Raw genomic sequence first — 265,209 nt, 5'->3', positions numbered from 1 at the left:
TGGAAAAGAAACGAAAAGAAAGATATGAAAATGAAGATGACGAAAAGGAAAATTATAAAAACTTGTTTAAATAAAAAAGAAAAAGTAGCGAAAGGAAATGTCAAAAGTGATGTTCGTTTAGTTGTGTAAAGGAACAGAAATGAAAATATTTATTTATGTTTATAATAATGCCCTCAACACTCATTATCAGTTTTGTTTAGTGTACAAATAATATATGTTGATTAGCGAACGAAGTAGTTATTTATTACAATCATTTATGTTAAATAATATAAATAAATTTAACAAACATAGCCTAGACTCTACATGTACTATATATACAGCAATTCCAAATGCTATTTCACCATGACCATCAATCCAGTTTCTTACTTTTCTTCTCAATACACTCCAAACTCCAAAGGTAGAATAGCTGATTGGGCTAGTGAGCGGGTCAAGATCTGGTATTAATTTGATTCCGATAACTGTTATTCTCTGAAATACAAACAGAAGTCTCTTGAATTCAATTGAGTAACCATAAGTTAATCTAAGTCATAAAGCATCCTTGGATTCGAGTTGAAAGGGGGTTCAAACAGGTCTCGAAACAACACTAAACCCTAAAACAGGAACAAAAGAGAAAGGGCATCCACATCTTTCGAGTATCTTGCCCCAAAAACAACTGTATTTTAATGTGATTAGCCTTATAGTCGTCCCACCAGCTTGCTCAATCTTCTTGCATGTTGCAGTGTCTACGTCACTATGGATAAAAACATGAGAAACGGCCTTCGTTTCATGAAACAAACTAGAGAATGAGACCGCAGTCTTTTCATTCTTCTGTTCGACGATCGAAAGCAGTGTGATAGAAGCTCTTAGACCTGATTAATTTGTGGAATGTATTCAAGAAAGTATTTTGATGGCGCATGTCATCAGAGACAGAGGCAGGTGGCAGGTGTGTGCTACGGAGGCAGAGGCAGGCTACGTTGGACAATTGCCTACATGAACACCAAAAAACTATTTATTTTTAACATTGATATTTTTGAGCAATTTTCTCACTTTTACGTACTTATGCCCCTTAAAAATTTTAAATTTTATAACTATCACCTTTTAGCCAGCCAGAATTTTTTGACTCTACCCATGCATGTCATGGTTGACTCCAATCACTACAGCAACCAAACAAGTGGGCAATGTTGAAAAGACTATGTTCGTATTTGGCTTTGATCCCAAGTGGGCAATCAAAGTCACAGGATGCATCTCCACTTTCCTTCACAGTGGCAAGAAATGGTGCGGTATTAGAAGGCCTTATCCGTTGCCTCCCTACCTGCTCTATAATCATGCAAAAATGGTCAAGAACATTTGAAAATGGCGTTTATTGGTCAAGAAGATCCGATGTCACGTGCGTAGGATCAATGGCTCTGATGAGGTTAGCCACTCTTCTTTTTTTTTTTTGGGTGGGGGGTGGGGGCAAACTAGTCACTTTTTTTTCACAAGTTAAGAAGTCAGCACCATAAAGGAGTTAGAAAATATTTAAAGATATCGCATTTGATGGTTTGGAATTTTTATTCAAAGAATGAAAACTCTAAATCATAATTACTCCTCAAACAATATTGGAATCAAAATCTCATGTTTTAGTTTCCTAATTCCAGAAACAAAATACCCGTTTCTTTAATAATTCCAATTTCTTAAAAAATAGGCATTTTGAATCTTAAATTTCACGATTCTGGGTATATCAAATGCCTCCTAATTTATTAATGTGTGGGGGGAAATTTATTTCCATTAACTTTAATTTGCAGATGCATCAGGTAGACCAAGCTGCCCAAGTTAATGGCTGGAAGAAGGGAGAAATTGCCTGTATCTTCAATATCTAGGCCTACCTCTCTTTAGTACCGGGGTCCTTGGAGACTATTCGTCGCGAAGGCTTAATTGTTAACCTTCATTATAAATTAGGATCATGGAATGGTAGGTCCTCTTGATAGCAACCGGAGTCTCAATAATTCAGTCTATTTCATCTTGTTTTCCTAACTACATGTTCTAGACCTTCCTATTTCCTAACAAATCCATCACACAAATGGAGACGATCGCACACACATTCCTTTGGTATGGTACCCTATAAATGAAAAGAAAGCATTTTTGTGATGAAATTTGATTGGTTGAGGCCTGGTTAGTGCTCCCAAATGCCTTTTTAATAAGAGAAACATGAAATTAAAAAAAAATAAAAATTTTCAGTACACACCACTGATATTTCTTGTATCAATTTATATAGGTCCTCAACACTTTGCAACTGCAAGGGAAAGATATGTGGAAGGAAGTACAATATCTCAATACACAAGACAAAACTGAATTCACACACGATACATCTCAATCTGTTACTTTACATTTTTTGCTTTATTTTCTCCTTTATGATTTGGCACATGCAAGCAACAGAATTGTACCTACCATGATACTTATCTTTAACATGCTTCCTCAAGATTAACATTGTAAAGAGCATATTCAACTTGTCTTGAAAGTCTTCAAATTTAGCTGTACCAAGAAGTTCCATTTTCCCCTCTACCACCTGACTTGAGGATTAGATCAATTTCATAGAGGATATGACCCTTTTGCCACGTGATCTCAAAGAAAATGCAAGTCTTAACCAAGTTGGCATCAACAAAACTCTTAACCTCAAAGATATGAATATATTCAAGCCCATATATGCAACCAATGGTGGTTTGAGCCCTTTGGATACTTCAATAGTTGATTCACAAGAGTCCAAGGACTAACAAATGGAGAATTCGTGAATTGTCAATGCCCCATTTATAGCAAACTGACATCAGGTTGAGTCAACATGTGATGTATTGAATGCTTCTACCATATTTCGATGTAAAATGGGACTGGAGAATGAAGCATCGTCAAAAAATGATTTATAATACTCATAGGAGTGGTCATGCCCGTTGCTTTAGTCTATCTGCTTTCCATAGAATATTTTGAAGATAAGGTTGTTGCTTGAGAAGCAAAGAATTCGATTATTGTTTAACCTTTGTTCCAAGAAAATACAAAGGGGTGCCAACTCTTTGGCTAAGAAGGAAGCACTAAGTTGACCAATAACTTGATTACGAGGACAAGATAACCCAATGACAATCAATTCATTAAAATAGACCAATAAAAGTATTTTCCCCTTCCCCTAAGAATAGATAAAGGAGATGCATCACTTTATGATATTGCTTGCAAGACAGCAACTTAGTCTATGTCACCAAGCTTGTGGTGCCATCTTCAATCCATAGAGTGCCTTGTCCAATTTGTCAACATTGTTCAGATATCAAGAATTCTTAAAGCCTTTAGGTTGAGAGAGAAATATACATTCTCACTTAAAAAACCATTTAAGAAGTCTATCAAAATTGAGCTGCCTCAAGGTCCAGCGTATAGGGCTGCAAGGGTCAGGGGGACTTGTATTGTTGTCTGCTTAATCATTGGAATGAACGTTTCCAATGTAATCCTTGCATTCTTCTTGTAAGAAACCTCAACCTACAAGCCTAGTATTATATCAAGCAATTGTCCCATCATCATGTCATTTAATTTTTTAGTTCCGGATCCAAGAACATTATAACTGAGTAAGTTTGGAACGAAATGCCATGTTTTGGTTCTTCTCAAGTGATTGATTTCTTGTTGCATTGCATTTCTCAATGCTAAAGACGTTCACTTCCTGTACATTTTGTCATAGAGGAAGATATTCAACCACTTGATTGAGACTGCTGAATGTGTGACAACTCTGTAGGTTCAATCTTGAAGGTATTTCATACTCAAACAAATGTAATGCATTTCTAGTAGAATATTGGATAAATGGCTAATTATGCCAATGTTAAAGGTCAAAGAGCTTGAATTAGACACAGGTGAATGAATGACATGAGTTGGGAAATAATTCTCACCTGAATTTAGCATCTAATTTTACAGACACACAAAATAGTAGGAGATGGAAGCCATACGACACTTTTATCTGGAGCACCATGGTGAGATTCCTTTTCTCATTCTCCATTTGCTCTACCACACCTAGTTCCAAGGATCCAATCTATTTGTTTGATTCAACAAGTTTTTCTTCCATCCGTTATTCATTGACCAATATGGCCTCTTGAATGCTTATGAAAGACTACATGACAAAAAATTATCAAGTGTCGACTGTTTGATTCAAACCACAGGTAGCTCTCGTGGTGACCACTGTAATTTGAGAAATATGCAAGGCAAACTCTTTAGTTGGGACTTAGTTTGGTTAATGGGAGTAAGCAGTGGGAACCAAATACTTTCATATGAGCATAAACTGGACCTTGTAAGGACACAAGGCAATTGTTATTGAGCTTAATGGTGGGCAAGCAATTAACAATATAAATAGTTCTTTGAAATGCTTCCACCAAATTTCTGATTATTTGTGCCTCATTGTTCGTGCTTAACCTAGTTTCAAAAACATAGTAGTTCTTGCAATAACTATTAAATTTTGATCTGTAGTATTTGAACATGAAATTTGATGAACAATTCCTTGTGATTCAAGCTTCCTTATAAAAGCAATATCGCAGAATTCACCTCCATTATTATATTAGACAATTTTAAAAGGGGTTCCTCATTGTTTCTCAACAGTACCTTAAAATTAGAAAGGACTTCTATGACGTCAAGGGAAAACCCATGAGAAATTAAAAAAGTTAACTATAGATAATATCCACATTCTTCAGAAGAACATGTTGGTTTAGGCCCCAAAAACCATCCATATGAACTACTTCCAATTCCTTTGAAGCATGAAAATAAGAAGTTTAAAATACAAGAAACATATACCTTCTTGAATTGCCCTTTGAATATATAAACCATCAAGCCTTTACAATCCCCAAAGTAGAGTTCTTCTTGCTTGTCGATAAGATGAGTGCAAAAATAAGATCACTACCAGTTCTAAATTGGCCTACTAAAATGAGATTGATTGTCATCTTAGGCACGTGCAAATTGTTTTTCAAAATAAATGAAGATCTATTAATCTAAACTGAAATACAATTATGCACAGTAGGAAGCAAAAGTCCACTGCGCACAATTATAGCATCACCTCCAGCTTCAGCCTTTTTTGTTCTCTAATTGTTTGTTACTCTTAACAATATTATTCATCACCTGAGTGTTTGGGTACCAATATTCATCTCCAAATTCTTGCATGGTCATCAAAGAGAAAGATCTAGGAAGATTTTTTAAGTGACTCTTATGACCATAACATTGGCAAGTGATAGGGCTGCTTTGATTCATCTTATTTATTAAGGCACTATGTTATTTTCTTCATAACGAATGCCATAAGTTATCTAATAAGAACCACACTAGTTTCGACTTCAACCTTTGCCTCAATATTAGCTGCTTATGTGACCTTGACCACACACAACATTCAATGCAGATTGGATAACTGCCTTAGATGCGTATGATGGTTCAGAACTTGACTGGTTCATGAGTTGCCAACATTCTCCTAAGTGAAGAGAAGATCATATAGCTCCATAGAAGGCAAACCAAGAGTGGTTTTTGTTGTCTAACAAAAGTAGCAAGGCTTTCATATTCAATTGAAAGCCTATATATATTGACTTAATGGAGCTCTTCAACAACAATATGGTGGCCAATAGCGTCAAAAGTGTCACGCGGATATTCATTTTCTCTTCATAGAAGGGCATATCTATAGGATCCTTCTTAATAAACACAAGATCTTTCTTCAAAGGGCATTACTGTAAACATCCCAAATTTTCAAAAGTCTACATCCAGCATTTCCAAACATTTTATGACGAATTTAGAGCAAATTTCAAGGATTTTTTGCCTCAACTTCTTCAATTCCCCTTAACTTTGATCAACTTCTCATTTAATTTGTTCGACGATTCTATTTGGGACTCACTTGGATCTAATCTCGGACTTTATACCCAAACCAATCCCAATCCCGACCAATTTGATAATTCAGACTCAAATTCAGATATGGATCCAGTCCAAAAACTCAGATACGGATCTGAATCAACTTTAGATCCAAAACTGAGCCCTAGACCTAGATCAAATCCAAATTCTAACTTTAAATCGAAGATAGAATTGCAGATCCCAACCAGATCTAAACCGAATTTCATTATCTAAATGTAGATCCAAATCCCAATTCTAGACCCATTTGATAGAATATGTGCCTTGTCTAGATTGAAATTTTTAATGCTGACCAAAATCTAGATCTAAATTCCATTTTCATATCCAAATCTAAGATCCAAATGCAAGATTTAAGTCCAAATCTGTGATTATAGATCCATTCTAAGCCTTTGATTTAGATCCAGGTCCAAATATGAGCCATGAATCTATTTCCACATCCAAATCCATATTCGAGATTCATATCTACAACTTGTATCCATTTATAACTCCGACATTTCCAACATTAATCCCCCTCAATGTTTAGATCCAAATTTTGAATGAAATCCCTAACCTTGTCCCATTGATGGGCCCGAGGATTGAAGATTTATGGTCATTGTATAATGTCTTCATTTTCAATAAATTTGATTTCCCCAAAATAGCTTAATGTTTCCAAGATATTCATGAATTTCTTAAAATGCCATTGATTTCTTGAAATATCCTTTGTTTTTCCAAATCCATGTTCGAGATTTATATTATAGCTTGTGCTCATTTCTAGCTTAGAAATTTCCAACCTTCATATACTTCAATTTTTAGATCCAAATGTTGATCCAAATCCTTGACCCTGACCCATTGTTAGGCCAGAGGATCCAGGCATTATGGTCATTTTATTAAAATTATCAAAAATTTTCAAAATAACTTAGATTTTTCCCAAACAACATTCATTTCAACAAAAATGTTTTGTTTTCCCAAAATACCCTTAATGTTTCCAAGACATATCTTCGAATTTAACAAAAACTGTTTTTTTTTTCCTCCAAATATCCTTTGTTTTCCAAAAATATCCTCATTTTTGCCAAAAATGATCATAATGCTCCTTTCTCTCTCAATGGGGCCCACAGCTAATGTGGTAGGCTGACATGGCATAGTCAGGAAGCCTGGTCAAGCCTACTTGGCACTGCTAGGCTTGTCGCTGGTGGGGTCAGCGCTAGCTAGCCTAGCCCCACCATGCCAGGCTTGTGGCTGTCCTGGTTTGGCTATGCCACACTGGCCCAAGCAGGTTAGGCCTCCGGCCAGTCACAATAGACCTATATGCCTAGCCAACGCAGTCTTGGCGCAGTCAAAACCCCAATCAACTCTATTTTTGGATAGATTTGGCCTTATTAGTATTTAAACAATTAGATAATAGATAATTATACTCTAAAAAAAATGATAATGAGGTTGGGCCTCTTCTTCTATAAATATTCATCTCATTTCTCTCTTCTAATATCCATGAACCCTCATAACCATCTCTCTTCATCTAAACGTCTTCCTCTTCTCCTTCAACATTTTTTGTTTTCTCTTACTCTTACAGGTAATCGACGCCACAGGTTGGCCCAGATTTTATTGCCAACAAAATGATATGTACAACAAGAACTAGGATCCTGACGAAACAAGATTAAACATTTAGAACTCAAAAAAAAAAAAAAGCCCAATAATTGGGCAATCAAAACTCCTCATTACATGAAACCCATTCTTGGAAGTGATCAGTTCATGGACAAGCAGAAAGAAGCCCAACTAGGTCAGCAGAAATCAGGCGTTTAGAAATCTGAAGCAGAGACAAAGTCTCCCTAAGCCAATGAAGCTCTGGATCATGGAAGGCCTCCACCCTTCTAAGCTGTGATATCCAAGTAACCCAGGAAGGGTTGTTGAGCTGAAATAAGATAGGAAGGTGAGAGGTTTGGCTGGCACAGAGGCACTTGATGAGTGGCCATTTCAGATGGGGGGAGATTGGCACTGAGCTCCATTTAATAATCTTCAATATTGTGCAGTTAGTTCTGTCACGGACTATGACTGCAATCCTGTGACGCCTAATCCAGCCAAAACTGGTGAGAGAACTCTTTGCTCGTAAATTTGTCAACCTGAAGATAGTCGTCGCCACCATCGGGTATATATGGGAGGCAGCTAGGCCAGAGGTCGATATTTCTGAAGCATCACCATGACTAGATCCATGTTTCCTTCGCAGATATCTGCGATGCGCCAACTGAGCGAGGACTGATTAGTCACAATGTCTTCACTGGAGAGGCCCTTGAGCAGGGGCTGCCTGCATCAACAGTCAGTCCAGAAGCGGGCCGTTCTTCCATTCTTAACACACCAACTGATATCATCTTTAAGTTTCATCCATTTTGAGAAGATCGCTTTCCATCAAGGAGAGGCATTCTTATTAGATTTCATTGACCACAAACTTTTAGATACCAAGTATTTGCTTCAAATAATATCAGCCGAAAGCGAGTGGGATAGGGAAGCTTTCCCTACCAAGAAAGCGAGACAGACTACGTTGGAGTCCTGCAATTTGTAAATGCCTAGGCCACCTTCACCCTTCATAAGGCAAATATTATCCCAATCTGACGAGGTGCATATGCCTTGAATCCTCCATCTCACCCCATAGGAAGCGACAACTCAGCTGCTCAAGTCTCTTGATAGTGCTAGGGGGAAGCTTCAAAATCATCAGCTAGTAGAAAGGGATTGATGAGAAGACGAACTTCACCAAGCATAAACGGCCAGCGAAGGAAAGCAGGCAATGTTTCCACCCAGCCAGTTTCCTCTCACCTTTGAGAATTAGAGGTTGACAGTGGGCATCAAGAACATCATCATTTAGCAAGGGAAGGCCCAAGTGCTTGAAGGGAAGATTACCAAGAGGCCACCCGAGCAGGCTGGATGCCATGAGGGAGTCTTCAGGTGTCGCACCAAAAGAGATAATGGAGCTTTTGTCATGACTGATCCTCATTCATAATCCATTAGAAAACGCGTTGAGCTTAGCCCTGATGCTTGAGATGGACTTGCATTGAAGCTTTGAGAAGAGGGGCAGATCATCTGCGTAGAACACAAAGGGAATGGCAATAGGGCTTTGGAGAATTTTGGGGACCCGGATGCTACCTTTAAGAATTGCAACATGGATGCTGCAGGAAAAAATCTCAAGCACATCTAAAAAGAGACAAGGGGAGAGACGGTCCCCTTGACGTAGTCCTCTGCGGGGCTGGAACCATCTACCTTCTCTCCCACTGATCGCGGTAGCCATGGAGGAAGTTGTGATGCAGGTGAGGACTTTTTGTATCCAAAGGTCTGAGAAACTGAACCGCCTTAGAGCATTTGGAGAAAGGTCCAATCGACCATCTGTCATGAGCTTAAGGCAGACTGACTTCTCTTTTTTGGAGACCATGGAGTGGAGAACCTCATGTGCCCATAGAAAACTTTATTGGATGCTCCTTCTTAGGAGGAAGGCATGCTGGTTTGGGCTAATAAGCTTGCAGAGAATAGGGCGCATCCTCTGAACCATGATCTACTCAAAAATTTCAATGTGCTACTGCACAGTGATATGAGCCTAAAGTTCTGGATACACAACCCATTGAGATCCTTTGGGTTAAGCACTAGGTGCGTTCACTTTCTGAACCAATCTACCAGATGTAAAGAAGTTCTGCATGGCATTGGAATGCTCTAGCTTGACTATCTCCCAAGAAGCCTAGAACCTGTTGGGGAACCCATCAGCTCCCGGGGAAGAGTCCGCACCCATCACCGACCAACATATCTCCTCATCAGAGATTAGGCAGAGGAGCGACTGATTCTCCTCGGCTGAAACCAATGGCCCTCCAGCAATGTCTACATGAAAATTACCGGAGCTGTCACCAATGCAGAGGAGATTCTCAAAGAAGACGGCACATCCCTTTTCAAGGATTTGCTCCATTCTCTAATCGCCTGCCATCCACTTCAATGGCAGTGATTCTATTTTTGCATCATTTATTATTGACAATGCGGTGAAAAGGAATCGCCTGATTGCAATCATTTCATTTGATACGCGACTAGGAGGCAATTGAGTTTCGCCTGCCAAGCACAATCATTAGCTAGGGCTTTAAGGTCCCTTTTTCAGCTTTGAACTGGAGAAGATCAAGATGGCGCTGCACTAATCTGCTGAGAAAGAGGGATGAATATGTGCTCTGATCGATGGCACAGGAAGCGCTTAACTGAGTCCAACTTCTTTCTCTTACTCTTCATCAGCTTCAACAAGCCTCCATTTCCAATAAGAGGAGACATTGAAGGAGTTAGTAAGGAGCATTATCAACCCTTTCAAGCCACCATAAAAAAAGTTCTCAAGCCTAAAAGAGCCAGGGAGCTGCCTTTCTTTTGATCATTTCTATGGAAAACCGAGGAAGGCTTTAGAGTCTCTCTGTTTTAATACTCCTTGGAGCTCCGGGAGCATGACCAAGGCAAGTCTTCTCCTCATTTTTATTTTTTATTAAGATCTTTCTCCTTCGTTTTTTAACTCAACTATATCTCTCTTTTTAACTAGTTTCTCCCTTTTAACTCCTTTATCGCTCTTGAACTTGTGTCTCCTTCACTTTTAATTTCTCTTTTTTTTCTCATTTTTAAACTTTTCCTTCACTTCCTCTCTTTTAATTAATCTCTTATTTTTTCTCTCTCTCTTTGTTTCTCTTTCCGTCTACTTTTTTCTTTTTCTTTTTTGTCTCTCTTTCTCTATCTCATTTGTTGATATCTCTCTCACTCTTCCTTTTATTTCTCTATTTTATTTCTCTCTCGTTTTATTTCTCCCTATTTCTCTCTTTCTCCTTACTATCTCCTTCTCTCTGATCACTCCCTCTTTCTTCCCTCCCTCTTTTTCATCTTTATTTATGTCTCTTTTTCATCTCTCTCTCTCTTTTCCCTCCCTATTTCTTTCTCTTTCCTTCCCTCTCCTTATATCTTTCTCTTTTTCTCTTGCTTATTTTATGATGCGTGGATTAGTATGGTGAGGACTTTAGGTGGATTTTTTTTAGTTTCATTATTTTTTAGGCTGGGATATGTCCAACCTGAGATAACACCCAAAGACAATATTATGTACATGTAAATTTGCATTTTGCTTGTATCTGTCACATTTTTCAAAGCTTGAAACCAACTCTCAGACCTTTTCACTTCTTGATTCATTTTTAGTCTTCTCATGCTCTACCTAAACTTTTAAACAAACTTTTAAAATCTAATTTTACTTTTGGATATGGATCATAATCAAAATTGAAATCATTCATATGCATACTTTTCTTATAATACTGTTTTTTCAATTTCATATAAGTATGCATGAACATGGATAAACACACCTATCAATTCAAAATAAAACTAAATGTTATATAGGTAGAAATCAAAATCAAGTAAAGTTTTAACCCCTCAGAATTTAAGGGAAGCACTTTGCCAAATCATTATATTTTTTCCTCTTTTCAAAGTCTAATAATCAAAATTAAACTCTTTATTTACAATATTACAAAGTCTCCCTTTTTTGCTGTATGATGAATTATAGTTTAACGTAATTGTTCCTCTAATTTAAGATCTTATCTTCCAAAACATAACTTGAAAAGCTTGCTTTTGCAAAGCATGACAATTTGAAGTCAAGCTTTGCAAAACAAATAACTTGCAAATAAGTTGAAATTTTTTATTTTTAAAATTATTTTCAAGCATAAATTCATTTTTGCACTTGAGTTCTGATGATAATATTAGAAGAGCTCAAACGATTTGAAAGTATCTTTTCTTGAACACTTTATTTTCTAAACTATTTAAGGTTTCTATATTTCAAGTTCATCTTTCTAAAATCACTATAATTCAGAGTTCATTAAAATACTCCTATGTTCATAGTTCTACGTGGAGGGCACTATATTTTAAACTAAACTTCATTTAATCACTTTCAAATTTCTCACTTTAGAAAAAAAAAATTGATTAATTGAGCACATATGCATATAGGTTATGGTAATAATACTTAAAGATGTTGAAATGTGTAAAGCAAACAATCTACATTTTGTTCTAATTACCCCAATAAAGGCATTGGAATGACAATATCTCATACTGACAAGGGAGTCCATTTCTGCTTCTTTTCAAAAACAAAATTGTGTTTTTTCTAAAGCACTTCAAAGACCAAAATTAATTTTGGGTAATAAAGGATATTACAAACCATAGGCATTTTCCAAAATAGTCTAGGCATTGTGATAACCGATACTTGATTATTTGTCCAAGATGTCTTTCATCTCAATAGCTTTGATCCAAAAAAATTGAGTTTATTAGATTTCCTCTACAACATGGAATCATGATTGAGTTCCTCTTTGACCTTGGTGATAATTGGAAGAGATGCATAACTCCATGGAAGTTTTTAAGGACACTTAACCATGTACCAAATCCTAATTGAATCTCTATAACAAATAATCATTTTTGTTTTACTTCATAGATAGTAGATTAACAATAGCATTCCTTTGAGTTACCCATCCATACTGCTTGTAAGATAATGAAGTTCTGATACCATGAAAAAATGTAAGAAAGATAGAAGGGAATATGTTGTACTTACCAATGATTTTTCATGTATTGATAATATCGATCATCAACATTACATGACAGCATAAACTGTTCTAGTAATGATGGAAAGGCATACACAAGAAAATACAATATCTAAATAAAGATGAAAGTCAATTCAGACATTGTAAGTCTCAATTTGTATGAATTTGGATTTCTAGCTTTATTTGCTCCATCATTATGCAATAGAATTATCTTGACCATGATAGTTATCTTTAATGCTTATTAACTCATAGTGCAACCAAATTTAGATGTGATTTGAAAACTTAATGTCTTTCTTGGGCATTCATCACTTTATGTTGTCATTTCACATAAGTTGCTAATTAGGAGAGTACTAAGAAACTTGGGATGAGCATGGCTAGCAGGTGCCACTTATTCTACACAGCTGAATATGCTAGAGACTACATGTTTGTTGGTTGCCTCATTTCTAATAGATTGGGGAGGTGGCATGTAGGTCTTTTAACATGACTAATATCATTCTTGAATAAATGTTTCAGGAATTATCGAAAACATGAGGCCAAGCTTCAAATAATAAGTAGACATGGCCTAGTGGTTTTAGATAATGATTTGGTTGATCCGAAAAACAAGAAGAAAACTTTTTTTTTACAAGCATTTTGGTGATGCTACATTGGTGATAGATTTGTCAATAGTGCTCAAGGGTCATATTTTTAAGACTTTTTTTTTTGTTTGGAATGGTGTGAAATTGATATATGAGCTAGAGTGGATTCCTCCCTCCTAATAGCTGGCTTAAAATGAATGCAGCAATCTATTTAGCAAAAAATGGAGAGTAGGAGCTATAATTAGATCAACCAAAGGCAATCTATGGATGCAAGACCTTTTTCTATAGAGGGTTTTATTGATAAACATGAATAGGAAACATGGACTAAAATTTTGGGAAGAGCTAATCCAAACTAGAAGATTGTCTATGCGACTACTAAGGGAAATATTGTTCTACTCCTTCAACAATATTATAAATAGGAAGATGATCCATAAAGGGTCCCAAACAATCTAAACTTCCTTTTACTCAAAATGCAAAGGCTTTTTGTTTGATTGGTAAATGTACATCATGATTGTAATAAACAATCTTGTTCTTGTTGCTCAAGTATTATTACAATTGTCACTTACACCTCCTAACTAGATGTCATTTTTGTAGATCACAACCATAGGGATTATTTTATACTAATAATTTGGTGGTTGTCTACCTAACCCCAACTTGCCTTTTAGAAAGAAAGGCAAGAATCACATGATCCAACCAAATGCTAACTAGTGCACAATGACCAATCCTAGCTCCACTTGGCTCCCACTAGAACTATATTAGCATAGGTTTCTTGCATTCTTAACTATATACTAATCCAACTCCATTTAGGATTATTCACAATAGAAACTTCTTGCTATTAGTCTTAAGAAGTTGGCTTGCACATCATTATGATTATACATATATGACAAGATCAGTGAAAGTAAGTCTCATTAAATGCAATTTCTATGTAAAGAGTGCACAATATTGTAATAGTTTCTTTGTTACATGTATACCAAGTGTTGTCAAATGCAAGGCGCGGGGGAAATTAGCATAAATTCTAGGTCCCTCTCCCTCAACAAGAGCAATACAAGAGATTTTTTATCTTTTGAGGTGTCATTTTCTTCCATTTTTTCATTAATTTCCAAATTTTCTCATGGTATCAGGGCTCCCTTTCTTTTTTTTATCTTTTTTTTTTGTGTGAAAGTTGTTGAGCCAACAATCATTATTCTAACATGTTTCCCTTGCACATCATCTTGGTTTGTTCATATTATAATGTCCTTGTCTCAGCCTATAGTTTTCATTCTCCAATTGTTACCATTTTTATGCATGTTGAGACAACATGCTTAGTGTCACTAAACTTTCGTCTTGTTCACATTGGTTTTTGTTAAGCAATCTGCTTATACTACAATTGATCAAGTACATTGTAGTTCTTTCTAGTAGAGGCTATTAGAGTTTGTCAACATATTCCTTTCTTGACCAAGTTTAAAGCAAAGCTAAAAACCCAAGGAAGACTATATTCAACATCAATGAAAAAGGAATCCAAACAGTATAAAATTGGCACAACACATGGGAGGTAACTCAAAATACTTCAAGTCTTTTTTAGTTCATCACATGGATAGCATGGGTATTGTGCTTGTCTCAGAACAATTAAATGGAGAAGAGCAAGGCCATGATCATGGCTTTAAATGCAAATAATAGGTTAGTTTTCATTGACGGAACAATAAATGAACATGAAACTAAGTCACTAGTTCATCCCATGGTGCATTGCAATAATGTGGTTTTGTAGTGGAATTTGAACTCTACCTTAAAAGAAATTGCAGACAACATAATTTTATTTACCATTTCCTTTGAAGTTTGAGAAGATTTGCAAGAAACACATAAGCAAAACTCTACTCCAACATTATGTCAAATTCAAGCATTGATAAGTAGACTTAGCAAAAATACTATGTTAGTGTCCACCCATTTTACAAAACTAAAGGTCCTATGGACTGAGCTTGGATCCACTCTTCAATTCATACCTACTCATGTGGATCCATGAAACTCTACCATGAGCGAGTTCAAAGGAAAAAAAAAGTGATTAAGTTCCTAAAGAGAATTAAGGACTTGTACAATGCCATTAGAGTCAAATTATTTTGCTTCTCAATCCAATTTTGCTTTTTGACCCATTGCTCAATATTACAATAGTCTATGCTGTTACATCTTAAGATGAAAACAAAAAAGAAGTGAAGATTATGACATGCACTCCAAATTCCAATTCATTGACTATTTCTACAAATCAAGGACATGACAATTGAGATTTGTGTCTCACATGATCAAAGGCAAACAAACAAAATTGACATCAATGCATACAATACAATCATGATGTTAGGCTTGAAAGGATAAATGCTAGAAATTCTGAAATTGGTCAGGTATCCATCGAGACAAATAGTAAACAATCCTTACTTTAAACTAACTATGGTTGTTGTTGTTTCTGATGCATGGCCACACTTCCTCTCACCATGGAGGAGTATCATAAACCCATGCCTCTCATTAAAAATTAAAACAATATCGTCAATGCCACATATATGACATCTTTTCACACTTTGAAATAATATTTGAGTAATATATTTCAATGCATGTGTTCCCATCCACTTGCCCATTGGAAAAGTTCTCTATCTAAACAAACAAGGTTTCATAAGTTTGCTTGAATTCCCAATAGAAAATCTTCTTTTTGTTCCATCATTTACAAAAAAAAAAATAATTATTATATAACATTTGCTCCTTCTTTCTTTCTATAGGACCCTGCATCAAAGATGATGATTGGTTGGGGGGAAGAAATAAATGGGCTCTATTTCCTTCAAATGCTACCCCAAATAACCCTAATAGCAAACAATACATGGCTTGAAAATTAATTAGAAAGTTGGCATATATATTTGGTCATTGTTCTATATATAAGACGAATATTTAACATTTTATGATTGATTTTTTTATTGCAAACACTTAATTTCAAGTGATTGCTGCCATCATGCTAAACAAACTCGATTGAAATTGTTAGTGAAATTAATTGATTGCATGATTTTTGAAAATTATACATGTTATATTCTTGATGTTATTTTAAAGGAACACATTGTTTTCATAGCATTGTTGATGATTCTCCTCAATATACATGTTTTTCTTTTATGAGACATAAACTTTGCAATATCAAAGCCTTTTTTAATCTAACATTGAACCAACTCCAAAGATGCATTAGAACTCTAAGATTTGAGTTTGTTTATAATGAGATCCAAATTCTTTTGAGAATATTGATATTGTGCACCAATGGAGTTATGTGTCAACACCATAACAAGATGGTGTGGATGAATGCAAGCACCGACATCTTTTGTAAGTTGCAAGAGCTCTTAATTTTCAACCAAATCTTTCTCCATTTTGGGAGAACGTGTCCAACAGTAGCATACAAGGTCTTCAAAGAAGAATACCTTTTGAAACTCTCTTTCATAGGATTGAAATGTATCAAATAAACTTTGGATGTGTATTGAATTGAAATGTTTTTAAGTCCAATGAGGCGAAGACAAGCACAAAGCTGGGAAGCGAGGCATAATAAAGCTTAAATTTTAGGACAAAAAATGTTAAGTATATAATATCCATAAGAATTAAAGTCAAAAATAAAAAACAACAACCAAAATGACATGCAAGAACCAATAGTAGGGTAAGCTCTAAATCAATGTGTCCTAATATTACCTTCCATGGGTAAAATAATGTCAAAAGATTTTGTTGTTTTCTGTTAAAATTTAGCTATTGTGAAAGTAAGTATAGTAGTTGTGTCTTGGAGTCTTCGGTATGGTTCTCTTATCTATTTTTATGTTGTTGATATGTTGATTGTAGCAAAAGTTGTTTTAAAATAAGGAAGATAAAAATGCAATTAGCTAATAAATTTGAGATGAAGGACAGGTCATGCTAAGAAGATTGACGATATGGCAATTCACAAGGATCAAAAGGCAAAAAAATTATATTTATCTGAAAAAGAGTATATATTGAAAAAAAATTTAAGTGCATGGCATGAAAAACCCTAAACTTACAATTGTTCATCTTGCCTCTCATTTTAAATTATCAACTCATTTTTCTCCTCAGACGTATGAAAGGATAGAATATATATTACTTGTGTCCTATTTTAACGAGTTTACGTACATGATGATTTGCATTATACTTGACATTTCATATTCATTTAGTGCATGTTATCAACAAATATATTTTGAAATGGTCATTTGCAAATAGTAAAGACAATTTTTTAGATACCTCAAGAGTATTTTATCTAAAGTTTGACAAAAGTAGTGGTGGCTTGGTTTGATATGCTGATTCTAATTGTGCAAGGAACCTTAATAGGAATGCCACTTATTGGTTATTTTTTTCTCTCTTGGAAGTTATGTTATCAGTTGGAAGCTACTTATAGTCTATTGTTGCATTGTCAATTATAGAGGCTGAGTATATAGCAATCAGCACAAGAATAATACAATTAAAGAAGCTATAGTAAGAGATATGATTTGTAAATATTGTTCGAGTCAAGAGCCTACTATTTATTCTAATAGTCAAAGTGTCATTTACTTAACCAAAGATCAAATGTCCATGAGATAACGAAACATTGATCAATTCAAGTACCATTTCATTTGAGATATTACAGGGTGAAATTCTTGTGAATCAAATTAAAGTACAAATAATCCTACTGATGCATTAATCAAATTTGTTCCAATTGCCAAGTTCAACCATTGCTTGAACTTGATTGGTGTTTCTACTTATTTGGATGACCTCTTGTAGGGTTATTTTGGTGAAGGTGGAGTAACATTGGCTCAAGGGTGGGCATAGCATAGCTGGTCAGGTTAAGTGCATGTGAAGAAGTAGGACTCTAGTTTGATTCCTGTGAGCACTATACTTCTAGTCATAAGTGGTGGGTTGTGGTACTTAATTTGGAGGGTGCACTATGTACTATCATTGTTGATAGCGGCACAACCCAGGATTTCAAAGGCAAGGGGAATTGGGGGTTGGGGGGGAAGAAGAAGTGCATTGAGTCTCCAATATTGGTGAAAGTTCCACCCTTGATATAAGGACGTTTCCAAAGGACTTTTCTATTTCTCAGGTATCATCTTTTTTCAAAGGTATTGTTTCATTCTTTTGTAGCATCTTCTATTTTCCCTTATTTTAGGGCTTTTGCCTTCTTTGGAGTTGGATGTTATTTTGTATTGCCTTTGTAGCCTCTTATTATCTTGACAAATAGTAAAATTGGGTTCCACCTTTGCTCATAAACATAGGCATGTCACTGAGTCAAATTTACTTTACTCTTATATGATAATTTTCTTAGTAGCTTATTACCATCTAGCGGTAACTTTAGGTTAAGATATGCTTCAAATTTTAGTCCTTTCTTTAAAATTAACTGTAACTATGTAGAAAATATTAAACAAGTTTGAGAGTTTTTTGAGAAGTATACGATTTCTACAGGAATTTTTGAATTTTTTTGAGGTTTTATTATGTAAATTCCAGAGAAGTTTTTCTTTCATATTCTAGTCCACCGTTTGACGAAGTTTAATTATAGCTAAGGACAAAATTTTTTAAGTGCCTTTCCTTATTGTGCTTTCCCTTATTACTCAATGTTTAGATTAGTGATTTTTATTTGATTTGAGAAATATTTTTATGAAATTATAGAAATTTCAGATTCTGCTGGAAATTACAAATCCTATTTTCTAAAGCATATAAGAGAGAGAATTTTTGGGCATTTTTGTCAGATTTGAGTTATTTTTCACATTTTATCCATAGTTATCTTCCATTTTCACATCTTAGGATTAAAGCCAAAATATTAGATTCCTAGGTAATACTATGTTGTTCGAGTAAGTAGATAGGTATAGTTTTAGGGTATCTTGCAGTTTTCTTCTTTTTTTTCCACCTTTTTCCCTTTTGCTTCACTTTTTGTTTATTCTCTTTATTTTGGCAAGGGTTGTGGATAGGGAAGTACGACAAGCGACATAAGCTGGAGCTTGGCCAGCTCGAACTCAACTCAAGCTTTATGAGGTGAGCTCGATCTCGACTCACTTAACCAAATCTATGTTTGAGCTCGACTCATTTAAGTGTGTGTCCCTTAATTTATGTTTTTTGTTTTTCAACTGGCCAATGTATGATGAATTCTGTTCTTCCAATAAAATAAAATTAAAATTTTCACATTTTTATTTTAAACCATTTTAAGTTTTTGAAATCACAAAAATAAGTACTGGTGTTAAACAAGTTTAATAGAGTCGAGTTCATCCAAATCTAGGTTGACGTGAAAATTGAATTCTGGCATTTTGATTCCAGAACCAAAATTCCAAGATATCAAAAGCCCCTTTAAACTGATCAACGCTAGAGTTTTGTTCTAGGTGTTCTTTTGCTTCCATCGATGCTACACTTTGGCAATGGACGTTGGTCGTTTGCATGGAGTTGCTGTTTCATAAATCAAAGGAGGAGCCGACGAGGTGCAATGTGCAATTCCGCAAATTCTTCGTGTGATAGGTTGCATTTCACGAATCCATTAAATTCTGATCATATTCCTCTCAACAATAACAAGCGCCCAACATTCATACAAAGAGGTGAACAGACCTTCCTATTGGTGGATATTTTGTCATTTTTAAGAAAGTGACCAACATTTCGGTCTTTATACAGATAATTTCCGTTTTTCCTTAATAAAAATGAGTTTCCCTTTTTGATCATCAAGAGCATTTGAGCATAACTCACAATTAAAAAAAAAAAGTCTTTCAATGTTTGAGATTAATGAAATTTTACTTGGGCCTCAAAGCAAACCAGCTTACAGGAAGACTTATTCTTTTCTTTGTTCTAAAACCTTTTTGAGTAAACTTATGGTTACTTAATCTTTGAACTCAAAAGCAGTGTGCTGCCATTTGACAGTTTAAATAAGGAGTATTCTCTAAAATTCAATTGATGATCGAACTTTCACCAGACTGCCAACCCAATCAATTATGATATGCTCCTTAAATCAATTAGAAGTTTTAAATTAGAGTTCCTTAAAAAATAAAAGACTTATAGAGTAATTTCACAAAAGTTCTAAATTACATTCCACCCGATCAATCCTCACAATTATGACGATTTGATTGGACTGCTATTGCCCTTTCAGATGCTTTCACATGGCTCGATACCATATCACTTTCCGGATCTTATTGGATTCGAACTGTATATAACTACCACCATGTCCGACTAACATAATATTGCTAGTTAAACTTTATTCAGTGTATGAATTACTAAAGTGGATGTTTCCAACTTTTTACAAGTGACGAGTGTATCAAATTTGGACATCTTCTCAATCATATATCGTTAGATTTGTTAAGAAATCCCACATCAATTCCATGTTCAGTCATACCAAATTCCGTTTGGATCAAATGAGTGTCTGAACCATTAGTATGTTCCTATATGTTCATTCACTTTATTCTCTCCTATTCTTTCCAATCTGTAAACTAGTTATCCACGTGATTAGCTTTTCTTCAATGCTCGGACAAAGGGGTTGTTCAATGAAAATACTTTCTTAACACCCATGCTGGCACTGTGTTAGAGAATTGATGCAGTTGCTGCTGGAGATTCTGCTAATATGTAGAGAATGGAAATTTTTCCACTTTTGATATACTTTACGTCTCACCTGCAGTTTTTTCAAGTAATAAATAATGAAAGAGAAAAGGAAAAGGGAAGGAGACGAAAGCCATTTCACAAAGATCATATTTCTCGTTGCTTTCTTTGTGTTCCACATAAAACATTTGAATGTATGCCATGGTAGTGGCGGTGGTGAGAGTGATATGATAGATAAAAGAATTTGAAAAATTATATTTCACCTGTTGTTAAAGTTTTGAAACTATAGTTTGGTTCCTGCAACAAAAAATTCGTAGCTTCATCCTTGAATATAAGCCGTTAATCGATCGATATGTTAACTTATTTTTTTGGTCACATCACATTCTCATGTGCCAATTATATAGATCCCCTACTGGAATTAACTTTTACTGAATTTGACTTAATCAGATTTTATGTAATTAGATTTGGATGTCTGTCCCTTCTTAAACTCTATTTATCTTCAAAACCAAATTCAGATCTTACTAGCATAAATGTGGCGAGGAATGATTTTTTATACTTTCAATCAGATATCGGACTTGGATTCAGATTTAGTTATAGAACTAGATATCTAGATTTCAAATACCAAGTGGACTTGAAATTTTTACCAGCAGAACTAACTAAACCAAATTCAAATGATATTATTGACCCAGAATATCTTATCCATTTACACACCTATTCATCTGGGTTGGTATAATAAGATGGGCTGCTATTGCCATTAGCATTACTATCTTAAGGCATTGTCACTTTTTTCTTTTCTCAAAATATTTCTGGGTTAGTTTGGCATTAGAAACAAGGTGTGAGTGTTTCAAGAATCTGCTCTAACATTGAAGTATATGCATATAACACCCGAATAAGTGTCACATGGATGTATCTCAATTTTGAGGTAGATTCTTGGAATGCTCACATGCTATTCCTGATGCCAACCGGCCCCTTAATATGTTAGGTCAGACCCAAATTTATAATTTGCCTCTATGAGGTAAGACATTTGTTGGCAGCTCCCTTTTGTTCCTTTATGACCACAGTCTCTCTCTCTCTCTCTTTCTCTCTCTTCAATAGTTTTTGAGTAGTCAAACCTCATGAACATCCAGCGCAACCACATGATAGTCTTTATATTTTGGAAAACTGGTAAGGTGCTGGAGTCTACAGCCGCATGACAATGTTAAAGAAATATGCTATTGCAAGAAACTTACTACATTCTCTATCACAAGAAATAAATTGTTTAAGTCATTAAACTTGTATGTTGAACTTATCCATCTATTGTATAATACTGTTCGTAAATTAATAGTGATTATCTTTTGTCTTATTACTATATATTTCATATTTGCGTGCATCCTTCTGTGGCAGTCATGCATGCAAGGAATCAGATTCCCATCACTTAGACTTCTGTGGCATTCATGCATGCAAGGAATCATATTCCCATCAGTGTCGCTTCTTGCACAAATAAAGTCAACAGCATAATTCGAGGGCTTTATTCATGGCTTTGAAAATAGATCGGCCTTGAGTTCTTCCTTTGAATCCAAAGAAAAAGAAAAAAGTTCTCTGCAAGAATTAAGGGTGGGAAATGAGCTGAACAAGTTTGACCTTTATTCCTCAAATTATGTATCAAGAGTTTTTAACAAAATCGAGGAAAGTGTTTGAATGAATACATATATATAACAAGGGCAGATGAAGTCGAAATTTAGGGCATTTGATTACTTAAACTTTGAAATTTATAGAAATGATGTGGCATGTGCTAATATGGCATAAATACCTCATTTACTTTTTCATATAAATGTTTGATTTTAAATTGGAAAAAGAAAAGGGGGAAGAAAGTTTTGATTTTAATTTTGCGGTTCTTAAGTCATAAGGGGGTGTTTGATAGTTTTGAATCTGAGATCTAAAGTGATTTTAAATAATTGAGAATCATAAATCCTTAGATATGAGGTCACACCCTCTCCCATCCAACCTCAAGAACGTGGTTTTGACTACAAATTGAGCATCTCAAATCATCTTTTCACATAGTTGAAAAATCCAGTGTTCATTTACATTGTGGATCCCACATAAATGGGAATTTACATCAGCCTTGGATCTCAAAACCAGGGCTATCAAATGCCCCTTAAGAGTCTTAGATCAGAGGCAATGAAATGCCAAGGCACAGGCTCATCAAAAGGACCAATTTCGAATCCAAAAAATTTAGGATAAGCAATTGTGTGAGCTGCTGATCTTGCATTTCATGCTGAGAAGAGATTGCGACAAGAGAGTAACAATTGGTGTTTATGTAGAAGGTCAAATTTTTTGAAGCAGATCTAATAGTAACATAATGTGTGCGCACATATATTTGCATGTTTATATTAATAAATGATGCACGTAATCAAAGAACTGACCCGAAAAAGTTGTAGTCCATTAATTCAAGTTGGCAATGTTGTTGACCGGTTGTGCAATGATCACTACATCAATTGATTGCCCAGTCTCGCCCATCGCAGCTCCTACATAGGGGCATCAATTATTAGTAGCTCAGGTTGAACCGACAAACTGCACATCTCCATGGCACTATAGATGTCCGAGGTACCTGGAACTCAAAGGGCCATTTAGCATTAGAAATACTTTCTGAGTGTTTTGTAAATTTATCTTCAAGATTAAGGCAGTTTCATAAGACAATAGTTTTAGTGTTTTGTTCGCCTCCCCAACATTTTTATTTTTGGTTTTGGAATGCTTTAGAAAAATGAGTTTTGTTTTGAAAATGAGAAAGAAAGGGACTTGCCCGTCGATACGATGATCGACCGTTCCCGACGCCTTTACTGGAGGTAATCAATCCAAGGGATATATTTATTATTGATGCACTTCATTTTGGCTTGGACATCATTGTGATTCTAAATGCGATGTTGTGTTTGAGAAAAATGTTGAAAATTTGATGTTTCAAACTTTTGAAAAAATTCTTGAAGAATTACTTGAGAATGTGAAACATTTTGGAGAAAACTAGAATTGAGAAATATCATTTGGAAGACTTGAGAAATCATTTTTGAAGTCATTTTAGTGTTCCCTTAAGACTTTAAGTAGGTTTGAGATTTTGCTCGTTACTACCTAGTTAGAGTTTCATCTCTTCTTGCTTAATTTCTTTTGGAGAGATGCTTGTGATCATTTATGGTGTCAAGTGAGTGTGAATGCATGAATGCATTGATCTTATATAATTGGAAAGGAAAATCATTCATTCCTACCATTTTAAGATTCTTGTTTTGATAACTATCATATATAAGAAGAAAAAGTTTTTAAAAATGGAATGAAGTTGTAGACTATCAAGCATGAATCCAATATTGGGTCATTACTTGATTTTTGGTCTTGATGAAGTCGGTAAATAAAAAGATCATGAGAGAAAAATGTTAAAAAGAATAGAAAAGATGAAATACTCTCATAAAAAGAAAGAGAAAGAGAAAGAGAGATAGAAAATGATGTACATATACGTGTACATGCCATCACATATGTACATATATGAAAATTTATAAAAAAAATATTGATTTGAATAGGAAGAGAGATTTTTAGAGGAAAAGAGAAATACATATAGATGCTTATATGTGTATGTATAAGAAAATTTGTAAGAGAAGATATTTGTCTTGAAAAGAGAAATAAAAGATTCAAGAGATAGAAAATAGAACATATATACACGTATATTCATGTATGTATGAAAATTTGTAAAATATGGAAACGTAGACAGAGAGATTGAAGAAAATCATCATGTGCATATATATGTATATAACATGTATATACATACATATCTTCATGAGATTAAAAATCAAGAAATGAAAAATAACCGACTTCAAGTTTGATGTACATTGAAGGGGAGCTTGAACTCATATAAGAGTCCAAGCTAAGTCTCCAAAGCCATATTAAAAAGGGTTTGTCGAAAATATTTTGAAAAACATGATTTCAAATATTTTTAGCATATGAATATAAAACATAGTTACTTAGTTTGTTACAAGAGAATATGTTTCTTCCACCATTGGGTATTGAAGAAAACTAAACCACACGATAAGATGCTTATTAGGGTCGTAATAGGATGATTAGAAATGAAACTAACGCAAGATGACATGCAAAAGAATATTAACATGTACATATTCGTGAGAGTTTTTCTCAGGTTGGACAAGCCTCAACCTCAAAAATCAACATGAAAATAAAGAGTCTTCAAACCATACTTTCATTCTCACCGTGCATTCACATATAGATAACTATGCATGGATAATATCTTAAAGCAATATTCAAGAAAAGTGAGAAAACATGATTCAATCATAAAATGAAATATTGTCTCATTTTCTCATGCTCTCGGTGCACTCGAGCATTGCCTTTTGACTCTAAAATAGAGATTGAGAGCTATCTCATATGACCATGGGGAAATGAAGAAGAGAGAAAAAAAAAACATCACAATAAGACTACATTCAAGAAAATATAAAACATGAAGCAATCAAAAAATGAAATAATATCTCCTCTCATGCTCTCGATGCATTCGACCATAGCTTCTTGACTTTAAAATTGAGATTGAGAGCTATCTCATATGGCCATGAGGAGATGAAGAGGAGAGGAAAATAGGAGAAGCAAAACAAAACTATATTCAAGAAAAGAGATAGCGTGATTCAATCATAAAATGAAATATCACTTCACATTCTCATGCTCCCGGTGCACTCAAAAATAACCTATTGATTCTAAAATAGAGATTTTAGAGCTATCTTGTATGGCCATGGAGAGATGATGAAGAGAAGAAAATAAAAAGAATGCAGTGAGATGTTGGTTACATACTTCTTAAGAGTACGATTTGAGGGGGAAATGACCACCCTTGCTTGTATGATCTTAGATTTACCTTGAATGGAGCTCCAAGATGATGAAGAAGACACCTCTAAGAGATTTTGGTGCCCCCTTGAAGAGTTGTACCTTGATGAATGTTGCTCCAAGTAGGAGAAGAAGAGAGAAATGAAAAGAAAGAAGAAGAGGGAAATGGATGAAGAGAGCTACAAACTCTAAGTCCTCAAGTGAGAATGCACTAAAGCTTCTCCAAGGGCTAACTATTCACCCAAGAGAGAGAAAATGAGGTATTTATAGATAGTTTTGGAGCCAAAACTCAAAATTCAATTTTTTTGGATTTTTACAACATTTTCAAACAATTTTGAATAGGTTTTGCTTAAGTATGATTGGCTATTAGGCCTGAAAATCCATTTTTTGGGTGTAGGTAGGGCTAATGCCCTTAAAAAATGTTCAAAAATGCCCTCTAACGATCAATTTTCGGAAAAAAAATGGCGCCTACGCACTAGGCAGACCCCGAAAGGCTGCTCAGCAGTGCCTGCGCGTGAGACCGCGCATGCAATCACGCGGTTGCGCGCGACAGCGCGTTGCCCTCTTGCATGAACGTGGCACGTGAGAGCGCGACATGCTGTCGAGCGGTCGCACGTGATAGCGTGTTGCCCTCCCGAGTGCGTGCGCACGCGTTTTGCGACGGGCAAATTTTTTTTTTTAAATTAAATGAGATTAAAGTGAGATAAAACAAATTAAAATGAGCCTAAAATCCTCTTTTTTTTTATAAATATGTAAAAACTGTTTTTTTGTTTCAAATGGGTGGTCGGCTCTATTTTGAGCGACTCCGAAGTCGCTCCAAATATGATTTTGGTTCAGTCGGTTGTTGACTCGTTCGAGCATGCAACTTGGGTTTAAAACACGTTTTGGCTTGAGAAATGAGTTCTTAAAGCAAAAGGAAGGTCCGTGCATGCGCGACGCTGAAATTTTGTCATTTTGAATTTAATTTCAAATTTTGGGTTTGAAATGTTTGATTTAGATGTAAACTTGGGCTTTGGATCCAATTTAGATCCAAAAATTGGATTTTGTGTTTTGGTAAAAGAGTAGCGTTTTTTACCATTTTGGGGTGATTACATGTTTCATGCATCTATCCCAACTTTGAAATAGATTCACGAGACAATCATGAAGTGTCATTGCCTCCAAACAAACTTTTGGCTCCTCGACAAAGTAAGTACCTATTTCTATTTCTATGAATATGGCACAAATTTTATGGCTGATTGGTGAAACACCTTAAAACATGTTTTATGAATATGCCCCAACTTTTGGATAAATTCATGGAACAATTTGTAATTGTTTTAATCATAGTCATAAAAAACGCGTGATTTAAAAAAAAACGCAAAGAAAAACTGTTTTTAACGCATTTTTTGTGTTTTTTTTTTACTTTTTCATTTTTAATGTCAAACAGTTTCTTTTTTTATTTTTTATTTGTTACAAGTTTACTTATCTTTTGATGTTTGTGTTATTATTTTTTCACTTATTTTATTTTTCTCTATTTTTAGTTTTTTTTTTGAAATACCATTTTTTCTTTTTTTCGTATTTTTCAAGTCTATTATACTCAAAAAAAACTTTACCGTTTAAAACTCTAAAACGTTATTTGTGACTATGGTTTTAATTGTGAAATAAGTCCTTAGAACTCAATCTCAAAAGAACATCGATCTAATATGAGATAGAATCCATAATGCCACAACTGAACTGCAAATAGGTTGGGATCTGGTTTGGGCCTTCTGATTCAATTATCGCAAAACTACCAATATAATCAACTGCCCAAGATAGAAATCATTTCCGTATCCTTGCATCCTGTGGTATCTTACTAAGAGAAGTGGGGTTTATTTACTATTAGATAAACCAAGATAAAACTAGCTAGGACAGATTGGATGTGACAGGATCCAAACCTGAATATATAAGTTGGACAGATATCTATCTGTCTCAATAGTGGTCAATATTCCCAATTAGATATCATTGGTATTAAACAAATCATCAACACTTGCATTTCTGGATATATAATAAAAAAACAAGTTCAATGCAAAGAAAACCCAACGGTTGGCCTAGTGGAGCAAGCCTTGACTCTTAACTAGAAGGGTGATGATTCGAATTAGGGCTGCACACGAGCCGAGTCGAGCCCAACTTGGCCAGCTTGAGCCCAAGCTCCAGCTCAGCTCAAAAAACTCGAGCTCGAGCTTGCCTCGAACTCGAGTCGAGCTCTTTATAGCAAGCTCGACTGGACTGCACAAAATTTAGCTCGAGCTCGACTGGACTACATAAAATTGAGCTCGAGCTCGACTTGTTTAACCTATTTAACTCGTTTAGCGTTACCTTGTATAAGCATTAACTCGAATAACTTAAGAGTTAACTCGTTTAACTCGTGTAACTTGTGAAACCGGTTTTGACAATATTATATAGAGTACCGGTTTGCGAGTCGAGTCTAGTATAAATGAGTCGAGTTCAATTATCTTTATAAGCTCGAAGCCGGGTCATTTATAAACGAGTCGAGTTTTTTTGAGCGAGTTCGAGTCGAATCCGAGTTGGCTCGGCTTATTGTGCAGCTCTAGTTTGAATTCCATTGGTATTATATCCTCTCAAATCAACTCTCCCTGGCGTCTTTATGCATTGGGTTAGAAGCTAAGTCTATTAATCTTGTTCATACGCGGGGAGAAAGAAAAGTTGATCCCCATTATGTGTGCACTCTGTCATGCTCTCCAAAGAGATGTCAGAATATTCTATAATTCAGTGCAGCAATTTGTGCGTATGGGGGAGGTCCGTTTTTTATAACGTCTGGCATCTTGGCATCTTTTAATAAAGAAACACGTGTTATACTGCTCAAGCTTCGATAATGGCATCATACATATAATTCACCTATGTTCTAGAAGCAATTTTACGTATGAAGTGCATTCCGGTTCTTGCTTTTTCCTTTTTATCATATTCAATATACCTTTGGCATTCTAGGCACTTTGTTTAGGCACTTTGTTTAGTGCTAGTCCTTATCTCTATTATAATACACACATGTCCGTAGCCTATGACTAGGGTATGCATTTTTGCAAGTCTGTGAAAAGTTTTATTTGCCATTGCTTGAACTGGCAGTTGCCTTTATATTAATCAGGCACTTCGCTTCTTCGCTTGACACTAGAATAATTAATCTGTCAAATAGTTCAAAATGGCAGGGTATCATATGCTTTTCCATATGGGAAAGTATGTAACTATATTCAAACATGCAAGTCCTTTCAACTAACCTAAAATAAATGGAGCATAATGAAGGGAAATAGAAAGGGGCATGAGTTAATTACTTTGGAATCAAGGGATTTCCCTTTCCAAAACATTGATGGAGTAAAACAAGAAAGGGCAGTTTGGTATTATGAATATTGAGTGAGGGTTTTATGAATCTATTCTAAAGATTGGATAGATTCATGGAACATTTGAACAAGTGTTCAATGAATTTGTCACAATCTTTAAGATAGATTCATGAAACACTAACTTGGTGCTCTCAATGTTGAACACCCCCAAAGGAAGCTTATTTTCGGTCATGCCCACAAAGTGCATCACTACAAAAAGAAATGATCGCAGAATACCAATTCATGAACCACAGGCTAATATAGTGGCTATTATTAAATTCAAAAGGGTCTGTCAGCTTTATGTTATTAAATTCAAAAAGAACTTTGGTTATCTTTTATGAAGATAACACAATAGATAGTGGAATGAAGATTATCTAGCCAGTTTTGATGTAGCTTCAGCAGTTGCTGATCTAAAATAGTACATAGTGAGTCTCAGAATTCTTTTAGTTAGCAATATAAATTGATGGGAATTATAGGTTTTTTTAGTATCGTTGGCAAGTTTTGAGCTTCGAAACACCACATATGAACGATGTCGTTTACATGGTAGGATCAAGAGACAACAATAGTGCAGCACTCTAAGGAGGTCACAGCTTGTCATGACTAAAACTGCCCCTTCTCATGCATAAATATGCGATAACTGAAACCATCAAATAGGGACGAGCACATCTAGAGAGATCTAGGTTTAAAAGGAGCCTGGAATAAAGAGCCTCTGAAATTTGACAGTTCATATTTCAGGTGAGATGAAACAAGATTCAACCAACTCCTTCTTCTACCTTCCAAGATCATTGAACTGTAACTTTTCATTATAGTTTATCTTCTACGTTAAGAAATAAGGGTGCAAATATTTCACTGTAACCACTGAAATTGCTTGCTAAACTTTTCTGCCAGTTTAAATTGCATCTGTTATCTGTGATCTTGCTGGTGAATATATATAGGTTGAGAAATGTGTGGTGGGTCGCATGTTAGGTCTTTACATATGGATGCTAGTTTTCTATGGCTCTAATTTTATAAGATGCAAAGCATCAATTGGTTGAAGGCTCACGGCATATTCTCTTATATTGGTGCTCAGTTGATAGGTCTGAAACCTACTATATTGGACTTAATAAATTCCATGAATTTTTTAAGCTAATAGAGTTTCTCCTGCTTCTGCATTTGTTGGTTCATATATTTTTTTCCATTGGCCTGCCAGAATATCTTTTAGTATCGGCAAAGTATTTTTTTTTTTAGCAAAAAGAAAACTTGGCATGCAATTATAATCAATTTGGGATGGTTGGCATATGCTGATATTATAAGGAATTTTCCTGTTTCATCTCTATAAATTTTCATTTTTGGAGCTAACAGGATGCTTCCAATTGCAATTGCTGGATCTCCCACTGTTTTCTTTTGCATATGTAGGCCAGGGCTTGATTCAGTTGCAAGCACAAGCAAGGCATGCACCTCTTATAAGATGGATTTTTTTTTTTTTTTGGTATTGTCTAGTTTCGATGAGTGGGGGAGAACCCACCACTAGGCGGAGAGCTGAAGCTCCCACCGTACCTCTTGTCTTTATAAGGTACAAAGCATTTTGTGCCTTAGGACATCACCTCCGCTGCGCTTCAATTTGCACACTAATAATCTTCCTTCCTTTTGCAGCACATGAGGTTGACGCGCCGACATTTGAAATGGAGTCTGGCCACCTCTGTCCCCCACCCGCAACTACTGCATCAATCGTTTTGGGGACAGAATAGTTGAAAGGAGAAAATAATGACAATGTATTAATGTTACACATAAATTGACAGATGGCAGGTGGGTTGGACCAGTTCCTGGTTGGCAGTTGGGGGCTTGGCCCACAATGGACTAGGCTTAGATCTGCAATTTGACCCATGTGACGTTATTTACTGCTAGTTGGGATGTCAATATATTCGATTTGAATCGGATATCCGACCGAACCAAACCGAAAAAATTGGATATGGAAAAAAAATTAATATCTGATTAAGAAATTGGATCGGATTCGGATTTAATAAATGACATGCGATCGGATTTGGATATACATAAATATTTGGTTGGATTTGGATCAGATTCATTTTTAGACAAATATCATATATCTAATGCTATTAAATTTTGAAAATTGGCAAAATCTGGTTCAAAATTTGGATTCGGGTTCGGAAATAAATATAAAAATCAGATTCGGATCGCATTCGGATTAGGATTGTAAAATCAGATTTCGGATCCACATATGACTTTGTTGTGAACATGTTTACTTTTTAGATACATGCATTTCTTTACTTTGTGAAGGATGCTGTTTAATTGAACTATTGTATAAAACTTACTTAAAAAGGAAGGATATATCACATGCGGACAAAAGTTAAAATGGAGGAAAGAGGGCTAAATTAAATTTCATATTCATCAAGTTTTTTAGCTGCTCTAACATATCTTTGCTATGAATTTTTTATTCTTTTTGGAGGTTAAAATTGCTATATATTTACAAAATTTCACCAACTTATGTAATGTCTGGCAAATTCTGACATGTCAGGGACTACAAAATTATGTAGGAGTATGCTCCTTTCAGTTTAACCCTTTGGGTTGAGCAGACTCATTCGCTGAATAGATGTTATTGTCAAAGTATGCAAATTCTTGTTTTGGGTCAATTTGCCGATATATTGCTTGGGCAGATATCTCTAAAAATAAAATGAAAAAAGAGTTCTGTTAATTAGTAGTAGCTCTCTGATTATTCATTTGTATATTCTAACATGATTTGTATGAATTATGTTATTAGGCTTTCATTTTTTTTAGTGTGAAACACAAAAAATGTGTCTCATGTATCAAGGACAATTATGACAAGTATGAGAAATTTCTTTTTCTTTTTTAAAAAATACCTTTTCTGATGTGATATCAGCGTCATTTGAATTCGAAATCATGTTACTAAGATCATTTGTAACGTGGGTTCTTGTGTTCGTGTGTAGTAAAAGAGTAATCTGTAAAGCGCTTCCTTTTTTATTGATTCAATTTACGATGATAATTCAATGCCATGGTTTGGATTAAATGAGTAGAACAAAATTGAGAAAAATATTCGACCAAACTTCATCAAATATTTCATGTTATTAGTGTACAATAAACATATGAGCACATATCTCTTCGTGTTTCGGTTGACGCTAGTGGGATCTTCATTATGTGCTTACTCAAAAAATGCCGCAATGGTGTTTAATGTACAAATGAGTTTTAAACATTTTACGCATTAAACACATCCTTTAAAAACATAACTTCTTTTTTCTTCCTTTCTCTAAATTGGCATACAATGGCATCGGAAATACCTACTTGTTAGGCACATAATAAAATTACATTGTCATATTTAGGGTGAGCAGGAAGGTTAATCCCACAGAGAGTGGAAGCCCCCCTCATTCACCTTGCCCTTAGAGTCTAGAGCTGGGTCAGCATCAAGTGAGGAGATATCCACATACTTTAACTTGCACATAGGACCTACTCCTATGGTACACGCACATTGCCCCCTGCAAGTCGAACTATGTATGTGCCACATAATGCGCCCCAAGCTCACCTGTTGAGCTATGCCCTCAGATAGGGGCGAACACGAGCCGTGTCGAGCCCGAGTTTAGTCAGCTCGAGCTCGGCTTGACTAATGAAACCTCAAGCTCGACTCGGCTCAAGCTCGAGAATAGCTCGACGGAAGCAGCTCAAGCTCAACTCAACAATTATGTGTTGAGCTTAAGCTTGACTCAATTAAGAGTCGACACACTCTTTTGAATAGAATTCATATTCATCGTTACGTGTTGAGCTCGAGCTCGACTCGATTAAGGCTCGACAAAATCGTAAAACTCGTTTGAATATATCGACTTGATTAAGACTTGACAAACTCGATTAAGGCTCGAGCTCGACTCGGTAGTTACGTGTTGAGCTCGAACTCATCTCGATTATTTGAACAAGTCGACGCATGAACTTGAGCTCGACTCGTTAAGCAAATGACTCGGCCCGAACTTGTTCATAAGTCGAGCTCGAGTAGCTCGACTCGTTGTTCACCCCTACCCTCGGGGCTATCATATTACAATATAACAAATGTTCTCGATCCAATAAGCAAGTTATGGTTGGCAAATCTAACAGTTTTAACGCAATATTTGACAAATGCAGGTTCTACAAACGTGGTATTTTTTTTTTCAGGCTTATGAGAAAATGGGCCACAAAGAGGAAAATGACATCCAGTTAGATAACTTTCATTGGAGAAATGGGCAGTCAACAAAGGACATAATCGCAGTTATTTGTTTGTTTCACATAAATGCATATTTATATGGGACTAGACTTATGATGTACTTGCTCTTGGAAGCAGCTTCTCTTCTGGCTGGACTACATTGAATTTAATATGAAAATGAGCTGAAAACGAGACCTTATAAACTACAAGGGTATGTTGACCTTCAAAAAATGTGGTGTAAATGAATTTGATAAAAAGCAGGAAAATAAGTTCATTTTTACGCTTGACAGAGAGGCACTGTTTTAGAATTTTTCATGCCTAAAGAGGCACTAGTATATATAAGTAAGCAACATTTGAAGGCAACCGTATGAAAATTAAGAAAAATTGTGAGGCCGGTGAGGTCAACTGCCCTTACCAGCAAATATGTGGCTCTCCTATGCATGCACCCCTTATGTCAATTGGGAATGTCAATATATCCAATTTACATGAGATGTCTAACTCAACTATTTTTAAAACAATTGGATGTAGAAAAACAATAATATCCAATTGAGAAATCAGATCCGATTTGGATTTAAGAAATGACATTCAATTGGATTTCGGTTCAGATTTGGATGTGCATGAATATCTTATTAAATGTAGATTCGGATTCAGATCGAATTTAGTTTTATATAAATATCCTATACCCAATACCCTTATATTTTAAAATTGATTGGATTTGGTTTTAAAATCAGATTTGGATTTGGATTTGAATTCAAATATTAGATTCAGAATGTGGAATCTAATTTGAGATTTGGATATAACTTTTTTTTTTATTTGCATTCAAATATGAATTTGAATCCGAATTTGTGAATATCCAAAAAAAAGTTGATATAGTAAAGAGTACATCTAATTTGAATTCAATCCATTGACATTGCTAGTATCAACGTGGAGGAAATATTGATGCACTAGTTGAGATGTAACACGAGCACCAACCCAGGTACCAATATAGCACTGGAAGGATGCCTTCAGCCCTAGCTTGGACAGTGGGATGTCCTCCTGCTCACCCCAAAAGTTCACTTCACATGTAAAAATTAAAATAAATTGTGATACAGCACTAGTTTATTCCGAACTAAATTTGATTTTGAATGCTGATATATTAATTCTCAGTTTGCACATCGAAACCCGACCTTAGCTTCGACTTTTGAATTGTATTTGAATGAGATGAACCAAAAATGGCAGATTGTATAGAAAACATAGGCGGCTGTCCATATATCTAATTTGAATCGGATATCTAACCAAACCAATCCGAAAAAGATCAATATGAAAAAAAAAAAAATATCAGATTAAGAAATCGGATTGGATTTGGATTTAATAAATGACATTCAATCTTGTTTGGATATATATTCGAATCGGATTCATTTTTCGACAAATATCTTGTATCTAATGGTATTAAATTTTGAAAATTGGCAAAATCCAGTTCAAAATTTGGATTCGGATTCAGATATAAATATAAAAATCAGATTCAGATCGGATTTGGATTTACATTTGGATGTGACTTTTCTTTGTTCGAATTCAAATCCGAATATGTGAATATCTGAAAATACGGATATGATTAAGAATATATCCAATCCAAATCTAATCCATCTACGTCCGTCCGTTACAAGGGAATGTCCAGTAAGATCCTCGGTTCCGCCAGAGCATTGAGGTCTCTCACCACAAGAATGTTTCTTCTTTTATATGTTTTTCTTTTATATATTGATATGAGTCAGGATGCATGAGGGGATTTCAAATTGAAACAGTGGAAGATTGATTCGATGCGCCAACAAATAAGAGATACCACATGTTACACATTTGTTCATTATTTTATAATTTAAAATGCATTTAATTATATTTTATTATTTTCCAAAAATTTAATTGATACTAATATAGTACCTCTTTCGCGATTCACGATGAAATCGGCTGAATCGCCGCTGACTCGCTCATAGTCAAGTTGGCCAATTGAGTTCAGATTTTTTCAAACACTCGGTAACAATATATATATATATATATATGGACGTTATGAAATTTTAGACACTTTTAATCATTGAAATGTATTGAAACAACAATTAATAAATTTCACCCAAATAAAAAATACGGTCAATACAATACAATTTGGTTTTGTATAGACTAGCAAAAATGATTCATCCATGATGTGCCCTTTGTGTTTCGTTAGCAATCCATCCCCCAAGAAAATCTGAATGGTTTTTTATTGAGCAGACGGTTAATAACATACCACTCAAAGAAAATTTAAAAATCTAAAGGCTTTCCTATTTCTCTTGGTTTTGGTGTGCCGTTGAACAAGATGACCATAACCCATCGTTACATAAAGGCTTTCCTATTTTTCTTAGTTTTAGGGTTTCAATTGCGTTGGTAGGACTGTTTAACAAATCGAGCTAACTTGATCTTGACTCGAACTCGCTTGATAAACTTGACTCGAGCTCTTATTTCTCTTGGTTTTGGTGTTTGCCGTTGACTCGAACTCTTCATAAACTTGACTCGAACTCTTATTTCTCTTGGTTGTGGTGTTTGCCATTGAACAAGATGATAATAACCCTCCGTTTTAAGAAGATATAAAGGTGTTCTGATTCATCGCTAGAGCTGTTCAACAAGTCGAACTAACTTAATCTCGACTCAAACTTGCTTGATAAACTCGACTCATCTCCAAGACAAGAAATGAAATTGATCGTATAAACGAGTCGAACTCCCATTAAGTGAGTTCGGCCCTGTTGAGCTCGAAAGAGAGAATTAAGTATAGGAGTCGTTCTAAAGAAAACAAATACGCTGTAGAAAAATGCGTGGTCTCCTCTCCCACTCGTGCGTCCAGACCCGGATCTGGATCTGGCTTTTCTCCCATAAAAGCCCTCTCTCTCCGCCGCGTTCGCCTGCCGTTCGGCTTCTTCACACGTTCCAGGAGCCCTCTGCTTCTGCCTCTCGCCATGGCGACCCGCCGATCCGTCGCTGCGTGCCTGTGGATCTCGGCGATCCTCCTTATCTGCCTCGTCGGCGGAGCCCGTTCCTTCTACCTACCTGGTGTTGCTCCGGAAGATTTTCAAAAGGTTCTGTGTGTTTTCTCCCCCCCCCTCCCACCCCCCCAACACTTCTTTTCATCGTCTGCTCGATGATTCCAAACCTTATAAGGCTGGTTTTTTCGATTCCTGTTCTAGATCTCGTTATTTCTCTCCCTTATTTGATCGATCAAGCGTTGTGGTTAGCAGATCTGGTTCTGCTCGTTTGCGTTTTTGTGAGTTTGTCTGGCTCCAAATGGTTGAAACGGGTTCTTTTTTTCGTTTGTATTTTTCCGGCATATGGTTGGAGAAAATTCCTTGAACGACAGATCTTGTTTTGCGAAAAATGTTATCCAAGCTTTTGGTTTAAGGGTTTACTTCGGTTCTGGAGTGTGCGTCCTGGAGAGCGGACGAATTCTGAGTCCGTTTACGTTTTGTTGCATCGTTCCATGGTATAGCGACCAACAGGTCGATTTACTTGATTTGAGGATCTGAGATGGACTGTGTAACTCGGATATGCCTTAGCTATTAGATCTGCTTGAGATCTAGGTTTCCTAAAATGTACTCGTTTCATGTTTTTTTTTTTTTGGCATAGATTGATGAGCAAGCCCAAGTACTTTGTTTGGGATCGATCGTTAGTCTATTTTTGTTACCTGGCCGTCTGATTTTTTTCAACACTTAAGAGCTTAAATATGCTGTTCAACCCAATTTCTTTTAGGTTTTGGATTTGGTGGAAATGATTCTGGTTTTCGGACTCTACTATTTCTGTCTGTTAGTTTATAGCTGTTGCAAAACCAGAGAACATAAATGAATACGAAAAAGGACAAAGTTGCATCTGCCTTCCAGATATTGTGTCTTAATGTTTTATCTTGCTTGTCCATGCTTGCGTGTGATTCTGTCGTTCTCGTACTTCTTTTCGTAGACATTTATTATAAGGTAAATCTGAGTAGTTTCTCGTTCTCCTTTCTCAGAACTTGTAATTAATTTTCGTCGGTTTAATCTGGAAGTACACATTACTTTTTCGTTCATTGATTTCTTGTAGATCACTGACTTCAGATTTGAAACTCAGGACAATCATTTTTACGGTTAAAGTTGCAGCTAATATATCAGATATGCTTGCCTGGAAAATTTGTAGCTTTTGTGTCTGTAAATATCGAAGTTTAAACACTGACACGCGTGGCTAACTACCATTAAGCGGTACATCTTATTTTTGTGGTGGCTGTAAGTCACGTTGGCAGAGATCTGATCGGAGTGTCACCTGCTGAAAGATCACCTTCTCTTCTGCCGAGCCTGGCTTCCAGATCATGTTTCTCCTTGTTCTTTCTTAACTCTTTGTAGATTTGGATCTGATTTTTCCAGTAAAGCCCCTCAAAATCTCTGAAAAAGGCTATTTGTCCGCCCCTAGCTTTTACTATTGGCAGTACGACTTAATGAACATGGAACTCTGTTGGTAATAACTATTTTGTCTCTCAAAGCACCATTGACTTCTAGTAGCTAGAAAACTGAATGGGCCAAGCCTTATCGACTCGAGCTTGGCTTCAGATGAGGGTTCTTGAGTTTGAGCCTGGGTATCTATGCTCATGCTTAGCCTGGCTGAGTTTAAGCTAAGCATCTGTGTAAAGCAATATTTTTCTTTTTCCTTTTTTTTTTCTGAATTGTGTGCATGAAAGTGACTGCTTTTTTTTTTCTGCAAAATGAACAAAGATGCGACTACATACATCAACATTATCCATTAGCAGTTGATACAGAAAGTTAAAGAAATTGCTCTTGTGCACGTAGGCGAGCTTAATCAAGCTCGATTGTGCTCAAGACAAGTTCCTTAATCCCAAACCATTTAATAGTTCAGTTCGGCCTATAGTTTTGGGCTTGACTCATTTAACGTACATGCTGAGAAGTTGTGCTTCGGCTAGTCTGCCTGTATTTCAAGCTGATACAATTGATAATAATGTTTTGTTACTAACTTGGCACCATTTTTAACATGTAAACAGTAAACAAACATGATATTGTGGAGCTTCCACTTTCCTGTTCCTCTCTCTCTCTCTCTCTGTGTGTGTGTGTGTGTGTGTGTGTGCTGTTTCTTAGGATGATACTATTATATAAGATTCTCTAGGTGATGCATGTGTGTGACTGCATTTATATGTGTTTCAAGTTTCAACTGCTTTCCTGAGATATTCCCAAGATAAAATGAAACACTGAAACTATTCTTAAATTTTGATAAAGAGATCCTTAATGAGTTAAAGAAATTTAAAGTAGCATTTGGTGGAACATGAACTTATCACCACTGGCTTAGGAAGGAAGAAAAGAGAGAAAAGAAATGAAAAGGATAAACCTGTTAATTTTGTGGTTTCTGATTTTTTCACATTATGGCTGACTAAGTAGAACCTATTATGAGGATAACTGGCTTATCGTAAGGTTCAAAACTTTTTAGCTGAACCTTTTTTACTTGCACTAACGTGGATGTTCTTAGTTTTGCAATTATAATTTGGTTCTTTAGCATTTGGTAGTGTGGTCGCTTGATCCAAGCTAGGAGGAGGAGTAATATGCAAGTTTATATTCTGGGTCTTGCTGGAGACATTTCTGTTAGTATAACATGATAGGCATGTTGTATTTTCAGGGAAGTGAGCTGAAGGTGAAAGTAAACAAGCTGACATCTACACAAACTCAGCTTCCTTATTCCTATTATTCTCTTCCTTACTGTGCACCAGAGAAGATTGTTGACAACACTGAAAATCTGGGTGAAGTTCTTCGTGGTGATAGAATTGAGAACTCCATTTATGTGGTGAGCTATTTGCCTCCATCTGTTTCTATTTTTCCTATTAGTAGTATGTAAAATATGCAAACTGAGACACATTAGCCTTGTTGTCACATGCACATGGTGGTATTGGGATACCGAAAAAGGGGTGGAAACTGGTTCAATGTCATAATATTTGATTTTGGGGTCTTTTCCTCAATCAGAAACTATGGTCATTTGTCGTTCAATCTTTATAGTTTTTCCAGATTATTGTTTTGTTGTGTAATTGGTTGTGATGTTTATGTGCAGTTTAATATGAGAGAACCACAAAGATGCAAGGTAGCTTGCAGGAAAGTACTGAATGCAAAGGATGCAAAACAGTTCAAGGAAAAAATAGACGATGGATACCGAGTGAACATGTAAGTTTCTTTTCTTTGAATTTTTGAAGTTTTTCTAGGTGCAAGCAATTATGGGGCTAAACTGCATATGCTGCCAATTGCCATAATACAGGATTCTCGACAATCTTCCCTTGGTGTTTCCTCTCAAAAGGCAAGATCAAGAATCCACCACCATATATCAACATGGTTTCCAAGTAGGGTTCAGAGGCCATTATGAAGGAGTAAGTACACTACTTTCTATAAAGATGTGTTCTCCTTGTGGTCTACTTGATATTGGAAAGTGAAGTGTGGCTTATTCATGTAGACTACTGAAGAAAGGCACTTTATCCACAATCACCTTCGTTTTACTGTCAAGTTCCACAAGGATATGAGTGCAGATACTGCAAGAATAGTTGGTTTTGAGGTCAAGCCAGCAAGGTCAGTAAAATCGAGGAGATTAAACACTTAAAACCATTCCTGTTTTTAATTTCTGATTGCATCAGATGTTTGACTTGGACTTATTTCTTGATGTTATTGACTCGTACAGTGTTAAGCATGAGTATGAAGGTGAATGGAGTGAACATGCTACCTTGACAACATGCAACCCCCATGCACAACGGTTTGTGACAGAGAATGATCCTCCTCAAGAAGTGGAAGACAACAAGGAAATTATATTTACATATGATGTCGATTTTGAGGTAGTGATCTGATGCTTGATAAGTAATAGTGAAGGTCCTTCTCACGGTGGATAATTTCTATAACTTTCCTTCGTGCATTGATTTTTGCAGGAGAGTCCAATTAAGTGGGCCTCTAGGTGGGACACATACCTCCTGATGACTGATGATCAAATTCACTGGTTTTCTATAGTGAACTCTTTAATGATTGTTCTCTTCCTTTCTGGAATGGTTGCAATGATAATGCTCCGAACGTTGTATCGTGATATTTCCAAGTATAACCAGCTAGAGACACAGGAAGAAGCTCAGGAGGAAACTGGGTGGAAGTTGGTGCATGGGGATGTCTTCAGGCCACCGAACAACTCAGACCTGTTGTGCGTGTATGCTGGAACCGGAGTACAGTTCTTTGGAATGATACTTGTAACGATGATCTTTGCCATGCTTGGATTCCTCTCTCCATCCAACAGAGGTGGTCTGATGACTGCAATGCTTCTGCTTTGGGCTTTCATGGGATTATTCGCAGGCTACTCTTCTGCCCGTATGTACAAGATGTTCAAAGGAACAGAATGGAAGAAAATCACCCTTAAGACTGCATTTATGTTTCCTGGAGTTGTCTTCATCATTTTCTTCATCTTAAATGCCCTCATCTGGGGAGAGAAGTCTTCTGGTGCTGTCCCCTTTGGGACCATGTTTGCTTTGGTCTTCCTCTGGTTTGGTATCTCTGTGCCCCTTGTGTTTGTTGGGAGCTATATAGGATTCAAGAAACCTGTCATTGAGGACCCTGTGAAAACAAACAAGATTCCAAGGCAGATTCCTGAACAGGCATGGTATATGAATCCCCTATTTTCGATCTTGATTGGAGGCATTCTCCCATTCGGAGCTGTTTTCATTGAGCTATTTTTCATCCTCACTTCTATTTGGCTCCACCAGTTCTATTACATCTTCGGCTTCCTTTTCATTGTTTTTCTCATACTCATCGTCACCTGTGCGGAGATCACTATCGTCCTTTGCTATTTCCAACTATGTAGCGAGGACTACCTATGGTGGTGGAGATCTTACTTGACTTCTGGATCTTCAGCTCTATACCTCTTCCTATATGCCACTTTCTACTTCTTCACGAAGCTTGAGATCACAAAGCCAGTGTCGGGGGTACTGTATTTCGGGCACATGCTGATTGTGTCGTATGCCTTCTTCGTACTGACAGGCACCATTGGTTTCTATGCTTGCTTCTGGTTCACAAGGCTCATATATTCATCTGTGAAGATCGACTGATTTGCATCGGGGTTGCAGTCTCTCCTTTGAGGAGCAGCAGCAGGCAGCCAGGCACCTTGATTCTGGTGATTACGCTTCCACGGCAAGTAAAGCATCTGTCATGTCATGGGTTGTAAGTTTTGATCTCATTTTTATGCAGCTTGCCGTTGGGTTTATAGGATGTACGAATTTCCTTTTACGGAGCCCTTTCAGTGGTGGCCCCAACGAAGGATTATTTTTTTTTTCTCCTTTTAATTGTTATTGTAGCGATTGTTTTGAGAATGAAATTATTTCTACGGTTAGCTGGTAGGATGTTATTCTTTTGTTTTGCACAATGAACTTTTGAGGTCTTCTCGGTCGAGCTGTCCAAGAAAGAAATGGCACAGCTGAAGATGATCTACGCGGTCGCTTGTGTTTCATTCTCTGTCAGATACACGAGACTTCAGTATAATACATTTAAAATGTATGAGACATTTAGTGACTTGCGCGAGGTGGATTTTGTTCATGGGGTTCAATGGGGACTTCAAAATGGACAATTTTTTGCTTTATTGTTATAAGTATGGTCGGTGTTCACTTAATTGGAAGTCACTGACCTTGCTTGTGTCAATAGAATGGGGTTTAATGTGCTTGGGTAAGTTCGACTAAGATGATTAACGGGGTCCTGCTGGTGTAATCTAAGAATATAATATTGGAGCTGAAAACCTCTAAACCTCTGCATGGCCTCTCAAATATATAGCTTGATGCAATTGCAATGTATCAGGCTGCATGTATGAGAGACGGAACCATCTAAGGTGGCTAGAAAATTGTGTGTGTGCATTTGGTTCCTAAGCCACCAAGCTACCATGCGGCTACTACTCCCAGTTATCTCTTTATTGTCTAAGGCTAATAAGGTAGGTTTTCTTCTAAGGCTGTTCACCCGCCGAGTTCGAGTTGTGCCAGCTAAAACTTGGCTGCAGTCCCATAAGTCACAACTCGAGCTTGATCTCGGCTCAGCTAAGCTAGGGGTGAAGTTTGACTTGGGCTTAGCTGAGCTGTTTAAACTGTTCATTAAAAAAGTGTTTAATGTGAAGGCCGATACTCAGTTTTGAATTCTGAACATTAGACTTGCCTGCTAGAAAGGAAACCACCAGAATAACTTGTGGTGATTATAATGTGAAACAGATATTATGTCTATATTTTTTGGAAACTTAATTGAGTTTAACTCAGTCGAGCCTGCGTAACTCAAGTTCCACTTGTTAAACTAAGCAAGTTCATTTTTCAACTCGAAGCTTTAACGGAACAGTTTGAGGGTTGAGGCCGAGTTGGTTATCCCCTGCCAGTTGGATCATTGTGGAATTTGTGTCCTTTTTACCAGTTCTTAGCTCTTTCATTTGTCTGCTGCCAACTTCTAGCATCTCGTTTGCATTTTACGTCGCTTTCCGCGAACGACCGCTCCCCACTGTCTTTGCATGTTGGAAGATTGTTAAAAGGCCTTAGGACTCCCAACCTCGGCTGGCAAAGCGTCGCTTTCCTCTCTTCGTGGCCGCGACTTGATAGAACGACACCATTTTCTCCCTAAAAAACAATAATCAACATTAGATCATGCTGCAGCATTAAGAACAACCATGGGTGAAGTTGGATTTTGTGTTTCTTGCTTCTGACCACTTTTCTTCTTGCTAAATAAAAGCATAAACCTTGCTAATATTGTATAAAGGATCCATGGGTAAAATCTACAATGTGATTGCATGATGAGAACTATTAAGGCCCGTAAGACGCAAGTTCATCCAATCTAGATTTCACCTTTGGAAAATATGCATTACCCAACGTACTTTCTCGCAAAAAAGAAAAAGGAAAATCTATCCTACATGGATATGGTAGGGGTTCGACTAGCGAGACAGGTACGAGTATCATAATTTTATAAAATCTAGGTATGAGGGCACAACAAAATGTATATATATATATATATATACATATATATATATATATGTATATATATATATATAGTAATCCACAAAAAATCTCAAAAGTGAAGAAAAACCAGAGAAAAATATAGAATTCAAGTGGAAGATAAACAAAAAAACAGAAAAATCAAAATTAAAGCAAAAATTATGTTTGGAAATATAAATTTCAAGTTTTAAAATATAACCGTACCCACGTATCCGTGTACCCCCATAATGACACGAGTATTTGGGTAGATCACACGTATCAGGGCGAGTTAGGGGCAAGTGGATCTTTGGATTTGGATGATACAACGCGTAAGATTCAACCTCATTTTCTCATCTCTCCAGACTCCAAAGAGTGGGAATATATAGCAATATTGCTAGTGCCATGAGAGCGAATTCATAGCCCAGGACAACACGTATCATTACATCTAACCTATAAATCAAGATGTCATTTTTTTTTCCTTAGTAAAGAAGGGATCCATTTGTGAATCTCGACATGGTTTTAGCATTGAAAGCTATATTGACGGCCCTACACCAAGTAAAGTAACTGTCTCCAAATGACAAGGACATAAAAGAAAATTCCAACAAGAAAACGCATGCTATTAGCAGAAGAAATTAGAAAATAAGATCTAATGCAAACCTGACTTGTTGCAGCAGCATAGATTTTTTCTTCAAATCTGACAGCAATTTTATTGAGTTCAGAAAGTCCTTCGGGACCCGAGATTGGTAAATGTTTTTTTAGTGTATCCATTCTGTACGAGGCAAGACACTTTCAGTTTCAATAACAAATAGCTTCCTCCTTCCAAATGGTGCAATAGAAAAGTGAAGCATTAGAACTCTCGATTGCAAATCCTCCTTGCAACCGAAGATCATTACACTTTGTTTGCGTAATGAGAGCATTTTCAAACTGACACCTTAAAGTGCAAAGAATTAAAATAAGCTCTAATACTATGTGAAGATTCAAATAAGAAGAGGACTCATGAAAATGGCAATTGAAGCTCCCATTCTCGTTACCACTGCTGCTATTTAACCTATAGAGGGACAACAATTCATGGTTCTAATTATGAAAGGCAACAATAAAAGGAAAGCACAAGAAAAAGGAAATTACAAGAGGAATGAAGTTAACAAATAAAACAACCTTTCATAACAGGAAAAATCAATTGACATGAAAATTCTGGTCTGCAACAATGAATTAACTTCTTTCCCACTCCAACAAGATCCGATTCACAAAATAATGAATGGAGCTGATACATATATAACATTTTCTAAAAGTTCATCTGAACTATTGATGCATTCCTTATCTCATGAATTATGATAATTTTTTACTACGCAATAGAATATATCATGGACCTGTGTGCGTCTAGTTTGATTACTTTCAACCTAGTAAACTATTTTTAATCCAATTTTTGACTCAGCTAAGTCTTTATCACATGAAGCACCTTCTAATTTAAGTCAGGTCATTTGCTAACTGGAATTCAGGCTGCTTCGTAAACATATAGAAGGATTTGAAGGTCAAGAGACAGAATCTCAAGACGCTATCAACTTGCCTGGCCTTGGTCACGCATGAGGAGGCTTCAGATGTAACTTGCACTAGCTTGAGGTTCTGTTTGGATTGGATAACAATACCTAAACTGGACCCCAATGCACATCTATCCCAGGGGCGGAGCTAGGAATTTTTTGAAAGGCCGAAGAAATTATGGATTCAAAATTTTGATGGGAACCGAAATATCATTTTTCAAAATTTTTATATAAAATAAATGAAAATTTTTAAAACTTAAATGTAAATTAAAAAAAAAAATTGAGGGGAGCCCAAGGCTCCTGTTCTCCCTCCCCTGGCTCCTATCTATCCAAATCTATAATAAGGGGGAGTTGATCAATAATTTGACCTCCACGTGAAGCAGATAAAAGATAGGTAAATGCACTGAGATTTAATTTAAATAGTATCTTGCGTATTTATAAGCATATATACATGTTGATAATTTCTGTGCATTTAACTTGTTGAAATTTTCACCAAACCTATTCCAATCAGATGCGTTAAAATTCTATCATGTCGGTAATACTCGTGATGTTTCATTTTCTTTGCATAGTAGTGACAGTACTTTTAATATGTTCCCATATGTCGGAGCTTCATAAGCTGCGATGAAATTTATCGCGTCAGTGATAGTGTTAGCAATGCCTCTTCCTTATGTTGGAGCTTTACAAACACAGCAACGAGAGAATGTAGCATCACTATTTTGCAGTAAACAGCCTGCTGGGAGTTAGACCCCCTACCTTTATTCAACACTGAATAGATATATACAGCAAGGAAAGATCAGTGAGAAAACAACACCGTTGATCTTCACAGTACGAAAAACAATGAGTTGACTCAACCTTTCAAGACATCAGATAACCAAAATTAGATATTAAAACTGCACAAAAAACTTCATCAGCTGAATGCAGATGACTGTTTACAAAAACACCAATTTCAACTATAGCCAGCCCTTGCTCCATTTTGATTCTGTTTATGTAGGGCTGTAGAAGTCTGCCACACGCCTGCCACTCTCTCCTTCCTTCCTTCCAGTAGTTGCCTACATCTTCTAACATGGCTATCATTGGAGGTGATCATCGTCACAGGCCCAACATAATCTTTATGATACCTGAATATACTTCCTAGAATTTGCAGCTCCCCTTTTAGAATACCCTACCTTTCCGTAACCATCATTCTCACTCCCAACCTCCCATTTCTGTCAGACACCCTGCAACTTTGATGTTCACAATCTTTATGGAGAGCATGTTGCTTGGATGCAAGTTCTTCTCTTCACATTAGATCTCCGTTGGAACCCATATCCTAAGCTTATTCTTTACCTCATTTGGCCACTTGATACTCCAAAATGTTTCCACGCACGACCTCTACAAAAACGTCTTCATTACCATAATAAATGGATAGCATACTAACTGAACGAAATATGCCAATTTATGCAACATTATACACATAAACATTGGTATGCTGTCAAACACATAGTTAGGTATGGCAAAGGCACTCTAAATTTTGGACTTAAAATCCACTCATTATCCAATTTCACTCTCAATGCCTTTTCAGATGCAAATTGGGCATCTGATTCTGATGATCCCATCTACCGGCACATATCTTGTCTACCTTGGACCTAACACATTGTCTTGGAAATCTAAGAAACAAGATCCCGTACATCAATCCAATTCAGAGGCTGAGTAAATGTATGTTGCTAATATCATTGCCCAACTGGTTTGGATCCATATCAATTACAGGAACTTGGCATTCCAATTTGCTCCTTTCCAACATTATGGAATGACAAGGTTACTGCTACATTCATGGCATCTAATCCAGTATTTCTTCTTGAAAGAAACAAACATGTGGAGCTTAATGTTCACTACATTAAAAAAAAAAAAAATTCTAAGCTACTTTATAGTCAACACATATCATCTTCCCATCAACTTGTTGACATTTTCACCAAACCTATTCCAATCAGTTGCATTGAAATTCTAAGATCCAACCTCAATGTCCTACCTAGAACATTGGGTTTGTGGAGGGATGTAAGAGTGTCCAATGAAAGAAAAAAACAAGGAGTTGAGATGCATGCATTGCAACACATGTCACAAGAAACAAAATGACTATATCGCTCAAGATAAAGTGACTGGTAAAGAGGTAATCAAGAGTAGTGAAAGGCAAAAAAAATAAAAAGTAAGAATAACAGTAATAATAATCAAAATCTTTTAGCAATTACGTCAAATCTAGTGGTCCATAGATTTTATCAAATTCTAATATATGCAATGGCAGAACCCTCTACATGTGTATAGTGCTTTAGCTATCACAATGCAACACATAAGCCTTTTAATTAAGACTTGTATCTTATAAAAAAACTCTTCATCCTTAACACTACTTTCAAACTTTAGTTGCTTCAATATATTATGCCTCGTAGTAAGAGTAACACACTTCTGCAATTTAGATTGCCATGAAACAGTACCCATGCAAAAGTAAAGAACACAATCAGAAGGAGAATACTTCAATTCATCTGTTATATCTGCATCAACAAATTCTTATATCTCTAGGTCAGATTCACTAAAACATAAACAATAATTATAAGTACTTTTAAGATATTTTAAGATCTACTTCACTACTACCCAGTATTCATTGCCTAGATTTGACAAGTACCTACTCACTACACCAACTACATAACCAAGTCTAGGCATGTGCAAACCATAGACGCTCCATATTGTGGAAGCACATAGTACACTCTCCATTCTATCCTTTTCATATGTTGGTAATAGATATTGTTCCTTTTCTAATATGAAATACGCTGCTAAAGGAGCATTGACTGTTTTGGCATCTTTCATATTGAACTTGCTAAAAACTTTCTCAATATATTTTTCTTGTGACAATCACAACTTCTTGGCTTTGCTATCATGAGCAAACCTCATACCCAACAATTGTTCTGCTGGTCTCAAGTCCTTCATGTCAAAGAACTTATGTTTTTCTTTAATCGTGTCCAACAATCAATATGTTATCTACATATAATAATAAGATAATGAAATTACCCGATGAGAACTCTCTAATGTAGAAATAATAATATATAGATGATTTGTGTTACTAATGATCTATCGTGAATGCATCAAATTTCTTATACCATTGCCTAAGTGCTTCTTTAAGTCAATACAAGTTGTCCTTCAGCTTGTAAACCATGTGCTTCTTCATGACAATTACAAAACCTTCTGGTTGTATCATGTAGGTCTTTTCGTTTAGAACTCTATGAAAGAAAACAATTTTTACATCTAATAGTTTTACTTATAAATCTAGATATTTCACTAGACCAAGTATTACCCTAATAGATAACATTTTAACTATAAGAGAAAAACGTTCATTAAAATCAACGCCTTTCTCATACTTGAAGGTTGCCACTATAAACTTAACTTTGTATATCAATTTGTCTTGACCTTCATTTTTAAGTTTGTAGATTCACCTGTTTGTTAACTCTTGCTTGCCTTTTGGTAGCTCTACCAAATCATAAGTGTGATTCTTATGCATAGAATTCATATTTTCTTACATAATTTATATCAATTTATCTCTATGCACATCATTTAACACCTATTTATATGAACAAAACTCTTTGCAAAATGTCTCCATTTAGAAATACTAAAGAAGATTTATTTATCAAATAAGTTGCAATGCACATTGCCTCCTCCCAAACGGACTTAGGCAACTTTGAGAAAGGAAGCAAACTTTTGATTGTCTCAACTGTGGTCATGTTCTCCTTTTTATAACTCAATTCTGCTGTAGGCTATAAGGGACTGTCTTTTCATGCCTAATATCTTACTTAAGGCAATACTCTAATAAATAAAAAGCATTATACACATTACCATTATTTGTATGTAGTCTCTTCATTTTCTTGTCCATCTCACACCTAACTGCTGCATGAAAGGCCATGAGGTATTACTTCACTTATTTTTCATTGTAAAGGCATGTACAATCTTAGATGCATTATCAATAAATGTAATAAAATATGATACTTTACCTTTAGATGACACATTTATAGGTCCATATAAAACCAAATCTAATATATATTTAACTTTTGAAGGACAATTTTTTTAAAAAGAAAATTCTATGGAATTTACCAACTAACCAATGGTTACAAAGATACAACTATGCACCATTTATCTTTCGCAATAAATTCTTCTTAGCAAGCAAATCAATTTCTCTTTGACTCATGTGACCTACCCTTCTATGCCATAAATCTAATAAAATATTGTCAACAACTACATTTACTTTAGTATCATTGATTCAAGACTTCATACCATACAAAGAGCTAAATATGCTTCTCTGAGCCAATACTAATGTCCTCTTTGTCAACTTCTAACCAACTTGACTAAAAGAAGTACAATATCAATCTTTATTTAGTTTTTCTACAGAAATCAAATTTCTTCTAAGATATGGAATGTCTCACATCTCTCAAAATCAATTTGCACCATTGCTTGTCTCAATGCAAACATTTCATGTCCTAATAATTTTTGAAGTGTCACTATTTCACATATGCATTACTTCAAGGTCATCGGCTTTGTGGGATGAAAAAAAAATTCTATGTGATGTTGCATGATAAAATTCCTCTGTATCTAATATCTACGAAGAATTACCACTCTCAACTATAAGTCTATCATTTTCCTAGATAAAAGAAATATTACTTCATTTGAAACAACAGTAGTGTTGTCTTTTGGTTTCTCACTCTCTTGACTCTTCTTTTATTTGTTTTCCATTTCCTGCGATGAATCTTTTTATAACCTAGAATACCACAATAGAAGCATTTATTTGTCATATTGACATTGATTTGGACTTAAATTTTGATTTGTCATTCATTTATTGTGGTTTTTCTACCTGACCCTATCTCCTAGTACTAGAACCTATGAGTAGGTGGTGCCCCCTTGTCTCTTCATTTAAAATATTGCTTGTTACATGCTTCGTCGTTAGCACACCATCTGAAACTGAGTTACTCAAAGAAACAACCAAAGTCTCCTAATTATCTGATAGAGAACTGAGTAACAAAAATACACATCTCATCATCTAACGCCATTTTCATGGTTGACAATTGATTAATTATGCTCTGCACTTCATTCAAGTGCTCTATCACTGACTCCCCTCTTTCAGTTTGAGATTTACTAGTCGCTTGACTAAGAAAACCTTGTTTCCCATTGTTTTGTTCTCATAAAGATCATGCAACTTATGCTATAATGACTTTGTGTTCATCTCTACAGATACCAAATGAAAAACACTCTCATTTAACTATTGTCTGATAGTACAAATGCTTTTCATGTCCAATAACTTTTAGTTATTATCTTCCATATTCACTAGTTTCTGTGTCCTTAATGAGTATATACAAATCTTTACAACAAAATAAATCGTTCATTTTTTCTTTCCATATGGTCCAGTTGTTTCATTTAGAGAAATCACTGTAGTTGTTGCCATCTCCATCTTCCAATAAGAATGAACACCTAAAACCCTATGCACTCTGATATCACTATGTTATATATGTTCCAGATCACAAACTTTGCAACAATTTGTAAAAGGGTTGAGAATTAGATATATTCTTATGAAGAATAGATAACCACTGCAGATGTATACATAAGGAGACAAAAACCAATCTTTTTCAACACTTAATTCTGTCATAAGAGCTCTCAAACATCAAGGACACATATATTGAATATTTACGCAGCAAAGAACAACATTTAGGCCACGTTTGATGCACAGGGATTTCACTGTGCATCAGGGTAAATTTTCCAAATCTGTACGGCTTTTCCTGATGCAATCAAACGCAGGTTTTTTTCCCCGGGTAAAAGGTTGGATCCAGGGGAATTTTCCCCTGGAAAAAAGTCGGACCCTGGAGGGTCCGACTTTTTGGCAGAGACAATTTTTTTGCCCGTTAGGGCTTCTCATCACTCGTTTCTTCGCTCTCGTTCCTGCCTCCAGCCATCGTCCGCTCGCCGTGCTCTCCACCACCGCCGCTGCTCTGCCTCCAGTCGTCGTCCGCTCGCCGTGCTCTCCACCACCGCCGCTGCTCTGCCTCCAGCCGTCGTGGTATTTCGAAGAAGTTGAGGTACGCCATCCCTGCATTCTGTCTTTTTTTCTATTCATCGCCATATGTTTTTTTCCTTCCGCTGCTTCATGGGTGATCCTTGCCTTCTTACGTCCTCAATCTCAATGGCCTGAACAACCGTTTCTTTTTATCTTTTTGGTTACTATGTGCTATTAAAGCTATCTTATGCATATTCTTTTATCAGCGCCTGCCAATCTTGTTTTAGTCCTTTACAACATAGTGGATATTGCTGTAAGTGTTCTTTTTTTTTCCCAGCTCAAAAATGCAAGGTATACATGTCTTCAGTTTTGGCAGCTACCATGTTCGTCTGCTTCCTCTTTACTGGACGCCGTACCAACCTTCCCTTCTTGTCCGTCTGAAGTTTTCATGCTTCTCCAAGATCTCCGTTTTAGTGGCATTTTCTTCCAAAGCTAGTATTTGCTAGATCCTTTTTCTTTGGCATGATTGAAACACGTTCTGGATCTTGGTGGAAGAACTTTAGAAGAACTTCGTTGAAGTTTAGTATTTTTGGCTATCTTATTATACCCAAATCATTTTCTGTTTTCTTGAAAGTTTCTGTCTTCTGCAACATCCTGGTTCTTAATCCCGTTTACGTATTCCTGGAGTTTTCTGTCCTTTCCAAAATCTTGATTTTACTTACATTTTATTTCAGAACTTGTTGTTTGAAGATCAGGCTTTGGACTAAAATGGGATTGCCTTACCTGATTCTGGGCTTAGTCTTTGGTTCCATGCTATTGGTTTTTGTGAGAGGGATTGGTGCTAATTGGGGAACATCTACTGTTTTTGAACCAATCAAAGTAAAACTGTAAAAGAGTTTGTTATGTAAATAGCTTGCTTCAAGCTATTTCCTTTGTGAGTTCTTTGTACTTGGCATTGTAAAACAAGGAACATTGTTTTTGCCCCAATTGGAAGTGTTCATCATTTTGATACTGATTGTGATTGTATGTGCCTCTATAGCTCATTCAGTTATGTTTATTTTCTTGTTCATGTGTTAATTCAATCACGCTTAGGCAAATGTAGCAAGCATACACCTTTGTGTATATGTGAGTATATGCAACTAGGTCAGTAGGTGTCAATTTGTATCTGTGGGTATGAATGAAACTCTGAGGTGAATTGTCATGTGCTTGAATTCCTAAAATTGTTAATTAGCAGATAAGACTTGCATTTTATTATCTTGCTGCCTTAGAAACTAAGAAAGGCAAAAGAGAGCATATCTGCCTCTGTTTAGGGTTGCCTTTGACTGCGTCAACTTAATAAGGTTTTGAATCTAGTTTACATTTTCGATACTGCTAATTCTACAAAGTTATGGGCTCAATTATTCAAGGATTTCTGTGGGTTGCAGTTTGCCATTGGCCTCTCCTTTTTGTTGTTCAACATTGTGAGCTTTTTATCCATCTTTCTCGTTCTCTCTCTCTCTCTCTCTCTCTTTCTAAAACCTTATTAAGATCACACAGTCAAAGGCAATCCATGAACTGAGCCTAAGTCCATCTGCTACTGAACAAATTGATTCAACTCAAGTGTTGAAGTATGCATCATATTTGTTCTGACCATTTGGGAAGGAAAAGTTGGTACAGATCTTGTTATTCATGTTGGCCTCTTGAGATTTGTTTCTGTTCTTTTGTTTAATTCAAAATTTTACTGTTTCAGGTACAAGATTGCTTTATTAATCCGCTTGTGCAAATCATTAACATGGAGGATAATGGTACATCAAGGGAGAATCTTACATGGACTGATGCACAAATGGACTACTTAGTCCAGCTTCTTTTTTATGAAATGTTTTTTGGCCTTCTGCACTTATGGCATTCTTCCTGCTGCAAATGTTCCTGCCCCTTATGCTTTAGCATCAATATCAGCTTTAAGATTTGATCATTGTGGACATCGTTTGGCTACTTCTTCATCAGATGGAACTGTATGCACCTGGTTACTTGAGGTTGGAAGCACGAACAATGTCCAGCCCACAGAATCAACTGTCTGCTTTCAAAGCTATGCATCCTATGTTTGTTGTACAGAATGGGTTATAAATGTGACAAGTTTGTCATCCTTTTATAGTTTCAGTTTCATTTTCCTTGTAGTTCAAGTGGATCAATTCTTGTTGCAGCAGGATGTAGCCCCAATAATGCAAATGTGGTTGTTTGAGATACATTAGGAGGCACTAGACTTGCCAAATAGGCCCACAGCAAGTTCTGGTAGGAAAAATGGGACAGACAGACAGAGAGAATGTCTTCTTGGCACTCATTGGGGCTGGAGGTAACGTACCAAGTAACTTGTAGATGATTCCAGTGGCTTTGAACGATGTAGCGTTTATGTTGTACATTACACAGGGTTTTATTGAATGGCTTTAAATATTTTTTTCCAGGCTGAATTGCATGATGTGTGTAGGTGGTGCACGGTCAGTTGCAGTTTTTTACCATGACAAAAAACGGTCAAAAAATTTTTTCTTGAAAAAATTTCCCTGCCTATCAAACTAGGCATTTTTTCCCCTTCAAAAAAGTTCCAGACCATCAAACATGGTCTGAAACAAGAAGAAGGGAATTTTACCCTTCTGACATTTTTCCATGGAGATTTTCCCCTAGAAAAAGTTCCCCCTCTAAAAAATCGGTGCCATCAAACGTGGCCTTAGCATTAATCTAACAGCCCAAACAAGCTGGTTCTATAAAAGGGAAGCACTGAACTGTTGTAAATAAGTCCATAACTGCTAGAATAGATGTAATGCTGATATTTTGCTAAGAAATAAAAAGATTGCAGGAATAAAACAGAAAAAAAGAGACACCAAGTTTACGTCACTACAAGAATTTAGATAATTAATAACATACAATTCAGCTTGCGTGGGGGGTAGTTAGATATTTCGTAATGCAAGTGGAATATGCATTGCGCAATGAGGTTTCTACTGCCTAGCTTCCTAGTGCATTGAGAAATACAGGTGATCCTTCAACTATTTCTAACGATGAGTTTTATTTGTTAGGATTGCTCAGGTTTCACAACGCTCAATCTATAGAGCATTGTGGGATCCCCAACTTTTGCTGCGTTTGGAAAGAAAGCAATCAAAATTAATCTCATGCTTTTATCCTCCCCCACTTTCTTCCTCCCATGGTTTTCCTGTAATTGTTTTTGCATATGCTCACTTCTTCTCCACCGATAGAAATTTATGATCATTGGTTTTCCTCTATCAACATTATCATTTTACCTAAGTTTATTCTTTTCCATGTTCTTACCTGATCTGCTTTGCTGATCACCATTTCTAATCATCAACATTCATTAGTCGGCATTGTCAGCGTTTGCTATCTATTGTTCCTTGTACACCACTGGTCCCCGTCGTTCTGATCGGCGGCGTGCTTGAGATCGACATCATCTCCATCTGCCGTTTAAGCTCTACTATTTGCCGCCTTTCTTATTGCCAAGGAGATCGCCATTGTTTGCATTTGTTAGAGCCTAAGGGTGAGTTCTGGTCTCACTTGTTCTCCTCTTCATGGTTCAATGCCTCTTCCGGCACTACGATTGATGGTTTGTGAGTTTGTTTTCCTCTTTGTCTTCTTCATACTTTCACTCAATTCCTCAGTTTTTTAGCTTTCATTTGGAAGAAAGAGAGATATGACTTAATTTCTCTTCCATCTTATTATGTTTTCCCCCTTTTAGTTTTTCGAATTCTACTTTGTGAATTCCTTTTCCATCGACAACTCTATCATCTTTTTCATCACTTAACATGAGATGGCATCAGAAATGCTTTTTGCTTTTCTGATTAATTACAAGGGTAGAGAAGACTTTGAACAAGTTTTTGCTGCCTTTCTGTGTTTTAGTTGCTTTAAATAAACCAAGTAACATGTTGGTGGACTAAGTATAAGTTGGATTGGTAAAACAAATGTTTTAGAACCACCTGGCAAGAGAAAAGAGTGCACAAAAGGTCATTTGATTAATGAAGAGCCTGTAAGCAGGGAATTGGATGAAGTGCTATTCTGCTACGGAGACTCATCTTTTTCCTCCTATCCTTCATCCTTGGTCTTCTTGCGTTCCTCCATTTATTTCTTGTAGACCTTTATCTTTTATTTGTATTCAACAATATCATGTGATAGTGGTGAACTCCTGACCATGGTACATATTTGCAGTAGACTGAGATGTCCCAATATTTCATTTAAACAATTGAGTATGTCTGATAGTGGTTGCACATCAAGTTTCTCATTAAAAATAGGGGAGTGTATATATATATATATATATATATATATATATATATATAGCATGACATTCCCATATTTCCTATCAAGGTGAATATATTATATAGTAATTGTTGTTATAATAGTTGTTCACATCTCCAAATTTTTTTTTGGTCTTTGGAGTGCTTCAAAAAAAACGAAGTTTTATTTTAAAATGAGAGAGAAAGGGACTCACCCCTCGGTTTGAGGTCCGACTATTTCCAACATCTTTATAGGGAGTAACCCGACCAAGAACTAGTCTCTTGCTTTGCACATTTTGATATTTGAAATGTTATCCTATATGCATGTGTGCTCAAGTCTAAATAAAATATATCAAGACAAATTTTAAAATGATTAAATATGGTTTGGTTTTAGAAAAAAAGTAGTGCCCTCAGGTCTAAATATATGATCTAAAGGGTTAACAAACCTTTAATAATTTGTAACTTTAGAAATTTGAGATTGAATTGATGGAATAACCAAGTAGTATAAGAAACAAATTATTTAGTAGAGACACTTGTAAGATCATTTGAGTTCCTCAAATATTGTCCAAATATTGTCACTAGAACTCAACTAGAAGATAACCTGTATTTAAAGATGGTTTTTAAAGTCAAAATTTTAACTTGTTTGAGGAAATATGATTGAGAACATTTTTGTAAATTACATATTTTGCAAAATATGGTTTCAACTTTTCATACTTTATGAAAACAAGTTTTCCAACATTTGTTTGAAAATAAGATATCAAAATAGATGGATGATGACCATACTTCTTGTTCATCATGGGATACTTCTTGTTCATCATAGGACCAAAGAAAGAGATTTTGAAATATTGCAAATATCAAAATAATATGTTGAGAAGTGTAAAGATTTAATATTTAGAATAAGAAAATATTATAATTTGTAGGGGTGTTTCTCTTGAATCTTAAGTTTCACAATTTTGCCTTAATTTGATTATCATCCCATTTAGGGCTTGATCTTGTCTTACTTAAGCTTCTTAGAGATGTGCTTGTGAGCATTCGTGATTCTCATAAGTGATTATATATGCATGATTATATAAATTCTATATGCATAACAAAAATAAACATTCCTACCATAACATACATCTATTGAGCAATAGAAAAGAAAATTTTGATACAGATAGATAGTAGTAACATTTCATTTAACGAATCACTCAAAGGTGTATGATAATATAAGTGGGTCAATGAAAGAGTAGAAGAATGATTAAGAAAAATATGAAAGATGAATTTGCAATTTGAAAATATAAAATGACATGCTTAATGCAAATTAATGTGTACATACAAGTGTATTTGGGTGTTTCTCAGGTTGGACAAGTCCCAACCTCAAAATGATAAAAATAGAAACATGACCCACCCAAAATTTGTCACATTGTAATACACATTCACATATAATCAAACCATCAAAATAGAGAATTAGATAGATAAATGAAAAGATAGATATATAATTGAGAGAACAAGAATAGGTGTGGAGAAAAATTAAAATACATAGAGAGAAATAAAGGTAAAAGAGGGAGAGAAAAAGAGAGATATTTGAAAGAGAAAGAATTAAATGAGAGAGAAATGAGAAGAAGAATAAAAAAATTAAAAAAAGAGAGAAATAAAGATGAGAAATTAAAATGAGAGAAATATAAGTTAAAATGATAGAAGAAAATTAAGAATGAAAGAAATAAACATTAAAATGAAAATGAGAGGAGTAAGGAATGAGATAAAAAGAAGTTAAGATGAAGAGAAAAAAGTTAAAATGAGAGAAAACAAGTTTAAAAGAGATAAACGAGTTAAAAGAAATAAAAAAGTTAATTAAAATGATAAAATGATAAGTTAAAAGAGAGAGAAAATGATCTTGAGAAAAATATTTGTCATGGTCATGCCCTCCAGAGATTCAAGGAAAATCCTCAGCTCCTAAAAGACTCTAGACCTTCATCGGCTTGTTATGAAGAAAAGAGACAAGAAAATAATATAAAAAAAAGTTATAAATACCTTAAAAAAAGGATTTGATGTAGAGGCGGCTCCTTAGCTCTTCGGAGCAAAGAGAACTTTTTAATGGTGGCATGAATGGGTAGAAGGTACTCCCCAAGAGTCCATCACAAGCTCCTCTAAAGTCTCTTGTTGGAAATAAAGATTTAGAGTTGAGCATTAGGAGAACCAAACAAGAAAAATTGAACAAGAAGAACAAGAGAAAGAAGAAGAAATCCAGAAGAGGAGAGAAAAAATTCAAAGGCTTGAAAAGATGATTGATTTCCATGTTAAATGCGAGAAAATGAAGAGGTATTTATAAAGGAAGAAAACTTAAGGGCATTGTAGTCTTTTTCTTAAAAAATGAAATTAGGCATTAGTTAGTCATTATTTTCTTAAAATAGCTAAAAAACACTAATAAGGCCAAATCTATTCAAAAATATATTCACTTAAGGGTTGACCACGACAAGGGGCAGCTTGCATGAAGCCGGCCATGCTAGGCCTACGGCCGGCTAGCAAAGGCCGGGCTAGGCCTGCATCTAGCCAACACAGGCCAGAATAGGCCTGTGGCTGGCCAGTTCATGCAGCCTAGGCCTATTCTGGCCTGTGGCTGGCTGCAGGCCTAGCCTGGCTTGTGCAAGCTGGCCGTAGGCTTAGCTTGGCCGGCTGTATGCCTAGCTTGGTCAGGGCAGGCCCAGGCCAGGCTGACTTGCATCGGGCCTGGCTAGGCAGCTCTAGGCCAGGGCCTCGCCTGGCCAAGCCTACCCGGGCTTGGATTGTCCAGACCAGACTTGGTCAGACTGCCACATTGGCTGTGGGCCCCACAAAGGGTATTTTGATATTTTTTGAGAAAAAGTAAAGGTTATTTTTTGAAACGAAAGGATATTTCGAGAAAACCAAGGACATTCAATGACATTTTTAGAAAGTCAAGGTTATTTTGGGAATGTTGAACTAGAAATGATTGGCATTTGGAAAATGATCATAATATCTCGATACTTGGATTGGAAATGATCTGAAACTTGTATTTGGATCTGAAAATGGATCTAGCTCTCAGATTTGGGGCTGGATCTGGATCAAAAGCATAGAATGGATCAAAAATAATATATTTGGATTTGGATCTCAAATTTTGTTCCAAAACTTGTATTTGGTTCTGAATCTCATATTTAGATCTGGATTAAGGTATAAACCTGGAATTGGATCTAAATTTGGATCTAGATCAAGAAATTGGAACTGAATAAGGATATGGATCTTAGGTTCAGATCAGGTTTGAATTGATATGAAGGCAAAAATTGGGATCAAATGGGGCCAAAATTGAATAGGACTAAAGTTTTGTTGTGGATCCAGTTTTAGAATTTGGATTTTGATATGGATCCATTTTGTATTGAATCTAGGATCTATTTTGGATTTGGGGCTAGTATTTGGATCTAGGGCTAGGCTTTGGATCTAGATTTGAATTTAGGGCTGGGATTTGGATCTTAGGATTTGTTTTAGGCTTCTATATGATTTTCTGAACCAGATCCTAGTTTAAATTATAGAATTAGTCTCGATTGAGCTTTGTGTCCAGAGTCTGAAATAGATCCAAATAAGTCCCGAATGTCGTTGATAGTCAAATAAAAGAAGAAATTGACCATAATTAAGAGAATTTGAAGTGTTTGAAGCCGATGATCCTTGAATGTTGTTGTAAAGTTATCACAAAATGCTTGAGAAAGGCTAAATATAGAATCTTGGAAATTTGGGGTGGTTACAATAGTGTTAACCATTATTCTTGTATATCTTTAGGGAAGATGCATCAACTTATTCTAAATGGATTCAGCTTAAAATTTCAATATTTTTATAAACAAGTTGGCACAAGTTTGTTGAATTCTTAACTTACATTATTGAAGCACATGTCTGATTGTCAACCGGGTGGTGCACCTTTACCTTGATATGTTCTAGTTATGCCTCAATATGGCGCCTGCTGGTGCCTCTTCCTTGCTTACCATGAAAGTCAATCCCCATTGCTGTGGAACTACAACCAACAGCTCTGGCTTTGCTTCTTCAGCTAGACGTCTTTGTAAGCACAAACTCTGATTGGCTTAGTGAGATGCATGAGCTGCAAGCTTGGACATGTCAAGCACCACCTCTAGTGACAAACTGAAGAAGTCTTATGTGTTCATCCTTTTGAAGAAACAAATCGGCAAGAACTTCTTGTAATTATGTGTTCATCTGTTCTAAAGTTTTATCTCAAAAGGATAACTTTATATGCCCTGCTTCTGCCCTATTATGTATTGTAATGTGCCTTGTTGCTCCATTATCTATCTGCTTTGTTATATTTCTGCAATTGCAGCAGCAAACTACTTTATGCTCAGCTTGCTGAATGTTTTGGCATGCAAACTTGATATCAAACGTAATGTAGGAGGTGCTGAAAGGAGGCTCTAATTTCATTGTATACTGTAATATTCCTTAACAAGAATCTTAATTTAATGTCTCTCTCTTTATTTCTCATGTTATTTTTCAATAGTTTTCTTATCGATCTGTTTCCTACATATGAAGAAGAGCCAATGAGCGTCACCCCATTGCTAAGAGTCACAATTCCTGTAACTGTTTTGCATATCCAAAGTAAGAAGCATTAGCAGCATAATTTCCACCAGCAGTTAAGGCTGTCTATGTGCCATGTCCATCTGTATCTCCTGAAGAATTCATAGATATTGTGATGTTGGGGGTACTGTGCAAGTAGGTCCATGTCGAAATAGCTTGCTCCAAAGAGCTTCCTGTTGCACATATAAGAGTTGAATGCAACACCCTGCTCACAACGTCCTCTCCGTATCTTTGGAATTTCCACCATGCCTTCATCCTTAAAACGCTCACTCTCTGGCCAGATCTTGGTGTCTACTACGCCAATTATGATGTCTTTCCCATACTTTGATTTAGGCCAGATCCTTCAGGCATGGTTCAGGCTCAAGAACGTGTAAGTGTAAGTAGTGTCAATTACAGCTGCCACATCTAGATATGCTGCAACAAAACCTGGAACATTGGTCACTAACTCAAGATGATCTTGTGTGAGAACAGCATTGAAGCCACTAATAACAATGTCATAGGCATAAACAAGTTTTGGTGCACTTGCAGAAGCATCTTCATTGGTAGCTGATACAAAAGCTTCCAATGAAAGGATTGCATCATACCAATTCTGGTGTCCATTGAATGCTCTTGGCATGACAGAGGCATCCATATGAACTATAATGAGCTCCTTTCTCTTCATCTTGCCCATACCAATTGGGTTACCAGCAACAGTAGATATACAGGGAGAGACAGAGAAGGGTCAGCCATGGCTACTGTTTGTGAAGTTTTTGCTCAACAATTCACAGGCCTAAAAATAATGGTAGTTATGCATTGAAGCTACTGCACATGTGGACGCTTAAATGTGAATAATTTGTTTCTTTATCTGTCTGCTAACAATCACATTCTTACAAGTCCATGCATTGTGGGTCAGTCTTGGCTCATTGTGGCAGCTGCCCCATCTGAGGACCTGTCCTTTTCCTGGTTATTACTTAGACTATTAAGGATATGTCTATCACACGAGAAGATCAAGGAGCACAAGAAGATCAAGGAGAAGTGGATAGGTCTATCACTCGAGAAAATCAAGATGTGGATCAAGCCACTATCAAAGGAAGCAAATGTCAAACGGATCAGCACAAGGGAAAATCAAACCCTAAAAAATCTGCATATGTAAAGTTATCAGATAAAGAACTTGTAAACCATGAAATCTCTATAAATAGGACCTCTCAATCTCACGGTAAAGGATGAGAGATTGAGAGAGGATTGGTTTTCTGCTGTGGACGTAGATTCTTCAAAGAGTCGAACCACGCTAATTATTTTTGCCCAATTTCTTCTTCTCTATACCTTAAGATCTTATTATGGTATCAAAGCATCCGGCTGCATCCCGCTGAAACATTGCTGCTACTCTTCCTCATCTCTGTCCGGCTGGTTCCTGCTGACACATTGCTACTACTCTTCCTCATCTCTGTCATGACAACTCAAAACGATGCTGGTATGTCTCCAATACAGTTGGTGATCAGCTCTTTCTCAGTTCTTCCAGCACCCACAAGCCTGCAACACTTCTTTGCAGTGAAGCTGTCTACAGACAATTATTTGTTATGGGAATCTCAGTTTATTCCTCTTCTCAAAAGCTACTGATTGATGGGATATGCTGACGGCACGAATAAGTGTCCTGAAAAATTTCTCCCTGCTGACAAAGACAATGAACCAGAGCTAAATCCAGCATATATAGAATGGGAAAAGATGGATCGGCTGCAACTTGGGTGGCTTATTTCTTCCGTCACAGATGTTGTACACCGTCAAATAGTGGGATTGAAGACATCTCATGAAGTATGGAGTGCTTTGAGATGCATGTATGCAGCCCACTCTCGTTCCCAGATACAACGTCTTCGTGCTCAACTTCAATCCATAAGAAAAGGTGCATATTCCATTGCCACCTATTTTCACAAAGTAAAAGGCATTGCACATCAGTTGGCATTGGCATCTAAACCCATAGAGAACGACGATCTAGTCTCTTACATTCTTGAGGATCTTCCCACTCATGAGTATGGAGCTTTGAGGACCTCCTTGAACACACGAGTTGAGCAAATTGAACTTGAGGAACTCCTTAGTCTTCTCTTGATTCATGATGCTCAATGTGAAGCAAATGAACCTGAAACTGACACAGTCCATATTGCTAATATAGCATATGACAATCAACAAGTAAACAAAGGATATTCAAACAGGCCATTCAATCAATGTGGTCGTGGAAATAGAAATCTGAATTCTGGCCGAACTGGAGCAAGTTGCTTAGTAATCTGCCACGGGTGTGGAAATCCAGGTCATATGATTACAAATTGCCGCACCATCTGTCAAGCATGTCGGCAACCAGGTCACAGTGTGTTGCGTTGCAAAGAATATCGTTTTCTCAAAGACGAGTCACCACGGGTCAATGCTGCTATAGATGATTCTGAAGAGATAGATAGTGCATGGTATCCAGATTCAGGGGCATAGAAGAGATAGATAGATAGTGCATAATATTGTTTACATGGTTATCATTATTATGTTATTTTTGTGGATGCGTTCTCTTGATACACTTGGATATTTATTATCAGAAATAAATCAGATGTGCTGCCTGTTTTTCAAACCTTTCAAAAGCAAGTTGAAAACAAGTTTGATTGCAGAAGTAAGTCTTTTCAAAGTGATTGGGGTGGGGAATATTGATCATTGCACTCCTATCTCAAACTCCAAGGCATCGAACATAGAATCTCTTGTCCTCACACTCGTGAACAAAATGGAAGTGCTGAACGGAAACACAGACATATAGTGGAAACTGGACTTACTCTTATGGCTCATGCCGGTGTCCCACAACAATTTTGGAATTTTGCTTTCACTACCGCAGTCTATCTAATTAATTGTATGCCTTCTCCTATAGAAAAAATGCAATCGCCCTATCACGTTTTATTCGGACGACCACCTGATTACAAATTTGTGAAGGTTTTTGGCTGTGCTTGCTTCCCATGTGTTCGTCCTTACAATGCTCACCTAATTAATTGTATGCCTTCTCCTACATCAAAAATGCAATCTCCCTATCACATTTTATTCGGACGACCACCTGATTACAAATTTGTGAAGGTTTTTGTCTGTGCTTGCTTCTCATGTGTTCGTCCTTACAATGCTTACAAATTGCAGTTTCGCTCAGCCAAATGTGTTTTCTTGGGCTACAAGAGTCAACACAAAGGTTACTTGTGCTATAACAATCAAACTCAGAAACTCATGGTGAATCGCAATGTGATCTTTGATGAAGAAGTTTTTCCTTTCAAAGTTGCCTTAATCTCCAAATCGTTGGACCTTACTACAGCCACTCTGTCGGTACATATTCCCTTGCCTATATCTCCTTTCCCATCACCTTTCATTCTCCCACAACCGACCTCCTTACCTCCACCACAATGTCCATCTAATCTTCCTAAGCCGACTCCCACCAGTGACCTCCTACCTTCCCCATCACCCGACTTAGCTACAATTGACCTTCCATCGCAAACCTCTTCCATCACTCGCTCTCACCATATGATCACTAGGTCCCAAACCGACTCTCTTAAACCTAAGGTTTTTGTCTCTTCCCTGCACCCCATTCCCCTTGCTCTTGCAGTACACCTTCATCAAGAAATCGAGCCCACTTGTTTCTCCCAGGCTGTGAAACATGCACCTTGGTGGCAGGCTATGGATCAAGAGTTTCATGCTCTCCTCCAAAATCAGACATGGACATTGGTCCATCAAGCAGGTGGATATCAACAATGCCTTCTTACACAGGGACTTGTCTGAAGATGTGTACATGACTCAACCTACAAGCTATGTCGATCCTCAATTTCCTGATCATGTATGTCGACTTCGTAAGGCTATTTAGGGTCTCAAGCAAGCTCCTAGGGTATGGTTTAATCAACTGAATATGTTCCTTCAACAGCTTGGGTTCACCGGCTTCAAGATTGACACGTCACTGTTTGTTTATGATCAAGATGTGCTCTTATTTACCTTCTTGTTTATGTCGATGACATCATCATCATAGGCAGCTCCATCTCTATGGTTGAAGGTCTTATCTCCAAGTTGGCTGCTCATTTCCCTCTCAAAAATCTTGGTTCGTTGCACTGTTTCTTGGGCATAGAAGTTCATCACACACCTGATAGACTGTTTTTATCTCAACATAAGTATATGTTTGACCTACTTACGCGTCACGACATGCTCGGAGCCAAGCCGGTCTCCACTCCTATGGCGTCCAACACTCGTCTCTCAGCTCTTGATGGAATACCTCTATCTGATCCTACCCCTTATCGTCAAGCTGTTGGCACGCTTCAATATCTTACTATTACTCGGCCTAAACTTTCTTATGTGGTGAATAAAGTTTGTCAACATATGCATGCTCCTCGTGATTCGCATTGGGCTGTGGTCAAACGCATACTTCATTATGTCAAACATACCGTTGGATATGGTCTTCTCCTTCCCCCATCCACTAATCTGCACTTAACTGCCTATATTGACGCTGACTGGGTTGGTAATATTGATGATCGCAAATCTACTGGGGGTTTTGCAGTCTTTTTTGCTGACTCTCTTGTCTCATGGTTTGCTTGGAAGCAAGCGACTATTGCTCGGTCCAGCAATGAGGCTGAGTATCAGGTGCTCGCCTCCACTGCCACAAAAGTTCTTTCCCTTACATACATTCTTTAGGAACTGAACATTTCTTTTCAACAAATACCCACTCTCTTTTGTGACAATGTCAGTGCTATATATCTCTCGGCCAATCCGGTTTTTCCTCGCCGCTCTAAGCATATTGAAATTGATGTTCATTTTATCCGCGATCACATCACCAAGGGTCATTTGCAAGTTCACTGTATTTTCAGTATGAATCAAATTGCCGACCTGTTTATTAAGCCACTCTCCACCGTCTGATTTGAAGCTCTTTGCAGCAAATAAAGCATTCGGTCTCCCCTGCTTAGTTTGAGGGGGGCTATTAAGAATATGTCTATCACACAAGAAGATCAAGGAGCACGAGAAGATCAAGAAGATGTGGATAGGTCTATGACTAGAGAAAATCAAGGAGATGTGGATCAAGCCACTATCAAAGGAAGCAAATGTCAAACGGATCAGCACAAGGGAAAACCAATCCCTACAACATCTGCATATGTAAAGTTATCAGATAAAGAACTTGTAAATAGAACCTCTCAATCTCACGATAAAGGATGAGATATTGAGAGAGGATTGGTTTTCTGCTGTGGATGTAGAATCTTCAAAGAGTTGAACCACGTTAATTATTTTTGCCCAATTTCTTCTTCTCTATACCTTAAGATCTTATTATAGACTGAGGGGGAATTAGAGGGAGCAGAATGAGTTAAGCTCTCTATTTTCATCCCCCCTTCGTTAGATTTAAGAAGAAATATAATAGACAAACGTTCTTTATAAAAACTATATTTTGATGGGAATATGCATATTTCTTGCAGTATTTCGAGCAGCAATATGTTGCCAAAAAAATTTGAAACACAAGAAAACAAAAGGAAAAGAAATTGTAAGAAAGAAGAAGCTACCAAATTTTTGGGAAAAAGTGAAATTGGGTGACATTGGCAAGTATTATATGGATAGAACAGAGAACAGAAGAAATTGTTTACAATGGCTAAAAGATGCCATTTCTCTGTCTTTACCATATATACCATCAAGATAATCATTTCACTTGCTCAGAGTGAGCACTGTCTCTTCTCTATCAATCATTAGCGGTTGTTCGTGAATTTTATGATATGAAATTTTTCATTACAGTAGTCTCCATCTTGTTAGCGATTTTTCTTTTCTTCTTCCATGAGCATATCTTGTATATCTCAAATGAATTCTTGTCTTCATATTAATGTTTCTTCTTGACACAAATGTCTAATACAATTTTTACTTTTTGGCTATTTATATAGTTGTAAATGGTTGAGAGTAGATTGTTTCAGCATGTCTAGCAGTCAACAAGGACATGAAGATGAGGCCGGTACAAGTATGAATTACTTTTGACCATAAATATCTTTACATCTTTAAATAGTTGTTTCATTTCTTGCCTTGTCTACATATACATAGGTCAATCACCTCAACAAAAAAAAAAGACAAGAGGTCCTTTTCGTGCTTTAGATACTGTGAGGTTGGGTCGAGATCAGAAGTTCAAAGTAGAAGTGAACAAACATGGTTGACCAATAGGTGAAAAGGCACAAAAGGTACATTCATTCATTGGTACATTGGCACGAAATCCTCATGCTATACAACTTACCTACCATGCATGGAGAGATTTACCTAAGATATGCAAGGATGACATGTGAAATTGTGTCTTGGTAATGAATTGTTGTCTTTTTTTTTTCACTATTCAAGTTCTTCATTAAATGTATATATTACTGGATAATATTGTTTTGTAGAACAAGTATGAAGGCCCTAGAGTTAAAATTGCTTGGGTAATGAAGGAGCACCAAACAATATGAAGATTTTGGAGATGTAATTTGAGGAAAATTTACAAAAGGCATAAACATTAGATAATTGTATGAGACATTGCAAGATTATAATCTCTGAAGATCAATGTAAGAGCTTGACCCGACACTTTGAAGCTAGCTTATAATACATTTAAGCAATGCAGTTTACCTTAATCTTCCATAGTTTTGATTTTCATTATTTTTTTAAGAGCAAAGTGAAGGAAATAGAGTGCATCATGCAATGCACAAATTTATTCATACTATGGGCTCTAAAAGTTTCGCCCGATTTCGAGTAGAAAACATAATCTTATCGATCAAAGTATTTTTGTTTGTCAGTATTGACTTGTCTATTGTGAATATTAAGTATCATCTATTTTATGTAGGTTCCAAGTGTGGAAATAGAGCCATTTCAATTTTCATTCTTCTTTCTACCATAAACAAGCAAGCTTTTCAAGGGCCACTTATCTTAGTTGCCAACTAGAATAGTCAAAATATATGTTTTTCTGATCATTTTGATCTTAGAGGTACACCAATGCCTTGATCTATTGGGTTTCTAAGTTACCAAAGTCTCTTGCTGTACCTAAGACAAAAGTTTCAATATATCTATTATAAATGTTATATATATATATATATATATATATATATATATATAGAACATTTATAATAGATATATTGAAACTTTTGTCTTAGGTATCTACTTAAGGCTGCGCTGCATCTCTGAGAGGTGGAGTAGCGCTTTCTTTTTGTGTTGTTTATGGTGTTTTGCAGGTATGTGGCTTGCGTCCTCATGGATGACCAGGAGGTTGTGGATGTTGTCTCTCTCCTCTCTCCTCTTTTTGCCCAAACCATCTTGCTCAATAGTGTTCAACCTGCACTCTCAGGTTTCATACATCGATAGAAAAGTTCAACAATATTGTTCTCTGGAAATAGAAAGGACCACAAATGGCTGGATTTTTATCTAGAATGGCATAACATGGCATTTTTCTATGGAACATCATTCTTTTTCTTCTTTTACTTGTGTTTTTTTACTGCTTCTGTTTGGCATGCACTTTTTATCTTATATACTTCTTGAAAATTAGGAACTGTGGGTCCCTTGCCCGGTGAACATCCCTGCGGAGAGCATCCGTCTAGAACCTTATTTATGCAGAACATCAACAATAATATAGAGGGCACTTAGCCACAGGCTCTTTTTGAGGGGTTTTTGTACTTTATTTATTAAATTTGCAATCAGTTTGAGTGTTTTCTCTTGTTGGGAATTTAGTTATGTGATTGGGGTTTTGTATTTGTTCTCAGTAATATGGAGATATTCATGCACTTCACACTTGTGGCAAAGAAAAGCTAGCAGCAGCTCTTGCCACTGAAGCAAATTCGCCTTTCCTGCTGAATCAAGAGAAAGCTATGTTAGTTTTTTGTGGCAGGTTTAAAGAGTAAGATTTATTCTACAACTTTGTTATGATTGTTTCCTATCACCTCTGTTTCCCTCCTTTGCAAATGACACACCCAATTACCAGATAACTTTGCATATGACACATTTGAATCAAGAGAAAGCTCTGTTAGTTGTTTTGTGGCAGGTTTAAAGAGTAAGATCTTAATTTCCAACAGTAATCCTTTGAGCCTGCTGCAATAATGCTAGGTTTTCAAGTGGTAGCCCCAAAAGAGATGGATCATGGGTGGTCTTTTTGGCTTATTGAACTTAGGCATCCACAGGTGTTGGGAATGAGTAGTGGCTTCTTCACATACGACAGCTTCAGATTCTCTTGTCAATTCTTGAGGACTGTAATGCAGTTGTCCCGATCATGGATCTCACTATTATGAAAGAAAACATGGTCTTCTTTTGGAGGTTACCATGACCAAGTTTGTAATTGTGTTTGTACTCATTTTTCTTTGTAATAAAGTTTCTGTTTGTGTTATTTTTGTTTGTAAATATAACATATTGTCATTGTAAATGTAACAACATCCATTTGGAGAGCTGTTGCACCAAGGAAGAAAGTGGTTACATGTTTTTTAGTAACGAAAATCTTGTGTTACTAATCTGGCTGATACATCGTTACTAATGACCAACAAACAACGGCCATATTGTTAAAGAATGTTTCCGTAATGGGGTATTGCCTAACGAAGCTGCTAACGCATTCACTGGGTTACTAAAGATTGTTCTTGCAGTTGTGGAAAAACCCTCAATTTTTTGGATAAAAAACTACGAGCAAGCTATATATATATATATATCTATTATATATATATATATATATATCAATGCAACAACAGTATGTGTGATGTTCTCTTCTTGTAGAGGATAGTGTAAACCATCCTTAAAAAAATGAACACATAAGAACAAAACTACAAGGAAAGATCACTAAACATTCCTTGTTTCTCTGCATATGCACCCACGCAACAGCACTAACCTACTGCTGCGCTGTTCCTGTTCTTTCTTTCTTCCTTCCTTCACCATTAGCACACACCATGCTTCCCCTCTTGCTGGCGTCATGAGAGTTCAAGAAGGGAAGTCTCGTTCCCTCATCCTGTTTCCTAAAAATGGTGGAATAGGGCACCCAATGGTGCCCTTCCTCTTTTCACCGTTGAGTGAGTGAGTGGGTCGTCCTCTGTTGAGGCTGGACTCAACGGGCACTAAAACCAGAATTGTTGGCATAATTCACATTCAGCAGTCGCCATTTCGTTCCTTTCATCTTCATTTATTTGAGAAAGAGTCGAGAGCAATGCATGCAGTTAACTTTTCTTATGGCAATAGAAGCCTTAAATGCATGTATTTTGATGGCAAGGTTCGTAGTATGTGAAATACATTTTAACATATACATATTCATGAAAGGTTTTCTAAGGTAAGACAAATTCTAACATAAAAAATCATCATAACAATGAAAAGATTCCAACCCAAACTCTCATTCTCATTGTGCATTTGCTCATTAATTAAGAAAATTTAATGCATCATGCATAATCATCATCTCAAACATACGCAATGAGCAAAGCAACATAACAAACATATTTTTGAAAATAAATGAAAAAATTGAGTTTATTTCGCCTTGCTGTTATCACTCTAAAATTTTCCAAAAGACTGCATTTTATTTTCACCTAAACGAAATTCCCAGTTATTTGAATTTAATTTTTTTTAGACCCTAAGCCAAATCCTAGACCCAAAATAAATTCGAAACTATTCGAACCAAAACAAATTCCTAAACCCTTGTTTGAATCCAAACACAAAATTCAAAGTCAAAATTCAACTTTAGATGCGAGATTCAAATTTGAAATTCAACTCTCGAATCTGGATTAGATTCAAACCCAAATTCTAGATCCAAATCAAGCATTTCAAACTTAAAATCCAAAACTGAGATAAAAAACAACAAAATTTGATGCTATGAGCACCGTGCGTGCATGCACAGACCTTCCCCTTGTTTTATATTTCGTTTTCACGTCAAGACTTGTTTTTAAGTCTAAATCACTTTCTAGAATGCTTCAGCGACCAATTGAACCCAATCTGGATTTAAAACGAGTTCGGAGTCACTCAAAATAGAATCGACCACCCATTTGTAACAAAAACTATTTTTTTTGCACATTTTAAACAAAAATAATTGTTTAATGTTTCTTATGTAAACAACTATTTATTTATTTTATTTTATTTTATTTTATTTTATTTGATTATTATTTTGTTATTTAAAAAAATTAAAAAATTTGCTCGTTGGCACGTCACGCCCGACCGCACGGCTGTGCGACACGATCTCGTGCGCGTGGTCGCACTCAACCACGTGGCGCGCAGTCGCGGTCAACAACGCGGCGCGCAGTCTCCCACCCAGCCAGACCAAAACGTCCTCTCAAGGGCGGTTTTTGCATCAAAATAGGGCCTGCACAGCAGGCAGGCCCCGGCTTAGTTGCTATTGCACGCGGCGCTCGGCGTGTCGCTGAGCAGCATGCAATACGCTGCCGCGTGCGACTGATTTTTTTTAAAAAATATTTAAAAATTAAATAAAACAAAATAATATGTCCTTTTAAATATGTATAAAAATGGTTTTTGTTACAAATGGGGGGCGACTTTGTTTTGAGTGACTCCATACTCATTTTAAATTCAATTGATCGTTGATGCGATCCAGTGAGTGATTTAGGCTCAGAAATATGTCTTGGCGTGGCAACTTTGTTTTGAGTGACTCCAGGCTCATTTTAAATTTGGATTAGGTTCAATTGATCGTTGATGCATTCCAGTGAGTGATTTAGGCTCAGAAACATGTCTTGGCGTGAGGACGAAACATAAAACAAAGAAAATGTATGTGCATGCGTGCGCTGCTCTCATAGCATTAAATTTTGTCATTTGGGTTTGAGAGAATGATTTTGAATTTGAATATTGCGTTCAAATTTGAATCTTGCGTTTGGAATCAGATATGGGTCTGGAGATTCATTTTGGATCGAATAGTCATGAATTGGACTTAGGATATGGAAGTTTGTTTTGGGTCTAGGGTCGGGCTTAAGACCCAGGAATTAAATCCAAATGAAATAATCAAGATTTGAGTGAAAATGAAATACACTTCTTTTTCAAAAAATTTGGGTGATGACACCCATCATTGGCCAAGTTCCACAATCTCACTTAAATCTGGTCCAAGACACTTTCGGTTGCTCAGTTAAAGAACTGCCTATGGAGCAAGCAGGCTTTCTCCAATAGTTTTTGTATAGCAATAACATTGATGTCAGGTTTCCTTCTCTTAATTATGGAAGGAAGATGAGTTAACATGGGCTAATGGAAGCTCCAAAGTGCTCTCTAGAGAAACCTTATGGGACCAAATGAGGGAACACAAACCAAAAGAAGAGTGGAGAAGCTTTATTTTGGGAATCTGTTGCCCACCCAAGAGCCTCTTGGAAAGTGTACTTGGCAGTGGAAGGTTGCCTTCCGCTGGACAGCAGGATGCAGAAGCTCAGTTTTAGCCTAGCATCCAGGTGTTCTATCTGTCTCAAGGATCAAGAAGACCCCTCACATTTATTTTTTAAACTGCAACAAAGTTAAGGAGGTGTGGATTAAGATTTTATCCCATTTTGGCAGCAAGACTTTCCAAGCTAACAATGTTCTTTGAGGGGTTGAAGTGGTGGACCAACTGCAAATTTAAAAACAAAAATATAGCCAAATGTTGGTCTGCCTGTTTTCTTACAATAGTCTGGTATGTATGGAAAATGAGGAATAGTGCTAAGCATTCTTCACAAGGCACCAGACGCAGAGACAGGAGGGTCGGCAGAGGCCCTGGCCCCTCAATTTTTCTTTTTCTTTTTTAAATTGTATGTATACTTTAAAAGTTTCATTTATTTTATATAAAGATTTTGAAAAATTATATTTGGTCTCTTGCTCAAATTTTGAAACTATAATTCGACATTCCTCATAAAAATTCTATATGTATACCAGTACAGATACATACATATGTAAGAGCAAATAAAGATCAACAATACCGTGCTGTTATTAAATATTTCGTAACTGGTCTCCCACTGAAAGTGTTGTTTATCTGATATTAAAGAAAGTGTTGTTTATGTGGGGAAAGGTTAAATTAAATGGCATGGCGAGGCTGGATTTAGCATTCATATAGTCAGTGTTATAAAGCAGGATAGTCAAGGTATTGCTGGTCTTATTTTTGAGCGGGGTGGGGAAATCAAATTTGCAGTGGCAAGCTGTGACAGGAGAGGAGGAGTAAGGGACGAGTTTTGGGTGTTGTTGAAGTGCCTGGAGGCTCTAGCGGGTCTGGGAGGTGCCTCCAGCGGGTCTGGGAGGTCAAATTTCAATAGTGGCCAATAGTGCTAATTGGAAAGAGGACTTGCAAGCCTACTCTAGTAACAACAATATTCTGAATAGATCACTGGAACCAGCCAGCTCCTGTTGTACATTTTCAGAGCTCAAGTAGATTGGCTAGCTGCAGAAGCTTCTCAGTTGTACATTTTCAGAGCTCAAGTAGGTTGCACTTTTTGGCATCAACCTACCCTAGGCTGGAACCCTTTAAGGGAACCTAAATTAGGGGTGGGCATCGGGCCAGGACGGGCCGGCCTGGCCCAGTAATACCCAGCCCGGGTCGGCCCGTCGGGCCCGAAGCACGGGCCCAGGCCCGGCCCGGTAAGACCCGGCCTGGGTCGGCCCGTTGGGCCCGAAGCACGTGCGCAGGCCCGGCCCGATATCCCGGGTCCCGGCCCAGGCCCAACCCGGCCCGGCCCGTTTGAGCGGGGGACGGATGGGGAGGGGGAGCGGGGGAGACGGAGGGGGAGGGGAGCGGTGGAGGGAAGACAGAGGGGGAGAGGGAGAGGGAAACAGAGGGCCGGAGGGGGAGAGGGAGATGGAGGGGGAGCGGGAGACGGAGGTGGAGGGGGAGTGGGGGACTGGGGAGAGGGAGCGGGCCGGATTGGGCCGGGCCAGGCCGACCCAGGACCCGGTTTTCCTGGCCCAGATTCGGGCCCGACCGGGCCGAGTACGGGGTACCCGACGACAGCCCGGCCCTACGCCCACCTTTAGACCTAATGTGAAGGGATTGAGTGTGAAGGGATTGAGCCTTTTTGTCGCTCCCTTTGTTTTGTTGTAAATACACTCTCCATTTTTTATTAATAAAGATAAGAGCTTAACCCTCCACAGCCGTTCTCTGAAAATAGAAACAGATCCTAAGACATAAATTATAACTTGAAGAGTTGAGACCAGAAACACCCCCAACACTTGATGCCAAGCATAGGCGTCAAGACTAACAAGTGGTGTCAGGTGGTTGGGATGGAATACCCCAACCACTTGATGCCAAGCATAGGCGTCAAGCCTGACGAGTGGTGTCTTCCACGAACCCAATGGAATGCTCTAACAAATAACCTGCTCTCAAAAAGTTGAGCAGGTGTTTCATGAACTTGAAATCTCAAACGGCGATTAGCTAACCACTCATTTCTTGACGATCTTTTTGTTAGTGTTTTTGTCCTTTTTTTGGCCTTAAAGTCTCATTGCTCGTGGTTTTTTACTTTATTATTAGGAGTTTTTTCATGTATATTGGTGTTTTTTATTTTCTGCATTATCTAGCATATATTTTGATATATATTACTGCAATATTGGTGTGGAAAACTTGATTTTGTGCTTGCAACCAAGTGATTCCGATTTTCAGCAGTCTTGTCTAATCCCTCTTATGGAATTAGCTTATTTGGACGGCTATGTTGATGTTACGTATTGTTGGCTATGTTGATGCTACATATTGTTGTTAGTGGCGTAATTATTGGATATGACATGTTTGAAATTTGAAAGTGTTTGTCAGCATTAAGAGTTGTTTTTTGTTGAATATTATCTTCTTAAACATTCTTTTTGTGGGAAAACATCAATAACAAAATCTGTCTCCTGCTAAGGGGGAGACGGTGGTGTTCAAACCATTGGCCAGCGTCGTCCGACTAAGCAGTTGGGCGGCATTGGCGGATGGCTTGAGCACCATTGTCGGCCGGTGAGATAAACCTCCTCCGCACTTGTCATTTTGGTGGATTGGTGGGACAAAGAGGAGGAAAACCTCCCCCGCCACCCAACATAACACCCATGCCATCGCTGGTGCCGCCATCGGCCGTGCGGGAGGGTTCATGTTCCCTTCTACCGTCCACCATCTGTAGTTTGTAGAGAACAATGGAAATAAAAAATATAAAATATGAAAAACAAATGACGAGACGATTCTCATTTATTGTCTATAGATTTATATTGGCGCCACAGTAGCTGACTGACCGATTAAGGCCATTCGGCTTCATTAATAAATCGGTGGGCTAGCTTCAACTTTATATCGGTGGGCTGGCAGCAGCTGGTTGACTGGATAAGTAAGAATCTCGAGTTAGTTTGGGCTACCAAATCATTTAGAATATCTTAAATAGTTCAAGGGGTGATAAACTGGAAAAGGGACAAAAAAAAAAAAGAACATTTTTATAAACAACGCACATGCCGCATCCTTTTCTATAAAGTCCACCCTTGTGAGCTCTTGTTGGCACGAAGTCTTCTACTCTTGATTGAATTGCGATCCCCTGCCCTGAAAATTGCAGGAACTTGGATTTTATTAAGTTTGTAGGTACGAGGAAGCACCTTTGCCAGAACATGGAAGAGGCCTATCGCCCCGAGCCCCATCGACTCCGTCAACCTGAGTCCTGCAAACCCGACACCCCCAAGCCATATCGACCAGAGTGTCCATACCGCCTACCTGAGCTGGCCGGACTCGAGCTCTGTGAACCCAAGATGGTGCGGAGGCAGTTTGGGCTGCCAATCTCCCAGGAAGAGAAGAAGAAGATGATGACGATGGTGAGGGCGCAGGTCTGCGAGAAGGGGAGGCTTCTGCATAAGACAGAAAACTCGCTTCGAGTTCGACGTGTTTCTCAACTTTCGAGAGAAGGACACCCGCAATACCTTCACCAGCCATCTCTACCACGCACTGATCAACAAAGGCATCTGCGCTTTCCGCGACAGCGACGGGTTGGAGAAAGGCCAAGAGCTGGAGATGCTGATGGAGATGATAGGTGAGTCCGAGATTTTCATAGCGGTCTTCTCAGAGACGTACATTGAATCTAAGTGGTGTCTCCACGAGATAACCAGGATCGCTGAGTCCCACCGGCCGATCCTTCCTATCTTCTACCATGTCAATCCACGTGACGTACGCAATCAGACTGGACCATTCTCTTTGAAGAATACAATGAACGAAGGCATGGACAGTGACACGGTCCAAGGATGGAAGGAAACCTTGAAAGAGGTGGGATATAAGTTCGGCTACACCATCAGCGTTAATGAGTAACTAGCTACGGGCCTACGGCCCTTTTGCCATACCTCTCTTCTAACGCATTTGCGGTATAGCGGCATTTAAACCTGGTAAAGACCCTTTTTGATTAATTTTTCATAATTTTTTTGTCATTTTAAAAAGGTTTTTCATTTTAACAAGAGTATTTTGGTCATTGCACACTATGTAAATATTTTTTTGGTGCAGGAATATACACATATACAACAAGTTTAACAAGTTTAGTTGAAGAGTGTCCCATTCTCCACTAGATCTCAAACAGCCTGGGTCACATTAGTACACCCTGCAGGTTTCTTAATAGAACCACACACCACATTAACTATTTTTTTTTGTACTTTTCTCCTTTGCGCATGTTTTTGGCGTAACACTCCCTTGACCTTAGCTCTGTTTCAGCAGTCACGATGGACAACTTTAGAGCAGTGTATTTGATGTCCCTTAGCCCCACCGAAATGTTGGCATTATGGCCACATTAAAAGCCCTAGAGTAATGATTGGAAGGGCCAACTTGTCATTGTTACTTACTGGATGAGATAAATCAAGTTGATTTTGAAAAACTGTTTCACTTTAAAACTGATTTCGAATTTTCAATTATAAGACATCTTACATTCCTCCCCAAATCATCCTGCTAACGGAAAAAAATTTATAGCCACGATGACCGGGGGGATCACAAGCACATAAAGCATTCTATTTAATATACACACATAATAGAGAATATATAGTAAAAATGTAGAAAACTCCTTCAAGATAGCTTTTGCATTGTTGGTGGTTCTTCCTTCTAGTGTCAAAGAGGTGACAGGAAGGAAAACACAAAAACTTAACGTGGTTTGACCGCTAGGGTCTGCATGCACAAGAATATCTCAAATGTACGTGTTCTCACACGATATTGAGAGGTTCCATTAAAGAGTTGTTTGGCAATAATAATAATAATATTTTATTTTTTATGCATATACAGTAACGTACTACTTTTACTGTTGCCAAACGCCCCAACAAAAATACTTACAAGTTAATATCTCCTTACTTCATTTTAGGAACCATATTGACATCAATATCGCCATTCCTTATTTGTCTACAAACACCATTATGGAGAACAGTTGAGTTGCTCTTCTTATCTCCTTGATTTAACATCGTTAGATGGCCGGCCTATATCTTCCCGATTGACTTCTTTAGACGCAACCCCTCTATTCTCCTCTCCAACCAGGTCATGCCTATGATCCACCAGTTGTTGCGGTAGGTTGGGCCATTCACATTTTGAGAAAAATGAAAATTGTATATGTATTTTTGAAATTTTTTAATTTGGCCTACATAATAATTTTGAAAAATATTGTTTGGTCCCTGTACAAATTTTAAAAAATACTATACGGCCCCTCAAAAAGAAATTATGGCTCCATCCATGGTTAACATTCATATATTTGATAAATTAAGTGCCATTGTATCTCCATTAGCAAAGCTCCTAGCTTCCGAGTCTGTTAGAAACAATGAAGCAACAAGCGAAATATTCTCTTTCTCTTCTTCTTCTTCATTCATTTCGTTTGCAATTATCGCTGCAACTAAGGATCTAGACAGCAATTCAGTTAAATTTCATCTTTCAAATAATTCTACTTCAGTGATGGATTCATCAAGGAAATAGTGGGAAAAGCCTTTTCTTCATTCTATACATGACCAATTTGTACACCAGCAGATTTTAAGAGATCTTAGGACTCCTTTGACGGCTAGAAATAATCTTATTTAGAAGAATTTTTTGGCTGCTAACAAATATTGCTTGCTAAGAGGTTTGATAGCTGTCCTGTCAGACAAAATGGACAGGACATCCTGCCCACCACACTATTGTATTGTCTAATCCTGTCAGTAGTGTTCAATGTCCATTTTTTGATGATTGTAGGAATAAAACATCACATCTCTCGAAGTTTGTTACCTCTGTTTGTTCTCTCTGATCTGTCTGTTCTGTCTAGTGTTTGGTTTTTGCTTTCGGTGTTTTGTCTGTCCAGAGTGTTTGCTTCTTGTAAAATCCATTTTGCTCTTTTGTTTGTCCTGTTCATCTTTTGATAACAAGAATACTTTGTTTTAACTTGTTCAGACCGTGAGCACAATATGCTCAGCCAAAGTGTTTGAACAGCCAAGGTGAAGTACATGCACATATATATACATCTAGAAAGGGAGAGAGGAACCATCAACTCACAAAAACGATAATTTTTGTTATTTACACGAAAGTAATTACATTGTTCATGAATCATCAAATCTTGGGAAATGCTTGTTTAAGCAACCCTCTAGCTAGTAGTATCCCAATTTTCATACTCTTTGCTTTCTACAGTAGTACTATACAATCCATGAAGAGTGCTCCTCATTTTTGTTCATATTGGAAACTTGATCTAAGTAAAATCTAGTTATTCATTGTGAACCACTAAAAAATGAACATTCTCACATAAATGAGATATTAAAAGGTAAAATCTAGACAAAGAATGGAAAAAAAAAAGAAAACCATGCATAACTGTATTTAGATGACACAAAGACAACAAAAGATAATGAGTGGCAATTCATATAACATCTGCTGCTCATTGCCATCTACAACATTTTCTCCTATAGGTACACTCTTTACACTTTGAATATGAAATATGATATTATGATTACAGAAAATATGCAAGTAAAACATGGATTTCCTTCTAGTATTAACCCTTTTTTAAACCATCAATGATATACTTTCTGTCAAGTATGAATAGTCTTTTGTAGAGTTCAACATATAAACATTTACCGTCTCTAAAATGAAATTTCATTCCTAATATTCTTTATGGAGAGACATTGATGTACTTAGATATCACATATTTTAGCTCTCTAAAATGAAGTGTCATTCTTAAGATTCTTTATGGAGAGACATTGTTGCACTTAGATATCACATCTTTAGCTAAAAATGAAATATCTTGAACAATTTTACCGCTAGACATAATAGGATCGAAAAATATTTTCTCAAAAACAAATATCTATCGAAGGAGGTAAGCATCTACAACTAGATGTTCAAACCCAAAAACTACTTTTAAACAAGTATTTAGTACATACAAGGACAATGTTCACTTCTTTAAACCTTCTAAGGCCTACACTTCCTTCAAACATTGGTAGATAGAGCTGTCAAACATGCCTCTTATCATCATCTAGATCACCCAACAGGAATTTGACTCACAAAAATTCTAGTTAGAATGTAGATACCAAGAGGGCATTAAAATTAGAAACATTAAAAAAGTTGAAAAATACATATACTTTCATTTTAGAAAACTATCTAATATATATGAGTTTCAACATATCCAACACTTATTTGAACATGTCATGTTAAGCTTATGTTGTCATGTTAATTAAGTGTTGACATGAATCACTTCAAGAAATGAATGTATAACGAGAATTCCATAATGTGAAAACATAAGCAGTTAGGTGGAACAAACTGAAGCAAATAAAAGAGCAGCAAAGTGAAAGTAGCTGCAAGGAGCAGATATATATATATATATATATATATATATATATGAAAATAGGAAATCATAATTTTACATGTTCAATTGTTTGAGAATAATAGACTATATGAATAATAGACATTGAAAGAATACATAATGAAGGTCTTTTGCTACAACTTTACATGAGACACATCATAAAGCTAGAGAAATCCCAAATCATTGGAGACCATGGATTTTCAATGCCATACAAAAATGAGTTCTATCTCTCTGGCATTTAATGAAACGGGTGGTAAGTGCCAGTCTTTATGCATTCCACCTGTGAAAAAGAGTGCAACTTGTGAGAAGAGAACATATTTTTGACACCCAAAGCAAGGGCAATGGAGAGGAAAAGAAAAATCTTAATTAGTCTAAGAGCAAGATCTCAAAAATCCAAGAAAACAGTAGACAACTAATAGAATTATTGTTTCTTAACAGGAGAAAAATTTGAGTGACAAATCCAAGACGTAAGGTAGAAGAAGGAGCGAAACGCCTAATTTCCGAAGTAGAGGGCTTGCCAGTCTCCAACCACCTAAGAAAGAACCTAATCGACATCCATGGTGAAATGTATTCTCTTGATGTTTACCAGCTTCAGAGGTAGAGATAGAGAGAATGACCGAGTGATAGACATCTAGAGAGAGTTGCATTGACCACTGCCGACGCAGGCCTTCAGCCACATAGCAAGGGATAGAGAAAGAGAGAGAGAGTTGTATTGGCCGTTGTCAATGCATGCTCTCATCCAAACAAAGAGCAAGAGATGAAGAGATGGAGAGAGTGAGCCACAGATTGCACAGTTACAAAAGAAGAGGATAGTTCGAGAGGAGACTACTGGAGTCGTAAGAGAAGGAGGAGGAGATGCTGGAAGAACAGACTGCAACCGAGAGGTGGAGAGGGAGAGATTGCGGTGAGGGGAGGATCGAGCATTACACGAGAGGGAGAGAATTGCATGAGAGGCGAGTGTTTCGACGTTCCACTGGACCGCTATCGACCGTTCCATGGTAAACCATGGAATGCAGCGGAACAGGTCGGGCTTTTAGACCCCCCGTTCCATGTCCATGCTGTTCTGCACGTTCTGCTTCCGCATTTATGTCGATTGCTGGAAAACGGAATGCTTTCCGTCCTTTCCGCCACATTCCACCGCAAATCAAACGGCCTCTAATAGAACCTTGTACTATATCATAGACTACGGGACATAAACCCAAAAAAAGAAAAAAAAAACATACCTCTTAATTGATTGTTGGATACTTTCTCGTTGATCAATCCACACATATGATCTTAAGAACATTTTGATGGAAAACATATACTAAGTTAATTATTTTTTAGCTTGATAATGTTCTTACAATAATAAAAAATTAATGGCACATGTTTTATATCAAATTAGTGATAGAATGTTAATATTTTGATTAAAATATTTTGAGAAAAAAATTAAATCTTTTGGTTTTGTCCCTGACCTTGTCTGTCTTCAATATATATATATATATACACCACTTGGTTAGCTAGGAAGGAAACTATGTTAGCAGAATTATAGGGATTGCCTCCATTTGTTAAATAGGAAGGTGTATCCTATCACTGCCTTATCTCGTTTCCTTTCTCACCATTTCCATTTCTCTCGTTTCCTTATTCATCAAATGAACGGATATACCATTTTAGTATGATTCCCTATCCATAATCCGGTCTGGCCTGTCATCCTTCCTAAGTTTGTATCAGAGAAATAAAGGAGAGCTCCCTTATTCTCATGGACGTAGGCATCAAAATGCCGAACCACGTATATGCTTGACTGTTTTTCTTGCTCTTTCATTCTAGTTGTTCTTGTTTTTAACATGGTATCAGAGCTCTGGTAGTCGTTGAGAGGAGTCTCTCTTGCTGTCTGCCACAAGATCGCCCAAGAAGCACAATCGGATTTCATTGTTCCAAAGTGCTGTGGGAGGAGGCATTCAAAACAGGGACTGCAAAATACCATCCCATTGTTCTTTTGCAGCGGTGCCAATTTCTCTGGTGACTTCAACCGTCGAACGAGAGGAAAGTCGAGAAGCGCTCATCAACATCCTGGCCATGGTTGGTCCTCCATCTTCTTCGGACTGAGAGGGACAAGTATCACTGTCGCAGAGGGGAATCAGAAGAGGCAAAGCGATCCCAGCGATTCCCGGAAGAGGCAAGGTGATCCCAGTGATCCCCTTCTTGTTGTTTCCCGCATGGGGAACGCTTCGTCCTCTCCCCACGCAGAGCTTTACCGTTTCTTCATCTTGGTGCTAGATGGAGGGCACGAACCTCCGACGTTGGCGAAGTGCAGGTTGCCTTTACCCGGCATTTTACAAGTGCCGCAGTGCTGCGAGGCCTGCACCACTCACCGGAAAAGGGCATTCTAGGCGTGGCTTTCTCGGTGGCACATTTTTTACTAGAAGCTATTCAGAGGTCGAGCAAGGTGGCATTGGATTCCAACAAGTGTTTAGTATTTTTGGGCAAATTTACAGATTTTTTGGACGATCTTGTGAAGAGATACAAAATTTACAAGTGCCGCAGGTTTCCGTTGTTCCTCATTTTCTTTCCGTTCTCCCTGTATTCCCTATTGCTCTGCTACCCTTTTTTCTTGTCGAGAGAGAACCTATTCAATCAGGGCAGTGATTTTTATCGCTTGAGTTCTCTTCTTAATGATGGCTGGAATTCAAACTAGAGCTACTCAAGGAGATGAAAATTCTATAGGATCAAAATCCTCTGATCCGCATGGCAACACATTGAAGATCACATCTACTCTTCTCAATGGCGCAAACTATATGAGTTGGGACAAGGCTGCACGCCTATTTCTCAGTGGGAGATCTAAAGCGGGATACATCAATGGAAAAATCAAGCAGCCTGCACCTAATGATCCTAGGTATGAGGAATGGGAGTTTGAGAATGATATGGTTATGTCATGGTTAATAACTTGTATGGAACCGTCTATAGCTAATATGTTCATGTATCAAGATACGGCCCAAGGCATTTGGGAGTCGCTAAAGGAACTTTTTAGCGAGCAAAATAATCTTGCTTGAATATATCAAATTCAATGTGAGATTGCTAATGTCACGATAGGAAACAAAGATGTTCAACTTTATATCGAACATCTTTGCGGTCTCTTCAATGAACTTCTTCAATACCGACCGGCCACATCGGACCCTGATATCTTCAAACAACGGTTTGAGGAAGATAAAATTTTCAAAGTGCTGGCTGGTCTCAGTGACGACTATGAGACCCTGCGCAGCCAATTCTTGAACTCTTCTCCTCTTCCAACATTCAACACCATCTGCCAAATCATTCAAAGAGAAGTATCCAGGCAAACAGTTATGAATTCATCCACCAAAGATGAAGCAGCAGGAGAAAAGTCTGAAAAAATGGTGTATATTTCTCGCACTCAAGAAGGACAAAGATGTAGACCAAACAATATGAGACCACACAGCAAGATGAAATGCACTCATTACAAAAAGATCAGTCACACCCATGAACGATGCTGGGAGATCAAAGGGAGACCTAAGAAGGAGAAATCAACCACATCTTCAAAGGAGATCAATTCAGCAAATTTGGTTACAAAGGATAATTTGGAATTTTTTTTTTCAAAAGTTCTCTGAGACCAATCTCGTCTCCTCTCAACCTATTGGTGAAAACTCTGAAGGTAAGCCGCTGGCTTTTCTTTCTATGACAAAAAATAATACTTGGATTATTGATTCTGGAGCAACCGATCATATGACTAGCGAATCATCTACACTTAGTGAACTTATCAAAGATTATAAACAGCCTGTATTCACTGCTGATGGGTCATCCATAAACGTCGAGGGTACTAGAAAAATGATGTTTTCTGGAAATAAAAAATCCACAATTTTTCTTATTCCAAAACTTGTTGAGTTAGTACAAGCTCACAATTGTTTGGCAATTTTTTCTCCCAAGGACGTGACATTTCAGGAACTGAACTCGAAGAAAGTGATTGGTAAAGGTCATCTCTAGAGAAGATTATATGTTCTAGATGATGATTGTGTTAGTCTTCTCACCAACAGCCAACAAAACTCTGAGTACTAGATATGGCATTCTAGATTGGGGCATATTTCAAATCGAAGCATTAAACAATTTATTCCTCACCTCACCACAGAAGATTGGGCGTGCAACGCGTGTGAGTTCTCAAAATTCACAAGACTTCCTTTCCAATCATCCGTAGAAAGATCTTTAGAAATGTTTGATCTTATACACTCTGATGTATGGGGGCCGGCTCCTGAGATATCTCACACCAGATATAGATACTATGTTTCTTTTATTGACGATATGACTCGTGTAACTTGGATTTATTTCCTCAAAAATAAAGGTGAGGTACCAAATATATTTGAAGAGTTCTATAATCTCATTCATACTCAGTATGGAATCAAGATAAAGAAACTTCGTTTTGATAATGATGGAGAGTATGTTAATGACCATCTTAAAGAGTTTATGTGGAAAAAAGGCATACAACCCCAATACACATGACTGTACCACAAAAATATTGGAATGAAGCCATTGGTACCACCTACTATATATCCAATTGGATCCCTAATTCTAGCATTGATGGAATGGTACCTCTTGAACTCCTCCTCAAACGGTCGATCTCCATTAGACATCTCAAAGTTTTCGGGTGCAAGTGCTATGTCCAAGTGCAGGAAAAATTCAGAAATAAATTTCAGAAACGTGCAGTCAAAGGGATTTTCATGGGATATTCCAGCAAAAAACATGGCTACCGATGTCTTGATCTCATTACAAACAAAATGATAGTCTCACAAGATGTCAAGTTTTACGAGTATGAAAAATACTTTGAAAATATGCAACAAGAACAGCATTATTCTCAGCCCACCGATGAAATCATCAATATCTCTCGCCCCTTGACCGACATCTTTAATCAAGTTCCTCACCGGCAAATTAATGAAGTAAACCAGCCTTTACAGATTCAAGAAGCAGCTATTGAAAGAGGAAATCAAACCCCCACCTTGGACATCACTAATATTACTCAAGTTAGACAGTCTTCAAGTCAATGCAGGCCTCCGGTCAGGTTAAGTGATTACTACACCTATCTATCCACTGACAATATTCATTCTATTAAAAAACATTTATCTTTTGATGGATTGTTAGAGCAGTATAAATTTTATGTTCATGCAACCTACACACTCCAAGAGCCAAAAAATTTTGAAAAAGCTAGCAAAGATGTCAGATGGATACATGCCATGAAAGAAGAACTTAGAGCTCTTGAAAAAAATCGTACGTGGGAATTTGTTCCTTGTCCAGAGGGAAAGAAACCGGTTGGATGCAAATGGATTTACAAAATTAAATTCAAAAGCAATGGAGAAGTGAAACGATACAAAGCACCACTTGTTGCAAAATGATTCACTCAGACTGAAGGTATTGACTACACAGAGACTTTTGCCCCAGTAGCAAAAATGAATACAGTAAGGGCCCTTCTTGCCATTGCTTCCATAAAATGATGGAGTTTCTTGCAACTTGATGTTAAAAAACACCTTTCTCCATGGGGAATTAACCGAAGAAGTATTCATGCATATCCTACCAGGTGTCACAAGTAAACCAGGTCATGTGTGCAGACTCAAGAAAGTTTTGTATGGTCTCAAACAGTCGCCTTGCGTATGGTTCTCTCGCCTTAGTCTTGCTCTCAACAATTATGGCTTCAAACAAAGTACAATAGACTATACTATGTTCACAGCCACTTGAGATGACAAAATAACTATCCTACTCGTATATGTTGATGATATTATACTTACTAGAGATGATACCGAGTACATACATATGATGAAGAAGTATCTCAACAAAGAATTTGAAATCAAGGATCTTGGAACTCTTCAATACTTTCTTGGAATTGAAGTTGCTCACTCCAACAAAGGTTTTTTTATTTGCCAACAGAAATATATCATTGATCTCCTCAAAGAAACCGGTTATCTAGGCTCAAAAGTTGTAGAGACGCCTCTTGAGATAAATTACAAATTGAAGAAAGAAGAAGGCAGCACTATCGAAAATATAGAAAGTTTTCAGAAACTCGTTGGCAAGCTTATATATCTTACAGTCACTCGTCCAGATATAACCTATACAGTCAGCCTTATCAGCCAATTTATGCAATAGACCAAGGTCTAGCCATGTCGAGGCAGCACATAGAATACTGAGATACTTAAAAGGGAGCCCAGGCAAGGGCATTTTGATGAAATGAAGTCCATACCTTACTATATTTGGGTACTGTGACACCGATTGGGCTGGAGACCCTAATGATAGAAGGTCAACTTCAGTAAGAAACAAAGCTTTTGGGGCACGGTCAAGTGTTGAAGCCAAATACAGAGCTATGAATGTATGCATGTGTGAACTCATTTGGATCAAAGCTCTTCTCAAGGATATGAATTTGGATATAAGGGAATCAATGGAACTGAAGTGTGCGATAACATGACAACTATCCATATTGGGGCAAATCCTATATTCCATGAGCGAACCAAGCATATTGAAGTAGACTGCCATTTTGTTCGGGAAAAAATTCAAGATCACACTATCGTACTTCACATGTTAGGAGTGAGAACCAGTTGGTTGACGTCTTCACCAAGAGTCTGGGAAAAGAAAAGCATAAGTATATGATTGACAAGTTGGGACAGATTGATATCTATCTACCAACTTAAGGGGGAGATTGTTAGCAGAATTATAGGGATTGCCTTTATTTCTTAAATAGGAAGGTGTATCCAATCACTGCCTTATCTCGTTTCCTTTCTCACCATTTCCATTTCTCTCGTTTCCTTATTCATCAAAGGAACGGATATACCATTTTAGTATGATTCCCTTTCCATAATCTGGTCTGGCCTGTACTCTATAAATTGAGGATTCATCCTCCCTAACTTTGTATCAAAGAAATAAAGGAGAGTTCCCTTATTTCTGTGGACGTAGGCATCAAAATGACGAACCACATATATGCTTGAGTGTTATTCTTGCTCTTTCATTCTAGTTGTTCATGTTTCTAACACACCAAACTCTTAGAATTCCTTATATATGTGATTGAACATTGAGTAAATCATATTTTTGAATTTAATGATGTTTTGTAATAACAAAAATTAAACATTCTCGAGATGCCTCCTTATATAGTCTCCATTTAACCTGGCAGCGTCTTCCCTTGGCTCCTTTCTTGGCCTGGAGTGCCGTTCCTTGTAATCAGGCTCGGTCACCAGGGGCTGCGTTTGTTCTTCCAATTCTCAGAATGCCAATCATAGGAATTTTCCCATCATAGGACTTTTTTCTTCTAGCATTTCAAATAAAAAAGTCAAACATCATATGTTACTAGTTGCAGAGTAAACACCACTATGCTTTTCATGAGTTTTGGCCATATGCAAAACTGTTTACTTCATTTGTGCAGCTAATTCTTTTTCCCAATTTAGATCTACATGAGGAATCTTGCTAGCTTAGCTTCAAGGCAGCTCTGCCACTTCAATGAAGTGGTTCCCAAATTAAGGAAAAGATAAATCTGGGAATATATGTGGAAGAGTTTTTTGCTTCATCGTGCATTGTCCTTGTATCGTTCTAATATGAAGTAACTATCTCATACTCACATTTGTTGCTTTGATTATGACTGCTAGCGAGGAAGGCGACCTCATATACGACAAAGTCATTCCATGGGTTCAGAAAGCATTGGAACATAGGATTCCCCTGGACATCAGACAACCGCTAGTTGGTAGTGATTCCCAGATGGAACAAATATGCAGACACCTGAAGATTGGTTCCAAAATCATCCAAATGATTGGTATCCACGGGATGGGCGGGATCGGCAAAACTACCATTGCCAAGGCGATCTACAACAGAATTTTTATGAACTATGAGCGGCATGGTTTCATTTCCAACATTAGGGAGGAATGTGAAGAGCGTGGGCTTCTCTCTGTGCTGAACAAAGTTCTGCAGATCCTGGGGATCGAACCAAGGCACGATGTGCATCAATATATGAGTTTGGTGAAGAGACGTCATTCAAGGGCGTTGCTTCTTGTTCTTGACGATGTTGCTAATCATGGCCAACTGAGTGCATTGGCAGGAGACACATCTTGGTTTGGTGAAGGCAGTAAAATTATTGTCGCCACAAGAGATGAGAATGTATTGCTTAAGCATGGAATGTCACGCACTTCAGATATTTTTCAACTTCAAGAACTGAATCAAGATGAGGCCCTCAAACTCTTCTGCTATCATGCATTTGATGGGGATGATTTTCCACCAGACAACATTGCTGAATTATCGAGGAAAGCTGTCTCCGCTATTGGCGGTTTGCCTTTAGCTCTTGAGGTCTTGGGCCCTTTGTTTAAGGGTATAAAAGATTCTGAAGAGTGGAAGAAGAGGTTGAATCAACTGAAGCAAGTTCAAGATCACGATGATATATATAAGAAGCTCAGAATAAGTTATGAAGCACTAGAAAAGTCAGAGAAATGTATATTTCTTGATGCGGCTTGCTTTTTCAGTCATGAAACAGATATTGAAACTGCAAGCCATGTTTGGGAGTCTCATGGTTTGATCCCAGACAAAGCTATTGAATCCCTCACAAGCAAGTCTCTGATAAAATCCAATGCAAGTAGAAATTTGGAGATGCATAGCTTAATCCAAGATATGGGGAAGTGGATTGTACGTGAAGAAGACCTTCTTTACCCTCAAAATCGCAGCAGATTGTGGTCTAACTTAGATTCCATAGAAGTATTACTCCATCCCAAGGTTTGATCAATCCCTAAAATTAAGCTCACATGCTATATCGCTTGCTTTGAATTTCGTTAAATGTACTCACTTAAGTTCCTTGTTATGCTGACTATCAGGGGACTGACAAGATTGAAGCTATCAGTTTCAATTTGGAAAAGGTGGACGGACCAGAAGTATGTTTAAACCCAGAAGCATTGGCAAAACTACGTAATGTTAGGCTGCTCCATTTGAATCACGCCAACTTTGTATTCGAACCATACAACCTTCCGTTAGAACTGGAATGGCTGGAATGGCATGGCTGTCCAATAAGGTGGGTTCCTGAAAACATTAGTTTGCAGAAAGTTGCGGTTATTGATCTTTCAGGGAGTATGATCATTTGGCTTACCGATAGTAGATATCAGCCAGGAAAAAGAGTAAGCAAATTTTATTTATTTACTGTGCCTTATGTGGTTGTATTGGTTGTTGGTTCTCACATGTACCTTCCATGCATGCAGAGATTTGAAAAGCTGAAACATCTCTACTTGTCTGGCTGCATGAATCTAAGAACAACTTTTGATATTGCTTATTTCCCAAATTTAGAGAAGATAGTGCTAGACAACTGTGAGAACTTATGTCAACTCCATGGATTCGACACACTTAAGAAGTTGACTCATTTGAGCATGAAACGATGCAGTGAATTGAGAGAGCTACCCAATAGTATCGGTCAAGTGAGTTGCCTTAAGTTCCTTGATATCTCTTTATGCACCAAACTTTCTAGCTTGCCTGAAGATCTTGGAAATTGGAAATCATTGACAAAATTCAAGGCAAAGAGGTGTGGGATTGTTGTTCTAACTGAGACACTAGGGACACTAGAAAAACTTGAGAAGCTTTCCTTAAAGGGTTGCATCGGGATCCAGACTTTGCCTCTTTCTATGAGGAAAATGAAAAGTTTAAGTAAGCTCAACATAAGCTGCACGCGTATAAGCCAGTTTCCTGAGGATTTTGGGATGATCTCTGAGTTGACTTCTCTTAAGGCAAAGGGTTGCCGGATCAAACAATTGCCTGAAGGCTTCGGAATGCTCGTGAAGTTGAGGACTTTGAGCGTTGAGACACCGAAGACCAATCACAACATCAAATTTCCTTCGAGTTTCTGTGGGCTTTGCTCTTTGGAGAAGCTGACTATCCTAGGAGGCAGCGGGTCAAATGAAGCTGATGACGGATTCCTGTCATCACTGAGATCCTTAAACTTCAAGGGAAGTAGCCTGCCCAACCTGCCCATAAACATGAGTGGCGTCACTAACCTCTCAAGTCTCAACCTTCACGATTGTGAACAACTAGTGTTCCTCCTCCACTGCCCTCCTCTTTGTCCAACCTTGAAGCCCGCTTCTGCAGTTCTTTGGAGAGAATTTCGAACATTTCAAACTTGAAAACCCTACAGAAATTGGTTCTTTATCGTTGCCAGAAAATAAAGCAAGTTAATGGGCTTGAAAAGCTGAATTCATTGAGAATCTTAAATATGAGAGGCTGTACGGGGCTCCAGCTTGAATGGAAGACAAGGCTTGCTAAGGTAACTTATTCGGAATCCTTGGATTTTGCTTTAAAATGTTAGGCTAGTCCAGGCCAGAGTTATATATATATATATATATATATATGTATACATCCCTAATAGAGGGGATGGCCTCCCCATGCTGTGCTTTTATGGGTGGAGACCGTTGCCTCCCCTTTTGCCATTTTTGCCTTTGTCTTCCCATTTTCATCTCCTCCATCCCACCCTGTTGTCACCATGTCAGGATAGAGAGGAACCAATTATATCCAAGTGTTAGGTACTTTGCTACTAATTAACTTGCCATAAGACTCGGCTAACCAACATTTTCATAACGAGATGTGGCAACCGTTTGGTGATTTGCTACCAGGATAAAATAAAGTCAGCTCCAAACCAATGCTTTGAGTGCCAGAGGTGGAACAACCATCATTTTGCGCTCGTTATACATTGTTGAGACTGAAAATCCAATTTTCTGTTGTGCATGGATGACCTAATAGGCTTCATTCAGATGATTTAAGGCCATCTAAAAGAGAATAAGGAACCCACAAGGGGGACAAGAAAGCCCCATGAAGCTCCATTTTTCTTGTTTCATAAGTCACCATTATGCCTGTTATTTCCAATGGCATTTGTGATCTTTCAAAAACTCAAGCATTCACCTCTTCTTTGTGGACTATCATTATTTCTTGCCTTTTGTTAATCTTTTTGTTACTTGGCTTCAGTAGGACTTCCCTTGTTTTTGTGGATCTTCCCAAATGCAAAGATATTACTATGTGTGTTTCATGGGAGTGCCTCTATTGGTGAGCCACACTAAGACTGTAGAGGTGTTTGATTTCTGTTCCTAAGAATAGCATGAACAAGGCATCTAGTTTCTAACATCCTAAGAATAGGATGAAGAGTTGTAGCTCAAGAGTTGCACTTGATCCCCATGCGATAGGTGCTCCTATTAAAGGGGACCGTCCACTCTGCTTCCTGCATTTCGTTATTCTTTTGAAATGTTTGTTTGCTGGTTTGTGCTCATAGTTTCATAAGTTGTGAAGGCTACCTTTTATTCTCAACCCATTAACCCAAGTAGTAGATCTCCTATCATCTTCCCAACCATTCCTCATCCCCAAGAATTCCACATTTGTATTTCCCTTTCTAAGTTCTCCAAATTCATCTTCCACTTTGCTTCTGCTAGTTTAAGTCCATTTTGGGCATATGTCTTACATTAAATTAACTCATTACTATAAGTGGCTAAATTTTGCTACAAAGACAATCTTAGCCTTGATTAGAACATGAAGTCAGGGACAAGTAAAAAGTAGGAATTAATTTGGAGAAAAACTTATAAACCACATGCATTTGTTTCTTACAAAGTCAATCATATAGATGTAAAATTCATATTTGACGACTAGACAACATGATTTTTCAATATATAAATTGGACATGGGGATTTATAATTTAATTAATGTTCAAGAATATTAACTAATAAAATCTTATTTTCAGAATGAAAAAGAAGATTGATCATCACATAGATCCTTGTGTTTTTAAGACCAGGTTAGATGTTTGGTGCCAAATATGTTGGGGGCCCTTTCATATGCCATGTTGCTGGTGGGCCTCAATCAACTAGGGGGACTCATGGCATAGATGGACCCCCCTGGGCACATATTCAGTAAAGCATACAGCCTGCTTTTGCATATCTAGACATAAAGATCAAATCATGTGATTAATTTCATGAAAAAGTGCATGCGTATATGAAGAGCAACATGCTAGCTATTAAAGTTTGTTGAAGGGCAAAGATGTCACTTTTCTCTGCTAACTAGACAAAGCTAATCTCTAACTTTACACCATTTGGATAGTGGCCGCAAATAGAAGGATGGAAGTATTGAATCTTTCAATGTCTAGTACTTTAGGGAAACAGAAAGAGCAATAATGAATTTTGGATGTAAATGTAGATTATTATGGATAATTCTTAAACTATATAATTTGTGAATCAATGCCTTCTCTCCAGTTCTCTCCACTTTCAAAATAAATGTATTTTTTGATACTCTTGTCAAACTACAATGGCCACCCTTTTCATTTTTCTCATGCTTAATTTGCAACCACCACATTATAACCAGTCCTTATGTATATTTACTAAAAATTTATCACTTGCCCATATATATTTTATTTTTGTATAATTTTACAAAAATGCTTAACATTATTTATTCACTAATATAGGCTTGTAATTTCATTTCAACTTGGTGTGCCTTTCCACTCGTGAAAAAAGAAATTATAATTATTTTCATTACAGTCTACCATAATGACCCTTTTAACAAACTTACGCCTTTACAGTTTGGTTTATTCTAGTGTCGGGCATACCTACCTATATATGATTCATATCTTCCTCATGCACCCATAATTTTGCAGGACGCAGAATTTGATCAATTGAGAATATTTGGCATTCCTGGGAGCCACACTAGGGATTGGCTATGGCAGGAGCACGTAGTTTTTATGCTCCCAAAAACATGGATGAAGAAAGATGAGACCATTCAAGTTGAAATGGATTTGCATAGCAGCTGCAGTTTTTTTAGTCAGCCATTAACTAAGAACAATAAGATGGTTGAATTTAGTGACACAAGGCATATTTTCGTGTGTTTAGAGGATGAAGCGAAATTGCATGTCTCTCTCAAGTATGGACATTATGATGGCAGGAAAGTGGGTATCGAGGCTGGTGACATTGAAGCATCCTATTACCCAGCAAACATTGAGAATCGACAACAGCTTCATGAAGACACTTTTGATAATCCTGTTGATCATGGTGCCCGTCTCACCATTCGATTCTCTGAGAATTTCAACGAAAGAAAATTAGAAGATGGAAAAAAATGAGCAGACCATTAAGAATACCAGTGCTTATGGAAGAAAATTTTTGCTAAGATGGATGAGAAATTATTTTTTTCTAATGTTCCAGATTGAATATTTATAAGGCTTGAATACAAGCTACATCATATGTGATAATTACAAAAGAAAGAAAAATGTCTTGCTTTTCATGAATGCAGTTCTCTTATAAAAAATACAACTAGAGATCTTCTATAAGATGAAGCCTTCCGAACTTAAAGCCCTTGTAGAGTCTCAATTAGATAACATTTAGTAAATGAGACAATGTCCAATAAATTTCAGCTTTTTACAATGGAAGCTAGATAGCTCTCGAGGGCGGGAAGACAAACTAGTGAAGACAAAATAATTGAATGATCGACACTTTAAGCAAATATTGAATGTGGCGGAGATTTCAAAATGGAGGTGTACATGACAGAGAGATTAGTCAAAACAGACTGATTAATTCAATAAAAAATGGAACTCATATTCCTACTTTTTATTTCTAAAATTGTGACTTTCAAAATATGAAGCTTCGGATTTTCAATTTAAGAATATTCTAATTATTTCCCAATAAAAACTAATTGTCTTTAAAAGTGTTAAGAGATCCCTATACTTGCTAATGAAAAGTGTCTCAACCTTACTTTTTGCATCATAAAGGGGAACATCATGCTCATTTAGATTCTGATAACTTACTAGTTGGAAGCTAGAACCATTACCATCTTAGTATGTGTCTCACAAAGATTGGCAAGAGATCATTTGTGCACAAAGAGCAAAAAAGATAACTATCATACAAGTTCTGGCAAGGAGAGTTTTTTTGTTTGCGCAATTACAAATTTGTGTAATTAGAAAAATTATAATTATACAAATGAAGGACCTAAATCTTGTTTGTATCATTACATACTTGTTATATAATCATATAAATGTAATTATTCATTAATCTTATTAGACGAACTACAATTATGCAAATAAAGGATTTTGATCTCAATTGTATCATTATTTACTTATGATTACAATCATTTAAATGAATGCTATAGATGTAATTACAAATTAGTCTTATTAGACGAACTATAATTGTGGAAATGAAAGACTTATATCTCGTTCTGCAATCATTTAAATGCATCTCTAAAACTCTAATACAAGTTAATATAATTAGATAACTGCAATTTTACAAATGAAGGACTTTGATTTCATTCATATCATTACATATTTGTGAAAAGGCTATGAACTTTGACATCTGACAACTAAAAACAAGAAAAACAAAAGCATTTTAGAGAGGTTTAGTGAAGGGCCACCTATCTCAATATGTTTAGATAGTGGGAGGTTCTTTTATAAAGAATATGTAGAACAATTACCCATGTGGAGGACTCAACCCATTACAAGTATTTGAATATGATACAATCTGTGCACCACCAGATGTGATGTAAATGCTTGCACCATTTCGATCTTTATTACTGCCGTCCTTGCCTTTTATTTTTTTTGTCTTTGATTTGTAATGGATTTACCACTTGCCTTATCATGAGCAATACAATTGTTTCCTTTCTTTTCTTCCTGTGATGTGTGTTGCAACACATGCATCTCTGCTCCTTATTTTTTGCTGTCATTGGATACTCTTACACCCACTGCAAACCCAATATTTTGGGTAGGACATTGAGGTTGGATCTTAGAATTTCAATGTGATTGATTGGACGAGGTTTGGTGAAATTATCAGCAACTTGATGGAAAGATGATATGCGTCAAACTTTAAGTTGCTTCTTAGCAATTCTATCTCTAATGAAGTGAATGTCAAGATCCACATGTTTACTTCTTGCATGATATACTGGACTAGATGCTATCAATGTGGCACTAACGTTGTCATATCATAACATTGGAAAAGAGAGAACTGGAATGCTAAGTTCTTATAATTGATACTGAATCCAAACTAGTTTGGCAGGGGTATTAGCAAGAGATCGGTATTCAGCTTCTAAAATGGTTCAAGCTATAGGATGATGTTTCTTGGAGCTCTAAGATAGCATGTTAGGTTCAAGGTAAACAACATATGTGTTGCTATGATTCACATAACGTTGTCAAACTTGAATGAAGAGTGAGTTTGAAGATCAAAATTTAGAGTGCCTTGGCATACTTAAGTGCATATTTGACAGCAGACCAATATTCATGTGTAGAATGCTATATAAAGTGGTATACGTTATTCACTCAGTATACTAGATTTAGTCTAGTTAATATGAGGTATTGCAAGGCTGTGATCATACTTTGTATATTATGTTGGATCATAGCATGAAGAGGTTGTGCCTTGTTTGCACCAGCCATGTTAGCTTTCTAAAGAATACCTAAGGCATATTTCTGTTGAGACAATACCAACCCTTTATCATTCCATTTTGCTTCTATCTCAAACAAATAGTTGAGAGGACCTGGATCCTTAAGGGAGAAAGTGTTGGACAGCTAAGAGATCAATTTATCAACAAGAAGAATTTCACCAACATAGATAAGCACATAACTAGTGATATTTTGATGCCTAAGAATAAATAAATATATATCTACATTTGAGACTGCATATTTGAGTTGGATGAGAGCCTTGCTTAACTTTTGGTACCATGCCCATCGTGCTTGTTTGAGCCCATAAAAAGCCTTAGACAATTTGCATACGAGATTGGCATTTGAATGTATCCTAGAGGTTGATACATATAAGCTTCTTCTTGTAGGTCCCTATCAAGGAAAGTATTGTTGACATTGAATTTCCAAATAGGTCAACAAAGGGAGACCTCCATAGCAAGAATAGTTCATATAGTAGTTGGTTTGACTATTGGACTAAACGTTTCAAAGATGTTGATACCATCTTCCTAGTGTAGCCTTTAGCAATGACACGTGTTGTGCATCTCCCAAGACTACTGTTAGCTCCACTCTTGATTTTATAAATCCATTTGTAGCCTAAAATGTTGTGGTTAGTAGGTTTTGGAATAGATGTCCATGTCTTACTTTGGAAAAGAGCAACATATTGTTTGTTCATGGTGTCAATCTTATGAGGGTTGGTGGACGCCTGTTTGATGGCTTAGTTATGGTTATAGCTTGAGTAATGAGGGATGATGAAAGTAGATGATAAGTTGAGGAGAATATTGCATATTGCAAGTGGTCATGACATTTGTCCAAGTGTTGGTTGAGTAGGAGCCTAGTTCACATTTCTATGTGGAGTGATTGAAGTGATGGGGAATTGGAAGGCTCAAGAAAAGAAATGGTTGTAAAAGTGTTGGGGAATTTGCCGAAGAAATAGGTATGGGTACTAATGAGGTAGAAGGGTTAGGTGTAGATGGGGAATTTGCCGAAGTTTAAAATCTTCTTGGTTGACATGTTGTTATTAGCCAATTTTTTTTTGAAAAAGACTGTATTCCATTTTTACTCAAACGAAATTCTCAGTTATTTCATTTGGATTTAAGGTCAACCCTAGACCCAAAACAAATTCACAACCATTTGACCCAAAACGAATCTCTAGACCCTGTCCGAGTCTAAACGCAAGATTCAAATTCAAAACACAACTTTAGATGTAAAATTCAAATCCTTAATCCAACTATCGGATCCAAATTAGATCCAAAACTGAAGTCTAGATCCAAATTAAGAATTTCAAACTCAAAATCCCAAGCTTAGGTCAAATCAATAAAATTTGATGCTATCGTGGACCTTCCCCTTGTTTTATGTTTCATTTTCACGCCAAAAATATGTTTTTAAGCTTAAACCACTCACTAGATTGCATCGGCGACCAATTAAACTCAATCCGGATCTAAAACAAGCTCAAAATCACACAAAACGGAGTCGGCTCCATTTGTAACAAAAACCTTTTTTATACACATTTAAAAAAAATGGTTTTATGTTTTTTCTTACAAACGGACCCCTAGGGGCTAGGGAAAAAAATCCACCCCTTATTGGTCCAACTGAGAAATAAGGAGGGCCTTCCCCCCCACTTTTTTCTATTTTGAACCCAATGCAGCAGGTCGCGCCAGTGCATGTTGTGCAATTGCGCGTCGTGTGTGATCATGTGCGGAAGTGCGTGACACACCAGGTGCTAAACAGCGCTGCGCGCTCATGCAGCCGTGCACGCATGCAAACACGCCGAGTAGGGCTGCGCACTCTACAAACCCCATTTCAACTGAAAACGGCTCCTTGGGGGGGCTCTTTTGGCCCTGTTGGGTACGGATTAGCCTTTCCCACACCCCAACACGGTATTTGCAGGGTTAAGGGCCAATCCCACTTGGTCAAAGCCTATTTAAAAAAAAATAAATCATTTAAAAACACTTGGAATTCACATGAAAATTATGTTAAATTAAAAAAAATCAAATTTCAAATTTTAGCTCCAAAACTCTCTATAAATACCCACACAGTATTCTCTCTTGGGTATGAACTAACCCTTAGAGAACCTCTAGTGCTTTCTCATTTGAAGATTTAGAGTTTTTCTTAGCTCTCTCTCTCTCCATATCCCTCTTTCTGTTTTCTTCTTCTTCTCTAACCTTGAGAGCAAGCTTTTCCAAGTTCCAATTCTTCAAGAAAGCACGAGGAAATCTCTTGGAAGAATATCTTTATCATCTTGGAGCCTCACCCGAGGTGACCCTAGGATCATTCAAACAAAAAGACTCGTTCCTAAAATCATTTATATTAAAGCTATGTAGTCATCCTCTTGTTTTCATTTATTTTCATTTCCTCTTGCCGCCTCCCAATGGTTGTACAAGAAAACTTTAAAGATTTTCTATCTAAAGTCAAGAGCTATTTTTTAGTGCACCGGGTCTATGAGCAAGGTGAAATAACTTTCATTTCTTCTTTTGTTTTTGAAACATGTTTGTTATATTGTTTTATTCATCATTTATGTTGAGATTATGTTTATTAACATTAAGAATGAGCGTTTGGATTGGGATTTCCTCATTATTATGTTTATTTTGAGGTTGGGGTTTGTCCAACCCGAGAAACGCTCTTCACGAATATATACATGTTAAAATGCTCTCAATTTCATGTGTGTTTGATTTTCTTCCATACCCAATGGTGGAAGAAATAGACTTTTTAATAATAAACATGGTTTTATGCTCACGTATAAAAATATTTGGAAATATGTTTTTCAAACAAAATTTTGAAAGCAAGTCCCCCTTTAATGAGACCTTGGAGACTTAGCCTAGGCTCTTGCGTGAGCCCAAGTTCCCCTTCGGTCTACATAGAAAAATTGAAGTCAGATATTTTCAAGTTACTTCTTGATTTCAACTCTCATGAAAACATACGTGCAAATATATTTACAAATTTACAAATTCTCATATATTTACAGATATAAATGAATATATGTACGTGTTCCACTTTCTTTCTCTCTAAAATCTCTCTCTCTCTTTTTAAAATATTTTTCTCCCTCTTCATTAGAGTTAATACTTTCTTTTCATGAGTTTTCACATACCTATGCATATGTGTGTGTGTGTATATATATATATATAATATATATCTATATATAAGTACATATAAAAATACATATATCTCTTCCTTTTATAAACATTTTATTTTGTAATTTTCAAAATCTCTTTCTCTCTTTTTATTCCTCTCGGATTAAAGTCTTTTATCTTTTCCATTCTTTTGAATATTTTTCTCCCAAGATCTAAAGTTTTAACATTTTATTTGTCATCTTCACCAAGACCAAAACTCAAGTAATGACCCTATATTAGAATCATGCTTGATAGTCTACAACCTTATTTCATTTTCAAAAACTTTTCTCTTTTTTAAAAAATAATTAATGATAATTTTATAAATAAAAATGAGATATTAAGGTGTACGTGATGGTAAGAATGCTTTTATATGAATGTTATGATAGGAGTGAATGATTTGTTTTTAATCATATAGGATCAATGTGATCATAAGTACAAAAGAACTTAAGCAAGATGAGATGGAGCTCCAACTAGGAAGTAACCGAATTAGAAAAAAATCTCAAACCTACTTAAAGTCTTAAAAAAACACTAAAGTAGCTTCAAAGTGATTTTCAAAAGTTTCCAAATGTTGTAAAGATTCCCCAAGTCAAAGTGTTTTATACTCTATAATGATTCTTCAAAACTTTCTGAAAAAATTGAAATATCAAACCTTTAATATTTTCCCAAACACCACATTGCATTTAGAATAAAAAGATGTTTAAGCAAAAATGAAATGCATCAAGAATAAGCATAGCGCTCAGATTGATTACTCCGGGTAAAGGCACCAAGAATGGTCAATCCTTGTACCAATGGATGGGTGACATTTTCTCTCATTTGAAAAAAAAAAAATTTTTCTGAAGCACCCCAAAACCCAAAATAGATTTTTGGGGATGCAAACGCATGTTTAAGCACTAGTGCCCTTTGTGTTGCAAACTATACCCAAGAAATGTATGGCATTTGGATTTGAAATCAAACTTGTTTTGATTATAAGCTTTCAAATCTGGATAACAAGGACACCCAAAGACTTTTTAAAAATTATAAACTGGTGTGCCATTAAATAGCTTTTGAAAAGCAATATTGTTGTTTGGACAGAAGAGACATTCTGCTTATGAGTTAAACTACTATGAAGAAGGCATATGTCCAATATTTTTAGGACGACTCGCTTGGCTCCTGAGGTATAATATTGCCTTTACAATGTGGTTATGTTTTCTTTCTGCAAGACCATTTTGTTGCAGAGGGTGGGAACAAGACATATGATGAGCTATACCATATTCATCTAAGAAACCTTTGAGAGCAATCTCCGCCTCCTTAGTTCGAAGAACTTTGGTTTTTATATCAAATCTGGTGTTTAATTTGTTTTTAAAATATTTGAAGGCAACAACAACATCAGACTTGTTTGAAAGAAAAATATATGTAATCCTTGAAAAATGATCTACAAAATGAAGATACTATTTGTGGCATTGTGTGTGCCGATCCCTCAACATTGGAGAATATAATTTCAAGAGGAACATTGAAACATTTAATAGACGAAGTAAATAGAAGAGCATGAGAGATTCCCCCTTAACTGGCCCTCACAAATATGATTGTCAAAATAAATGGAAGAAGGTAAACCAAAATCACAAACTACTTGCTTGACCACCTTAAAAGGCAGATTCCCTAGGCGATGATGCCATTGATCTATCGAGTAACCTCACCAATCTCCTCTTGCTGACTTATTCATGATGTCCTTCATTCAGCTAAGATGCATGAGCACCATTTTTTGTCGCTAAATCCTTCACAACACAAAAGTTTGGATGAAATTCTACAATGATTCGATTATCCATAGTGAATTTTTGCACTGAAAGTAGATTTTTGGTAATTTCAGAAACATAAAGAATATCTTTCGAACTAAAATTAGGATTGTTCATGTTGAAATAAGAATGACTAGAGGAATTGATGAGCAAATTAACCTGCACCAGTTCCAATTTGGCCACCTTTTTCCATCATATGGTTTTTGAATGGATAAGGAATTCAGGCCATTAGTGACATGGTGGCTAGCTCCAAAATCTGAGGAGTCAATATGAAAGGTTCTTGGAGGAGATGAATCTGAAGGAGGTGCAACATGGTGTTTTTACTTCCCACCTAGTTTAGATATCTTGAAACAGGACTTGGCCCTGGTCACTGCCTTGTCACAATATTGATATATTACCCGACTTTGGCCATAGTGTCAACTACTTCCTCACCTCCTGTTAGAATGACGTTCACCACTGTCGGCACTAAAACCAGAATCATTAGCACAATTCACATTAAGAGAAGTCACTATTTCATTCCATTCATCCTCATTTATTGGAGGCTCATGAGTCAAGAATAAGGCATGTAGTTCGACTAAAGAGAGGGTCGTTTCTCGTGGCAACAGAAGTCTTGTACATACTCTGTTTTGGTGGCAAGGCTCATCGTATGTGGAGGACCATGTCATCTTCTTCTACTCATTTAGAAGGCATAGGCAATTTGATTTCCGATCATTTTAAGTGGTTGAAAAAGCTCTTCAATTTATTTTGAACCCTTGTTAAGGGTAAAAAGTTGTTTCTTTAGTCGCATAACTTTAGATCTTAATTGAGCTACAAATGACTCTTTAAGAGTAGTCCATAAGGTTCTCAACCCAACCACTTGAGCATGAATTAGCTGAGTCAATGATGAGATAATCCAGATTAATAATAATTAATCATGCCAAATACAATTTAAATACTTAGGAATAAGGAGTTGCATTTTTTTCTATAAACTTAATAGGGCATGATAACATAACCATGCAAGTCATATGACACCAGAAGAGGGAGGAATTGACTTTCCCGAAGCAAAAAGTTGTTTGGGCATTAACTTGACTATTAAATAATGTTGCATGCTGGTTGGCATAGTGATGCAGCCTATTCTATAGTTGCAATCTCTATCAATTAGATTTATGTACAATGTGTTCCATCCAGACAAGTCCTGGAGCAAATATCTCAAGTACAAGAATTTCCAACCACTAACTGATACTCACAACAATGCCCACTCTCTATATGCGTGTTGGCACAAAGCACTAAATCCATATGAGAGAAGGCAGATAGATCTAGAGACAGAGAAAGAACCTTGGACCTTGGGTCCATGGGTGTCATAGCTGAACAAGGGGCCCTAAACTTGTGATCGTAGTTTGAGCCTAAGGACAGTCTCTGGGGATGAATCCATGAACTGGGTCACATACTTCCTTAGCCTCTTTGGCTATGGGTCCATCCTACACCCACTTGGCCTTGTCGACAAAGGGCTCGATTAGGTTGGATAGGCTGGCTTGGGCAAGGCCCAAGTAGCTCGGTCAAAGGTTATGCACTACATGAAGAGGTTCTTTCATTGAGCAGGCTGCAATGAACCTGAGGCAATGGAGGCCACCCGGCAGCAGGGCTAGGGTCTACTCCTAGCCAGTGTTGGACTGGCCATGAGCTTGTCAAAGGCTTAGGCTTTCAGGTGAGGAGTGGTGACATAGAGGAGCTGAAGAAGGAAACAATGCAGTAGGGTGGTTGATGGCATTGGTCATGTGGATGCTTATGCCTGGCCATAGTCGGGCCCTAACTCAGTGTGGGCTGTATTGGCTGGCAGGCAGAGGCCAAGCGCTTGACTACTTGTAGCCTGGACATTTGAATTCAACTACAACTGGGTCATCCTGATGCTGGCCAGGCAGTGGACAAGGCCTTGCCATAGCTGGGCTCTGGCCGAGCACTGGTTGGCACCATCGGTCTGGCCTGGTCAAGGTGGCTAGGCAGAACTTGGCCTTACTTGGGAGCTAGAACAGGTTTGCCTAACAAGCTGTGGTGCTAGCTTGGTAGGGCCAAGGCAACTGGACCATGCATGACGTATGCCAGCTGGTCATGGCCGAGCCTAAGCTGATAATTGGGCCTTCTACTGATCGAGGCCTTAGCATGACAACAAGGGGTCTAGTGACCTAAATGCAAGTGGCCTGTAACAAGCAGTTGTAGCCATGACTATGGGTCATCGTCTAGTCTATGGCAGTTTCAACGACAATAGAAAGGGTTTTTAAGGGGATGCTCTAAAGAGAGAGGGAGCAGAGGAAAATCGACCAGAAGCATGGGGACAATTTAATGTGGGTGTTGGAGTGACATGAAAGGCCCCCGAGGCCGCACCAGCTTGCCTCAACCTGGTCACACCCTGTGCACTAGCCGACATCGAGTCCACCAATAGAGGAGAAAAACTAGGTGTAGTCAACACCTGGCTCAACACTACCGAGGACAAAAGCCCCGTCCAAAGCTAAAAAGCATGCACCTTGGCCGTGCCCAACCTAGTTCAGCAAGGTTGGCCATGCTGAAGCCAGCAGCCAGCCCTTGCATTGTGCCCCTATGAACATAGTACACACGGCCCGTCTACTAGTTGGAACACCTTCAGCTAGTCTAAGCCCACCACACAAGCATCCTAGGAGGTCAAGTGTGCCACTTTATCTAATGGAGAGGCCATCCGGTCATGTTGGACCAGCCAACATGCCCTAACGCCACTATAGCCACTAAGAATCCAATAGGGTGCCACCTGACCTTGCCACCCCATTTTTGTGGTTTCTCTAAAATAGCTCATCAAACCTAGAAGCAGCCAATCTAGAGACACGATTTGAATTTTGAATGCTTCCCACCTTGGGTTTTACATCAGCATATATGGCGGCCACATCTACACCACGAGGGCACCACATCAACTAGGGAGCACTCCCATTTTGATTATTTTTTACTTTTTTTAATGTCATCAATGGTATCTAGTTTCTTTTTGTGGACTTGATTTTGTTAACAAAACTGGTAAGGACGATAAAGATGACAAATCTGTAGGAGAGAAAATCGACAATCAAGAGATGGATAAAGATGTCAATTTGGTAACAGAAGATTACGATTGGGTGAAAAAGGCAGAAAATCAGAAAGGCAACAAATTTGGTATTACATGAAGATTTCATCTAATCTAGGCAAGAACGATCTTGCCTATGATAAAACGTGATTTTCTTCCCCATAAAAGGGACTCAACTCTATCGTTGTAATCATCTTCTTCTCATCAATAAAAACGAAAGTCTGAGTGCCTTCTGATCGTGGACGTAGGCTTAGCTAAGCTGAACCACGTTAATTCTCATTTCTTCCTTGCTTTATTTACCATTCTTCACATTTTCTTTGTGGTATCAAAGCGTGAAAAGCAGCTATAGCAATCAATTCCTGTTGCTGTAACAGAGAAAGAACAGAGATAGTTTTGTCTGTTTGTTCACAGTGAAAAATTGTGCTGGCATTGTCAAATTCGACCAGTATTGCTATCGAGCAGGACTTAAATCCTTTCCTCAACATCTGCAGATCCTCCTAGTGCATGGTAAGAATTTTTTTGAGCTTTGAGGAGGGAGCGATTGAATTTTGAAGCATCGCTGGTCGAGAAACAGGAGGAACAGGGGCAACATTCATTTCTGCCTTTCGTTTATCCTCTGGTGTTATCACCATAGGTGATCTCCCACTACAACATTTCACAGCAAGAATCTCCTTCCTGTTGCAGATCCAACGGACCAATGCTCGACCGGAACCGACACCAGAGCCAGCCGAAATCTTTAGAATTCTGGCAGCCTCTTCCTTCCTTCCGTGGGCCAAGAAAGATAGGCTAACCGACCACCGCCTCCCAACTTCAAAAGTCTGCATTAGTTCCACCACCCGCCTCTTACTGTGAGATTTAACAGAAATTATTGTATGGAGGTTGCACTTCCAATGGACCGGTGCTCGACCTGAACTGACATTGGTGCCAGTCAAAATCGATGCATCATCCGCCTCTCCTGCTGCTGTACCCTGCTCCAACACCAGTTCGAGGTTGGTAAAGCTTGCAGGCTTTCTCTCTTGATTTAAGATGCCCCTCTATTGCTCTTCGATCTATGTTTTGTTGGTTGTCTCCTACTCTACAACTCAAGGATATATGGCATTATCTTCCTCAATTATTTTTCCTCATCCCTACACAATCAATGTGTCAAACTTTGTCTCCCTCTAGCTTCGAGCTGAGAATTTCCTTCTATGGAAGACACAGATTTTGGCACTGGTTGAGAGCCAAGATCTTCAAGGATTTTTGACTGACAAGGTTGCTGCTTCACCAGAACTTATCAATGATTCTTATTCTCAGAAACTGGTGCCCAATCCCCAATCTACTGTTTGGAAGAAGACTGACCCCTTAACCAAGGGGTGGATAACCAGCACGCTATCTGAAAGTGCTCTTGGCCTAGTTGTTGGCTTTGAGACATCCAAAGATATTTGGAGGGCTCTTATGAATGCTTTCTCTTGTAAATCACGTGAAAGAAAATTTCATCTCACACATTTGCTCACTTTGCTTAATAAGAATGATGACTCTATGGAAGAATATATAGGCAAATTCAAACGAATATGCGACAATCTTTCAGCTATTGGAAAAACTGTTGATGAGGGGGCACAAGTTTATTGGCTGCTTCAAGGACTTGGAGAAGGATGCGAAGCGTTTATTGCAGCCATGATTCATCCACCTACACCTCCTTATGAAGAGGTCATTTCTCTCCTTCAAAGTTTTGATTCATGGTTAAAAAGTCCCACTCCTCCTATCATGGCAATGACATGCCAACAATCATAACATGGCCGCGGGCGTGGATGCGGCTATAGAGGATGTGACAATATCAAAATTGGCCAGGTGACTAGCAACATGAAAATTTCAATCTTTCTTCTAATGGTGATGAGAAGAGAAATAATAACCCTATTGTTTATCAAATTTGTGGTAAAAAATATCATTCTAGCATCAAGTGTTTTGAATGATTCAACCATACCTATCAAGGTGAGGATGCCCAACAAGCTCTAGCCACTATCACTATTGATGAAGCAAATGACTCTAAATGGTTGGCTGATACCGAAGCTTCAGCTCACATGACTGGGAACCCTGGTAAGATTTTTAAGATCTCTTCTTATCATGGATATGATCATGTTATTGTTGGAGATACCACATCTCTTCCGATGACTCATATTGGTAATAGTGAAGTTGATATAGGTCGATCATCAATTCCTCTTTCTCATGTTCTATATGTTCCCAAATTAAAGAAAGACTTACTTTCTGTCAGTCAACTAACTAGTGAATTGTTGTATGTTTTTGAATTTTCCTCATCATGTTGTCTTATAAAGGACAGAAGAACAGGGAAAATAGTGGCACAGGGCTGGAGTCTACACTATCGGCAAGGCCAGACATACAACATATTTTTCATCTAGGTTTCAGTGTGTTTCAGAAGAACAATGGCATTTCAGATTAGGACATCCTCATAATGGCGTAGTGAGACATTTACAGCAGAAAATTTGATTATTGTTTAGTCTTTAGTTTCTAGAACTTCTATTTGTCATAGCTGACAACTTGGCAAATCAAGTAGGTTACCGTTCCTTGAACGTGAAAATAAATTTGTTGATCTTTTTGAAAAAATTCATTCAGATTTATGGGGACCAGCACCTGTTTGTTCTCATTTTGGTTATCGGTACTATGTGATTTTTATTGATGAGCATTCTAGATTCACTTGGCTATACCCCTAGAAGTCAAAATCTGATTTTTTTTGTCTGCATTCAGCATTTCCAAAAACTTGTTGAGACACAATTTAATAAAAGGATTTTTGTCATTCAATCATATGAAAGAGGAGAACATAAAAGTACAAAATTTAGAGATTATCTACAATCTCTTCGAACCAAACATCAGTTTTCTTGCCCATACACCAAACAACAAAATGGTATGACAGAAAAAAAACATCGAAACATCAAGGAATTGGATTTGATTATGATGTTGCATGCAAATGTTCCCAAGCGTTTCTGGTTTGAAGCTTTTAGCAGTGCTATTTTTCTCATTAATAGGCTATCTTCATCTTCTCTTAAGATGGATTCTTCTTACTTGAAGTCTTTTGGACAACATCCTAAATATGATTTTCTTCATGTTTTTGGATGTCGATGTTTCCCTTACTTGAGAGATTATGCAAGAGATAAATTGGAGCCTCGATCACTCCCGTGTGTTTTTCTTAGGTATAGTGATAGTCACAAAGGATATCGTTGCTTGTATCCAGCCACTGGAAAATTGTTTATCTCTCGACATGTTTGTTTTGATGAACATTTTTTTCCTTATAAAAATCTTGCTCAATTATATGATGGAGATTCTCTAACTTTAGATTTAATTTCTTTCAATGAGGAATAGGAGGACATAGAGCAACCAGCTTCAGAAGATGATAGTCTTATGCGAAGAAATTATACTCATGAGGAGCAAAGAGGTGAAGAAAGAGGTGAGATTGGCACCCACTCTCAGCTTCTAGAGGTTTCGATTGACAAGATGATGATCAATGAACAGTCGGTTCACAATCAGCTGGAAAACTTGGAACAAGATCAAGTGCATAGAAATAAAGACAGTACTATGCTAGCTGATTTACAGCCGGTTCACAATCAGTTGGAAAACTTGGAACAAGATCAAGGTGAACATGAAATGCTTGACACGTCCACGACTGAAAACTTGGAACAAGATGCGCATAATATCACTACTATTTCTCCTTCAACTATGATTAGGACGATGGTCACTAGATCAATGGTGGGAACTTTCAAACCAAATCCCAAGTACGCCAACTTACATATTTTGTATCAAGATATTCCTAAAGAACCTTCAAGTGTTAAGGAAGCTCTTGAGAAACCATGCTGGAAGAAAGCTATGGATGAAGAAATTGAAGCCTTAGATGAAAATAAAACCTAGAGACTTGTACCCTATGACCCAAAGATGAATCTAGTAGGATCAAAATGGGTGTTTAAAACCAAACTCAAATCAGATGGGTCGTTGGAAAAACTTAAAACTAGACTTGTTGCTCGAGGATTCACTCAAAAAGAAGGAATTGATTTCCATGAAACCATTTTTTCAGTGGTTTGTCCTACCACTATTAGAATGATCCTTTCCGTTGCTACTGTTAGACGGTGGGAAATAAGACAGCTAGATATTAAGAACGCCTTCTTACATGGTGCTATTCATGAAGATGTATACATAAGATAGCCAACCAAGTATGAAGATAAAACAAAACCAGGTTATGTTTGTAAATTGTAGCGAAAATTTTATGGTCTGAAACAAGTGTCGTGTATGTGGTATGCTAGATTAAGCAGTTTTCTTCTTGATTATGGCTTTTCTACTAGTATGCTTGATCCGTCTATGTTTACATTACATCAAAAATAAAAAACTCTTCTACTTCTTGTGTATGTTGACAACATGATCTTAACCGGAAATTGTTCCATATTTCTGTAAAGTTTTTTTTGCAAGGAGTTTCCTGTCAAAGATCTCGACAGGTTGAGCTATTTTTTAGGAGTTGAAGTGACTTGGACAGAACAAGGAATTCTCTTATGTCAAACCAAGTATGCTAGGGGCATTCTTGAAAGAGCAAAGATGGAGGACTGCAGACCAAGTATCATGCCAATGAGTCCAAAAATGCCTCAGTATAAAGATGATGAAATAAAATTTGCCAATCCTACTCTCTACAGGCAGATAGTTGGATCCTTGCAATACTTGACCTTAACATGGGCAGATATCTCTTTTGTTGTCAATTATGTTAGTTAGTATATGCATGAGCCATCTCAGATTCACTATCAAATGGTCAAAAGGATTCTAGGGTTTCATGAAAGGATCAATACACACAGGACTAAACATATTGATGCAAAACACTCTTGATTTATATGTTTTTTCAAATTCAGATTGGGCAGGATGTTCTCAACTAGGTGATCCACTACAGGATTTTTGTAGTTGTCTTGGTGCAGATTGTGTGTCTTGGAGTGCCAAGAAGCAAAATAGTGTAGCCAGATCTAGTACTAAGGCTGAATATAGAGAAATGGCGTCGACAGTGGTAGAACTTACATGGATGCAATTCTTAATGAAGGACATTGGTATACAGATTATCAAAGTCCCAATTTTACATTGTGACAATAAGAGCTCTCTTTATATGATAGCAAATCCAGTTTTTCATAACTGAAGCAAGCACATTCAAATCGATTTTCATTCTGTAAGAGAGAGAGTTGCTCAAAAGCAACTTGAAACTAAGTACATTTCAACCAAAAATCAAGTGGCCAATCTTTTTACCAAAAGCTTATCAAAGCGTACTTTCAATCTTCTCAAGAACAAACTCGGCCTCCAGCAACGGCTCGGTTTGAGGGGGAATGTTAAGAAAATGGGTAAGGACGATAAAAATGACAAATCCATTGGAGAGAAAATCAACAATCAAGAGATGGATAAAGATGTCAAGTTGGTAACAGAAGATTGTGATTGGATGAAAAGGGTAGAAAATTAAAAAGCAACAAATTTGGGATCAGATGAAGATTTCATCTAATCTAGGCAGGAATGATCTTGCCTATGATAAAATGTGATTTTCTTTCCCATAAAAGGGACTCAATTCTATCGTTGTAATCGTATTCTTCCCTTCAATAAAAACGAAAGTTTGAGTGCCTTCTGATCGTGGACGTAGGCATAGGTAAGCTGAACCACGTTAATTCTCATTTCTTCCTTGCTTTGTATACTCTTCTTCACGTTTTCTTTAGATTTGACTGAGTAACAGAGAGTCTCACTGTACTCTAGTGACTGGCATCTAATTTAGACTGGCTACCAGCCTCCACCGCCACCATTGATAGTCCACAGTAGCATCTCCACCACCCATTAGGGGAGCTCTCCTACTAGGAGGAGCCTCTTCACCAGCGACCTGCACCTTGCTTTAGTGAGCTCTTTTGCGAGTCAAGGACATTACACTGCTACCGTCCAGAGGCATATTGCTGCCAGTGAACTCTCATCAATGCCTCCACCACTACCACGAGTCCAACCAGTGCCACCACCGTTGCCAAATTTCCAACCAAATCTTGGTAGGTCACCTCTCTCTCTCTCTCTAGCCCTCTATTACTCTCTCTGCCTTTGCTCTGCCATCACACCACCAACCACTATCACTGTCTGCCCCATGCCACCGGTCGCCACTGCCTGCCATAGGCAATGTTGTTATCACCCACTAGCTGCCCGTTTACACCACCAGCAGCAACTTCCCCTCTTCTCTATCTTCCTCCACTTTGGCAACTTGTTGTTGTCACTCCATTGCTGCTCATGGTCACTCCACCAATAGGTGCCATCCATGCCGTGTCTAGGGTTCTATTTGGACAGGACACATTATACATATAATTGACTGATCCTGAGCAAAATTAGGGATCCTAGGAATAAGTTGCACCATGAGGCTGCTTGCATTGACTAAAGGGTGTGCAAGCATGACAGCGGTGAGGGCCAGCATGTGGGGCTAAGATGGCAGCTATGGACAGGTGTGGGCTTTAGTAGAAGGATGAGGGTTGAATGCCAGTTTCTAGTAGTTGCTAACGAAGTCCGACTTTGGGTCTGAGGTATGTAGTAGACCTCAGCAAGAGGATTCCAAGGTGTCAGTGATTGGTTGGTCCAATCATCAGATGACTTGCATGTGGGTAGCCGGTGACTGTTTGATTTCCTCCCAAAAGCTAGGCAAGAGAGGAAGAGAGAGAGAGTGTGTGTGGGTAGGTGGTGCTCTGGTAAAAAGCCATTGGTGGGGAAGGATAGTGCCTATTGGTATGGGCATCAAGGGTGGTGTAGCCTTTGAGCACTTATGGAGTGGTGGTGGCACACAAACGAAGTAGATGAAGACAAAGAATAAGGAGGAGAGGGGCTGGTTGGCAGTGATTGTGGGCAACAGCGTCAGAGTCTTTTTGGCCGAAAAGTGTCATCTAGTAGCAGAGGGCATGCTGGTGTCGGCAGGTGGATGTGTGCAATGAGAGAGAGAGAGAGGCGGCCTACCTTGGTTGGTTGGTAGAAAAACTAGTAGTGGCATGATTATTAGAGCTGCCGTGGTGGTGGAGGCCCTTGAGGGAGAACTTGCTGGTGGTAAGGTGCATTTGGTTAGTGGCAATTCGCATATTCCAGTTCACCAGAGATCTCACTGGAGTAAGTTGTGAATCACCAGAGGGAGGAGGCTCGGCCAGTGGGCGGTGGAAGTTCTACCGAGGACCATCAATGATAGAAGTGGTGGTCGGACGATGGTTGGGTATGGGCAGTGGTCGCTGAAGGACAGTAGCATTAATGCAGAAATAAATGTTTTCAAATATAATCTTAAAGATGACAGAGAGAAGTTTACCCATGTTGAGGTGTTTCCCATGTGGCACAGACATGGTTTCTGCATGGTGTTAAGCTGGAGCTCTTCTAGGGTAAGAAAACTTTCATATTTAAGTTACAAATTTTGATTAGATGCCTTGGCTTGGGCACCTGAAGAAAGCACAAGAGAGGGAGCTCAGTCCAGTTAGTGCATAAGTGGCGTGTGTCAAGTGGCTGGAAAGGAAAGTAGAAGCAAAGACGGGAGCTGACATTGACATGGAGGGCGCTAGATGTTGGGCGAGATGTGAGGGTATTGGTTGGTCTAGGAGGGCCGAGCTTGCTCTTGCGGTATGTTGAAGGGGCAGGCCAAACTAAGACTTAGACTATTGAATGGCCTAGGTGGCATTTGGGCATGCTAGATGGTCCAGTATGGCCAGTTTACCCCCCTCCTCTGTTGAACCAGCTAGCAAAACCTTTGGAGCTACTGCGATGTGGTGTGATCTACCATTGGGGTCTCTAGATGCTCTCAGCATCAACCTGAATTATATACAATGCATCCCTCCCAGACAATCCCATGAAAAAAAATATCATGAAAGTTTTCCTTCCTAGTATCTAAATATCATGACGATGCACGCTTTCTATATGCATGTGGGTGCTTGATGCATCTAATCAATGCAAAAAGTGAGATAGAAATAGGAGACGAGAACACCTTTGTCTATGGGTCCAAGGCCATCACAGTTTAGCAAGGGATCTAAGCTTGGCGACCATGAATGGAGCCTAAGAGCAGTCTCCAAGGCAAACCCAAAACTGGATAACAAATCCCTTAGTCTCTTTTGGCTATGAGTCCACCTAGGACATGCCTAGCTTGGCCATATGGGCTAGGCTAGGTGACAGGCACCAGCTTGGTCTAGGCCCTAGTGACATCATGGGCCACATGGAGAGATCCACAAAGAGCAGGATGTGGGGTAGTCGGACAGGGTGAAGCATTCTATGTAGACGTGCTAGCTCGTGGCTGAGGAAGAACCATGAGCCGTGGGTAGCATGGCCAGCAGGGGCTAAGGGTGCCAAGCAGAGGGTTACTATAGTTTGTCAACCCGGCCCTTCAGCCACATGTCTGACAAGAGTGGCGGTAGCTGGCTCTAGCCAAAGATAGTGGGTGACATTGGGCTAGGTGAGCCGATGGCCGATTGTGGCTTAGATGGCAGCGACCTCTAGCTAGTAGCAGGCTAGCAGCCTAGCCGAGTTGGCCAGGGTAGTGGGTTGGGTTGATAACCGTACTCAACCAAGGTTGGGCACTAGCCGGTGGTAGATATGAAGCTGGGCGCTGGGCGCTGGCCGACAGTCAGGTCGACGAGGATAGCTGGTATGGTCTAGCAGTTGGGTAGCGCTTGTCAAGTTGGGGCATTGAACTGGCATTGAGTAGGCAAAAGTGGCTATTGGTGGGCCACCCACTGGCCAAGGATATAGCTTGGTAGCAAAGGGTCTGGCAGCAGAGGGTAGGCATTAGATAGTGGAGGATTGGAGGTAGCAAGTGGGGTGCCCTTAGGGTTCTTAGAGGGGAGGCAGTGGCCATGAATGTGGGGCCAGTGTTGAGCATATGTCGGAGTCCCCGTAAGTTGTTAGGCTAGTCTAGGTGAGGGAACAATGGAAGAGAGTGTTAACGATAAGGCAAAAACCAAACATGAGGAAAGAATTGATAATTATGAAGTTGCCAAAATCACCACCATGCAGGCTGGCCGAGATAATGTTATACCCAAAACTGTTACCCAAATGTGCCAAAATTATGTTGCTAAAATCCCTCAAGATGTTGTAACCCCCAATGCTGAAATCAAGGAGATTTATATGATAAAAGTTGTGTGTAAATCTCCTTGTAATAAATCTGTATTATTTAAATGATGGAGATAGTGTGTGTCTCACACTTTAGTGAGGGCTACCATGGATGTAGGTACGGAGTACTGAACTACATTAAAATTGAGTCTTCTCCTTTTGTTTTTATGGTAGCAGAGCTTTTCTCTCCAGGGAAAACGTGCTATCTTTTGTGGTGATTCGGAGTGGACACCCATATTCTAAAGAAGCATCTCAATTTACCAGCAGAGCATGGAAACTAACAGAGAAGCTAAGTATCCTTACCCCTATAACCTTAATGTGGCAAACTTTGTTTCATTAAAGCTGAATCAATCGAACTTCCTACTATGGAAGACTCAGCTCCTTGGCCTTATTGAAAGTCAGAATATGCATGGTTTTATTAATGGGAACCCTCCTAAGCTTGCTGAAATCATAACAAGGAGTAATGATTTAGTTGAGAATGTTGATTTTGTTGATTGGAGAAAATCAGATTGTCTTTTGAGGGGATGGGTCACCAGAGCTCTCTCAGAGGAGGTTCTTGGTTAAGTTGTTGGCTTGATGACTTCAAAAGAAGTCTGGGATGCTCTTATTACTGCCTTTACTCATGAATCAAGAGAACATGAATACTTGTTGACCCAACAATTACAGCTTCATCGCAAAAAGGACTTATCCATAGTTCAATATATAAGAGAGCTCAAGGCTATTTGTGATGAGTTGGCTGCCATAGGCAAGTCTATTTCTGACCAATGCAAACCCTAGGCAGTGGCTATGAAGCATTTGTCACCTCCATGCTCACAAGGCCTCCCACCATGCAACACCCAGAATTTGTTTCCTTAATCGAGCCTCAACGAGCCGACCCAGGCCGGTTTTTTTGGACCCGAGCTCAGAATCGGGCCGAGTACTACATACCTATCGTGTACCTAGGCCCCAGGGGCGAAGGGAGGCCCACCTAGGCCATGGCCCCACCCCAACTAATTCAAAAAAAAAAATACATTGAAAAAGTTAAAAAATTTTAGTTATACAATGTATTTTTTAGATTCGGGTTCAGTTTGACCCTATCCAAATCCGAGGTTAGACTGTTTGGCCTGCCCCTAAAAAAAATCCTGGCTTTGCCCCTACCAGGCCCATTGTTAAAGCTTAAACAAAATGTCATGGGATTTATTTTAAAAATCCTATTAAACTCCCAAAAATGATCAACGTAATATACGTCTTCCATCAACATAAGATAATCCCCATAAGGTTGGTTTGGAAAAAAAAAAAAAAACTTATCATATTTAAGCACTCTTGCCTTTGTCTTAGATTTAATGGTATGAGGCCTACCTATATATATATATATATATATATATATATATATATGTGTGTGTGTGTGTGTGTGTGTGTGTGTGTGTGTGTGTGTGTGTGTGTGAGAGAGAGAGAGAGAGATGAAATTGAAAACTTTCGACTGGATGGCTAAATATTTAAGATTCATGGTAAATGCAACATAAACAGTCGCTAAAAACACCATAAACCGTTGCTAGTGCTTCCATGGCATGGTATTTTTACGGATAGTTTTAAATATTGTGTCATCCAACGACCAATCGCTAGTAACAGCATACATTGCTAGCTAGTGCTTCCATTGCATGGTATTCTTAGCAAGTCTTAAATATTTTGTCAACCTAAAACATATGACAGCTGGATGATTTTAATTCAACTATATATAACACTTTATATGTTAGATTCAATGAGAATTGCTGTTGAAAATATAAACTTATTTTTTTTATCTTAAAATTCAAAGACAAGAGTCACAAGAGTTTGACGGCAGTCTTGATATTTTCATAAATATGTATGAGTAGTTTAAGGTGAGATAGCTGCCTTCAATTGACTATATATCCTAATTAATTTTGTGAGGGACGTATTATTGAGATGTGCCATCTTGAAAAGTTTAATTCCAAGTGGCACATCAAAAACTGCAAGTCAACCTATTGAAATAGTCCATACACTTGTATACGGTCCTCTCAACTTCATATCATTTGGAGGACACACATATTTTCTTACCTTCACTTATGATCTTCGAAGAAAATTTTCGGGTTACATTTTGAAGGAGTAGGTGAAGTGTTTGCAAAGCTTAAACAATCCAACAAAGCAGATATCTGTAAAGGAGTTAAGGTTGGATAGAGGTGGCAAATATTATGCTCATGATTTGGGTATTGTAATTTTCATTAATTTATGAAGCCTCATACACTCCAAATATTGGAGTAGCAGCGAATGATGCGGCTGGCTATGACATGCAATAAGGATGAATTGATACTTCAAATCCAGGATCCACAATAGTAGGTTCAGACCATGTATGATTGTGGACATTCTTTTCCGGTGCAGCCCTGCAGAGGGAAAGGCCCCCTTAACCCTTTTCTAAAAAAAAAAATAGAGGAACAGGCACAGAGGTGGAATACCCAAAGCAAAACACAAAATTGGTCGCCAACAAAGAAACAAGCATATACAACATGAAGCGTCGATGACCAAAATTTACACCATGTTCCTTACGGCAGAGGTCGTAGCGTATCAAGTGAGGGGTTGCAGTGGAGAAAAACAAATCTCACTTTATGTTCTTTCAAAGGTGAAAATCCAAAGCGTTTTGAGTATGCTGTCGAACAGTCCAATGGAGCTGAGCTTTCCACTTTCTAGGAGCTGCCACCGGAGCAATTTTTTTATGCTAATTAGGAAAGGACGTGACAATATCTCTGAACATGTGCTCTGCCATCCATTGTTGATCACGCTGGGAGAAAGGTCTTTCGTTTCTGGAAATGTCTCCATTCATGTCCTTCATATAATCAGTTTGAGGGAGTGTGAACAAGATAAGACAACCGTTTGGACAATAAAGGAGCAATTTCTGAAAGATGGCCATGGGTCAGGCCTAACGGCACAGGCCATCCAAACGCATATTTCCTCCTTGTGGCTAACAAGATTGGTAGATCCACTACTAATGTTCTTAATGTCCATCCAGATGGCAACACCAATTTTCCTACTAGGATTGGTTCAGGTTCATGCACAAGTTAGTTATTACATAAATGCCAAAAAGTCATGGGAGGGCTCATGCGCCAGATAATTCTCATCCATTTAATCTGCTCGCCCCATGATAGGACCTAACCCCAGCGTCAGCCAAGATGCAACCCGAGTGTCAGTCCCTCTCTCAAGATCACTTGAGACAGCCGTAGTTCAAACCAAAAACAAGTCAACTACAAGATAATACCCGACCGGACAGCAACCCCAGCGCAAAATACCTCTAGGAAATGGATACAAGAGTGCTTTTCCACCCACAGTCTCAGCCTACTACAAGAACTATAGTTGTGCGAGGCCTTACAAATGCGAGGGACACAAGTAGAAATCTCAACTCACTCAAGCATACATTCACAAACCATCGTATCCATCTTGCCATACATGTCTAATCCGGCCAAACCATGCTCCAATCCCCCATGAGGTCTCAGCAATCCCGCAGTCGTGTCCTTGGCACTTGTGCCTTAGAGGGACCGCAATAGAATGCAAAGGCCGAAGCCGGTTAGAAGCAAATATTCACCCAGTATCCCCGCAGCTAGAGGGAGGTTTAGGTTCTCACTTATTGGGGCTAGCCCGACGTTAAACCCACAAGAAGACTAGGGCGAAACCGACAGCAAGAGCTGCTCCCTAGTATAGTACTGTAGCAACAAGTCCTCCTTCGATCACGGCCGTGTGATGTTGATGGCTCCAAGATCTCCGACGCTCGGTCTTTCCCTCAGGGTTACCGATCTCCTTACTTGCGGGAGGTTGCACGTGCCAGCTAGGGTAAGTTCCTTCCCTTAGAGAGTCACGTTCAAATGGGGGAGGCAGGAAGACATCTCAGCCCTAGCTTCTCCTCTCGTGATGAAGCGGAAACCGTTGAGGAAAGAGGGGCAAGTGGCAAGCAGCGGTTACCTCCTCCACACTCGGCAGGTAGGGCTTCCCTTTTGGGCAAGACTGTCGCCCTTAGCCCCCTCACGATCGGCGGTTAAGGAATGTCTCGATGTGGCTTCCCTTAGTCGGTGCACGTCCTCTAACTCCTCCAAGGATTGCGGATCAATCCTTCCGTTTTGGGATGTGGAGGCCACCTAGGATTCGGCGGTTAGGGTTTGGTTTTTGACGTGGGCTCCTCCCTATTTTGGCACCACCACCTTCCTTGTTGGGCTCCGCACCAAGTCCCCTTCACGTCTGCACTCTTTCCTTTTAGCTCATCTTTCCACGTGGAATTTCACGTGTAAAGGTGGAAAAGTAACCGTTGGAACGTGGATGGCAGGGAGGCACTCCTGCCCGAAATAGTTGGAGACGGCCAAAAAAGGGGGGGAGGAGGGGTGTTGCCGGCCGATTGTGTCTGGCCCGGCCAAGCCAGTAAAAGGTGATGTTGCTTGGCCAGCTTAAGCATAGTTGGAAGGCATGTGGGATTCAATCGCATGCCGAGTCTAGCAGAAAGCAATGCACGTGGAATGTGCAGCACGGTGGTGCGACGATAAGGCGTTTCAATGCATCAAGATCAGCGGTCCCTTTGGAAGTGCAAGTCCGTCGTTGAGGAATCCAGTGGGATCCCCACGCGTAGTGTTTGGATACACAAGGGGGTGCGCGTGGGTTAGGGGCAATTCCCCCAGTGGCCGCATACGCTACGTTCCACAACCGCGTAAAGTCACGCAGGGGTGAGCATGGTCGGCCGCCTTACTTAATGACATATAGTCGTCAACTGGCTTCGGCTGGGGACTTCCTCCCAAGGAAAGTCTACCTCCACCCAGATTTCGTTTGGATGTAGATAGGCACTTGGAGGAATGTCGAAGTTCTGACAGGGCCTCATGGCCACGGCTTGCTGATGGCCGACAATGGGATAAACCTGGGTGATGGTGTGCCGAGTGTTTAGCACTCCTCGTCTAGTCCATAGTCCCGAAGAAAAGATGAATGCTTCCGCTAGCTTAAGAGAGAGACGGCTGGCTGAAGGCTTTGGGGAACGCCTTCGGCGCCGCGCGAGCTGGAAAAACTCGGCCCGTGACAAGTGGTATCAGAGCAGACGATTTCTCGAAGGGAACTTGAAAGATGAGAACGCTGCGATGATAACAAACAAGTGGTTCAAAGAAAAATGTTGGCTTGTTTGGTGCCCTAAGAGTTCGGGCTTGTTCGTCGAACACTGGTTCAGGTGACCGTGTTGGCGTTGGCCAGATGGAGATCACACGTTCCGAAGATGGTGTCTGGGCATCAGGAGCAGAAGGACCAAGAGAGCCACTCGCTGAGACAGATAGGGTGAGACCCGACGTGGAAAAGAATTGTCCAGGAGGGCAAGTGCCCTTAGTGTTGACATGTCTCGAGAAAGGAGCATGTGCACGGGTTGGCAACACAGCTTGGAAGTTTGAAACTTAGTGGTCGTCGGAGATGTTCCGAACTTTACTAAAAAAAGTGCAAACAGTGATAGAAAAGTGGGATGATGCTAAGGAATGGACTAGAGGCAAAACACCTGATAAGCCAGCTAGCCGCGACGTGACGGGTGCGTCAACCAGGCGAACGGATGAAGGCTGAGTTGAAAAGAAATCAAGGGAATGGTAGCTGAACTTCTATCGCTCGGGGCAGAGTCACTGAAGACAGTGACGATTTTGGCGGTGGGAGAATGTTGCTGGCCGATTGTGTCTGGCTCGGCCAAGCCAGTAAAATGTGATGCTGCTTGGCCAACTTAGGCATAGTTGAAAGGCATGTGGGATTCAATCGCGCGCCGAGTCTAGCAGAAAGCAATGCACGTGGAATGTGCAGCGTGGTGGTGCGACGACAAGACATTTCAATGCATCAAGATCAGCGATCCCTTTGGAAGTGCAAGTCCGTCGTTGGGAAATCCAGTGGGATCCCCATGCGTAGTGTTTGGATACACAAGGGGCGCGCGTGGGTTAGGGGCAATTCCCCCAGTGGATGCATACGCTGTGTTCCACAACCGCGTAGAGTCACGCGGGGGTGAGCAAGTGAATGCTCATCGTCGAGTAGGGCGATTGTTGGCGGCCTTACTTAATGACATATAGTCGTCAACTGGCTTCGGCTGGGGACTTCCTCCCAAGGGAAGTATACCTTCACCCAGATTTTGTTTGAATGTAGATAGGCACTTAGAGGAATGGCGAAGTTCTGACAGGGCCACTTGGCCATGGCTTGCCGATGGCCGACAATGGGATAAACCTGAGTGATGGTGTGCCAAGTGCTTAGACCGAGAATGGGTTATGGGCATGCTGTGCCCGGTGCACAGCCTTTAAAAAAATACCAAGTATACCCCTGACCCACTTGTACTGTGCCTATGGCCTACTTTTAGGGGTACTTGACATGCAAAGGAGCCTGTGATACACCAAAAAACATCCACCATCAATGATGACATTATTGATAGTAAACGGGTCTACAAAATAAAGCACCAAATAGATAGATCCATTGAAAGATTCAAGGCTAGGGAGTGGGTTTTTGTGATACTTCTAGTCCTATGGGTAAAACGTACAACTATTTGTCTGGTTCTTAGTACTCCTACTTCCTTTCACTAGCCCACCTGACAGCAGATCTAGATGATAGGAAGTCAATTGCTGCTTATGTTGGACCAAATCTAGTCTCCTAGAGCTCTCCCAGGAAGAGTACCAGGCTCTTACTTATGATGCTGCTGCAATTACATGGTTTCGTTTCTTACTCCACGAACTTAGTCTCACACCCTCCACTTTTGCTTGGTGGTGTGGCAATCTTGGGGCATCTTATATGGTTGAAAATCTCATCATGCACAAAAGGTCAAGCATGTAGAAATCGACATGCACTTTGTTTGGGAAAAAATTGCATCTCAACAAATTGTTCGATATATCCCATCTGAGTTGCAGAAAGCTGTCACCTTAACCAAGTTCTACCTGTTGATCGATTTGAATAAAATGTGCATGAAGCTCAATGTGCTTAGTCGCCCATTCAGCTTGCAGAGTGCATATTAGCAGTGTAACAGTTACATCCACTAGTTACGAAATTCAAATCTACAAAGATAAATTAGGAAGGCAAGGAAAAGGCATGCAACAAGAATTCAGCCACCACACCCCAATCTGTCTCGAGTTATGGCAAATCCATCCGTTCCTAAAAATAAGGAAACTTCATGTAGTTACCACAAGGAAACATCATGTATGAGAAAGCAAGGCTGCAATGACTTTATGAGTGAAAAACGTTAGCCTAAATATAAGAAAAAAAGGCCATGGATGTAGGTCATTTTCAGGGATCGAACCAAGTAAAAATTTCTATGTGATATGAGAGAGAGTGCTGCTTGATTTGTTTTTCACTGTTTTTCCAATAGTTGTTTGTGTTCGATTGACAAGACTAAACAATGTTAATTTCTTGTAAATAACTTGAGGGTGCTAGGTTATTCATGCCTATTAGAAAACATCGTTTCTTCTATATGGATTTCGCCCAAACATGGCTTAGGAAAACACTCGGGAGTGCGTGTTTATGGTCATATTATTATTTATTTAATTTAAATGTGCATACAATAGAGTTTTCAATTTCATACCCAGTGGCATCCTTATGCATGCCTCTTCAAGTAGATATCCATTAAAAGAATGCAATTTGAGAATCCAATTGGCAAAAGGTCCATTTTCTAAAACCAAAAATAGTCAATATGTCTTGCAATTGACCCATTTGTAAACGGTATCCGGTGGCAACTTTAAGGTAATAGGCAGGGTGTTGTTTTCTGTTTGAGAACAAATGTCAGAGTCCATTTTTTCTTACCATTTGTTATCCTTAAAAAACTCCTTGAAAGGAAAACGCGATTAATAAGTCAGCCATTTAACACTAAAAGAATACTGTTTTCTGGAAAAATAGCCAAAATAAAAAAATGAAAAATATGCATTTTTCTCTTTTTTTCATGTTTTTAATGCCAAACTACTTGTTTTCATTTTCGAATTTTTATTATTGAAAATGTGCTTATTCTTTGATGTTCTTGTTATTAGTTTCTCACTTATTTTATTTTTCTCTAATTTTTAGTTTTTAAATTTTTAAAAAATTACCTTATTTTTCTTGTAGTTTTCTCATTTTTACAATTCAGCATATTATACCCTAGAAAAGCCTCGACGTTTGGAACATAAAAAAGTTTTTTTAACTATAGGTTAAACTAGGTAAAGATTGCCTAGTGGAAGCCCTTAGGCACTTGATTTTAGCGTACACTCATCTCCACACCAACTGGTGGATCAACTTCCTGTGCTCCCTCCGGATAGAGAACAATGAAAGTCCATTAACCAAGTTATGGTGTTAAGAACTTGAGCTTCACTTTCCTCAGCCAAATGGAGAAGGCTCAAACTGCTACTTGAGAACATTAACTTTCACTTGGAGATTCAAGCAGCGGGGAAGTGTGGATACATGTTTGATTGGGTGATTAGGATTTGAACTTCTTTTTAATTCATTTTCATCTAAAGTGTGGTTTACGTGGAGAAAATATATGAAACCTCGAAACAGAACTGGACAAATTGAATGACGCTGGTGCACAGAAACATTGTTCACCTTAGTTTAAACATGTTATTCGATGAGAACCACTAATCTTTAATTGCAACTATGAAAAGGAAAATATCGTTGGATCTCTATAAACTGAGGCAAAGTATATAACCCTGCTTTCTTGATTGTGACGTCGGGCTGTGAAGTCAATGTTCACAAAATCTAATTCAATATGACATACGAGCGATAATAATAAATACATTTGAGATAGGTTTAAAAACTAAAACATTCTTCAATAGCGAATGATTGAGGGAGTTCTAATTTCATGAAATGATTGAGGGAGTTCTAATTTCATGAAATAAGTCACTAATACTATTTGAGTGTATGTTTAAGACATAGAGACAGATGAAACGTTTTACCATTCTGAGTAAAAGTCACATTAAAATGATCACTTTATAGTTAAATAATTCAGAATAATTATTGAATGTGCTTTATATTTAGGTTATTTGACATTAAAGACAAACATAGCTTAAAACCCAACATGCTGGAAGCATATTCAGACTTAAAACATAGTGAAACACTTGGTGCTTCCACGAGATGCATCAGCATTTACTTTATTGTAAGTTGTGCTATATTAATCAGTACAGAGTATACTCTTTTCTTTCCCTCCCATGAGACACACAAATCATTTGTCCGGAAACTCCCTGTTGGAGGATAGGCCTCGATCCTTTTTATTGAAATATCAGAAATATTTACAGTGCCGATCAACCAAAAAAACAGAAGGTGCACAAAATTGGATAAGAGCTAGACCCCTAACAGGCACGGACTAGCCTGAAGGGGAAGCTAGAAGCTTGTCAATGACTTCTACGGCAGCACACAAATCATTTGTTAATATGCGAATTGTACAAGCCAAAATGCATTGTAATCAAGCGATGAAATCTCCAACCAGCAGATGCGAGCGAAATTAAAAAGCATCAATTTGGGCCTATGTACACGCATAATGGGCCAAGACCTGATCCAGCTAATGTTTTGTTTGAAGGATTTGGAGGTAGAGGGTGATTGAGGCTCCGGCCAGTTCTCTTGGATATTATCGCCCCGTGCGATTGGGTGAAAGATGCTTCAGGTTTTACACCTGAGTTGTCGACATTTATATCCACTCTACAAGAGGACTGTTTGCCGTCGAGACTTCGAACACAATCAAGGTAAGTTTCAAATCTCTATTGAATAATGATCATATAAATATATGCTAATATTTATAATCGTGCTAGTATTATAACTCTTAGCTTCAAAAGATGCTGGTGCAATAATGCTGATATCCCAAGTTTGGAAGCATCGCACATTGCAATAATGCTGATATCCCAAGTTTGGAAGCATCGCACATATTAATGTGTTAGAATGTATGTATCCCGATATGTATATATATCTATATGTATGTATATTACATATATTAATCATCTAATATATATATATAGATATATATATATATATATATATATATATATATATATATATATATATATATATACTTAGGATACTTATCTAACTTTACGTAACTTCTCCTTTCTCTATGTATTTTTCTTTTGTTCTGTATTTTATGTCTTCCATTTTTACCATTTTCTTTTTCTATTAAAGACTTGGAAGTAGCTGTTGGGCAGCTCCAACGGCTAGATTTCTAGCCGTTGGGAGCAGCCAACAGCTACTCCCTTTTTCTCCTTCCTTCTTTCTTTGTTCTATAAATAAGGGACCTGGAACCCTTGTTTTGTCAATGCTTTTAGGCCTCTTCTTGTGTATCAATTTGAGATTAATATATGTGTTCTTCTCCTCAAATTTGAGGTTTGTTTTGTGTTATTGCTAGAATCTTCAAGAGTGTATCTCTTGAAGCATTTGGATTGTCAAGCTTTGGGCCATATTTACATAATGCACAAAGTATGGCCACTAGGTCATCGATTTAAGAAGTGATGCATTAGAATCGCTGAACTGAGAAATATGCACAACAAAGAAAAGATGGGGTGTTTCACTTCATTAATGCAAAATTTCATGACCCGAGGCATGACGAGACTTCGCTATTCATGTATACTTTGACCTGAGAATGACAGACATTCAAAACCCCAACAAATTCCTTGGCGACATCATAATTTAGCCCTCTCACCCAATCAATGTACACTACGAAATGCAGCATTATGCTCAGATTTTAAGATCAAATCCTGATTTCCTGTCAGAGTTGCAAGTGGCTGTAGACTAGCACATATCCACAACATTGTTAATAACCCAAACCAATTCAGGACCACTAAATAATGTAAATTTTCAGCACACACAAAGTGTTCCACAAGAATGCAATTAAGAAACTTGACAACAAACATGGGAAGAACCAGTCACAAAGTACAAGCCTTGGCAAAAGAAGAAAATCTGGAGAATTCATCTTGCAGCAAGAATTGCGGATTTCCCTGTTCAACCTATCATTAGAAAAAGAAAAGAAAAGAAAAGAATGAGAGATTCAATAAATAAAGTAAGGAAGTCATTAAGGATATTCCATGCCTTCTATCCATTTATATGACAACGAAATATGTGGGTAAAAAGACAATACCACTTAGACGATAGAGTCCTGCAATGTAGTTTCCTAGTTAAATGACATGCACTTGACAAGCAAGCAAAACATTCAAAACAAGTCATTAAGCCTTTTGACAAGTTGACTAACAAGGTTTTGCCACCTTCAGGCTTCATGTTGACTGAAGAACGCCGTGAAAGTGTAATTAAGGAAAGGGCACAGTAGAGTAGGGAAAGAAAGCTGCAGATGCCATAAATCAACTGTGTGTGCTCCTGACATAATTCATAAGAATTTCACAATACTTTTACTATTATTTGCTTATATTTGTAATTACAGATCTCTCAAATATGTTGAAACCATGATCACAAATATGAGAGACATTCTGAAAATATCAACCAAAAAATTCCAAGAGAAATGGAACAAAAAGAGAGAGAGAGAGAGAGAGAGAGAGAGAGGAAAAAAAATATCATGATATTATGAAAAATATCGCCAATATGAAAGTAGTTTCAATTTCCATGCTATAGATGCAAAAACTCAATCAAGAAACCAAGAAACACAAGAAGGTGGTCTTTAAAGAAACAAAATGCAACAAGGAACTAACGTAACAAGAAAACAGTGCACTAAGGCACTAAAAGTCTAAAACAGTGCTGAAAAAAACCTCACAAGAAGCTTAGCATTAAAGAAGGCCAGCCCTTCATACAAGAATACAAAGAGGACCATTGGATCTGACACGGCTAGAAATCTAGACATTTGGGGAGTAACAACTGCTAACCCCGCTAAACAGTTCATCTGTAACAAAAAAATAAAATAAAAAGCAGAAAAGTACAGAAAATACAAGAATAACATAAGAACTAGGAAAAGAGAACAAGAAAAAAAAAACTTAATGTACAATATATATATATATATATATATAAATCATATATATATATATATGCACACACACACATGCCTTTTCATCAATTCTAACAAGTACCACCAAAATAATGTGATAAGAGTCTTGATGTTTTCCTTAAATATCAATCCTAATTTTTTTTTTTGGGTTTTTAAAGAATTTAATTACTATTTTATATTTTAACCAACACTTCTAAAAGAAAATTAATAGACAGCCTATAATTTCAAATTTCAATTTTTTTAGTTTTAAAATTTTTCGAATTCCAGAGGTTTTCCCGAGAAACTTTCACCTCAATACCCATGAAAAACCCCACTAAATACCAAGGATGATATTGGTGACTATGGTTCAAATCAGACTTTGCTCACAAGGGACACTCTTTAAGGAGAACTGTTATGGTTAGCAGGAGATGTGCTCTACAATGCAGAATAACACCCTTAGATGAGAGACGGGAATATGCTTTGAAAAACTAGTGTTTATGAACTATATAAAGACAGTAAGCAAAACAATTTGAACCTAAGTGTTCTGAAAGGAGGAGAACACTTGGTGGATGAACAAGAAATTGTTTTGAATAACCTATTATAATAGCAAAGCCATATATGTCGAAATTTATACATTAATTTGATGATAAAATACATGAATGTTCTACTGACCATTATGTGCATGGGTGCAGGGTGCGGGGCCTAGTGCAGTAAGAAGGCAGATATTTGTATATTATATATATGCAAACAAATAATATTGAACACACTAGATTTGATTTAAGGCAATCTAAACCAGCAAACAAATGATCTTTGGGGAGGTCATCAAAGGAATACACACACACACACATATATATATATATATATATATATATATATATATATATATATATATATATATATATATATATATATGTGGTTTAGGGCAATATAAACCAACAAACATATGATCCTTTTAGGGAGGTCCCTAAAAGGTGCACTACAGAATTGGGATGAGATCTCATCTGCAGTGATGGAGCCAAGATTTTATCAAAATTGGGTGGTTTTTTTTTTTTTTTTTTGGGTGGGGGGAGGGGGTGTTGGTGTGGGGGCATTGCATTACTTCCAAAATCTTTAATAGGGTCAAATTGAAAATTTGGGAAACCTTAGAAATAAAATATTGATTTTCGAAAAAACTCAGTGGGGGCGTGGTACCCCTGTTGGTTCTGGCCCTGCTTGTGTTGGTAGAGAGAGAGAGAGAGAGAGAGAGAGAGTTTCCCTATTCCATATCCACTGTTCCTTTCTATTGTCCTTATTTATTTGAAGATTGAATGGTAATGGACTTTCAAAGTTGACCAAGTCCAATTTCCAAACAAGAAAAGCCTAGAGTGCATGTGGACTTTGTTGACCATGCTGGATCCTTCTTTTATTCAAGACCAGCACACACAGAAAATTGGACCAAAATAGTCAAGATGCAGCACCGCCTTGTTGGTTTCAGCTTTTAGTACCAAGTTTCACGGTTCACCCATACCTGCACAGTAACTCGAGCTGTCACTTTGGCTAGACCATGAGACTTCGACTTCATTTATGTGGACAGCAGAAAGAGGTTTATCTAGAGATATTATATTTGTTTCGCAAAACAAAGCCTACAATTAGGTTCGACCCTCTGGTCTGACCAATAGATCTAGATTTTCCAAAAGAGTAGCTGGCTTATATTCTTTGTAGCCTGTTGCTTAGAGGTTCCATAGGAAAACTTGCAGTAATTAACTACTTTGGTGAAAGCTCTGATTTGATGACTGTAGAAACACGAGCACATAGAAAGAGGATATGAGAAACACGATGTAACGTGGAAGAACCCTCAACAAGAGGGAAAAACCATGGATGAGGAGGAGCTGGTTGCCCACTAGCCGCCAGACTCTCTCTCTCTCTAAAGATTTCATTCAACTAGAAGATTAGGGTTACAATGGTATAAGTATGCCCTAATTAGGACATACTGGATCGGGTTTGGGCCTGGACCCGTACACCAATATCCGTCAACACTCCCCCTCAAGTTGAGCATACATATCAAACATGCCCAACTTGGATACATTTCTCTCAAACGAAGTCGAGGACAGGGCCTTCGTCAGAACATCAGCTGTTTGGTCTTCAGACTTCATGTACGGAAGGATCAACTCTTTGGCATCAATTCTTTCACGAATAAAGTGACGATCAATCTCAACATGCTTAGTTCTGTCGTGTAGAACAGGGTTGTTGGCAAGATTGATTGCAGACTTGTTATCACAGTACATCTTCATAGGTCCTTCAATCTCTATACCAATATCAGTCAGCAATATTTTCAACCATAGTAACTCTGACACTCCCATTGCAACGGCTCTATATTTTGCCTCTGCACTAGACCGAGAACATACATCCTGTCTCTTGCTCCTCCATACTACAAGATTTCCTCCCAGGTAGACACAGTACCCTGTAGTAGATCGTCTGGTGTCAGCACATCCTGCCCAGTCTGCATCGGAATATCCTTCGACCTCTACAGTCTCTTGTTTTACATACAAGAGTCCCTTACCAGGATTTCTCTTCAAGTAACATAATACTTTGTCCACAGCCTTCAGATGTGCATCTGCAGGAGCATGCATGAATTGACTCAATACATTGACCACGAAAGTGATATCAGGACTCGGGAGGGTAAGGTAGATCAACTTCCCAACCAGACGTTGATATCTTTCCTTAGCTTCTTCACAGAGCAGCTCTCCATTCCTAAGACTCAACTCAACTTGTGCCCGATGTCAAGTGGTGTAGAAGCAGGCCTACACCCCAACTTACCAGTCTCTTGGAGCAGATCTAACATTTATTTCCTTTGGTTTAGCACAAGACCAGTACTCGATCTAGCAATCTCAATACCAAGGAAATACCTCAGCTTGCCAAGATCCTTGAGATCAAATTCCGTAGCCAGTAATCCTTTTAACTTGATGATCTCCTCCTCATCATTGCCTGTGACAATCATGTCATCCACATAGACAAGTAAAAGAGTGACTCTGCCCTCCTTTTTCTTCACGAATAGTGTGTGGTCTCCATTCCCTTGTTTGTACCCATGATGTTGCATTACTCGTCTCAGTCGTTCGAACCATTCTCTGGGCGACTACTTGAGGCCATATAAGGCCTTTTTCAGCTTACAACATTTCTCTGGTTCTTCATATCCTGGAGGCATATGCATATACACTTCTTCTTCAAGGTCACCATTGAGGAAGGCATTCATGATATCTAGTTGGTACATCTTCCACTCCTTCATCACAGCTAGGGATATAATAACTCTGACTGTCTTCATTTTCGCAACAGGCGCAAAAGTCTCCAAGTAATCAATCCCATATTTCTGGCTAAACCCCTTGGCCACGAGACGAGCTTTATATCTTTCAGCACTCCCATCTGGTTTGTACTTGATGGTATACACCCACTTGGATCCAACCAAGTGAGCCGCCTCAGGGATCGTCACAACCTCCCATGTCATGTTTCTTCTCAAGGCTTCCATTTCTTCTTTCATAGCATCAGCCCACTTGGAATCACTTTGAGCTTCAGCAACGGTCCTGGGAATCACAGCCAAGGAAAGAGAAGAAACAAAACACTTGTAATCCTTGCCAAGTCTAGAATAAGATACAAAATTACCAATAGGGTGTTGAGTACATGACCTGACACCCTTTCTCAGGGCAATGGGAAGATCTTCATTTTCCTTTTCAACCTCATCTTGAGTTTTCAAGGTAGGACTTGGTTCATCCAGGGAATGAGTGGCATTGGGATTGGACGTAGATCTCGCACCACAAGTCACCTCCTCTGGTCGAGCACCTCGTTTAGAATAGACCTGTCCAAACAAACGATGGCCTTCCTTCTTAATTCCAGTGTTACACCCTTCCTCCTTCTCAGGCACATCAACAACAGTGAGAGATTCTGCTTTCCTGTAGTCCAATAAATATGTAAATTGAAGCTCCTGACTCTGAGAATACTCTTTCCTAACCACAGACTTCTCCTCCTGAAGAGGATTCTCACCAAAGTAAGAGGCATGTTCCAAGAAGGTAACATCCCTCGTAACATAGACTCGGCCAGTGGTGGAGTCAATACATCTGTATCCTTTCTGAGTGGGGGAATACCCAACAAACACACCTTTGATAGACCTGAGATCAAGTTTCTTAATATTGGGACTGTGATTATGTATAAAACACACACAGCCAAAAACACGAGGGGGGAGTAGAAATGCTTGACGACTGCCGGGAAGAAGCGAATGGGGAGTCCGACCATTCAGAACACGACTGGGCTTGCGATTAATGAGATACGCACTAGTAAGAACTGCATCACTAATCACCCCAATAGTGTTTAGGGAGATTTCTCTGAAACAGTAGGGCCCTGGTGACATTAAGAAGCTGGCGATTTTTCCTTTCAGCCACCCCATTTTGTGGGGGGGTATAACTACAGGACGTCTCATGAACAATCCCCCTTTTTTGAAGAAAATCCTCAACAGACTGACACATATACTCACGGGCATTATCGGACCGAAAGGTTTTAATAGTTCCACCATATTGAGTATGCACAAGAAGAATGAAAGTCTCTATGATATGAGGAACCTCACTGCGATCTTTTAACAAGTACACAAAGGTAGCCCGAGAGAAGTCATCAATAAAAGTGATAAAGTATTGAAAACCTTGACGGGTATGAATTCCCGAAGGCCCCCACACATCCGAGTGAATCAAGGAAAAAGCTTCATTAACACAACTAGTAGAAATGGGGTACGAAGCCCTCACATGTTTGGCAAACTGACACACATCACAGGAAATCAAGGACAAATTCAAAGAAGAACACAAATCAGGGAACAATTGTTTCAAAATCCCAAAAGGTAAATGCCCAAAACGTTCATGTCAATACAAGAAGGACTGAAGACAATCTTCTCTTTGATTCTTTGTCTTGTTGATCGCTGTCACAAGAGCTGTAGCCACATGTATGGGAAGACGATATAGGCCATCAGACGCTAAACCAATCTCAATCCTCTTCCCTGTCACCAAGTCCTGCAAAACACAACGGTTGGCAGAAAAAATGAGTTCACAGTTCAGCTCTTTAGTAAGTTTGCTAACTGACAAAAGACTTAAGGGAAACTGAGGAACATGTAATGCGCATGAAATTTGTCCAACAAGGACAGAGTCCCTTCGCCTGCCACAACAGTAGAGGAACCATCTGCGAGAGAAACCCATTCCCTTCCCGAAGATAACTTATATTCATGAAATAATTTTGGGTTACCTGTCATGTGGTGAGTGGCACCACTATCCACAATCCATTCCCCCACAGAAGAGTTACCTGTATCGCCAATAACTGCAAGAGCATGATTAGCTTTTGTCTCATCTGGTGTCTCGGCCTGGTTGACATCAATCCGACCCAAGTAGGCCCTCAGTTCACGAATCTGGTCGGCAGAAATGGAGACTCTTTCGCCACTGGATTTGGGCACCTCAGACACAGACATCTTCCCAATAGAAGACCTCCCTTTGTTTCCCTTCTTCTCTGGATGAAGATCCCAACAATAATCCATGGTATGACCAGTTTTCTTGCAGTGGGTGCATCTGCGGAGGGATCTAGTACCACGACTCACAAGAGCGGATCTCTCATGATAGGGTACGAGATCCCTCTTGCCCTCATTTGTAACCAGCCTTCTCTGTTCTTCTGCTTCAACACAGGAGTACACATCTTCAATACTGGGCACCTCTCCTGAATTCAGAATCTGACTTCTAACACCTTCAAACTCATCATTTAAACCAGCTAAAAAGAGGAATACCCTGTTCTCCCATACTTGAGCTACATAAAGTGCCTGATCTTGGGGACAATGCCAAGAAATATCAGAATGATAGTCAAGCTCTTCCCATTTGGCTTTCAAAGCCCCATAGTATTCGGCAACAGAAGAGTTCCCTTGTCGAAGGCCATAGACAGTCTTCACTATTTGGTAAGTACGAATTGCTGTTTTCTTTTGGCCATACATCTGCTCTAAGACTACCCACATGTCTCTTGCAGTCTTCTTCCGAAGGATAAGGGGCTGAATATCGGCGGAGACGGAGTTGACAATCCAAGTTTTCACTTGATTATCCTCAAGAAACCAAGTGTCCCATACACCACTTGTCTTTGCTGGTTCAGGGTTTCGTCCGTCGATATAGGCAATCCGACCGCGGGCAGCAATCCCCATAGTCATAGCGGCCGACCACGGGAAATAGTTCTCTTTTGTAAGGCGAAGAGTAATGACCTGAGCGGGAACATTCTCAATTTTAAACACCCCGATTTCAGATTGATTGGTGTTAACGGTAGACGAAGAAGAGGCTGCCCATAATCGCAGGTCAGTCCGGCAAAGGGCACGGGCGGCGGTAAAACACGGGAGGCACCGGCGACAACAGGAGGCACCAACGGAAGCAAGGAGCAAGGGCGTCGACAGCGGCGGCAGCAAGGTCAGTGACGCCGGCGGCGGTGGCAGCAGCGTCGTCGGACGACGCAGCAGAAAGGTAACGGCAGTGGTGACTAAGAGCAGGGCAGCGATCCAGCAGCGGAAGAACACCAGACCTCACGGTAGCAACCAAGGCAGAACAGACGAAGAAGGAGGAAGACGACGGGGGACCAGCACGGGGCGACGCTGGAACTCCAACAGCGTCGGGCGATGACCACGTCGGGCAGCGAGCCGTCGGGCGATGGGCAATGAACAGTACCGGCACGAGTCTCCCTCTCACACGGCCACAACAGAAACAAAAACTCGAACCAGTCACGCCGAAACTTCACGGCTCTGATACCATGTAGAAACACGAGCACAGAGAAAGAGGATATAAGAAACACGATGTAACATGGAAAAACCCTCAACAAGAGGGAAAAACCACGGATGAGGAGGAGCTGGTTGCCCACTAGTCGCCAGACTCTCTCTCTCTCTAAAGATTTCATTCAACTAGAAGATTAGGGTTACAATGGTATAAGTATGCCCTAATTAGGACATACTGGATCGGGTCTAGGCCTGGACCCGTACACCAATATCCGTCAACAATGACCATAGGTACTTGACTCACGCATGGATTTGGGCACAAATTATTCTAAAGATTTTTAGGAGAGGGAACTTTTTTCTCGTATCAACTTCTTAGCCTCAGTTTCATATCAGTGATAATCTAGAAATTTGATGCTTATGAAACGGTCTAAATAGTAACGAAAGGGACCAACATAAACCCCATTACAACTGGAAGAACTAGAATAACAATAAGACATTAGTCCTGGAAATGCCAAAGGAATAAACAAGAAGAGATGGGTAACTACTTCGTTCGACAAAACTAGATTATATGAGTGAAAGCAAATAAAGGGAGAAAGAAAACCAGTTAGATTTATCTAAAGTATTGAAATCCAGATCTAAAATAATATATACGTTTGTATTCAACTTCTGGAAGAACAGTAAGAGTAATAAGCAAGTATATGGTTTGTAATTGTTGCTACATGCAGCTACTTCAACTAAATGAAAGCCAGAGGTACTTCAGTTAATGCAGAAAAAAGATGTGCTGTTGCATCAGAAATGTTAACAGAGGCTCAGGATGCATTCTTGCAATAACATATAGGCGAGCTTTCTGAAGCAGATCTTCTGTCCCACAAAATTGCCACTTCTCTGATAAACTCTCATAACAAAATCCAATAAATGAAGCAAATTTTTAAGATAGGGCTCCATCCAAATAAGCCACAGACAAACCAAAACAAACCACTTTATCAATTTATCCCCCATGAAGAATACAAATCAGTGATAGCCAAAAAAATTTACAAAGAATATGAGGAACTGAAATCAGCTGGCTACCTCTGAGGCCAGACGGTTTTTTTATTTTGTGTTGCTACAAACCGTCACAAAAGGTGCATTGGCAACGGATTTGGCCATAGTTTTTTGCAACAGAATGCACCTTTTGTGATGGTTTGTAGTGACACAAAATACAAAAGAAAAAAAACATCCGTCCATGGAGGTATTCAGCTGATTTCAATTTTCCTAAAGAATATTACTGTGAATAGGTACCCTTACCAGTATTCCTTGGTCGAAAATCAAAACTTTATCCACGTTTAAAATGGTTGAAATTCGGTGAGCTATAGTAAGAATCGTAATGCCCTTGCATTCATTGGATATTGTATTCTGCAATCTGGATGCTGTCTGAAAGTCCATATTTGCTGTGCATTCATCCAAGCACAGAACCTGCATAATGATTTGAAGATTTTCTGTTAAGATAGTGAAAGAACCAAGAGACATAAGAAGACATTAGAACTAATGACGGGAAGAGGTGAAGGCTATTCTGAAAATAGGTGGCCAACAAAAAAATGTCTGCATGTAATGGCAATGATAATTTACTTAATTGATGGTTTAGCAAGACCAAACAATAAAAGCAAAAGGGTGCTCATGCAAATATGCTTAATCCATGTAAGTGTTGAGCTAGAAGACTTTAAGTTTCTAGGTGGTTCTTTGAAATATTTAATAGTTAGGAGTTCTCTCTTTAAACATTCCTCTATTTTTGGTTGATGTAATTTGTAAATCTCTCTTCTGCCCTAATCTCTTTATTATGGAGATTAGGGTTAGTAAATGAATTAACGATTTTCTCTCTAAGACTGCCGGCTGTAACAATAAGCATACAAATAAGCTGAATACAGACAAACCAAATCTAGGAGCACAGGATGGGGTTATGGTTAGTGGGAAATCTGGTGCCATTTCGAAAATAAGCTTGTCCAAAGTGGTGACCAATACTACAAATCAATGAGAGTAGCTTCTGAACTTCCTCCAAAGTCCATCAGGTAATACTCCTTTACAAAAATAAGCTGAATTAGCCAGAGGTATTGTAAGAAGGGTAAGATCAAAGGAGCCAACCAACTTTACACAACTAGAAGAATCAATCAAGGGAATGGTGCAATTATGTACATTGATCCGAAGGACATAAAACTTGCTCATATCATCACATTGATAGTCAGTATAATAACACTATTCTCAGTTTCCTCACAAATTTAATCTTGCTTGAGATGGGTCATGTAGTTTACATCAACAGGGGGAAAAAAGGTTCATGAAACCAGTTATAGAGTGAAGACCAAGCCAAGGGAGCAACTTAATATGGAAACGATTGGAAAATTTGGATAGATCCAGAGGACAGGAAGACGAACTCTAGTGAAGGCAAAATAATGGAATTATTGACACTGTAAACAGATATTGAAATGGAGGGAAGAGAGTTCAAAGTGGAGGTGCACATGACAGAGAGATTAGTAAAAAAAACTGATTAACTCAATCGAAAATGTTGGAACTCATATTCTTATTATTTATTTCTTAAAGTGTCAAAATAAGAAACTTTTTATTTTCAAGTTAAGAATATTCCAATTATTGCTCGAAAATTACTTATCCTTGAAAGTGTTAAGAGATCCCTATACATGCTAATGAAAAATGTCTCAACCTTACTTTTTGTGTCATAAAGGAGAAATAACAAGCTTATTATAGACTGATAACTCACTAGTTGGAAGCTGGAACAGTTACCATTTCAGTATGTGATATGACAATGACAACTAACATACAAATTCTGGCGAAGAGACTTTTTGTTTGTACAAAAGGATAAAGAAAGATAACTATCATCACAAGTTCTTTCTTCTGTTTCAGGAATCTCTTCATATTGGTCCCCTGCCTTGTGGGCAAAATTGATATTCTTCCCCATCCTAACCTTTTCAAAATTAGCAATTTTTTATTGAAATGACATAAACAGCCCTAGAAAGAGAAGCAAAAGGAATAAGTAAAATAAAATGACAGCAAATTATTTCCCAAATAATTCCATTTTCTGACTGCATAATTACAGCACACATTTAACCGTGAAGGATGGATTTGTTTTAATGTGCAAATGTCTGATGGATATGTCAATTTCCCATAAATCATGTATGAAATTGGAAAAAACTCTTCATGCTGAAGAAATACCAACATAGAGAAAAAAAATCAACAGTTGCACCTTAGAAGATTTGAGAAGTGCTCGTGCCAGACAAATAAGCTGCCTTTGGCCAAGAGAAAATGAGGCACCAGCCTCCTTTATCTGAATGTGCAATCCTCCTGCAGCTTCTATATCCTCTTTAATATAGCATTTCTCAAGTGCATTCCATATATCTGAGTCATTTGCCACCTTGGAAGGATCCAAGTTGTCTCTGTGTTGTGGTGAAAACAGCAACTGTTCTCATTACATACATAAAGAAAACCTTCAAAAAATAAAGACGAAAAAGGAGAAGAAAAAACCACTTTGATTTGCATGAAAGATTCAAAGGGCGAAAGATACCTTAGAGTTCCTTCAAACAAGAATGGGCTCTGTGGAACAACAGCAAGATGTGACCGAAGCTTCCCAACAGCAAGAGAAGCCAAATCCACACCATCCACTAGGATGCGCCCCTCACAGACAGGATGAAGGCGAAATAGAGCATTCAGCACACTAGATTTACCAGCACCAGTTCTTCCAACAATTCCAACCTAACCCCCGAATCCGATCACCAATGTTATCGGGATGGTCATGATAAAGCGGCCACAGTAGACAAATGGTATACCTTTTCTATTATGAATTCTTAATATTGGATAAAGAATGCCAAGTTTGACATCATGGTAGCAACCAAAAACAGGTTACAGAATATTCCTTAATGAATACTGCTACCACTTGAGTTTAAGACATTAGAGAGAGAGAGAGAGAGAGAGAGAGAGAGATCAATCTTTCATCAAAAGAATACGAGAGAGAGGGTCCTAATCCCTTCTTAAACAGAACTAGTCAAAAATTAAGAGTAACAATTAGGTTGATGTAATTTAACTAAACCATATATAACCACCTAAAATTATGCATATTACTTATAAAAAATACTGAACCTGATTTCCTGCAGGGACAGAAAAAGACACGTTCTGCAGTGCTGGAGGCAAAGATGGCATGTATTTCAGTGTGACTTTGTGAAATTCAATATGTCCATCCCTAGGCCAATCTGCAGCCATTACCATGCCATCCTGGGCTTCCTCTATGACGTCCATATACTAGAAAGTGCAATTCACATCAATAACATACTCAAACAAATGAGAGAAAGAAGCAAACAAAGTCCAGGTACCTACCTGAAGTATCCTCTCAACAGAAACCATTTCCTTCTCCGTTTCTGTAAAACTGGAAAGGAAACCGCTTAACAAAGTTACAACTGGAGCAGCATAAGAGAGGGCCAAACCAACCTAAATGATATATACATTCTCTGATTAGCCTACAGCAAAGCATTAAGACCGAAGAACATCAAGCATGCTAAAAATAGAAAGAGCAGATGGGATGCTTACCAGTCCCGGAGTGCCCAAATCAAAAGGAAGACGACCACAATGACCAATAACAGCCATTATGGCAATGAATGATATTACAAATGCTGCAAGTAACTGGTGACATTAATTGGAAAAGCCAGATTCCATCAATGTGCCACATTATAATTTGACAGAGAAAAATAGAAACATGAATCGACAGCAATGCAAAAGATCAGAGGAAAAAAGAAAAAGCTTCGAAAGCAAGTATCTCAAAGCTTTATATAAACAGTAAGAGAAGACAATTGCCAGAAAAAATTGTTTAATCAACCGAAAAAATGCAGGGACATACCTGCAGGCGCAATGATAGCCAAAGACTCGCAGCTACCTCTGAATAAGAAGTTTTCTGATAAAGCATAATCAGCTCACTGAACTGGGCCATAAATCTTTCCTGCTTAGTTCCAATGCCAGAAACCACATTAGTGATTCACATGACAAAACAGTGATAGAAAACTTTCAAGGGAAAAAATGCAGAAGATACATAAACACCCACAAGAACCCCAAAGGAAAACAAAGCACTTTATTAGAAATAGGAAAATAACCAGCAATACAGGCTTCATGAGGAAATTACACCTGTCCATGGGAGTAGAACCTTAAGAATAATGAGAATGTCTACATACTGATATACTTGAGCACCTTTTTATATCTTCAATGTATCACTTTCTTGGTTCATTGTTCAAATTATGTCTTGTATCACTTTATAGACAAGGTATGGTTTTAAGAAACAGAGTTAAGAAAAAAAATATTCTCAAGTGTGTCTCTAGAGAAGATGATGTTTTTCTTTTGGAAACAGTATGATCATTCAAAAATATTACTTATAAAATGATATAGAACAAATTGAAAGTTCAGCAATAAAGATAATATCTAAACCTCTGCCAAAAATGCTCTAATAGTGTGTGTCCCTTCCAATGTCTCTGTAAAAGATGCATATATTGGGGATCGGGAGACACTGTCAAGTCTTCGCAGTTCACGAGATGTACACCGATAGTAGAACTGCATAAGGGCAGGAACAAAGTTTAACCACGTCAGACTGAAAATAGTTATTGATCAAGTCCAGAGAAATGTCATGACTTCATTAATTGGAAAATTCAGTGCGACAAAGCCACATCATTAGAAAATAGGCCAGGAAGGAGTGAACATAAAACTCCAAAGTCCAAAGAGACTAGGGAGGAGAAGATACAAATAAGGCAATGAGGTGAGTTACAAAACATCAGTTCTGTCTAGATGCCAATTATTTCAAGTTTAATCCATTTCACTTAATTCTGATTATTTCTTCCATAAACTCTACAAAAAATTAAGAATAAGGTTGCACATAGACCAGATGATCAAATGCCTCTCATCTCATACTTCCTTTTTTTTTACTTGCAGAAGAGAACAAATCCAAACTAAGAAAATGAAATATTCAGCTCAAAAGTAGCAAAACATGGTGGAAAAAAAAAAGATACAAAAGAATATCCTCAACACTAGATGCTCATGGAAAAGAAATCTACAAATATAATATTGTGGTACAGATACCTGCAATTTGCTGTATATACAGAAAAATGGCAAGAGCAGAAAAATAAAAAAGATCTGCACAAAATGGTCATTGTCAGCAAAAATATTTCAATTAGTAAACAAATAATTTCAGAATAATGCAGAAGAATCCCAATATAATTGGAGATTGATAATTTGATAGATGAAAGTAAAGAATTCTTCACATGAGATTGTCTAAATACTAAACTATACATTTTTAATGTCCAGCTTTTGCTATACCTGTACATAAGACAGAACTATTGCAACACCCAGTAGGCTGAAGAAATTGGCTAAAAGAATATTGAGAATAAAGGGAAGAGAATCGTCAATTGCATACTGATCGGAAGAGAACCTGAAATAGCATGAATCAGTAGAGGTGTATAGCTACAGCACAATAGAACCTTTGGAAAGAACCTTATTTTCACCTGTTAATAATTCTTCCTGTTGGATTTTGCTCAAAGAAACAGATAGGTGCATGAATAAGCTTCTTCAAAAGCTTATTATGCACCTGCACAGTAGCACGTAAACCTCCATAAGAAAATGAAAATGCCCTCACCAAAGTCAACAAGGAACTTACAGCAGCAAAGATGCATAGTACAGACTGTCGACAACACAAATTTTGGAAAGTGTGAAATAGGATAATCAGGGGAGAAAAATTTGAAATTATGATAAACAAATGTAAAATCTATTAGCAGAGAGCACAATCCTCTAGTTCCTTATCTGCAGCCACAGCCACAAACTGTAGCCAAGATGTTCTCTATTAAGGTCGCCAGTCAGCTAGCATACAGCTTCTGTGTGACCACAGTAACATACAACCAAAAGCCAAAATGAACTAAGGTGTATGCATATAGGAACGTTTGTAGTGACAAGGAAAACAAAGTATCAAAAAAAATGAAACTGCACTATGCTTTAGTTAACCAATAGGCAGAAACAACTAAATAATCTTGTATAACTCTTATTCATTTCTTCATGCACATGACAACCTGCAAGAATGATTCATGAGCAAGCTTACATGTCTTTAGAACCTTAGATTAGCATGTTCATACTCTTCCGTTTATAGTGAAAATGAGTTTACTCATCCTTTTGACCTTGTTCATCTGATGCAGGGGTGCATTCAAGACTGTGAATGATGATTCTACTGAATATGATTTATGAGAAATTCAAAATCAATGTCTCACTAGTTACAAGAAATATTAAGACTCATTTAGCAACCACCCTATTTTAATATGTGTGTCTCTATGTGTTTTGAGTAGGATGATCATAGTAAGCCATTATGTTTTATTGTCAAAGAAAAATATTCGAAGGGCTGCTGTAAGTTTTGAGAAAAAAAGTTGGTGTGTGTGTGTGTGTGTGTGTGTGTGTGTGTGTTATATACAATAAATAGTTCATTCAAACTTTAGAAATACAAATAAGGTTTTGTTTTGACACAAAAGGCACAATGTCCACTCCATCTTTCAGAAGGGGCAGTTTTTAACATGTTGAAAGAAATGTCTACATGTACAAGAGGTAAATTCAAATTTACTTAACTTCTTAAGCTTTTTTATTATTTTCCTAATAATGTGGACCACACTGTAATTTCATTGACTAATTGCTGTTTACATCAGGATTAAGTATGACCTCTCTCTCTCTCTCTCTCTCTCTTTCTCTCTCTCTGTCACACACACACACACACATGCACACATTGTAAGCTCCAACAGAGTATCAGGCTCTTTATGATTCTGCATGCCTTTCTTTTTTTTTGGTAGTTGTCACGTTCTATTTATCAAGACTGTTGGTGGCTGTGGAAGAAGAACACTGAGCTCAGGTACCAAGGATGATCTCATCAGAATTTGTCGGTGAAGAAAAGTTTCCCTTCTGTTATGAATATTATTGTGTATCCTGGCTGCATAAAAGAGTTGAAATTTTCTGTAGTGAAGCTTTGTTATAGTGAAGCTCTGGACGTCATAGATAAAACTGATGGTGGAACAAGTCTGGGCATTGAATATCAGATCTGCCACTGTGACTCGAACATGATTTTTTTCAATAGAAATAGTCAGATAATGTCAACTTGAACACAAAATTATACAGTACAACACAATCTGAACTGACATAAAACCTTAGTCTTGCCTATCTGGACAGCTATGAATGCTACAGCAACACTTAGACACAAATATCAAAACATACCAGGTAAAAATGCACAGATGGATTTGAATGATGACTCCAAGAATAAGTGTCAACCCAATGGGTCAGCCAAAAGTCGTTGCCATTTCGTGATGCTTGCATTAAAAAAGCAGACAAACAGATAACCAGAGCTACTGGAAGGCTGGCGAATTTGGCATAACTTCTACAAAAAGCAACAAGACAAAAACTGTTACATATTCAGCTCATACTCTAATAGATAAGGACAGAATACATGGCAACTCCACACTTACTTGTACACAGAAAATTCAACTTTACCCACTTTCCGGACTTCTTCCCCAACCGTTTCATTCACATCTTCTAAGGATTCAGCTGTGATTTCCAATCCCAACAATTGTTTGGTACTTTCTGCAGCTCCTGTGGAGGTTTTCTGGTTGATACTTTGAGGAGAAAGCATATTACTGTTGGTACAATGAGTTGCAAATGAGGAAAGATTGAACTCAGGTGAACTTCCCGACCACTTGACACGCCCCCCATCCATAACTATAACCATGTCGGCAGATGAAATAATCTGTAAAATAAGAAAGACAAATCTGTACCCTGTAGTGTCGAGTAGACAGACTAAAAAAATGAATGCTAACAGGAGAAAACTAATCAAAAGATTAAGATGCTTTCAGGAATTATCAAGGAGAGAAGTTATAACTATATCCTTCACCTAGTCAGTTCTTCTTGCTGAGAAATTAGAAAAATTGGGTCAATATGGCATCTGGGCACACAACAACCAGAGAAAATAGATAATGCATTGGAACGTAAATGAGAGAGACATAATAGGTAAACATGTTGGTCAACATAGATTGGTAGTTAGGCAATCAATAAAGGATGAACTGGCATCATATTGCAGGTAACGAGACAAGGACGAACTTGAATTGGTTATTCGTCACATTTTTAGTTATTGTCACCATTATCGAGAAACATTATAAAGAGAGAATATCACTCTAGTACTGGACGTGTTGAGAATGGCAGCTGCAATGAAAAGGATGTGTAGCATCTGATAAAGTTAAGAGAACTAATCTTTGATTAACATCGAAAGAATCCCTAACTCCTCTTTATATAGACTAGAGGAGAGGGATAAGTTACAAGAAAGTCATTAAAAGAAACATTATTACACAAGTGCCCTTTCAAGCCTAATACTGAGTATAAACACGTCTTAACACTCCCCCTCAAGTTGGAGCGTATATGTCAAACAAGCTCAACTTGGAACAACAACTTTGGAATGGTCCTCTTGCAAGAGCTTTAGTAAAAATATCAGCAGTTTGCCCTGTAGTTGAAATATGGGAGGTGCTTACAAACCCCTTTTGAATCATGTCTCTGGTATAGTGACAATCTACTTCAACATGCTTGGTTCTCTCATGGAAAGCAGGATTATTAGCAATAAACAGAGCAGCTTTGTTATCACCTAACAATTGCATAGGAAGAGGCACTTCCACAGTAAGATCCAACATCAGAGATCTAACCCACATAACTTCAGCAGTAGCCTGAGCCATAGCTCTATACTCAGATTCTGCACTTGATCTGGCAACCACTGTCTGCTTCTTACTCTTCCATGTAACCAAGTTGGATCCAATAAACACACAAAACCCAGTAGTGGATTTTCTGTCAAGGTGACATCCCGCATAATCAGCATCAACATACACAGATATAGTGAGAGATGTACCATTTTGAAAGAAGAGTCCCATTCCTGGTGAATTTTTCAGATACCTGAGAATCATCATGGCAGCATCCTAATGGACTTTCTTGGGCTTATCCATAAATTGACTCACTCTGCTGACAGCATAGGCAATATCAGGTCGAGTAACAGTGATATATAGGAGCTTCCCAACAATCCCTCTATATTGTCTAGCATCAACATCTTCAGTATCATCATCATACAAGCGAGTATTGATGTCCATGGGTGTAGAGGCAGGTCGACATCCTAGCATACCTGTCTCTTGCAAGACATCAGTAACGTATTTCCTTTGGCACATGATAAGACCCTTCTGATTTCTGGCAAACTCAATACCTAGGAAATAGCGTAGCTCACCAAGATCCTTGGTGACAAAGTGTCGTCCAAGGACGCCCTTGATGTTGGAAATCCCCTGAATATCATCCCCTGTAACAATGATATCATCAACATAGACAAGAACTATCACTGTACCTGTAGAAGTTTTCTTGACAAAAAGGGAATGATCAGCCGAAGAACGTCTGAAGCCCTCATACTCAATATTCTCTGATAATTTTTGAAACCAAGCTCGAGGACTTTGTTTCAGACCATAAATTGCCTTTCTCAATCTACACACTTTCTGACACTCCCCCTCAGCAACAAACCCTGGTGGTTGCTGCATATACACTTCTTCATGTAGGTCACCATACAGAAAGGCATTTTTGACATCAAGCTGTGATAGAGACCAATTCTTGCTGACGGCAACAGCGAGAAGAACCCGTAAAGAAGCATGTCGTGCCACAGGAGAGAAGGTATCATAATAATCAACCCCATAAGTCTGAGTATAGCCTTTTGCAACCAAGCGAGCCTTATATCTCTCAATGCTGCCATCTGCTCTGTATTTAACAGTAAATACCCATCGACAACCAACAATAGCTGCATCAGATGAAGGAGTAACTAGTGTCCAGGTGCCTCTAGACTGAAGGGCATCCATCTCTTCTTGCATAGCTGCGGCCCATTTGGGATCAGAAAGAGCGTCCATAGGAGTCTGTGGAAGAGCTACAGCCGACAGTCCCTTGACAAACTGGCGGTAAGGAGGAGTGAGTCGAGCCATGGACAAATGACCAGAGAGAGGATGCATAGTGCAACTGCGTTTGCCTTTCCTTTGAGCAATAGGCATATCAAGTTCATTAATATGAGGACCAGTAGCATGCTCTGGAGAGTCCCCTGTGGCATCATCACATAAAGAATGGTCAGCAGGATTTGTGTGTTCAGGAAGTACCTTGGGCATGCTGGGTGAAGGCACAGGAGCACAGGGGGCAGGTTGAACAGGTTTAGTGCGACGTTGGTAGATAGCCCCAAAACGCGAAGCAACGGGTTGTGGATAACTCATGAGAGGTAAAGGAAGGTGGACTTCATCACTAAATTCAGGCACCCTTAATTGAGTTCCATTGGGAGAGAAATAAGAGGTGGACTCAAAAAATGTAACATCAGCACTCACATAATATCGACGAGTAGAAGGATCATAACAACGATATCCCTTTTGAGTGCGGGAATAACCAACAAAGATCGTTTTGATAGCCCGAGGGGATAACTTATCTCGCCCAGGACCAAGTAACTGAACAAAGGCAACACATCCAAAAATACGAGGTGCAACAGAAAACAATTCTCTGTCAGGAAAAAGAACAGAGAAAGGAATAAGATCTCCCAACACGGATGACGGCATGCGATTAATAAGATAGCATGCTGTAAGAACAGCATCTCCCCAATAAGAATGGGGAACATGGCTGTGTATGATAATGGTTCTGGCGACATCAAGAATATGGCGGTGTTTTCTTTCAGCAACCCCGTTTTGTTGAGAGGTATAGGCACAAGAAGTTTGGTGAATGATACCCTTATCCCTGAAAAATTGTTCTAAAGAGGAAGCACAGAACTCAAGAGCATTGTCAGAGCGCACAATCTTGACACAAGTATCAAACTGAGTCAGAATTTCATTGATAAAATTTTTGATTACATGACCCGCTTCAGATTTGTGTTTCATAAGAAAAACCCAACTAACACGACTGTAATCATCAACAGCAACAAGATAATACCGATGACCCTGAAGGTCAGGAGTACGACTCGGGCCCCAAACATCAAAATGAAGTAACTCAAACACAGAGGGGCTACTTCTACTAGACCGCGGAGGAAAGGATGACCGATGGTGTTTGCCTAACTGACAAGACTCACATTGAAAAGACGACTTATGAGACAGCTGAGGGAGAACATGCAGCAGTTTCTGAAACGGGAGATGTCCAAAACGTAAATGCCAAGTATAAGCCGAGGATGAGGACGACCCCGACGAGGTAGATCCAGCAAAGGGAAAGGAGTGCACTAGCCTGTAGAGACCTCCCTGTTCACGGCCACTGCCAATCACCCTGCCCGTCAGTATATCCTGAAACACAAGACAGGAAGAGTCAAATATAGCACGACAATTTAATTCTCTGGTAATCTGACTGATAGAAAGTAGGCTATGGGGGAATTCTGGTGCATGAAGAACGTGCTGCAGCGGCAATGATGAAGTAAGTTGGACCTCTCCATGTCCAACAACTGGTGAATCTTTTCCATCTGCTAGAATAACCGAACGACCCGGTGGAGTAGGGACGTAAGAGGTGAATTGCATCTTATCCCCACAGAGATGTGTCGATGCACCAGAATCAATAAGCCAATCTGTAGTGTCAGGAGGAGAGCAGACTGTACAAGCAGAATACATACCAGATGAAGAAGCACTCGCAGCGGTAGGAACAGTAGAAGTGGTCGGACCAGGGGATGGATGGGCGCTGTCGCCAATCAAGTGCCTCAACTGAGAGAGAATGTCATCTACATGCAACTCACTGGAGGATACCATGTGCTGAGGCTTAGGCTGCTCAGGAGAATCAGTAGATACAGTCTGATTTGCAAAAGCTGGACGACCATGTTTCTGCCAACACTTATCCACAGTATGACCAATGCGGTGACAAAACTGACATACAGGGCGCGAAGGGGTATTGCCACGGCCACGGCCCCCTCTTCCTCTGGCAAAAAAGGGTCCTCCTCTGCCACGAGTAGCAAGCATAGCAGAAGTGGTATCAGGAACAGTCGATGCAGAGATCGGAATTCTGCTGAGCCTACTGTAAGCCTCATCAATAGGAGGAATCGAGGGACTAGTAAGCATTTGATTCTTTGCGGATTCATAAACAGAGTCTAAACCAGAAAGAAAGACCCCTACCATAAGCATATCTCTGTATGCCTTTTGTTGTTCACACTTGCATGCGGGAAAGTAGCTATTCAGTCTCTCAAACATGGACTTGAGACTAGAATAATAAGTGTGAAGAGGTCTGCCATCTTGGCGCATCTGATGGATATCATGATGAAGCTGCATAATGCGCGTTTCATTTCTTGCCTGTGAATAAGTGGCAGCAAGGGAATCCCACATATCCTTTGCACTGTCCTTGTGCAAGACTTCATTTGCAATTTCTTGTGAGAGAGTACCAACAATCCATACCATAACCAATGAATTATCTTTAAACCAAGTAGTATATTTTCCTACCTTCTGTACGGGCTCGGGCTCCAATATGAGATGTTCCTTCTCATGGGCGATCAAAGTTCTTTTTACTTGCATGGCCCACATCTCGTAATTACCCCCATCCATTTTGGTGATAATGCTGGAAAATGGGGAACTCTTCATCTCTCCCGACGATACAAAGGAAGAGGTATTAGCGCCACTACTAATTTCAGACATCTTTCAACACAAAGGAGGAAACCGAGCCACGGAATAGGAAGTGCAGGCAAAAGAATACAATCACATATCAAAAGACAACATGCTGATCATGAAGCAATATGTAGTTAACGCAGGTAGCAATCCAGAAGTCCGATCGGCGAGAAGAGGCAACAGCAGAGCTGAACGAAGAGAGATACCAGAGACGACGGTGAGAAGAAAATCAGCGTGCAGAACCACGGGCAGAGCAACGGCGGAACAGCGGCGGAGCAGCGTGCAGCGGAGGAGCAGCGTGCAGAGCAGCGGCGGAGCAGCATGCAGCGGAAAGACGCAGAGAGGAAAAAATCAGCGTTGAGGCGGCGGCGAAGGCAGACGGGCGGCGGCGGCGCAGGCGGACGGGCGCAGGAGGACGGGCGCAGGGAGACGGGCGCAGGCAGACGGGCGGCGGTGGCGCAGGCGGACGGGCGCAGGCAGACGGGCGCAAGAGGCACAGGCGGAGGCGGCGGCGCAGGCAGACGGGTGCAGGCGGACGGGCGCAGGAGGCACAGGCGGAGGCGGCGCAGGCAGACAATGGGTAGGGCGACGAGGGGCAGCAGGGATGGATCAGGCGGCAATGGACAGGGCGGCAATGGACAGGGCGGCAATGGACAGGGCGGCAAAGGGCGAGGCGGCAATGGACAGGGCGGCAAAGGGCGGCGGCGGCGACTGACGCCGATGAGGCGGCGGCGGCGCCGCTCAGTCGGCGACAACTCGCTGAGGAGGAGACGGCTGGAGCTCTGATACCATGATAAAGTTAAGAGAACTAATCTTTGATTAACATCGAAAGAATCCCTAACTCCTCTTTATATAGACTAGAGGAGAGGGATAAGTTACAAGAAAGTCATTAAAAGAAACATTATTACACAAGTGCCCTTTCAAGCCTAATACTGAGTATAAACACGTCTTAACAGCATCCAAAGAGGGACAGCCAGATTATTACTCTTATCTCCCAAGCTATATCATATACTCCTTTTAAATTTAAAAAAATCCTCTTACAAAAGAAATGTAATCTCCATCGTATCCCACCTAACTTGGATGACAGCAAAAAGCTATATATGACATGAAAGTAAGATCTAAGATATTGGACATAGATACTCTACTTTGAAGAAGTAATAGATGAACAAGTAGTACATGATCCTCTCATGCAAGAAAGGCACCGGCACTTATAGCACATGTCAACCAGGACATTTTTCAGAAGGAACATAGCATCTTCACCTACTAGTGACTTATTGAACGGAACATTATTATATACTCTAAAGTATTCATAGTCTTGATGTTCGCTGTTATTTATTCATTGGTTGTGAAGACCAGAGAATTGTTAGAATTTAAGGATTAGCTCTAATGTAAGTATGCATATATGTTTTTGTATGTACTGTCATATATCTTAAACTCCTAGTAGTTTGAAGTATGATTTGTATATATAAATATATGTAGGTATGCATAGGTCTTCATGTATTGATTTTCTTTTTATTTTTCTTACATTTTCTGTATGTCTTGTAATATTTCTTTTTTGATCAAGGGAACTGGTTGTTGACTGCTCCAAACAGCTAGAAATCTAGCCAGTGGAGCTGCCCAACAGCTAGCTCGTCTTCTTCTTCTTCCTTACTTTCTTCTACAAATAAGGGCTTGGGTCCCTTGCTTTGTAGAGGCTTTAAGGCCTGTTTTGTATCTTATTTGAGATTAATTAGAAGTGTTACACCTCTAGTTTAAGGTTTTTCCCTTGTGTGATTTCTTACGGCATGTTTGGTTGGAGGGAAAGGGAGGGGACTGAGCAATCCCTCCTTTGTTTGGTTGGCTAATTAGAAAGGAGGGAAAGGGATGGAAAGGAAGAAAGTCTGTTTGGATGCGAGAGGAGGGAAAGGGATGGAAAGGGAGAAAGTCTGTTTGGATGCGAAGGGAGGGAAAGGAAAGGGAGGGATTGTGTAGTGTAAATTCAATCCCTCCCAAATCGGACGGATTGGGAGGGAAAGGAAAGACCACTAACCGTTGTGTCCCTTTCTACCCGCAATACCCCTCCACCCACAGCTGTTTTTTTTCTATCCAAAGGCATGACTGTTGCCTCCTTCCCCTCCACCCACAGTGTGAGAGAAAGAGACTGACGGGAGGATTTGGAGTAGACGGCGAGGCAGAGAGCCCAGATGTCGAAGTAGCCGAACCAGACGGAGGAGAGGCGAAGAGATCCCACCAGCATCAACCACCATCCTAGCGCCTCCATTCCCACACCTCTCTCTCTCTCTCTCTCTCTCTCTCTCTGTTCCGTCGCGTCAAATGCCACCACCACCTCTGCCATCCAGCGTCATCAGTTGCAGCTTGACACTGCCGCCTCTAGGTATTTGACTGTAGTCGCAAAGATTTGCAGTAACGGCAAAAGGGCGACGGTTTACAGAATACCAAACAACAAATTATTATTTTGGGGAAGTTCTTAAACGCATCAACAAAATCCTTTCTAGGCATCGATGATCTAACGAGTGTGTCTCTCGAAAAAAGCATCAATGCACAGAAAATGACTATATTCGACAAGAATCAAACATCTAATTTCACAAGCATATCTGAAAAGAAATGGTTTTCTGGTCTAAATTTATCTTGTATTCTGTCAAGTTTGATCCTCATTTTCATGATTACATTTTTCCAATCAATGGAGGTTTCAAACCCATATCGGCTCATGGGTTTCTCTATATTTTTTCTTATAAGTTCAGACTCATCGGTGTACCATTACCAAACAATCTAAATCCACAATTACAAACCATGAAATTGCTATTATCTGGGAGAATTTTCTCTTGCCCTCAAAATGATCTTAAACGTAACGTTTAGTTGGAAATACAGCCATCACAACAAGGAGAATGGATTTAGTTGACATCTTAATGGTCCGATCCTTCAAATTATATCCCTAACCCTTCTATTTATCAAGTAGAACTCTAAAATCATGTTTTCTGATGCAATCCCTGCGACTACAACTGTGACAGCAGCCTTTTTTGAAACCTCTCATTTTTTTAAACATTTTGACTGTTAGGGGTATTATTGTAAAGTATTATAAATTCTATCATTTTCTTTTCTTTATGTAGTCCAAACAAATATGTTTTTAGTCTTTCCTTTCCTTTCTATCCAAACAAGCTTTTTAATCACCTCTTTCCTTTCCTTTCTGTAGAAACACACACCAAGATGGAGAGAAAGAGAAGGAACACACAATATACGTGGAAAACCTCAAAGAGAGGTGAAAAACCACGGAGAAGCTCTAACCTAGGTGCACAACCGCAACCCTAGGAGAGAGAAAATGTTATTCCACTTAATTCAACACTTACACATAAGTGACAATATATAGAGGGAGAGAGAGAAGCCGCCTAGGGTACCGAGCCCGCCTCGGTACCCGCGCCCCATAGAACCGGGTCCAGATATGGACCCGGTTCCCACAACAACATATTCTAACACTTTCCATTCCATTCCTTTTCCTTCCCTTTCTCTCACTTCCCTTTCCTTTCCCTCCCTTTCCCTCCCTTCCTTTCTATCCAAACAAGATTTTTAATCACATCTTTCCTTTCCTTTCCTTTCCATTTCTTTCCCTTCCCTTTCTCTTCTCTTCCCTTTCCTTTCCCTCCCTTCCTTTCCTTCCATTTCCCTCCAACCAAACAGAGCGTTAGAGTGGCTGGTACCTTCAAGAGTGTGACTCTTGAAGTGTTTCTATTCTCAAGTTGAGGCTTGGTTTACATGTTATCAGAGCTTTGGTTTGGCTCTACTTTTGTTGATTTTAAAGGCTTTAAAGGATCAGCTCTTGTTGCCTTCATGGCTGTAACACACACCAACTGTTTGATGAAAGTGGTGGCGGCTGTTTTGCATAAAGAGTTATCTTTTGGCTGAAATTGTTACTGATTTTGTGGCTGATTTCACGGACTATTATGGTGCTGTCTCAAGCTTATTCTTTGCTGGTTTTGTGGACCGTTTTGGTGCTGTCTCAAGCTCTATTATTGTTGATTTTGTGTCTGATTTCATCTTAGTGCTGCCTCAACAACTCAATTACATCTATACAAGGTACACATCATAGATGAGATAACTACTTCCATTCATCTGCCTAACTATGTCACCGTGGTACGCCTGACCGGTACTCGTATGCCGGTACGGCAGTACCGGTACGGGGGTATGCAGAGGTACGTTTGGATCTGGATTCGACCCCGACGCTCGATGCTCGTCTTCTTCTCTGGTTCTCCTTCTCCGACTCTGTTTCTTTTGAAAACTGAAAAGCTTTGACGACCGGTGGCGGCGACGGCAGCGACGGACGACCGGTGGACGGCAACCAGCAGGCAGCAACGGAGGCGACGACGGGTGCTTTCCTTGGGTTCACTGCTCTTTTGGGCAAGGTCGGTGGACGGCAACCAGCAAGGCAGCAACGGAGCGGCGGTGGATGGCGAGGGCATCGAAGGCGACGGACAGTGAGTGGGCCGGCCTCTATTTCTTCATCTTTGATTTTTTTTTTTTTTTTGTTTCACACGAATCGTCGAATTCCTAATTCATTAAGCATGATATGAAGGTTCGTGTATTGGGCATATCTCAGTCTTTGCTTTCCCTTATTTGTGCTCATCTTGGATTCCATCATGCTACCCATCCTTGTGGTTATAGAACGTTTTGGGTTGCAAAAATGGTCCCTTATTTAGCTCAAATGCCCTTTGAAATGCAATGTTTAGAATAAGGGTCTGAAACTTGCTTGAATGGGGGATTTCATTCATTTGGGTTGCTCCATTTATTTTAACTGCAATGGTTTGAGGTTGTGCTGTCAACTGTTAAACTTGGTATGTGTTAAGACGTGTTTATACTCAGTATTAGGCTTGAGAGGGCACTTGTGTAATAATGTTTCTTTTAATGACTTTCTTGTAACTTATCCCTCTCCTCTAGTCTATATAAAGAGGAGTTAGGGATTCTTTCGATATATATAAAAGATTAGTTCTCTTAACTTTATCATGGTATCAGAGCTCCAGCCGTCTCCTCCTCAGCGAGTTGTCGCCGACTGAGCGGCGCCGCCGCCGCCTCATCGGCGTCAGTCGCCGCCGCCGCCCTTTGCCGCCCTGTCCATTGCCGCCTCGCCCTTTGCCGCCCTGTCCATTGCCGCCTGATCCATCCCTGCTGCCCCTCGTCGCCCTACCCATTGTCTGCCTGCGCCGCCTCCGCCTGTGCCTCCTGCGCCCGTCTGCCTTCGCCGCCGCCTCAACGCTGATTTTTCCTCTCTGCGTCTTTCCGCTGCATGCTGCTCCGCCGCTGCTCTGCACGCTGCTCCTCCGCTGCACGCTGCTCCGCCGCTGTTCCGCCGCTGCTCTGCCCGTGGTTCTGCACGCTGATTTTCTTCTCACCGTCGTCTCTGGTATCTCTCTTTGTTCAGCTCTGCTGTTGCCTCTTCTCGCCGATCGGACTTCTGGATTGCTACCTGCGTTAACTGCATATTGCTTCATGATCAGCATGTTGTCTTTCGATATGTGATTGTATTCTTTTGCCTGCACTTCCTATTCCGTGGCTCGGTTTCCTCCTTTGTGTTGAAAGATGTCCGAAATTAGTAGTGGCGCTAATACCTCTTCCTTTGTATCGTCGGGAGAGATGAAGAGTTCCCCATTTTCCAGCATTATCACCAAAATGGATGGGGGTAATTACGAGATGTGGGCCATGCAAGTAAAAAGAACTTTGATCGCCCATGAGAAGGAACATCTCATATTGGAGCCCGAGCCCGTACAGAAGGTAGGAAAATATACTACTTGGTTTAAAGATAATTCATTGGTTATGGTATGGATTGTTGGTACTCTCTCACAAGAAATTGCAAATGAAGTCTTGCACAAGGACAGTGCAAAGGATATGTGGGATTCCCTTGCTGCCACTTATTCACAGGCAAGAAATGAAACGCGCATTATGCAGCTTCATCATGATATCCATCAGATGCGCCAAGATGGCAGACCTCTTCACACTTATTATTCTAGTCTCAAGTCCATGTTTGAGAGACTGAATAGCTACTTTCCCGCATGCAAGTGTGAACAACAAAAGGCATACAGAGATATGCTTATGGTAGGGGTCTTTCTTTCTGGTTTAGACTCTGTTTATGAATCCGCAAAGAACCAAATGCTTACTAGTCCCTCGATTCCTCCTATTGATGAGGCTTACAGTAGGCTCAGCAGAATTCCGATCTCTGCATCGACTGTTCCTGATACCACTTCTGCTATGCTTGCTACTCGTGGCAGAGGTGGACCCTTTTTTGCCAGAGGACGAGGGGGCCGTGGCCGTGGCAATACCCCTTCGCGCCCTGTATGTCAGTTTTGTCACCGCATTGGTCATACTGTGGATAAGTGTTGGCAGAAACATGGTCGTCTAGCTTTTGCAAATCAGACTGTATCTACTGATTCTCCTGAGCAGCCTAAGCCTCAGCACACTGCCTCCTCCAGTGAGTTGCATGTAGATGACATTCTCTCTCAGTTGAGGCACTTGATTGGCGACAGCGCCCATCCATCCCCTGGTCCGACCACTTCAACTGTTCCTACCGCTGCGAGTGCTTCTTCATCTGGTATGTATTCTGCCTGTACAGTCTGCTCTCCTCCTGACACTACAGATTGGCTTATTGATTCTGGTGCATCGACACATCTCTGTGGGGATAAGATGCAATTCACCTCTTACGTCCCTACTCCACCGGGTCGTTCGGTTATTCTAGCAGATGGAAAAGATTCACCAGTTGTTGGACATGGAGAGGTCCACCTTACTTCATCATTGCCGCTGCAGCACGTTCTTCATGCACCAGAATTCCCCATAGCCTACTTTCTATCAGTCAGATTACCAGAGAATTAAATTGTCGTGCTATATTTGACTCTTCCTCTCTTGTGTTTCAGGATATACTGACGGGCAGGGTGATTGGCAGTGGCCGTGAACAGGGAGGTCTCTACAGGCTAGTGCACTCCTTTCCCTTTGCTGGATCTACCTCGTCGGGGTCGTCCTCATCCTCGGCTTATACTTGGCATTTACGTTTTGGACATCTCCCGTTTCAGAAACTGCTGCATGTTCTCCCTCAGCTGTCTCATAAGTCGTCTTTTCAATGTGAGTCTTGTCAGTTAGGCAAACACCATCGGTCATCCTTTCCTCCGCGGTCTAGTAGAAGTAGCCACTCTGTATTTGAGTTACTTCATTTTGATGTTTGGGGCCCGAGTCGTACTCCTGACCTTCAGGGTCATCGGTATTATCTTGTTGCTGTTGATGATTACAGTCGTGTTAGTTGGGTTTTTCTTATGAAACACAAATCTGAAGCGGGTCATGTAATCAAAAATTTTATCAATGAAATTCTGACTCAGTTTGATACTTGTGTCAAGATTGTGCGCTCTGACAATGCTCTTGAGTTCTGTGCTTCCTCTTTAGAACAATTTTTCAGGGATAAGGGTATCATTCACCAAACTTCTTGTGCCTATACCTCTCAACAAAACGGGGTTGCTGAAAGAAAACACCGCCATATTCTTGATGTCGCCAGAACCATTATCATACACAGCCATGTTCCCCATTCTTATTGGGGAGATGCTGTTCTTACAGCATGCTATCTTATTAATCGCATGCCGTCATCCGTGTTGGGAGATCTTATTCCTTTCTCTGTTCTTTTTCCTGACAGAGAATTGTTTTCTGTTGCACCTCGTATTTTTGGATGTGTTGCCTTTGTTCAGTTACTTGGTCCTGGGCGAGATAAGTTATCCCCTCGGGCTATCAAAACGATCTTTGTTGGTTATTCCCGCACTCAAAAGGGATATCGTTGTTATGATCCTTCTACTCGTCGATATTATGTGAGTGCTGATGTTACATTTTTTGAGTCCACCTCTTATTTCTCTCCCAATGGAACTCAATTAAGGGTGCCTGAATTTAGTGATGAAGTCCACCTTCCTTTACCTCTCATGAGTTATCCACAACCCGTTGCTTCGCGTTTTGGGGCTATCTACCAACGTCGCACTAAACCTGTTCAACCTGCCCCCTGTGCTCCTGTGCCTTCACCCAGCATGCCCAAGGTACTTCCTGAACACACAAATCCTGCTGACCATTCTTTATGTGATGATGCCACAGGGGACTCTCCAGAGCATGCTACTGGTCCTCATATTAATGAACTTGATATGCCTATTGCTCAAAGGAAAGGCAAACGCAGTTGCACTATGCATCCTCTCTCTGGTCATTTGTCCATGGCTCGACTCACTCCTCCTTACCGCCAGTTTGTCAAGGGACTGTCGGCTGTAGCTCTTCCACAGACTCCTATGGACGCTCTTTCTGATCCCAAATGGGCCGCAGCTATGCAAGAAGAGATGGATGCCCTTCAGTCTAGAGGCACCTGGACCCTAGTTACTCCTTCATCTGATGCAGCTATTGTTGGTTGTCGATGGGTATTTACTGTTAAATACAGAGCCGATGGCAGCATTGAGAGATATAAGGCTCGCTTGGTTGCAAAAGGCTATACTCAGACTTATGGGGTTGATTATTATGATACCTTCTCTCCTGTGGCACGACATGCTTCTTTACGGGTTCTTCTCGCTGTTGCCGTCAGCAAGAATTGGTCTCTATCACAGCTTGATGTCAAAAATGCCTTTCTGTATGGTGACCTACATGAAGAAGTGTATATGCAGCAACCACCAGGGTTTGTTGCTGAGGGGGAGTGTCAGAAAGTGTGTAGATTGAGAAAGGCAATTTATGGTCTGAAACAAAGTCCTCGAGCTTGGTTTCAAAAATTATCAGAGAATATTGAGTATGAGGGCTTCAGACGTTCTTCGGCTGATCATTCCCTTTTTGTCAAGAAAACTTCTACAGGTACAGTGATAGTTCTTGTCTATGTTGATGATATCATTGTTACAGGGGATGATATTCAGGGGATTTCCAACATCAAGGGCGTCCTTGGACGACACTTTGTCACCAAGGATCTTGGCGAGCTACGCTATTTCCTAGGTATTGAGTTTGCCAGAAATCAGAAGGGTCTTATCATGTGCCAAAGGAAATACGTTACTGATGTCTTGCAAGAGACAGGTATGCTAGGATGTCGACCTGCCTCTACACCCATGGACATCAATACTCGCTTGTATGATGATGATACTGAAGATGTTGATGCTAGACAATATAGAGGGATTGTTGGGAAGCTCCTATATATCACTGTTACTCGACCTGATATTGCCTATGCTGTCAGCAGAGTGAGTCAATTTATGGATAAGCCCAAGAAAGTCCATTGGGATGCTGCCATGATGATTCTCAGGTATCTGAAAAATTCACCAGGAATGGGACTTTTCTTTCAAAATGGTACATCTCTCACTATATCTGTGTATGTTGATGCTGATTATGCGGGATGTCACCTTGACAGAAAATCCACTACTGGGTTTTGTGTGTTTATTGAATCCAACTTGGTTACATGGAAGAGTAAGAAGCAGACAGTGGTTGCCAGATCAAGTGCAAAATCTGAGTATAGAGCTATGGCTCAGGCTACTGCTGAAGTTATGTGGGTTAGATCTCTGATGTTGGATCTTATTGTGGAAGTGCCTCTTCCTATGCAATTGTTAGGTGATAACAAAGCTGCTCTGTTTATTGCTAATAATCCTGCTTTCCATGAGAGAACCAAGCATGTTGAAGTAGATTGTCACTATACCAGAGACATGATTCAAAAGGGGTTTGTAAGCACCTCCCATATTTCAACTACAGGGCAAACTGCTGATATTTTTACTAAAGCTCTTGCAAGAGGACCATTCCAAAGTTGTTGTTCCAAGTTGAGCTTGTTTGACATATACGCTCCAACTTGAGGGGGAGTGTTAAGACGTGTTTATACTCAGTATTAGGCTTGAGAGGGCACTTGTGTAATAATGTTTCTTTTAATGACTTTCTTGTAACTTATCCCTCTCCTCTAGTCTATATAAAGAGGAGTTAGGGATTCTTTCGATATATATAAAAGATTAGTTCTCTTAACTTTATCAGTATGTATGCCAGTGCGACCTCCATGGTTAGTGGGATGAATCTCTAATCCAGAGTGGAAGAGGAACACAATTTACAATTAAATATATTAATCCGAGATCTCCGTTTTTTTATGTTTCTTTTTTATGAGATTCTATGTAGGAACTATGAAAGAAACTTTATGAGACGGTATGTAGGGATAATTTTATGTTTTGTTTATGAGATGGTATGTAGGGATAATTTTATGTTTTGTTTATGAGATGGTATGTAGGGATAATGTTTTCTTTATGAGATGGTATGTTTTCTTTATGAGATTATATCAATATGCTTGTCTTAATGATGTGATGATATCATTTGTTTTGTTTTTTTTCAAAATTTACAGTTTTTTTAATTAAAAAATTAATATTATCGCATAAAAAATACACTGTACCCGTACCATGATTTGCAAAAACACCGTACATACACACTCGTTTTCCCGTACCCATACAAGCACCCGTACCCGTACCGCAGTGACATAGCTGCCTAAGCTTACTTTATTTAATTATGTTCAATTGACAAAAACTATGAAACATTTTATTAGAAGTAAAGGATTGCGAGGACTTATTGATGGGACTAAAAGTGAGCCACAATTAGTCTTAACCAAAACCATAGATGGAAAAACCCATGAACTAGATGGAATTGAAAAAGATAAAGTTATGAATGAATATGAGAAAAAATGGGAAGGATGGAAGATAAGACACCACAAAATCATTACAGGGATTATTGTTTGTGTTGATACTACAACTATGAGTCAAATAGCCAAACACAACTTTTCTCATGAAGTGCGGAAATTCCTCAAGAAAACCCATCCTATGAAAGATGTAGCCTACGTGTGCAACCTTCAAATGAAGATTGCAAATCTCCAACAAATGAGATAAATCTATTAAGCAGTATATTGGAGAGATTGAACAATTATGAGATGAACTTGCCTTATTTCAACCCGAATGGTTTGATCTTAGAGACATAGTTCTAAGAAATAAATTCAAAAAGAGAAATTTTATAAATTTGTTCTTGGACTTGGATCGAGCGGGATCAAAACCTCCTTACTTCATAGACATAAAGTGTCATCCATGAATGAAACCATAGAAAAGCTTCAAATGGAAGAGAATACACTTTAACTTCTTTAGGGAAAGAATGAAAGTGTTCTTGCCACTTCAAGACCCGGTGCTCATATGAAAACCTATAGGCCTCCTCATTTCAATCGTAATTATGAGGATAACAACAAAAAGATCATATGTTTTCATTGCTGAGAAGAAGGACATATTAAACCCAGATGTCCTAAATTGATGAAATTTGACAAAAAGACAAGTGTGGCTGGGTTAATGCATGAAGAAAGTAAAGAAAGCAACCACTTCGACCTAGACAAGCTTGTAAGTGCTCTCCAACCAAAGCTCATTGATGCTCTTCAATTGCTTTTCAAATGAGGGGCTTCCCCAATTTTTTCAGAGAGACGATGGCATCTACATCATCAAGTAAGTACTCTTGGATACTTGAATCTGGAGCCTCATTTCGTTCACTACTTACTGAATGCACTAATGGAAGGATCATGCCCTTCTGTTAAAACCGCTGATGGTATACTTCTTGAAATCAAATAGATTGAAAATCTTGATCAAAATTTTAGTTCAAAAGTTTTCAAAATACCAAAAGTTAGATTTATTCCCATATTTAACTTGAATTTTTTATCAGTTTCTCAAATAACCGATCATAAATGTGACATAGGAGCGTACCTTGGGCTGAAGCGTACGCCTCAACTTGGTGAGGCATACGTTTTATGGACAATTGCGCTTCACCCATGTGCTTTGAAGCGTTTTTCAGAAAAAATGCCTCGAAGCGCATTTTTTTGGCACGAGGCATACGCCTCTTACAACTATGCTTCTATGTTGATCATTTGGACCTCTCCAACCCTACTTGCAACATTGTCGATTGTAGAAACACGAACCACGTAGAGGAAGAAGAGGAAGAACACACGATGTACGTGGAAAAACCTCGAACGAGGAAAAAACCACGGGAAGCTCTACCTAGGTGCACACACGCAACCCTAGGAGTGAGCCAAAATCTATTTCACTTAATTCAACACTTATACATAAGTGACAATATAAAGTGGGAGAGAGGAGAAGCCGCCTAGGGTACCGAGCCCGCCTCGGTACCCATGCCCCATAGAACCGGGTCCAGATATGGACCCGGTTCCCACAACAACATATTCTAACACTCCCCCTCAAGCTTGGCATACATGTCAAACATGCCAAGCTTGCTAACATTCTTTTCGAATGAAGAAGTACAAAGCCCTTTAGTTAGGACGTCTGCAACTTGATCTTCAGACTTCAGATATGGCAGAATCAGCTCCTTTGAGTCAATGCGTTCCCGGATAAAATGACGGTCAATCTCCACATGTTTGGTCCTGTCGTGTGGAACTGGATTATTGGCAAGATTAATCGCAGACTTGTTGTCACAGTACATCTTCATTTTATCTCTCAGTTCCACACCAATATCAGTCAAAAGAATCTTCAGCCATAGCATCTCTGTAACCCCCATTGCAACAGCCCTGTACTCAGCCTCAGCACTAGACCTCGAACATACTTCTTGCCTCTTACTTCTCCAAACAACTAGGTTACCTCCAAGAAAGATACAATACCCTGTAGTGGACCTTCTTGTGTCAGTGCAACCTGCCCAATCTGCATCTGAGTAGCCCTCAATAGTAAGTTTGTCTTGTCGAGTATACAGCAGTCCTTTTCCTGGGTCATTCTTTAGATATCCGTGAGAGCATGCATAAATTGACTTAGCACATTTACCGCATACGTGATATCAGGGCGAGTTAGAGTAAGATAGATAAGCTTGCCGACTAGCCTCTGATATCGCCCTTTTCCTTCCTCATCCAGAATAGTGCCCGTCTTGATACTTATCTTAGTCCCCGACTCCATAGGAGTAAGATAGGGCCTACAACCAAGTTTACCTGTCTCCTTTAGTAAGTCAAGAGTGTACTTCCTTTGATTCATAACCAGCCCTGTCTCTGATCGAGCAATCTCTATCCCCAGAAAGTATCTCAGCTTACCCAGATCCTTGAGGTCGAATTCTTTAGCTAATCTCTCCTTCATCTTTCTGTTTTCTTCTGTATCACTGCCAGTGACAATCATATCATCAACGTAGACAAGGAGAAAACTCACCAGACCATCTCTCTGCTTTATGAATAGGGTATAATCTCCATTTCCTTGCTTGTACCCAGTAGACTTCATAACGATCCTTAGTCTCTCAAACCAAGCTCTAGGCGACTGCTTCAGGCCATACAAAGCTTTCTTGAGGTGACAACATTTTCCCTCTTGAACATACCCGGGAGGCATGCTCATATAGACTTCTTCCTCCAGATGGCCGTTCAAGAACGCATTTTTAACATCAAGCTGGTCCATGCGCCACTTCCTGTGCACAGCAAGAGCAAGAATAACCCTCACGGTCTTCAACTTTGCAATAGGGGCAAAGGTCTCAAGATAGTCGATCCCATACTTCTGGCTGAACCCCTTTGCAACCAGACGAGCTTTATATCGATCTACAGTGTCATCAGGTTTGTACTTCACGTTGTAAACCCACTTAGAGCCAACTAAGTGTGTCCCTTTAGGGGTATCAACAACTTCCCATGTTTTGTTCTTAGCTAAGGCACTCATCTCCTCCGTCATAGCATGTAACCACTTGGGATCATCCTTAGCATCATCCACCGACCTGGGAATAACAACTTTGGATAAGGTTGTGATAAAACACTTGTAATTTGTACTGAGCTTAGCATAAGAAACAAATCTCTGAATAGGGTGAGAAGTACATGACCTGGTGCCTTTGCGCAAAGCAATAGGGAGCTCTTCATTCGATGGACTTGGGTCATCCGGAGAGATCACAGGATTGGGATTGGTTCTATCCTCATCACCAACATCTTCCACTGTAGCTTTCTCCTTTCTGATATAAACCTAGCCAAACAAGTGATCCCAGGCAACAGTGGGCTGAGCATCCACCGTGACCCCTTCCATATAACTGCCCTTCTCATTACTGACCGTGACCGTGTCAATCACACTGGGACTAACCTTGTACTCCAAAAACTCCATAAACTGAATCAGCTGATTAGAAGAATACTCTTCCCCTTTGTTCCCAAGACACTCCCCCTGAAGAGGATTCACCGGAAAATACGACTCATGTTCATGAAATGTGACATCCCTCGAAACATACACTTTGGAAGTAGTGGGATCCACACATTTGTACCCCTTCTGAGTGGAAGAGTACCCCAAGAAAACTCCTTTAATAGACCGGAGATCAAGTTTTTTGAGAGTAGGGCTATGATTATGCACAAAACAACTGCACCCAAAGACACGAGGAGTAAGAGGCCACGGATTCTGAGTGGGCCACAGGGTAGAATAAGGAGACTGACCATCCAACACCCTAGTAGGTGGGCCACAGGGTAGAATAAGGAGACTGACCATCCAACACCCTAGTAGGCATACGGTTAATGAGATGTGCACTAATGAAGTATGCTTGTTTGGTTGCCCTATCTCTCTCTCTCGTTTTCTCCTCTCTTCTCCTCTCTCCCATGCCCTTGTTAGCCGGCAGCTAACAAATGGTATCAGAGCCAGCCTTGGCCGCGCCGCCGACGTCTGATGAGCAAGACGCACTCTCTTTCAATAACGCCACCTTGGCAGTAGTAGAAGCGCATTGCGCCTGGACTGAGGAGACGATCACCAAAGTTAACCGGCGTCAGCAGAACATGGAACGAGCGCAAGTCGAGGCTGATAATCGTCTTCACACCGCCATCGCGGCAGGTTTTCGCGATTTGCTGCATGAAGCACCCCCCCTGGCAGTGCTCCATTCGGCAATCCGCAGTTCAGCTCACCAGCGCACATGGTCTCCAACAGCTCATCGGCGTACTTCGCGCGCTCCACGCAAGCGAGATCGGCCAGGAACAGCATACGCCACCGATCAGCACCGTTCCCCTACTTCAGTCGTCCGTTGCGCCCCCTGTTTCAACCTCCAATCAGCACTGGCGTCGCGTTTGGGTCATTCGGATCGGCCATGCCCACCAGCAGCATTTTGCCTGCTGGTATGTTGAATTTTGTTCCTGGCAACACGAACAGCGGAACCATTCCCGGACGCCACAACAATCGAACCGACGTCCCGTAGGGTTTTTCCCTAACTCGCCTACTGGTCTTTATGAGGGTGTCGATCCGGCGCGACCCAAGCCTGCCAAGATCGATTTCCCTCGATTCGGTGGAGAAGATTTACATAGTTGGATATTTAAAGCCGAGCAGTTGTTCGAGTGCCATGGGATCTTGGAGACAATGAAAGTCGCTAAGGCTGCCATGAACTTCGACGAGAAGGTAATTTGTTGGTACCGATGGCTGGTAGCTCAACATGGGCGGCCAGACTGGAGGACCTTGGTCACAGCCATGCCGGCGCGTTTCGGACCATCAGCTTATATTGATTACAACCAAGAGCTCTCCAAAATCAGTCAGACGGGGTCGATCGTCGACTACCTGGAGCGTTTCGAAGAACTTAGCAATATGGTTCGGGGATGGCCCATGAAAGCCTTGATCGGTTCCTTTGTTGGGGGACTCAAAGACGAAATTCGTATTGAGGTGCAAGGCATGCGACCCCTCAATCAACATGATTGTTTTGCCATAGCTCGTATGGTAGAGGAGAAACAACATCGATATCAGAGTCTAGCGCGAAGGGCGACCGCGGTTTGTCCTCAAGGTGCAGCCGCTACGAGTTCGGTAGCACCACCAGGCCAGGCGAACATAGGCAAACCAGCGAGCCCCTATTATTCGCCGCCTTACTCCGGAACAAATACGTGAAAAACGGCGTCAAAATATTTGCTTCCACTGTGACCAACCATGGACGCCAGGCCACACCTGTAGACGACTTCACATGTACTTAGTCGAGGAAGAGGGTGACGATGCCCTGGCAGAGACTCTCGGCGAATAGGAACAAGGGATACCATGGCACTAGTTCCTTTGTTCCTCAACTAAGTACATGTGAAGTCGCCGATTAGCTTGTTCTATGGCTCGCTAGAATCGCACGCATGTCAGTGAAATGAAGATCCCACTCTTGTGATTACCCAATGTCGGGATCCGAACATATGGCCCGTTGAGCAGGGCTGTATTCTACTGTTGCGGGAACAACAATCTTAGAAACATGTGGCCGAAAAACCTGTTGTTCCTACGGACCTACCTACTCCGGCCACTTCTCCAGTCGAGCTCTGGTGTGATGGAAGCGCAACTCCATGCTACACGTCTGATTTTATGGCGAGAGGACGTTGGTGGAGCCAATGCCGAATTTTTGAAATTAACAGTAGGAAGTCTTATCACCCTGCCTATCTCGAGGATAGATTTTGGATCTCTGCTCGGATTTCCTCGTACAATGGTTTGTTTGAACCGTGAGGAAGTAAGGAGGATGATGAGCCCACTCTTTTGGATTTTTGGCACCGGAATCCGAAGTTATGGCCCTCTGAACAGAGATACGTTTTGCCGCAATGGGGTCTGCAGTCTTAAAAACAAGGGACTGGAAAAGCTTTGATTCCAGCCGGCTCCGACAGTAGCTCCGGTCGAGCACTAGTCATTGGAAGCGGGACTCCCAGGCGATGTTGCATGTCCTATTTCTCGACAAAAGGGGGTTTGTGGAATCAACACCGATTTTTCAAAGTTGGAAGCAGTAATTGTCGGTCTGTTCCATGCGCAGGACTGAGCTGCAGCAAAGGCTGCCAATAGGCAAGCGAAAATCACCAGATTCTAGCCAACTCTGATGCCGGATCCGGTCGAGCACCGGTGCATTGGAAAGAGGACTCCAAGACAATGCTTCCTATGCAATCTCGAGGTGGGCGAATGATCGAGGAGATAACTCTGAATTTTTTAATGTGTGAGACGGTGATCAGTCGGCCTGCTCCTTACGCTGAAGAAGAAATCACAGCAGGGGGAGGCGGCCGGGAATCTAGAGATTCTGGCCAGCTCTGGTTGAGCTTGGGCTCGTTGGAACAGTAGCACGCTAAGGATTAGGCCTGAGCACTAGGAGAACGAAAGAGCCCTGGATCTGTCGCCGACGAGCCGCCATTCGTGAGAGAGGAAGAAACGAACGAAATGAAATGAAAAAGGTTTTAGGGTTTTGATATATTTAACGTTCAAATGGTTTAAAACGTGAAAATATTAAAAACCGTTAAAATGAAAATGGACAACTTTAGACTCGATCAACTTTGACCGAGTCTGAAAACGGTCAAATATGACCCTGGGTGCATTGACTGCACCCGGTATGGTCAACGCCACACTTTTGACGTACCCACCAACGTACCCGTACCGGTACCAGTGTCGTGCCGGTACCATGCGGGTACTCCTCCTTAGAAGAAGTTCCCGTGTGACATAGACCACGCTTTGAATGCTATAACAGTGAAGGATCACTACCCCATCCCTATTGTGGAAGACCTCCTTGATGCTCTCAAGAGCGCAGCCCTGTTTTCAAAATTGGATCTCCGAGTCGGATATCATCAGATACGGATCACGCCACAGGACGTTCCTAAAACAGCTTTTTTAACCCTGAATGGGCATTATGAGTTCCGAGTGATGCCGTTCGGCCTCACGAACGCTCCTGCGACGTTTCAGTCCCTCATGAACGATATCTTCGGACCGCACCTGCACAGGTTTGTACTGGTCTTCTTTGATGACATCCTTGTCTTTAGCGCAGATGAAGAGGCTCATTTAAATCATCTGTGGGTGGTGCTATCTATCTTGCGACAACACTCCCTTCACGCCAAACTCTTCAAGTGCTCATTCGGAATGAGTGAAGTCACTTACCTCGGCCATGTGATTGGCAAAGGCAGCGTGAAGATTGAAGAGGATAAAGTACTGGCAGTGCGCAACTGGGCCATTCCTCAGTCGGTTAGAGAATTACGGGTTTTCTCGGATTGGTTGGGTACTACCGTAAGTTCGTGCGAAACTTTGACAGTATCGCAGCACCCTTGACACACCTCACCAAAACGGATCAATTTCGATGGTCTGACCAAGCCGAGGAAGCATTTGCCAAACTCAAAGAGGCCATCACAATTCACGACAGCATTGGTCCTACGCATGTCCAATTTCACTATGTAGTTTGAAGTAGAAACAGACGCATCCGACTTAGGGGTGGGCGTAGTTTTGAGCCAGGACCGACATCCGATAGCTTTTTTCAGTCGCGCCATGGGACCCGCATTCAGCAGTAAATCAGCCTATGAGCGTGAGCTCATTGCTATGGTATTGGTGGTCCTTAGATGGCAGCATTATTTGTTGGGCAAGAAATTTATGGTACTCACAGACCATCATAGCCTGCGCTACTGTCTGCAGCAGAAAACATTGGTACCGGCAGTACAACATTGGGTGATGAAACTGCTCAGTTTCGATTTTGAGATCCGGCATCGCAGCGGGAAAGAAAACCAGGCAGCGGACGGGCTCTCTTCACGGGTGTAGGAAGGGCATGGCCTCTGGACCTTATCAACCATTCAGTGCAACATTTGGACAGACATTCAGCACGCCCACCAGTCAGCAGCATCGGTGCAAAGGATACGAACCGACTTGCTAGAAGATCCTATGAGACGGTATGGCTACGAGTGGCGCCCTCCTTACCTTTACTTCCACAGTCGGATATTCATCCCGCCCGAGACAGCCCTGCCAGGTATTTTAATCTCACATTTCCATGACTCAAAGAGTGCGGGCCATGAAGGAGTTGAAGGGACTTATCGGCGTTTAAGGACTGCATTTTTCTGGTCAGGGATGAAGCACGTCGTGAGGGATTATGTGCGACAATGTAATGTGTGTCAACGCAATAAGTATGAGACCACACGACCTGCTGGCTTCTTGCAGCCCCTTCCTATTCCCGAGCAAATTTGGGAAGACATATCCGTGGATTTCATCGAGGGATTACCCCACTCTCGAAGAAAATCTGTGATACTGGTGGTGGTAGACAGACTCTCGAAATATGCTCATTTCATAGCTCTCGCTCACCCCTTTTCAGCCAAAACAGTAGTGCAAACCTTTCAAGAACAAGTGGGGAGGCTCGGTAAGCCACGCTCCATTATAAGTGATCGTGACTCGATTTTCCTTAGTGCTTTTTGGCAGGAGTACTTCAAGTTACAGGGGACTGAACTTAAGATGAGTACTGCATATCATCCGCAAATGGATGGGCAGACAGAGGTAGTAAACCGAAGTCTTGAGACTTATTTGAGATGCTTTGTGGGGGAGCATCCCAAATCCTGGGTCAACTATCTATCATGGGCGGAGTTCGCTTACAATACCAGTTGGCATACATCCACGAACACCACCCCTTTTGAGGCTGTTTATGGACGGCTCCCTCCTACTATTCGCCGATATCAGTTGGGGACAGCACACGATGAATTGGTTGATACGCAGTTGAGGTGCCGCGATGTGATTCTTAAGGATCTAAAAGAACACCTGGCTGCAGTGCGGAATCGCATGGTGATTCAGTACAACCGTTTCAATTCCAAGAAGGGGATTGGGTTTTCCTGAGGCGACCCCCCCAACGACTGCTAGGAATGCAAGGGGCAGGACAAAGTAAGTTGTTGTCACGGTATGTTGGTCCTTATCAGATTTTAAAGAGGATCGGTAAGCTCGCCTACGAACTACAGTTACCATCAGGCAGCACCATACATCTGGTCTTTCTTGTTTCCAAACTAAAAGCGTGCCCCAAGCTACCAACAGAAGGAGAAGTTGTAACAGCCCCCACCTTAGCGATCCCCACTGGCATACAACCCCTACGTCGAGTAGGAATACGACGACTCAAGGCGGATGGAAAGTGGAGGGTACAATGGCTGATTGAGTGGCTCACTGCGGAGGAGTTACCAGCTTCATGGGAAGATTCAGAGGACATACAAAAGCGATTTCCATCCTTCACACCTTGAGGACAAGGTGTTATTAAAGGGGGAGTATTTGTTACGATCCATATTTGTTACGATCCATATAAGGTTCCACCCGCTAGCCGTCCTTCCCCTTGGAAATCACCCTTAATCTCCTCGTAAACCCAAAAGCCACCTCCGCGTAGCAGGCCCACCTACCTCATCATTAGCCCATCATAATTACTCCAGCCACCACACCATTTACTCCACCCAGTATTTCGCACGACCTTTGGCCTTCCCTAGACCGTAATCAATACCCTCATCAATACCCAGCTCCCTAGTGCCTTAACTCCAGCCGCCAACCATTAACCCCTCTACTTATTAGCTTATCTTAGTCCGAGCTAGCCTTAACTCAACCCTCCCATCAAGAAAGTCCCTTGATCTTCCTCTATCTTGTGATTCTTGTATTTAAGCGGGTGATCTGCCCTAATGAAGTATGCTTGTTTGGTTGCCCTATCTCTCCCTCTCGTTTTCTCCTCTTCTCGTCTCTCTCACATGACCTTGTTAGCCGGCAACTAACACCTTGTCATCCACTTTATTTGAGAAAAATGTATTCAATTTAGGCATGTTTGACTTGTATGCCCAACTTGAGGAGGAGTGTTGATAACTGTTTTTTTTTGTCAGTTTGGGTCCAGATCCGACCCGTTACTGAGTCTCTTAAATATGTCTTGTAACCCCTATTTTTTGATTATGTATGAAACTAAGAGAGAGAGAGGGTCACCGGCAGCTAGTGGGCGCCACAGTCCTCTCCATCGTTGTTTTTTCCCTCAAGTCGAGGGTTTTCCACTTTACATTCTGTATTTTACTGTTCTACACGGTTCAATTGTTTCAACACAAATGCATTAAAAAAAATGCATCAGTGATGATTGATTTTTAGCAATAGAAGTGCTAGTAATTGACACTAGTTCTCCACCTTAGAAAGGCACTATATGGCTTGAAACAATGTCCACAAGCTTGGTTTGATATGTTTAGTAATGTCATGTATAAACAAGGGTTTAAATCATGTTATTTTGATGTATGTAAATGATATAATTATTACAAGTAATGATGTTAAAGGAATTATGCAAGTAAAGGATTTCCTAAAGAATGAATTTGAAATGACTGATTTGGGTAATTTAACATATGTTGAGAAAACGTGTTGCTTTTTGATATTTAAAGTGTTATGTGTTTTGGTATTTAGTATTAGGTAGCTTTCTGAATTTTTAATATTTTGGTGGACTCTTTATGTAAAGGGTTAGTCTTAACCCTAATCTTATTTAGTCTAATGAAAAGAGGAGCAGCCGTACGTTTTTCTGCTGCTACCTTTCTCTCCTCCTTCCTCTCGTTCTTCTCTACCTCTCAACGTAACATGGTATCAGAGCTTGAGACCTAGGGCTGTGACGTCTAGGGTTTCCCACAGCTTTTCTTTCTCTCCTTTTCTCATCCTATCATTCTCGATCAAGTTGGGCGTCTAAGGTTGCTGCTGTCGGTGGGACTGCTTGATAAAGAAAAAGGGGCAGATCACGTTCTTCATGTAGAGACGTGATCTGTACCCTATGTTACCGCTAAAGAAGATGTGTTGCTGTTGACGTTCAGATCTTAAGGTTGAAGTCCCTCATGTTGCTGAAGAAGATGTGTTGCTGTTGATGTTCAGATCTTAAGGTCGAAGTCGACTAGTTGCTGTTTTGGTTCAGATCTGAAGGTCGAAGTCGACTAGTTGCTGTTTTGGTTCAGATCTGAAGGTCGACGTTGCTGTTTTTTGTTGGTTCAGATCTGCAGTAAAAAAAAAAAGGTTGCTGTTTTTTGTTTGTTCTAAACAGTTCAGATCTGAATACAGAAGTGTATCAGATCTATGTGGCGTCGTTGCAACGTGTTGGTGTTGATCAGATCTGATTCAGTGGATGTTATTATAAAAAAATATATATATATATATCAGATCAGACGTTGTTTTTTCTGTTTCAGGTTTGATTTTCAGACATTGATTATCAAAAATATATATAAAGTCTGATCTGCCTGGCGTGTGGAGGTTTGATTTTCAGACATTGATTATCAAAAATATATAACGTCTGATCTGCCTGGCGTGTGGTGCAGAGTTTTTTTTTCAGTCACAGGTTGATTTTCAGTCTATAGTGGGCCTGATTTCGTGGTTTTATCATGGCTGCAAACAGATCTATACAATTTGATAGAACTGAATCTGGAAATCAACACTTAGAGGCAAGTGTTGAGTACAAAGCTTTCTCAAATCCTTTTTCGTTTGGATCTACTATCAAACTTGATGGAGCCAACTATGATGTATGGGCTAGAACCTTCATGTTGTTTGTCGTTGGACATGGGAAGAAATATATATTAGAAGAAGATGAACCAGTTGAAAAAACTGATAAATACGCACGGTGGGAGGAAGAAAACAGCATTATTAGTGCTTGGCTTATGAATAGCACTCAGCCCCACATAGCAGCAGGACTTTGTTATTATAATACAGCCAAAGATATGTGGAATTCTCTTCTGCAGACGTATTCTTAAGATAAAAATATCAGCAAAATTTTTCAGGTTCAGCAAGAATTGCTACAAATGCAGCAAGGTGACATGGATTTGACAAAATATTTTACAAAGTTGAAGTTTGCTTATGAAAAGATGAATTCCTTAAAACCACCCTGTAAGCATTGTCTCAAATCTCACATGGAGCAAATGATTGTGGTTAAATTTCTTGCTGGACTATCTTCTGATTATTCTGCATCCAAGGCTCAAATGCTTACAGACTCTGATTTTCCCGATCTTGATGAGGCCTTCAATAGACTAAACAGATTGGCTATTACTCTTCCTCCTTCCTCAAACAACTCGCAGCCATCTGCCCTTGTCTCATTTGGGGGAGGAAGAGGTGGTCTATATTCTTCCCGTGGTAGAGGAAGAGGCCGAGGCCCTGGAGGACGTGGAAGACTTCAGTGCACATATTGTGGTCGTCTTGGTCACCTAGAGGATAGGTGCTGGAATAAAGTGGGTAAACCTAACTCATCCACTTTTTCGTCTGTGACATCTTCATCCAGCTCTATTCCAAATACACATCCTCTCAGTATGGCTCCTAAGGCGAATCCCACTGCTGCTTCCGTAGATGCTACATCTCTTAATTTAAGTCCAGCTGAAATTGACTTAATTATGGAGCATAGGTCTAATGCTACTCCTTCTACCTCATCGGCATCTACAGTTGTCACAAGTTCAGCGTACTCTGCAGGTAACTCTACTTCTAGTGATTGTTGGATAATTGATTCTGAAGCATCTAAACACTTTTGTGGAGATGCTCGTATTTCAAACCTGCAGAAATTTCATTCTCCTCAACATGTTTGTTTGGCGGATGGAAGACTATCGCCAGTTGAAGGACGTGGAGATGTTTATCTTTCTCCTTCTTTACATGTCCATGATGTGTTATAAGCTCCTGAATTCCCGAAGAATTTATTATCTGTAAACAAACTAACAAAAGAGATGAATTGCAGAGTTATTTTTACTCGGGTACTTCTGTATTTCAGGATCTATCGACTGGGAGGAAGATTGGTGGAGGCCATGAGATAGATGGAATATACATCTTGGATACATCTCCTAAGGAGGCGTCATTCCATGTTGATTCTACTTCAAGTGTCTTCCAGTGGCATCTCAGATTGGGTCATCCTTCATTCCCTAAACTTCGGCTGCTGTGTCCTCAAATCTCTTCCACAACGTCTATCGAGTGTGAAGCTTGTCAACTGGGCAAGCATTGTCGTACTTCCTTTCCATCGAGTCAAAGTCAGTCTAGTCAATGTCTATTTGATTTAGTCCATGTTGATGTTTGGGGGCCTAGTCGGGTTCCAAGTCGGTTGTCATCTCGTTATTATTTTTCTATTGTTGATGATTTCTCTCGTGTCACTTGGGTGTTTTTGATGAAAGACAGAACTGAAGCTCCTTGTATCTTGAAATCTTTCATATTGGAAATAAAAACTCAATTTAATTCTTGTGTCAAGGTTGTTCGCATTGACAATGCTCTCGAGTTCAAATCCTCTCATTTACTTGAATTCTATAAATCTCTAGGTATTGTTCCACATTTTACATGCCCTCACACATCTCAACAGAATGGTGTAGTTGAAAGAAAACATCGCCATCTGTTGGATGTAGCCCGCACCATCATGATTCATTCTCATATGCCTTCCAAATTTTGGGGAGATACAATTTTGACTGCATGTTACCTAATAAATAGGATGCCATCATCTTCCATAGACAACAAAATTCCAATACAAATTCTATACCCAAATAGAGCTTTATTTTCGTTACCCCCACGTATATTTGGGTGCACATGTTTTGTCCATAAACTTGGTCCCAATCGAGATAAACTGGCTGCTCAAGCAAGTAAATGTGTGTTTGTGGGATACTCAAAAAATCAAAAGGGGTATCGATGCCTTGATCCTATATCTAATCGAGAGTTTGTCAGTGCCGATGTAACCTTTCTCGAGTCATCTCCATACTTTCTTGCACGTACTTCAAATCCTAAGTCTGAGATGCCATCTTCGGTTCCACTTCCAATTCCTCTTGAGTCCCTTCCTTGTTCATCATCACCCTCCATCCCTCGGTTTAAAGATCCTCCTCTTACATATTCAAGAAGAAATCCATCATCTAATGACCCAGCACCATCTTGCTCTCAGGAGGTAAGTAGTTTTGAATTACATAACATGCATGAGTGTTCCCTTAATGCTCCAGTTCCTAATGAATTACCTATTGCTCTGCGTAAAGGGATTAGACAATGTACAATTCATCCTCTTTCTAAGTTTGTTAGTACAGCCCATGTGGGAAATCATATGTGCAAATTCATTGATGCCTTGTCAGCTACATCCATTCCTATTTCACATGAACAAGCTATGTTGGACTCTAAGTGGTACCAGGCTATGAAGGAGGAGATGGATTCTCTCATATCGCGTCACACTTGGGATCTCGTTGAACCTCCTTATGGGGCAGATATTGTTGGCTCGAAATGGGTTTTCACTATCAAGTACAACTCAGATGGTACAGTTGAGCGCTACAAGGCACGTTTGGTAGCAAAAGGGTACACACAGACATATGGTGTTGACTTATTTGAAACCTTCTCTCCTGTGGCACGTTTGGGCACTATACGACTTATTATATCTATTGCAGTTCATTATGGTTGGAACATGTACCAACTCGATGTTAAAAATGCCTTTCTTTATGGGGATTTAACTGAAGTAGTCTATATGCAGCAACCACCCGGCTTTGAGAAACAGGGGGAGTGTACCAAGGTATGTCTGTTAAAGAAGGCTATATATGGTTTGAAACAGAGTCCTAGAGCATGGTTTCAGAAGTTGTGTGAAGTTGTGTCTAAGTTTGAGTTTCAGAGATCTCCTCTAGACCATTCACTGTTCATAAAAAGGACCTCCAGAGGTATAGTTGTTATGGTGGTATATGTGGATGATATTATTTTAACTGGTGACAATGAGCAAGAAATACAGGACACAAAGGAATATTTGCAGCAACATTTTGTTACTAAAGATCTTGGCTCACTACGTTACTTCTTGGGGATAGAAGCGGCAAGGAGCAAAGAAGGTCTAGTCCTTTCTCAAAGAAAATATGTTCTTGATTTGCTTCACGAAACAGGTATGACTGGAACTAAACCAGCTTCTATACCTATGAATTCTCGTACTCATTTATATGATGACAAATCTGAGCCTGTTGATAGCAAATCATATCGGTCTCTCATTGGAAAGCTACTATATGTAAGAATTACTAGACCTGATATATCCTTTGCTGTGGGAAAACTAAGCCAATTTATGGACAAGCCGAGGAAAGCCCATTGGGATGCAGCTCTGTTATTATTGAAATTTCTAAAAGACTCCCCTGGGAAGGGTCTATTATTTAGAAGAAGCACCTCACTTCAGATAGAAGCATACTCTGATGCAGATTATGCAGGCTCAATTGATGACAAAAAGTCCACTACAGGATTCTGTATCTTTGTTAGTGGCAACTTAGTCTCTTGGAGAAGTAAAAAACAAGCTGTTGTTGCTCGATCAAGTGCAGAGTCAGAATATCGAGCCATGGCCCAAACAGCCACTGAGATAACATGGGTGAAAGGCATGCTAGAAGGTCTTGGAATTAAGGTTGAGCTGCCTATAAAAATGCAATGTGATAATAAAGCGGCTACTTACATAGCAAATAATCCAGTCTTCCACGAGCGGACCAAACATATTGAAGTTGATTGTCATTACATTAGAGACTTAGTCCAAGCAGGGATTATCTCTACTGAGTATGTTGCTTCTGAAGACCAACCTGTAGATATATTTACCAAAGCTCTTCCAATATCCAATTTCACGAAGTGTTGTAGCAAGCTGAGCATGATAGACATCTATGCTCCAGCTTGAGGGGGAGTGTTGAGAAAACGTGTTGTTTTTTGATATTTAAAGTGTTATGTGTTTTGGTATTTAGTATTAGGTAGCTTTCTGAATTTTTAATATTTTGGTGGACTCTTTATGTAAAGGGTTAGTCTTAACCCTAATCTTATTTAGTCTAGTGAAAAGAGGAGCAGCCGTACGTTTTTCTGCTGCTACCTTTCTCTCCTCCTTCCTCTCGTTCTTCTCTACCTCTCAACGTAACAACATATTTTCTTGATATTGAAGTAGCTTATAGTAGAAGAGGATACTTACTCTCACAAACGAAGTTTGCCAGTAATATCATAAGCAGATCTAGAAGCACTGATGACAAGGTGGTTGACACTCTTGAAGCTTTAGGCATAAAGATGAAGATTGATGATGGAGAAATTTTTGAAAATCCTACACCCTTTCATCAATTGGTTGGAGCTCTCACATATCTATCCATTACATGGCCTGACATATCTCATGTTGTACATGTCAGAAGTCAATTTCAATAAAGACCTACTTTTGTACACATAGGAGCTGCGTTGAAGATTGTTCGATATGTCAAACACACCATAACTAAGGGACTTTTTCTATCCTTCTTCTAAAGAGGTAAGTATACTTGTTAACCTTGGGACTCTTGAGGATGTTTCCTCTGCAGTCTGCAGCAGGTGATCCTATGATTAATGATGATTTACCCATTGCTTTGAAGAAAGGGAAATGACAATATACCGTTTACTTGATTTCCAAGTTTGTTACTACTAACAGACTCAACAAACATGTGCAGCAGTTTATTACAGCCTTGTCAGTTTCTTCCATTCCTATTAGCCACCAACGAGCTCTTCTTGATCCTATGTGGTGGAAGGCCATGAAAGAAAAAATGGAGGTGTTGGTATCCCAAGGAACTTGGGATCTTGTTCATCTTCCTTCAGATGGGGATGTAGTCAGCGCCAAATGGGTATTCACCACTAAATATCACTCAGACGGATCAGTGGAGCCATACAAGACACGACCAGTTGCCAAAGGGTACACTCAAACATATGGTATTGACTTCTTTAAAACCTTCTCCCATGTTGCTCGATTGGGAATTATTCATTTGGGTATCTCTACAATTGTATATTCTAGATAGAACTTCTATCAGCTTGATGTTAAAATGTTTTTCTCTATGGGGATCTTCCTGAGACAGTATATATGCAACAACCTCCTAGCTTTGAGCGACAAGAGAGTGTTCCAAAGTATGCTTATTGAAGAAGGTGACCTATGTCTCAAACAAAATAAGAAGGTGACCTATGTCTCAAACAAAATCCACAAGCCTGGTTTCACAAGCTCTTGAAGGTGATGACTAATTTTGGTTTCAGCGATCTCCCTTTGATCACTCTTTGTTCATTAAGAAGAGTAAAAGAGGTATTGTAGAGATGGTTGTGTATGTGGATGATATCATTTTGATAGGTGATAATGAACAAGAGATTACAGAAACCAAGAAGTATCTACAAAAGCACTTTGTTACTGTAATGCTCGTTGGTTCGACGGGTCGGGTCGAGCTAGGGTCCAGACCCGGAACCGACCCCCACTCGCATAAGGGCCCGACGCGAGGCCCTTCTCCCTCGCCTTTCCCTTCCTTCTTCGTTGTCTCCGGTGGTCTCCTGTGGCAGCGCAGAGGGAGGAGAGTGACGGTCGGGTGGTGGTGGCTGGAACGGCGACGGCGACGGAGGTGGCAGCGGCGACGGCGGCGGCGGCTGCTGGGTAAACCCTCTCTCTCTCGTGCGATTTTTCTTGCTCTGCCACTCATGCCCTTTTTTCTGTTTTGCTCTCTGCCGCACGTCCCCTCTTCTTCTCTCTCGCCATTTTCTTTCCCCTCTTTCCGCTGGTTCTCTACCGCTCGACCCTCTTCTCACTCACCCGCACTCCCCCGCCTGCTCTTTCTCTCTCTTCTCACCCCACGGCTGTTTTCCCCCTTGACCGAACCCTTCCTCTCTCTGTCTCTCCTCTCTGCCAGCGTCCCTTTTCTTTGTTTATTTCAGTTTTTTTTCCCCAACTACTACCGTGGGTCTTTCCTAGCAACAGAGTTGTGTTAAACTTTTTGGGCGTTTGGGGTTGGTTTGCAGTTTTGGGGACGTTTTTCCCCTCTTACCTGCTAGTAGGGTGTGTAGTGAGCAGCGACAGCAAGCAATCTCGAGCATTGGCACTTGATCGGACGTGTGAAGTGGTTGCTAGAAGGGTTGTAGCAGTTTGGACGCTTGTTTGGGGTGAGCAATACCTAATCAAGCTCAAAATGATGAGTATTTATCTTTTAGAGCATGTATAATTATGGTTCGAGCATGCTAGAGCTTAGAATTGATGATTTTGGGACGCATGTTAGTAATTTTGTTTTTGGGAGAAACTTAGGATTTGCGTTGGAAAGTGATGATTCATGTACTTATTGATCGTTTTAGCATGATGGATTAAGTTTCGAAGCTTTAAGGAAACATGGTAGAGATTGTGAGGTTGTGGGGAAGTTTTGGAACCGTCTTAGGGAGTGTAGCGCAGACTTCGGTGAACGGGTGTATCATGAAGTTAATTAGGGATATATGCGTTTTGGGATGTGACTTGAGGTTGATGTCTTACTTAAAGAACGTTATTGAGGAAGGATTTAGTGACGGTTTGATTGATGGTTGAAGGCCTTGATAATTCAAGGCAACGTCAAGACGTAAAGGGGAGGCCTTGTGGAGAGCCCGTTGGTCGACACTACCTGTCGATGCCCTCTTGAGGCGCTGTCACGTGCCTCAAGGATTTTATTTTTGTATCTGTTCATTTCTGTTTGATTGGTGTAAGAATCTAGTAGAAACCTTATTCTTGTTTATGTTTGCAGGTGCACCGGGCTCATCCCGTCGACCTTGAGTTCGAAGCTTGAGGCATTTTGAAGAATTTGGTGAGCGCGCCACAGGTATGGCAACTTTCCAGGCAAATTCCTGCCTGGGGCAATTGTGTGATTGGGTGCTCCTAGGATCAAGGGATCCTAGGATTGTGATGTTAATTGATTGACGGTTTTGTGATTGAGTATGTGTATGTTGCTTACATGATATGAATGGGTTAGAAAGATTATTAGTCATTCGATTTAAAAATGTTACGCATTGGCATGTGCATGCTAGAATTGATATCTGTTTAGGACAGATGAGGTGGGGTATCGAGTCGAGTGTCTCCTCGACCCCAATTGTGCATTAGAAAGCATCATAGAATGATAACTGCATAGGACAGCTACGAGTCAACCGCAGATCGAGACTACTCTCTGTGGATTGGCTATGTTTTTCAAAGAGGTGATGGACATGACTGATGTGATGATTGATATAAATGTGTATGTTGTTGCATATGCATTGCCATGGGCAATGATGCAAATGGATGTTTGGAGGGTAGTTGTACCCGTATGGTATGACGGCTAGCAATGACTGTTACTGTATGTATAGACCTCATGTGGAGGTAATCGGAGGTGTGGGTGCACTCGGGAAGTGTACTAACCTCGTGTGTTAGCCAGTCTTCTTGTGAATGTGTAACTGTAATGATAAGAATGAATAACTAAGAGATGAGAGGCCAGTGGGATGTGGCTATGTGTTTGGGAGACGTCCCCCTTGATTGTCACTGGTCTCGCCTGTCAGAGCGCAGGCGGTGCAAGGCCCCAGGGTTCTGTTGTGTGTTGTGCTTGGAGCGTTGGGCTCCTGCCTTCCCAACCTGGGTGTCCTAGGGAAGGCTGAGTATCTCACCTTGGACGTCACACATCCAGGGATGAGTGCTCTACCGCTGCAGCGGGTGAAATGGATCCATACTGTTATGGGCCACCACGGGGGTTGTCTCTCGGCTGTAGGCCGCCCGCGGTGTGCACGTGCCTGTGTTGCACCCACAGGAACTGTTAATGCACTAAAGTTAATGAAAATGCAAAGTGTTTGACAGAATGCATGTGACTGACGTATATGTGATTGATATGAATGCAAGTGTTATGTTTAAGCATGCTTCGCATGTGACTGATGTTGTGTTAGTGTAGCCATCAAGTGGCTTTTACGTGTCGCACTCAGACGCGACATGACGATAGATGGGTTGATATTTGTCCCTTTATTTGAGCCTTACTTGAGAGGGTTTGGCATTTTTCTGGCTTGTTGCCATACTGCGAAGGCTAAGCCTTCAGTTGTTTCCTTTTTTCAGGTTTTGGTGTACCCGGGGCAGCAGGCTGAGCAGATGGCTACACTCACATCCTACTGGGGAGGTTTTGGGTTTTGTTTTGTTCTTGTAGTGCCGGCGCGTCGTGTTTTTGGTTTTACTGATGCCTTGTTTTGATGAGGCATCGATGTTGTGATTTTGGGGCATTTTTGTCAAATGTACAATTGAATTGAAATGCTATATAATGGAAAGCTTGCCCCATTGTTTTGAATTGCTTGGCTCATTCCTTTTTGAACTATTGTGTAGTCACACCTCGATGTTGGATGTTAGAAAAAAAAAAATGTTTGAGTGTCAAAAAGGTCGGGGTGTGACAGTTTTGGTATCAGAGCCATGGCAAACCCCATTATGGATGTGAGTTAAAGCCTATCTGTGAAGTCGTGTTGCCCAGGTACGCATTTGTTTGATTAGTTGGTTATTGTAGTTTTGATTTTTCAAGTATAGGTATGTAATGTGATCTGTGTTTTGAACTTCGTGCTAATGCACGTTGTGATTTGACTTGTGAGTTTGGTATTGGTCGTGATTTGAGAATTAAGGATCTTGTTTGTACAGATGGAATATCATCGTAGGGGTAAGAAGCGAGCTGGGCCGTCTTCAGAGGCACATAGAGAGCCCAGCCCAACCCATTCTGATGCACATACTCCGCGGGGTGACGGTGCGTCAGAGCCCCAGTATGCCCAGCTAGGTGGGGGTGCCCAAACCCCACCGAGACAGACTCCGCCAGTGGATCAGCAGACTATATTGCTAACCACGTTGCAGACGCTGACCACGTTAATGCAGTCTATGGTCGGTAATCAGAGAAGTAACGCATCTCCTTCGGGGGACACCAGTGCTCCAGTTCGGGAGAAGGCAACGACAGTGTCTTATCAGCAGTTTATGGCGATGCAGCCGCCTATCTTCTCAGGAGGGGGCAGTCATGACAAGGCAAAGGACTGGATTGAAGAGGTTGAACGTATTTTTGGGCTTCTGAAGGTGCCAGAAGAAGATAGAGTGAACTATGGCTCCTATTTGTTGAAGGGTGATGCCAAGAATTGGTGGCAATCAACTAGTGAGATTCGGTTCGCTGGCCAAGGGTCAATCTCATGGAAGCAGTTCAGAGATTCCTTCTTCAGCACATACTTTCCGGTGTATGCCAGAGACAAGAAAATGCAGGAGTTTCTGGATTTGCAGCAGAATCAGTCGAGCTTAGAAGAGTACATTACGAGATATCGGCACTTGGAGGTGTATTGCCCACACCTTTACACTACCGATGAGGCCAGAGCGGGCAAGTTTGTGCGCGGGCTGCGAGATGGACTACGAAGCAAAGTGTTGACAAGTAGACCTCGTGACTTGGATGAGGCGGTTACAATGGCACGATGCATAGAAGAAGATTGGGTGAGGACACAGAAGGATCATCAGAAGAAAGCAGGCCAGCATTCACAAGGTGGACGGACAAAGGTAAAGCGCCAACACTTTGCGGGCAGGACAAGGCCTTATGAGAGGCGGGATGACCGAACTTTCAGACGGAACCAGTCTACCCGTAGTGAGGCCACCCAGGGGTCAGTGGCCACTCCGACTTCTCAGAAGTGCCCCACTTGTTCTCGTGTGCACCTCGGGAAGCCGTGCTATCGGGTGACTGGGGCTTGTTTACACTGCGGAAGTATGGGACACTTCATCAAGGATTGCCCGTTGAAGAAAGAACGAGATTTGAAGAAGCCTGAAGCCGGTTCTTCTAGCGCACGACAGACGTCGGGACGTGTCTACGCTACTACTGTGGAGGAGCTCCAGGCACACGACCTCGTTGAAGGTACTTTACTTGTCAGTTCTCATTTTGCTAGAGTGTTATTTGATCCAGGAGCGACACATTCTTTTATATCTAGTCGATTTGCTACCTCACTCGAAGTGTCGGCTAGAAGAATGCCGTATGTTTTAAAAGTTGTTAGTCCGATGCATGCTCAAGAGTCGTGTCGTGAGTATCTTCCTGATGTGGACGTGGAAATCCTTCAATTTCACCTACCTGCACAGTTGGTGATCCTCGGTCTCAATGAGTTTGATGTGATTTTGGGTATGGATTGGTTGTATGCGCATTATGCCATTATAGATTGCAGGAAGAAGCAGATACAGATGTTGACTAATGAGATGCAGCCTGTGGAATTTCGTGCACGTAGGGCCAGTCGAACTGATAAGATATTGGTGTCTGCATTGAAGGCTAAGCGATGGATAGAAGGTGGAAGCGTTGCCTTCTTGGTCAATGTGTTGATCAATGAGGCTGAACGGATGATATTGCAGGATGTTGCCGTGGTGAGTGAGTATCCTGATGTGTTTCCTGAGGAATTGTCGAGTTTGCCTCCAACTCGAGAAGTGGAGTTCAAGATAGAGTTGTTACCAGGGACAACTCCCATTTCTAAGGCACCCTACCGTATGGCACCAGCAGAGTTAGAAGAGTTGAAGAAGCAACTGCAGGAGCTCTTAGATAAGGGCTTCATCCGACCTAGCGTGTCTCCTTGGGGAGCACCTGTACTGTTTGTGAAAAAGAAAGATGGGACTATGCGCTTGTGTATAGATTATCGTATGTTGAATCAAGTCACCATCAAGAATAAGTATCCGCTTCCAAGAATTGAAGACTTGTTTGATCAGCTTAGGAATGCAAAGGTTTTCTCTAAGATCGATCTGAGGACAGGCTACCATCAACTATTGATACGGGAGGAAGATGTTTCTAAGACTGCCTTTCGAACTAGGTATGGACATTATGAATTCAGGGTCATGCCTTTTGGGTTGACTAATGCTCCCGCAGCGTTCATGGACCTCATGAATCGGGTTTTCCAAGAGTTCTTGGATTGTTTTGTTATTGTGTTTGTTGATGATATTTTGGTGTACTCAGAGAGTGAGGCAGAGCACAGAGACCACTTGAGAAGTGTGTTAGGTCTTTTGCGCAAACACAAGCTTTACGCCAAATACTCAAAATGTGAATTTTGGCTAGAGAAGGTAAACTTTCTGGGTCATGTGATCTCGAAGGATGGAGTATCCGTCGATCCGGCTAAGGTGTCAGCTGTTCAGGACTGGAGAACACCTTGCAGTGTAACTGAGGTTAGAAGCTTTTTGGGATTGGCAGGATACTATCGCAGATTCATACAAGACTTTTCGAAAATAGCTACGCCCATGACTAAGCTATTGAGAAAAGGGATGAAGTTTGTGTGGAATGAAGATTGTGAGAAGAGTTTTCAAACTCTAAAGGACAAGCTTACTTCTGCCCCTATTCTGACGCTTCCATCAGGTCATTCCGGTTTTGTGGTGTACACTGATGCTTCGGGGATCGGTTATGGTTGTGTGTTGATGCAGCATGGCCGTGTAGTGGCTTATGCATCAAGACAGTTGAAGACCCATGAGCAGCACTATCCCACTCATGATTTGGAATTGGGAGCAGTCGTGTTCGCATTGAAGATGTGGAGACACTATCTTTATGGTGTAACATTCGAGGTGTTTACAGATCACAAGTCCCTGAAGTATATATCCTCACAAAGGGATCTCAACTTGAGGCAAAGAAGATGGATGGAATATTTAAAGGATTATGATTTCACCATATCGTATCATCCAGGCAAGGCGAACGTGGTGGCAGATGCGTTGAGCAGGCATGCCAAGGCGACAATGTGCAGTATGTTGACTCGTTCTTGGACATTATTGCAAGATGTGATAGCTTGGCAGCCTTGCATTAGTGATGAGCACAAGGCAACGATGACGGCCTTGATTCGGCGTCCTTTGATGGAAGAACTTGTAATGAAACAAAAGGAAGATCTAGAGTTTGCTAAGAACATGGAAGCAAGCCAGAAGAACGATTCTCTTTGGCATCAAGATGAAGATGGTTCATTGCGTTTTCGGCAGAGATTATGGGTTCCTAGAGATGAAGGGGTGAAGCGTCTGTTGCTTGATGAAGCTCACAAATCTAAGTTTTCTATTCACCCGGGCAGTACAAAGATGTTTCAAGATTTGAGAAGAAATTTTTGGTGGCCTGGAATGAAGCGTGAAATTGCAGAATATGTGGCAAAGTGCTTGATTTGCCAACAGGTAAAAGCAGAACATCAGCGGCCAGGAGGCTTGTTGCAAAGAATCGATATTCCAGTGTGGAAATGGGAAGACATTACGATGGATTTTGTGGTTGGGTTACCTCGTACCAAAAGACAACAGAATGCCATATGGGTGATTGTTGATCGACTTACGAAGTCCGCCCACTTTCTGCCAATCAGAATCAGTCAATCATTAGAAAGTCTCGCAGAGTTGTATATTGGCGAGATAGTGAGATTGCATGGAGTGCCAAAGTCTATCATTTCGGATCGAGATCCGCGTTTTACCCCTAGGTTTTGGGGGCAATTACAGAGGGCTTTGGGTATCAAGCTTAAGATGAGCACAGCATTTCATCCCCAAACTGATGGGCAATCAGAGAGGACTATTCAGACCTTAGAAGACATGTTGCGTGCATGTGTCTTAGAGTGGAAAGGAGAATGGGACAAACATGTGAAACTGACAGAATTTGCTTACAATAACAGTTACCACTCTAGTATTGGGATGGCACCTTTTGAGGCTTTGTATGGAAGACCGTGCAGATCGCCAACTTGTTGGGCCGAGTTGGGTGATGGTAAGATCGAAAGCCCTTTAGTTTTGCAACACTACACCGACCAAGTGGAATTGATAAGAAAAAAGTTGTTGACTGCTCAGAGTAGACAGAAAAGTTATGCTGACATTCGTCGTAGAGAATTGGCTTTTGAGGTGGGTGATCATGTGTTTTTAAAGATTTCTCCTACTAAGGGTGTTTTTCGCTTTGGTGCGAAGGGAAAATTGAGCCCGAGGTTTGTAGGACCTTTTGAGATATTAGAGAAGATTGGAGAGGTGGCATACAGATTGGCGTTACCACCAGATTTGAGTCATGTTCATGACGTTTTCCATGTTTCCATGCTTCGAAAATACATACCCGACCCGACACATGTAATTGATTTTCAAAGTATTCTAGTACAAGATGATTTGACAATGGAAGAACAGCCCATTAGAATTGTGGATCATCGAGAGCAAGTGCTTCGCACCAAGAGGATTCCTTTAGTGAAAGTGGAATGGCAGTACCATGGGTTGAAGGAGAGTACATGGGAGCATGAGGAGGACATGCGGAAGAGATATCCGCACTTGTTCTTGCATTGAGGTATGAGCTAAATTTCGAGGACGAAATTTTCTTTTTAGGAGGGTAGGATGTAATGCTCGTTGGTTCGACGGGTCGGGTCGAGCTAGGGTCCAGACCCGGAACCGACCCCCACTCGCGTAAGGGCCCGACGCGAGGCCCTTCTCCCTCGCCTTTCCCTTCCTTCTTCGTTGTCTCCGGTGGTCTCCTGTGGCAGCGCAGAGGGAGGAGAGTGACGGTCGGGTGGTGGTGGCTGGAACGGCGACGGCGACGGCGACGGAGGTGGCAGCGGCGACGGCGGCGGCGGCTGCTGGGTAAACCCTCTCTCTCTCGTGCGATTTTTCTTGCTCTGCCACTCATGCCCTTTTTTCTGTTTTGCTCTCTGCCGCACGTCCCCTCTTCTTCTCTCTCGCCATTTTCTTTCCCCTCTTTCCGCTGGTTCTCTACCGCTCGACCCTCTTCTCACTCACCCGCACTCCCCCGCCTGCTCTTTCTCTCTCTTCTCACCCCACGGCTGTTTTCCCCCTTGACCGAACCCTTCCTCTCTCTGTCTCTCCTCTCTGCCAGCGTCCCTTTTCTTTGTTTATTTCAGTTTTTTTTCCCCAACTACTACCGTGGGTCTTTCCTAGCAACAGAGTTGTGTTAAACTTTTTGGGCGTTTGGGGTTGGTTTGCAGTTTTGGGGACGTTTTTCCCCTCTTACCTGCTAGTAGGGTGTGTAGTGAGCAGCGACAGCAAGCAATCTCGAGCATTGGCACTTGATCGGACGTGTGAAGTGGTTGCTAGAAGGGTTGTAGCAGTTTGGACGCTTGTTTGGGGTGAGCAATACCTAATCAAGCTCAAAATGATGAGTATTTATCTTTTAGAGCATGTATAATTATGGTTCGAGCATGCTAGAGCTTAGAATTGATGATTTTGGGACGCATGTTAGTAATTTTGTTTTTGGGAGAAACTTAGGATTTGCGTTGGAAAGTGATGATTCATGTACTTATTGATCGTTTTAGCATGATGGATTAAGTTTCGAAGCTTTAAGGAAACATGGTAGAGATTGTGAGGTTGTGGGGAAGTTTTGGAACCGTCTTAGGGAGTGTAGCGCAGACTTCGGTGAACGGGTGTATCATGAAGTTAATTAGGGATATATGCGTTTTGGGATGTGACTTGAGGTTGATGTCTTACTTAAAGAACGTTATTGAGGAAGGATTTAGTGACGGTTTGATTGATGGTTGAAGGCCTTGATAATTCAAGGCAACGTCAAGACGTAAAGGGGAGGCCTTGTGGAGAGCCCGTTGGTCGACACTACCTGTCGATGCCCTCTTGAGGCGCTGTCACGTGCCTCAAGGATTTTATTTTTGTATCTGTTCATTTCTGTTTGATTGGTGTAAGAATCTAGTAGAAACCTTATTCTTGTTTATGTTTGCAGGTGCACCGGGCTCATCCCGTCGACCTTGAGTTCGAAGCTTGAGGCATTTTGAAGAATTTGGTGAGCGCGCCACAGGTATGGCAACTTTCCAGGCAAATTCCTGCCTGGGGCAATTGTGTGATTGGGTGCTCCTAGGATCAAGGGATCCTAGGATTGTGATGTTAATTGATTGACGGTTTTGTGATTGAGTATGTGTATGTTGCTTACATGATATGAATGGGTTAGAAAGATTATTAGTCATTCGATTTAAAAATGTTACGCATTGGCATGTGCATGCTAGAATTGATATCTGTTTAGGACAGATGAGGTGGGGTATCGAGTCGAGTGTCTCCTCGACCCCAATTGTGCATTAGAAAGCATCATAGAATGATAACTGCATAGGACAGCTACGAGTCAACCGCAGATCGAGACTACTCTCTGTGGATTGGCTATGTTTTTCAAAGAGGTGATGGACATGACTGATGTGATGATTGATATAAATGTGTATGTTGTTGCATATGCATTGCCATGGGCAATGATGCAAATGGATGTTTGGAGGGTAGTTGTACCCGTATGGTATGACGGCTAGCAATGACTGTTACTGTATGTATAGACCTCATGTGGAGGTAATCGGAGGTGTGGGTGCACTCGGGAAGTGTACTAACCTCGTGTGTTAGCCAGTCTTCTTGTGAATGTGTAACTGTAATGATAAGAATGAATAACTAAGAGATGAGAGGCCAGTGGGATGTGGCTATGTGTTTGGGAGACGTCCCCCTTGATTGTCACTGGTCTCGCCTGTCAGAGCGCAGGCGGTGCAAGGCCCCAGGGTTCTGTTGTGTGTTGTGCTTGGAGCGTTGGGCTCCTGCCTTCCCAACCTGGGTGTCCTAGGGAAGGCTGAGTATCTCACCTTGGACGTCACACATCCAGGGATGAGTGCTCTACCGCTGCAGCGGGTGAAATGGATCCATACTGTTATGGGCCACCACGGGGGTTGTCTCTCGGCTGTAGGCCGCCCGCGGTGTGCACGTGCCTGTGTTGCACCCACAGGAACTGTTAATGCACTAAAGTTAATGAAAATGCAAAGTGTTTGACAGAATGCATGTGACTGACGTATATGTGATTGATATGAATGCAAGTGTTATGTTTAAGCATGCTTCGCATGTGACTGATGTTGTGTTAGTGTAGCCATCAAGTGGCTTTTACGTGTCGCACTCAGACGCGACATGACGATAGATGGGTTGATATTTGTCCCTTTATTTGAGCCTTACTTGAGAGGGTTTGGCATTTTTCTGGCTTGTTGCCATACTGCGAAGGCTAAGCCTTCAGTTGTTTCCTTTTTTCAGGTTTTGGTGTACCCGGGGCAGCAGGCTGAGCAGATGGCTACACTCACATCCTACTGGGGAGGTTTTGGGTTTTGTTTTGTTCTTGTAGTGCCGGCGCGTCGTGTTTTTGGTTTTACTGATGCCTTGTTTTGATGAGGCATCGATGTTGTGATTTTGGGGCATTTTTGTCAAATGTACAATTGAATTGAAATGCTATATAATGGAAAGCTTGCCCCATTGTTTTGAATTGCTTGGCTCATTCCTTTTTGAACTATTGTGTAGTCACACCTCGATGTTGGATGTTAGAAAAAAAAAAATGTTTGAGTGTCAAAAAGGTCGGGGTGTGACAGTTACCAAAGGCCTTAGTCCTCTTAGATACTTCTTGGGAATTGAAGTGTTGAGGAACAAAGAAGGAGATGTTCTCTCTCATAAAAAATATGTACTTAATTTATTGTAGGAGACAGGCATGCTTGGAACAAAACCCGCAAGCATCCCAATGAATTCCAAAATTCACCTTCATGATGATAAACAGAGCCTATAGACAGTACATCTTAAGTCGTTGATTGGGAAGCTTCTATATATGACTGTTACTAGACTGGATATATCCTTGGCCATTGGGAAGCTTAGCTAGTTTATGGACAAGCCTAGGAGTGTTCGTTGGGAAGCAGCCTTGATGGTGTTGAGGTTTCTAAAGTCAACTCCAGGGAAGGACCTTTTATTCCAAAAGGGATTTTCTCTAGATATAAAGACACTCTAATGCTGACTCTGTAGATTCAGTTGATGATAGGAAATCCACTACTAGATGATGCAGTCTTATACAATGTTATCCGTATCGTACGATACGGACGCGTATCGTACGATACGTATCGTCCGTATCATCATTTTCGATACGGTACACCTAATCAATACGATACGCGTATGTATCGTACGCGTATCGCACGTATCGTGCGATACGGTGGGCGTATAGCACGATACGTGCGATACACCCCCGTATCGCACGATACGGGAGTAAAATTAAAAAAGGGGCCGTCGGGCCCCTTTTTTGCTTCTTATTCTCAAACCGACGCTCCTCTCTCTCTCTCTTCTTGTTTCCCAACGCTGCCAGAGACGTGGGAGGGAGAGATTTTCTCCATTGCATCAAGATTTGCCGGTGAAGAAGCTTCATTCCTCGTTGTGGGGAGTCTTGGGACGGTGGGAAGCTTGGAGAAAGAGGGTTTTTTGGTTTTTAACACCAAGAAGGTAAGAAATAACTCATTTTTGCCGTTGAATCGTTCATTTCTCTTATTTCCTACATTTATTTGTATGTTTTTACTTGTTTTGTAAAGATATAATGTCGGATCCTGCATGGCAGTGGTGTACAAGGGTGAATCCCAAAAATAGATTAAGAGTTAAGTGCAATTATTGTAAGCAAATCATATCAGGAGGGATTTCTCGCTTTAAACACCATATAGCTGGTACACACAGCGATGTGGCTGCTTGCAATGGCTCCCAAGAGATCCCATTGCCAACGTATGTAAAGCACCAGTGTCAGCAACTTCTTGATGCAGTGAAAGCAAGTAGGATTGAAAAGGACATGGAAGATGCGGAGGAAGGATATGGGGACCCACATGAAGGAGAAGAAAGTGAAGGTGAAGATGTTCAACTTGAACAAGAAGATGTTGGTGTCAGTTTGGAAACAACTAAAGGGAAAGGCATCATGCATGGTGGTGGTTCTTCTGCAACCAGAAAAAGAAGAGGTGCAAGTGTAAGTTCAGTTTCACGAGGACGTGGCAGAAGTCAGGGTCGTACTGGTGGTGGTAGAGTACCTACTATGAAGTCGAGCAATATGTCTGGTTCGATCAAGAATTTTTTTCCCAATTATACTGCTGCTGGTGCTCAGCCTGAGATTCGTATAGCCATGCAATCAAAGGATATTATTGAAGCAGCAGATGAAACCATAGGAAGGTGGTTCTATGATGCATCCATTCCCTTCAATGCAGCAAACTCTTATCATTATCAGCCTATAGCAGATGCGATTGCTAGTGTAGGGCGAGGGTATAAAATGCCCTCTTTTCATAAATTGCGAGGTAAAATTCTCAACAATATAGTTAGAGATGTGAAGACATATTGTGATGAACTAAAATTGAGCTGGAAAGCTACAGGATGCAGTGTAATGGCAGATGGGTGGACAGACATCAAGAACAGAACATTGGTAAACTTCCTTGTATATTGCCCTCTTGGTACTATGTTCTTAAAATCTGTTGATTTGTCTGATACTCCTAAGACTGCTGATGTGTTGTTTGGGATTTTTGATAAAGTTATAGAAGAAGTTGGGCCTGAAAATGTCGTACAATTTATCACTGATAATGCAGCAAATTATAAAGCTGCAGGTGAAATGTTAGCAGCACGATATGGGACATTTTATTGGAGTCCATGTGCTGCTCACTGCATAAAATCTTATGCTTCAGGATCTTGGTGAAAGGGATGATATGAAGTTGACAGTTCACAGATGCCAAGAAATCACAAAGTTTATTTACAATCATGCTTATGTCTTGAATTTGATGAGGAAATTCACAAATGGGGCTGAATTGATTCGACCTGCACAAACACGGTTTGCTACAAATGTTTTGACTGTGCAGGGTATAGTCAAGCAAAGAACTTCTCTCAGGCAGATGTTTTCAAGTGATGATTGGGCTGCATATCCACATGCCTATAAAAGAAAGGCTACGACAGTTGTGGATACCATCTTCGATGTTGACTTTTGGGAATCATGTGTGCACTTATTGAAGATTTGTGTACCTCTAGTGAAAGTCCTCAGATTAGTTGATAGTGAAGATAGACCTTCTATTGGATATTTATACGAGTCTATGGATAGAGCCAAGGAGGCCATTAGAGATAATATGAAGGGAAAAAAGAAGTTGTACATGCCTATATGGAAGATTATAGATGAAAGGTGGTCTGGACAACTTCATCGCCCACTTCATGCAGCAGCCTACTACCTAAATCCTGCTATTAGATATCTTCCCACTTTTAAGAAGGACAGATAGGTCGAGTATGGCATGTTGGATTGCATTGATGTGTTAGTAAGTGACAGTAAAGAACAAGACGCTATCCATATGTCGATCAACAAATATGATACGGCTTCTGGTACCATGGCGAGAGACACAGCAGTTCGATGCAGGACAACTATGCGTCCAGGTATTAGAAAAAGAAACTTTATACTTTTAGTTTTTGTTGTTTAACTTTTATTCTACCTTCTCATATATTTATTGCTGACAACATTTTTACTTTCCATCTGTTATTAGATTTGTGGTGGGAAAGGTTTGGGCCTGATTGCCCAGAATTAAGGAAGCTTGCAATTAGAATCCTCAGTCAAACATGTAGTGCAACTGGATGTGAAAGAAATTGGAGTGTATTTCAGCACATCCATAGTAAGAAGAGGAATAGGCTGGAACATAAAAGGTTGAATGACCTTGTTTATGTTCGTTATAATATGAAGTTGAGACAAAGGTAAACATTTGTTTTGTTATACAAGAATATCAAATTCTGATATATATTTTAATCTCTAACAATTTGTTAATTTTTTCTCTTGTTAGGCAACTAGAAACAACATCTACGAGGAAGCATCACAATCAATATGATCCTATCTTCATTGACCATTTTGATATATTAGATTCTTGGGTTGAAGAAGAACCAGCTGCAATACTTGATGAGGACGATCTTGATTTTTTGAATGTTGAAGGAGCAGCAGAGATTGTTGAAGAAGGAGAGGTTGGGTCGGAGCAATGGAATGTTGGAGACATTCCATTTGCAACAGAGGGGATAGAAGAAGAAGTTATTGAAGAAAATGAAGATGATGATGAAGAATGAAGATGATGATGCAAATGACGATTGACGATGCTTTTTGTTTTGAGTTTTGAAAACTATGTCAATATGTTCTGAGTTTTGACTTCTGAACTTATGAATTGTGATGTAATTGAATACTCTTAGGTTGTTTAGTATGTTATTTTGTTTTTTGAATGTTTGATTTCTTATTTTGGAATGTCTTGTTCATATGCATACCTCATACTTCATAGTTCATATACATGAATGATGAATGTTCCTTTACTTTAAATACATTTTTCTTGAATTTTTCTGATTTTTACTAGTTTTTTCGGATTTTTTTAGATTTTTTCTGATTTTTTTCTATTTTTTATAAATTTTTAATATTTTTTACAAATTAAAAAATTAATTTTACGATACGTTACGATACATTTACGCTACGTTACGATACAGCGTATAGGTCGGCCCGACCGATACACGATACGATACGGCAGTGATAACATTGGTCTTATATCATGGAGGACTAAGAACCAAACAGTAGTGGCAGGTCTAGTGCAGAGTCAAAATATCAAGGGTCTAGTGCAGAGTCAAAATATCAAGCCATGGCTCAAATTGTTGCAGAAATGACGATGATAAGTTCTGCGTTGAAGGGTCTTGGTGTTCAAGTAAAATTACCAATGGAGATGATGTGTAATAATAAGGTGGCTACACATATTGTTAACAATCCAGGTTTCCATGAAATGACAAAGCATATTGAAATAGACCGTCATTATATTTGTGATCTTGTGCAGGCCGGAGCTATATCCACCATTCATGTTGCTTCAGAAGGGAAAGTTGTAGATATAACCCCTACCAATTGAAGACTTTACTAGATGTTGTAACAAGCTGAGCATGATAGATATTTATGCTCCAGCTTGAGGGGGAGAATTGGAAGATAAATTTAGGTGTTTAGGTGGTTATCAGCAATTTCTAGAAGTTAATAATGTCCTTATTCTTTTATTATAGTTAGTCCAGGCCTTCTTTAGTAATTTCTATTTTTGTGTTGGATAGTTTTTGTAATTTTGTTTTTGTGTCGTAATCTATTTTAACATGAGATTAGGGTTATCGTGAATAGAATCTTTACTCTCTCTTCCTCGCGTTCTCTCCTCCTTCCTCCCTAACTTCCCAAATAACAGTGATCATATGAAAGTCAGTGTAGTGAAAGTGATAGACGGTCAAGAAATCTCATAGGATTATCTTTCAGAAAAAAGAGAAGACCTGGGGATTATGGGTACATAAAATGCGCGTCTTCTGGTTCATCAGAGGACCCAGGATAGCATTTTGTATTATCCAGCTAGCTACTTGTGCGTCAACAGCACTGAGTACATCATCAAGCAAATATATGTCACCACCATGATAAATAGCCCTGCATGGAGCAAATAGATCATCATTATGATAAATAACCATGCATATAATTAGAGCTGAACTGAAAATCAAACTGCCTCATATTGTGAGCATAGAAAAGGCTCTCAAATAGATGTTACCTAGCAAGTGCTAGGCGTGCACGCTGCCCTCCGGATAATTTTACTCCCTTCTCACCAACATGTGCATGATCACCTCCAACCATCAAACGGATATCAAAATCCAGAGTACAGGCACAGACTACATCATTGTATCTGTTACAAGGTGTCAATTTTATGATGAAATTTCAAGCTTCCTTGAATGAAAAATAACAAAATTATACATAGATATAAATGAAAAATTTTTTAACATTCAACCTCCAGCCAGAAGAGACATAGTTTCATTTTCTACAGACCTTTGTGCAATGTATTGTTTTCCAAACAAGATATTGTCCTGAATAGTTCCTGATAGAATCCATGGAACCTAAATTCCAGATAATTTGAGAGCATCAGCAAAAACATCCTGCTAACTATTTTTTGCATTCGTAGTTATGGATTCAAAACCGTTTAACCTGTGAAGCATAAGCTATTGTCCCATGAGTGCATACTGAACCATGCAAAAGCTGCATTTCTCCTAGAATAGCATTCAACAAAGATGACTTCCCAGAACCAACCTGCATAATGAAACCATGCAACAGGTAATGTTAAAATTTTAAATATTTATGTGAGGTTATTTTTTGAAATTTTGTTTATGTTCTTAAGACCCTCTTTATTATTTTCTTAAATAAGGTGGACCTGTCTGTAATTTTGTGAACTAATCACTTTTTTAGTATGGAATCAGTGTTAATGAGAAAGGATTGACTCTCTCTCTCTCTCTTTTCCTTCTCCTCTCTCCTTCATCTTCATTTCCCAATTTCAACATGACATCGGCGCAGGCTATGAACTTGCATACATAAATTGGTTTTTGTCAAGACTCAAGACCATAAAGTCTGGTGCTGGAACACCAACCAGTGGCTGCACTAAAGATTGGACGTCTAAAGGGAATGTGGTCAAGGTCTGACACTTAACAAGTCAATCAAAGATCTGACTTATGTGTGACTAAAGAACAAACCTGCTATTTCTGGTCGCAAAGAAGACAAAGGGGAGATCTGAAGTCATGATATCTGTCCTAGCTGCTGCAAATCAAGTCCCTAACTCTGCTGTAGTTTTGAAGGCAAGTTGAAGCAAAGTTGTTTTCTTCATGGAGTCTATTCTGTACGGTTGTCAGATCTGATTCATTGAGTGTGAGATTTGAGGCTGCATTGAAATTTTTTTGTCATGGTATCTACAATAAGTTGAGCATCCATTGCCTGTTTATTGGCTGATATTGGCAGTAATGAAGCTCGATTACTTGTGGAAGTTATGCGATGTTGGAAAACTGTATTGAACCTGATTATCCTCATTATTAACCAAATCTGACGATTATTCTGAATCCATGCAGTGGCACTTAAATATGTCATGCAGTTTGCATATGTTTTTATACATTTACATTTGACTAGTTTAAAATACAAGAAGTCTCTTCTCTAGTGAGAATCTTGTTTGTCTGATCTCCTTTTCTGTGACCTGAGTTATTGAAGTTTTTGTGGAGTTGATGCAGTTGTTACTTGTGAGGTGTTTTCACATTTTCCTTTTAGCAAGCTGTGCACGGTTGTGTTCCATCTTAAGTTGAATCATCACTTCAGTACACAATTGACAATAAATGGCAGACTCTCACATTCAAAACAGTGAACAAAAGGTCAAAGTGTTTGGTGAATATAAAGCTTTTTCCAACCCATTTTCATATGGATCCTCTACTAAATTAGAAGATGCTAATCATGCAAGGTGGTCGCTCACATTTATGATGTTCTATCTCTGATATCAAAGGAAATATTGTATGTGCATGACATATAATATTAGCGAGGACTAATATGCAGGATATTTCAGATACCAAAGCATATCTTCAGAAGCACTTTGTCATACCTTAGACCACTAAGATACTTGGGTATTAAGGTGGCTAGGAGTAAAGAAGGTATAGTCCTCCTATTCCAACGTAAATATGTGTTGAAGTTGTTGAAGGAGACCGGCATGTTAGGTGGTACACCTGACGACCTTCTGATTGGTCCCAAGATACACTTGTTTAATGGACAGCATGAACCTGTTGATACCCAAAGTAATGGATCTTTTGTTGATAGGTTGCTATATGTCCTGGTATTAGACCAAGTATATCTCTAGCTGTGCATAAATATAGTCAATTTGTGGACAAGCCTACGAAGTACGCTGGGATGCAATGATGATGAACCTCAGATATTTGAAGTCTTCTCCAGGAAAAAGATTGTCATCTAAAAAGGGAGATCCAATGGATGTGGTAGCACATATTCGATGCTATACAGGATCTACTGAAGACACAAAATCCCTGTTGGATTTTGAATTTTTATAGGAGCAAATCACATAACATGGAGAAGCAAAAATTAAGTTTTTTCTACATAATCAACCTCAGAACCGAAATATACAGCTATGGCTCAAACGACAGTTGAGTTATGTGGGTACAATCCATTTTGACAGAGTTGAGTGTCAAAGTCCCTATTCCTATGGTGATGAAGTGAGACAACAAAGCTGTCACATGTATTGCTAACAACTAGGTATTTATGACAATTGACAAGTGGGATATGGTGCAGATATCAATAGTCCATTGATCCTCGAAGACCAAATGGTTGATGTGGGATATGGTGCAGATATCAATAGTCCATTGATCCTCGAAGACCAAATGGTTGATGTATTTACTAAATCAATTCCAAGTTCCAGCTTCTTGAAGTGTTGTGACAAGCTAAGCATGATAGATACCTATATATGCTCCAGCTTGAGGGGGAGTGTTCAGTGAAATATTTATTAGTTTGGGATATTTAGTTGCAATTTATATTAAGAGATTTTATAACTTTATGTAATGCGTTGTAATAAGGAAGACCTCTATCTAAACAGAGATGGCAATGATGGGGTTAATTAGATCAAGATTTCAACCTTTTCTCCCATCTTTCTCTACAAGTTAGATAGACAGATAGATAGATATATGTGTCCACTACATTTTTTAAGGACAGATAGGAGGTGGTGTTAAACCCCTGCTAACTGACCACCCCTTTACAAGATAAAACCCTAAGAGGCACACACACACACACCCAGATTAGGGCTTCTTCTTCCCAGAGGTAAGATGCTCTCAAGGTTTACGATGCCCTCCAATCTGGCCACCCGCAATATGTTTTACAGATGGTTCTAAAAGGAAGCAAGCATACTCTACAACTTTAAGTATACATAATTCAGTTTCCCTATATGAAGGAACTATTTTTGCATGTGTATGTGTGTGTGAAAGCTGGCTGCCTTCAAATGAAGTCTTACATTTTATATTGTTGTAATTTTTCTACCTTTTGGTTCCTATATATATATATATAAATTTTTTTATCAGCTATCTAGCCGTTGCTATGTCGTGTGCGAAGGCCAATTACTTTCAAATGCAATAAATTTTATATTTTTTATTTTTTCTCATCCTTTTGTTCTTTTTTTATTTGGGTATTCTAATCAGCTATCTAGCTGTGGTTAATACCAGTGGCTAGAATTTTGGCTGCTAAGGACTAGCCAAACTCTATTTCCACGGATTACATATAACCATTCTCCATATTCAAGTAGATAAGCTAAATATTTTTCTTTTACTTTGTTCTTGTGCCTTAGTGCCCTTGTGTTATCTCTCATTTGAGCGTGTGGAGAACTACATATTTAGAGCATTCAATTTGTTCTTTGCGATCCTACCAGATTATAATAGACTGCATATACATTCATATATACATTACACAAAGAGTATTTCCTTAAAGAAGATGAAGTTCTGAATAGGATACAGAAACATGCAAAGGAATCTGCAGTTTTGCTCTGCAACAAGGAGGTGAATCTTAAAATGGATGATTAGCAACAATAAATACAAACCTCTCCCACAATAGCGACGAGAAAACCACAAGGGATTTCAAGGTTTATATGTTTCAAGACTATAGCCTTGTTGGTAGATTTCTTGTTTGTCCAAACACAATTAGCATCATTGATCACAACTGCCATAATGTCATGGATATTGTTTTGTTGATTTCCATGGGGATAAGTACATGATCTAACTGCCCTTTCAAAATGGCCAAAGGACTGGATCGTTTGCTGATGCATGGCAGAGGTACAACAGAGCAATCTGGTTAACCTTCTAGTGGATATTACTGCCTGCAAGGAGCCATAAGAAAGTTAGGACTCTTCCCAACAGTGGAGAATATAACACATCATGCTAATGAAGCACGAAATTATCTTACATCAATTATGCCATTAATCACCCAAGGAAACGAATTTAGCGGAGAAATTAAAATGTTAAACAATGCTACACACGTAAACACCTGCAAAAGAATCACAATGAAAATTTCATATACAAACACAATTGATAAAACATGAATGAAGCATTTAATTAGTAAAATAGATTTCCTCCTTACTGTAGCAGCATTAAGTGGATGTCCCAGCAAAGTGAAAAGACCAAAGGTAAAAAGCGAAAAGAGTGTTGGGGTTGTAGCCCAAAAGAACACACACCAGGCATCTAGATACTTTCGAGTCTGTAAGCATAGAAAAATCAAGAATTGAAGTTATTTAAGATACAAAAGTCAGCTTGCAAGTTATCAATTCCATCCAAGCAAGGATATAATTGGTACATACTGATAGATGTTTCACTTCCAGTTCTCTAACTTCCATCAGCCTGTCAGTAAATAAGAGCTCCCAAGAATACATCTTTAAGGTTCTAATATGTGTCAAAAGCTCTCCAGCCCGTCGGATTCTTGACAGCATATGCAAGGACCAACAGAGGAGCATAAGCGAAATCAATAATCCACGATAGTCATGAAAGGTCACAATGATAAGGATCACAAGAAGGACCAATTAAAACATAAATCCTCACTTAAGTATTCAAACATATTCCAATCGTAAAACCTAGAAAAGCATAGTGCAACAGTATTGCAAGAGAAAACGTTTATACAGCAATTTTTAATTTTTTAGGATACGCGGATACGGCTAATTTTATATTATCAAATGATAAAATGAAAAAAAAAAACATTAAACTAAAACTAATAGTTCATCACAAAAAACATTAAACTATCTGCCATCTTTGCCCATGATCTGCTGCAGCTGCATAAACTCTAAAGGCACAGACCTCGTCGGGTGAAAGGGAGAAAGAAAGGTCGATAAAAAAGAAATCGGGTTTTCTTTAACAGGTTCGGATAGGGTTTGACCCAGACCCGATCCAGACGTATCCAAGGAGTATCGGTATCGGGATTCAGGTATCGGAGTATAGATACGGATACGTGGGCCAAACCCAAGTATCCGTGTGACATAGGTTATTATTATTATTTTTTATTATACGTGCTTAATTGTGTCCAATAAGGTTATTTAATCATGCACTATATTTCATGTTAGGTTTAGTGACGAAGTTCCTTTTTTAGAATAAGTTACTTGTTGCAACTGAGAAAACCATCACCCATATTTATGCAGCATGGACATTCGCAAGTTCATTTCAAGATAAACCAAGCAACACAAACCTTTCATCTTTCTGTTTCATCATTTTCTCTGTTGCATTTGCAATTAACCCAGAAATCCATCGATTCACTGCAAAAAGTTAAGAGACTGAAAGCTAGAAACGATGATCTAACCCATAAAAAAAAATATATTCAAGTTAAGCTAAACTAACCACACTTTCTAGCACTTGGCAAGCATAACCGAAGACACGTAAACAAGTAAACTTGCCATTGAAAGTTAAGTAAACTAGGCATTATGTGATAAAGCATTTTTAGACCCCCTTATAAGTCCAAAGAGCATACCTGGTATCAGCAAAATGGTTATCGCAATTCCAGAAACAAATGCAACTTTGACTTGTGTGTATAAAAGAAATAGAGCGACCCCGATTTGCACCGGTAAGCTAAAACCACAGATAAAATAAGGTGCATCACTTGATGGTATTGAAAATGTGAAACCACAACAACAGATGCAGAACAAGATGATGCATTATAATGTGACGTTAAGTGGCATTTAAAATTTAACTAGCCTAGATGACAGAGACTAAGGGGCTGGAAAGATGAAGAAAATCTGCTAACCATTCATCCAAGAATCAGGAAACGGAATAACATTATTGAATGAATCAGAAAAAATTAGTCCAATATCTATACTATCTTCATTTTTCCTAGAGCGTGTGCACACACACACACACACACACACAGATATATATATATATATATATATGAAAATTGAGTTGGCCTGCCAACATCCATGGCTGGATGGTTTTTTCTTACATTTTTGTGATTCAAAAACCGTTGCAAATGATGCATTCCATGGTTAAAAACTGTAGTCAATCAACTGCCATCATGGAATACACCATTTATGACAGTTTTTAGCATCGCAAAATGTAAAAAAACACAACACTGCGCATTAGCCTACTGATTTCAATTCCTATATATATATATATATATATTGAAATCACGAACATGGACAGATGGCTTTTTCTTTTTTAGTTTACCATACTAAAAACCGTCACAAATATATATATATATATATATATATATTGAAATCACGAACATGGACAGATGGCTTTTTCTTTTTTAGTTTACCATACTAAAAACCGTCACAAATGGCACATCCCATGGCTAAAAAAAAGGCAGGACGATAACAAGAAGGGATTGGGACCCACCTTCTTTTTCTTCCTTCTGCAAGGCAAAACTGGTGAATTCTGACATGCAACCAGAGGGCTGTTGGATTCAGGACTTCTGATCTATCAAAAATCGGTATCCTAAAGACCCCTTCCTTCTCAGGTCAAGAAGCAAATCTTTTCTCAAGTCTCCATTATCTTTCTTTCCATTAAATGTTTTTTCCTTCATTATCTACTTTCGATTTTACATCTTCTATCTTTCCACAAATTTCTGATACTTTATTTTGTTGAAGTTTCTACTTCAATAACTCTCGTCCTTTGAGTGTCCATCTTTTCTCTTCTCTGATTTCCAATTGTCCAGGGGTAACCCTCAAAAACCCTAATTTACTTCTCCTAAATAGTTTGTTTCCATTTACTGATTAACCACCTCTTACTTTCAGTACTTTTTTTCTTAACCAGCCTACCACTTTTGCTATTTCACGCGTTTCTCCAAGAGCCGAACAAGAACCCAGTTCATTGTAAAGCACTCTGCAGATGTCCCTTTTCATTATTATTTGCTGTTTTCATTTCTGTTTCCATATTAACTCCCCTAAGACAGAACATTGCCCTATCGGTCAAACGTACATTAGCTAAAAGTTGGTCCAGCTTTTGAGATTGTTCTCTCACCCATTAGTTCCTTAATTTTCTAATATGTTGACAAAGCATTAATATGAAAAGGCTTTTTTTATATAAAAGTTGCCAATGGGTACTCCACAAGGTTAACAATCAAATACTGCTGATAACAGCGAAAACAATATCAAGCAAACAAATAGATGTACTGGTGGTAAAATACACTAGAAAAAAACGATGTTTACCTCCACAATTCGTGAAAACTGTTGCACAGGTTCACGGTCCTATCAGCATCAATAGACATAAGCGTTTGAATTTCCCCCTCAGAGAAGTTTGAACGTTCATTTACAGTCATTGTTAGGCACTAGAAGCAGGAAAAGAAGACCAGTTAGAAAACTATGAAAAAATCAATTGCAAAAATTTCAAACACCAAGAATGTTGAAGAATCAAAACAGCTTGCATCCTTGTCTAAGGCAATCTTGCAGGCATCCTGATGTCACCATAAGTAGAACAGAGGAATCCAAAATTCCCAAAGTGGGCTTAGGAAAGAACCACTAGTGTTGTCAAAGAGCATGCATATCTGTCGTTAAAAGTAATATCCCTGGGTTTGGGTGGTCATATGCAATTTTGAAAAAGTACATATTTCTTACTGTTATTTTTACTTAACTCTAATCTCCACTTACGAAGGGGTTAGGAGATTAGCGGATGTACTATTTGTTAGAATGTATATATTCTATATATTCTATATATATTTGGGTACTTAAGATACTTATGTAATTTTTACATTCTTTATGTATTTTCCTTCTCACTGTATTTTTTATCTTCCCCTTTTATCCCTATCTTTTTCTGTTTTACCTAAAGGGAGACTAGTCCCAACAGCTAGATTTCTAGCCGTTGGAACTAGTCCCAACGGCTAGGCCTTCTCCTTTCTTTTGGCTCTCTCCTCTATAAATAGTGTACATCCTCTATTGTTTGGTTATGGCTTTTTAGCCTTCTCTTGTATCTTTTGTTGTGATTAATATAAGTTTTCTTCACCTCTTGTTTGAGGTCTTTCGAGTATTACTTATTAAAGTTGGTGGAAGCTTCAAGGTTGTTTCTCTTGAAGCATTTGTCGTGTTTGGGCCTGATTTACATGGTATCAGAGCATTGTTTTGGCTCGTCGACCTGCTGTCTTTCAAAGATTGAAGAATCAGCTTTTACTCTCCCTTTGGAGCTGTGAAGCACTCCAAGTGTTTGTTATATTTCCGGCTGTGGTTTGACTCAAGAAGGTGTTGTCTTTCTTGCTGGTTCTTGAAAATTATTTCTTGTGGTTTCAAGGCGATCTTGTGATGGGATTGAGCCTATCATATCAAGCTTTCGTGGCTGCTAAAAGTGTGACTGTTTTTCTATTATTGCTGTGATTTTCTTCACGCGGTGGAGCTTTCTTCACGTGGCAGCAAGCTTCCTCATAACTTGTAAGTGGACTTTCCTTGTTGATTGTGCTCAATGGATGACAAAGTCTCTTCTCTTCCATTTCCCAAACTTTCGTCAACTAACTATATCTAATGGGCTAGAACTATGAAACATTTTATTCGTAGTAAAAACCTTTGGCGATTAGTTGATGGAACAAAAATTGAACCACAACTACTCTTAACAAAAGTTGTTGATGGAAGGGTTGTGGAATTAGATGGAACAGAAAAAGAGAAAGTTGTGGCTGAATACAATAAGAAATGGGAAGAATGCAGTGTATGTCATCACAAAATTATCACATGGATATTGTCTTGTGTTGACAATGCTACTAGTGGGCAGATTTCTAAATTAAATTCTGCCCAAGAGACTTGGGAATATCTAAAGAAAACTCATACCATGAGAGAAGTTGCTTATATGCATAATATTCAACTCAAGGTTCACAATCTTCAACAAGGAGATAGGTCCATTAAAGATTATGTGGCTGAAATGAATCAATTGTATGATGAATTTAAGTATTTTTGAACCACAATGGGTTAATACAAGAGATCTTATACTTAGAGAAAAGCAAATCCAACGTGAGTTTTATAAGTTTATCATAGGCCTTAGACCCGAATTTGATGGTGTTAAAACCTCTTTGCTCCATCGTTCTAAAACACCATCCATGAATGAGGCTATTGCGGAACTTTAAATAGAAGAAAATCGACTTTGTCTTGATAGAGATAAAACCAATATTGTTCTTGCCACATCTAGGTCGGGGGCCTACTTGAAACCTTATAGACCTCCACATTTAAACCAAACAAATGAAGGAGCAAGAAGAAAAATTATTTATTATCATTGCCAAGAAGGACATACAAAACCCAATGTCCAAAACTAAGAACTTCTGACAAGAGAAGTAATGTGGCGGTTCCCATCCAAGAAGAAAAGAAAGAAGCAAGCTCATTTCAACTCGATCAGCTCATAAGTGCTCTTCAACCTAATCTCATTGAAGCCATTCAACCTTTGCTTAAGGGAGGGAGCACACCTTCAACATTGGGGGCTACCGTTGCATCTACTTCTTCAAGTATTCTTGGATTATCGATTCGGGTGCATTTTTTCATATGACTCCTTATGGATCCCTTCTCACCGAATGCACCAAAAATGATTCATATCTGTAGAAACAGTAAAAGCGAGGGAACGAGAAACGAACACGGATGTAACGTGGAAAACCCCTCAACAAGAGGGAAAAAACCACGGGTGAGGACGATTTGTGCCCACTAGCCACCAGACACTCTCTCTCTTAGAATATTATTCACTCACTGAAATTAGGGTTTACACAGTTAAGTAGGGTCATAACCACACACTGGATCGGGTCCAGATCCAGACCCAGACAAAAGACCCAAACACCACATATGTCAACACTCCCCCTCAAGTTGGGCATACATATCAAACATGCCCAACTTGGATACATTTCTCTCAAATGGAGTCACAGATAAAGTTTTAGTCAGAACATCAGCAGTTTGGTCTTCAGACTTCATATATGGTAGAATCAACTCTCTGGCATCAATTCTCTCTCGGATGAAGTGACGATCAATCTCGACATGCTTTGTTCGGTCATGTAACACAGGGTTGTTGGCCATGTTGATAGTTTGTGGGTTTCGGGTCCGGATCCGTACCCGACCCGCCTTGTAGCCCGTTTTGGGCTCTACTTAAGTCTTGTAACCCTAATCCTTAAGTTAATGATAATCTTAAGAGAGAGAGAGTCTGGCTGCTAGTGGGCACCAACTCCTCCTCATTCGTGGTTTTTTCTCCATCGTGTTGAGGGTTTTCCACGTTACATCGTGATCATTGTTGCTCTTCGTCTCCTTCTTGTTCGTATTTCTACATGGTATCAGAGCCGTGAAGTTCCGGCGTTTCTGGTTTGTCTTTTGCCCGTGTTGGAGGAGGATTCGCCTGGCACTCGCCCGGCCCTGTTCATCGCCCGTGCCCGACGCTCGTGTCCGAGCTTCGCCCGACGCCCTTGCCCGACGCCCGACGCCTGTGCCCGACGCCCGTGCCCAGCGCCGCCCTGAGCTTCGTCTGTCGCCCCGCCGCCGTCTCCGCCCAGCGCCGCCCATGATCAGCGCCGCTCAGGATTCCGCCGTCTCCGCCTAGCGACGACCGGTCCACCGCCGTGTCTTTTTCCGGCGGTCTGCTTCCGCCGGTGCGCCGCTCTGCCTGGTTCCAGCGGTCTGTTTCCGCCCAGCGCCGCGCCGTTCTGCCTGAGCGGCTGCCTCTCTGTTGCCTGCTCAGTCGCTTCCGCCCAGCGTCGGCCTGCCCAGCGACCCTCTGTCCAGCAGCGTTCTGCTTCGTTTTGTCTGTTGCCTGCTCTCTGCCTTGTTTTTGGTGTTGTATTGTGCTGTTGCTCCCTGCTGCCCTTGCTGCCTACTGGGCTTCACCCGTAGCTAGACTGGTCTGTGATTATGGCAGCCTCTTCCTCGTCAACTGTCAACACCAATCCCACTGAAATAGGGGCTTTTAGAACTGAGAATGTTCCCATGCAGGTCATCACTCTTCGCCTCACCAAGGCTAATTATTTCTCGTGGTCGCCTGCTATGACCATGGGGATTGCTGGCCGTGGTCGCATGGCCTATATTGATGGGAGCAACCCTGAACCAGCAAGAACAAGTGATGTGTGGCATACTTGGTTTCTTGAGGATAATCAAGTGAAAACTTGGATTGTCAATTCCGTTTCCGCCGATATTCAGCCCCTTATCCTTCGGAAGAAGACTGCTAGAGACATGTGGGTGGTCCTCGAGCAAATGTATGGCCAAAAGAAGACCGCAATTCGTACTTACCAAGTAATGAAGACAGTCTATGGCATTCGACAAGGGACCTCGTCTGTTGCAGAGTACTATGGGGCTTTGAAAGCCAAGTGGGAAGAGCTTGACTATCATTCTGATATTCCTTGGCATTGTCCCCATGATCAGGCGCTCTATGTTGCTCATGAATGGGAAAACAGGGTGTTCCTATTTTTAGCAGGTTTAAATGATGAGTTTGAAGGTGTTCGAAGCCAGATTTTGAATTCAGGGGAGGTGTCCAGTATTGAAGATGTGTACTCCTGTGTTGAAGCGGAAGAACAGAGAAGGCTTGTTACACAAGAAGGGAAGAGGGAACTTGTGCCCTATAACGAGAGATCTGCTCTCGTGAGTCGTGGTCCTGGCGGCCCATCTAGGTCTCTTCGCCGGTGCACTCACTGTGGATTATTGCTGGGATCTTCATCCAGAAAAGAAGGGGAACAGAGGGAGATCTTTGACTGGGAGAACGCCTGTGTCTGAGGTGCAAGCCACCTCTAGTGGAGAAAAAGTCTCCATTTCTGCTGACCAGCTTCGTGAACTAAGGGCTTATTTGGGCAGGCTCGATGTCAACAAGACTGAGACCTCAGAGGGAACTACAGCTAATCATGCTCTTGCAGTTATTGGCAATCAAGGTAACTCTTCTGTGGGGGAATGGATTGTCGATAGTGGTGCTACTCATCACATGACAGGTAATCCAAAATTGTTTCATGAGTATAAGTTGTCCTCGGGAAGGGAACGTGTTTCTCTTGCAGATGGTTCCTCTACCTGTGTGGCAGGCGAAGGCACTCTGTCCTTGTTGGACAAATTTCATGTGCAGGGCGCTTTACATGTTCCCCAGTTTCCTTTAAATCTCTTATCCGTCAGTAGACTTACTAAAGAATTGAATTGTGAACTTATATTCTCTGCCGATCGTTGTGTTTTGCAGGACTTGGTGACAGGGAAGAGGATTGGGATTGGTTTAGCTTCTGATGGATTATATCGTCTTCCCATACGTGTGGCTACTGCTCTGTTGACAGCGATCCGCAAGACAGATAAGAGAAGAGAAGATTGTCTTCAGTCTTTTATGTACTGGCATGAACGTTTTGGGCATTTACCTTTTGGGATTTTGAAACATTTGTTTCCAGACTTGTGTTCCTCCTTTGATGTGTCTTCCATTTCTTGTGATGTTTGTCAGTTTGCCAAACATGTGAGGGCTTCGTATCCTCTTTCTTCTAGTTGTGCTAATGAAGCTTTTTCCCTGATTCACTCTGATGTATGGGGACCTTCGGGCATTTATACCCGTCAAGGTTTCCAGTATTTTATCACTTTCATTGATGATTTCTCTCGTGCTACATTTATATACTTGTTAAAAGACCGCAGCGAGGTTCCTCGAATCATCGAGACATTTATTCTTCTTGTGCATACCCAGTATGGTGCGAATGTTAAAACTTTCAGGTCCGATAATGCCCGTGAGTACATGTGTCGGCCTGTTGAGGAGTTTCTTAGACAACGGGGGATTGTTCACGAGACATCTTGTAGTTACACCCCCCCTCAAAATGGGGTAGCTGAAAGGAAAAATCGTCAACTTCTTAATGTCACCAGGGCTCTTTTGTTTCAGAGAAATCTTCCTAAACACTATTGGGGTGATGCAGTTCTTACTAGTGCCTATCTTATTAACCGCATGCCCAGTCGTGTTTTGAATGGTAGGACTCCCCACTCGTTGCTTCCTGGCAGTCGTCCACCATTTCCTCTTCCTCCTCGTGTTTTTGGTTGTGTATGTTTTATCCATGATCACAGTCCAAATGTCAAGAAACTTGATCCTAGGTCTATCAAAGGTGTCTTTGTTGGATACTCCCCTACGCAAAAAGGATACAAATGTATTGATCCTATTACTGGTCGAGCTTATGTTACGAGGGATGTTACCTTCTTGGAACATGCCTCTTACTTTGGTGCGAATCCTCTTCAGGGGGAGCAGTCTGTGGGCAGGGAAGAGTATTCTCAGAGACAGGAACTTCAGTTTATAGATTTTTTGGACTACAAGAAAGCAGAATCACTTAATACTGTTGATGTGCCTGAGAAGGAGGAAAGGGGTGACAATAGCATTGAGAAGGAAGGCCCTCAGTTGTTTGGACAGTTCTACTCTAGACGAGGTACTCGGACAGAGGTGATGACTTGTGATGTTAGCTCTACTTCCAATCCCAATGCCACTCCTTCCCTAGATGAACCAAGTCCTACCGAGGAGACCGTGGAGACCCATGATGAGGTTGAAAAGAAGAATGACGATCTTCCCATTGCCCTGAGAAAGGGTGTCAGGTCATGTACTCAACACCCCATTGGTAATTTTGTTTCTTATTCCAGACTTGGGAAAGATTACAAGTGCTTTGTTTCTACTCTTTCTTTGGCTGTGATTCCCAGGACTGTCGCTGAAGCTCAAAGTGACTCCAAGTGGGCTGATGCAATGAAAGAAGAAATAGATGCCCTAAGAAGAAACTTGACATGGGAAGTGGTGAAGATTCCTGAAGCCGCTCACCTAGTTGGATCCAAATGGGTGTATACCATCAAGTACAAACCAGATGGGAGTGTTGAAAGATATAAAGCTAGACTTGTGGCCAAGGGGTTTAGCCAGAAATATGGAATTGATTACTTGGAAACCTTTGCTCCTGTTGCGAAAATGAAGACTGTGAGGGTGGTTATATCCCTAGCTGTGATGAAGGAGTGGAAGATGTATCAACTGGATGTTAAGAATGCATTCCTCAATGGTGACCTCGAAGAAGAAGTATATATGCATATGCCTCCAGCATATGAAGAACCAAAAATGTGTTGCAAGCTGAAAAAGGCATTGTATGGCCTTAAGCAATCGCCTAGAGCGTGGTTTGAACGACTGAGAAGAGTGATGATACGTCATGGATACAAACAAGGAAATGGAGATCACACTCTGTTTGTGAAGAAGAAGGAGAGCAAGGTTACTCTCCTGCTCGTCTACGTAGATGACATGATTGTTACTGGAGATGATGAGGAGGAGATTATCAAGCTAAAAGGGTTACTGGCTACAGAATTCGACCTCAAAGATCTTGGCAAACTAAGGTATTTTCTTGGTATTGAGGTTGCTAGGTCTAGTACTGGTATTGTACTAAACCAAAGGAAATATACATTAGATCTGCTGGAAGAAACTGGTAAATTGGGATGTAGACCTACTCCTACCCCTTTTGACACTGGGCACAAGTTGAGTCTTAGAGATGGAGAGCCTCTCTGTGAAGAAGACAAGGGAAGATATCAACGTCTGGTTGGGAAGCTAATCTATCTTACCCTCACGAGACCTGATATCACCTTTGCGGTGAATGTTTTGAGCCAATTCATGCATGCGCCAACCGATGCACACCTGAAGGCTGTGGACAGAGTGCTATGCTACCTGAAGAAAAATCCTGGTAAGGGACTCCTGTATGTGAAACAAGAGACTGTGGAAATCGAGGGCTATTCTGATGCGGATTGGGCAGGTTGTGGTGATACCAGACGATCCACTACAGGGTACTGTGTCTACTTGGGAGGAAACCTTGTTGTATGGAGGAGCAAGAGACAGGATGTTTGCTCTAGATCCAGTGCAGAGGCAGAATATAGGGCAGTTGCTATGGGAGTGTCAGAGTTATTGTGGTTGAAGATATTGTTGACTGACATTGGAATAGAGATTGAAGGATCTATGAAGATGTATTGTGATAACAAGTCTGCAATCAACTTAGCCAACAATCCTGTTCTTCACGACAGAACAAAACATGTTGAAATTGATCGTCACTTCATTCGGGAAAGGATTGATGCGAAGGAGTTGATCTTACCTTACATGAAGTCTGAAGACCAAACTGCTGATGTTCTGACGAAAGCTCTTCCTTCAGCTTCATTTGAGAGGAATGTATCCAAGTTGGGCATGTTTGATATGTATGCCCAACTTGAGGGGGAGTGTTGATAGTTTGTGGGTTTCGGGTCCGGATCCGTACCCGACCCGCCTTGTAGCCCGTTTTGGGCTCTACTTAAGTCTTGTAACCCTAATCCTTAAGTTAATGATAATCTTAAGAGAGAGAGAGTCTGGCTGCTAGTGGGCACCAACTCCTCCTCATTCGTGGTTTTTTCTCCCTCGTGTTGAGGGTTTTCCACGTTACATCGTGATCATTGTTGCTCTTCGTCTCCTTCTTGTTCGTATTTCTACAGGCCATATTGATTGCAGACTTGTTATCACAGTACATCTTCATAGGTCCTTCAGTCTCTATCCCAATATCAGTCAGCAATACTTTCAGCCACAGTCATTCTGACACTCCAGAAGCAACAGCCCTATATTCAGCCTCTGCACTTGAGCAGAAACAAACATCTTGTCTCTTGCTTCTCCAAACAACAAGATTTCCTCCCAAGTAGACGCAGTACCCTGAAGTAGATCTTCTAGTATCAACACAGCCTGCCCAGTCTGAATCTGAATACCTTTCAATCTCAATAGGCCCTTGTTTCACATATAGAAGTCCCTTGCCAGGATTCCTCTTCAAGTAACATAAGATTCTGTCGACAGCCTTCAAGTGAGAATTTGTAGGCGCATGCATAAACTGACTCATCATATTAACGGCAAATGTTATATCAGGTCTAGTCAGAGTGAGGTAGATCAATTTTCCAACTAAACGTTGATATCTCCCCTTAGCTTCTTCACAAAGAGGTTCTCCATCCTTAATACTGAGTTTGTGTTCAGCATCTAGAGGAGTAGAAGTTGGTCTACACCCTAGTTTTCTCAATGGAGATCTTGATAAAGAAGTGTATATGTGTATGCCCCCAGGATATGAGAAACCGGGAAAATGCTGTAAACTGAAGAAGGCTTTGTATGGGCTCAAGGAGTCTCCCCGAGCATGATTTGAACGTCTTAGACTTGTAATGAGACAACATGGCTACAATCAAGGAAACGGAGATCATACTCTATTTGTAAAGAGGAAGGAGAGTAAGGTTACTCTCTTGTTAGTCTATGTTGATGATATGATTGTTACAGGTGATGATGAAGATGAGATAACAAGATTAAAGGGTTCACTGGCTGCTGAATTTGATCTCAAGGACCTTGTTAAACTAAGATTTCTACTCCTCTAGATGACATCTCTTGGGCACGACTTGGGTCATCCAAGGAAGGAGTAGCATTAGGATTTGGAGTAGGATTTTTGTCACCAGAGGGCATCGCTTCATCAGTGGGTCCTGCCGCAGGCGACTTTCACCTAGAGTAAACCTGCCCAAACAAACGGTCATGTCTCTCCTTATCCACAGTTCAACATCCATCATCCTCATTGTGCTCTAGAGGGTTAGCAACCTCAATCTCTTCCTTCTTGTATTCCAAAAAATCTATAAATTGAATCTCTTGATTGGGAGAATACTCTTCTCTCATTGTAGACCTCGCCCCCTGAAGAGAATTCTCACCAAAATATGAAGTATGTTCCAGGAAGGTGACATCTTTGGTAACATAGGCACGACCTATGGAAGGGTTTCGACACTTATATCCTTTTTGAGTAGGGGAATAACCTAGAAAAACGCCCTTAACCGACCTACGATCAAGCTTTTTAATATTAGGACTGTGATTGTGAATAAAACAAACACAACCAAAAACTCTAGGTGGAAGAGAGAAAGGTTCACGACTCCCAGGTAACATAGAATGAGGCGTCTGCCCATTCAACACACGACTAGGCATACGGTTAATTAGATACGCACTGGTCACTACAGCATCCCTCCGATACCCTTTTGGAACATGACGTTGAAAAAGAGGAGCTCGAGTCATATTCAATAACTGACGATTCTTCCGTTCAGCAACTTCATTTTTAAGAGGAGTATAGATACAGGAAGTCTCATGAACAATTCCCTTTTTTCGACAGAGGCTATCAACAGACTGGCACATATATTCACGAGCATTGTCAGACGAAAGGTCTTAACAGAGGTTCAAAATTGAGTTTCCACATAAGCAATGAAAGTCTCTATGACATTAGGTACTACACTACGGTCTTTCAGCAAGTAAACAAAGGTGTTACGAGAACAATCATCTATAAAGGTGATAAAATACCGAAAACCATGGCTAGAAGGAATTCCCGAAGGCCCCCACACATCAGAATGAATCAAGGCAAACACCTCATTAGAACAATGAATAGAAATAGGGTATGATGCCCTAACATGCTTAGCCAGGTGACAGACATCACAAGACACCATAGTCATATCTAACCTGGAACATAAATCAGGAAACAACTATCTAAGAATTCCAAAAAGAAGGTGTCCAAGGCGCTCATGCCAACGCATAATCAACTGAAGGGAGTCCTCTGTACTTTTCTTTGTTTTGCTGGCGGCCGTCATGAGAGCTGTAGCGACATGCATAGGTAAACAATATAGCCCCTCAGAAACCAAACCAATCCCAATCCTCTTCCCTGTCACCAAGTCCTGCAGAACACACAGATCAGCAGAAAAGATAAGTTCGCAATTCAACTCTTTCGTAATCTTCCTAACCGACAAGAGGTTTAAGGGAAGATGAGGAACATGAAGAGCATTGTGAACTAAGAACTTGTTCAAAAGTGAGAGACTCCCTTTTCTAGCTACAGAAATAGAGGAACCATCGGCAAGGGACACACGTTCCTTTCCCAACACAAGCTTATACCCATGAAAGACCTTAGGATCACCAATCATGTGGTGGGTAGCACCACTGTCAATAATCCACTCTCGCATATGAGAATCCACCATCACAGAGGTTCACTGAAGTAGCAATAAAAGCAGCAGACGGCGCAATAATAACAAAAGATCCTCCAGAAAGAAGTCAAACAAGGCACCAAGGCGGAAAACCAAGGAAACAAGCACTAAGGCCTGAGAAGAGGCAGCGACAGCACTGCGCAAAGAAGCAAATGCCTTCCTCACTGCAGCAGCACGGCGATGCAGCAGACTGGCACAGGCGAAGCAGCTCCTGCGACAACAGCAGCCAAAAAACAGACAACAGTCCAAGCGATGGCAACCCTGGCAAAGGGCAGCGACCAACTGACGCCGTGAGACCAAGTCACCGACTGGACGAAGGGCGCTAGAAGCGAGCGACGCTGGGTGGAGTAGACATTGAGGGGATGGCGGCAACGACAGAGCTGGAGACGAGAACAGTGCCAGGCGATGCAAACGAGAGCAACTGGCAGGGCCCACCAACGAGAGCAGCGGGCAGTGGGTAATGATGGGACAAGACGGGAGGCAACGAAAGAGATACAAAGCAGGCGGCAACACCGGAGCAGCAATAGAAGAGCGGCGGGAGCAAGACGACGACCAACGGCAGGGAGCAGCAGAACGACGGGCCAGAGAGGGAGCCCGTCGGCAACAGGGAGCAAAGACGTGGGATGAGGATGCAACTGTCAGAGCACAACTGCAGTAGGAGATTCCGTCACGACGGCAAGGAGCAACTGCAGAGGTTCAGCCGGAACTTCATGGGCTAGACGATGACGACAGGGCAAGGTCTGGCGTCGGGCGACATTGGTGAGCATGAGGTAATATGAGTCATTCGTTGATGGGGCTGGGCGATGCTGAGGGCGACAGAGCAGAAGGCCAAGGTCGTTTGTCGCTGGGGCTGGGCGATACTGAGGGCGACGGACAAGCAGGAGCAGGCATCGGGCGTTGGGAGGTGGTCAATGGGCAACGCTCCACCGGAACTCCACGGTGGCAAAGAGGGGCGATGGAGGATCTTCCTCCTAAACGGTGACAAGGGATCCTCCGTCCAATCTGAACAGTGACAAAGCAATCGTCCCTAAACCTGGCTTTGATACCATGTAGAAACAGTAAAAGCGAGGGAACGAGAAACGAACACGGATGTAACGTGGAAAACCCATCAACAAGAGGAAAAAAACCACGGGTGAGGAGGACTGGTGCCCACTAGCCACTAGACACTCTCTCTCTTAGAACATTATTCACTCACTGAAATTAGGGTTTACACAGGTTAAGTAGGGTCATAACCACACACTGGATCGGGTCCAGATAAGAGACCTAAACACCACATATGTCAACAATATCCATTTGTGAAAATGGTTGATGGAATTTCTCTTGAAATTGATTTATTGGAAATCTTCATCAAACTTTTGAATCCAAAATTTTAAAAGTACTTCAAATAAGATGTATTCCTAAATTAAACTTAAATTTATTGTCTGTTTCTCAAATAGCTGACCTTGGTTTTGATATAATTTTCTCACAATATAAATGCTTGATACAAGACCGTCTATCCAAGAAGACGATTGGGAAAGGTTTTAGAACAAATGACCTCTACTACATAGAGTTTTTGCACCTTTCAAGACTTTCATGCAATATCACCAAAGAATGTGACATTCAAACTTGGCATCAAAGGCTTGGACATTCAAATCTAGAAAAAATGTCTCATCGTCCCTTCTTGAAAGAGTATTGTCAAAAGAACTTTTGTTGTAACGATTGTATCAAGGCAAAAATGAAAGTCTTACCTTTTTATAATAGAAAATTTGTTACCCAAAAGCCTTTTGAATTGGTGCATTCGGATGTATGGGGACCCGCTCCTATTATATCAAAAGAATGATTGTTGTATTTTGTGATCTTTATTGATGATTATTCTAGACATACTTGGGTTTATTTTCTCAAACACAAATCGGAGGTATTTGTAAACTTCAAGAATTTCTAGAACATGATCAAAACCCAATTTGGCTCCAATATTAAAATCTTTCGAAGTGATTCGGGAGAAGAATTTGTGTCAAATGAATTTCAACAATTTCTAAAAGATAAAGGCATTGTACATCAAAAATCTTGTCCAAACACTCCACAACAAAACGGAGTGGCTGAACGAAAACATAGGCACATTATTGAAACCACAAGAGCACTTCTTTTATCAAAAAATGTCCCTAAAAACTTTTGGACTGAGGCTGTTTTGACATCAACCTATTTAATTAATAGAATATCTACCAAACTTTTGAAAAATATTTCTCCATTTGAAAAATTACTCAATGTTAGAGCAAATTACAATAGACTTAAGGTCTTTGGCCACAAATGCTTTGTGTTAAGTAACAAAGATGATAAGCTTTCCTTCAAAGCTATTAATTGTGTATTCATTGGGTATTCGGAAACACAAAAGGGTTATAGATGTTATGATATTGAAAGAGATAAAGTATATGTTACTAGAAATGTGATCTTTTCCGAAAATGAAGATGGTTTTAAAAATGAGCCCAAGCAACTAGAAGATTATGTCTTTCTATGGACGGATTATGATGATGATGATTTCGATGATGAGGAACAAGTTGAAGAAGTTAAAGAAGATGGTCCTACTAATATCAATCCTGCAAAAGAGATTATAGTTTACAGGAGAAGAGGTCATCAAACACAAGAAACCAATCAAATCCTAGGAGGTCCCAAAGACACATTAGGCCTCCTCAAAGATTTATTTCTTATGAGTCTTTTTCTCCTAAATATCAAGCTTGCCTTATGGCACATCATTTTTCTTATGAGTTGTCTTTTTACCTTGAGGTTAAAGAAGATCCAAATTAGATTGAAGCCATGGATCATGAGCTTAAAGCTCTTGAAAGTAATGAGACTTTAGATATTGTTTCTCTTCTAATAGGGAAAAAGACAATAGGTTGTAAATGGATCTATAAAATCAAAACCAGAAGTAATGGGACATTAGAGAGGTATAAGGCTAGACTTGTTGCTAAGGGATATGCCCAAGAATATGAGATTAATTATGAAGAAACCTTTGCTCATGTGCCCATATGACTTCTGCTAGAACTCTTATTGTTGTTGCCTCTATTAAACAACGGTTTATTTTTCAAATGGATGTTAAAAATGTCTTCCTAAATGACAACTTAAATGAAGAAGTTTTCATGAGTGCTCCTCCTGGACTTGATCTAACTCAGAACAAGGTTAAGCCTGGGCATCGGGCCGAGCCGTCGGCGGGTACCCGGTACCCGGCTCGACTCAGGCCCGGGCTCGGGCCTTGAAAATTTGCTTATCGGGCCCGGCCCGGTAACTAATGGATCGGGCTCGGGCCCGCGATTGTGATCGTCGGGGGCCCGGGAAGCCCGACAATAAATTTTTTTTTTTTTTCGAAAATAAACTTATGTTAGGGTTTTTCGTTGTTCTTCATTCACGACTACTTCGCGCTGCCTTTGAACTCCCTACCTCTCCTCCTCATTTCCTTGTTGTTCTTCCTTTCCAAATCCATCACCTTCCTCACCATCGCCGCTATTTTCTCCCTCCCCACCATCTTCATATCATCTTGCTCTTAAAACTTTGGTCTACCGCAATGGGGAAAGTGAGGAAGGGCATGTCGGCAGATATGCCCTCGGTGGTGGAGTTCCAGCCACAGTGGCTGAAGAAGCCACCAACGGAGAGATGAGAGAGGACAATCATCTGCCCACAGCAGGGCACCACTAGGCCCTTGCCGCCGAAATCCTCCTTCACCAGCCAGTCCTGCTCGCACACGATCCACAAAAAGGGGCACCCGCTTGCTTAGACCCTTCACGACAGCAGGAGAGGGAACAGGTGTGGCCAGGCCCAAAAAAACCCGGCCTGGCCCTTTAGTAATCGGGCCGGGCCTCGGGCATAAACCAAAGCCCGAGGCTCGATATTGCATGGGCTCGGCCCGGCCCGACCCGACCCGATGCCCAGCCCTGAACAAGGTTTTATGACTTAAGAAAGCTCTTTATGATTTAAAACAAGTTCCCAAGGCTTGGTTTGACAAATTTAGTAGTGTCATGTTTAATCAAGGTTTTCAATCCTGCTATTCTGATACAGCCATGTTTGTGAAAATACTTCTGTAGGTATAATTGTTTTATTGTTGTATGTTAATGATATGGTAATTACTGGCCGTGATGATAAAGGAATCAAAGAGATAAAACAATTTCTTAAGAATTGCTTTCAAATGACTGATTTTGGAAGACTAACATATTTTCTTGGAATTGAAGTTGCCTATAGCAAACAAAGTTATTTACTTTCACAAATGAAGTTTGCTAGTGAATTAATTGACAGAATAGGTATCTCAGAGTCTCAGACAACAAAATTGTAGATACTTCAGAAGCACTAGGAGTAAAAATGAAGATCGATGATAGAGAGATATTAGAGAATCTCACTCTTTTTCGATAAATTGTTGGTGCTCTCTCTTATCTCTCCATCACTACCAGATATTGCTCATGTTGTTTATGTTAGAAGTCAATTTCAACAAAGACCCACCTCAGTGCACGGCAATGCGGATTGTGCGTTATGTGAAAAACACAATCAACAAAGGACTTTTCTTGCCTTCCTCTTCTATATTAGAACTAGTAGCTTATACAGATGCTGATTGGGGTAGAGATCCCAATAATAGGCACTCCACCACTAGTTTTTGAGTGTTTTCAAGTAATTCCTTAATTTCATGGCGATGCAAGAAACAGAATAAGGTGTCTCTATCATCAACAGAAGCTGAGTATCGTGCCATGGCATCTACGACAATGAAAATTGTGTGTTTCAAAAGTTTGTTAAAAGATATGGGAATTCAAATCATGGAGCCTGCCAAGCTTTGTTGTGACAACAAAAGTGCAATCTATATTACTAGCAATCGAAAGAACAAAGCATATACAGATGGCTTGTCATTATGTTCGTGAAGAATTCCTTCAGAAAAACATTGATCTCTTCTATGTTCTATCCGAGTATCAACTTGGCGATTTCTTCACCAAAGCTCTTACTGCTGCCAGGTTTCAATTTCTCCTTGGCAAACTTTCGGCTATCACACCGTAAGTTTGGGAGGGGGGGTGTGTGTATTAAAATGTATGTATCCCAATCTATATATATATATATATATATATATATATTACATATATTAGTCATCTAATATATGTCTTATATGTATATATATATATATTTTATATATATATTTGGGTACTTAGGATACCTATGTAATTTTTACCTTCTTTATGTATTTTTCCTCTCACTGTATTTTTTATCTTCCCCTTTTATCCCTATCTTTTTCTATCTTACCTAAAGGGAGACTAGTCCTAACAGCTAGATTTCTAGCTGTTGGAACTAGCCCCAACGGCTAGGCCTTCTCCTTTCTTTTGGCCCTCTCCTTTATAAATAGTGTACATCCTCTATAGTTTGGTTATGGCTTTTTAGCCTTTTCTTGTATCTTTTGTTGTGATTAATATAAGTTTATCTTTTGTTGTGATTAATATAAGTTTTCTTCACCTCTTGTTTAAGGTCTTTTAAGTATTATTTATTAAAGTTGGTGGAAGCTTCAAGGTTATTTCTCTTGAAGCATTTGTCTTGTTTGGGCCTGATTTACACTATTCTCCCTCTCTCATTTTTCTCCCTCTAATGCTTGTTCTATATCCTTACTCTCTTTTTCTCCCTCTTTTCTTCTTCCCATTGTCTCGTTCAACATGGCATCCAGAGCTCTATGATTCTATGGGCCTAGATTCTTACTGTTGGATTGATTATTTGGGTGGTTGAGGATCAAGCATTCAAAATTTGCAAATAGAATCTGATATATATATCTGAGTCTTGCCTCTGCAGATCTGGGTCTAGCAATCTATCATCAGGCATGCATTAGGTACCTAAATTCATTAACAACCATTAAAATATGAACCAATCTTTAAAGCTACAAGGAAGCCAGTGACAGGTGGGAATATCTTGAGGACATATGTACCACAAGTACTCTAGAAAAGGGATCATCAGGTAAGAAGAAAAAACTGTTAAAAGCATTCATTGAAATTCCAACACCTTAGCTTCAGATAAACCGCCAAGGAATTTTCACAATAAGAGGTCGAGCAAATGGAAAAACATTGTTTGCATTATTTATAAGGGTGGGACAAGAATTTGAACAAATCCAAATCTCCTTCTTGCCTCTTTTTTCTCCTCCTCTTGCATCATTTTCTCCTTATCCTCTTCATGAGATGTCACCAGATTAGTAGTGACGTGGCTAGACTGCCCAAGGTAAATAATGTCTTTTGCCGCCATTTCCAACAATGTAAACTTCATAATGAAGAGCATGATACTTTTGGAGCATTTAGACCAGCGAAAAAAAATCGAAGCCTATAAGCACTCTCATTTTATAAAGTATCAAGACAAAAAAACCTATCTTCCATTATCAAAGAGGCTATCAAGCCTTTGTGCCCCAAATTGGGTGAAGAAAAGCAGTCTGTTGGGACCAGCTCTTTTCAAGGAGAAGAACCCCATTGTATCTCATGGAAACGGCTCCCCAGCTACTCTTAAAGGGAAAAACTAAGACTTCCCTAATTCATCCCATTTCACCCCGACCAAATCAATCCCCTTTTATTGCTGTACTTACCTAATTTTGTTATGTTCCTATACTGGATATCACATTTCCTGAAATCAAAAGGATAGAAATTTGCCAAACGAAAAATAGAACTCGAAAACTTGTTCTCTGAAAGTAGTATGCATCTCAGAACTTGTCTAAACTCTAAAATCTAAACCTGTTGATAATATTTTAAATTCCAAAAAATGGGGGGAAATATGCATCCCAGAACTTAAAATCTATTGACAACAATTTAAATTCCAAACTAGAGGGGCCATACAGTGGGCATGGAGAGCAGGATAGCATGTCCAGAATGTTAATTGGGGAAGAGAAGAGAAGATCTCTACCATGTCGATTTTTAGGAGATTCCTACAGACTCCTTTTGCAATTTGGTTCATGAAATGGCATTGATATTTGTCATCAAAGACTGGTAATTCTAATGTATTCAGGGTTGCAGCCTCAGTTTTTGACGATCAGGGTAAGATTAGATTTGCTTTCACTAGTTGGTTCCCGCTTGGTCCGGGTATGAAAGAGTCTTGGGCCCTCGATCATTGCCTAAGGGAATGTGACTCCCAAAGAGGTGAGCTGCACATTAGGACAAACAATGCTCAGTGAAGAAAGTGGATGAAGTGGTGTATCTATCACCGCCCTCAAAACCTTAACAGTTACCAGTATACGTTCCGGCTTTTAGACTGCTTCAAGTTTTGTTACAAAGCACCTAGTTACTCTCTGTGTGCTTTGCTTTTTGTGGGAAAGGAGAATGCCGATTATATGGAATGGTGTGTTCCATCCATAGATTGGGACGCAGTAGCTTTGGCTCCTACACCATGGGTGTTTGGATACCTTTTTTGTTGTAATTACTCACAATTTTTTGCTAATAAAGGTCGAGGACCGAATCCCTCAGCAGGTTTTTGCCAGAATGTACTCACATTGTCCTTACTACCGAATGTTGCAAATTTCTCTAAATAGATTGTGCCACACTTTTGGAAAGATGTGCTGGGGAGATTCTTTATTTCTAAGTAGCCATTTGAACTTGAGTTTCCCTACATGTGGAGACATGCAACAGTTATGTCAAAAGGGGCTTGTCTCCTTACCTTGTCCTCTTAACGATTTAAGTAGATATAGTTGGATAATCATAGCAAAAAAAAACTGAAATTTTTCCTTTTATATTATTTTTTGTCATAAAAAGTCAATTAACTCTCACATTGCCATTTTAAGAAGAACTGATTCAGGAACGAATAATTTACAAATGAATACATAGGCTAGTTAAAAATAAATGGAGTTTTTAGATCAAAAAATTTTGTCCTAATCCTCCAAAACAAGACAGGTTGGCTGAAAAACAAATGGATCTTAAAATGCCTGAACACCACTTGCTTTATAAAGGTACCGAAAGCTTTTTGGACTGAAGTTGTTTTATAGCTCATTAACAGAATTGTTGGTTTCACCCCACAAATACTTCTCTCTCTCTCTCTCTCTCTCCCCCTCCCAATACTATTAGTGCTTGCTTGATGAATCCTTAATAAAGTAAGAGCAGGTGCAGGTCATGGGCTTGCAATCCCCACTCTATTTGACTTTGTTTTACAAGATGTCACCATTCAATCAGCGAACATTGAGCAGAAAGCGACACTGCAGAAGGTCTATTACCTAGGTAGTCAGTGAGATATTTGCCAACAAATCCAGGCCATTTATCATTAGTTTGAACTTTGACACAAAATATCATAACGTACCACTACAAAAAGAAGAGCTCTCGCATTCACTTATGGTAATATGAACTTTCCAGTCGAGAAGAAACAAAACACACCATTGCAGTTCAGAAGGTGGATATCCTCCCAAAACCAGTGTATTGTGTTCAGAGGGACACTCCAGCGCTTAAATAGTAAATCAGCTAAAGACCTTAACCCATTCACAAAAGAAATTCGTTTTTACATTTGCATGCATAAAAATGGCCAAATTGTGCAACTAAGTAAAAATTTAAATTACCTTTCTATAGACAATGGTCATTATGCTTGCTCTTAGCCTCAGTCTCAGTTTTGCCAGTTGAAAGGAGTATTGAGTATCCAAAAAGGACCTGGAACCAGTTCAATAAGGCAAGGATGAAAAAACTAGAATCAGCAAGTAACCATATATCTGTTGCCTAGTTATTTTGCAGGTAAAAGACCAAAGGGCAACTGCCATAAAGTATATTATTTGTCATCACTTAAACTTTCAATTACAGAATTATAGCAACGACAATATACTTTGTAACTGCTGACATCAGTATATGCTAGAAAACTAGAAGTGATTAGTGATAAAAATAAGAAATTCCTTGATAAAAATAAGAAATTCCTTAAAACCACTGGCACAAAAATCATTATAGGGTTTCAGTATGCTCTTTATTGGGCATTATAGGAAGCTCGTCTGTAAGAAAATCTCGAGCTTTTCTCAAGAAAATCTTGGGAATTGAGAAAACTAAGAATTAGAAAAAATATATGAAAGTTGTGATAGCTACTAGTTTTCTTATAAAAAAAATTATATGAATCCAATATAATTAAGATGCATAAGAAACTTTTAAAATATATTTAAAAACATTTTCTTGTAAAAAATGTACCATTTCAAATTTGGCGAACCTTTCAAATATTGTGTTTTTTCTCTTTTTCTCAATTTCTTCATTTTCCTGTTTTCTCACTTTTTTTTTAAATAACCAACATTTATAGTGGTTAAAACCATAGTCATAATACAGCCTCACGCTTATCAATAAGGTTCTTCTCAGGAACTAATCAAGAATTGTGTTGCTCAGGAATCCAAAAACTTCACAAATATACAAGTAAAAGGAAAATCATGAAACTATGAATTTTTTAAGAAAGTTCTTACAGAAGCATTATTAAAAGTTTAAAGTAATTACTCAAATGTGAAAATAAACAAAAATATGTAAAAAATATATATTTTATATATTTTTTAAATCCTTTGTGGAAAATATCACAATTCTTGAGAAATTTGAATTGGCAATAATTTTTAAGTATAGTGATAGGTCCCATTTTTCGTTTTATTTTTATGATATTATTATGTGATATTTTCAAAGCATTGCCAATATTTGTGACTTTCCCGTCCTAGGATGCATGAATTCTCTTTTTCATTCCTAATTCCAGAATATGACCAATACAATTGATTAGTTTGCTGTGTCTCTTATGCTATGGTCAAAACACAACTAATCAAATGCATAATTGGACGGAACAAAATGTGAATCAATGGGATCAGGATACAGCTTGACCTCTGAATAGCCTCCTGCATGTTGATCATGGTATTAAATCATGTTTAACATGTAATTGAAAAACCAGAACATTCTCATTATTAAGCCTTTAAAGAACAGACCCACCACCTATCTGTTTTATCATTCCACGTTGAATGGATTAAGAACTTCAACTAAACTCTGACTCTCATCCAAAATAAAACTGATTTTAGTAATGTTTCCCTAAACTCCAAAAAATGTTGTATCAAAGTCAACTCTGCAGCTGTAACAGCCATGAAATTTTTCAAAATATGTCAGACTTCAAATTTTTGTTTCATGAACCTGATCCATGCAATCATAAATAGTCATCCAGAAATATGAAATAACCAGCCATCAGAGACTGATTCATGTGAGGTGGGACCAGAATGAATAATTCTGAAAGTTTCTGAAGCCCTTCTACTATGAGGAAAGGGAACTATATGACTTACATAACTGATAAGTCGGATACAAGCCACAATGAAACTCGTGATATGAACTTAAACTAGGAACCAACATACTGGAAACCAGATGCTCCATAAATCCATGTGTACAATAGATTAACCAGACTCCAAATATTGGGTTGACTCTGGTCAGTTACTTTCAGGACATAAGCCAAAGACTCCGATTTCTATGGCTTCAAATGTACTCTTTAGATTTTAGGATTCTTCCTTGACAGCTTAGATATTTCTACATTGGTTCTCCTGCTACAAATATTGTTTTCATTTGAGGATCCGCCACGTACACCAAAAATTGAGCCAAAACCAAACAAGAATGAGACTATTTAGTCTTGTCCACAATTTTAGATATGTGAATAAGATTCTTTTTAATGTTGCAACAGAAAGAATACTGAAAACTGAAACGTTTGGCATTATTAGAGCTGGACAAGTGAATGGTATACTTCCAATGTAAGTGATGGGATGTCTCCTTCCATCTCCATTACTAAACAATAAGGACAGTTACATTTCCTGGAAGAAGAAAGGAATTACTTGGAGACAAATGAAAGACCTAGTAAGGAAGCATACGCAAATCCATCCAACTTGTTGGAACCTGGGGAGGAAATAAAACAAAAGTTATGCAATGCTATCAAGTTGCGTTAGCAGATACTCAGTGAATCACAATCAATGTTTAAAAATAGGAATAAAAACTCAAGAAAACTAGACCTGCTAATGAAAATTTAAGCACTTCACCTGGGAGCCATTACAAAAAAGTGCCCTCTCACTCTTTCATGGCATTTACACATTGAAGGAAAATAAATCAAGCTACATGAAAATGGGTAGATACATTATTAAAGCTTTTTCTAACCAAACCTTCTTGCAGATACCAAATTAATTTATTTAGCAGCAGTGGTCCCAAGAAACCAACAGAATCATTCAGCACCTGAGCAAAATCCATCTTGCATTAGTGTTGAATATCATGTGTCAAGACTCTCATATGAAAGCTATATTAAGAACATATACAGCATATATAGACAGTCAACATAGAGCAATACAAAATTATCATGGTATTTTTTTGCTTGATTCACCTATACAAACTCTGCCATAATGACTGCAAAAGTGAGAAAACCTATATACATGATTCCCATGATTCTTCACACTGATAATATAGAAAGAGCAAAGAACAATCTGATTTTATGCATCTACAATTTTCTTCCTTCTACTTCAGTTGGCATCATAAACAAAGATCACAGATCAAAATAACAACTTTAGAAATCTCCTACTTGAATTTCCTTCAGTTATTGTGACACTCTAGTTTCTTTTATAATATGTGAATTTTAGTAGTTTGGATCTGTGAAGAGAGAATGAACAAAGAGAGAGAAAAGATGGAGAGAGTATTTTTTTTGGCTCATACATCTTTTACATGTTTTGTCATGTATTTTCTTTCATCATACCTGGATTTTAGGTCATTTGTACGTGTAAAGAGACAGATCAAGAGAGAGAAAGAGAGAGTGTGCAAAAGAGAAAGAAAGAGTATATTTTTTATTGGTTTACATGTTTTTTATATGTTTTATGTGCATTCTTTCATCCTAGGTGAATTTTAGGTCGTTCATATACGCAGTGAGAGAAAAAAGGGAGAGTGTTTTTATTGGCTCATTTGTTTTACATGTTTTACTAGTTGTTTTATCATATGCGGATTTTTAGGTCATTCATATGTACACAGAGAAAGAGCAAGAGAGAGTGTATTTTTATTGGCTGGAAAGTTTTTTTAGGTATTTTCTTTCATTTTATGTTCATTTTAGGTTTCTCACAAGTGTAGAGAGAGAACGAGAAAGAGAGAAAAATAATTTTTTTGACTCATATTTTTTAGTATGTTTTATAAAATATTTTCTTTCATCATATGTAAATTTTAGGTCATCCATATGTGTAGAGAGAGAAAGAAAGAATATTTTCATTAGCCAATATATTTTATAATGTGTTCTATTTCGTCGTATGTAAATTTTGGGTTCAATATATATATATACATATATATATACATATATATGTGTGTCAAACATGTCCATTTAATAATTTAAGCAAGCATTGGACAAAACAAGTTAAACATGTTCTCTAACCAAACAAGCACCAGACAAAATTACAACTTGTGCACATAGACAAGAACTCCTTGTTATTATAACACATGTTCCAAGGATGTGTGCTCCAAACACTTGTTCTTGCAACCAAATGGTATCTTATAGGAACAGGTTCACCAAAGAGCTATTTTTGCAGTATCTATTTTCTGATATGTACTGTACCAATGATAATTCTTGTAAGAAGATATACTAAAGATATACTAAAAAGTAACTTTCATTTGTAAGACAATGATGTGAATGGAAACATAGAGTCATTGTATCGAGCAGATGTAACATAAAATGAGATACTGCAATTACCTTTAGTACACCGATTTTCAGATAAAGCCACCCATATGACAAACAAATCGCCCTAAATAGTGATGCATGAGCAAAATGCTTTCTCTGCTCACAAATCCAGCTTTGCCATAACACATCTTGACAAATAAAAGGGTTCATCTCAATAGGCAATTGAAGTAAATTCCCAAATTCCAGTTGTTTTGTTGATCCGCACTGGATCATTGGGTTGACAAATCTGAACGTGAGGAGGTGCCAATAGCTCAGACCCTTGACATCCTGTGATCAATACAAGTTTGAGGTGACTAGAATCACAATATTGTTGCATCTAGTTTTACAAAATAAGCAATAAACCAATAAAAAATGAAACAGTCAAAGCTGCATCAGTTTTAGATGTCATCCAAACCAACTGTAGAAGCTGCTAAACTTCCATTTGAGGAAGTAGATTTGTGCCAACAAGTAGCCAAAAAGAGTAAAATAAAGTATATGCACCTTGATTAAGGTTAAGCTATAGGCATTAATTTTGGGAAAGGTAAAGACCTATCCATGTCACATTCTCTGATACATGGGCTGCAATACACAAGTCTACACTCTACACGATTAAGGTGCAGATGGTCAGGGAAAAGTCAGAAAAATCATGTTTAATTCTGTTTCAGTCAATCACTTCTATCTTTGTTAAAATTTTAATGTGCATTGGAATTAAGATATGGATGCAGCCAAAGCTTCCTGAGTCTACACGATCCATCAAAAAACTTGGACAGGCATTGGTTATAATCTAGTGTCATTTTTTTGTTTTCTAAAAACTTGGGAACATGAAGGACCAAAACCAAGAGAAATCTCCTTGGGTGTCAGTAACTGGTACAGCACAATATGTTAGTTGCTTGCTAGATACGTTTGTCATAATTTCACATTATATCAGGACAGTAGAGTCACGTATATCTAGATATGGCGTCTGCTATATCTGGCAAAAAAACTAAACAAAGTGATTTTTCTGCATATTTGGAACATCTTATTAGCTCTAGCCTCTAAGTTCCTTTTGAAAGAGAAGCTTCTCTCTATTTGTAAAAATCCAAATCCCATGAGAATGTAGAATACTCCGTCAATTTTAATATTTTCCTCCAAGTCATCTGACGAAATAAGTGCCTCTCCTAATAATCCAGCATTCCTGAAAGAAAAAAAGGCATTCAATAATGGGTAGGACAACCTAGGCAGAACACGAGAACAACACGGATAACAAATTATTTCAGTAAATACCTTCGCCTATTGCCAATTGTAGTTATGCTTAAAATGATGCCAAATATGATTGCAGCCAGAATAGAGCAGCCATCCTCCAAAGCATGCAGCACCTGCCACAACAGAATCCTCATAAAAGAAGGATATTGAATGGTTAAGAAAATCCCACTCCATTCTTGCAAGGAAGAGCTACTTATTTGCCAAACAGTTTTCTATTGTCGGAACCATCATGGCCTGCAAGTTGTTTATGGTGACCTATAGTAGAAATATACCCACATGCATATTCTATTTGTTATTTTATAAGTTCCTTACAGGTCCCTTCGGGTTCATTTTTTCAAAATCATGCACGTTCTTGTTCATGTTTCTAGGTGTGGAGCTTTTTTGCTCTTTTTATATGTGATCTAGTTCCGCTTGGATTGCAGTTACATTATGCGGACGCACCAAAACAGGCACAGTATCTTTGTCGACACAATGTGGGTATGGGTGTGGATTCTGCTCAGGTGTGGCACCTGACTCAGTCAATGTCAGTCAGTGATCACACCTGCCCTTTGTAGACCCAAAAAAAAAAAAAAAAACTTACCTCACCTGCATGTACCCATTCCCTTCTTGCACCCGTAGCCCTCCTTGTTTTTCCACTTCCAGCAACCAATGACCAGAAAATGCCAACAAAAAATCCAGTGTATCTCTCTCTCATTTTTGGCTCTTGTTTTCCCATATATCTCTTTGACTTTCATTTTCCTTTTTCTTCTCACTTTTTTTTCTTTTCTTTTTTTTTCTCATTTCAATCACACATGAAGCCCATCCCATCTCTCTCTTTAACCCCCACCCTTCTCTCTCTCTCTCCACACCCTGTTGCCCATTTGAAAGGCATGACCTAGGTTGTGTCTTTTTAAGGACGACATCCCCTATGATCCTTTCAAAAGGAGAATGACAAGGGTGTCATCGTTTTTAAACAATGATACCCTGTCAAAGAAAACTTGTATTTTATTTAATATAAAACCATTAAATCGAACTATAGTGACCTTAACAGAAAATTTTACTTACAACAAAGATAAAAAAAGGAGGATGAGGATGTCATTGTTTTTAAACAATCATATGCTCTTAGCATTTAAAAAAATATATTTTACTTAACATAAAAAATTAAATTGGGTTAAAGTAACGTTAACACAAAATTTTATTGATGCCAAATATCTTGCAACAAGAATGGGATGATATCATGCAATGAGGATAAGGTTGAACTAGAGGCTAGAGTTGTCTTGCAATATGACATACAAATATACAAGTGATGAACACTGAAAATATTTGATTATGCATTGCCATTATGGAGATCCAAACTCTAAAGGAAAATAGCCTCTAGGTGAAGCATAAACTCTTGAGTATGGCAAAAATGGTCCTAATGCCACGCCCTCAGACTACCCTGGTCAAGCTTGTTACAAGAGGAAACTCCAACTCATGTACACTCTCTATCCCCAAATTAGGGCTTAACCCTCCCTGAGGGAACTATTTCCATTAACTGTGTAACCCCAAATCCCCCACATCCTTTGCTATTTATAAAGTGATTCTGGGTCCAAATAGAGGACCTGACCTATAACCTAAGTTTAAGGACCTGCCGACCATCAATTCTCCCCCCTTCGGAGAAAACCTTGTCCTCAAGGTGTGAAAATGGAAAATTGGCTGCTGGCTGAGAAGAATCATGTCTTGGGTTGAGCAGGACAAAGTGGGAACCGGCTGCAAGACATGGATGGCAAAGTAGTCATCGATGCATCCATATTCCTTCATTACATCCACTCTACCTCGAAAGTCTGGCATCTGCTGAAGTTTTCATTAGTCATCTGATTCCTTATAGCATGCACCTTTTTCTATCTTGTGTTTCTCTTTAAGGAGCATGCTGTATTCATGCAGCCTTGTGCACCCATTACACCCACGATGGATGGTCTTAATTAGTAACATGTCCAATAATTCTCTGTTGCATGCACATGTTTTTTCAAGGAACCCTTATAACAATCAACAAAATGTAGGTGCCTTCCATCAGCCTTGTGAGGCAACAATTGCTGAATAGCCCTTGATTATGCAGTACGTCTCACATTCTCAAGAAGACACCTGATACTTTTCAATTATTCTAGGTATATATGATTAGAAAGTCATTACCTTCAACCCCAGAAACTCTACAACTCAATCCAGCTGCCTTTCTGGTATAAGGTAAGTCAATCAATCTGCACTAAGCCAGTTTCATTTACATGAAATATCTGAAGAGAACCCATGGCCCTTCACCTAACACAGCCCTTCATCAAGTGACTGGGTTGCCATTAGACATGAATCAGCAGCACTCACAGTTCCCCTGCCATTAGATCCATTCGCTACTCAATGAGTCCCAAGAGTCCACTCATGAACTGGAAACTCATTGAAGGTCTTAATGTGATCGTCACTGCATTTACTCCCATCCCAGTCCACTTCCCCCCAGAAGAACTCAACAAACGTAGGCATTTCCCTGGCAGATTCAGAAGAACCCATCTTTCTTTCTTGCTTCCCATACACCTGTTGCAAAGAAGCCCCCTCTTCTTTATAAACAGGAGGGAGCCCTATTTCTGAAGGATAATGAGCATGTATAAGCAGTATAAATTTGCTAAATGAGTTTCCCAGTCAGCCTTTTTATCCTATGGTCAAAAACCAACATGTGTTAAGCATTTGAGGCAGCATTCAGTGCAACATCATCTGATGGGAAGTAAGTTCACGGAACCAAAATGTGTGAAGCATTTGAACCAGCATTCAGCCCAGCATCGTCTGATGGGAAGAAAGTCCATTCACTTTGCTTAATCGTCCACCCATAAGCTTTTTCTCCATTAAGAAAACACATGACCTGACTTCCGGTGGAGTACAATGTTAACTGAGTAACAATGTTAAGTGAGTACTACCACTTTGTCACGCGCTCCCAGGGTCTCACCACAAACAAGGTAGCAATTGAAAAGTAAATGCATTCCCTGCTCACCAGAAGCATCCAAAAAATGCAGAATAGAAGAAGCAGCATCAGTCACCCCTCATGTGTGTTTTAACACCATGCTCCTTAGTGTGCTTGATGAATTCACTCTCATCATGGCAAGACTTTTGCTTGAGGCTAGTAAGACTGGTACCTTTGTTAATAGAGCATTTGGAATCAATAACTTGAAAGAGCATATCCCAGTGTGTTTAACACTACGCTCCTTAAGTGTGCTTGCCACTTTTTCAATACAAGAACTTGATGGAAATGAATGTTTTCAATATAAATTATCATATTCTGCGAGTATTCCAACAACAATTCTATATGCAGTAAGAAAATTTGAGAAGCAAATGTTCATAATCTAAAAAGTTCGAAAGATACAAAATAAAGGATACCTCCGATGAGCATATAGCAGCATAAAATTGAGGAAGTTCCATCACAGGCTTCACAATGCACCAGAAACACAGCATTCTATTGCAAAGTACGTTGGATAGTCCAGAGTTTAAGATCAATGCAATAGCTATCTGAAAATCCAAGAGTGAAAGGAATATGACAAATATTTTCTTGCTATTCTCTAAAAGTTCGCAAATTGAAGAAAATAGAAATACCCATGAAATTGTCTGAGAACAGTTGTAAAGCCATTGGCAATACATGACAGCTTGGCCCTCGGCGTTTTGCTTCAAAAGAAATAACATACAAGACAGAGATAAAAAAATTTCCAAAGAACATAAACCAAGCAGAGACCACTTCTGTTTGTGCAATATACAAGTTCTTGCGACCTACAAAACCAGACAAATGCATGAACACCTTCAATCAACTAGAAAAGTTAGAGAAAAAGATACTCAATCTAAGACAAGGAAAAATTCTAAAAAAAGTGCCAAGCATGCCTTCTTTATATGTCTGGAGCATCTGGGAAAAAAGAAGGTCATTCTATTCACTGAAGGAGTATCCAGAGCAACAAAACAGCATATAGAATAGAAGACATGTGAACATATTTACAACAAACAAAAATTTACAACTTGTCAGCCGCTCATAAAAGATTAGAAAAGGACTCAAAGAATAATTTCCATAAATTGCACTGGGTACCTAAATCTTCAGTCTGCACTGAAGACTAGGGTACAGGGACCAAAATGAGATGGGTCATTAGTTAAGTATCCTCTACGAGCAGTCATAGTGGTTTTAATTAGATGAAGTACTAGATAAAAGCTTTTATGCATCATCCCAAATGGCCTAGGGCTGACTTCAGATCCTTTTCTAATCATATAGATGCATCTTCGGGCCTTACTTCAACACCCTGCAAAGACATATGTGAAAGTTTTCCATCATAGTTCTCAGTTACGAATGAAGAGGAAAGAACAAGAAAATGTGTATACGCTGGAACGCCAAGATGAAGAGGCAAAACGATTTTTCCCTCTTTCTTTATTAAAAGTGAAGTCCTTACATCCATGTTTCTGTAAGTACCAGAATAATTTTACATAGAATATGTTATGAAAGGGAACAGACATTGATGGAAATTACAGAGAGAAATGCTATATTAACAACAATTACATTTCTAGCAGCCTACCTCAATTTCTGTGTGCTCCTTTATCATTAATCACTTGTTCTTAAGGAACTAGAAATAAGCCTTACTGAGCCCCACGGTGAAGTTATCTATAACCTGATCTTCTCATTCTATGAACCTGCTCAATTTTTTGGTCTTTTTTCTTTCTTTTACAGAGTTAGAAGTGTTATATGTTTTGTTTTCCCATGGTAGATTGGATTTAATTTTTTTTTTGTAATAAACGCAAAAATTGGTAGATTCATTTGCTCCTTTGCTTCAATGAAAAACTGTGTGCCTTGTCTGAGTTGTTTCTGAGCCAATAATGCCATAAAGCTGTATTTGGCATCTGTACTAGATCTCACCATAATACTTTGCTTCTTACTTCTCGAAGACATCTAGTTAAACATGGATATGGATATCCCATAGGAATCTCCTGCCACATCTGAATCTGTAGAACTAACAATTACTGGAGCGCTATTATATCCTTTCATAATTAAGACCAACTTCAGTGCTCTGACTCCTTAGATACCTATATGTCCTTCCTGCGAATCATGCATAAACCATGCAACTTGATCTACGGCATATATGATGTCAAAAGCAATAAACCTCATGTACTGGGGAATTCCTATAAAACTCCTGCTCTCATTGTGTGAACCTCTCTAGAAAGGTCATCCTCGCTGTACCCTATATGTCGGCATATTTATGGAGAAAATCATGCATATTACACAGGTACAGCAGCAGATTTTATGACAGACAACTTCATGGTGGAACCAGCTAATTGACATTAAACAGTGTGCTTCAGTTAAAACACCAGAAAAAAATAAGACATTCAGAGGCACAAAATCCATGAAAGAAAAGAAGAAACCTGATTGCCCTTTGGATTGGCGCACCAGAAAATAAGAACAGCCATAAGCAAAAGGGCCAATATATTCCCACCGAAACCAAACACCGTGGAACTTGCTAAGGAAACTAAAAACTTAAATGACACTACACAAGGTAAGCTTAACTTTGGATAGAAATTTAAATATCTAACAGAGAGAAACATGTGAGACATGAAAAATCAAAGGATATATATCTCCAAAGCATGTTGAGAAGCCAATTGCATCCCACACCTGTACGTACAAAATTACATAGCAATTATTATCTATATTCTATACTGCATTTCCGATCAGAGATGAGTCACTATTTATAGGATGAAAGAAAAAAATATTTCCAAATTCAGGTGCATATCGTCATGAAGATTGAAAACTGAAATATAGAAATTCTTATTCATCAAATGGCCCATCCAACCGAATGAAGAATGATGAATTATTTGGCAGTGCAGAATGCATCATAACTACTTAATAGTGGGAAATTAAGACAATAACGAGTGGAAACCAGAGAGCAAGGGCCTGCTAAAGGTAGAACCTGGAGAACTGGCGTACTCCATTTGGAATAGATGAAGAATTTCATTACAAAAATATTATGAAAAGTTGAAGGAATCAACATAAGAAAACAAGGTATCATCTGTTCCAGCCGTAACTTAAGAAATTTATGTTTCGGTACTTGTAAAAGGCAAATACAACCCAGGATATCCAAACATGGAAAATAGCTTATGCCAATATAGTACTAGTATATTATCTGGACGTATGTCTTTTGTTCTTGAGCTAACAGAAACATCAGTGCCTTGTCTATCAATTAACAGATAAAGGGCTAATCAGAAAATGAAAATGCTCTTCATAGTCATATATCGCAACCTAGTCAAACAATGTTACGAATCGAGTTATTAAAAGGTTGAATGTGTCAATTGTCATACTCCTCTGCCTGGACAAACTGAGTAACTTGTACCTAACCCCATCAGGCTAGGATACACTCGCAAGTGTCTGGCGCTCAAAACTGATGGAGAAAACAAATCATGATTTTCGTCTTTTCTTATCATTTCCAGAATCACCACCATAATGAGTACGAAAAAATAAGGGGGGGATTTCTTCATCTCCTCTCTATACTGACAGATGGTTGGAAAAAATGGAATTGTACACAAAATTAGAAAATGACTTCACTTGAATAATTCTCAGTCACCTACAACTAGTGCGACCGATTAGCTGTCTCAGGTTTTAACACAATTTCTGTCTTGACAGTAGAAGAAAAAATTAAGAGTGAAATATTCCGCCACCATTTTATCTAGATGTTGGAATTTTCTGGCCCCCCGTTTCAAGAGTACTTCTGTCATCTCATCGCCTCTTCAATTCGTTTCTCTTTTAACTTCAGACAACTTCTCTTCAGCCTGTGAACCTAATATGTCCTGCCCGATTCGACTCGAATTCTTTCACGTCAGAATCAACGAGAACAAATTCAAGAAACAAAAAATGTTCGTGAAATATTTCCAAATCAACATGAGAGATGAAATGAGAAGCGACATTGTTGCTATAAACAAATAGGTTCTTGGAGGAAAACATAAGAAGAATGGAGAAAGATTTATCAGATGAACAGATTTTTATCAAAATCACTGAATAAGGACTGTTCAGCTTCTTGCTTACGTTGGCGCTCCTAGGGCAGATGGACGCAGGGAACGCCATCTTGCAATGCCTTCTGGAATCGCGCGAGTGGAAGAAAAAAACTGAACTGCATGGCGGTTCATATGGCCAACATTATGACGAAATTGCCCCTTGGCGTGGTGGCATGGACGGGTATGGAATTTCGCACTTAAGTTTGGGCATGGGCTTGGTCCGGCTCCATAAGAAGTGAGCTCAAACCGACCCGACACTCAACCCAGACTCGCCCAGCTCCGACACTTAAAAGAGCTCAAGTTTTGATCCGATTAATATAAAATAAAATATATATAATTGATCGTAATAAAATATTATAAGTATATACATAAATAAATAAAATATATATTACAAAATTATCTAGTTGAACCGGGTTTAGTCAGCTTGATAACGTGTCGGCCTTGCCTTTTTTTGAGCTAGAGCTCGACCCCGAGTCGAGCCGAGTACCAAGTACCCTTCCGGTACTCTACCTATGCCCTGACATACACAAATATGCATATTGATATGGACTTATCGACCCACCATTAGCTAAAGCATTTAATGTAACAAAAAGGAATGGTGTGGATTGCGTACATCTATGCAATGAATATCTGGTTTGGTATCGTTTGCTTTCTTTCTTAAATATGTGGATCACTATTGTCAAAATCGGATTGAATCGGTTATTGGCATTGAATGCGTGACGAACCATTCAATTCGATGACCAATTGAAGGCACCAACTATCAGCTTTAATTATTTCGTAATATTTCATTTTCCAAATTTTAATTAACTTTTATGTAATTTCATTTATTTATTTAAATAATTATTTGTTACTTTTGTCTGGATATACAGCCGATTCAGTGGAATTGGTGAATCGGCTGATTCACCGCATGGGCAGCCTTTCGATTCAGTTTTGGAACTGATTTTTGCGACATTAAAGTAGATAAGTAAGAGCAATAATAATTTGACAACATTAACAAATTGATCAAGAAAAATGAAAACAAAAATTTAGCGGAAAAGATTTGAAAACATAACAAAAATTTGGTGTGAATAAGGATACACACCTAACGTTTGGATATTGTTAAAAAGAGAGCTGAAATTTTTGCATGGCCAGTGAAAGATAAATCTTGGATGAATAAAACATTAGGTTGACACTAACTTAAGCTGCGTTAGGAAAACAAATGACAAATCTGATTGCCTCAATATAAGTAAAGTTTATGCTGATCAAATTTTACTAGCCGGTTCATGAATTATTACCCGCAGTCATATTAATCTATGTTTAATTACATTTACATTAGATTATTCTTTATTAATATTAAAATTAGTCGGGTGGGCGTTTTGCCAACTAGGTGTATTTCCCGTAACCTTTTTAATTTAGAAGGTAAAAATAATTTTTAGTCTTTCACTAACCTAACAGTTGACGTGGAATGAATAATCTTATAAACTTTAACTTTTTCAATATAACCATGGGAAAATTAGTTGAACATTTAACAATATGAGTGATTGCAGTAGCTGTTTTAGTTAATGTCACCTAATGTTACATGTGTTTTGAAAAATTATCAACTGTATAAGCCTTCAGATTGACTTTGGGATTTGTTCTATAATACGACTTTGGATTCGGATTCAAGTGTATTCAACTGGATCTGATCTATAGCCATATTCAATAAAAAAAGCGATCCATGCACTTCCCTGGCGCAAACCAGAGTGATATCGCTTAGAAGAAAAATAGAAGGGACGGAGGATGGATTGGCTTATTCACACAGAAGGGGACAGGGATGTCCTTCACCGCAAACTAAGATATCTTCCCGTAATTTCAAGGGTTTTACGCATGCGCCCGAGTTCAGGAGGGAGGTGGTGCGTGACACATGGGAATCTCACTTTATTCCCGTCGAGCGTGCGTTACGATTTGGACCGTCGGTCTTTTGTCGGTTCCTTCTTCTTGGCAGAAAGAACAGAACCGGGTCCCGAGCGTTTGTTGCAAACATTGGTGTGTCTTTGCCAGTAATAAGCCTTTTCCTACCTACGAGCACTTAGAGGCTAGAGCCCGCTCAAGTTCGACTCTAACTCTTTTGTAGAGCTTGAATTTTAATATATGCTTGAAATATTAAATGAGTCGAGTTTAAATTGTAAGAATTGGACTCATTTAAACTTGACTCTGCTCGATCGACAACATAATGAATCTCAAATTGTAAGCAAATAGTTAAACGAGTTAAAAGAAAACAAAACATGATTAATAGAAACGAGTTAAACAAGTCGAGTTCTTGAGCTTGTTCTATCTAGCTCAACTCAACTCACGTGCGGCCTTAATGGTGGTTTCAAGGCATTTCAAAAATTGACCAATAGTGTTGAGGGATCATAGCTTAGCTTGTTGGGTTGGCTGATTGATGAGCGTCCAATCCGTTCAGTTCTTATGTAGTTTACTCTTATAACACTTGATGGGTGTACCACGGGACTACCTACCTAGGTCTCAAAGCAATCCTAAACTTTGGGAAAAAGAGAAAGAAAATAGGGCTTAAGCCTTTTTTTTGAGCAGCTTTTGCTCACCCAAAAATTGATCAATACAATTATTTATGTCGGCCGATATGCGTCGATGAGTTAATGAAACATTAACTGAAAATAACTTAAACTTTTAGTGATTTTAAGGGCAGATAAAACAGTATCACTGATACACACGCATTACTGTTTAATAATGTTTCCGATACGAATGGGAAACTGATTTTACCAAAATTGAACCAGGCTATTGTGGGAGCTCATGAAAAGAAAGAGGAAAGATCCAAAGGATTCATGTAAGGTGATAGTGTAATAGGCTATCACCGTTGCAACTTGCAAGAACACAGCACTTGTAGTTGTAGGTCTGATCGATCCCCTTGGATAATGCATCTGACTTGTGATCCTTGTTTATTACGCTTTTTGGCTTTGAATGAGTTAATGCATCCCATATGGCATATACTCTACTTCAGCAAACTGTTCACTCTTTTCCTTTTTCCTTTGCTTTTGCTTTTCTTTTTTGCGTAAAACTCCTTGTTTTTTCCCTTTTCCTGTTTGCCCTTTTTCTTCAATAAGCAAAAGGGAAAGCATTTGCCTTTACAAAAGCTGCATTGACGTTGTGATCGCATAGCAGGTATTGTGGAATCAACTTTACAAAGGTAAAGCTATTTGTCATCTCAAATGAACTCCAATCTCCCCACATTTTGACAACAATATTGATTTTGGATTAGTAGAATCTTATCCATTGATCACTTTAGCAGATTCATGAGCTCACATGAATCGAGACTGCATATTCTCTCTCTTTAATGAGGGATTTATACTTAGTGATTCGTAATATTTAATTCCAAGGTCATCTTTTGGCAGATAAATTCATCCATACTTTATTATTACTGACAAATATTCTGAAAAAGAAAAGGATTGACCTGCCTTATAAGTGCAAATGTCATCCATGGATGCAATTGGTAATAACATAGTAAAGTTGAGATGAATATGTCAATTGATTATATGTTAAGACAAATGTAGAAAAGCCACCAATTATTATTTACTTTATATGTAGACATGACAAGGTGCACGGAAGGACGAAAAAGGTGCACTCAAAACAAAAAGCAGAACGATGGCCTTTAAAACTCATTGCTGACTTGAGTTAATCTGATGTACCGCACCAACCTTATCCTCTGCCTGCACTTTCATGTTCCTGGCACTTTGTTCACAACAATACTTTAAGTTTGATAACTGGGAATGCTTATATATATATATATATATATATATATATATATATATATATATATATATATAATCTCACTCTCTCTGTTAATTTTCTTCTATCTCTCTCTCTCTCTATCTGTGTGTGTGTTTCTCTCTCTCTCTCTCTCTCTCTCTATATATATATATATATATATATATATATATATATATATATATATATATATATATAATCTCACTCTCTCTGTTAATTTTCTTCTATCTCTGTGTGTGTGTGTGTGTGTGTGTTTTTCTGCCCCTTCGTTAGTTCAGCTGTACCATGGCCAGTTATATGTTCAATGCCTTTCTGGTGTGGATCAGTTGGGGGCTATCGGTTAACCATGAGAGGCAAGCTAATTTTCTGTGAACCTTTTGTGATTTCATGGACATTGAATGAATGAGTCGCCACCAACTAGAGCATCATCTTGATCTTCAAACTTCTAGATGAAGAAGGTGAAGGGTTCTTTTGCTTGATCGGTTGTGTCTCGCTCATGGTCTAATGTGGCTGGGATCTACCTCGCCTTAGATTGCCTGTTCAATCAGGGAAACAAAAGGGAACATAATCGCCCTAGAAGTTGGATATTGTGAATGAATTCATATCTCTAATGTCCAATAGGAAATTCTCAAATTTTCAGTGAAGGATTTCTTTTAATGAGCTGTACAAAAGGAGTATTTTCCTCTTAATTTGGATGGGGGGGATCCTATTAGTAATGTGAGTGACGAAAATAATGTTTTCCCTCAAAACTTTAAAGTTAATTTGCATAAAAAATGAGTTCTTGAGCCACTTTAAGAAGCTGGAAATGCCTTCTTTCAACTACCCCATTTTGTTAGTAAGTCATCATAGTACTTTGCTAGCATCTTTAGATTATCAAGCATATTTTGCTTCTCATGTGAGCGAAACTCAAACTTTTGTTGGATCTAATATTTTTGTACAAGTGTTGAATTGATTTTTAACCATTTTATAAAAGAAAGTTTTGATGTGTTGCTTGGTTTCACGTTTGTGCCTCATAAGAAAAACCCAGAGCCATCTTGAATGGTGATAATCTCGTTAGAGAGAAATCTCATTCAAGAATACCATCAAATATGTCCTGGTCACCTATTTCACCACAAATGGTTGAAGAATTTATTGAAGTCAAAGTACTGGGACTTGCACACTGAGGCTAGCTAGCTTAAGCTAACGAATGCCTTCTTTCTCTTCACTTGGTATATTGACGCAAATTCCTGCAGGGTAAAATGAGTGGGAAATAAGGTTATCGTACAATTCAAGACCCTGGTTGATTAAGAATAAGTTGAATTTAAAATCAGATATATAAAGAATGTTAACAAGTCTATGATTAGGAGCAACACAAATGGATCCATGATGAATGCTCTTGCACATTCTCCACTTGCATGTTTGTTAGAGGCTAAACATTGATTAGCCATGGAAAGCTCAAACCATTTGAAATGAAGAATACGTATGGTGACTTTTGTTCAAATCAATGATCCAAGGTGGTTTTGAACAAATTATTAGAACTAATGGAAGAACTCAAACTGGAGTAATTTGCATTGTTCCAATTGTTTTGGCTAAGGAGAGAAGTTGTTGATACTTTTTTATGATTAATGCTAGAGCAATTTCATTGAACTGGCACACTCGCCATTCAAGTCTCAGCATTAATCGTAGGATTCATGACCCATCAAAGCCTTTGGACCTTCAAAAAGCCTTGAAAAGGGTCATGGGGGTTGAGAAGCTTAGGATGGAGATGGATCATATTCAAAGAAGTATGATATGAACATAGGTGATAGCTTTAGGACCAAATTTTGACTTAACAAGTGGAAGGAAAAATTCTGATAGAAGTGGAGGACATATCTCTAAACTTTAGTAAACTTTAGGAATTTTGTAGGGAGTTAGACTACCTTGTCTAGAACTCCAATGCAATTAAGATATTTAAAGGACATGAGATATGGACAATGGCTAGAACTATTGTGAGAAAGAATTGGCTCTTGGTTGTTTAGAGTAGTTGCGCTCTGAATAAAGCTTGCTGGTGCCTTTTTTATGGCTTGTGTCTCAATGTAGGACAAATTAAGTGGATAGTATCTTTATGGCTAATAAATGCTCTTTATGTCACTTGATGCTAAATGAAAACATCATATTCTCTCTAGAAGTAGGGTTGCAAGGAAGTGTGGAACTGGATCATGTACATTGGAACTAGATGGAATTAAAACTAGATTGTCACATTTTTAAAAAAATAGGAACAAATAATATTATGTTGCTCAGGAAGCCGAATGCTTCTTCTCATATCTCCAATTTGAGGCCCATTGCTCTAGGAAACAACACTTTCAACTCCATTTCCAGAATTATGGTGTATCACATGAAATGTATTCTTTCTAGAATTAGCATTCATGGTCAAGGAACTTTTGTGGATAGTAGAAATATACATTAAAGTTTTATATTATCTCATGAAACCATTCATTCTATGTTGTTAAGTACATCTCCTTATGTAAAAATTGACATTTCTAAAGCATATGATAGAAACAACTGAGTTTTTTAGGAGGCAGCCCTTAAATTTTGGGTTCCAACATTCATGGGTAGAAAAAGTAATAAAAACAGTTATGACACTTGATCCTTTGTTAATTAGCAAACAAAAGGGAGAGTTCTTTGATAGTGGAAAGGGACTTCACCGAAGCGATTCTCTTTCATCTTACCTCTTTTCGTAATTATAAAAAATTTTCAAAGGAAGTTGTTTGCAACCATGAATTGTCCCATTTATGCCCCATCAGCAGCTAGTCTTGGAGAAAGAATTCAATTTCTTATGTATGTTGATGACCTCTTGCTCTTCACCAAATGTGCCGATAGGAATGTGAGGGGACTTAGAGAAGTTTTGGTAGACATGGAATGCAGCTCTAAGATGAAAGTGAATATTGACAAAACAACTTATTTTTCTTTTACTATGAGTAACATGATGAGTAATAATGTAGAAAGGATAGTTGGCTGGTCAAAAGGGACTTTTTATGCTTAGTACTTAGGATTGCCTCTATCTCTTGAAAAAATTGCTATCTTAGTTTAGGATGTTATGATTTTGAAAGCACAAAAAAAATTAGGATTATAGAAGGCAAGGCCATTGTCATTTGTTGGGGATTGTGTCTTATCAAGGCAGTACTTTATGTTGTTCCTACATACTGGTTGGCAGTCCTTAAATGCCCCATTGCTGTAGCTAGTAAATCAAAAAGTATTTTTTATCAAAATCCTTCAGAAATATGTGGATGGGCCTCTTAAACTTTACCTTCTTTCATGAAAAGTTGTGTCACTACTTGTTGCTGAGAGTGGGTTGGGCTTCAGAAAAATTACTGAAATCAATTGCCTGGGCTTTCTTGGTTACGTTGTGATGATTAGTGAGGATCTTTAGGGTTTCCTTTTTAGAGCTAAATAAATTTAGAGGGGTAACTTGTGGACTTGTAAAATTAAAATAAACAATCTTCTTTGTGGAAAAAAACTATAATAGCTTGAAGATGTATTACTGAAAGCTGTGTAGGCGAGTGAGGGCTGGAAACCTTACTAGATTTATGGACCAATCCCTAGGGAGTGGTTGCTTGATCAATCATGTTAGAATAAAGAGGTACAATAGAATTATGTCTGAAATCAATTTGTCTGTTAAGGAAGCCCTTGCTCGATATAAAGACAAACATGTGGATTAGTGCGCAGATAATTTATTTGCTAACTATTTGCAAACACAACTTTTAGGGAGACTTACTAATCTATAAAGCTAATGGGGTCATAGTCTCCAACAAGCGTAAGATTTGGTAGAAAATAAGGACTAAAGGTTATGCTTGTTGGAGAAGGAAAATTTGGATATCTAACAATGTCCCTAAAATAAATTGGTTCTCTTATATGGCCAGCTTTGGTAGGCTTTTAACTGAAGTTAAGTTGCAATGACTTGGAACAACACTCAAATCAAGATGTGGCCTGCTCATGAAGGCCATTGAAGACCAAAATCATTTATCATTTGAGTACCTTGTCTCAGTTAGAATATGGCTTGATGTTCTGTCGTTGTTTGGTGTGGCTAAAATGTCGAAGGGGGACCTATGCTCCATTTTTCTATGGTGAAGTAAGAGGAAATTTTGCTACAAAAAATGCTCGTCATTATGCTTCAATATTGCAACTTGGAAGCTTTGGTCCTTTTGTAACCAAAATTTTTACGCAACTCAGTGTGAGACAGTCAAACATGCTTAGAGAGAGGTTTTGCAAGTCTATTCAAAGCTTTTTCTAAAACAACCTTGGATAGATTTAGTTAGTCAAACTATTAAGCTTTGGCTGCATAGTTTTTAGTCATGTCTGGTTACTGAAGAGAATGAATGGATGGGGAGTTGAGGTGGTCTCCTCCATGATCAAAGGTGATAAATGTTGTGTTGTGATTGTTTGGCATGATAATCAAGTTAGAATGAGGCAAAGACAGACAAAAGTTGATGACCAGATTATGCAGGAAACAATGATGTTTTATTGTGCATTATTGTTATTCCCATAAATGTTGGGGTTATCAATTTGCAATCCAATAATGTGAGATGGAAAAAATGGTTGAAGGATGATATGGTTAGATCAACCACTGGTCTATTCAAGTTTCCTGCAATGCAGATGCATATTCACCAACTACTTATCACAAATGACTTTATGTTTGTAAAAGTGTTAAACTTGTTAACCATGTCTCATTTGGATAGTGGCTAGACTTGTGTTTGTTTTCTCTCTTTGAGTAGTTTTTTCTTTTCTTAGTTGTTATTCATTCATTCTTTTGTATTTGTTCATTCATTTAATAAATGGAAGGGATATCCATATCTGTTTGCAGCTAAAGGAACCTCCATATATTAATGTTGATGTGGAAAGAAATGCTCTATGTCTAGTTGGCTGCATGTCTTATCAGTAATTGTGAATTTTGTAGAAGAATGAGAGTAATACAATTTATATCCTGCACAAAAAGACAGGCACAACCCTTGGTAATGGCAATTTGGAATCATAGTGGAGAGGGTAATAATTGAACAAGGTAATGCAAGCATGTTTGATTGGCCAAGGAGACAATGGATAAATCAAGAAATATCCCCATCATTTCAAACAATAAAGGCTTTAAGAAAGGATCAATCAAGGGAATCGTAGAGGGAAGAACTATTCCACCTAAATGGAAAATCATCAAAGCAAATATTGATAGAATTTGATAGTATAAACTTTCTTGTCCACAGATGATAGACTATTTCTCAAATATGGCAAGCTGAATGGAAACTTTTGTTGGGTTTGTGGAAGTCATAGATAATGATAATCAGTTCAAGTTAACTTAGAGAAAATATACTTATCACCTACTTGCTAAAATAGGCAAGCATGGAAAATTCATGACCTCTTATGACCCTTATGGTATTTAATATCTACATTTTTATGTTTATTGGAGCTCAAATTTAAAGATCAAATTAAATATTGAAAAATTGTTTGGACACTCCAGTATATGTCATTTGCTAGGCGAGAGCTACATACAACTATCAATTTACACACATCCCTTTAAAGAGGTCCCACTAAATGTAAAAGAAATATTGAGGTACTCATTATCATAGAACGTTCTACGTTGCCCTTTTTAGTCATAAATTATAATGTCTTATTGTGGAATCGTCTAGTGGCAGCAAATTGTCAAATCTAGCATCAAAGGAGAATATAAGGCGATTGCTTCTAGAATTCTAAAGATATTGTAGATCCAACAACTAGCTAAAAAGCTCAAGTTCAAACAGAAAAAAAAGACCAATATTGATGGTATGTGATAATACCAGAACCATATACCATTAGCAAATCTAAAATTTGTGTTAGATCCAAACACATAAAAAAATAATCTCTTTTGGTTAGGAAATAAATGGCAAGGAAAGAGTTGGGCACCAAGTTTACCCCCTTCTCCAAATCATCCTGCTAAGGTTTAACAAAATCATTAATCAAAACTAATTCAAGTGGTAAAAGAGTAGTCCTAGTCTTTGCCAAAATCAAATTGAGGAGGAAGATGACACAAATTAAAGGACCCACCAGTGGTATACTATTCATGCCATAGAGATTGAGATACATGTATCCATGCCATAAACAACGAGATACTTGCAATCCAAAAAAAAGTTGTATGTGGTGAAATTGTTTTAAAGATAGAGAGTCATATCTTCTATCAAAGACTACCATTCTCCTTGTAAATATGAATTATATGTAAAAATGAATGTTTTGATAGCCTGACATAAACTTTGAGAGCAAGTGAACATTTCACTCATATGATGAATGAAAAATTTTGCAGAAAAGTCCACCCCTCCCAAGGATGATATTTTTTCCTTAGAACAATATGACACACACGGAAATTTTCTGAACTTTCTAAAGATATATAAAAAGGAAAATTTTGCATGTTAAGTACACCCTTAATACCAAACACACCCTAAGGATGACCAAACTCTTTTCGGAATATATGAAAGAGAGTGAAGCCCATGGACGTGGGCAGAACTAGCTAAACTATGATAATTATTTTGCATAGAGTTCCTTGTTTTTGTTTATGAGGATCTAAAATCCTTTGTTTTGGTTCTCAAATTAACCCATTCAACAATTTTCTTGCTAAAGTCACAATTTTTTTGTGAATAGCTATGGGGTTAGGTCCCTTCATTTATTGGTTAATATTATATAAACAAAAGAATGGGGAAGAGGGATACATCTTCACTAAAAGAAACAAAAAAAATGCTAAGGACCTACTCATGAATAAAAAAAATTATATAGGTTTCCAATCAAAAGATTTTGAAGACTGGTCGATTCTCTAACCTTTTGTGGCCCATTAAAATAGCTATGAAGAGAAATCATCTTCATCATCATTTTCAAAAGCAAAACACCAACTCATTTGGCAATATTTTCAAGTTTAGATCCAAATATATAACAATAGATCACAACTCCAATATCTCGGGTTTTGGAAGAAGCTCCTCTTTCTCATTGAAGAGAAATTCTATATGGAAACTTTGTTATTTTCAACTATCATAGATACGACAAAAAACCAACTTCCCATATATGCGTTAATGTTGCATCCAACTTGTTATATGTGGGTGATATTCTAGCATGAACTGATGATACAATGCACTCTACTTTGTATTCATTAAAGCATATCAATAAGCTTTCACATACAAAAGAAGATTTAACTAGCTAAAGATGTCAGGAAGGGTAAGAAACTGTTTGCTCAGCCTCTCAAACTTATCTGAACAATTTAGAATTAAATTTTTGATTGTCGAGCCTAGATGAATCACACTAATCACTAAGCACCAAAAATATGAAGGAAGGAAGAGAGAGGTACTTAGATGGTTGGGGTGGCAGCCGCAAAATCATGCCTTCTAACCCTAATATTATATTAGTAATACATTTTACACTAAGGACTAACAAGTCCCATTATAATATAGAAATTAAAATCATGCCATTAATAAGAAAACACAACCCATGTTAAAACAAGAGACACCTAACATGGTGTCTGGGTCTAGATCTAGACCAAAACATCAAGATATACATATTATAACACCCTTCTTTAAGTTGTACATGGTCATGAATCATGTTCAGCTTGTTCTTCAACAACAGGAATTGTCATCCTATCAATCCTTTAGTAAACAAGGTTGCCAATCTTCAGTTCTCACATCACAAGGCTCTATCTCATTTTCTTCAACATCCTATCATATAAACTGTTGATCAATTTCATGTGTTTATCTTGTTATAGTGAATGGAATTAAAAGCAATGTTGATTGTACTCTGATTATCACATAAGAGCAACAAATTACTTCCCTCCTAAATCACTCAACAAATGTTTATTCCAAGTGACCTCTAGTGTGCATGCCACAAGTGGCCAGTATTTTGTCTCTATGCTAAATGTGCCACAACCTTTCGTTTTCGGCTAGTCCAAGTCACAAGATTTTGCCTTATGAAAACACAATACCCACTTACTGACCTCTTCTCATTTGAATCATCCATCCAATCTGCATCTATGTAAGTGACTATCACTTGCTGATCATCAACATTATCATTTTTATGGTAAACAAGTTTGTATCTTATACTGCCTTTCATATATCTTAAGATACACTTCCTACATCATATGACCTTCTATTAGAGTACACATAAACTGAGATACCCATTTGACAATATAAACAATGTCAAACCTAGTAAATGTAGGTTATTATAACATCCCAATGATGCTCTGATATCATGTAGGCTTGGCATAAAACTCTCCATCTTTAGAACTTAATAGCTGATGTAATAAATGCAATTGGAGTAGTAACTGATTTACAATTTGTCATGTTTCCTTCTCTAACAAGTCAAGAGTATACTTTTGCTTCATGAGTGACAATAAATCCCCTATCAATCCATACATCAAGAAAATACCTCAATTTTCCCAAATCGTTCACCTTAAAAATCTTCATTAAGATTTGTTTTACCTCTTCCATATACTCATTTGAACTCTTTGTTATAATAATGTCAGTAATGTATATATATATAAGGATAAGAATTACGATATGTTTCTTTTAAAAGACAAATAATGAAGGATCTAGTAAACATATTCTAAATCCATAATCTTGAATTTGTAAAGAAATGCTCTCGAACCAATAATGAGATGCTTGCTTTAACCCTACAAAGACTTCTTCAATTTACAAATCCAAGTGGAAAGATTTTTCTCTACTTAGCCAAGACTTGTTCCATATAAACTTCTTACTTTAAATCTCTATGCAAAGTGCATTTTTAACATCTATCTAATTGAGTGTCCATCTTTGATCAACAAGTAAAGATATGACAATATGCATTAGATCTATTTAGTCACTGGACTAAGGGTTTCATTATAGTCTTCTCCATATTACCGCATGAAAACCCGAGCAATAAGCAGTGGCTTATATTTCAATACTTTAATCAGTTTATATTTTATTTTATAAACCTATTAAGAACCAATAGTATTCCTTTCTTCTCGTCATGATACCACATCCAAAATCTAACACTTATGAAGAGCCTTTATTTCCTCATTCATATCAATCTATTGTCACAAGTTGACAGCTTGATTGAATGACATTGACTCATCATGCATTGTGAGCTGAAACATAGATAATTGAAAATCAATAGAAAATGCATTATAACTCACCATCATTGAATTGGGTGCTGGATATGAGTCGATCTCTTTCCTTGTTTAGTGACGGCTACCTCTACACTACTTGGCTCCATGTCCCTATTTTTTGCAATATAGACTTATCTAGAAAAGCACTCAATAGGATCATCCTCATTTGTCTGAGGGTTGCTTAAACTCTCACTACTGTTCAAAGATGAATGAATTCAAAAACATGTTAAATGTAACATTTTTGGATGTTCTAAGCATCATGTCACCAATATCCGTTATAGTCATCTACACACCCATGAATCTGCACTTTGCAGCCTTGTTCAGAAACTTATTTTGTAAAGATGAATCAATATGCATATAACATATACACCCAAAAAACATGCAACTCATCATAGGGTCGGTGTCGACCAAATAACATATAATGACATTTCCAGCTCAAAAGAGACAATAGTTTATAATATATACCAATGTATGAAAAGCCTTTATCCAAAGACTAATGGGCACATTACTGTCATGTAGCATGTTCATAGAACTTTCTATTATATGTCAATGTTTTCTTTTTTGTAACCATATTTTGCTACGATATATAGGCAACGGATCTGTCGTCCTACTCAATTGTCTTGAAGAAAGGTAATACATTTGTTTGTCGAATGCTCTCTTCTACCATCACATTACAAATGCATAATGTCATAAAAAACTTTGTCTTAATCATAAAATAGAAATCTCAAAATATTTGGAATATTTTTATGTTTATGTTTTATGAAATATATCTAAGTATAACAAGAATAGAAATCGATGAAAATAAGATAATACTGGCTTCAATATAAAGAAGGAGCAGAAGCGGGTCTTAGGACATCAAAATAAGTAATTTCAAAAAAGCATTGATGCTCTTTTATTAATAATATGAAATGGGAGAACTTGACTCTTTCAAAGTTCACAACTATAGCATTTCTTAGACTCTAAAGAAGAGGATAAACTAGATTCTAGATTAAGATTGTTTGGAACAAGACTTCCAATAAAATCTCTACTATAATGACCCAAATGGCCATGTCAAAGTTTAATGACTAGAGGTGATCAATGAATTGAAACTATAAAACTTCGACAACCTGAAAGAATGCTTCAATGACTCCAATTGAAAGACTAAGACTGAGGAAACTAAAGAGACAACTAAGTTCTGCTTGAAGACGTATAGGTCTCCACATCATTCCCTCTCAGCAAATGTATCTTTCTTTTGAAGACCCTTAACATAGAAAGGAGTAAATTCAATAGTAGAATGTATATCATTAATAAATTTAGCAATAGAGACAATATTCTTTTTAATGTTATAAGCAAAAAAGACATTGGACATGAAAATAGAATTTGTGCGCTGCCAATACAACTAACAGAGTGATGAGATTTATCACCTGTAACTATACTGCCTTTTCTAAGATAAGGAGGAATGTTAGATAATTTACCAGTTAGATAATTTACCAGCATCACCCATGACATGAGTAGTTGCCCGTGAACCAACATACAACTACCCTGCTCATTTTGCTTAAACAATCCCTAGGAATTAACTGGTTTATTCTTAGGCTTATTCACTTTTCTTTTATTTTGCAGAGTGAACTTTCACATTCCCCTTTTATTGCATTGGAAACAAGCCGATATTCTCCTTTGATTTCTTGCAATATAACCCTTTGGAATGTTGGGTGTGGGCAACATGTCTCATACTTTTTGCCCAAAATGGCCTCTGCATTTACCTCCTAAACTCCATTTATTCATGCATAACATGTGAAAGTCTTAGTAGCAAATACTTAACGAAAATTAGTCAAATCATTCTTATGGTGGAGAAGTTTTGCCTATAGTGCTTCCAACGTGGGCAGACACAAAAGACATTGCAGTGCTGTAGTGTCAATATCAAATTCATGTCCTAAGCCATTAATAAGTGGTTAAACTTTGTCTATGTAAAATAGCACTATCGATAACAACCAATTGATCAGTGTCTGCACTTATACCACCTATATATTTTATGACCAACATTGAACAGTTCTTCAAGTTTTGAAATTCTTTCTTCAAGAACAAAATTCATGCCTTCGGCATTTGAGAATAAGTTTGAGATAGGTGGGTTCATAGTTGTGTTGTAGTACAATAATCTGAGAGAGTGTCCAATACTTTCTCGGAAAGTCTAGGCATGATAGACGATCAAATATTGACAGTGTCTTCTCTAGCTGTGCATTCCAAATTTTTGAGGGATTTGGAAGATGAATCACCCTTCTCATTCTTGGTTTCTTGTACGACAATTGGCGATGGCATGAGAGCAGAACCATTGAGATGACCATCGAAATCCTGGCTCCATATAAACAGATGTATTTATTTTTTTAAGTTAAGAAATTGGAATGAGTGAGTTTTTCAGTGACTAACTGGTTTAAGAAATTGGCAGTTGGCCTGAAAGTCGAGCAGGAATCCATCATGATGAAAAGGATAATGAAAAAACCAAAAGCTAAAGAAAGGGGAATAAATCGCAATTCGATCAGCAATCAGTAGGCCTTCAATGAACCAGACTAAATAAAACAATGTAATTGAGCACTAAAAATTTGCTTTCTCTCTCTCGCTCTTAAGATTATAGACGTAACCTTCTTCGGTCATTCATAATTGATGGTATTGCCTTTGATGGTGATGATATTTTCCGGGCAGCCGCATTTCATTTTCAAAAGTTATATGTTGCTTCGGCCATCGGACTTCTGCCATTCTGCTTCCGTTACTGCCTCAGGGTTTCGTACTCTACCATCTGCTATTTTGTCTACAGCATTCAAGCCCCCTTTCGTCTTGAAGAACTTCATGCAGCCCTCAAGGATCTAAGTGGTTGGAAAGCTAGCTCCTGGGCCTGATGGGATCCAGCCAGATATGCTTCGGGTTTTTGGTGATCTCTTTCATACTGATCTGCTTCAAGTGCTATGTGAGTTTCATCATAATGCCCATCTTCCCTCCTGTGTGTATGGTTCGATGATAACCTTGGCCCCTAAACAAGCAGATGTAACAGACATTTCTAAGTTTAGGCCCATCTCTTTTCTTGGTCTTCTGCGACGGGTCATTGCAAGACTTCTACCTTCTGGATTAACACCTGTTATGCCTATGCTGGTGGCCAACTTGCAACATGCTTTCATCCCCAAACTGTCGTCTCTTCTTGATGGATTTATTATTGCTTTGGATTTTGGAAATGATACATTCCATGTCCACTACTCAGATGCCGGCGTTCATGTTGAAATTGGATTTGCATAAAACCTTTGACACGTTATCCTAGTTTATTTAGTTTATTTGTTTGAAGTCTTGACCTACGTTACACGAACTCTTCGAAAAAGGGGTCGCACCCGACACACACTGGTGCTGGTGCTGCTCTGACATGCACTCTAACTACATTCTTTTTTATACAAGTTCAAAATATTTTTCATTCTTTTTTTTTCCTTTCTCTGTCCCTTTCTTTCTTTATGTATATCAATAAAAGTAAAAAGATGATATTGCCACGGACATCTTGCATCTTGCCACACCCTCACACCCAAATTTTTTAGGATACGTAACACTAACACCTGCATCTGCAACCCACACTGACACCCGCACTACGCATGCATGTGACATAGGTCTTGACTCATACAGTGGTTAGGTTGGCTAAAAGAGATCATTACTCAAGCCAAGGTTATGGTACATATTAATGGGTCATGTGGGCCTGCATTTTCCAAGTAGACAGGCTTGCGAGAAGGCTGTCCCTTATCTGCCCTCCTCTTTAATCTTGCTACTGAAGGTTTGTCTGTTTTTTTTCCCGAGAGGCTGCATCTCATTTTCTTGTCACTCCGGCGGTTGGATCATTTACTTGCCATCTAGTACAATATGCAGATGATATTATAGTCTTTGGGCGGGCAACTATTCAATAGGTGGCCAGCATGTTGTTTATCTTAAAGGTGTTCTCTATGTTATCACGCCTCCACATTAATGAGGCTAAGTGTTCCATTACTCTCTTCAATGCTACTGACGACCTTTGCACTGTTGCTTCACATATATTCAACTGTCTTATTTCCAATATTCGTATTACTTTTTTGGGTCTCCCCCCCAAACTCCAACCCATCTCCTCGGCTTGTGGATAGGATTAAGTCACAAATTCACACTTGGCAAGGTAAATACATATATCTATGGCAGCACGCTTGACTCTTATTAAACATGTCTTGTCCACTATCCCTATGCATTTGATGTCGGTGGTGCCTATACCAATTAAGTCGTCAAGTCCATCAATTCTTGCTTGCAAAAGTTTTTTTGGAACGATCCTCTCTCAACCACATCTAAGCGTCATCGTGTCCCTTAGTCTTCTATTTGTCTCCCCCTGGAAAGGGATGGCTTCTCTGTTCCTGATCTTCGTTTGAAGAGTTTGACATTAGTGCTTAAGAGATTGCATGCCCTTTACTCGGTTGACAGTGCTTTCACTCATCTTCTTCAACAAAAATATTAAATCCCTACCCAAGTGACCACCCTCCGCAGTCTTTCTTCTCGTCGCCCATCTCACTTGTTCACTGCATGGAGTAAAGTGTTGCCATATTTTTTGGACCGCCCATGGCCTCCTATATCTCTTTTTGCCCAATGGGCCAGGGCTGAACGTGCACGTGGTTGATTTTTCCACTACACTTGTGTGTCATTCCTTTCTTCCTCCTATGCCGGTTATGTTTCCTAAACATTTCTTATGTATCTCATGGTCCCCCTTCTCATACAAGACTGCATGTTTGGTTCATCATCTGTGATAAGGTTCAGACCCAATGTAACCTTTACAAATGGGGTTTGCACCTGGCTAGTCGTTATGTGCTCCGTGCTCATGATCAATGTTGTAAAACGCGTATCGTAAGCCGTATTGGTGGAGCTTTAAAATACGTCGTATCGTAAAATATTGTAATGTATAGTAAATTTTAAAAAAAATTAATAATAAATAAAAAAAAATTCATAAAAATCAAAAAATTCATAAAAAATCAAAAAATTCATAAAAAATAGAAAAAATAAAAATAATAAATTCTTCATGGAAAACATGTTTTAGATAATGATAGACTTATTATTGCTATAAACTTACGTGTTCATCATTCATATACATCAAAATTCATAACAATATCATTCAACAAAGCATAAGCCATAAAGTGATAAAACATTCAAGTGTTCAACAACCATAGATTCATAACAATATCAGTCGTTTGATACATATAAAATGAAAACACTCTTGACTTGACTCTCATTCATGATTCATCAGTCATAATTTTCATCTTCTTCATCTTTATTGTCTTCTTCATCTTTATCGTCAAGAATTGGAAGATCCTCACCAACATATTCAGCACCAGCAGTAGCAGACTCTCATTCATCAACAAAGCCTTCTGTGGCTTCAGCTTCAAGGTTGAAGCATTCAAGATCTTCATCATCAAATATTGTAGCTGGTTCTTCCTCAATCCATGGCTCGAGATCGTCAAAGTTTTCAAGTTGATAGAATCGAACTGAGATGTGTACTTCCTTGTTGATGTTTTTTGTAATTCTCTATGTTAAATAAGAGAAAACTTGTTAATATATAATTTCATATAAATATATTGTACAAAAATGTAAACATTAAGCTATATTACATTTGTTTCAACCTCATTATATCGAACAAAGACAAGGTCATTCAACCTTTTATGTTCGAGCCTATTCCTTTTTTTGCTATGGATATGTTGTAACACATTCCAGTTCTTTTTGCATCCACTAGCACAGAATGTCTGGCTGAGGACTTTGATTGCACAATGTGCTAGGTTTGGACAATCAAACTCATACCTATTCCACAACAAATCTAAACAAAAATATAACAAATCAATGTGAAAGTTTTAAAAGAATCAAATGTAACAAATGCAAAGTAAATTAAAAATTTCTATGTATTTACCTAGACGCATGGTGGTCCTGGCTCGAATGGCGACAGGTTGTCCCATGTTCCGAAAACAAGTATCATATAGATCCAACTCATTGTGCACAATATCTTGTTCTCTAGAATCTGCCACTAACACGTTAATACAATCCAACAAACCACCTAAGACTTCTTTGTCCTTCTTAAATGTAGGAAAAAATCTAATTGCAGGATTTAGATAGTAAGCTACTGCATGAAGAGGTTGATGAAGTTGTCCAGTCCACCTTCAATAGCTTCACACATGATTCCTAAAATTAGTTATTGAATACAATATCTACAACTAAAAAAGCATTTCTTTTATGAGCATGTGGATATGCAGTCAATTCTTCACTAGCGAACATCTGCCTCAAAGGAGTTCTTTGTTTCACCACACTCTGCACAGTCAATACATTTGTGGCAAATCTAGTTTGTGCAGGTCGTATTAATTCAACTCTTTTTGTAAATTTTCTCGTCAAATTCAATACATATGCATGATTATAGATAAATTTTGTTACCTCTTGACATTGGTCAATGACTGATTTCATATCATGCATCTCATTAAGATCTTGAAGCATTAGATTAACACAATGAGTTGCACATGGACTCCAATAAAATGTTCTATACTTTTGAAATAACAAATCTCCTGTAGCTCTATAATTTGCAACATTATTTATAATAAAACTGTACAATGTTTGCAGGTCCAACTTGTTGTACGACATTATAAAAAACATTGAACAAAATCTCAGCAGTCTTAAGAACATCAGACAAGTCGAGATTTCAAGAACATTGTACCTTTAGAGCAATAAACAAGAAAATTTACAAGTGTTCTTGACCTTATATCAGTCCGTCCATTTGACATAATGGAGCAACTTGTTTCCTTCCAATATAATTTCAACTCATGGCAATGTTCAGACACTTCTTTGACCGTATCATGAAAAATTTTGCCCTCAACTGATGACATGATGGCATTTTGAATCCGGAACCTATAGAAGCAATTGCATCTGCCATGACTTGGAATTGAAAAGAATTAACTGCATTAAATGGAATACATGCATCAGAAAATAATTTTCCTACCATCTTTTGTGCATGATATATCATATCTTTAGATGTCATAGCAGCATAAATCTACAGCTGACCACCTGAGCTAGTATATGAAGGGAAAAAACTCTTAATAGAACCAACACTAGACCTACCAGTAGGAACACTACCAATAGGTGGTCGCATACCATGCCTAGCCCTAATATCTGTTGTGCCTCTTCTCTTCCTTCCCATTATGCCAGATCGACCTCCTTCATATATGATCTCTTTTCCTCTACGATCTCTACCTCTTGAGGTCTCCAAATATGTTTTTAGACTGCTATCATCTTCATCATTATATTCATAAGCTTCTTCATCTTCTTCTTCATCTTCCAAAGGCTCATTATAGCATATCTAAACATTGTTGACACATAAATAGAGGCAAAGGTTTGTTTGGTCCTCCAACACATTGGGACACATCTTTGGAGGTCCCTGCCAAATGGTGTTTCATTCTACTAATCCATCCTGAAAATATATTCCCACAAAAGCTACATTTGAGTTTCAAGCGGTCATTCTCCTTCACCCTTTCACACCATTGCCATGTAGGATCCATATCTTAAAAAAAAACGAAATCCTATGGTCAACTTAATGAAAAACATTCAAAATCTTTCAATCTACGATTCTACGGTAAAAAATTATGAATATATGATAAAAACATGAGTTTTCATACCTTATGAAGAAAAAATGAAGAAAACCCCTTTCCTCCTAACGAAAATCAACCACCCATGCACAATCGACCCCTTAATCTTCGATTTCACAGTGAAAATCAACTTTTTGATGGTGAAAATGGACGATCGCCATCTGTGACGGCAGTATCCAAGTGTGTGAAATGAAGAATGGAGGGTTTCTTTCAAAAAGAAGTCGAATAAGTAGGTTTCGGGTGGGTTTTTGCGAAATCAACCTGTATCGTACGATACGGGGTGCATTGCCCTGTATCGCACGATACGTGCGATACATGAATGATATACCCCCTATTTACGATACGGAAAGTGTATCGTACCGTATTTTCAAAACAATACGTACAACATTGCTCCTGATGCCAACAATACTTAACATTTGTTCTGGGCTTGCAAGGAAGTGCAGCGGTTATATCATGCTTCATGGCGTCAACCGTCCCCCTGGTTTCTCCTCCTTCATTCACTCACACTCTCCTATTTGGTCCACTTTCCCTCCCACGTTCCCGAAATTGGCGTTTCCTTTGGTGCACTTGGTTATGTTGCTTTTGGTGGCAGATTTGGAGTTCCCGTAATGATATCTTGTTCCGTTAGGCGTGGTCATGGCTTTTGGACAGTCTGCTTTTATTAGCCGTGACACTTTTTCCTTCTCTTCTTTTGCTACTATGTAACTTTTAGCATCTATTTTTCTTTGGATGTTGTCTGGATTAATATAGTTTTTTTGAGCTCTCTCTCTCTTTCCCTTTTCCTCCTTTCTTTTTTTGTTGTGTTTTGCTTCGTTTTGTTTTTTTTTTGCTGTTGTTGTTGGAAGAGATACGAGCTTAAGACTTCATATTAGAAGGTGAGAGCATAAAACCACCGTCTACAAACTACGCTTTCCCGCAGCCCGCTTTCGATAAGGGAACACGACAGAATAAAATAGATATGACGTCACCGAAAAAATACAAAGAATATGACGCCACAAGAACATGAACAAAAAGATGGAAATACACATATTTTAGATCAGACGGAAGGCAATTTTATGAAGAAGCCCTATGCTGTGATCAGAAAATAATTTTCAGATATAGACCTATGAAAACGGGAACCTTGTTGGAACAAGTTCATGACAGAAACAAAAATATAGAAGGTTGAGAATATAGTTCACGACACAGAGAAATAGAAAATTTATAAAAGACTGACAAGAAGAAAAAAGGAATCTTTGTAAGGAAGTATAAGGAAGCAGAGAGAGTAGAAAACAATATGTTTCAATGACAGAGATAACGGAAGAGTTGAACGGATATAATTGCTTGGCGGGAAAGACAAAGTCAGATCTCTGAGCATGCTTCTGGTAAAGTCTCGCAAGCGGGTCTGATAGATTTTTGGATGTCGAACCTATATGAATCACTGCTGCTCGCTGCCTGAAAATATTGAGGAAGGAAGAGAGAAGTACTAATCCTAATATTATATCAGTAACATATCTTTACACCATAGAGTAACAAGTCCCATTACAACCATTACTTTAATAAGAAAACACAACCCACGTCAAAACAAGACACCTAACATGACGTCTGTGTATGGATCTGGACTCAAACGTCACCTAGACCCAATATCAAAATATGCATTCAGATCCGAAGATAAGCCTCTGGTCAGATCAGCTGTGCACATCATCTCCAAAGTATGCCCTTGAGGACTCCTCTTGTACAACTTTACATTGTATGGTATTCCTAGAATGACCGTCATATCTTAAGAGTTCACCAAGGAGTACAGATCATCCCCCATAGAATCTAACGAGAAACAAAGCACAAGTCAATCCTTTTATGAGCATATAAGCGAGAATTCAACTAATCTATTCACAGGGACTAATGATGGACGAGAAGCAACGAACTCCTCATGCATATGTAGGTCTAGAAAATTCCATCTCCTTGCCATAATAGTCATCATCACTATCATCTTTTTCATCAGCATTGTCAGAATCTTCTGAATGGCATGAAGGATCAGTGTTGCTGTATTCTTCCTCTGATGGATCATCAGGATAATCAAATAGGGGGTTGTCTTCAGCTGCAAACCAGTAAGTGGTCAGAAAAAGAGTATGGTTTGTTCAAGCAGTAGAGCATGGGAGAACAAAAGCAGATTAGCATTTAGCAAGTACCATTAGAATCATCTGTTTCATAATCAGAGCCTACTGGGTTTTCATAGCAAAGGTCATCATCATCTTCAACTTGAACCCTGAATCAGACATCAGACATACTTTTTTGTTTAACAGCTAAAGCTGGAAGACAGCAGCCGTACTTGAGAGAGAGAGAGAGAGAGAGAGAAACTTACAGTGGATAACTGGAAGAACCATAGTCAAAATTCATAGTCGTATCTTCTTCTACAGTGTACAAATCATATTCATAATCATCTGGAGAGGCAGAGAAGGTATCAGCATGAAACAAAGTGTCGAGGTGATAAAACTGCATATTAGCCAAGCAATAGGCCACTTAAGTGGTCTGGTCCTTTAAGAGTTCCTTGTCATATAAGAAGGATCTCTCTCTCTCTCTCTCTCTCTACATATATATATATATATATATATATATATATATATATATGAACATGCACAAACATGCAGGTATGCCAGTGAGAGTGATTCAGCCTCAGGAAAAATAGTGGATACTTGTTCAACTTGGCAACTAATCAAACAGATTCTGACTGAAAATGCAGGAATTTTCCCCCAAATTGGACGAAGGTACTTTGACACTTGGCCAGGAATCAATAAAAATTCAAAATATTCAATTAATCAAGTCAGCAAATTAGACACCGCCAATTGGATATATTCCTCCAGAAAGCATGGAAAGGACCTTGTTTCAATGCATTTTTCATCAAGTCAGCTTCAATTTCTTCAGCAGCAGAAGGAATAAACTCCCTTAATAAGGGTAGGTAATTAAGCATCTCATCATATTCTGAGGAGGTGGTCCTGCACCAAAACCAGCTTTGATCAGACTAACCTCACTTGCTGAAGATGTCAAAGACAAGAACGTCGAAAAAGGCTTCTCTGGTTACTCTTCTTGCTTTTGCACATCAGGAACTTCTAAGCCATCAACCCGTACAATATCATAGAGCTGACAGAGGCTGTTCATTGAGTCATCATCTTTCTGTTCTCTGGTCCTCTTACGACTCCGCCATATCTGTTTAAATCGCGCATTTTTTCCAAGCTCCTGGCAGAAATTCAAGACAGAGGTGAAGAGACAAGTTGCACATCTTTAGAACAAGGCTTTTTCATTTCTTAATGGAAATCTTTAGAACAAGGCTTTTTCATTTCTTAATGAAACATACATTTCCACAGGGAACTAGTCACAAAGCAGGTCATTGTTAGAGCATAGGATTAAACCCAGGCTGGTAACACCATATGGTGGTGAAACTGGATGGACCATCAAACAACCAGACGAAAGGGGTTGTGCAACTCTATATTAGCACCAATAAGCACCACCAAAGTCCCTTTGATTAAGTAGGCAACTGATATCACCAAAAAACTCACAAAAGAACAAGTATTGTTAAAAAAAGAACAAATTAAAGAAACAATTTTAGGAAAAAGTATTCAGAAACACCAAAAGAAATCTTATGTCACACAGGTGTGGATTGCAGGTTCAAGCACGGGTCCAGGTTTGGTGAGGATATATATATATATATATATAGAAAACATGACTCCCATCATGACAATCAAATGGTTGTGAGTCGTGACGTTTTTCTTTTAAATGGTTCATGGAGGAGGCTCTCCCTCTCCTCGATCTCTGTCTCCCGGAACAGGGAAAGCCATCACCTTCCCCTCTCCAGCAAATCATTCCCTTCCTCTTTTTGGAGGGCTGGTATACGAGGGCCGCTGATCACAGGATAGGTGAAGGAGGTCAGCAAGAAAAAGGAAAGGTGTTGGCCTTCCCCTGTCTTGAGAGACCTCCCTCCCAAGAGAGGCCAACACCTCTCCCATAAGGGAAAAAAAAAAAACTGTTTATGATCATGGCTTGAGCCATCAGTAATCATGCCTGCTATACATATAATTGTCTAAAAACAACAAAACTCATAATTAGCAATGAAAAAGCTGTGATTATCAATGATTAAACACAAAAAGTGATTTTTTTGTTGCTGCACCAGCAGCTAAGTCGGTTGACCTGAGTGTGGCCATCTTTTTGAAGAGTTTGAGCTACTTGGAAGAAATCATAAGCACACCGTTATGAAAGACCTAAAAGCAAGTATGAGACTATTACTAGATTTCTGCCTAGAGTAACAAAATTTTCAAATTTTCATTAGCAAGGTTTCCCTCACTATTAATTGGAAAGTTTGTTTTCCTCAGGAAAACGTTGGGAATTCAAAACATTAAAATAAAAAAAAAATAGAGAGAAAATGAAATTACGAGCTTCCTAGTAATTTTCCCACAGATGCACAAAAAATTGAATGCAGTGTAGTTCCAAATACGTGCAGCAAATCAACAATTTGCAGAGTGGGACCCCAGGAAATTTCCCCTCAAGAGATTTTGAGGAAATCTAAATGCGAGAGACAAAATGAATTTTATTAGGTCAGACTTCCTCCCAAGAAATCAATTTACATATATCAAGAAAATCTAAAGGCACTCTTTTTTCCTTTACAAGCAATATACACAATAAAATGCCATCAGCAGAGATAAACCAAAGAGGAAGATTCTGCAACTTACTGATAATTCAATCTTGAACATAAAAAAAAATTGCATTCCAACACAAATAAAAAGGAAGAAGGTTTCTTGAAATGGAATAAGAATTTCAAAAGCCAGGAACTTAAAGATTTGAAAGACTATTAAATAGGAGGTAAGATGGAAATCTTAGGCAATAAGCTAGCTATATCACAGGACAATTGCACAATGTGACACCATGGCTGAATGGCTGAGGAAACTACGAAGTTCAAATCATATACAGGATCCAAATAAACACCTCCCTAGGATATCAAGCTCTGATTCTGAATTGTATAGGCTGGTGAATAATATTGAAAGATTCTGAACCAAGAGATACAGAAATTACCAAACTATTACTGGGTTTTTATGATGAATGATTCTAGCCAAACTTGGTGTTTGAAATTTTGAGTAACTGGAACTAACCTAAGGACAAAGGATCACAAATTTTGATGGCCACATTAATCTCTTTATTTCTTCAACAGTGGCCACCAGAGGTCTTAACAGTACCATGGCTATAACCCAGGATTCACTAAGACCAACTTGACTGGATCTGAACTAATTGGATCCAGATTTGAGTTTGGAGTTGGATCTGAAAGTAAAAAGCAGATTCCATCTTTGTCAGATTCTGGATTTGGATGCAGAACTGGATACTAGATACAGATCTCATTAACAATTAGATTCTATTTTTCTTTAGAAGACTGAAGGCCTGATTGAATGGGGCCCGACTCGAGCTAGAGACAGGTAAAGAGATATCCAAAATGTTGTCAACACTTGACAACAATAAATAGAAGGATGTCAGTATCATCTAGATGGAAAGATGATTTGACTATAACATATTGATCATCAGTTCGTGCATCAGATAGCACATTACATGGAATCTTGTTTGAAGGTGCCATATGTGAGGATAAAGGACACAAGCATGAAACATGAAGGACCAAAAAAGATTGGATCATTGAACACAGTTGGAACCTTATTATTGCAAATTGAAAACGACTCAACCATGTTCAACTTTTTGAAAAGATGACAAGTTAACAAAACATATCCTTAAGCAATCCACACTCTCTTTCTCTTTGGGAAATGAGGGTGATAGATTGCCAATTTGAGAGTCCCCCTTGGTGAGCGAGGGTAGTTGACAGATCATCCCACTCCCAACAAATAAACTGCTTGACTAGTGCTTCTAAGAACATATGTTACTTAGGAGTTAGGACAGCAAAAGGGGACTGGTCAAAGACTCAAAGTAGCATCACTGTAGAAAATAAAGTACCTCATGCTTTTCTCTAGTCATTGCTCCTTGACCCTGGATCTGTATGCACTGCAAAAGAAAAAAAATGGAACAAAACATCAGACAAGTCATGAAAATAAACAGATAGAAGTATAACAAAACTAGGGTATACATATACATACATACATATATATACACATATACACATACATATTATATAGGAATGTACAACGAACTGAGCCAACTCAGGCTTGGCTCGAACTTGCTTGAAAATACTCGACTCGAGCTCCAATTGAAGCTCGAGTTTGTGAACGAGTCAAGTTCAAGTCGATGAAACTCGACTCGTTTAACTTGACTCGATTATGTTTCTTTTAAACGAAAACATTTTTACCCGCGTCTTGGAGAAGAAACCCTTTTTCGAAAATTGAGGAAACAAAGAGCAAAACAGCCCCCGCCCCTGGCCTGCCTTCTCTCTCTCTCTGTCTCTCCATTCTCCTCTTTGAGCTCTCTCCCTTTCTCAATCTCGGCCCGTCGGCAGCTGGTTACCGACCCACCACCCACCGGCTGTGCCTGTGCAGGCTGCAGCAGCAGCAGACCAGCAGCTTTCGAAATATATTGCTTTTCTGACACACTTTGTTGCTTTTGAGCCGTCCTCAAGGCAACAAGCCAACAAAACATCTGAGTTCCTCCTCCTCGCCAACAGGCGACTGCAATTGAAGCTCTCTTCCTCCGTGCATCAACGTCCACCGGTGAGAGGTATTGGGAATCTCTCTCTCTCTCTCTCTCTCTTGTTCTCCCCACCAGTTCTTATGGACTTGCAAAGATGTTCACCAAGTGTTTGCTGAAATGCATGAGGGCAGACTTTTGCTTTCTGTGTTGCGCATATATTACTGTGGTTTAGTTTTTTGAATCATAGACTATTGTTGTGCGTAAACAGAGAGGAAGAACACATCATTTCCATGGCCTTCATTGGAATCCAAACGTGAACTGCTTTGCCTTTTTTGCTTGCATGTAAACAAGCTTAAACGAGTCAAGCTCGAGCTTGAGTCGAGCTGAGCTGGACGAGCTCAAGTTGCTCGTTAAACATCCCTAATATTTTCCATTTGATTCTAGACTACACACACACACACACACACACACACACACACACACACACACATCTTCATATATTGGTGGTCATGTTCAACTAAAAAATCTGGTGGTGAGAAGCTAACAGTGTTAAAAACACTGTGTCCATGTCCAAAGAATAAAGATTGGCCTGATGTCACTGATTGGATATAATTTTGAACTGCCTATGTTACATTTTCCATTTGATTCTAGACAAGTAGAAAGCAGAAAATATGAAAACAAAAAAGCAAGATATAGCACACCCCTGAAGGACAATGTTTAAGACATTATGTAAAGTATCACCATACATAATGGGTGCAGGCATCCTAGAAGTACATGGGACAAATAAATAGGTTAGTCAAGGAAGGAAAAGGGAAAGAAAGCTGTAACAATCATCAATGACACATATTCCATCAATTCATCGCTATTTACAGATTCATGCTTACTTCTTTTGTTATAAATCTAGGTTCATCTTTAGACACTAAAAACTAATTTTAATTTAACAGACATGGTCCAACAAAATACAGAATGAAGAAATGGTAGAGGCAACATAACATTTTACTGCTCAATCTAGCTAGGATAGTGCCGAATCCCAATAGGTGCTTGAAGCTCACCAGAGTTCAAGCAGACAGAAACTCTCTCTCTCTCTCTGTCTCTCGCTCTCTCTCTGTGCATAAATACATTTTATGTTTTTTAACCTAAGCGACTAGTGGACTGTGGACCAACTAGGTTGACTAGCCAATGGCAACATAATCAGTTGAGCTTTGGACCGTGGAGTGGTTGAGTGACTAGGTAGACTAGTCCCTACCACTCACTGAAGGATTAGAAAGTTTTCAAGTCAGTCCTACAATGTTAATTTTCTTTCTCCACTATGTTGCCTTTTCTCAAGAAGGTCTTGGCCAAGTTGGGTGTGTGGGTGTGTGTAAGTCGTTTTGCTTCCATACTTTGACTTTAGTTTTTTCGACTGAGTTGATTAGTCCCCTACTCTGTTTAGGGCCTTGACCAAGTTGTGCCTGACTTCTCATTTTGACTTATATCCAAGCATGCACTATTTGAAAACTAACTATTCCTGAACGTTATACCTGCATTGCACACCAACCGTTCTGCAAATGTTCACGTGAAATGGTTCTGGAGACATACCAGATATGCTTGAAACATCTAAACCAGAATTTCCCAACATGCTTTCTGATACGTTCTGTAAGGTTGCTTTTAAGCAGAAAGAACAGCAAGTGTAACACCAAGCAAGCCAATATATTTTCCTATTTGAGATAAGTGAAGGTCAGAAATAGAGATAAACCAAGCATGCCTATTGGATCTCCTACTTGGGAGAAGAGAAAAATGGAGATTAAGCAACATCGGGTCAAACTTCCCATTTTGACAACTTATGTGCAGGAGTTCACTATTTCAAGACTAGTTGTATATTCGTGCAAAATAGATCTGGATACATATAAGACATGGTGGATTCTGGATACAACTAAATCATAACCTCCCAATATGCCTTCTGATATGCTCTGTTAGGTTGCTTCTACCCATGAAGGAAAGCAAGCATAATACCTGTATGCGTTTACATTCTTCCATTTGAGACAAGTGAAGAGAAAAAGGGATTGCACAAGAATAATTATATCTAATAGGTTAACCCAATGCAACACTAGCACAAGAAAAAAAAATTGAATTACAGAAAAAAAAAGACTGATAATTTTAAATTGTAATATTGGCTAGAATGTTACCTTTCCTTGCCTGAAAGTCTGCCTTCTCTCCTCCAACTTCTTTTTGAATGCCATTGCACCATTAAATTCTGGCTGTTTAGCAAAAATCCAACAAGCCAAATTATACCAAACCAACTGCTTTTGCATGTCCTTTAGAACTCTCAATGAAGAAATCCATAAACCCAACCAGAGCAACAGATACAAATTGACAAATGACAAATCACAGAATACAAGAAATACATGCACGTACACTGATGCAGATGCATGTCCAGCATAGGCATATGCAAATAAACAAAGACACCACATAAATATATGCATGCCCATTAAGATATGCATATTATCCAAACAAAAATTATCCACAAACAAATAGTGCATAAATGTTACTTATCATATTTATTTAAGTACTGAGAATCCAGAACATGAAGTGTGTGTGTGTGCATAAAATATCCATATTTGACTATACTTTATTGGATTTGTTTGAGATTGAAATATGGATTTGGCTATAGTGAAAAGATTTCAGATCTGGATTTAGTAAAATCTGGTTGATCTTCAATCTTTCCGCACCATGACCAACTCAGTCATTTATTCATGATCTTGTTGCATTCTATTCCAATATCGTTTTCCCTTGAAATTGATCATAACAACATTCTGTGCCGATTCTAACTTCTGACATCAAAATTTGATCATTTACATTTATTAATCATAGCAGATCAGGTTCATTGCACCATATATTGCAGCAATATGCTTGTCCATTTGTTGCTTGTTGGTCGTGTTTCCAAGTAATTAGTTGTCTTAACAATTTCAGATGATGATATGCAATGGCTAGATAAACATAAACATAATAAACCACCATCAGTATGATGGCAAGGTAGCGTATTCATACTATTTATTTACTTATGTGTCTAACTTATTTATATAGTCCTTGAGGTGCTAATATACGATAAAACACTTAAATTGAGAATGGCACTTAATTTCAGTGCATGGTACAACAATTGAAGAAAGACCAACATAAGATAAATACACTGACCATGACCGATTGCAAGATGTCTTTGATCTCATCTGAACTCCTGACCGTCTCTACATGTTGAACCAGAAACTTTTTGCTCTTCAAGAGTCCTAACAATCCAAGTTCATCGTGAATGCATGGTGCAGTTAAGAGTACAAAGCAAGAATAGTAGCTTGCATACAAAACATGCAGATAGGAAGGATAATGCACGTACTAGACCTGAATTTCAGAGCATGTGTTGCAGAGTAGTTGGTCTCCCTACCTAAGAGAGTAAGGATACATAGTTACAGTCTTCCTATTACATTTGGACCATCCTTTTCAACATTGATGAACATGCTTTGGTACAATTTCTTGAGAAAAGTAGATCTTTTTTGCATTTTCCACAAGATATAGACCACCATATTTTGATATATAAGTGTGTGTATGTTCTCAATATGCATATTGCCAAATTTTCCAAATAACATTTTTGTAAAGTTGTCCAATACTCCAATCACAAAGATTTGTAATAAAATTGTTCACATGACCATCAATTTTTTTCAAGACCAGCCATGACACTCATGTTAAGTATGAATCTGGGAAAGTACAAGGTAAGGGCAACACTATGTTATCTAGTGTGCATACACAAAAGCAGCTTAATATGTCTCAGGATACATGTCAAATGCCATTATTTTTTCAAACAAGATAGAAGATAGTATTGCAATGAGAAGTTTATCTTTACAAGCAATAAACCATGTTTGTCATGTTTTTCTGAATGGAAAGAAAATTCTATCCTCTACTGCCACTTTTAGATGCCACAATTATGTTACTTTTAGTTTTAGTCACAAATAACGGCGAGGTTTTTCTCGGGTATAAAACAACGAGCTTGAAAAAAACAGGAAAAATACCGTAAATTTTTAAAAATTTAAAAAAACTAAAAATGGAGGAAAAATAAAATAAGTGAGAAACTAATAACACAAACATCACAACATAAGTAGATTTGCAACAAATAAAAAATAGAAAATGAAAAAAAAAAATTTTTGGCATTAAAAGAACTGAAAAAAACGAAAAAAGTGAAAAAAAAGGGAAAAAACGAGTTAAAAACACGTTTTTTTAAAAAAAAACGCGTTTTTAAAAGTTTTAAACAGCAATTTAATTTATCATGTTTTTTCGCATTTTTTGAAAAAAACGTGTTTTCTGTGACTATTGAGTGAGTTTTAACCAATCATGTATCCATCATAATCTCCCTCTAATGAGCCCTTTAATCTGATAAGGGAAGTACTCATTTGATGGAGAATGGCTCCACAAGGACAAAACAAGTTCCATGCTAACCAAAAGAGAAGTCATCTGCCTTTAGTTTTGTTCATAAGGAAGCACACAATCGATTTGCCTACATAGTTTCTCATTCATTTTCCACAGAATTGTGAAAAGGTAAATAAACCATAGGTTCTTTCTCCACCAAGGGCTGAAAAATCTGATTCTCGTTTAAAAATTTTCTGAAGCCACTATTTTTTTATTCTATCTATTAGACTCTGACCTGCAAAGATGTGTTCTCCTAACATTCATTCATTAACAGTTTAGTTATTTATTGCAAGTATCTACCTTCACTAGTTTTGGCTTTCAACAAATAGGTTTACGTGAAAAGATTCGTTCAGTTTCTATGTTTGTTTGTCTATTGAGTTTTCTTTAAGTTCTTTGACATGTTAGCGAAAAGTTGCTTCTGAAATAATTAAGCTAAAAAAATGCACCATAAACTTGACTCGAAATATGGGGACCTCAATCAAGCATCATTTTGTTTAGCTGCTGAGTAACTACCAATTGAGGAGTTGTCTGGCCAATTAATCAAAATTTGCTGAGGAAGATGGCTCTCAATTCAGCTCAATGATGAAGACATCTACAAGAACCCATAGCTATGACTGTGAACATTAATGCATTTAATCAACATATCATGTTTACAGTTCATGGCGTTATGAATCTGTGGTGAAATTGTTAGGTCTACAAACAGCAACTCCATATGTTGTGCTCTTCATGCAGGTGTATGCACAAACATCATGCGCTAGAACAGAATCTGAAAGACACTAACGCACTTTATTAGGAAGAATGTCTCATATGCAAGGATAAGTGCATTGTGGTTTTCTCAATGCAGCCTAATGTTTGGATTTTGGAAGTAGCAGTGCCATCAACGGGTTGCGTTACAGATGGACTTGACTCAACTCCATCGTCTAAACCGTATTTCCATGTAAATCCTCAGTAGGTAGTCTTTGACAACACAATGTCTAATGTAGCTTCACTTTTTTCTAACAATAATACGGGAATGATGACCAAGCTTCTTCTTTCTGTATTCATATCTGGAAACCAAGGATTTTCAAAAGAATTTGTGCTTTTGCAAGCCCAAAAAATTGAAAACCACGGCTTCCTAATGCATGGAAATCATATTTGCACGTGAGAGCAAGGCTCGAATGCAGAGTCAGAAGGAAACGAAATGCACTAAAATATTCCTAAACGAAGAAATGATCTAGGAAGGACACAATTTCAACGAAATACTACACAAATTTGGAGAAACCGAAATACTGGATATACCTAAGTAGGTACTCTAAATTCCTCCAAGATAAGCACCGTAAACACTTTACCGGTATCGCTAGAATCCGAAATAGACAAACTGCTAAGGTCGAGTACAGCTCGCTTCTGCGGCCTTTCATTGATTTCCAACCCTTCAAAAATAAAGAGCAAAAAGGCATGTTAGAGAAAGAGCGATGGCATCAATATCAAAGAAAAAAGAAAATCGACTCAACAGAAAGCTTCAATTGGCTGTTGGCATCGTTTTCTCTTAACCCTAACAACCACAGTCTTTCCATTATTGTGGATGAGAGCGGCAGAAGAATGAGGCGACGAGGAGGCAGGAATCTCAACAGCGCCGCTGCAGCCACCATCACCACCATCTCCACCTCTGCCACCAAAAGAGCTCTCCCCGACTTCCATGGTGAGAGTCGGCTGACTTCCGACTCCAATGACCAATCGCTGAAGAAACCAACTAAAATCACGCACCACGAGAGAAAGAGAAGGAGAGGGGCGGGGAGTCCCGCGAGCAGGAAACGAGTTCGAATTTGTGCACCCGTACACCGCAGGTTCGACCTCTCCACCTATTGAGCACAGTGATTTTTCCTAGTACCTCCCCGCACTTATAGCTAATCAACGTCCCTCATGTCTGGCCGCAAACAACTTGGTGTTGTTAATTAGTTACGGTTTCAACTTAGCCAATGGTTGATTCCGCAGATGTATCCGCATCAGGAAATAGATGATGATGACAAGAGTAACTAGAGTAAGGAATAAAAACTCGTCTTTTTAAATTTGCATTAAAAAGTGTTATAAACAAAATATGAACCTCATAATGTGTTTATAAACACTAATTTTATATAAATAATGTTTTAGTTTAAGTTAATTTTCTTAAAAAAATGCTTTTATACTACCAAAATTTCGATATTGTAAGAGTCATTCATTAGCCAAGTGATCTGGTTTTTATCAACTTTCCATGATGACCATGCAGTTTTTTGCTTTAAAATAAAAACAAGGCATTTGAAAGTATAAGTACAAGTTCAAAGCGCACTAATTGCTGTAGGAAAGTGAAATTTTGTCCTTGAATATTACTTTTTTATTTATATCTTAATACAACAATTTATTCCTATTTAATGATAGGTAGTGATCTTGTGAAAACCGTGCCCTGTCCGATTTGATAATTGATGCAAAGTATCAGCCGATACGTATGGCTATATACAAGTCTGTATTATTGACTTTTTTATGAATTAAAAAATAATTTAAAATGCTCTAAAGTAATTTTCAAAATAAAAATGACAATAAAGAGAATGCAATCGGGTTGGTAACAGCAGGCCCTCTATTTGCTACATGAAGTTTGCCGCAACAAGGTGTTAGCGTGTAGAATGCGACCTTTTTGCTGGTTCTTCATCTCTAGGTGGCATCTTTCTAACTGGGTTGTTGGGTTGACAATGAAAGTGATTAAGAAATGCCTCAGAGATGATTTGTTCAGTGAAAGTTGACGCTTGTCGTGTATCGACGCCATCATCGTGTTGAGGATGGGAGAAAATGTACAATAAAATGGCTTAAGGGGTATTTGGTAATTGGAACAATAACATATTGTTTTAGTGTTTGGTAATTGGAAAAATAACATATTGTTTCATGTATCTGCACCAAAGATTTAAACATATTCATAGATATATGTGCGTACTTCAAAAATTGAGGTAGATTCATAAAACATAATATAGAACATAGTATTTTATGAATATACCATAATATTTGGTGCATATATATGAAACAATATGTTATTATTACTATATATTGCCAACCAACCCTTATGAAATGTTTGACAACAAAAATAATTTATTGTTGTTTCATAAATCTTTGGGGTATATTCATGAAATAGTACAACACAATATTTTAAAATCTGCCACAATTTTTTAACAGAATCATGAAACAACAACAAACTGCTCTCAACATCAAATGCCCTCTACAGAAGCATTATATTGCTGCTAGCAGTCGAAAGGATGATATTGTATCCCAATGATTGGAACTTAGTGATCATGGGGTGCTATCAATTTAGTGACTCGGTTTCTGCTTGAGAGCTATTTGAAGGGATGGATACCAATAACTCCATTTCTTGAAATAGCATAGGTTCAGGCTGTGTGCAAGGTAGGGAGTTTGGTAAGGCATTTACAATTTTCAACAGGACTCAGGCAGAGCATGTGAGAGCTAATAGAGTGACCATGATTAGTTTGTTGTCAACCTATGCCCGTTTGAAGGATGCAATGAAGGAGCGATGCATTGCAATGAGATCATGCAATTTAATTAATTTTACGTAACACCGGTGTGGGGAATTTTTTACACCTCTAAAGTAGTTGAGGCTTGTAGCAAACACTACATTCTGGGGGTTTGGACTAAAAGTTTAGTGCACAATAAAATGAGCAAAAACACATTCATGTGATTATATTTTAAAATTAGCCACTTGAATGAAGCTATATATGTAAACAAAAAGCTGTTAAGATCAATTTTTTAAATATTTTTTCTTTTGTTATCTCAAAAGAAGTTAGCCTCCTTAATGTTCTTTATGAAGCGAAAAAACCAATAGTTTAAAGAGAAGTTCTCTTTTGGTGACTTTCCTTTGGTCACAATATTTTGTCATAATTTAAAAAAAGGTTCCAAGTTTTCTTTTGGACCTCATAGTTGGCAGATACCACAGAAGGGTCTCTGGTTGAACCCACATATATATTTTGGGAACCAGGATAGTCTTCATGTTTTCAACTGTTCTATATGGCGTCTTGCTTTTATTGAAAAGGAGAGGTCAAAAGCTAAGGTCGACTTGAAAGTAGCTCGCATTGACATGTACATGAAGAATGTTGGTATTAATGCTGCATTGCAAAGTTTCCCTGCATGGTATGCTAAAATATGAACGCAGAGTCTTATTTAAAATATACTTTTTTATGTAATAACCAAGTGTTATCCAAATTTAGCTCAATCTCATTCATGCAGTCAAATCAAACATATTTAAATAGACCAAATTATATAGTTAGGTAACCTAGTAGCAGTCAGCCAAGATAACCAAGAAACACAAATGGTACAAAATTACGTTGCCATAGTTACATGAAAAGGGTCAATTTTTTTCTTCATAATCTAAGCAGATGGCTCTTCCAAGATTTATTGAGATCTTTTACTACCCAATCAAGTTTCCAAGATTAGTTGAGGTCCAGTACTACCAATCAAGGAGGATATTAATATGTGGTAAAAGTCATTCTTAATCATGTAATTAACACTATGATTTACCACAAATATATTGTTTTTTGAACTTTGAATTTGGATACTACAATTATCCAACATTCTCTCTATGCAATCCACTAATATCTCATTTTCCCAAGGCTAAGGAAATACTAAGCCAACATGTTTCATGTTTGAAACATGTGTAACCATGTGTTTCAACATACCATCAAACCATGTGCCACAAGCAACTGCATAGAGACTCATACCCTACCTGTTACTTGCATTGCTATAACAAAAAAAGAAGCTAAAACTAATTTGATAAGACAAGAAAAACATGATAATTCCTGGTACCGTGCTACTATACCAATAAACCTAAGTATATAACAATGAAATCCAATATGTAGCAAATTTAAAGAATTTATGTAAAACTACCAAAACACAACATACTATTGAAGCTTCCTCTAAACTAATAAACACATGTATAACTGAATATAAATACTAAAAACTACACTAGAATGCAGTAAAGGTAACTAGATTACAATCATCAGTATTTGGTTGTCGACAGCAAACCTATTGGTCAGCAAGAAATCTGCCAGTATAGGAACATTTGCAAACATTAAGCACACCATGAATACTTGTGTTAACCCTAATTTACACTATAAATCAGTAAATTCAACAGCGTAACATGTCTAAACCATGAAAATAAAGCAGAAAATGTATTAAACTGCCAGGATATTAATGTAAAAGCCACAATAGCACATAAAGTAGGTTTTAACAAATGTACAGCTATTAATTCTAGCTAGAAAGACATGATTTACACCTAAAATATGATTAACTAGTACTAGTTGTGACCCACTCACACTTGTAGTCTAATAAGCTGTTGGTTTATTTGTTCCACACTTATACTACACTAAACCATTGAGTAAATCTATCTTAAACTTCAGAAATTAACAAATTATAAGATAACTGTCTAAATTAAGCAGCTAATATGGAGAACACCATAAAACAAGACACAAACTATAAGCAGCTAATATGGAGAACACCATAAAACAAGACACAAACTAATCTAAAGACAAGAAAGAAACATAAACTAATGATACTAACAAACTAATGTGTAGCCTGCATGCTAAAATCAAGCACACAACATGATTAAATAACTAATGCACTTAAGCTAATTGATTCAAAAGTGAGTCGTAAAGGTCCCAAATTCTAATTACTAAACATTAAATACTTAACTAAAGATAGATGCAAATAACATAATACTAATGAATGAATACAGAAGAACATCAAGGAGAAATTAACATAAGTTACGAAGAAATTGGAGTTGAATGCAGCCAACACCTAGCAATCTGTTGGCTTACCACAAAATCCCCAATTGTCACTTGCTGATCACCATCTAATCGATGCAACATACTCAATACCTAACCTTCAATAATCTACACTAAAGTACTGAAGCTCAAAGCTATGAGTTATAAGGTGTGAAATAACAATTTCACCCTTAGGAGTCGCATTTCACTATTTTGACAACTATTTTGCTCATTTTGGCTCTATTTTCATTCAAATTCAAACTATATCTTAATGGCCCCACACATGCACATGCACAAACATGAGGTTTAAATGCTATTATATCAAAATTGCATGAAAATAGTGTTAGGAAATATTGCATTTCATGCATTATGATTTGTAAATAAGAGGAAATAAAAAAGAGTGATGCAACCTGATATGGCTTGACGCATGTAGGCCAACATGTCGTGTGCATAGCTCGCACCATGCCCACCCAAATCACCCAAAATCTTTTTTTCAAATCTTTTTGGTCCTCCTTTGTTATATAGATTTTCTCTTTCTTTCTGTGCTTATTCTTGTACAGAAATACCATTAATTAATTTTTGAACAAGAAGATATTGTTGAGAAATAACAATAAGTTATAAGGGGTTTTAAGTAAATAGTTTAAAGTCATGTCGTTTATTTGTTTTAGTTCACTAAGTCCCTTTGCGCCTTTTATAATTTTCTAGTGGACTCAAATTTAAAGTGGCTACCACCCTTCCCTTGGCCTAACCATATGTTACGTATGATTAGGGATAATGAGATTTAACTTGTTTTTCCTCTCTCACTTCTCTCTCTCTTTGAACATGGTATCAGAGTGGTGATCCTAGGGTTCATTGTTCTTAGGGGTCCACAATGTCTTCTTCCCCTCACCATCTTCTTCCTTCCCCCCAGCCTAGGGTTTTACTCCTAGGACTTCTGCTGCTTGCTAAAGGAAGACTGGAATGCCCATTTGAAAGAGGCTAATCATGTTTATCATGCAATGACGTGATTAGCACCCTTATGTTGTTGTCTAACCAGTCAGCATTCGCCATTGGATCAGATTGTATTAACTGTTGCCAAAGTTTCTTTTCTCTAGGTGTTGGTTCTGATCTGGCATTGAGAGTCTGTGAAAGTTGTCTAGATCTATGCATGTTAGTTAGGCAGTTTTAGATCTGATAGTACATATGTTGATCTCCTTATTCTGCAACGTTAGTTGATATATATCATGCAAACCTTTAGTCGGTTGCGAAATCTATGTTGAGAATTAGCTTTTATATATGGTGTGGAAGTGTTTTTATGCTGCAATTTAATTCTTTTATGCTATGATCAACACCTATGCATATGTCATGAGACCATAATGTTTTATTCTAAAATTGGACATTATTTCTGCTATTCTGGTTCAGCCGATAGTCATTGAGTTCCTTATTGTGTTGTGGATTGCCTCTTCGTATAATCAGATTGTGGGAAGGCTTTGTTGTTATTTGTGTTAATGAAAATGACAAATGAGAAGGGGTCCAACAACACTAGTAAATCTGATTTAGAAGATGAGTATAAGGCCTTCTCAAATCCCTTCTCCTATGGCACTTCTGTCAAAGTTGATGGAACTAATTATGAAATTTGGCATTGGGCCTTTATGATATCTATGGTGGGGCATCATAAAGGACAAATCTTGGATGAACCTAAAGAGAATGTGAGAAAGTATGCTACTTGGATTGAGGATAATAGTATTGTTATGGCCTGGATAATGAACAATGTGCAACAACAGATTGCTAGTGGGTTGTGCTATTATGAACTACTAAACGTATGTGGAAGCATTTTCGTAATACTTATTCTCAAGAGAAGAATGTTAGCATAATTTTACAAATTAAGCAAGTCATATTTCATCTCCAGCAGGGGGGCTAAGACTTGGCTCAATATTTTGCATCAGTATAGGCTACATATGAAGGGCTGAATGCTCTGCGACCTCTTTGTGATGCATGTCAAAAATCTCATATCAAGAAAATTATGGTTGCATGGTTCTTGTCTAGTTTGTCTTCTCTTTATAGTGCAGCAAAGGCACAAATGCTTATAGGGGCTGAACTCCCTAATTTACTAGAGGCTTATAACAGGCTCACTTGACTTGCTCTCACTTTAACTCAACCACCAAATACTTCTACAGCCTCGGCCCTTGCTGTCTATGGAGGGCATGGTCGTGGCTCTCCTAGTTTTTGTGGGGGAGGTGGTGGTCGAGGAAATAGAAGACATGGAAAATTGCGGTATACATTTTATCGCTGTTTGGTTCATCTAGAAGACATATGTTGGAACAAAAAATGGGCATCCCCCATTTCAATCATCTATCCAGAGCAAGTCTTCTACTACTGCTCCCACAAAGCCCACTGTGCAGGTTGCCTCTACCGCTATGTCCAATCAAGCTGGTCCTACTTCGAGTGAGAATATAAGTCTCTCCTCAGATGCATTCACTTCGAGTCTTAGCAGCTCATTATGTGAACATATTTGAACTTAGAGATCTAATATTGCATATGCCTCGATTGCCATATTTGGCATCGCCTACTCTACGGGTATGACATCCCAAGATTCAGGTAATGTATGGATGATTGATGACCATGTCTTGCAATACTTTTGTAGAAAACACACGTGTTTTCTTCTTTACGGTCTTATCCTACTCCCTGCCATATTTGAATGGCAGATGAAAGACTATCCCTACTCTTGGACATGGAGATGTTCATTGGTCTCCTTTATTTATCTCACAAGTTACTCATGCCCAGAGTTCTCAACCAATTTATTATCTGTGAGCACAACTTACTAACTAGTTGAATTATCGAGTTATCTTTGACCCCGACTCTTAAGTGTTTCAGGACTTACCAAATGGGAAGACGATTGGTGGACATTATGAGCAAGACAAAGTCTACTATCTATCTCAACCAAATGGGGTTGTGGCATCATCCTTGAAGTCGAGTATCAGTCTCTTTCAGTGGCATCTTAGGCTTGGACATC

The 265,209-nt window shown here is 39.0% G+C and overlaps 5 protein-coding genes across 12 annotated transcripts; 3 read left to right on the top strand and 2 right to left on the bottom strand.

Annotated features, from left to right (window-relative positions):
- The first annotated feature begins 35,723 nt into the window (after positions 1 to 35,723).
- Positions 35,724 to 41,197, top strand: LOC116252874 (transmembrane 9 superfamily member 9-like). The gene is made up of 7 exons (XM_031627482.2): positions 35,724 to 35,913; positions 38,477 to 38,641; positions 38,903 to 39,012; positions 39,104 to 39,212; positions 39,296 to 39,408; positions 39,518 to 39,668; positions 39,759 to 41,197. The coding sequence occupies exons 1-7, from the start codon at positions 35,794 to 35,796 to the stop codon at positions 40,914 to 40,916; spliced, it is 1,926 nt and encodes a 641-aa protein (XP_031483342.1). The 5' UTR covers positions 35,724 to 35,793; the 3' UTR covers positions 40,917 to 41,197.
- Positions 41,198 to 85,347: 44,150 nt separating this feature from the next.
- LOC116253162 (disease resistance protein RUN1-like) lies at positions 85,348 to 104,958 on the top strand. The gene is made up of 5 exons (XM_031627937.1): positions 85,348 to 86,469; positions 86,568 to 86,864; positions 86,946 to 87,821; positions 102,229 to 102,750; positions 104,416 to 104,958. Exons 1-5 carry the CDS (start codon positions 85,348 to 85,350, stop codon positions 104,956 to 104,958), a joined length of 3,360 nt encoding a protein of 1,119 aa, XP_031483797.1.
- Positions 104,959 to 120,886: 15,928 nt separating this feature from the next.
- LOC116252380 (ABC transporter C family member 13) lies at positions 120,887 to 225,077 on the bottom strand. Of its 3 annotated transcripts, XM_031626591.2 has the most exons (36): positions 225,014 to 225,077; positions 223,569 to 223,609; positions 223,363 to 223,447; positions 221,566 to 221,736; positions 221,353 to 221,481; positions 218,005 to 218,096; positions 217,846 to 217,915; positions 216,775 to 217,029; positions 215,219 to 215,288; positions 214,898 to 214,958; positions 212,648 to 212,735; positions 193,423 to 193,541; positions 191,748 to 191,845; positions 191,469 to 191,535; positions 190,594 to 190,711; positions 190,377 to 190,493; positions 190,203 to 190,283; positions 189,841 to 190,116; positions 186,429 to 186,530; positions 186,273 to 186,340; positions 186,001 to 186,132; positions 185,735 to 185,882; positions 137,255 to 137,532; positions 137,007 to 137,166; positions 135,269 to 135,444; positions 135,084 to 135,195; positions 134,847 to 134,900; positions 134,202 to 134,324; positions 133,624 to 133,722; positions 133,317 to 133,409; positions 133,107 to 133,217; positions 132,873 to 133,031; positions 132,301 to 132,488; positions 131,983 to 132,172; positions 130,041 to 130,208; positions 120,887 to 121,058 (listed from the first exon to the last, which is right to left on the bottom strand). In XM_031626591.2, the coding sequence occupies exons 1-36, from the start codon at positions 225,050 to 225,052 to the stop codon at positions 120,978 to 120,980; spliced, it is 4,419 nt and encodes a 1,472-aa protein (XP_031482451.1). In that variant the 5' UTR covers positions 225,053 to 225,077; the 3' UTR covers positions 120,887 to 120,977. The 3 variants fall into 3 exon arrangements, 2 of the variants coding, with proteins under 2 accessions (XP_031482451.1, XP_031482452.1); XR_004172157.2 differs by lacking the exon at positions 120,887 to 121,058 and having other exon boundaries at positions 130,071 to 130,208; positions 131,983 to 132,195; XM_031626592.2 differs by lacking the exons at positions 120,887 to 121,058; positions 130,041 to 130,208; positions 131,983 to 132,172; positions 132,301 to 132,488 and having other exon boundaries at positions 132,892 to 133,031; positions 133,107 to 133,155.
- Positions 181,782 to 184,981, top strand: LOC126410009 (uncharacterized). Of its 3 annotated transcripts, XR_007573206.1 has the most exons (4): positions 181,801 to 181,915; positions 182,002 to 183,853; positions 183,961 to 184,165; positions 184,252 to 184,981. XR_007573206.1 is itself a non-coding variant. In XM_050077452.1 (3 exons), the coding sequence occupies exons 1-3, from the start codon at positions 183,715 to 183,717 to the stop codon at positions 184,523 to 184,525; spliced, it is 618 nt and encodes a 205-aa protein (XP_049933409.1). In that variant the 5' UTR covers positions 181,783 to 183,714; the 3' UTR covers positions 184,526 to 184,981. The 3 variants fall into 3 exon arrangements, 1 of the variants encoding a protein (XP_049933409.1); XR_007573205.1 differs by having other exon boundaries at positions 181,782 to 183,853; XM_050077452.1 differs by having other exon boundaries at positions 181,783 to 183,853.
- A 21,805-nt stretch (positions 225,078 to 246,882) lies between the features above and the next one.
- LOC116253087 (RNA-directed DNA methylation 4) lies at positions 246,883 to 258,308 on the bottom strand. 4 transcript variants are annotated; one of them, XM_031627845.2, is made up of 11 exons: positions 257,940 to 258,308; positions 257,778 to 257,858; positions 255,386 to 255,433; positions 255,193 to 255,281; positions 254,187 to 254,258; positions 251,395 to 251,442; positions 248,495 to 248,649; positions 248,293 to 248,408; positions 247,778 to 247,856; positions 247,605 to 247,681; positions 246,883 to 247,513 (listed from the first exon to the last, which is right to left on the bottom strand). In XM_031627845.2, the coding sequence occupies exons 1-11, from the start codon at positions 258,124 to 258,126 to the stop codon at positions 247,344 to 247,346; spliced, it is 1,122 nt and encodes a 373-aa protein (XP_031483705.1). In that variant the 5' UTR covers positions 258,127 to 258,308; the 3' UTR covers positions 246,883 to 247,343. The 4 variants fall into 4 exon arrangements, with proteins under 4 accessions (XP_031483705.1, XP_049933489.1, XP_031483706.1 ...); XM_050077532.1 differs by having other exon boundaries at positions 248,293 to 248,423; positions 248,504 to 248,649; XM_031627846.1 differs by having other exon boundaries at positions 248,504 to 248,649.
- Positions 258,309 to 265,209: the final 6,901 nt, after the last annotated feature.

The sequence above is a fragment of the Nymphaea colorata genome, chromosome 4 (genome assembly GCF_008831285.2).
Source record: "Nymphaea colorata isolate Beijing-Zhang1983 chromosome 4, ASM883128v2, whole genome shotgun sequence".
NCBI lineage: Eukaryota > Viridiplantae > Streptophyta > Magnoliopsida > Nymphaeales > Nymphaeaceae > Nymphaea > Nymphaea colorata.
This window is presented reverse-complemented; position numbering and strand designations above follow the sequence as displayed.

What these genes read in the sequence shown, in the direction of transcription:
- LOC126410009 (XM_050077452.1), top strand. Translation starts at nt 183,715, where the DNA reads ATGTTGGATTGCATTGATGTGTTAGTAAGTGACAGTAAAGAACAAGAC. An exon ending in CAGGACAACTATGCGTCCAG is followed by an intron (nt 183,854 to 183,960) that starts GTATTAGAAAAA and finishes ATCTGTTATTAG; the next exon opens with ATTTGTGGTGGGAAAGGTTT. An exon ending in AATATGAAGTTGAGACAAAG is followed by an intron (nt 184,166 to 184,251) that starts GTAAACATTTGT and finishes TTCTCTTGTTAG; the next exon opens with GCAACTAGAAACAACATCTA.
- LOC116253087 (XM_050077532.1), bottom strand. Translation starts at nt 258,126, where the DNA reads ATGGAAGTCGGGGAGAGCTCTTTTGGTGGCAGAGGTGGAGATGGTGGT. An exon ending in ACAGCCAATTGAAGCTTTCT is followed by an intron (nt 257,859 to 257,939) that starts GTTGAGTCGATT and finishes TTATTTTTGAAG; the next exon opens with GGTTGGAAATCAATGAAAGG. An exon ending in TGAAACAGATGATTCTAATG is followed by an intron (nt 247,514 to 247,604) that starts GTACTTGCTAAA and finishes ACTGGTTTGCAG; the next exon opens with CTGAAGACAACCCCCTATTT.
- LOC116252380 (XM_031626591.2), bottom strand. Translation starts at nt 225,052, where the DNA reads ATGGCGTTCCCTGCGTCCATCTGCCCTAGGAGCGCCAAC. An exon ending in ACAATTGGCAATAGGCGAAG is followed by an intron (nt 217,916 to 218,004) that starts GTATTTACTGAA and finishes TTTTTCTTTCAG; the next exon opens with GAATGCTGGATTATTAGGAG. An exon ending in ACAGGAAGAATTATTAACAG is followed by an intron (nt 135,196 to 135,268) that starts GTGAAAATAAGG and finishes ATGCTATTTCAG; the next exon opens with GTTCTCTTCCGATCAGTATG.
- LOC116252874 (XM_031627482.2), top strand. Translation starts at nt 35,794, where the DNA reads ATGGCGACCCGCCGATCCGTCGCTGCGTGCCTGTGGATCTCGGCGATC. An exon ending in TCAGAGGCCATTATGAAGGA is followed by an intron (nt 39,213 to 39,295) that starts GTAAGTACACTA and finishes TTATTCATGTAG; the next exon opens with ACTACTGAAGAAAGGCACTT. An exon ending in TTTGAGGTCAAGCCAGCAAG is followed by an intron (nt 39,409 to 39,517) that starts GTCAGTAAAATC and finishes TGACTCGTACAG; the next exon opens with TGTTAAGCATGAGTATGAAG.
- LOC116253162 (XM_031627937.1), top strand. Translation starts at nt 85,348, where the DNA reads ATGACTGCTAGCGAGGAAGGCGACCTCATATACGACAAAGTCATTCCA. An exon ending in AAGTATTACTCCATCCCAAG is followed by an intron (nt 86,470 to 86,567) that starts GTTTGATCAATC and finishes GCTGACTATCAG; the next exon opens with GGGACTGACAAGATTGAAGC. An exon ending in GATATCAGCCAGGAAAAAGA is followed by an intron (nt 86,865 to 86,945) that starts GTAAGCAAATTT and finishes CCATGCATGCAG; the next exon opens with AGATTTGAAAAGCTGAAACA.